Source organism: Diceros bicornis, chromosome 4 (assembly GCF_020826845.1).
Source record: "Diceros bicornis minor isolate mBicDic1 chromosome 4, mDicBic1.mat.cur, whole genome shotgun sequence".
Taxonomy (NCBI): domain Eukaryota; kingdom Metazoa; phylum Chordata; class Mammalia; order Perissodactyla; family Rhinocerotidae; genus Diceros; species Diceros bicornis.
The window spans coordinates 96,016,224-96,254,539 of NC_080743.1; the positions used below are offsets into that span (position 1 = coordinate 96,016,224).

Sequence of the window (238,316 nt, forward strand, 5' to 3'; positions counted from 1 at the left end):
TATTTCACCCAGCATAATGCCCTCAAGGTCCATCCGTGCTGTCGCAAATGGCAGAATTTCCTTTCTTTTTATGGCTGCATAGTATTCCATTGTGTGTGTGTGTGTGTATACTGTATACCACATTTTCTTTATCCATTCATCTGTTGATGGACAGTTAGGTTGTTTCCATATCTTGGCTATTGTAAATAATTCTGCAATGAATATGGGGGTACAGATACCTCTTTGACATAGCGATTTCATTTCCTTTGGGTATATACCCAGAAGTAGAATTGTTGGATCATGTGGGAGTTCTATTTTTAATTTTTTGAGGAATCTCCATACTATTTTCCCTTTTTCTCTTTGATTTGAACATTTCTACTCCTCAGTTGAAGTCTCCCTTAAGCCCTACCTCCATGAAGCCTATCCTAACCCTTTGATCCACTATGTTGGCTCTTTTCTCTGAACTTCTCTAGAATATGTCTGTGTAACTCTTACCACTTAAATAAAAAGCTTTACAATCAGCATGGCCATATAATTTATTATCCAAACTGGGACACTTGAGAGTGAAATGAAGCAGTTTTAATATTTTTTCCCAGGACATCAGGTGTAAAACAGGACCGCTCTGGGAAAACCAGGATAGGTGGCCCATGGTTTATAATGCTTATTACCCTCCCAGGGAAAGTTTAATGTCTTCAAAGTCAGAACCACATATCTTAAATTATTGTATTGGCTAATGCTTTATCTATAATAGGAGTTTGGTAAATATTGATGGATGGTTTCATTGATTTGTGGAAATGTTCAGAATCACCAGATTAGACATTATTTCTATCATCGTTAATATTTACATGCAAGAAATCAAATTTGAAAAAACTAGTCCTCTAATACAAGAAATAACAAAATATTGACCATGGCACAGAAAAACTCCTCAAACAGCCATCCTACTCTCAAATCTTTCTCCAAAGTTAGCAAAAGATTTGAGCTGATATGTATAGAGAAAACACTGACTCTTTTCTCAGGCACTAAGAGATATGAAAAGCTGATAAGTGGAAACTTGTCATTTTTTTGTTGATTTTTTTGTTTTATGTGGGGCTCTCTTGTCCTGGCTGTATTTCCAGGGGAGTATAGAGCAGTCAATGTAGATTCTGTGCCTTGTTACCCTCTGGGTCTTTGACCCTCAGAGTAGTCAGTTGTGCCTAGGGTAGACCATCTAAACACTGTTTTCACTGTCATTTCTCAAGAGATATTTCCAAACGCTAAACAAAGGCATTCTGGCCTATTCTTCATGATGTTCCTTTATTGTTATTTTATCCTGAGTCAAATAAAGAAGCACTGCCCCTTTCAGGCACTGTGACCTCTTGTTGGGCACCATTGCTTCCCTTAAGGCCCCACTCTTCTTGTTGGGTACTGACAGTGCTTCCAGTGGGCACCACTGGTCCTGCTATCTCTTACCAAGCACCACCCTTCTCCACAGGGCACAGCTCCAAGATGCCAAAGCTGTTCTGATATGAAGTGCAGACAGAAACTGCTGCTCCCTTTTTTGGATTACATTCTATTAGTGCAAAAGCTTTTTCAGGTGTATTCAAAATTTTTTTCTTCCCTCCATCAAGGCACCCACCTTCACCCCCTCCGGATTTTGTTATGAGTTCGTTACAAATTTGGGCAGGATACAAAACTTGGAAGAAGACACCATAATTAGAAAACAAAGCTCCTTTCCATCACCTAAGGATTTACTACAGAATCAAGCTCTTTCCTGAGGATGGATTAGTCCTGTCCCAGGTAGAATTGTCAGATAAAATACAAATATTTCATTGGATGTACTTATACTAACAAAGTATTTGTTGTTTATCTGACATTCAAATTAAACTGTATGTCCTGTATTTATATTTGCTAATTCTAATAACCCTGCTCCCAGGGGGCTCCTCAGTCCTTCACAGAAATTGTCTTTTGGTGGGTCCAGCTAAAACTCGAGCCAAAAGTCCAGCAATATTTGGTTATACCAATGCAAATGTCCGGTTTCCTTTACAGTAGATCAAGCAATGTAAAGGAAGCAGCCAAGAATATAAAGGATGACATAGAAGAATCACATGGGAAATAAAAATATGCCCTATGTTGGAAAGGAAATCACTTTTATCCTTATAAAGGAACTGGCCACTTAATATTTTAAGTGGGCATTGCCTGTCATCATTCACTAGGTAGCAAAATGTAAGACACCTCCACATCCGCAGAGGAGCCTGAAACTGGAAGAGTGTGCTAGAGAGGTAAGAGGGGACTAGGAGAGTGCGATGTCCTGGAGGTGGACACAGGCATGGAGGGAGACACTGACTGTCAAATGCTGTAGGTTGGCCAAGTGAGTTGAATGCCATTGGAGTTAGCAACGTGGAGGTCAATGGTGAGGTTAATAGGAACAGTTTTGGCGGTGTGATTAGAACGAAAGCGAAAATGGAGTATGTTCAAAAGAGATTGAGAGGAGGGAAACTGGGGACAGAAATTATGTAGAAATACGGTCGTTCCCCCTTATCCGTGGTTTTGCTTTCTGAGGTTTCAGTTACCCGTGGTCAACCAAAGTCCAAAAATATTAAATGGGAAATTCCAGAAATAAACATTTTGTAAGTTTTAATTGTGCACCATTCTGAGTAGCGTGATGAAATCTTGAACTGTTCCGTTCCATCCTGCCTGGGGTGTGTGATTCATCCCTTTGTCCAACCTGTCCACACTGTGTACGCTACCCACGCGTTAGTCACTTACTAGCCGTCGTTTATCAGATCGACTGTCACAGTATTGCATGCTTGTGTTCAACTGACGTTTATTTCACTTAATAATGGCCCCAAAGTACAAGAGTAGTGATGCTGGCAATTCAGATATGCCAAAGAGAAGTTGTTGTTGTTAATCTCTTACTGTGCCTGATTTATAAATTAAACTTTATCATAGGTAGGTATGTACAGGAAAAAAATAGTATATATAGGGTTCGGTACTATCCACAGTTTCAGGCATCAACTGGGGGTCTTGGAATGTATCCCCCATGGATAAGGGGAGAGTACTGTGGTTTGAGGAGTAGAGAAATGAAGTGTTGGATGGAAGTTGAAGTGGCATCTGGAGAAGGGTTTCTTAAGCTGGGGAAAAAAATAAAACACAGGATGTTTATGTGACGATAGACTGATTCCACAGAGAGCAAGAACTTGATGGAAGAGAAAGAAAAAGGGAAAAGAATTGCTGGAGCAATGGCCTTGAGTTGACAAAAGCGGATTATATTCAAGGCTTATGTGGAAGGGTTGGCCTTAGATACAAGCACAGATAGACAGTGCATCCAAGGTAATAAGAGGAAATGCACAGTATATGGTATAGGGGTAGATAAAGCAGTAGGAATTAGAGGAAATTCTCATCTGATGGCTTTCATTTTTTCAGTGAAATAGGAAACAATGTCATCAGTTAAGACTGAGGGTAGGAGAAGAGATACTGGAGGTCTGAGGAGAGAGGGAATGGTATGAAGCAGACATCTAGGAGAGTAGGCGAATGAATGGAATGTGAGACATGTAGCATGATTAGCAGGTGACAATGCAGGGCCTACCTGAAGCTCATAATTATGAATTTAAAGAAAGACCAGTGAGCAAGGTTTTGTGGTTTTTCTCCAACCATGATCAGTTGCAGAGGTAGAGACCCAGAGTAGGCAGAGAGTGAGATTTAAACAGTTTTGGGGTTTAGCCAAGAGAGATCAATAACACAGAGTTGAAAGATTGTCCTTCAAGATCAAGAACTAGACAGGAATGCCCACTCTTGTCACTTTTATTCAACATAGTAATAGAAGTCCTAGCCACAGCAGTCAGACAAGAAAAAGAAATAAAAGGCATCCAAATTGGAAAGGAGGAAGTAAAACTGTCACTATTTGCAGATGACATGATATTATATATAGAAAACACTAAAGACTCCACCAAAAAATATTAGAACTAATAAATGAATTCAGTAAAGCTGCAAGATAAAAAAATCAATATACAGAAATCTGTTGCATTTCTATACAGTAATAATGAACTATCAGAAAGAGAAATTAAGAGAATAATCCTATTTATAATTGCATCAAAAAGAATAAAATACCTAGGAATAAATTTAACCAAGGAGGTCAAAGACTTGTGCTCTAAAAACTGTAAGATATTTATGAAACAAATTGAAGATGACACAAATAAATGGAACTATATACCATGCTCATGGATTGGAAGAATTAATATTGTTAAAATTCCATACTCCCTAAAGTAATCTACAGATTCAATGCAATCCCTATCAAAATACCAATGGCATTTTTCACAGAACTAGAACTAATAATCCTAAAATTTGTGTGGAAACACAACAGATCCTGAATAGCCAAAGCAATATTGAGAAAGAACAAAGCTGAAGATATCATATTGCCTGACTTCAAACTACACTACAAAGCTATAGTAATTAAAACATTATGGTACTGGTACAAAAACAGACACAGATCAATGGAGAGAATAGAGAGCCCAAAAGTAAACCCACACATACATGGTCAATTAAACAAAGAGGACAAGAATATACAATAGGGAAGAGAAAGTCTCTTCAATAAATGGTGTTGGGAAAACTGGACAGTTATGCACAAAAGAATGAAACTAGACCACTTTCTTATACCATATACAATAATAAACTCAAAATGTATTTAAAGACTTAAATGTAAGGCCTGAAAACATTAAAACTCTCAGAAGAAAACATAGGCGATCAGCTCTTTGACACTGCTCTTAGCAATACTTTTATGGATCTGTCTCCTCAGGCAAAGGCAACAAAAGCGAAAATAAACAAATGAGTCTACATCAAACTACAAAGCTTTTGCACAGTGAAGGAAACCATCAACAAAACAAAAAGGCAACCTACTGTGGTTGAATATATTTGCAAATGATGTATTTGATAATGGATTAAAATCCAAAATATACAAAGAACTCATACAACTCAATAGCAAAAAACAAACTATCTGATTGAAAAATGGGCAGAGGACCTCAACAGATATTTTTCCAAAGACGACGTACAGATGGCCAACAGACACATGAAAAGATGCTCAACATCACTAACCATCAGGAAAATGCAAATCAAAACCACAATGAGATATCACCTCACACCTGTCAGAATGGCTATTATCAAAAGGACAACAAGGGGCGCCCAGTGGTGTAGTTGTTAAATTTGCCTGCTCCAATTCGTCTGCCTGGGGTTCATGGCCCTGGGTTCGGATCCTGGGCACAGACCTACGCACTGCTCATCAAGCCACGCTTTGGCGTCATCCCATAACAAAAAGTTGAAGAAGATTGGCACAGATGTTAGCTCAGGGGCAATCTTCCTCAAGCAAAAAGAAGAAGATTGGCAACAGATATTAGCTCAAGGCCAATCTTCTTCACCAAAAAAAAAAAAAAAAGGACAACACATAACAAGTATTGACAACGATGTGGAGAAAAGGGAATCCTGGTACATTGTTAATGGAAATGTAAATTGGTTCAGCCACTATGGAAAACGGTACGGAGGTTCCTCAAAAAATTAAAAAGGTAGGGGGCCGACCCGGTGGCCTAGTGGTTAAGTGCACCTGCTCTGCTGCAGCGGCCTGGGGTTCTCGGGTTCGGGTCTCGGGTGTGCACCAACACACCACCTGTCAAGCCATGCTGTGGTGGTGTCCCATATAAAGTAGAGGAAGATGGGCACAGATCTTAGCACAGGGCCCATCTTCCTCAGCAAAATGAGGAGGATTGCCATCCGATGTTAGCTCAGGGCTAATCTTCCTCACAAGGAAAAAAAAAATTAAAGCGGTAGCTATATCATATAATCCAGCAATTCCACTTTGGGTATTATCCAAAGAAAATGAAAACACGAATTCAAAGAGATATATGCACCCCTACATTCATTTTAGCATTATTTATAATAGCCAAGATATGGAAGCAACCTAAGTGTTCATTGGTAGAGGAATGGATAGAGAAGAAGTGGTACATATATACAATGGAATATTACTCAGCCCAAATGAAGTCTTGCCATTTGCAACAACATGGATGGACTTAGAGGGTATTACGCTAAGTGAAATAAGTCAGACAAAAACAAATACTGTACAATTTCACTTATATGTGGAATCTAAAAAACAAAACAAATGAACAAACAAAACAAAACGGAAACAAAGTCATAGATACAAAGAACAAACTGTTGGTCGCCAGAGGGGAGGAGGGTGGGTGGATGGGCGAAATAGATGAAGAGGATTAAGAGGTACAAACTTCTAGTTATAAAATAAATAAGTCATGGGGATGTAATGTACAGCACGGGGAATATAGGCAATAATATTGTAATAACTTTGTATGGTGACGGTAACTAGACTTGCTGTGGTGATCATTTTGTAATGTATATAAATGTTGAATAACTATCTGTACACCTGAAACTAATATAATATTGTATATCAACTATACTTCAATAAAAAAGATTATATGACTAATAATCCATATTTTCTTGAAGAATTTTATGGTTTCTCCTTTTTAAAAAAAGTTTTAAATGTAATCCATCTGAATTTATTTTAGTGTAGGATGTGAGATAGGAATCTAATTTTATCCTCCCATGTCCCCTCCAACGGTAGCTGATTGTCTTAACTCTGTCTAGGTCTCTCCTTTCATTGCTGATTTGAAATGTCATGTTTATCATATTTTAAATTTTTATGCACACTCAAGTATACTTTGGGACTTCCTATTCTGTTTCATTGCTTTGGCCTATTTCTGCACTGGTGTTAAACTGTTTCAATTAGTGTATTTTTATAATGTAATTTTGTGTCTGGCAGGCAAGACTTTCTTGGTCTTTCCTTTTCAAATTTTTTTTGTTTTGGGGTATGGGGTGGGGTGTTATTCACTATTCATATGTTTCTTTTTCCCAGGTAAACTTTATAATCATTCTGACAATTTGTAAACAATTCCTTTGGTATTTTGTTTGAGGTTATATTGAATGAATAGATTGATTTGGTGAGAATTTAAACACTTAGAATATTAAATATTCTAATCCAGTATCATGGCATATCTCCCCACTTATTCAAGTTTTTTTTCTTAAGGCCTTTATTAATGTTTTTTAGTTTTTTCATGTGTTCTACAAATTAATTTATTCCCATGTATCTTCTACTTTTTTTTTTTATTAAAGTAAATGAGATTTTTCCCATTATACTTTTAAGCTAGTAGTTTTTGGTAAATAGGAAAGCTGTTTATTTTGGACATTTCTCTTTCCTTGAAAATTTGTCTTCCCTCAGCTTTATGACACTTCTCTTTCCTGGAATATCTCATATCTCACCTAGAGAAGCAGTGCAGAGAAATATAAAAAGCTTTGGGTTGAAACCATGCTTTGACTCTTAGTTTAGTACCTTAGTAACCAAGTGACCTTGAACCAGTTAGTTAACTGGTTCTGAGCATCAGTTTCTTCATCTGTAAAATGAGAATCATAGAACTGACCTCATGGGTTTGTTGCAACGATTAAATGAAATAATATGTGCTAAACATTTACTAAATTCCAATCCCTAGCATGATGCACATAATAGACGCTCAATAAATGTTTGTTGAATAAATATTGTCAACAGAGAGCCGTAATCCCCTAAAAGTCAACCTGAGTGGTTTTCCATTGCATTTTTTAAGATAAGGTGGCAATCCAATATTAGATGAAGCATTACAAAGCAAGTTTTTATCTAAAATCTGGTGTCACGAGTAAACCAATTCAGGAGTAAGAGTAGGGAGGCTTACTGTGATGGAGGTGGCTGCATAGATGGTATGATTGGAAGGGACCCAGGAATGCCCTGTTCATGCATACTTCCCAATCCTTTGCCCAGAGCATTTGCAATGAAGTAGAGAGCCTGCTGTTGGGTTAAACAGTGTTCTCCCCTTGGGATCCCTTTGAAAATACAATTACATTAGGATACTAATACTTTCATATAAATTATTTTATCAAATCACTTTTCTTTCTCTAGAGGTGAGACCCAGGGACCGTGATTCTGGTGTCTATGGAAGGAGAAGACACAAAAAAATGGGAGAGAGGTACTCCAAAGATTAATTTCGTTTGCATGACATTTTCCCCAGTAGATGCTCTGAGAAAGGGAACCCACTTGCAAGTGAAAAACTCTCATTTTTAGTTCAGGGTATTTCCTATTAGTCAGCTATCATCATGGCTTATAAATCTGTCCATTGTAGGTTTGCTGAGTGTACAGCTATTCTCCAGAGGCTAGTCTGCCCTTGGTAAGTTTATGAATTTGACAATTTCAGGAACAAAGGGTGGAGAGATAAGGTACAGCAAGCCAAGAGGAAAACACTAATACCCTTTGTCTTACCATGTTAGTCACTGAATTGTTTGATTGCTATGGAAAGTGTCTTAAAACAAATCTTTGAGAACTGTCTTCCCGTTGTCTAGACCAGTAAAGTAGATTAGCGGTTTTCTTATTATTGACAGAGTTTTGGAAAAAATTAATCCTAAGGACCCTGGTGAACCCTGGAACCTTCTCAATGGGGCTTCAAGCTTTCTATCCTGAACAGGAAGCAACTTTGCAAAATATTGCAATGAACCACCAAACATTTTCCACTAGAAACATGTCAACATCAATGATCACATTTTAAAATTCTAAGCAAACAATTGCATCCAATTTTCAGGTATCTTCTAGTGTCTTACTTTCAAGTTTCACTGACATAAAAGTTAACAAAAATCTAAAGTTTCCTTTGTCCAATGTTGCTTTATTTCTGTTGGCAATGTCCTCTTCTTGGCAAATCACAAGTCATCCATCCATCTATCCATCCATCCATCCATCCATCCATCCATCCATCCATCCATCCACCTGGTCATTCAGCCAGTAAGAACTGAGAATATACTTAACAGCATAGATAGCTGTATGCTAGGTAGTATAGATGCATAAAAAGGATAAAATACTGTCCCTCATCTCACACTGTTTACATTTCCCATGGAAAGATAATACATGCTAAGACCTTATGTCTCTGTTCCCTTTTACCGAAAAACGTCTCAAAGTATTGTCTCTACTTGCAAGTTACATTTCCTCACTTTTCATTATTTCCTCAATGTGTTCTAATTGGCCTTCTGTCTCACCACTCCACTCAAAGCGCTCATCATTCCATATTTCCAAATCCAATGGTCACTTTTGTGTCCCTATATTACTCAATTGCCCAGCAGCTAATGACTGCCTTGTTAAAACTTTCCCTTCTCTTGCCTTCTATAGTGCTACACCTTCCTGGTTTTCCTCCCCATCCCATTGGTTGCTCAGTCTTAATCTCCTTTGCCAGTCCCTGTTTCTCTGATAACCATCTAAATGCGCCCCGAGTTCTAGGCCTGCGTAGCCTCTTCATCTTCACCTACTCTGAGTATCTCATCTACTCCCATGGCTTTAAATACCATGCATACGCCAATAACTCTCAAATTATTTTTTTTGTCCCCTAACTTTCTACTGAGCTCCACTCATATGCAACCGCCTGCCTGAAATATCCATTTGCCTAAGCGGCCTCTCAAAATTAACTTGGCAAAACAAAGCTTGTGATTCTTATTTTCCTTCCCAACCTCCTCATCTCAGTTCTTAGCGCCCATTCATTCAGTTGCTCAGGCGCAAACCTAGGAATCGTTATTAATTTCTCCCTTTTCCCTACTCCCACATATGAGCCATAAACAAATTGTATTAATGCTACCTCCAAAATAGATCTTCAATATGTGCCACTTTTATTTATTTCCACTGCTATAATCTTAGTCCAATCCTAGTCTGGGCTACTAAATAGCCCCTAATTTATTTCATTCCTGCCTCTTCATAATTAATTCTCCATAATGATCTTTTAAAAATATAAATCAAACCTCCCACTCTAGCTTAAAACCTCTAATGGTTTCCAAATGCTCTTGGAATAACATCTAGTTTCCTCATCATGACCTGTGAGGCTATTTTATCCAGCCTCGTTTATAATTCCAACCTCGGCATATCCCATTTTTTTCCCTCCTTGCTCACTACACTATAGGCACATTGTCCTTTTTTTTTTTTTTGCTGAGGAAGATTAGCCCTGAGCTAACATCTGTGCCAACCTTCCTCCACTTTATATGTGAGTGGCCGCCACAGCATGGCTGATGAGTGGTGTAGGTCCACGTTTGGGATCTGAACTTGCATACCTGGGCCACCAAAGTGGAGCGCATCGAACTTAACCACTACGCCATGGGGCCGGCCCCCACACTGTCCTTTGTGTTCCTTGAACAGGCCAAGCTTACTCTCACCTCAGGGCATTTGCACTTACTATTCACTCTAAACTTCTGTCCTCACATCTTTGCTCACCTAGCTTCTTGGTATCCTTCAGATCTCAGCTCAAATATGGTCACCTTCTCAGAGAGACCTTTTCTAACCATCCAAAGTTAAGTAGTCTTCCTTCCCTCACCTCGTCAGTGTCCATAATCTTGTTTTATTTTCTTCACAATAGATATCATTGTCTGAAATCACCTTGTTCAGTACATGTTTACTTATTGACTGTCTCCCTCTCCCTCTCTGCAGTGTCAGCTCCATGAGATCTGGGACTTTATCTATCCTTTACACTGCTACATCCTTAGTGCTTAAAATAGTGCCCTGCACATACGAGGTTCTCAATCAATATTTGTTGAATGAATGAGTGAAAGACCCATCGAATGCTCCATATTGCATTTAGGATAATGTCCAGGGTACTTCACAGGGTGTGCAAGCTGGCCCCTGCTTCCTTATCTAGCCCTTTTTTCACTACCCAGACCCCTTCTGAACTCTTGTTGGCTTTGTATTTGTGACCTCGTACTGCCACCGTTTACCATTTCTGGACTTTTGCATATATTGTTCTCTTTCCTTGAATGCTCTTCCCCCTCAGTATCCCTCTTTGCCTGGCTCATTTCTACTTACTTTTTAAGTCTTAGCTTGGACTCTATTTCCTCTGTGGTGGTGGTTGGTAATCTTACCAAACTGCTTCCTGTTCACACCAGAGAGCTTGGAGTCCTTATTTAGAAAGTTCAGAGGTCTCCTTGTTTTCTTGGAATTGGATGTTTCCATAAAGGTCAATAACAAGAAAAATGTTGGTGGTTTTGACTGAGACAATGGTGTGGCAATTCTTAATGAAGGCTTCTTTTAAATAGTCTATTACCATAGCAATCAGAAAATAGTTGTAGTGACTAATATAGTAATAAAATTTAAAAGGTTGGGTTAAGCAAGGTGTTTCCTATGCAAACTGATGGCTTTTGGTTCCTTACCCCTCTGCCCTTGGGCCCCTCAGCTCTCTGCCACATGTTTTCTAAGGAGTGATCGTGTTCGGGAATTTGTCTCTAATCACCAAATTTCGTGAGCATATTTTTTTTTTTAATTTTTTGTTTATTGCAGTAACATTGGTTTATAACATTGTCAAAATTTCAGGTGTACATCATTATACTTCTATTTCTGCATAGATTACATCATGTTCACCACCAAAATCCTAATTACAACCCATCACCACACACATGTACCAAATTATTCCTTTCACCCTCCTCCCTCCCCCCTTCCCCTCTGGTAACCACCAATCCAATCTCTGTCCCTATGTGTTTGTTTATTGTTGTTATTATCTACTACTTAATGAAGGAAATCATACGGTATTTGACTTCTCCCTCTGACTTATTTCACTTTGCATTATACCCTCAATGTCCATCCATGTTGTCACAAATGGCTGGATTTCATCGTTTCTTATGGCTGAGTAGTATTCCATTGTGTATATATACCACATCTTCTTTGTCCATTCATCCCTTGATGGGCGCTTAGGTTGCTCCCAAGTCTTGGCTATTGTGAATAACGCTGCAATGAACACAGGGGTGCATGTACCTTTACAAATTGGTGTTTTCAAGTTCTTTGGATAAATACCCAACAGTGGAATAGCTGGATCATATGGTAGTTCTATCCCTGATTTTTTGAGGAATCTCCGTACTGTTTTCCATGGTGGCTGCACCAGTTTGCACTCCCACCAGCAGTGTATGAGAGTTCCCTTCTTTCCACATCCCGTGAGCATATTTCTAACTCAAAGTCAGACATCTGATTAATTTAAACTGGGCAATATCCTTGAACTTGAGAATGGGAATTTGTCACTTGTAAATGCCATTCCTGGACCGGCCCCATGGCTTAGCGGTTAAGTGCACGCGCTCCGCTGCTGGCGGCCGGGGTTCAGATCCCGGGCACCAATGCACCACTTGTCCGGCCATGCTGAGGCTGCGTCCCGCATACAGCAACTAGAAGGAAGTGCAGCTATGACATACAACTATCTACTGGGGCTTTGGGGGAAAAAATAAATAAAATTAAAAAATAAATAAATGTCATTCCTTTCTTCAGGGCAGACAACTGAGGAGGATAAAACAAGCAAGTATCAACACATATCCAAGTTCACTCTGATCTTACAAGTCTTTCCCGAACTTCCACACTCGATTGTTTACCCGCTCTGTGAACTAATACTTCTCCTATCACAAAATTTACTACGTTATAATTATTTTTCTACTTGTCAGTTATCAAATAAAATCTCAAACATGACTATAATCTACTTGAAGGCAATAATCTTATTCTGAGTCAGCATTTAATAAATATTTGTTGAAGTTGTTGAATGGATTGGTTACTGAATGAAAATTAAAAGTAAATAAGTCAACATGGAATACCACAAGATCGTCTTTGAGTAAACGTGAGTTACAGGGCCGGCCTGGTGGCGCAGCGGTTAAGTTCGTGCACTCTGCTTCGGCGTCCCAGGAGGTTCAGTCCGGGGTGAGCACTGACGCACCACTTGTCAAGCCGTGCCGTGGCAGCTTTCCATATAAAGTAAAGGAAGATGGGCAAGGATGTTAGCTTAGGGCTAATCTTCCTCGCCAAAAAAAAAAAAAAGTGAATTACAGAGTCAGAAGAATGGCCTGGAGTTCAGCACAGGTAAAAATTACTGTGGACTGAAGTAGTCAAGGAGGCTTTGCAGGTAGCGGGACAAGAACACGGCCTTGGAGGTTGGATACACTTAAGTAACCAAGATGGAGAGAGGACACTACTCCGGAAATAGTCAGTAGCAGAGAAGACTTAGGCAAGAGGCACAGGACAGGACCGGTACTACAGTGGAATTAATGCCCTGAAATCCGGTTAAGTCTGATTAGGGAGAGCTCTGATGCCCAGGCTAAGGAGTCAGAGCCTTTTTCCTATAGACAATGGGGAAACATGAAAAATCTTTAATTGTACGTGTAATATGCTGCAAATTCAATTTAAGGAAAACTTATCATGTCACAGAATGCAGGATGTATTGAAAGGAGGAGGAACTGGAGGTAAAGAAACTAGTTTGGAGTCTCCCATGAGATGTGAAGGGAAGACTTAGATTAGGCGAGTGGCTTGGAAAGGAGTATTTAGAGGAGAAGAATAGCAGCCAATGGTGGTGATGCAACACGTTAGGGAGGTGACAATAAGTAGTCTTATACGTATGTAATGTAGACAATATAGGAGTCTTTTGTGGACTCCTCTCCCTATATTCTTTATATGCAGCAAGTCTCAATGTCCTTCATCAATTCCAAAACAAAACTCTAAAATCCTTAAAATTAGGGGTTTCTTTCCTTACTTCCAACAGCTTTATCAAGTATAATAGATGTATGATAACCTGAACATTCTTATTTAAAGTCCACAATTTGGTGACTTTGACATATGTATACACCCATGAAACCACACCATAACAAGATAATTAACACATCCATCACCCCCAATAGTTTTCTTGTGCTCCCTTTTTAATCCATCTTTCCCTCCTCACAAATCCTGAAACCCCACTCCACCCCCACCCCCACCAGGCAACAACTCTTCTGCTTTTTGTCACTATAGATTAGTTTTCATTTTCTAGAATTTCATATAAATGGAATAATACAGTATATGTTCTTTTTTGTTCATTTGACATTATTGTTTTGAGATCCATCGTTGTTGTGTGTACCAATAGTTTATCCCTTTTTATTGCTGTGTAGAATTCCATTTTAAGAATAACTACACTTTGGTTATGCATTCACTTATTGATGGACATTTGGGTTGTTTCCAGTTTATTACAAATAAAGCTGCCATAATCATGCATTGTGTCAGTATTGTCATGCATTGTATCAAAGAGATTTATTTTAAGGAATTGACTCTTGATTATGGGACCTGGCAAGTCTGAAATTTGTAGAGCAGGCCAGTGGACTGGAAACTCAGGCAGGACTTGATGCTACAGTCTTGAGCAGAATTTCTTCCTCTCTGGGAAACCATACTTTTTGCTCCTAAGACGTTCGCCTGGTTGGATGAGGTTCACCCACGTTATTGAAGTTAATACCCTTTACTTAAAGTCAACTGATTTTGTATGACTATAGTCTAATATCAAAACTGGGATATTGACATTGGTACAATACACAGAGCTTATTCAGATCTCACCAGTTTTTTATGCTTTTGTGTGTGTGTGTGTAGTTCTATGCAATTTTGTCACACATGTAGACTCATGTGACCACCACCAAAATCCAGATACAGAACCCTTCAACCACAAGGCTCTGTTTTGCTACCCCTTTATAGTTACACCCACCCTTTTCCCACTCTCCATCCCAAATCGTAGGCAACCACTAATTTCGTTCTCTAGTTCTATAATTTTGTTATTTTAAAATGTTATATAAATAAAATCATGCAGTATGTATCATTTTGAGAATGGTTTTTTTTTCACTCAGCTTTAATTCCTTTGAGATCATCCACATTGTTGCATGTATTAATCGAATTGTAGTTCACAACTACAATTCATTTCTTTTTCTTGCTGAATAGTATTCCCTTGAGTGGATATACTACATTTGCTTGACCATTTACCCACTAAAGGACATTTTGTTGTTTCTAGTTATTTATGAATAAAGCTCCTACAAACATTCATATACAATTTTTTTGTGTGTAAACAGAGGCTTCTTTTTTCACTTCTCTGAGAGAAATACTCAAGAGTTCAATTGTTGAGTTCTATGGTAAGTACATGCTTAGTTTAAGAAATTGACAAACTGTTTTCCAGAGTGTCTGTCCCATTTTACAGTCCCACCAGCTTAAAGTTATGCTTCTCTCCCATGCTCCAGAGCTTTGCTTCCAATTGCCTATTGGGTAAATTGACCTGGATGTCCCACAGCCTGGAACTCAGCTTGTTAAAACTTGAGCTCATTATCTTCCCCTACACACCAGTAATCTTCCTTTATTTTGTGTCTCAACTAGTATAACTATTTACTACCCAAACCAGACACTGAGAGCCAACTTAGATTCCTCTCTCTCACCTATTCCCACATTAAATCCATCACTTTGCTTGGCGCATTTTATCTCCTCTCTCTCAAAGACAGGAGAAGACAGATCATCATCCACCAGAAATTATGACTATCTCAGTATTCACATAAGAATGTCCTAATTTGAGGTATTTTTGTCAAGTTAAGAGTGGGTATTTTAGAGCTGGTAGGCATAGAGAAGTGAAATAGACTAGCTGGTCACATGTAAGCAGCTCTAAATTGCCCAGTGAACTCAAATCCCTGTATTTCGTAGCAGATTGGAAAACACAGACCTATTCTTGGCAGAGCTCCAGCCTTAGGTCTGGGTAGAATGAATTCTACTGTATTTATGGAACAACTTATTTTAACAGTGTGGACACTGTCAATCAATCAGATATGGCATAGTCTGCTGACTTGGACCCACTATCAGTTATAATAATTTGTAAAATAGTCCCTAAAAGTCACCTAAGAGTCTAGTTAATAATAATTGTGCTTTGGTGACTTAGTTCCTAAGTGTCTACATTTAAGATTTCTGAAGGAAATTTTCAAGTTCTTTGTGAGATGGGTCAGAACATACTTGTTCCTGGTCAGTACTTTGGACATTCAATAGAATTTGAGAGTCATTTCTCACTGTTATTACTAACTACACTTACCTAGGTATGTCAACCACATGACTCTAGACCCCAAACTAGGTCTTCCTGGTCCAAGGAACAAATTATCCTTGGATGAAATTCTCAGAGATAAGACTTAATACTCATCAAATTGATATTCTGAAATAAAGGCCCTGAGAAGTGCTGAGAAGTAAAATAAGGAAATGTACAATGCAGTCAGGTGCCAATCCACTTAGTGGCTTCCTGGAGCTCACCTTCTTCCTGTCTTCCCTTCCTGTTGGGTAGCCAATTCCACTTCTGCTGGAAAAGCCATTGAATCTTTTGCTCTTAGTATAAATGTCTATTAAGAAGTTCCTTATGTTGAAAGAAATCACTAATAGCATGTCCCTAGAGATTGTGTGGTGTGACTGCTTGGCATAATCGTAGGTAAGGAAGCCAACCCAGCTTTATAACAATAGGGAATATGTTCAGGAAATTCCCCATTGAAGCTAATTTCCAGCCGACTTTGTGCAACTAGTGCTATGGGACATTGGAGTCCTTGGAAGTCAGAGCCATTATTACTGTTATATCCTTCATTATGATCCAGGTTCCATCAGATTACTGTGACTGTCAATGACAGCCTCAAAGCGGAAAACCTCACAAGACTGAAGCCTGAAACATACATGAAAGAGAAGCCGGCCTCCTACCACTTGCCTTCTTGTTTGGAGCACAACTCATTTCCAATACCATCTTCCCAGCTACTCGGGGTCCAGCTTTGACTCTCCTATGGATATACTGGACATACAGTGAGCCTAAGAAAGTGAGGCTGGAGGACTGTACATAACAGATTGGTAGAGAACCAGCTAATCTTCTGAGAAGCTTGTCTAGCATAGGCCCAGATATCTGCAAAATTTTCAGGAAAGAGCTCACTCTCTTGGTTCTTTCTGTATTAGCTTTCCATTGCTGCAGTAATAAATTGCCACAAATTTAGCAGCTTACAACACAAATTTATTGTCTTAAAGTTCTGTAGGTCAGAAGTTTGACACAGGTCTCACCTAGCTAAGATCAAGATGTTGCAGGGCTGCATTCCTGTCTGAAGGCTCTAAGGAAAGATCCATTTCTTTGTTCATTTGAGTTGTTGGCAGAATCCAGTGGTTTTAGGATTAAGGTTCTGCTTTCTCGCTTGTTGTCAGCTAAGGGATTTTGCTGTTTCCCAAGGTTACCCTCAGCTTGTGGCCCCCTTCCTCCCTCTTCAAAGCCAACAATAGTGGGTAAACACATTTTTTTACTTCAAATCTCTTCCTCTTTTTCCTCTGTCTAATCTCTTTATAACATAGCCAGGAAGGGTTTTCTGTTTTTATGATCTTATGTGATTAGATGGGACCCATGTGGTAATCCAGGACAATCTCACAATCTCAAGGTCTATACCCGTAATCACATCAGCAAAGTCCCTTTTGCTATGTAATGTAACATACTCACAAGTTCTGGGGATTAGAGTTTGGGCATTTTGGGGGATCCATTACTCTGCCTACTACATTATCTAAAGGTAAGGATTCATTCATTGATTTATTCATTTATTCAGCATTTGCTTAATGCATGCTATATACCAGACATTTACAAGGCACTGAACGCTCTTTCCTATTTCACTTGTGTACTGTGAGAGGTGATAAAGAATTTGTGCATTGAGCAAATTTACCTATTGAATTTTCTCTTGAGCCACACACTGTCCACAAGGAGAAGAGGCCTAGGAAGGAACTGATGACAGAGGAGACCCTCAGACAACCCTAGTAGTTGTGCACGGCCACCCATCTCTAACTCCCACATGGATCTGATTCACTTTTCACAGATTAGGGGCTGGGTATGAAATGAGGAATTAATGATGTGGAAGTACTACTGTGGGAGTTATCTTTAATTCAGAAAAAATAAATTCATGTAACAATACACAAGAGCTTACGATGTGTGCCATGGTGTCATACTAGCATACATAAATACAGGTTTTGACCTACAAAGCTTACAGTTTAGCTCAGGAGATGTGGCACTTCAAGCAGTTTGATAACAATGCAGAGCAATATTTCACTTAATTAAAACAAAAGTCGTGCTTCAGCTCTCAGGGAACCAGAAAAGGGCACAACCAGTGCAAGCTAGAGATACAGGAAAACTTCCTTTCCTTCTTGTACATGTCAGCAGCAGGGAGGGTGGTGGTGGAGGTGTGAGAAAAGGATCAGAGTTAAGAACACCAATTGTGGCCAGAGCATCTCATTAATTGATGGACCATAAATAAAAGACAGCACCGTCATTATATTTCCTTTCTCTGTTATCTGTTATCTTACTTCCCTGAAAAAGAAAATCTAGGAAAAATTACATCAAAATGTAATACTCAAACACTGACAACACCAAATGCTGGTGAGGTTGTGGAGCAACAGGAACTCTCATTCATTGCTGGTGGGAATGCAAAATGAGACAGCCACCTCGGAAGGCAGTTTGGCAGTTTCTTACAAAACTAAATATACCTTTACCATATGATCTAGCAATCATACTCCTTGGTATTTACCCAAATTAACTGAAAACTTATGTCCACATAAAAACCTGCACATGGATGTTTATAGCAGCTTTATTCATAATTGCCAAAACTTGAAAACAATCAAGATGTCCTTCAGTGGGTGAAACGATAAATAAACTGTGATATATCCAGACAATAGAATATTATTCAGTGCTAGAAAGAAATGAGCTATCAAGCCATGAAAAGATATGAAGGAAACTTAAATGAATATTACTAAGTGAAAGAAGTCCATCTGCAAATGCTATATTCTGTATGATTTCAGCTATATGATGTTCTGGAAAAGTCAAAACTGTGGAAACAGTAAAAAGATCAGTGATTGCCAGGGTTTGGAGGAGGGAGCGATAAGTAGGCAAAACACAGAGGATTTTTTAGGGCAGTGAAACTATTCCATATGATACTACAATGGTGGATATATATCATTGTAAATTTGTCCAAATCCATAGACTGTACAATACCAAGACTGAACCCTAAAGTAAACTATGGACTTTGGGTGATAATGATGTTTCAATGTAGGTTCATTGACTATAACAAATGTGCCACTCTGGTAGGGGATGTGGATAATGGGGGAGGCTATGCATGGGGTGGGGGAAGGAATTATATAGGAACTCTCTGTACTTTCTGCTCAATTTTCCTGTGAACCTAAAACCGCTCTAAAAATAAAGCCTATTTTTAAAAATGCTAGTGCTCCTATTTTTTGAACACCTGTTTTCTGCCAGACACCAGACCAGGCTATGTTAGCTATCTCTTATCCTCACAGTAAGCCAATAAAATAGGTGTTATTATTTTTGTTCTACAAACAAGAAACCTATTATTTGTGGAGATTAAATGAGTTTCTCAAAGCCATTCAGCAAAAAGTGAGAATCTGAGATTCTAACCTTGATTATCAGGCTACAAAGACCAGCACTTTTTTACTATACTATACCATTGTTTATAATAAACAACAGTATATTTTCATTTTTATAAATACAACAGGGGACATTGTATTTAACAATATGGGGGACAGTTGATAACGGTCACTGAATATTCCAATAGGGAAAATATTTCACGTAGGAAGTAAGGAAATAGAAAGAATATGGCTGAGAAAAACAGGAAATAAGTACACAGGAAGTAGCCAAAAATCCTTTCCAAAGAAGAATACTGTTCAATGGCCAGTTATATTTAGAGGCTTCAGGCTTCCAGTTATGAAGGATTAGTCCCTATCAGACCAACTCTCCCACAGAAACAATCCAGGAACACGCCAGTGGAGTGAAACCAAGCAGTTCTGCTATCATATCTCGGTAACTTTACCCACATAACGATAAGAGCAACTTGCCTGTGTTTAGGTTATAGACCTTACAAAACACTTGAGAGGCAAGTAGGGTATGAATTAATATTCCAGTTTTACAAATGAAGAAACTGACATTCAGAGAACACAAGTGTCTTGCCCAGGGTCACATTGTAAGTGGCAGAACAGTGACTTAAACTCAGATCTACCTTCCAGCTTGAACTGACAAGAAAGACTGAAGGCAGATTAAACAGCATGGTGAATAGCTAAGATCAAACTTGCCTCCCTTTCCTCTGCCTCCATTTATGAAGGGGTAAGCAAAGTGTAGTGGAAAGGGGAACCTTGGGTGAGAAGGAGTTACAAACAGCTGTTTCTTATGAAGGTGTCTGCTCCTGAATTCTCACCTCCCTGTCTGCTCTGGAACCACCGTCCTTCCGAAGATTTTCTCTCCCAGGGGTTGGTGCTGCCACTTCCACACTGGACCTCTAGGAGGGCATTGATTCCTCCCCACCCCCTGCCCCACCATGTTTGGGTATGAGAAAAAAAAGTTGATAACCACTTATTAACTATCTTCCATATGCCAGTTACTGGGCTACATTCTTTAATATTATCTCATTGAAACTGGAATTAGTATCCTCATTTTACACATGAGGAAACCGCCAAGACTCTAGCAAGAACAGAAGAGTTAAACATCTCTTTTCCCCTTGAAGTGGCAAAGATGAGTGGCAAATTCTTTTGCATTTTAAAATTAAAATGATACATCAAAATGTTAAAGAAAAAAGTTAAAACAGCAAAATCAACCACAATTCCACCAATCTAACACAACTATCTTCTGTGTATCATCTTATTCTTGTGTGTGCATGTTTTTCCAGAAGTTGCTATTGGTGTGTACACAAATTTTATGTTCAACTTTTAAAATTTAGCATCAGAACCGTCTTCCATGTTACCACAGCCTTTCTAATGAGCATTTTAGTGGTTGCATAGTAAATGATTTCCCTTATGGACATTTAGGTTGTTTCCAGTGTTTGGTTGCCCAAATCAAATTGTTATGTTTTGTGCTAATAGTGTTTTGTTACTATTAAATTATTTCCCTAGAATAAATTCTCAAGAGTCATATTATTGAATAAAAGGGTATAAACACTTTTTATAGCCCTTGCCACATGATACCACATTACTAGGCAAAAGGGCTGTATGAATCTAAGTGACACACACAAGTAAGTATAGAGTTAGATATTTTCAAAAGAAACCATGCTGTCTTCCATTTCTGGCAATATGATGAGTTAGAAAGCTTGCAAGACCCTCCAAGTTAAAACAACCAAGATATTGAATAAAATACAAAAATCATCTTCTTAAATAAATCACTGAGCTGACAAGAAAATAAGGTGTCTATGATCCTCAAAATGGATTAAAACCAACAACCCTGGAAAGTAAGCAACAAAGCCGTACCGTGGGTGGTCTGCTCAATACAAAAGAATACTGCATTGATGATGTTGTATCCTTCCCAGTGCATCATATTAGGAGAGAGAAGATTTGTTGGTGATGTTAAGTTTGATCACTAGTTTAAGGTGGTGTCTGTCAGATTTCTCCATAGCAAAGGCACCTTTTCCCATTTGTAACTAATAAGTTATCTGTAGGGTGATACCTTGAGACTGTATGAATAACTTGTTTCCCAACAGCAATACAGTCATTAATAATACTTGCCTGAAAGAAGGTGATTTTTTCCATCATTTAAGTATTACCAAATTCAAACTGCCTGGGCCAATTTACACTCCTACCAGCAGAGTGTGAGACTTTGCAATGTTCCACGTCTTCATCAGCTTGCTAATGTCAGACTGTATTACCAAGTTTTACCATTTTAATGAGTATGGGATGGTATTTCCTATAAACTTATGGTTAGATTTAGAGGCCTGTTCTAGATTCAGGTTCATCTATTTAGGCAAGGATACTTCATACACAATGCTGTGTACTTCCTGTTGTATCACATCAAGGAGGTACATAATGTCTGGTTGTCAATCAATAGGTTCAAATGTGGTTGACCTGATCTATCAACAGAGATATTAATAAGGTTCCTGATCAAAAAAGACCCCCAAGAAACAACAAAAAAACCTTGCATATAGTATGATCTATCTTTTCTAAAACCAAAAGTTTTATATATGTATTCAAATGCCTTAAAAATAATACTTGCCTGAATTGATTTTTACAATCATTGTTTGCAAAACAATTTTTTTCTAATCTGTCATTTCATATTTATTATTTGTTATTCTTGTGTAAACAAGAGCTTCCCTTTCCTTCTTCCTCCAGGGGCTCATGGATCGTTTTTTGTTCCAAGTGTTACAATCCATTTTCAATATTCTTTCTGATGCTCATATTGTCTCAAATTTGGCCAGTGAGAATTATTTAAGCTGCCTCATGTGTCCTTTCGATATATTCCCATAAGTTTTTGAGTGCTCACTTACTTCTGGCACAGCAAGAAATTCCAGGCTCACCTTCTACCTTACCTGCCCCAGGCCTGGTGTCAGTCATTTCCCCAAGGAGACCTTGTTCCTTTTAGTGGAGAATGGTATTTAGAAATCAAGTTCTGGGCAATAGGTGTGCTTATTTACGCTAGGATATCACTGAATCTAGGTCCTGTGTGTGGACTAAGCTAGGAGATATTCTTTTTAAAATAACGAGTTTCTATGGATACCTCACCACAGGGTCTTTCTCTCATTTGTCAAATCCATATTTATATCTCTCTTCTCCCACAGTGAAAATCTTAGTTCCCAATAACTTCAATATACTTACTCATTTACTCAGTCCTATAATACACAAAAAATAGCTTCAGGATTGGTGCACTGATGTCACCACCAATCAATTCCTACAAGCTGAAGTTCAAGATATTTTTGCAATTGTTTTTGTCCTTAAGCTATATCCACTGAGTGTGTACAGTTACAGTACTGTGTTCCACTGGTATTTGGATTGGCTCTTCTTTTCTTCTCTGAGTTTATGTTATCTATACTCTTAGGTTCAATTATTTTCTGTTTGCATTCAATTTTAGGGTTCTTTTTGGCTACTCGTGTTAGTTTATTTTTTATTTTTGAATACGTAAATATGAATATGGTTCAAAAGTCAAAACCATATATAGATACATATATAGACAGTCAGAGAAGCCACATTCTCTTCCACTCTATTCCCAATAACACCAGGAGATAATCAATTTCATCAGTTTCTGATTTATCCTTCTTATACTTGTTATTGCAAAATAAGCAGATGCATACATATTTATCTTATCTCCCTTTTCTCATACTAAAGGTAGCACACTATATATATATTCCTTGGCACCTTGTTTTTTTTTAAATTAACAACATAATCGAACAGCAGTCCATTGTATGGATGTACCATAGTTTATTCAATGTCTCCTATTTTGTTCATTTAGACTGTTCCCAATATTTTACTATTAAAATTATACCATAATGAATAACCTTGTGCACTTATATTTTTATATTGTTGGAGTATATCGTCACCCCAAATTCCTAGAACTGGGATTGCTTGGTCAAAGAATAAACACATGTGGGGGCTGGCCGGGTGGTGCAGCAGCTAAGTGCTGGGGCTCCACCCTCGTGGCCTGAGGGTTCGCAGGTTCAGATCCCGGGTGCGCACTGACGCACCACTTGTCAGGCCGTGCTGTGGCGGCATCCCATATAAAGTAGAGGAAGATGAGCACGGATGTTAGCCCAGGGCCAATCTTCCTCAGCAAAAAAGAGGAGAATTGGCATCGGATGTTAGCTCAGGGCTGATCTTCCTCACAAAAAAAAAAAAAAGAATAAACGTGTAGTTTTGCTAGATATTGCCAAATTCCTCTCTATCAGGGTGGTACCATTTCACATCCACACCAGCAATGTACGAAAGTAAATGTTTCCCCTCAGCCTCACCAAGAGTGTGCTGTGAGCTTTTGAAGAGACTCCTCCGCCTTTTAAATAGTTTGTCCTCGTTTGGTCTCTATTCTCCTTCTTCCTCCCACTTCCTATAATTTTTTTTGCTTTGTCAGGACTTTCTTTGATTCTGTTAAGTCTCCAGAAATAGCGCAGATGAAGAGTATATCATTTTACCTTAGCATTTTTACATTTCCAACATTTGAGAGAAGCTGCTTATTTGTAACCAGTCTGTTCTAAGACAAGAGGTTTCTGCTTCATATTCTTAGAACACCTAAACAAACAAAAATAGTTCTAAAAATGATCAGCTATGAAAAATTCACACAACATCAGGCTGAACTTTGCAAAAGCAAAGTCAAATCTCTTTGGGGATCAGTCACTCAGTAAAACAAATCCCCAAACAAGTTTTTCCTGCTTTAAACTTTTACGGGACTATGTGTTAAAAGGAGAATGAGGGTCCAAGCCAGCACCAAAGGTTGTAAGATAGATGGAAAAAATAACAGAAAAACATCTTACATTCCTGCATATGTAGGTAGGAGGCTGAGAGAATCTTACTCTTGTACAAAATGTTTTCCGTACTTTTATCAACAGGACTATTTTGTTAGAGCAGAACCAATGCTTATAGAAACACTTGTCTATACAGTGGGCTCTTGGCTTGCAAATATGATATTTGCAGGCTTGCGTATTGAATGGACACGACATTTGGTAACTTGTAATTTTGCTGGGACTAGAATTTGAATGGTGTACACAGTCCACAGAAAGGCAAGTGTATGTTGGTTAGAATGTCCCCCAGCTGGTAAATGAGTCATTTTCTCTAAGGCTCTGTAAGTCTTGGTTACATATGCATAATTTATGGAGAAAAGGTAAATGCTGTGCATTTAAATTTAGATTGTTCCCAATATTTTGCTGTTAAAAATTATGCCATAATGAATAACCTTGTGCATATCTTTTTTTCATACTGTTAGAAGTATATCAGAGGATGGTGGTGTAGGAAAAAAGTATCCACATCAAGCAGATTGGGAAAATATCGGGTCAGACAGATGTGAAACACATTTCTACTTTGAAGGATTTCTCAGAGTCTTCAACCTGCTAATGTGCATTAAAACTCTTCAGGAAGGGAGCTATATTGTGCAGTGTTTCCGAACTTACTTGGCTATCATATTCTTTTCACATCTCTGGAAAGTAGGGTTTCATGGAACATATTTTGTAAACCATTGCTGTGGTGGCATTTATACAACTGGGTACTCTGAAAGGTCTTGGTACCCATTTCACAAGAAGGTCAACTGTCTTCTCTACTTTACCTTCCCAAATTCAATCCATCCTCTCAAGAACCTCTAGAGGGCCTTATTGCCTTCCCATAGTAGCATTTCCTATTTCTTTTCCTTCACTCAATCCAGTATCTGATTCTCAAGGAATGGGCTTCACAACAGTAGCCTGGAAATTTCCCACCTGCTCAGCTGATAGGATTGAGGCATTGCTAAAAATTGTTTATTCCTATTCTAAAGGCCAGGCAAATTCTCAGCTGCTATCTGGCATAGCCAGCTTTGGCTGATCGTCTCTGAACAGCTAAGTCTAAAATTAGCATTTCTAATAGTATTTTACATGGTACAATTTATTGAAAGGCTATATATACCAACTGCTGTATTCATATTATCTCACCACTTCTTACCCTTTTTCTAAAACCACAACATTACAATGTAGACAGAATTCTCATTTTACAGATACTATACTATTTCATAGATGATGAACCTGAAGTTCAGAGAGATTTAATACCTTCCTCAGGGTCACACAGCCAGTGTGTGGCACTACCCAGAACTTTTTGTTTGTTTTGCTGATTTGCATAACTACAATGACCAGGTTTTTCTTCTATTCCATGCTGCTTCCCGGTAATTTAACAAAGTGGAGACCTTAGTCAATTATCTATTAGACAAAGAAACCCCCCCAAAGTGTACTTTTGCTTCAATTTTCTGAATATTTCAAGGAGGGAAAGTGACTCATTTCTGACCACTCCAGAGGATCATCTTATTTCTCCCAAGTGTTTTGTGAGTGAGGACCATGCCCTGCTCACAACGGAGAAAGGGTTTTGTTTCTCTGAGTCAGACAAGGCTCTCTTGATTAAGGGGAACATTCCTCTTGTTAGAATCATAGATAAAGACGCTCCCATGCTGATTACCTTTAGCCAGACTGACTGGAGGCATCTTTTTAAGAGAGAAAGCGATAAAGCTGAGCTTCTTATAAAGGCATTGTTCATCTCTTCCTCTCTTCCTATCTCCTGAAAGCAGAGATGAAACCTTACTGGCTTCGTGAAACTGTCCTCTGTATTCCGGTAACATTCTCCAGAGAATGACCCCTGGGTTTTTGAACTCTGTTTTCTCTCCAAAATCAACATTGTTGAACAAGGAAAGGAACCCCTAACCATCAAAGGCCAAGGAAGGCAACACCCAGAGAGCAAGGAAATTCCGTTTTGACATCAGCCCAAAATCTTCCACAGTCCTCTTTCTGGACAATGCATGCATGCTCCTCATTGTCAGATTTATCATTTCATTATTCTGGATGCTCTGCTCCACATAAAAATCAACTTGTCAACCTGTAACATGGGCTAACAAGGTGAAAGGGATGTGGCTGACCACCCTGACTCCTACAGCATAGATAGATGGCCATTGTTTGTGGACAAGACACACTGATGCACACACACACAGGCAGTGCCAGTGGGGCTGGCTCGGGTGTGGTTTCCAGACCAGGAGTCTTCTTTCTAGATATCCTCATCATAAAAGAGATTGGTTTCCTACTTTTGTGCTAGCACTGTCCAGTATTGATATGAAAGTTGTAACTTCATAGAATTAGTTGGGAAGATTCAATATATTCTAGTAGAATTTTAAGATATTTTAAGAAGGGTTTGCAAATGTTATAAGTTGGAGTGATTCCTTAGTGAGAAAAATCTTCTACTGCCTTTAAATATAAAAACATTTTAGGGGTTGGCCTGGTGGCGTAGTGGTTAAGTTCACATGCTCCACTTTGGCGTCCCAGGGTTCACAGGTTTGGATCCTGGGTGCCGACCTACACAACGCTCATCAAGCCATGCTGTGGCAGTGTCCCACATACAAAATAGAGGAAGATGGGCACAGATGTTAGCTCAGGACAATCTTCCTCACACACACAAATAAACCCACCATTTTAGCTATGTATATAATATTTGAGCCTCACTATTTTCGTGGTGGGAATGTGCCCATAGAGGGGTGCTCCCTGCTCTCCTGTGATCTGACTACCCACAGGGCTCTCAGCATGGTGAAGGATGTGGGTAAGGCTCATCAACACTCTCCCTCAGCTTCTCACAGTTGGCGCTCAGTTTGGTATTAGGAGATACTGAGGCTGGTAGCTTTTCCCAGATGCTTTTCTGTCTTTATATTGTGAAAAATTAAAATAGAAAGAACAGTGTGCACACTTTATCTTTAGGATGCCAACTGTTCTGAAATCCATGATTAGGACACATGAACAAATCTTTTACATCTCAAGTGACTTCATTCACTTATGCACTCAACAAATATTTGTGATCATTTACTAAAAGCCAGGCTGAGTCAGGGGCTGGGGATGCAACAATAAATAAAATACTCTATGAGAAGTCATCATTATAATTTCCAAAATTATCCTCATTTTTCAGTAAAAATTTGGACACCAGCAACTAATGGACAGTAAGTAAAACTGGACTACAGCAAACATGTGTATTAGAAATTGACTCCATATAGTAAATTGGCCCTTCCGTATCTCTTTTTTTAAGAACAACTCAGCAAAATGATATTCCAATTTATTGTTGGACAACATTGTTTCACACACACATCACACAGGCCAAAAACTAAACAGCAACTTCATAGACTCAAAAAAGGAACAAAAAGAAAGCCTTTATCTTTGGCCTATTTAACCATCTTATACAAACCAACTACTTATAGTACAGCTAAGTATAAACATACAAAAAAGTAAATGGAATGCTCAGAATAAGATATGTTGTTTTTGCTGTTTTTTACAAGTTTTTTTTCTCCTTCAAGATTATAATGAATGTGATCATACCATAAGCAAAGTCAGAAGTAGGAGAGAAAACATTCTGAAGGCTGATTTGGTCATCAGAGATCATTAAAAAAATGGCTGACCCTTAACAATATGTACAAAAATATAAAATGTAAATAGAAATTACAAATTTTCCTTTTTAAAGTACTTTTAAGAAAAAACGCAGGGCCTTGGCAATTTTGGTTCTTTCTCCTCCTCTGTTTCAAATTCATGTTGTGGTTTTGGTTGGGTGGTGGAGAATGCGTGTCATCTGTGGGTGGACAAGCTGGGCTGGCCGGCAGAACTCTCCACACGGAGTTGACCGTGTTTAGATTCTGAGATGGGTAGTGGATGGTAAATACGTCATGGTGGCCTTTATTTTATTTTATTTCACTTTATCTATTTTATTTTATTTATTATATTTTTAGTTTACTTTTTCCTTTTCTGCTCCTCATCAGTCTTTTGCTTCTTGGTGTCAGCATCGTCATCCTCATCATCTTCAGTTGCCTGTTTGCCCATAGCTGCCTCAGCCTCCTTGTCTTCCTCTCCATCCTCTTCCTCACCATTGCCTTCTTCCTGCTCCTCTTCCTTGTCGCTTTCTTCCTCTTCTTCATTTCCGTTCTCTTCTCCATTTTCCTCATTAGCGTTCCCACTAGCAGGTGTGTCTCCTCCATTCTTTGCCTCCTCCACAACTTCCTTCTTCTCCTTTAAATCCCGGGTAGTGATCACAGAGCTGGCATCCACAGCTGCATGTGACACAATGGGGCAAATCAGTGATCCCATGCAGCGGATTAGAAAGAAAGCGATTGTTCTGTTATTTATAGCAGAGGCACTGGGGTAGCCACAGACTTTGAAGTCAGATAGACCTGAGTTTGGGTCCTCGTTCTACCACTTACAGGCTATGAGATCTTAGGCAACTTATTTAAACTCTCTGAGCCTTAGTGTCCTCATCTGTAAAATGGCTATAGTAATACCTATTTCCTAATGATGTTATGATAATCAAATGACATGACATATTTAAAGTTCTTAGTATTGCCTCTGGTATGAAGTGGCCAATCAACGGTAGCTGCTAGATTAATAATCATAATTATTATTCAAGTAGTAAGACTGACAAAGTGAAGTGTTCATGTATAGGATATCAGTTCAAAGAGTGAAGGAACAAGTGTGATGTAAAAACTAATGGAGTTGGGTTCTTCAGGAAAGATGAGTGCCAGGGGGTTCTGGGTGGGAAACTACAACGTCTGCTATACTTTGTATATTGATTCCCACTTAAAGGCCCGCACCATCCCTGGATTCAGGGAATTAGTCCCACTTCTAAGTAGAGGAAACATAATAAATACCAAGTCAGAAAACACATCACCACAGAATTGGCCTTAGCACACCAGCACTAATTTAGGCTAGCTATTCACCTAGTATGTGGGTTGAATCTCTATGACTAAGTCCCTACTTCCTAGATGACCTTCTCCCACCCCACCAAGATCCCCATCCCCTGGTTTTCCAATCAAACACTAATCTAGGTACTGCAGGGAAGGGATTTTGCAGATGGAATTCAGGTTACTAATCATCTGACCTTAAGATAGGAAGATTATCCTGGATTATCTGGGTGAGCCCAATGTAATCACACGAGCCTTTAATAGTAGAAGAGGAGGTAGCGGTCAGGCAGACAGATGAGGCAGAAGGGGAAGTTGGAGAGATTTGAGGAGAGGGACTCCACCTGCCACTGCTGGTTTGGAAGCTGAAGGGGGCCATCAGCCAGGGAATGCAGGTGGCCCCTAGCAGCTGAGAATGACTCCTGACCAACAGCTAGCAAGAAAACAGGGACCTCATTCCCACAACCACAAGGAACTGGATTCTGCCAACAATCTGAATGACCTTGGAAGAGGTTTCTTTCCAAAGTCTCCCAAGAAGAGCCCAACTGGCTGACATCTTGATTTTGGCAATGTGAAACCCAGAGCAGAGAAACCGGTTGACCCAATGTGTACTTCTGACCTGCAGAAGCAATGAAATAATAAATTTGGGTTGTTTTCAGCCATCAAATTTGTAGCGATTTGTTATGGCAGTGATAGAAAACTAACACATCTATCTTGTCCCAACACAGCATACAGATCATCCTTTAAAACCTAAGTTGGGTCATGTCATTTCCAACTGCAAGAATCTGCAACTCTTTGTGGAGGGCTTTCACTGGCCTCAGGAAACCACTTGGAAGTGCAGGGGAATTAACCACACCCTCCCAGGATCAGCCCTCAGCCAATGACTGACTGGAGTTGGTGATGTCAACTTAAAAAGCAAGTATGCCTGTTATTTTGTCTCAAAATGAGTTTATTCAGGAATAGCCAATAGAATTGCAATTCAAGATGTGCATGCTATGGCAAACCACAGGCAAATCTGGAAAAGAAAAGAGAGGCTTCTTTGATAGAGAAAAAGGCGGAGTAGGAAGGGGCTATTCTAAATGGAAGTCCATTGGAGGAAAGTGACAGTTTAGGGTGGCAATGGCTTCTCATTGGCTAACCTGTTGCCAGGTGGGGAGAGAAATCTTCCCTCAGTAGTAAAGCAGTTTTACTTCCTGTCAGAGATGCAAGGTCCATCTCTTCCTGGTTGGTGTAATTGACAATGTGTGATAGAGCATGAGAACTCCCTCTACAGGCCTTCCGGACTCCAATTTAGTTAAGGTTTCTTTTATTAAGTGCCACAGTGGATACACCCCCCAACTCCCTTGCCCCTCTTTGGGGATACTTCATGGTGTATCCCAGAGTTCTCTAGTGGGGATGAGTCCTAGTTCCCACAGTGGTAACCTGCTTATTAGCATACCCTTTACTAGATTCCTTCCTTTCCCTGTCTCACTTCCTCACTCCCCTACTAGTGGTTCCTGGGATCACCTCCCAAATAAACGACTTGCGTGCATGTGCTTGTCTCAGGGTCTGCTTCAGAAGAAACTCAACCTAAGACGCTGAGCTTACAGGGCCGGGTGGGGGCACAGAAAGTCCGGGAGGACTATAACATTTGCTAAAACATTTTCGTGCAAAAACTAAGGTATATTTTAATCTGAGCAGGCATGGAGTCAACACAAAACACATGAGCTTTAGAATAACACAGACATGGGTTTGAATCCCTGCTCGACCATTTATTAACTGAAAAAACACAGGCAAGTTACTTAACCCCTCTAGGTCTGTATTTCATCCTCTGTAAAATGGAATTAATAATGTCTACCTTTCATTTTGTGAAATTTGTATGAAGTAATGTATGTAAAGTGCTTGGCACACAGTAGGCACTCTATACATGGAATCATTATTAATTATTATCTAAAAACTTCACAGCAAGAGAAAGTAATGAACACTTGGATTTAAATTAACGTCTTTTCCTATATTTATACGTATGTCATAATATATTACAGCTAGTAGGGACTGTAGTCAAGCACCTTTGGTTCTTAGATGGGAAATCTGGGACTTAAAGAAGCAAAGAAGCTCTTCCAAGTCTCAGATCTAATTAACGTAAAACAGCAATCTCACCTTATTCAAAAAGTGACCAGGCCAGAATTTTTCTGGTGTGAGGCACTGAGAGCAAAGCTAATAATAGTCCTTTAGGAAACCCCTGACTTACAAAACAAGCAGCATGGTGGCCAAGGAAAACAGGCAGGGGGCTTTTCTAAAATCCGGGGGCATTTTTGCCCTCTGTTAACAACTGTCGGCAAACAGTCTGGCTACAGTCAGGAAAAGCTCTGTCAATTCCCAAGCCCACCCGCATTTGTTTCTTCCGCTGTGGGAATTCACCAGAGTTGGCTCATTTTGGAGATATTCCCATTAGCTAGTTCTTAGAGCCCAAAACAGAAAAACGGAAGCTTCAAGATAAGGAGCTGCCAAAAAGGAAGCAAGGAAACACATTAAAATTATAAATCTTAGAATCATCTAGGAAGTTTAAAAAGGGGAATTGGAAGAATTATAGAGTCCTTTTGAATCAGAGGAAAAAAGAGATTAACTTAAAATACATAGTTATGTTACTTCTTTAGAACTATTCTCTTTCTTTGGTTAAAAGCCATTTACTTTCCATGTATGAGAATTCAAAACACCGAAGCATCCTGAATATTCCTTGTATTTGCCCAGCACTCTTACATATGGGGCCTCTAGTCTTCCAGTAGAGAGGGTATCAGGATTAACTGCAGTGACATTTTGGTCAAAATTCTACCCATAGCTGAGCACCAGCCATGGGGCCTCTTGATATTATCTCCCATATTAGGTGGCCCTGGGTCAGTATATCTCAAAATGTGGTAGGATTTGGGCATCTGTATCAGAATCACCTGAGATATTCATTTAAAGTACAGGTTCCTGGGCCCCACCCCAGATCTATCAAGTCAGAGTCTCTGAATGTTGGATCTGAAGATATGCATTTTAAACGAGCTGCCCTGTCTTCGTATGACAGAAGTCTGAGAACCCCATTCTTCCCCCTGGGTGTGGGAGTGCAGACTGAGAGAAAGCCCAGGGCTCCCACCAGATCTTCTAAGATGTCTACAAATCCCAAATGAGTCAATATGCCTTCCTGGGGAATGTATTTAGAGGTAACCAGACCCATTTTCCATCAAATATGCTTACATCTTGATCAAACAAGAAATGCCATTCTATACCGTGGTGGTACATTTGTATTAATTTTATTTCACAATTTTGGGTGTGCAAGAAATATTCATTTGTGTTCTGCAAATAGGACTGAATGTTTATTGGGATTTCCTCTCCCTACCTTAGACTCTGCAGAAGTCCTTTAGATGTTAGCAGAGTAGAGTCTGGGGGCAAGTTACCAAGGCTCTAGAAAATAAGCACACAGCAATGTCGCCCAGAGATAAGGGAACTGAGAACCTGGGGAAGGCCACTGCCCGTGCTTTGCAGCTCCCTTCAGCAGTGAAGAATCAAAGCTAAATTCATACCTTGACAGATGGTCTTGCCACATGTGGTTATGGCCAGTGCTACTTTCCATTAAACCTAATAATCTCCTGTCTGTAGCTTTTATTTGTCCCTAGCTATTGACCATGTAGAGGAGGGCCTTGGATAAAATTCTAACATTTGTCTTGGGAACCCCAAAATTGCTTTTCTGGCTTTCTCTCACTCCCGCAGGGATGCCCCTTCACCATAGAAGTGAGAATGAGTTGGCCTGGGCACAGAAATGAAAGTGTTTAAAGTCTCGATGCCTCATTAACGGCTGTGGAGGAGAGGGCAAGGAACTTCCAGGAAAAGGGATGATGAAGCCAGGAAGTGTGGCGCCTCAGGGATGAAATAGCCCTGGTGCTGGAGCCTGGGGTGTGCCCATGTTTGCAGCAGCTTCTTTCCTTTTCTCTTTGCCTCCCCCAGGATGGAGACTGTAAAGGGGGTTCACAGGAAGCTAGAGCTGAAAACTGAGTGGTCCAGGGCCAGCAGTGGTGTAGAGCGGGGTCAGCAGCTCTACATGTTCGGAGCTTGGGAGAGTTAATGGGGCCTTGAGGCACCTCTAGACAGCCTGCTACTTGGGGAAATTAGGTTTATTTGGGGAGTTAGAGATAATATTCAACATCCCCTGCTATTCAAGTCTCACTCAATTTCCTCTTCAACTTATTCCTCCATCTCCAACAAGTGGGTGTCCCTTGTCAGATCCTGACAGGAAAGAGCAGGAGAAGAAGAGACAGTCCAGCTGTTACCCCACTCCTGCCCCTCACTGTGCTGGGGTCTCTCCATGAGAGGCAAACTGGGCCTGTCTATTGCTTCTTCATCAAGCTTGGAGCATGAAGAAAGCCCCTCAGCTCCCAGTACCCTGGTACCTAATTTGCAGTCCCAACCTGAGGGGTGGGGACATAGAGAATATTCTGGGAGAATGCAGGATAACTGTAAGAGTGAGTGGGTTTGGAATATCATACCTCTGGTAATAACGATAATAAATTACCTTTACTCACAAATCTCTTCCACTCCTTATCCCGCCTCCTGGCATTGGGTTCTCTCTCTGAAGTTCTGTCAATGTAAATTTAAAATAATCATTTTGCTCTTTTTTTAGAAAGAATTTGCTTTTGAATCAGGATCTCCTGGAAGTGTGGTGTAGGGGTCAACAACTTTCCTAGGTATAGCTCAGCCTGCCTTGCTTGTTTCTTTGTCCACTTTCTCCCCAGATGCTGAGGACCCAGGGTCCATTCTCATTGCATCCTCTGTCTACTGCTCACTGCCCCAGGGCTCCCTTCCTGCTTTCACATCTTAGAATCCTGCAGAGAGCCGGGATGATCAAGTTGCTCTTGGGAAGAAGAGGGCAAGGGGAGGACTGGAGACTTGGGTGGAACCGAGAGGCTCATGGTGGGCATAACAACAAGAGAAACCATGGCTCAGGGTGGCAGCTAAGGGAGTCGGCTTTGGAGACTGGCTGCCTGGGTTTCAACCCCTTAGCTCTGTGCTTTTAGATGAGTCAGATAAAATCCTGGATTCTTAATTTCCTCATCTGTAAAAGGGGGATAATAAGAGTGTCCATTTCATAGGCTGTTATGAGGATTAAATAATCGTATAGATGAACATGCAAAATACCCAATGGGTATTTAATGGGGCATGGAGGACTTGAACCACTTTCACTGGCTTAGGTCTTGACTACTTTTGTGTACGTAGAAAGAGCCAGGGCTAATAAGTAATGACAACAATAAGCCTGTTACTCACCCCACTATCCCTTCACATCAGCTGAGAGACATTCTCAGACCTCCTGCTGTACAAAACTGTAATTACGGGATATTGGCTTCACTTGATCTCTGAAATCCTACAGAATATGGACATTAAAATGACTGCCATTTACTGTCTCTATTATTTAAAGTAGACAAGATGCAGAGATGGGGGAACAGACACATGACTGCCCAAAAGAAAGTCAACGTGAAGAGCCAGAATAAACGACATTATATAGATATACAATAGGGTAAAACATATATAACATATTAATTATATATAAAATATATATAATAGGATATATATAATAGAAAATATATATAAAGGATATATATATATATATATATATAAATCCAGTTGCATTTGGACACAGGATTCTTTAAATTGTGTTATTTTTACGATAAAAGTCATAGAGGGCCATTGCAAAAATTGGAAAATGCTGAAAATAATCTTGAAGGATATAAAAATTACCCCAAATCCTGTCTTCCAGAGATAGCCACTGTTAACATTTTGGTACAGTTTTTATTCTTTGCACATTCATATTTTAAAACTTTTAAACAAAATTTGGGTCAATTAAATATGAGTACATATAGCTTTCCTCTTTATTTTTTCACTGAACAAATCATGAATGTTTTCCAGACATAAACACCTAAATCTGTCTCCCATTTTTCTTATTTGTAAGAAACGAGGCATTATTTCAAACATTTAACTGGGAGATATTATTTCTAGTAATTTAGCCATAACTATGCACAGAATCTGAGAATTAACCTTGTGATTCATTGCTCTGTGAGACAGTGTCCTTAAAATGGGTTGAACTGGTAGGTGAGAGAGAGAAAAAAAGTAAGCGGTAACCCATTATTGACAGCTACGGATAAGAAAATTGAGGAGAGTAACACACAGATGACAAAACTATTCTTAGTTCACTTATGTGTATGAAATTCTGATTACTGTCACAATTACAGGAGAGATACTGCTAATAAGCAATTTTTAAAAACTTTTTAAAGACATAGATTTTATGTTATTCGAATTAAAAACCATGCGTTTGTGTCATAGTAATAGAATTCATGTAAAATAAAAAGGCATGAACAAAGGAGATTTAGTTCTAAGGCTTAGAGTTTCTGACATCATCGTAATTATTTAGTGTTATGGATATTCCCGGGAAACTTTCTGGATGCAGCCGGGGAATTCCTCTTTACTGGATTTGGACATATCCTCCTATTATTCACAGGAGGCGAGTCTTCCTATAAAAGGGCTCCAGCAGGGGCAGTGCTCTGCTGTTCTTGGCTGACTTCACATCAGAACCGCTAGAGCAGAACGAGACAGAAGCAGCAGCGACACACACGAGGAATCTGACTCCAAAACAACCGCTTCACAAAACAGTAAGTGCAAGAAGTCTTTCCAAGAACATCCCTGGGCCATGAAACATAGACTATCACTATGAATAGATATGCAAAAAGCCTTCTGATAAAAGACCTGGGCAAGCTCTTATCATATTCAGACTAGTTAAAACCTGGCTTTTCTCTTTGACCTAAGTGATGAAAATCTTAAATTTTGTATTTATTTACTCAAGTCAACTTGTTTGAAATAACGAAGACTGTGGCACTGGAATCCTTTACCTAGAATCTTATGACACTAACGTAAACATCACTGTAGAATGATGTGAGTAACTGGCTACCTAGGATTTCTTTCTATAATTAATTTTGTACTTTTTCCCCCCAGAAAAGCATTTCAAGTCTAATCTTTTGATGAGAAGAACTCTTGAAGTCATGATTGCTTCACAGTTTCTCTCTGCTCTCACTCTTGGTAAGTCAATGTCATTGGTTACCTCAGGGTCCTCAGCACTATTGACATTTCGGACTGGATAATTCTTCCTCTTGGGGGGCCTTTGTGTTTTGGATGTGTAGCAGCATCCCTGGCCTCTCCCCACAATGTGTTATGCCTTGAGCTGGGGGCAATTTACTTTACCTGTTTGCGTCTCAGCTTCCTTACGTGTAAAGTGTTGCTCAGAAATGATCTATTTCCCAGAGGCGTTGTGAGGATTCAGTATCATGGTTCATGTAAAGTGCTCATACAGTGCTTGGTGGTGTGTATTCAGTGCTCAACAAAGCTTAGTTATCCTGATTATTATTCTACTGTAAAGTGGGTATTCTGGTAGGTTATGGTGGGTGAATACAGGTAAAGCATCAAGTGGAGGGTCAATCACAAAAGAGACACACGATAAATGGTAGTCTCTCCATCCATACCCCTTCTTACTTTGGAAAAGGTGAAAAAAGGTTGAGTCATCCCAAAGGCCACTGTATGCCAGAAATAAGACAGTAAAAACCCTAGTTAACAGAGTCAAACCATAGCAGGAGTAAACTTTCCCATTCCTCCCACGTTTTCTCCCTTAGCTCTTCTGTTTAAAGAGAGCGGAGCCTGGTCTTACAGTGCCTCCACAAGAAACATGACTTTTGACGAGGCCAGTGCTTATTGTCAGCAAAGGTACACACATCTGGTTGCAATTCAAAACCAGGAAGAGATTAAATACCTCAACTCCATATTCAGCCATTCACCAAGTTACTACTGGATTGGAATCAGAAAGGTCAACAATAAGTGGGTCTGGATAGGGACCCAGAAGCCTCTGACTGAAGAAGCCAAGAACTGGGCTCCAGGTGAACCGAACAATAAGCAAAACAATGAGGACTGTGTGGAGATCTACATCAAAAGAGACAAGGACGCGGGCAAGTGGAATGACGAGAAATGCAGTAAAAAGAAGCTTGCCTTGTGCTACACAGGTAGGGAGTGTGACACAGCAGTGGGAGGTCGCTTCAGTGTGTGGGCATTGTGACAGATTGTTGACAGTATGCAAAAATTGGTCTCTCTTGTGGTAATTTTATGTCCTAAAAGATGTGGTTTTAAAACGTTCTGTTTGATGGGGTGTCTCTTTTTGCTTCTTTGTGTGAATGTAGGCAAGAATGTATTTATATGTGTATATACATACATGCATACATATAGGTTTGTACAAAGTGTGTACACACACATACAGTACATATTTTAGTTACTTGTTGTTTATTTGTGGTAGGGAGATATCTTTAGAGTTTGTGATAAAGTGAATTTTCTATTCTTGGTGCCAGTTACAGCTATACCTCTGACATCTGTACATCAGACCTATATGTATGTGTGTGTGTGTATATATATATATATACGTATATATATATATATGCATTCTTGCCTACATTCACACAAAGAAGCAAAAAGAGATACTTTATCAGTCAAAGTTTAAAATAGTTGAGCCTAAAACTCAGCTTTTGCCTTTGTAAATCACTTCAGTTAAAATCTCTGGCACTTGTATCATTGGTGACATCTCCATTGCACACAGTTGATCCTAAATTCAAACGAACTCATTATAAGCACAATAACAATCCTCCTCATCATGGATTGTGTTTTCCGCAGCTGCCTGTACCCATACATCCTGCAGCGGCCACGGTGAATGTGTAGAGACCATCAACAACTACACTTGCCAGTGCCACCCCGGCTTCAGTGGACTCGAGTGTGAGCAAGGTAAGTCTTGGTCTCACCTTATCCTTCACTTGAGATGGTGGCACCATATGCCATATGGTTGGGGGTTAAGAGCTGAGGCTATGACGTCAGACCCTCCTGGGTTCAAATCCCAGATTTACCACTTATTAGTTATGGCACCTGGACAAGGTGGTTATTAAACTCTCTGAGTCCCAGGTTTCTCATTGCAAAATGAGGATAATCATAGCACCAACTTCACAGGCTTCTGGTTAAGATGATGCGAACAAATGCAGAAGTAAAGTTTTCAGAGTGCTTGGCACATAGAAAGCATTCAGTAGACAGTAGTTACAGTTCTCAGTATTCTTCCCACCTATATAAGGTGAGAGAGGAGCAGAACTGATTTGGTTTCCCTTTTCAGTTGTGACCTGTCAAGCACAAGAAGCCCCCGAGCACGGACACCTGGTTTGCACCCACCCTTTTGGGAGCTTCAGCTACAATTCTTCCTGCTCCGTCAGCTGTGAAAAGGGCTACCTCCCGAGCAGTACGGAAGCCATGCAGTGTACTTCCTCCGGAGAGTGGAGTGCTCCTCTTCCAGCCTGCAAGGGTAAATCTCTCTCAGAATGCACAGAACGTTCTCTAACTCATCCCTCACTGTCTTATTTTTTTTTTTTTTATCCCACTTACATTTTCAAAACCCCAGGGAAAGTTCTTTTTGTTGTTGTTTTTAATTAAACTTGTTCTCTCAGCCAATATATATGGCCAATATGGTGCCTGCTTGGTTTGAGAGAAGTTTTTATGCTATGTTTGGAATCAGTGTTTCTGAGGCTCTGGTGATTTGTAAGGGAACGCATAAAACAGTGGCACCACACTCTAGAAATCTTAATGACTTTCTCATCTTCTTTCCTTCTTTAACTTCTCTCATACAATGGACTAATTTAAGACCACGATAAGCAAGCAGTCTCAATATCTCGTTTTCTCTCCCAGTCTTCTTTCTAGGCCAGAGACAAAAAAGTTCTTTCCTCCAGGTCCTCCTGGGCTAAAATAAATGAATGTCCTGCATATGTCACTATTGTTTTATCACAATTAGTTATAAATCCTGGTCTAGAATGTTGCTGTTTTGCTTTATGTAAAATAGGTCAGAGACCCAATGAGAGATATGATAAAATAGTTGAGAGATCACTCAGGATAGTCAAAGTAAAAATCAATCAGAGAAGATGAAAACATCAATTAAAAAAAGCATACAAGCTTTATTGTAGGTGTATATGTTCCCAAGAATTAACAAAGGACTTTGGGATCCACCCTTTGAAGGCAGCTTCCTCACTCTGTCATAAACTCCAGTTCAATAGGAAGTGAACATATCATTCTTCTGTGAGTCTCATGATGCTCTTTCAAATCCCCAGTGGTTGAGTGTGATGCTTTGACAAATCCTGCCAATGGAGTCATGGAATGTTCCCAAGGCCCTGGAGGATTCCCATGGAACACAACCTGTGCCTTTGACTGTGAGGAAGGATTTGAGCTAGTGGGACCCCAGCACCTCCAGTGTACCTCATCTGGGAATTGGGACAACGAGAAGCCGACGTGTAAAGGTAGAGTTGCTCCACGTCAAGATTTACTGCAAACATTCTTTTTCTCAACCTATACTTGAAACGAGCAAGCCTAACGTAAATGGGTACATATGTTACAGCTGTGACATGTGGCGCCATCGGCCATCCTCAGAATGGCTCTGTGAGCTGTAGCCACTCCCCTGCTGGAGAATTCACCTTCAACTCATCCTGTAGCTTCACCTGTGAGGAAGGCTTCATGCTGCAGGGGCCAGCCCAGGTTGAGTGCACTGCACAGGGGCAATGGACACAGCAAGTCCCAGTTTGTGAAGGTAAGCCTGGGAGTCTCTCCTTCACACCCTCCCTTTCTTAAAGAGCAGCAATCCTCATTTTTGGGCAGTTAAAATGAAACCAGATACCTACGTTAACTATAGCAATCAGATTTGATGGGCAACATTTACCTTGTATCTTTGAGTTCATATAAAGGAACCAATGCTTGTCCAGGGAAAGGATTTTTTGTAATAAGAGTGGATGCTTTGCTGGTTTCTCAACTGTGGTGTGCTAGTATAACTTTATAGACATTGGCATGGAGTAGGCAGAAATCTTAATCTAAGGGGAAATCACATGAGAAAATTTAAAAAATAGGATTACGACAACCTAGCAATTCTAAAGCCCTTACCATACCTTTCTTCTGAAATTGCTCATAACTAGCAGTGTTGAGAGTGTTTCAAGTGTGGTGTCAGATATAGAGACACCTTTACCATATAAATAAGCACTAAAATTTAATTCACTTTAAAGCAAGAGCAAGGATATTGAAAACAAGCAGTTTTCACTCTCAGGTACTGGCATTCTAGTAGCTAAATATAGCACAGAACGATTTCCAGTGGCAAAAGCCACACTGCTAAAACAAAATTGCAAAGCAGACAAATTTTATGTGACTACCTTCTTACCTTCCTTTCTTTTTGGCATCATCCATAAGCATCCAGGACCCATAAGCTGCTCTCTGACTACCTAAAATATTTCTCTTGACTCTAAATTCTTTCACACGTCAGAACAGTGCTCAGGAACCACTGGTCCTGTTAAAAGCTGTCCTTTAATTAGTGCCATTGTCAAGGAAGGGATTGAAATTCAAAGAAAACACAGCCATCTTCCCAGTGGTCCAGGGAGTAATGAAGAGTCTTGAGCTCTCTGAGCATCACTTAGTCCAAAATGAACTGGGTTCACTCATCCAATGTCAAGTTCTCTTCAGTTCCACTGCAATATTTTCTGACCGTCATTTTGGTGTCTCAGCTTTACAGTGCAAAGCCCTGTCCAGCCCAGAGAGAGGCTACATGAATTGTCTTCCTAGTGCTTCTGAAAGTTTCCAAAGTGGGTCCAGCTGTGAGTTCTCCTGTGAGCAGGGATTTGTGTTGAAGGGATCCAAAAAGCTCCAATGTGGCCGCACAGGAGAGTGGGACAGTGAGAAGCCCACATGTGAAGGTACGGTTTTTGTTTTTATCTTAAAATAAGATAAAGAGATTGAAGAGCTAGGGACGTGGTTACCTTGAGAAACCGGTTGCTGCCTGACACCGACATACTTCTAATGTGCTCGCTCTTGTCTTCCAGCTGTGAAGTGCGATGCTGTCCGCCGGCCCCAGGACGGCTTGGTGAGGTGTACCCATTCTCCCACTGGAGAGTTCACCTACAAGTCCTCCTGTGTCTTCAGCTGTGAGAAGGGCTTTGAGTTACGTGGGTCAGCTCAACTGGAGTGCACATCTCAGGGACAGTGGACACAGGAGGTCCCCTCCTGCCAAGGTAGGACTGAATTCAGACTTGAAGGAGTATAGATGAAGTTCCTCAAATGTTGTCGAACCTAGATTGCCCCAAAGGGCTTGATCCTAATTTCCTACGTGGTGAAAACTAAGTAGTGCTTATGAATTACGTTTATGGGTGACTTTTCAGCCAGTTTTAGAAGTTTACCAGCAGATTTTTCTTAACCTCTGCCTGTGTGCCTATCATTTGCAGTGGTACAATGTTCAAGTCTGGCAGTTCCCGGAAAGGTCAACGTGAGCTGCAGTGGGGAGCCTGTGTTTGGCGCCATGTGTACGTTTGTGTGTCCTGAAGGATGGATGCTCAATGGCTCTGCAGCTCTGACGTGTGGTGCCACAGGACACTGGTCTGGGATGCCACCTACCTGTGAAGGTGAAGCATTGACTGATGGTGGTTGTCTCGGGGATTAGAGAGAAGAAGGGGAATTATTTGGCTACAATAACAAACTGTGCATTATGTCCAAACCAGAAAGGTTGCCCAGGTTTAACAAGCTAGTGAATGTTTAATTTTTGGGGAATAGAGAGAAACCAGAATAGATGACATGTTGACAGAATGGGTAGAATTTTGACAATTGGGAAAAGGAGAGCTAGAAGGAAAAGTAGAAGGAAAAGGAAAATGAGTGAGGGAAACTGAGAGAGAGAGCGTGCAGTATTAACCAAGGCGTAGTGTGGTCTGCAAAAGAGCTTGGCGTGTTAGAGTTCTGCCTGGTAGTGGTGGGAGATAAGCTTGCAAAGGTGGTTTGGGGCAGATCACAAAGGCCTGTAATCCCATGTCTCTTCCTCACATATTGAATTGGATGGTTCTTCTGTTTTGTACATTGTAATCAATGTACAGAGAAAAGGGCAAATGGACAGAACAGAAAGACCTTAAGTTCACTTCCTTCTCGTGACCGTCCTTCCCCTCTGTTTCCTTAGCTCCCGCCGAATCCAACGTTCCCTTGGCAGTTGGACTCTCTGCTGCTGGAACCTCCCTCCTGACATTAGCATCATTTCTCTTCTGGCTTCTGAAACGCCTTAGGAAAGGTGAGGGAGTTTATGAATGTACTCCAAAAATGTTTTTGAAAACTATTTTTTTCTCATTGATGAGTCATCTTCTCTCTTGCAGATTTAAATAGTAATTAGAATCTAGTTACTATATAAACACTAATAAACTGTAATATAATTAAGCAGAAGTCTTAGGGAAAGAGTTTATAGTACAACTCAAAGTGAAAAGAGTTTCAGGAAATAGAAATGTTATTTGTGTGAACACTGACCAACTCCAGGGGATGCCACTCACATTGAATTCTACGGTGCCCCTCGGAGTTGTGGAATGAGGCTGCCGTGATTAGTGCTCCCAGGAAAATGGATAAAATGTTTCCAAAAAATTTATTTGGAATACAGGCTTAAATTTGGGAGGATCTCATAGGGAATATGCAAACACATCTAGCCACACTCATGGTTTGTTTGGCCTACAGAATATTTAAAAATTTTTGAATGAAGTTCTGACGTTTATAAAGTAGGAAATTTCACATAAAATCCAGATTTTGGACTTCTCATGAAAAATTGGAAGATGAATCTGGCAAGCTGAGCCTGTAACTATTTGCTGGCATCAGAAGCTTTTGTGCCTTTGGGATGGGGGTGCACCTTGCCTTTCACCCCAGTTGCCTCTGAGCCCTGTCTGTGCTCTCATTACTACAGGGGCCCTAAAGGCGTTGAGTGTGCAACTCCTATAGAATACAGTCGTGTTGTCTCTGGATTGGATATGTCCTTAAAAGTCATTTACTCCAAATTAACAGTTTTCTTTCTCTTGCAGCAAGGAAATTTGTTCCTGCCAGGTAAGTTGCATTCTTGTACAAAGCATGCCATTGAACATTCTATACATTTTTCTCTCTTCATGTTGGAAAATAGTGCTTGACTTAGTGCTCTCATGTATTCCACAGTAGCTGCCAAAGCCTTCAATCAGACGGATCCTACCAAATGCCTTCTGAGTCAATTTAAGCCCAGAGGAATCAGGTAAGACTTGACAATCACATCTGGTTTTGAGAGAAGATAACCTCTCTACATGTACGGTTGCTCCTGAACCCTCCAAGCCTGCCAGTTTCTGGGGGCGGGGAGAATCACTACCTTCTTGGTATTTTATGGAAAATTGTTTTATTTCTTTGTAGGAGAGAAAAGAAACAAAGATCTGGCCTTTACTGAGCCATTTCACATATGAAAGTTAATAATGATAATAGCTAACCCTTATATGGCACTTGCTATGTTCTAGGAACTGTTCTAAGCTAGGAATTCTATGAGATAGAGGCTATTACCATATTTCTTATTATACAGATGAAGAAAATGAGGCACAGAGCAGTTAAGTAACTTGCCTAAAATCTCAAAGCTAGTAAGTGGTACAGCTGGGTTTCACACCCAAGAAGTCTGGTTCTAGAATCTGTGATCTTAACCACTCTGCACTGCTTTGTGAGAATTTGGAAGGGTCAGGTCCCCTCTAAATAGACTTTTTTGAATTAATAGACTTTATTTTTGTGCAGTTTTAAATTTACAGAAAAAGTGAGGAGAAAGTACAGAGTTCCAACATACCCCCACCTCCAATTTCCTCTATTATTAACATCTTGCATTAGTATAGTATTTTGTTACAATTGATGGGCTAATATTGATACATTACTATTAACTAAAGCCCACAGTTTACATTAGGGTTCACTCTTGGTTTTGTATATTCGGTGGGTTTTGACAAATGTATAATGACAGATCCACCGTTATAGTCTTATGCAGAATAGTTTCACTGCCCTAACTGAATGGGATTCTGATGCCCTTATTTGGATTACCCAGCGAGAGTGGGCACAGTGGTCCGCATTAGAAGATGAATTTTGTTGTTAGAATTAATATGCAGAATCTTAAGTTTCCTGATGGAATGCTTTCTAATAGTTGCAGGAACACAGTGCCTTCAGGGAACTCGAGGGATACCCTGAAGATGGCCGAGACAGAGAGCTCTCCTCCAGTCTCTGGCCCTTCTCTCCTACTGAACCCGCCACCTTTACAGCTGGGAATGCGACACCCACGAGGACTTCAATGGACCGAAATCCAGTGGGCAAGGCCAGTCTGCCACCAAAAAGACTCAGTTTTCTCTTTCCTAGTCTCAGGATCCGGAAAGTGCTGGCCACTGGAGGGAAAGGATACTCTCTTCCAGGCAGAAGTGAAGAGGCCAAGCCTCTGGAATCTCAGAATTCCTTTTCTAACTCTCCCTTGCTTACTGTGAAATCTCCGTGGAGAAACACAAGATTCTGTGGCATTGTTTTGTTCTTTTGTCCCTCACAGCGTTTCAACTGCTGATTACGTAGTTGCTGTTGTGGGGATGAATAATAACTGTCAAGAGTTGAAAGGAAACAAATTGGCCAAAGATATTCTACTACTGACTTGGAAAAAAAAGACAAATTTTTAATGCCCATAGGTGACTGCATGAGAAAGGTTGTTAATGGTGCGAATCCTGCTGAATACTCTGTGGGAGGATCACTAAGCACAGTCTTAATCACTTTTATCCCTGTGGGATTCAGTGCTTTTTGAAGTGTTCTTAGAGATTGTGTTCTTTTTACTTGCAATGAATATAGTTTAAATTCTATAATTCTTGATTCAGTACAAGTGTGGTAGGGACTTTAAAATATAGGGGGCCGGCCCAGTGGCATAGCAGTTAAGTTCACGCATTCTGCTTCTGCAGCCCCGGGTTCGCTGGTTCGGATCTTGGGCATGGACATACGCACCGCTCATCAAGCCATGCTGAGGCGTCCCACATAGAGCAACTAGAAGGATGTACAACTATGACATACAACTATCTACTGGGGCTTCGGGGAGAAAAAAGAAAAAAAAATGAGGAAGATTGGCAACAAATGTTAGCTCAGGGCCAATCTTCCTGAAAAAAAAAATATGTGAATGTTAGGACTATGCTAGGGTAAAAGTTACTTATTCTAGATCTTTGTTTACTAACAAATTCTAAAGTTACATCTGTAGTAAATTTATTTCAAAAAAGGGCAAATGCTGTCCCCTAGCAAAGATAATGTTAACCAGTGTAAAGTTGTAAATGGTTTACCACGGTCACTTTTAAAAACATGAGTACTATCAGAAGAGTAAACCTGAATGGCACACATGTGCACACTGTCAGGGACTTTTTCAGAAATAAGTGGTTTCCATGATGAAAAACTTCCATGAGGCCAGATGTTCTAATTTGATAAAAGCATAAGTGCAAACGAAAGAAGGTACAATTTTATGAATGTCTTTGTTGGAAAAACGTGTAGACATATGGATGTGCTTTGCATTCCTACAAAGATGTTTGTCAGACGTGAGTGTCTGGCATATAATTCTTGTATACTACACAAGATTTAAGTCCCTTATAGAAACTCACTGTGTAAAGGATTTGTCCAGTGGATTTTTAAAAACTGAAGATGTCTAATAATTATTCCCTAGTGATTTTATTCTGTTTGTTAGTGTGTTCTTGAAGAGATGAAAGCTTGTATGAGCTAGTATTCATATTTATTTATAAGGGATTTTAAAATTCCTAAGGAATCTCTCATTATCAGTTGATCACTGGCAATGAGAAATTCCTGGTCAGTAATTGCCAAAGCTGCTCCAGCCTTGTAGGATGACACGAGAATCAAATCTCTCCCACACTTCCATTAACTTAGCACGTGTGGAAAAAGCAAAGTTTCAGAGAAGTGCTGGCTGCATATTGGCAAAGGCAAAGCCAAAAATAAACAGGTATGATAAGGATCAGAACAGCAGAGGTTTTTAAGGGGCCAAAGAAATCTGGGAAATAAGGGAGAGGGGAAGAAAACAACTATTGTGATCAGGCTCCATATGGAATGAATTATTATTTTCTCTGAAATTATTCAAATGTAAATATTTATATATACTGTATTGGAAATAGCTGTGGGAAATGTAAACGTGCTCTGGGTTTGGGTTTTATAAAGTATTTTAAATTATGATTTAAAATATTTTGTAATTTTCTAAGTATGTATTTATTTAAGCTTATGTCATACCTATTGTATTTGACATGGCACTATAAGTTTGATAATAAACTTGTTTATATTTAGCTCCATGTATGGGCTTTTTCATAAAATTCTATTTTATTTAGATATAACTCACACACGATAAAATTCAGCCTTTTTATGTGTACAATCCAATAGTTTTTGGTATATTCACAAGATCATGCAACCATCACCACTATCTAACTCCAGAACATTTCTATCACCCATAAAAGAAACTCAGTACCCATCAGCAGTCACTCCCCATCTTCCCTCTGCCATCCCCTGGTAACCACTAATCTACTTTTTGCCTTTATGGATTTGCCTATTCTGGACATTTCATGTAAACAGAATCATACAATATTAGCATAATGTTTTCAAGATTCATCAATTTTGTAGCATGTATCAGTAGTTCATTCCTTTTTATGGCTGAATAATACTCTATTTATGGATATGCCACATTTTCTTTTTCCAATCATAAATTGATGGACATTCAGGTTGCTTCTGCTTTGTGGCTATTGTGAACAATGCTGCTGTGAACATTCATGTACAACTTTTTGAGTAGACTTATGTTTTCAATTCTCTTGGGCATACACCTAGAAGTGCAATTATTGGGTCATGTGGTAAATCCATGTTTCATTTTTTGAGGAACAGCCAAACTGTTTTCCAAAAGGGCTGCACCATTTTACAATCCCACGAGCAACACATAAGGGTTCCACATTCTGTCCAATACTTGTTATTGTCTGTCCTTTTGATTATCACCATCCTAGTGGGTGTGAAGTGGTATACATATAGGCTCTTGCATCAATAATGTAGTTATCTGAAAAAAAATTAATAATCTAAAAACATTCATCAACATCAGTGAAACAAAGTCCTTATCCTGGAGTCTTTGCCTCATGCCAGTCTCAATTCTAGGTTGCTCAAGTTAACCAACTCACCTTCATCTACTCTCCAGACTCAGTTATTCTTCAGGATTACAGCCAGAGCAGTTTTCCCCCACCCAAAATAGGTGTCTTCTCTCTTTGGGAATAGTGTCAATCCACAAGGCCTGGTGTAAACCAAGCTAAAAATTACCTGGAGAATCCTATTGTTATAAAAGAATCTGAATATCTGAAATTTCTAAGAAAACATGGTTTAATTTTTAACCAAAAAATAAAAATTAAAAAATTTTGGTTACCCAAGCTAAAAAAATTGCGGGTCTAACACTGTCATAATCAAAACTCTGTTGTGGTTTTATTCTTTTTTTTTGACAAAGACAGGAGGTCTGTCTTACTGCTACATGCCCCTTTGCAGTAAAATGATTTTATAAACCAGCAGCATGACTATATACATGCAGATATGAATAGAGAAATATCTTAATTTCTCTTGGCTTAGAATCTCGGGAGACACTGTTGTAAGCTAAAGTTGGTTTTACTTTGATTTTATACTTAATCTTAGCTCCAAAGTATTAATTAAAGAAAAATTAAAGAAAAATGGAAAACAAAGATAGATTCTGTTACTTAGGGCTGTTTTCATGTAGGACTGAAATGGACACACACTTGAGACATCAGCTCGAAGTGCAAAGAGAATATGCACAGAGTTGGCTTTCCCAGGTCTAAAAGGAGAGAATAAATTGAACAAATTAAATTTATTCAGAAGGAATACAGGTGCCCAAGTCACATGGACATTGGTAAGTGGTACAAACAGAAGTGAGAAGTGGAACCATTCTCAATGTTAGCACCATAGGATTAGAAGAAAGCTTTTTATGGAAGAAGACAAAAATCTCTCTAAACAGAAAGAGCTTCTGGTCCTTTTTCAGTTAGAAACAATAAGTATCACTTCCTCCTCAAAATTTTAGCCACCCTCTCCCAAGATTCTAAGCCAAGAGAAAATAAAATATTTTCCTCCTCATATATACATATATATGGTCATGCTGCTGGTTTATAAGATCGTTTTACTGCAAAGGGGCATGTAGCAGTAAGACAGGCTTCCTGTTTGTCAAAAAAAAAGAGAATAAAACCAAAACAGAGTTTTGGCTACAATCAAGGAGATCTCGGGCCGGCCCCATGGCTTAGCGGTTGAGTGCGCGCGCTCCGCTGCTGGCGGCCAGGGTTCGGATCCCGGGCGCGCACTGATGCACCGCTTCTCCGGCCATGCTGAGGCCGTGTCCCACATACAGCAACTAGAAGGATGTGCAGCTATGACATACAACAATCCGCTGGGGCTTTGGAGGGAAAAAAATAAATAAAAATTAAAAAAAAAAAAAGGAGATCTTTTCTTCTCCCTGATCTGCCAAAGGTGCGAAACTGTTCCTATCAACTGTTCTTTTAATAAGTCTCATCAACTGTGTTCCATTCCCACTGACAGCCCTCAGAATGGACCCCTATCATCACCCCTGGGTTACATGATAAAAATCCCCATAAACTCGTTAGTCTCCAGGTTCTCAGTGTGCTGTTGAGATGTACTGTGGCTCCAAGTCATTGGCACGGACAACGAGCCATATAAAACCTAGTCCTTGCTACGTCTCTCCACCTCATTTCACACTACACCCCTTCAGGCATTGCACTCCATCCACCATGGAAGCTGTTTCTGCCCACTTTGGTGCTTTTGAACACGCTGGCTTCTTCTACCTGGAGTTACCTGCTCTCCATCTAGGAGTCCCCCACTCTTTGCTTGTTTGACTTCTACTCATCTTTCAGGTTCTCTGCTTAAATACCCCTTCATGACAATTGACTCATTAGACTAAGTCACCTCTTTAACGCTCTCACAGCCCATATTTTTCTCTCTTCCTTTAATTGTAATGAAATAATTATTTATGTAATTGTTCGTTTAGTATTTGTCTTCCCTACTAGTCTCTAAGTTCCTCAGGGGTAAGGACAAATTACTTCGTTCATTGCTGTGTTCCTAGAACACAGCATATTCCTGACACGCAATAGATGCTCAACAAGTATTTATTGAAAGAATAAATAAATTAGTGGATGAACGAATGCAGATTTGGGCTCATCACAAGGAGCAGGACCACCTTTCATGAATGGAACGAATTGTCTCAGAAGGCAAAAGTTTAAAATCCAGTTATAGAGACAAGACACATTTGGAAACAGTGCAGAATAGAATGGAAATGAAGAAGAAAGCTGGTGGTTAGAAATAAAGGAACAGTTATGGCCTGAAGGTTCGATAAGGTAGGATTAAGAAGTGTTGCAGTGAGGTGCTTAAGCAATAAACCTACAAGAATAGGAGACTGTGATTAAAGAGTGGGATGCTTAATTATGTGATTTTAGAGTTGATACAGTTTTGGGTGATAATGTTGAGGTCATGTCTAGGTTAGAAGGTAGCTTGGGCTGAGTGGAGGAGAATGCTATTGGAGAACTGAGAATCCAGGCTGTGGGATAGGTCGTGTACCTGGATGGTGGAGTCACATGGGATTACAGGGGGTGCTTAAAGGTAGAGGAAGACCAGGAGCTTGGTGCCAAAGTCATCAGTGCCTGAGGGGCTGGTAGGTCACTGCAATGAAGACAGTGAGAAGATGGTACATCTCAGCATCATGAGCTTCAAAGAAGTAGGGTTATTTTATTTCTTTTTTTCACTTTTTTTACAAGAGGCTGGAAGAACAAAGATCAGTAAGAGGAACTCATGATAAAGGAGGGCATCACTCTGCCTTCCAACCCTGAGGTGTGTGGAGTGTAAGAGAATAAACATCATCATCTTGAGACACCTGCAGGGGAAGTGATGTTCTCAGGAGGCCAGGTTGCCATTAAAGCAAGGAGGTAGAAGAAAGTTTTGGAGAGGAATTGGAGGTTAGGGGGGGTTTGCTGATTGTGAAGTAGGAATTCTAGAGGATGGCAAGGAAGAATTTGGGAAGAAAAGCAAGGTCGAGTCAGGAGATGGCAAGTTGTGTAAACTGTCTAGGAGATGAAAGGTGATTGGAGGGCCTACACTTCAGGTGTAAGAAAAACAGGTAGCCACAGTGGATTTGGTCTTGATAGGGTCAGGAAGGTGGATAGACCTAGGCCTAACTCTGGCCTGGTTGTTTTGTGGGACTGTACATTCCTTCTACCCATGATAAACCCTGGATTTGTCTGTAGTTTTTGTTTGTTTGTTTGTTTGTTTTGGATTCATGTTACTTTTATTCCTAGGAAATAGAAACAGTGTGGGCCTCAGGCTCCCAGGTGCATCCTGGAGATTCTATGCATCATGCACACAGTTTTAGGTATTAACTGATCAACAGTGCCATTGAACATGAAATTAATATGTCCCACTCTGACGAAATACCAACCAGTGTGATTTAAGACTGAGCTGCATCTGTCAGCTGTGCTCTATGGCCTGGATGTCCGTAGTTTTTAAAGAAAAACAGAAATGTCCAGCAAACTAATAGAATAACAAAGACATCCGGCAAAATAATAAGACTAAAAAAACAAAAACACTAAAGTCTACTCTTAAAAAAAAAGGACATTTATAGCTTATGACCAAAGAGAGGTTTGTTTATTCACTTATCCATCCATTTGTTTAACTGACATTTATTGAATGCTGGACCTTCTGCTTCTGGAAATATAGAGGATTAATATTCTGAAAACCTCTACCACTATAATATTTTAAATTGCTAGGGGAATTACAATAGCATGCTGTAAATGAATAGCTGAGCTTACAAAACAGAAAGGAAATCTCAGGACAAAGCTGGTTAGGGAGCAGGGGCCTGCTCAAGGAACACTTTGTAAGCTAATGTAAGGACTTTAGATTTTACTCTGAGTGGGATGAGAAGCCATTGGAGGGTTTTGAGCAGAGGAGTGAGGTGGTCTGACTTGTGTTCTTTTGTGCTTGTTGCCTTCTCCCTTCTCCCACTCTCACCTGCCAGCCCTTCTCACCTTCCGTGCTCAGTGTCCCAGGAGGCTGAACCCTGTAGGCTGCACCATCCAGTCACTGGTGGGCTGGTTTTCAATTGGTTAGGCTAATAAGAGGCTCCTAAAGGAAATCAGATACTGAGAAGAGAGAATCGTCGGGGTATTTCTTGCCCACTCTTTCCCCATATCCCTCCTCCACCACAGCTCCTGGTGGGTGACTTCTCCTCTAGGGTCACAGTTCTCATCGGGTTCTGGTAACACTACTTCCTCCCCTTGAATCCTCAGTCCCAAGGATACAGCAGCTTCCTGCCATTGCCAGTCTCTGGATGCCTCATTTTCTCCTGTTTTTTCTCTTAACCTTGTTGTTAATCTGCTGTAAGTAGCCCCTCCATTAAAGGCTCTTCAATGGGTGAAGAATTCACCCATTTGTGGTGAATTCTGTCTCTGGCTGGGCCCCTGAATGACACATATCTTAACAGAATCACTTAAGTTGTTTTGTTGAAAACATGCCTTAAGAGGAAAAGGGTAGAAGTATGGAGTCTTGATGGGATGCCTTTGCAATAATATCAGTGAGAGATGATGGTGGCTGTGATGCCTAATAGAATGGAAATGATTGAATGTTGAAAATATTTTGCTGATATATTGGATATGAGTTGTGAGACGAAGAGAGGAGTCTCAGTTAACTCCAAAGTCTTTGGCTTAAGTAACAGCAAGGATGGAATTATAATTTACTGAGATGGGAAAGGCTGTGGAAGAGTTCTCCAGGTTTGGAGGAGAAATCCAGAAGTTCAGTTTGGTAAGTGTAAAATTTGAGAGGCTTGTTAAACAACTAAATGGAGATATTGGGTAGAAATTTGGTCGGGAACCGGGAACATTCCCAGGGCTGGGGAATGGTCCTGGCTGAAAATATAAATTTGGGAGTCATCAGCATTTTAGTGGTAATCACAGTTAAGAGACTGGATTGGATCATCAGATCAGTGAGGGTAGATAAGAAGAGAAAAGCAGTGAACACTGAAGCACTCCATAGGTTTGGCGGTTGGAGAGATGAGGGAGAATCAAAAATTGAAACAGAGAAGGAATAGTCAGTGAAGTAGGAGGAAAACCAGGAGCTGATTGGTCAAACAAGATGAGATGGAGGATTGGTTGTTGGCTTTAGTGAAGTGGAGGACCTTGGCGAGGGTAGTCTCAGGGAATCAGTGTGGTTGAAAGCCTGACTGGACAAGAGTCAAGAGAGAATTGAAGGTGAGGACTTAGAAATACAAATCTAGACATTTCTTTTGGGCATAGTAGGAACATTGGAACTTCATGGATCTCCTTGGCTCCAGGTTTGTTCCCACTTCAACACGTCTTCCAAGCTCCTTCCAGAAAAAGTGCAGCTTAATAATCAAGAGCCCAGGCTTCAGAACTGACTGACCCAGGTTCAAAATCCCAAATAAGTCTCTTACTAGCTATGTGACTAACACAGCGTTCTTAACCTCTCTGAGACTTTTTAAACAGGGATATTAATAGTACTTATTGGGGAGTAGTACTATTTAATCTTTATAAAGATTAAATGAGGTAATAGATATGGAATGTTGAGCTCTATAGCTATTATTGTTGTTATTGTTATCTTTTAAAAAATGCAAATCTGATTATGTCAGGGACTCTTCCGTTCCATTGCCCTCCATTGTACAGGTCCTAATTTCATATGCAGTCTATCTCCTTCATATTTCACACTCCAGAAATATAAAGATATTTGTAGTTCCCCCAAACTCTCTAGCACAAAAAGCTAGAGTGCTTTGCTCTCTTCAGGGCTTAACTTGAGGAGATTCCACTAACAAGGACCTCCACTAGGGGGTGAGCAAGGAAAGAGGGAGGAGAGGAACTGAAATCAATCAACTCTGTCTAGCTCCCCTGAAATTTAACAGATGTCATAAATTTGTCTGAAATACTGTTTTGATTGCCTGGTGTTTGCAATTATCAGGGGCCCTCTACCATGGATAGCCAAGGGTTGGCCTAGTATTTATAAAACAAGAAAGGAGAGAGACTGAGAGAGAGAGAGAGAGAGAGAGAGAGAGAGGAGGAGGAGGAGGAGGAGAAGGAGAAGGAGGAGGAGGAGCAAAGGAGGATAGCAGAATGGAAGGAAGGGCAGAAAGAGGAATAGAGGCAAGGGGGGAAGGAAGGGAGATTCAAGCAACAATACTCTTGGACAGTGCTCTTTTTTTCTCAGAGGAGGTGACAGAGGTCAGATTAGGAGAGGGTGCGGAAAGACGAGCAAGGAGAGGTGGGGGAAGAAAGGGGAGGGAGAGAGGGAGGAGGAGGATGTGAGAATGAGTTTGAGAAATGAAAGAAGCAAGCCTTTCTGGCGACACCCAGTGCGGTGTCCCTGCAGCACAGCAGTGCAGCCTTGGACAAGGACCTGGAGAACCCCGGGGCTGAGCTGAGAGGCCGAAGCTACAGAAGAGCTAGAGAAGGACTGAGCAAAGCCATGGTGAGCTTTTCAGCCCAAAAGATTTCCTGATGCTCGGATAGAACCTCTTCTTGGGATTGCAGAGGCAGGTGGCACAGGACAAGTAGCAACGCATTTTATTTCTGGTTTTAAAAAAGGCAAGAACTAAAAATGCTGAATCTAAAAAAGTGCTCTTAGAATCTCTCCTCTCAGATGTGCTGATTTCTTCTCCTTGACTTGTCTCTGGTGAGATTCTTGAAGAAGAATTAGTGCTTGTTGAAATTAGTGCTTTTGCAACTAAATCCTGGGGCTACCTGAGAAGTGATATCACTTCAGAAAATATGATTTTAAAGGTGTGCAGAAAACTGTGGTCTTGTCATTTGAGTTGCTCAAAATGTATTTCTTTTTAGTTGGAAAAAAAAATGAACTGCTTTTCTTTACTGGTGTCTGTTTGGCTATCTAATTCTTTTAGCTATTGGAAGCATTGACTGGTCATAATCAAGTGTGAGACATCAATAATAATTAATGTCTAGACATCAATAGCTTATTGAGTCTAGACATTAAGTCTAGACATCAATAGTTTATTGAGCACCAAAGAACACTTTAAAGTAATATATACTAGATATCAAATAGTTTCATCTAAAGACTCAACAGAAAAGTAGGTACAAAAAAATTACTGAAATTAGAACAAGACCAATAGCAACTTGAGGATAAGACATGAAAAAAAGCAACAACTATGCATCAATTTTGAGGCAAATTTAATCCTACTCTTTCACCCATGTCTGAGAAATCTATTAGCTCGGACAGGGTTAATAAGTACATGTATTTTGTTTTGAACTTTAAGAAAGGTGTCTTCTCAAGGTGCTGTAAACTTGTGATTTAAGAGTATGAAGCTAAGCAAAATTTTGTATTTTATTTGCAGGTATTTCCACTGAAATGTCAGAGCACTCAGATGGGCTTATGGAATGTCTTCAAGTTGTGGGTCTGGACAGTGCTCTGTTGTGGTACGTTATGATATTTGTATATTGCTATGACTTTTTTTATTTACGTTCCTTTTTCTTACATATCCACTGGGTGCACATAGTTGCAGGGAAAACGATTAAGTAAATAGCTGTTAATTCCACCCTTTCTGTGAACATCTCTCTTCTTCCTCTCACCGTTAGTTCTTCCCCAGAAACCTCCTAAACCTGCCACACCTTTTGCCTCAGGGTCCAAATCCTGATGATCCCACAAAGATCTTACTTATGAAGAAATAAAGTCAATTAAGAAATATCTAATAGGAAATTTACAGTCTGTACCACATATTTAGCACTGCACTTTCTACTTTTTATCAATAGTTTAGTGCACATCAACGTCATTGCTATGATTAAAGTGTGAGCTCTCTAAGGGCAGGCCCTTTGTATATTTTTTGATCCTTGTCCCACTGACTTGACAGGTTTTATGTCTGATTCTTGAACACTTTGTAAATTGTTCTTTTTTTAATCCAAAGTTAAATATATAAGGCTTGGTGTATTGAGGCTTTCTTGGAAGCAGCTCTTCTTATGGTAAAATGTTATCTTTTTGATATGAAAGAGATTACTTAAAAAGTATGTCATTATTCCTGTCCTTATTTTGCTTCTCCCTTAGAAACATAAATGTTAGCCTTCAGGAAATTATCCCGGGATAAAAAAGTGGACAGTAAATTTTAGAATTATATGAAATTGTACTTAAATTAGTTTTTTGTTTTTTTTTTTGGTGAGGAAGGTCAGGCCTGAGCTAACATCCATGCTAATCCTCCTCTTTTTGCTGAGGAAGACCGGCTCTGAGCTAACATCTATTGCCAATCCTCCTCCTTTTTGTTTTTCCCCAAAACCCCAGTAGATAGTTGTATGTCATAGTTGCACATCCTTCTCGTTGCTGTATGTGGGACACGGCCTCAGCATGGCCAGAGAAGCGGTGCGTCGGTGCGCGCCCGGGATCCGAACCCAGGCCGCCAGTAGCGGAGCGCACGCGCTTAACCGCTAAGCCATGGGGCCGGCCCTTAAATTAGTTTTAAATGATTGACAGCCACTAAGAAAAAGAAATATGAATTTCTAAAATATGTTGGTTAAATTTCACTTGAAAGAATTTTGATAAAAAATTATTTTATGAAAATAAATCTAGAAAGCCACCAAATTTGTCTAAAATAGAGCTATGAGCAAAAGTAGTCTGTATTATGGCAAAAAGTGATTAGGACCAGAAGGTCTAGGTTCTACTTCAATCTGCAAATGACTCATTCTGTGACCCCAAGAAGGTAAGTCACACTCTTGTGCTCTCAGCTTCCTCATCTCTAAGTGGCAGGTTCAGCCTGGATTAGTTCTAAGTTCTTTTCAGCTCTTAACTGTGAGTCTACGTAATTCATGCTGATGTCTTTCAGATTTCTTCACGCATCATGGAACCAACTGCTGGACTTACCATTATTCTGAAAACACCATGAACTGGTTAAACGCTAGAAAGTTCTGCCAAAATAATTATACAGATTTAGTTGCCATACAAAACAAGGCGGAAATTGAGTACCTGAACAAGACGCTTCCCTTCAGTCGTACTTATTACTGGATAGGAATCCGGAAGGTAGGAGGGATATGGACTTGGGTGGGAACCAACAAGTCTCTCACTGAAGAAGCGGAGAACTGGGGAGATGGGGAGCCCAACAACAGGAAGACTAAAGAGGACTGCGTGGAGATCTACATCAAGAGGATCAAAGACGCAGGGAAATGGAATGATGACGCCTGCCACAAAAGAAAGACAGCCCTCTGTTACACAGGTGGGGAGTGACCAGATGGCCACACTGCTCAGGAAGGGTTGGAGTGAAGACAGTAATTGGACGAATCCCATGGAAATGCTGGGGGAAGAGAGCAGTTGCTAGTACATTCTAAAATAAGTCCAATCTTTTACATAAGCTTGAATCATGTCACTTCCGAGCATTTTTAGTGTGTGTGGCTGGTCCTCACACCCAAAAACTATACGCCTAAATCAATTTACATCAAGATGATAAGCACATGTGGGAGGTAAGGAGGAAGAACTACACAGTCTCCCTGATAATAAGGCGGGGAAGTGGAAGCAGAGAGATGGGCCCGGCCAAGAGCTTGGGCTCCATCACCTCAGTTTCCTCATTGTAACTAGAGGGCTTGGTGCTACATGTTTCCTTCTTGTCCTCATCTTATATAATTCTATATAATGAAACATTATGGTGTTTCATTATCTGTGGTGTATAAAAATTTCTGTAAAAACTATTAGAACAGTTCCAAAACACTCAATATTTTTCCAAGTCATATTTTAACAGAAAAACATAGTTAATTTGATGTCTGGTAAATTGGACTCTACTAATTTAGCAAGTTTGGACTTTTTTAATCTTTCCATAGTACTTCCTATAAAGGAAGAGATTGCCAAGCATACTGCAGAAATGATTGGGGTCAGGTCAGGTCATCATTTAACATACTTATTACATTAAGAACAAAGTAATTTCAAGAGTTTCCAATGTATGTCACTAGGCTTCCCCAAAATATTGTAGAGTATTAGCATTAGTAAATTCATTCTAAAAACAAATGTCTATGGCTATATGGCCAGTTTATTACATAAATAAAAATTCTAGCATATGGTTTTTATGCAAAAAAGTCTATGAGGTACAAATAAACCTTTTCTGTTTATTAAAATAGTCTCAGCTAAAAATTTATCTATGTCTAAGGAAATGACTATGAGTAATAAAAAGTAATCACAACAAAATAATTTATTTCTGACCCTCTTAAAGCTTCTTGTAAGCCCTGGTCATGCAGCGGCCATGGAGAATGTGTGGAGACCATCAACAATAACACCTGCAACTGTGATGCAGGGTACTATGGGCCCCAGTGTCAGTTCGGTAAGCTCCTTTCCTTTCCCTGTTTCTTCCTATGTAAAGTATAGGGTTTATTGTAGATTATGGAAGTTGGTTGGGACAAAATGATATTAGCTGTTCTGAGAAATGAGAAGTTTATGAGAAGCATAATGAGAAGCATAGCAGAGGGCTATGCTTGCACAATGTTGATACCCTTTCGTAAAGATTTCATAAGTCAGCACGAAGTTTCAACTCACTTCTCAACAAGTCTTCTTGAGTGCCACAAAGAATAACGCACTGTAATAAAAGCTGTAAGGATTACAAAAATGAATCAGGCATGGTAGATGCCCCCTCTTAAGAAACTCATAATCTGGTGAGCTTGTTGGATTCATTAGAACTCTAAAGTCTGGAAGAAACTATACCATATATTGTTAGGAGGGTGTTACACAGAAGGTAATCTTGCTTTTTATGTGATCTTCAATGTCACGACAGGGCAAGGCCAAAAACAAAAGTTCACATAATACTACACAATATATGTCAGAGACATATAGTAGTAAATACAACACATTTATTTGGGCTGGATATTTCAGGGGATACAAAGACAAATCTAGCATAGATTCTGCCCTTGAAGGATTTACAACTAACTAGCGGAAATTATATGTGCTTATAAATTGATCTGATAGAAAGCAAGATAAGCTGGGGTCAGCCTGTGGAGACTGGAGACTGCCTAATGAAGGAAGCTGGCCTTTTTTTTTGACAATGGGAGGCCACATAATATCTTAAGACTTGCATTTAGGGCAATTATCCTAGAAGCAGTGCATAAGACGGATTGGAGAGCAAAAAGAGAAGAAGAATCATTAGGAATCTCTTGAAATCACTCAGAGCCATGGTGGTAGGAACAGAAAGGAAAGAATACATAGATTCAAAGACCAGGAGTCTTTGACTCAGTCAAGTCACTACTGAAAGAAACATCAAATCCTTTGATTAATAGTGTCTGAGTTTCAAAATTATGTTTGCAGTATCTGCTGCATAAAATAGAATATTATGAAAAGAACAAAAAAGCAAAGTTTGTAATGAACAGATAAAGAATTAAAGCCAAAATAAATTTAAATGTCAACCAACTGGAAGAGACCTAACTCATTTCACTCAATTCCTGAGCCATGTCTCCTCCCCAATACTTTACCCTCACTCCATTCCTAAACCTTATTTTTTAAATTCTGTTAATTTGGCATGCTCTTTTCACTCCATTGTGAACATTGGACTCTTTTTGTCTTGGCTTCCATCATATCACTCTTCCCTGGTTTTCTTTTTACCTGTGATTCTTTCTTTTCTACCTGTGGTCACTTCTCCTTGGGTTTCTTCATGGGCACTTACCCAGGCCCATACATTATTGTTATTTCTCATCTTCTATCTGCTGTCCATTGCTCTTCTGATCTTACATGCCCCCTCTGATCAAACGTACCAATTTTCGTGAATTCACAAATCTATGTGAGCTTTGGACCGACAAATCTGTTTCTAGCCCTGAACTCCAAATATGCTAAGCATCTCCCTTGGGATGCCCAAAAGACTGTAAAATCAATTGTCTCCAGCCAACATTCCTTTATTTATTCCTCATCTCAGTATGTAGTATCACCACTTATATGGGTACTCTGGTATGAAACTCGCTCACTTCCCCCTACATTTATGCAAAGTAACACACTACTCATTTTTGTAACTTACTATTTCTCCAATTTGTCTCCTACTTGTCAGCTCTACTACCATTGCCCTCATTATCTTGCTCCCAGATTATTGTACTGGTGTCTTAGCTGAGCTCCACGACTTTAAATTAGCTCCCCTCAAGCATATTATTCATGCTACAGGCAGGCTGATCAATTAAAAACTGTCAAACAAACATCCCACCCCTTTATTTCTACCTATCATTTGTCCTCCAGGATGAAATTTAAACTCTTCAAGACCTAGAGTAATGCTTGACATAGAGTAGGTACTCATTGAATCACTGAAAAAAAGATAAGAGCTTTTTGTCTTAGCTCCTATCTTTCTCCCTAATGTCATCTCACATCATCTCCTGCTTCCTCTTTCCTTCTAGTAGCAGTTAATGCTTGTAGTTCTCCACTTACCATCTGTGCTTTGTATCTCATTGACTTGCTCATGGCTTTCTCTCTTAGTTTGCACATGGCTATCACACCCGTTCATTTTTAAGACAAAGTTCAGGGACTATTTCTTTCAGGAAGCTTTCTTTGGACCCTAAGACATGCTAAGTTTCCCTATTCTTGTTCCAATAGCTCCACATATTTCTTTCTTATTTATCCCACGTTCACTGAAGTCATCTATTTACTTGTCTGTATCTTCTGGTAGACTGACAGCAACTTGAGATCAGGAAGTATCTTATTTATTATTGCATCTGTAAGATTGGGACTGTGCCTGGAATATATTAGGCAATTGCCTGTGGGTATGAATTGAATTAGACAACATAATTTACTATAATTTGGACTTGTACTGTATATGGAAAATATGAAAATTCCTCTAATTCCTTGAGTCCATTCTTCACTGACATCCCAAGAGCTAGGTCAAAATGATGGCTCATATTTGATAAGGAATAAAACAGGAAAATCACAATATTTGCCCAAATGACATGGCAGGGCATAATTTAACCTAATTTAGATTATACTGTGATGCTTTTCAAGGGGGTTGTTGTTACTAAAATTAAAAAGAAAACCAGAAACAAAAAATAACAACCATATACCCCTGGAGCCATCTTACAATATATACATAATTTTCAGGAAAACAGTGTGGTTATACTGTATTTTGTAGTTTGTTTATTTTTATCATTGCCATAGCATAAATAATCAGATTTGCTGAATCTCAGGTAAAGTTCGATTGTTCTCTCTTCTCAATAATGCCTATTTTATGTGGTATCCGACTTAACACCAACCAATTCCCTTCTTGGCGCAGAGGTCTCTTTTGATTGTTTTATTTGGTTTATTCTTGAGTCAATTTTTTACTTTGCCTCTTCTAAGTACTCTCAGAAGAATAACGGCTGCTATAAAATACTAAAATACAATCTCTTCATCTTTTTGTTCATTTGAAATATTTGTTCATTTGAAAAAAATTGTGGATTTTTTCTTTTTAACTGTCAAGAAGATTATAGAAGAGAATATTGGTGGCATCTGAACTTGTGAAGTTTTGGTTACATTTTCTATATTTATGCTTCTGACTCACCAATTTAAGTGGTTTAATTCTCAAAAGAACTATCAATATCATTTATTGAAATCATAGGGCTAAATTGACCAACTTGTTGAATTTTACAAAAGTTGAGTGACTTTCCTCAGAGGATTGGGATGTTTTTCAAAACTGCTTAGGTAGACTTCAGAGCAGGTGAAAGGGTGGAAATTCTCTGCATTCACTGAGAATGTTCCATAAGAGCTCTTGAGGCAAAGACCATGTAGTACGGCACTTCTAGCAGAGTTGGGGTGTTACCAGGGCTGGGACAGCAGCTTGGAGCAGCCAACCCTCCCCTGCTCTCCCTTCCCACCCACCCCAGGACTCTCAGTACTCTCATGGCTTCACCCCTGACTCACCACTCTCCATCATTCTCAAGAAAATAAAGTCTGCAAGCATTATCAGAAGCAATTTCTAGAAATTAGAAATGTCTAGATTCACATGGATGGTTCCACAGTTGAGTCAGGCCACTTTGGCTAGAAACTTTTCATCAAGGGAGGGTCTCTGCTGAGAAATACTCTTTTTTTCTTTTTCTTTGAAGTGATTCAGTGTGAGCCTCTAATAGCACCTGATTTGGGGACCATGGACTGTAGTCACCCCCTGGCCAACTTCAGCTTTACCTCCACATGCACCTTCAGCTGCTCAGAAGGGACTGAGTTAATTGGAGAGAGTAAAGCTATTTGTGGATCATCTGGAATCTGGTCCAGCCCTAGTCCAGTGTGTCAAAGTGAGTAAGTTTGCCCGAATATACTAAAGATTTAAAGATGGAGCTGATGGATGAGCAGATGGTAGGGAAAGATATATTGAACTTTTAAATTTCATTTGGCTAAATGTATGTGGCTTAAAAATAAATTTGTACACATTAATTTATTATAAAATCCTTGGCTGTTCTTGCCTCTTCTTTCAATGATAGCTATTTCTTTTTTTCAGCCAATTCTCAACTCCTCCCTTAAAATCTAATCTCACTCCTCCCTTAACTCATTCTTCCCTTAATATCTAGTCTCTTAACATCTAAACTCACTGTCTCTACTGACTTATTTCTTACCCATTTTCTATTCCATTACAATCTCACTTATCTCTTAGTGCATTAAAATGTCTCTACAAAGGTCACCAATGACCATCTAATTCCCAAAGTAGTGGATACTTCTCAATTATCACTAAGCTGATACCTCCAAAATATGTCTGTGCATGAGAAGGACTATGCCTTCCTCATCTCTTTATACCCTCCACCCAACACAGTGCCTGGCAATAGGTGCTAAATAAATGCACCTTAAATTAGCATGCGAGACAATAGCTACCCATGTCTGCCCCAGAGACCGTCTGCACCAATGACAAAAATCTTTAAATGGTAGGATCTGTAAATGCTCTCAGAGAAGCTGATCTTTGTGTGGCCCAGAACAGGCAGTGGGGTAGGGGATCAGGGAGGAGGTATGGGGTCTTTAGTGGAGGATTATATTTCAGGCTTATGGGACTTCCTTTCAAGGCTGGGCTATGTCCATTTCCTCATCCTCATGCAGCCAATAGGTACCCTCTGTTTGGATACTCTGGGAACTTAAGCCTCCTCTCCATTATATATTTGAGTGTGGAGATGGATGCACTTTGAAACAGTTCATCAAACAATGTGAAGAATAAGGGACACAGTCAGACCCTGTGGCAATATGCAAAAATAAGTTTCTTCAATTGATGGTATCAGAAGATACATTTTTTCATATCAGTATTTTTTCAATAAAGGTCCCCAGATGAACTTAGTTCACACTTACCAGAGGATATATAGATGTCTCCTTTTACTTATTTGTGAAGGAAGTGGAGGGAAGTGGTAGGACTACATCATTTGAGAGACAGATTAGTGCAGGTCCTTGGCGTGTAAACAAGTGCACATGTTTGCACAGCTGCTTCAAAGTAAAAGCATTAATAGTTTCCTTTGATTGATAAGTTACCTGGTTCAGATCACTGGCTTTTATTTTTCCTGAAGTCATAATAGACTTTTTAGCTCTTCTCTGTATTTCAGAGTCCCAACTATTGAACAAGGCCGTGGAGCTAAACACAATGATGACCACTTCTTGCCAAGATTTTTAGGTTCTATAGGCATTGGGCTAGAAAAGCTGGTCCAGTCTTTGCCTCTACCATAGACTCATCATGGGCTTTCCCATGCTCTTTCCTCATCTGTCAAATAGCATCAAATGGGCTACTGCTGGGAGACATAGGAGGAAGAAAGTCTAATATCATGAGATGGCACTAAGTAAATAATGCTTGTGGCCTCATGCTATGTGCTTTGCTGACTTCTCTTTCAGAATCTGACAGGAATTTCACAGGGATCAAGGAGGGTGACTATAACCCCCTCTTCATTCCCGTGGCAGTCATGGTTACAGCATTCTTTGGGTTGGCATTTATCATTTGGCTGGCAAGGAGATTAAAAAAAGGTATGTGAGTTTACCTGCATATGAAAATAGTATAACTTTAAAGTGGAAAAAATATACAAACCCACAGGAAATTAAGTATGATAGATTCAACTGAAGCGAGATACCAAGCTCTATGTTCTACAGTGTGTGAAGCAGCCCAGTACACACTTTCATTAAAACAAGTTGGCTTATTTTTGCTTTTCATCCAACAAACTTTTTAAAAATGTCTACTATCTTCAAGGTACCTTGCTGGGGTGATAACAGACAAACAAGATATTCTAATGGTTCTTGGCTCTTATTTAACTCTGAAAAAAGGATGTGTAATCTCTGTCTTCTAAAAGCCTACATGCCTTTGATTTCAGTGCCACAGTCCCACTAGGAAGTAAGTCTAATGTCCAATAAGGTTTTCAAGGCACTGCTCTCAAATACCTGACTTCATCAAGAGTCACATACCTGTCGGGCTCCTGACATGTGGGAGTTGCATTGTCCCTACGAGAAATCCCCACGTTTTCTCCCTAATGTCTATGCACCAAGGTCGGAGCTCTAACTAAATGCACCACATACCCATGCTTCCCCTCCACTCTGGACTGGAGAAGAAAAGGGACTAGGGAGGGCTGCCTAGAGAAGCTAACATCTGCAGACTGGAATAGTAGATGGCACACCACCAGAAGAGAACAACAGCATCCCTGCCCTCCCCTCCTCTCCCCTCCCTCTTCAGTGTGTGCAAACCCTAAGGTGGGACCAACCTGCCGGTTACAGGCCCACAGTCTGCAGCAGGCCTTGGGTGTGTGCTGCCACATTTGGCCAAACTCATCTGGCAGAGACATTCCAGACTATGAAATTCACAGACATTAGGCAGCTTTTAAGATATCCCTGTTTCAAGTTCAGGGGCCATCAACAACCTCAAAACCACTGCTAACCGACCATTCTGTCTTGCCTTTCTATGGGGTCAGTTGATTGCCATTTTAATTTTACTTCCATCAAATTAATTAGTATTCTTTTCACTGAATATGGTAGGTAAAGGCTGCCCCCCACCCATCCTCACCGACAGTTGCAAGAATATTATCTACCTACCAATCCCTAACAGCCTTCCACTAGATCTGATCTTTCATCCCAAATTTAAGAATAAAGAACTAGATTAGTTTTCTAACCAACCCAGAAAGACAATGGAGGGGGGCACTGTCGATGTGCAAGAACTTCATTAACTGTAACCTAAGAGCACTGAGCAGTTAAAATGTCTCTGCTCCTGCTATTAGAAATTCTGCTAAGATTAGATCCCATCATATTATAGTACTATACTAAGTACTTAAGTGTTGTAGTAAGGCAAAAGAAGAATGACATTTTTCTCCCACTGTTGGTTATCCTTTCCACTAAGACTTCAAAGCGTGACCCTAATCGTCCATTCCTCCCTCCTACCTTGGATAAAGATGGCAGAGCTGAGAGGGTAGAGAATAGAGTAGGTAATTGCACACTGCCCTCTGGGATAAGGGGGTTATTATCTAAATAACCTTTAAGGACTTTGGGACTGTGAGTCACCTTAATAAGGAGGGTATTCCCAAATTCCAATTTTTTTTTTGTTTTTTTTTTTGCTGAGGAAGATCCACCCTGAGCTAACATCTGTGCCAATCTTCTATTTTGTATGTGGGTTGCCACCACCACCAGCATGGCCACTGACCAGTGGTGTAGGTCCATGCCCAGGAACCGAACCCAGGCTGCCGAAGCAGAGTGCGCCAAACTTAACCACTAGGCCAAGGGGCCAGCCCCTCCAAAATCTTTTTATAAATGTTAGTGGAATCAAAAGAATAGAATTGAAGTCATGTGTATTTTGTTGAGTGGGGGGGTGGTTAGCTGGCTAAGGCCGTCTTATGAGCAGTGGTGAGAAAAGCAGTGGTGTTGTTTTTAAATTTTTTACATTGGAGTCATTTCTGTACAAGATCTCAAACTGATAACTTGAAAATTGCATGCCCCTGCTGTGGGAATCAGTGTGGGGCAAACAGGAAACAGATAACAGGCAGTTAGATGAGTTACAGTTATGCCAACAGAGAGAACAGATGCCCCAAAAGATCACCGGCTCTGTAGGAAAGTCAGGGTGTCTTTAATGAAACGTTTAAATAATCTTCATTTGTGAAACATCTTCTGACATTTCCAACTTTCAAGTGACTTTGTCTTCCCGAAATTTTAGCTGTTGGTTCTTTGAAACATGAAGAATATTTTTCCTGTAGAGACAATATTAGAAACAATGGGTAGGTTCCCAGGCTAAACCCCCAGAGCTTTTGTAACACCATGTAGCTGATGCATATACAAGAATAAAAGTCAAAAACAATAAATCTGCATGTATACAGTATTCACCAATTCTAAGAATTTTATAGGCTTTGGGGTTCAGAAAGCTGCAAAAGGGGACAGGTGAATCATAGAAACCAATGCAACGACCAGAATCTTGACCCGTGTCCTTGTCTCCTCAGATGGATCTTCTGAACTCGCACTTCAGCTGCTTCCCTAGTTGTCTTTTTTTTTCATAATTTTATTTATTTATTTATTTTTTCCCCCAAAGCCCCAGTAGATAGTTGTATGTCATAGCTGCACATCCTTCTAGTTGCTGTATGTGGGACACGGCCTCAGCATGGCCGGAGAAGCGGTGCATCAGTGCACGCCAGGGATCCGAACCTGGGCCGCCAGCAGCGGAGCGCGTGCACTCAACTGCCAAGCCACGGCGCCGGCCCACCCTAGTTGTCTTGATATCCACACTTTAGCTCCTTTCTTCTGAGGAAGTCATAGGGCAGCCTCCAGAAACATGCTCCCTTGTGCATAAGCTTGTCCAGAAACACTTTTCCCCAGCATCGTCGTTCTCTGATCAGTTATTATCGTTGGCCCTGTCTGGTAAAAGAGAAACTGAGGCAATGACGTCTTAGGCCAAATCTCTAAAATCCCACATCAGCAAGGGCAAGAGTCAGAAATCAGACTCGCATTTAGATATGCGCCCTAAAACCAACTACTGCTCTTCAGGTTAGTGGGGCTCTATTTCTTAACTCGGTTGGAAGAATTTTCCACCTAAGCCAACTCACCGGGTTAGAACAGGGCATAAAACTGAACCCATGCCCTGTTAGTTCCCTTTTCTTCAAAAAAGAAACTCTCTCAGTAGGAACAGATTCTTTGTCATGTATTGTTACGCATTTCATTGTTCCTAAAAGAAAAATATATTTATATGAAGATAAAGGAATGGAATCTGAAGTGAATTCAGATTTTTTATTTTTTTTTATTTTTTATTTTTTTTTGTGAGGAAGATCAGCCCTGAGCTAACATCCATGCTAATCCTCCTCTTTTTGCTAAGACCGGCCCTGAGCTAACATCTAATGCCAATCCTCCTCCTTTTTCCTCCCTAAAGCCCCAGTAGATAGTTGTATGTCATAGTTGCACATCCTTCTAGTTGCTGTATGTGGGACGTGGCCTCAGCATGGCCGGAGAAGCGGTGTGTTGGTGCGCGCCCGGGATCCAAACCTGGGTCGCCAGTAGCGGAGCACGCGCACTTAACCGCTAAGCCATGGGGCCGGCACGTGAATTCAGATTTAATTCTCCCTGCTCAAGTGTAGTTGGTCCATGTGATCAGCAGGCTGAATTTTGGAAGAATATTTGAAATAGTAATTTCAAACATTTTAAAAGTTTAAAACAGTAGCTGAACACTGTCTAACCTCTAGGGCCTGGACTAAATACTTTGATTACATCTTATTTTATCAACTTAACAAGAAAGATGTAATTATTATGCCTCTTTCACAGATGAAGAAATTGTGGCTTCAAGAGGATAAGTAGCTATTCAAAGACACACTGCAGATGGTACAATAGGACTTGCACCCAGATTGGATGATTCTAGAGCCCCAGTTTATAGCCACTGAAATGTATTGCTTCCCAGTGGCTTTTTTTTTCTCCTCAAAAAGCTTTATTTTGCTTTTATTTCCTCTGGAGCCCAATTGTACAGTTCATTCATTTATCTACTTATTTATACTCTGATTTTTTCAAAAACAACGTAAGGTAGTCTACAAAATGCCGTCAACATAGCAAGTTCAAATTAGTTCAAAAGGAAGTAAGAAAAAGAAGACCAAAATTTAGGGTACAACAATAAGTTCGAGCCAAGGGTGAAGTTAGGACACAAAATTGTGTGTCAGAAAGTCCTATCCACTTGATAGCAGAGGGTCTCAGATCTGGCTCCGAGTTTCCTTGCAGCCAGTCAAACAAGGAAGCAGAACCAGTCATGATGTTTGCTGTATTTGTAAGATAAAAACACATTGGTTACTCAGACGAGGCGTGTAATTCCTACCACTAGACCTGAGTGAAATTTCTCTTGTGGATTCTCACAGAGAAGATGGTGTGAGATGTAGTGACACGTATTCTTACAGTGTTAGCAGGTAAGTTTCTCAGGGGAGAATCTGCAGGTAGGATGAGGTGGCAGGTCAGGAAGGGATAAACACGTGAGTGGGTATATTGGGCCTGACCATCAGGCAGTTCAGGTTAGCCTTCTGTCTTTACAAGCAGCACAGGGGATGGAGTGGAAGTCTGAGAATCATTTGCATCCGTGGGTCTGTTCTGTCTGAGTATCTACCACTGCTTGAATTAGAAGGTTAAGCCAGTACCTCAAATCCCCTTAGACACAGATGGGGCCCACCAAACAAATGCATAATTCACTTCAAAAGACAGTTTTGAGAGTGGGAATCTCTCTTCTCTCTTACTTTAAAATGTTGAAATTGTCTACTTTTGCTGATGCCATTTTTCTATTTCTTTTATTTTTAGGCAAGAAGTCTCAGAGAAGGTAAGTTTTATCGGAGAGGAGTTTCTACATCTGTACCTACCTTAAGATACTTCCTGTTATAGCTAGACATATTAACTCCTTAGTAGTTATTTACATGGGGTCTCATTCAAATGAAGTTTCCAGGTAAAATGATTGCTCTTTTAGTCTCCCTTAAAAGCTGTGGGGTTTTTTAGTGCTAGTAGAGCTGAATGAATGCATAAACAAGTAATGCCCTATTAAGAAAGGGCAGTTATGGGGCCAGCCCCATGGTGTAGTGGTTAAGTTCGTGCACTCCGCTTTGGTGGCCTGGGTTCACAGGTTCGGATCCTGAGTGCACACCTACACACTGCTCATCAAGCCATGCTGTGGCGGCATCCCACATACCAAATGAAGGAAGATTGGTGCAGATGTTAGCTCAGGGACAATCTTCCTCAAGCAAAAAGAGGAAGATTGGCAACAGATGTTAGCTCAAGGCCAATCTTCCTCACCAAAGAAAAAAAGAAAAGGGGCAGTTATGTAAAGGGAGATCTTTCTGATTGTCCCTGAATTTTCATTGAGGATTGGAAGCATTATGGTATATTTCCTCTCGTCCTGGATAAACATGAGGGTAATACTAGATACAGTATTCAGGAAACATTCAATTCAACAGGTATTTATTGATAAAACAAATGAATCTCAGGGTCTAAGAAGAAGGTATAATTCCAGACCCCAGGCCCTCAATGTTTAGCACGAGAGGGTAAATGACTACTCTTCTGATAAGCACTGACCTTAGAAATATGGAAAGGTGGGGAGCAGGAATACTACCTGCAGCTTCTCCCAAAAGGCAATTTTTTAGTTTGGTCTTGAACTTCATATGTCTTCAGTTGGAGAAACACATACTGAGAAGAGATGCAGACATGTGAAAATACATGGTCCATTTGGCAGAAATGAGGATGGCAAAACATTTCTCAGTTTCAGTGGTTTAGTGACTTGCTTTGAAATTTTAGGAAGGAGAGTGTAAGTAAAAAGACCATGGAGATGAGACTTTGGTGACATACTAAGTACCCAGCTAGACAACTGAGCTCCTTTTAAAATGCTGGGAATGAAGCAGGATAGTCCCTGAGGAGGTTGGTTGCTTGTTCAGACAACCATCCTACAAACCACACACTGTTATTGAGAAGTTCTTAATGGTTCAGTGAGCTGTAGCTTAGAATGCAAAAGAGAAACTGGGGTGTTGTGTCTATAAGGCAATGAGGGCCAGATCATAAAGTAATTTATAAGCCATATTCAAGAGTAGGGACTTTATCTTGAGGTCTTTGGGGCATCACTATGGGGGTTAAAGCAGGTGAATGTCACGTTGAAATTTGCATCTTGAGGATCTTTGCATTTGATCTATGAGGATCACTCTACACAAAAGTATGCAAACATGGGAAGTGGTTGGGCCCGGAGGCAAAGTATTCTGGAGGAATTTGAAGTTATTAGGTTAAAGCTGATGGTGCCTGTCTAGAGAAATAGCAGTAAGGATGAGTTCATGAGATAAGGGGAGGTAGAATCAACTGAATGTGGTTACTAATTGGCTAACAGAGAGAGAAGAATCAAATAAGTTGCCATGGTTCTGATCTGGGAAGTGATGGATGGTTACTGTCTATACTGCACTGTTTACTGAGAAGGGAACACAAAAGAAGGAGAAGTTTTGGAGGTGAAGATCATGGGTTCAGTTTTGCACATGTTGAGTTTTAGGTCCTTTTAGCCCAGGGGCTACCCTAGGGCAGAAGTGGATTTGGGGGTTCTCACATGACAAGAGGTAACTGCTATCTCAGGAGCAGGCACGAACATCCAGGGAGACTGTGCAGTGTGAGATTGGAAGAGGATGTGGGAGAGATGGCGGGAACTGGAGGAACATCAATAGCGAACAAGTCAGCTAAGGAAAAGGAGAATGGGAAAAGGTTTCCAGAGAGGCAGAAGGAAAACGAGGAGAGTTTGGATCAAGAATGCTAAGGAAAGAAATTTATACAATGTTATAAACCAATGTTACTGCAATAAACAAAAATTAAAAAAAAAAGAATGCTAGGGAAAGAAGGAAATGGAAATTGTTTGAAATGCTGCCAGGAGAACCAATAAGTTTCCACTGGATATAACGGCTATCAGTGGGGAGACTGTTTTCTGTGTTGAGGTCAGGACAGAAGTCTGATAGCCAGGGGTGGAGGAATCAGCGTGGATGAGAAACTAGAGGCAGAACATGTCAGTCATCTCTTTTAAACAGCTTGGCTAGAAGCAAACAAGCGAGATGGGGGCTGGGCGGGGCGGGGAACTGGATGGGTACATAGGGTCAGTGGAGGTTCTTCTATTCTATTTTGTTTTATTGCCCTATCTTCCATTTGATAGCGTAGATGGGGTCCTAGATCCTTCTCTAGGCTGGCCTCCCTGTCTCTGTGGGCAGGAAATCCACAAGATATAAAGCTTTCTTTCATGCTCACAACCACTGAGTGAAAGTCTTTTCTGGCACAATCTACCCAGAGTTATTTTCTAGTCATAGGAACCACCTATTTTTTAATTTCCACTAGATGGAAGCAGATCAGTTCCCTTGGGGGACAGGAAGAGATGCTGTCAGGAAGAGTATTAGCATTAAGTTAATTATCATATAAAGCTAATTGCTATATGAAGTTGAACGGTTGACTGATTTTTACAATGAATCAATCAATAGTTGTTTATTAAACACCTTTGTGTTGGAACAATGCTAAGCTTGACTGAGACACCAAGATGAGTAAGTCCTTGACCCTGACTATTATTATAGTAATATAATAGTCTAGTTGAGGAGTTAAGACAGAAACATAGAAAAAAAATTTCAGAAAAAATACAAGGCAGAGAATGGTAATGGTGGATGAATTCTGTATTAAAGAAAAGACTTCAATGTGGAAGAAGGTCAATGATCACAAAAACATTTTATAAAGGTGGAACCTGGCTGGTCTTTGAAGAATGGGTAGGACTTAGGTATGTGCAGAGAAGCGGGGAAGGCAGCCTAGAGGACGGAGATGGTATAAGCAATGGTGTGGTACTGGGACTGTGATAGCACATGCAGCAGTCAGGGAGGAAATGGCCTGGAGCCCATGGTTTATTGAGGAGCTGTGAACGCAAGTTGGAAGGGAAGGCGGGCACCATTAATATAGATCTTGAATACTTCACCACATTGCTAGAAGGACCTAGCAAAGAAGAATCCTCTGCCCAGCTGCCTTAGGACACCTCTCGTTTATTGACCAAAGTGACTTGAATTCACAGAATCAGAGAATTTTAGGTCTGGAAAGGATCCTGGTGGACATTGTGTTCAAACTGTCTTATAACCGAGCTGATTAAATAACTTTCCCATAGGCACTGAGCCAGTGACAGAGTTGGCTACAACAACAGTAAACATTATCAAACATTAACTCCGTGCTGTGCACGGTTCTGAGTGTTTTACATGTCTTAAATCATTAAATATTGCCTACTAGCCTGTGGGGGCAAGCACCATTAACATCCTCGTCTTACAGGTAAAGGAACAGAGGCACAGAGAAATAAAATAGGTAGCCAGAGGTCCCTGAATAAATGGCAAAGCTGAGATTTGTACCCATCTGGATCCAAAGGTCATGCTTTTAACCATTATGCTTCTAGCGCTTGGGACTCTTGATTCCCAGGTTGGAGTTTTACTCTCGGACACCCTCCCCCTCCAATAACGTGATTTTTTTTCACACTGAAACCATTGTGTGATGGCACTGAGGAAGGGTGGGGTGGAAGAGGTAGGATGTGTTTCTAGAACCAGCCAAAGGTAAAATGAACACCATCACACTAAACACTGTGTATCAATTTTTTTTTTAAAGCCCTTGAGCTCATTCTTATTAACTTTGGGTTGGTGAATGACCAACAGGGCATTTGTGGTTTCAATTCTTTCTGGGTTATTTTGACTCTTCTGCAAACTGGTTCTGTTTATCACCTCATTTGGTTTCTACTGTCTAAATTCTGCCTGGGTAAAAGCTACACCCAAGATACACAGGAAGATACGATGCCAACCTCAGAAGAGGGTATACGTGAACTTTTGTTTTCAGAAACATTTTTATCTCAGTATTGGGCAGCATGTTTGCAGCTGCTGAGCTGTGGTTAACCTGGCAGTTCACCATGAGAACAGATCTCGGAATCTGGTTCTCCCTTTGAAAGGTGCTATTAAGATATACCATATTTGGTTCTCCCCCACCTTTTCCAAGAATGAGACAACTGTGTCACACACAGAAATGTGTGACCATCTTCTCAAATCGTTATCTCACCAGAATGAGCCATTTAGAACCACCACCAGGCCTTTTATGAGTCTTGATTTTCTCTGATTTTTCTCTCCATTTGAGCACGCCTTCTTCTATTTTCTACTGCTCGAAATCTATCTCAACTGTTCCTCATACTCATTAGATCTAAAGCCAAAGCCTGTAGCACAGGAATTTCTCTCAGAGTGGACCAGCAGCGTGAGCAGCAGGTGCAGAATCTCAGGCCCACCCAGACCGGCTGATTCCAAGTCTGCATTTAAACACCATCTCTGGGTAGGAAGCAGCTGAGGGTGTGAGAAGCGCCACTTTGGAGTTCTCTTCTCCTTCCTTTGCCCTAGTGAATGCCTTGCATCTTGCCCAATCATCTGCAAGATATTTCCTTTACGCCTCATCTTACCTTTAGTGAATATTTACCTTTAGTACTAACATTTTAATTTTTGCAATTTTTAAGCTCCTTAGTTTAATTTATATTCTCTTGTTTTTCATTCAGGATGGAAGATGCGTATTAAACACCCTCTGTGAAAGAAAATTCTTGAGATACTAAAGTGTCACTGGATCCTTCAAATCCCTCCATGACAAGTTTTGCATGGCGTCTCCCACATTGGAGATGAAGCATGCTTCTTTCAGTGCGTGTGAAGAGATTTCCGTCACCGGCAGCTCCTTCTGCTCCCGTTTTGCTCCTCTTCTGCCCCCACCCCCAGCCTGCAGTTATGGTTTATATAGCTCAGTCTTTTGTTCTCTTTCCCATGGAAAACAAGACCATGGGGAAAAGGATTACTGTGGAATATAAAGATGTCAGATTTTGCTCTCCTTCTTGACTCGTTTGCAGTTTCAATTCAATGCTGAACCTGATGACTTTAAAGACAGTGACAATTTGAGACATGCAATTACAAGCTCAGTTTTGTTGCAGATCACACTTCACCTCCAGTATACTGTGGGGGCACATTCTTATAGAAAGTTCATAAAATTGATGTTATTCGGGCTTTCCAGTTCCAGCAAAGTAATGGGATTCTGCCCCAAATAGGAAAAGTCCTATTTGCCCCGTAGCCCCACCTTCTATAAATGGAGGCCATCCTATTTAACTGCCTCCAGCCTCCTTACCCTCTTCAGCCATTTCCCCGTCTCAGTTGACTGACTTCCACACATGGCATCTAATGAGCACCAAACAAAAGGAGAGAAGAGAGAGATAGCCTGCTCAGTATCTCTGGATTTTGCTGTCTCTTTTTATTAGGCCCACCCAGGTTGCTTGAATTCAATGTTTCTTTTAGGGCCACTACATTGTTAATAAAGAAACACCATCACCAGAATGCTGGCTGCAGGCAAAATTGGCTCATGCTGAAATGCTCCTCCTTTCCCACCCCTAATCCTCTTACCCATCTACCTAGATTCTAGCTATTCTTTAAGACTCATCTCAGGCATCCCCCACCCTCACCACTTCTTTCATAACTAGTCCTTAACTAGTCCAGCCCATGACAATCTCCCCTTCCTGGGCTCCTACTGCAAGGCTAGTCTGTAACCTGCAACTTTGTACTTCAATACAGTTTGGTTTTTTTAAATGTTACCTAGTATACTATTTTAAAAATTATCACATATATGTTTTATCCCCAATTGAAATCTACCCTCCTTAATGGCAGAGATTGTGCCACATCACTGGAGTATCTAGTCATTACTGGACACTCAATAAATGTTTTTCAAATAAATCAGAAAAAGCGTACAGTGTGCTATTGATATAAGTTGCAGCAAACCCTCTCTCTCCATGGCATGTGATGACCTGAAAAGATACTCATCTCACATCAAGGGCTGAATTCTTATAAGAGAATAGGGTCCTGTGTAAAAACTGGTTGGAAATACCTCCTTGCCCCATGGCCAACACAGCTTTCACACAAATTCACACATTTATGAGAATGACTTTTTGGTAACGATTACATTTTCCTTTCACAAAGCCATCTTAGATTCTGCATTACAAAAAGGGCTGTTGCAAAATATTCTCCATGTTGTACACTATAACTCTAGGATGTGCTATTCACACTCATGTAGCTCAGGATACATACCTCAGAGTTGTACAGTGCACAACCTGCACAGACTCACATGGCAGCCCTGATTGCAAGGGCTTATTCAACTAAGACATCAGGATCAAAGAACCCAAGTAGAGGCTACATCTTGGGAGTGAGATGCGTATAGATTTAAAAACACAGTTCTGTGTTTAAGTCCTAAGGCTACCATGTGATCTTAGGAATTATGTCATGCTACACTCCTTAAATAAAGATTCATAAGATTCATAAAGAAATAAAGACTCATAAGACAAATTTCATAAGACCTTGGATTTAACCTCCTCGAGACTTGGTTTCCTGTTTCCTTGCATGTAACATAAGAATGAAATATGCCTTGTTTGTGTCACAGGGCTATTGCAATGACTGAGTCAGGTATGAAATTGCTTTGTGAACTGAACCTTAAATGTAGATTCCCGCTCTGCCCCCGCCCCAAATCTTGCCTTTCATGCTTTTTGGTGTAGGACTCTGGATCCTATGCAAGGGCTGGAGTAGATGCCGGTTTGAGGCCTTCTCCTGAGATCAGAAACCTAATCTAAAAGGGTCCTTCACTTATATTCAGACAGGAACCCAGCACTGAGATTTCACCACAGGAGATCAGCTCTGCTCCCAGCACCCTGGCTGGGGAAAGATGGAAGGGCGTGGGTTGGGGAGTCACCCCCACCCAGCTAGAATCCTGCCTCCACCTCTATGATGTGACCCTGCAAGTCATTTGCCTCTCAGAATTTCAGACTTATTTATGAAATGGGGACACCATTATCTTCCTCACACAGTTGTGCTCCAGATTAAATCAAATAACCCCTTTCTCCCATAACCCAGAATACCAGCCTTCATGAAATCGACAGTCCCAGGGACACAGAATTATCCATTGCTCTGGATTTGTTCATGAGAGCACAGTGGGCCTGGGCTGTATTATTTTAGTTTCCTGCAGAAATATTTCATTAAATTAAGATTTAACTTTATGACCTTAACTCTGATAAGAAAAATCTGTCACCTGAGTGTCACACACTTCCCACGCGTGGCCTTGGTTTTCACCCCTTCTCCTCCCTAGGACCATGTTCTGTTCTTTGACACGTGTCTGAAACAGACCTGGCTCCATAATGATTTAATGAGAAATAGATAAGGCAAGAAAGAGGCTTAATATCCAAATCATTCTGTGGAAAATTAATAGTTATCCTTTAGATATCTATGCTCTTCCCCTCAAAATTCCTATTCTGTGCCAGCTAACTCGTCCCTTGATCTCCCTTTTCTCCAAAGTTCTTCTAAAATTTCCCTCTCTGGATTCCAGCAATTTGCTTCTTCCTTCTGTTCACATGTCCCATTCAGGAAAGAAAAGCTGCCCCCACCAAAGCAGCCCATAACCCATGACAAGGGACAGGGAAATTATTAGGAGAAATAATGAGATTTTCACTTCCCCTTGGCCTTGGCAGTCTTGTCTGATCTATGTCTGATCTAGTGGGCTCTCGGCATTTCATGAGATACAGCCTTCCCTGCATGACTCTGAAAGATTTTATTGGAACTAAGCTTTCCTCAGCATCTTGGTATGAAGCGTGGTCCAAGGAACAGATCCTATAGGAGTGTTTCCCATTCTAGTATTTCTAATAGCAGTAGTAGCTATGATGACGATCCTAGTAGGGTAATAAATTTTTTTTTAAAGTTTGTTATCTTAAACTTATTTTGGCATCCAATGATCTTATTTGGCATCCAAATCCAAATCGGGAGAAAACTGTCTTTTCTTGACAAGCCTCTAGGGCAAAAGGTGAGACCCTACAGACTCAGTGATGGCAGGAACTTACGCAGCAGTAATATATAACTAGGGTGCTCTGTGTATGAAAATGCAGGAAAGTGAGTTTTCTTTGCTCCTGTGAAGACATGAGAAGGAAAAAGAGGGAAGGAAGGAGATAGAGAAGAACTGGAAAAGGTGTGGGAAGCAAGAACTCCGTGGAGGCAGTCTGCCCTCTGCGGACTAAGATGGTGTGATTCCCTCGGGATTGCAAACCTTCCCTAAACATTCTCCTAGAAACACAGACCTCGTGCAGGTTGCTTTGAAGGAGGAGTTTAAGGTGAGGGGCTGCTTCCTTAGTTTGGGAAAATGTAGATATGTAGGAATAGCCACAAAAGGCAAAATTGGAACAAAATATTTTGGCAGAAACAAATATTTAGAAGAAAAATCAGTACCAAGGTGAGCATGAAAATTAAGCTCTCTGGGAATTTTGAAAACTCTTAGAGAAGGTTTTGGGCTACCACATTATCAGCATTTTCAATCCATTGTATCTGCATTTTAAGGGACAGAGAGACCCTTGCTGACATCTAGGTTACATGCCTCAGAGAATTTAATCCTTGGCCACAGGTATTATTATTCTCATTTCAAATTTTAGCAAACTGAGGCTCAGAGATATTAAATAATTTATTAAAATCCACATGGCTAGTAAATGTCTGTTTAATAGGTAAGGAAAGGTGGTATTAAAAAGATCTATGTATCTAACGCTGAAGACAAAAGGGAATAAGAAATTACTCAAAATTGATTTGATTTCAAATACAAATGCTGGACTCCTTGGGTAGGCCAAAAGAATGTGGGCTTTCCAATTCACACCAAAATCACCCTTGAAAGTGACCTTCAGAGAACAGGCTGTGTCTCTTGATCTCAGCATCTATCACCCCTCTATCTGGAGGACAGTAGATGCTCAAGAGGGTTATTGAGTGATAAATTACACGGCACTTTTAGTGTGAAGAGAGACCTAAGGCACGAGATTGTGGTTTTCAATTAACTAACTAAACATCTACTAAAAATTTACTGTTGCAAGAAATGTTACCAGAGGCTGTGGACATACAGGAGCAGAGTCCTGCCCTGAAGGACCCAGCATCTGGAGGTGGAAGGAAAAAAGGCATCTCTAACTACCAGCTCAGAGATGCTGCAGTTCAGGGGAGGGAGGGGCCCCTTGGCAAAGGGCAGCAGAACTTATAGGTGAAAATAGATCCTGAGTGAGGTCTATCTAATTAGGAACCAGAAGGTGGGTTAAGTAGCTGAGAGAAAGATGTTAAAATCAGAAATGTCAGACAGGTTTTATTGGCTTAGCAGAGCACCAGCAGTGAAAAAGGCATAGAATAGCTTTAAACCTCAGACTAAAGCTTGTGAAATTTATTCTGTAGTTTCTGGGAAAACTTGAGCAAGAAAGGGACAGGATCACAATGATATTCTGGGAAGAGGAATACGTCTGAGGGTTTAGAAGTGGAGAAAAACGGAAGCAGGGAGACTAGTCAGTAACAGTAATTATTCAGGCATGACGATTAGGGTGGGGCCAGGAAGATTCCAAGGTGAAACATCCTCAAGGCTTTGGTCTTTCACTAGCTGGGGTCGAGGGACAGGGAGGGGGACTGCAAAGGAGCGTAGCAAAGCACTCAAAAAGGAAAAGCATAAAACAAAGGTTCTGGTTAAATATGGTGTATGCAAATGTTCTTTTATTCAAACATCTTGTAGGAAAGTCCCTCCTTTGTTATATTTCCTCTGCATGAACATATCTCCTTTATTCTTAACATAGGATTGAGTCAAGGATATGGTCAAAATGGCTTTGGATTCACAAAGACAAGTGGTAGAGATTGAGAATGGGAAAAGTCCCAAAACTAAGGGATCTTAAATATGTGGATTTGAATCAATTCTGACCGCTTAAATGAAAGCCATTTGAGTTTCGTTTCAGAAAGCAGTGTTGACAGAGATCCTGATGCAGACTGGCCAACCCTGTCTCAATGTGCTGAGAAGCCTCCAAAAATGCCTGTCCGTTGGCTGTGCGGTCAGCTTCATGTGGATCTAGAGTTGACAGGCAGAAGGCACGTTTGATGGCGCACATGACTTGCACAATTGTGCTAATGACTTCTGGAGCACTCTACGAATATTCTAGGGAAATTAGTATCTCTTTAGAAAGCATACACCCACAAGAGTAGTTTGCAAACTTTTCTATTATGAGGCACACTCATTAAAGTTAAAAAATTGCAGGATAGTAGTTATTTTTACTACCCACTAATTGAGAAAATAGACATATATATGGATAATAATAATAAAAGAAAAAGACTTCTTGCTCAGAGGGAAGACCCAGAGATTAGAAACCACTGCTTGCCCCTACACTCTGCAATATCTTTAAAGAGCCCAGCTTCACAAATATCAGGCTTTTCTTCTTCATCATACTGTATATTCACCTGCAATCCTCATGAAAAAAACACCTATGCTTGATTTCATAGTCATATATAGAACACTTGACTTAACAATTAGCCAATTCTGCCACACATGGAACGTGTACAGAAATAGGTCATATACGAGGCTGTAGAGCAAGTGTCAACAAATTTCACAGAACCGGAATCATGCAAAGTCTCTCCTATTCGTTTTAAGCTAATAACAAAACATGAACTTTAAAAAATCCCAGTATGCTTAATAATTTTAAAATATTTACATAACTCATAAGTCAAAAAAATCGCAAAGAAAATTTTGAATTATTATAATTGAACGATATTAAAAACACTTCATATAAGCAATTGTGGAGTGCAGCAAATAAATGTCACGGAGGATTTATCATTTTAATGCTTGTATTATTAAAGAAGCAAAGAAGGCTAAAAATTAAACAGCCGACTTGAGAAGTTAGAGAAAAAAAGATAGAATAAACCATAAGAAAGTAAAAAGAGGGAAATAAACTTAAGAGAAGAACTTAATATACAGAAACAAAGAACAAGACGATCAAAAAGTAGACAAAGTGATCAAGGAAAAAAGAAAAATGGTATAAATATACAAAATTAGGAGTAGAAAAAATACATAAAGATATTGCAGATTTTTTTAAATTAGGAAACATTAAGAACAATGTAATGAAAATATATTTGGTAATAATCAAAATAAACAAATTTGCTGAAAAAAAATTTACTTACAAATTTACTCCTGAAGAAATAGAAAGCCTAAATGGTCTCGTATAATCATTAAAGAATTTGAATCTAGAACTAAAACTTTTTCCACAAAGAAAATATTAGGCTTAGATAGTTTTACAGGGAAGTTCTACCAATTTTCAAAAAAAAAAAACCCAAACAGATTTTTCCAAATATATTTAACATTTTCTAGAGATATTAAATGAAGGCCTGTTCCCCAATTATTCTATGATATTCAAGTATCCTTGATTCAAAAACCAAAGACTTTGCAAGAAAGAAAAATTATAGTCCAATTTCACTCATGAATATATGTGAAAAAATCTTAAACATAGCAAGTCAAATAGAGCAGAAAATAAAAAACAGAACCTCATTCTCAATTTGGGTTTATTCCTGAAATATAAGGGTAGAATTTACGTTGGAAAATCTCTAACCATAAATCACCATATTAGGGCCGGCCCCATGGCTTAGTGGTTAAGTGTGCGCACTCCGCTACTGGGAGCCCGGGTTCGGATCCCGGGCACGCACCGACGCACCGCTTCTCCAGCCATGCTGAGGCCGCGTCCCACATACAGCAACTAGAAGGATGTGCAACTATGACATACAACTATCTACTGGGGCTTTGGGGAAAAATGGAGGAGGATTGGCAATAGATGTTAGCTCAGAGCCGCTCTTCTCGGCAAAAAGAGGAGGATTAGCATGGATGTTACCTCAGGGCTGATCTTCCTCACAAAAAAATAAAAAATAAATCACCATATTAATAGATTAGAGGAGAAAAACCATATAATCATGTCAATATTGCAAAAAAAAAAAGAATTCATAATTTTTAAAAAGGAAAAGAAAAACTTTCAGCAAGCCAGAAGAGGGAATTTCTTTAACCAAAAAAAGATACCTACCAAACACTGCAACAAACATCATCCTTAATGGTGAATTATTAGAAGCTGTGTCTCTTTCATCAGGCGTTGTTCGATGATGCTGACCAACTGTGGCAGCTGTGAAAATCACCACCCAGATTTTCCATTTGGGGAGCAGAGCTACCAACAATCCCAGCTGCTGCTGTTCTGGATGCACCACCACTTTCAGGCCGAGGTTACACATCCCCCAGGCTGCTCCCAGCCAACCACTGACAGCATCTGTGTTGGAGTGCGAGTCCATTGAAGGGGTGGGAGACTCCTCTAATTGATGACCTTGCCTCCAGGATCCCCGACGGCCTGGCTGACACACTCCCAGGGCTGTGCCACAGTCTGAAATACTGCCTCCCTTTCCTCCTTCCTTTTCCTTTTACAGATGTCATGCTTGCACCCCATTCTGAAGGCTCTCCCTCCCTACCTCTGCTTTGTGCCTTTATCCTCCACAGGTGTTTCTCCCAACACAGCTCTTGAACGTCCACGTATGTGGGAGCCTGTTTCTTGGAGGCCCTGACCTGACACACTAGCTATCACTACTTTTATTTCCCACTGCTCTGTGTGCTGGACGTCTGGCCAAGGAGTCTCTGATCCTTGACTTAAGCTCTCGACACACTAGAGTGGTTGCCTTTCCTTGAACTAACTCTGTGCTTTTCTGTTTCCCACTCTCTCCTGGAGCCCCCACTTTCCCCAATCTCCATTTAGTTCAGTCTATCCCATCCGACAAGACCCAGCTCATGAGAGGGGATTTCTCCTAAATCCCCAAATTGGAGTCATCTCTTCCCCTATTAAACTCAGCGGCACTCTGTGGGAGCTTGGTGCTGGTCACCAGCTGTCACACACATCTCATTTATGTGTGTGAGTCTTCTCCCTGATGAGTAACTCCCGAAATATTGCCCAGGGCCAGATAATTAACCCTTGAAAACTGCTCGCAGCTGTGCTCAGTAGAATTAAATCAAGATCAAAGCCTAATCCATCCATTTACGCTTTGTAAATGAGAATAAGAACAGAGTAACACAAAACGTTTTCACTTATTCCACCACACCTCATTACAGGGATACGGGGAATAACTGTCAGCGTGGATCCAAACCCTGCAGAGTTCTGGTTAGCTGCAAGATCATTTTAGCTTTCCTTCTTCAGGAAGGGCTCTGCACAGTTCTTCTCTGAAACAATATGTCCAACCTGTAATTATGTAAACTAGTATTCGGGGAAGTTCTTCTTTACATCTACCTTAAATTCCTCTTGCTGCAACCTGAGTATAGTTTCTCTTCTTTGGGGGAACTAGTGCAGACAGATGTGATTGGCTGACTCTTCCACCAAGGGAAAGCCAATGTTCTAGCTTCAGTTAACACGAGATCATTTTTTTTTGCCAACACTTGAGTGCTTTTAAAAATTTTAACAGAATCTGGTGCTGGTCCTGAACTATTACCACTAGGAAGCATCTGCTTCTCCCAGTTAAGGTTTGCATTTCTCCCATGTGTACTGCTTCTAGGCTGGGCCACTTCCTCAGAGCAGGAGAGAGATTGGGGTGGGCCATCTGGAAAAATTCCCTGAGGTTATAGGCCACTACATCCCCTTCCTGCTCTATTGAAATGCAATGCCTGGGCTCTGCCAGCACCTCCCTGGCCAAGACCTAGCCAGCTCCCAGGTTGCCCCTTTTGTGTGCCAACCTCTGACTACTCATCAAACACTTTCCAATGATACTCATAAGCAAGTCCTGGGGAAAGCTATGGGCTGGGGTCCTGATTCGCGCACCAGCAGCAACAATAGCAGATGCAAACAAGTGAGATATTTGGGCAACAAGGTGTGCTGGTGTAAGCGAAGATAAATTTAGCTTTCAGCGTGTAATGCTGACAAGGAACACGCCAAGAAACTCACTTTTCCTCAGAAGCAACTCATTATTCCCAAATATCCTGTTCACCTGATTGGAGAGGAGGTTCTGTTTGTGTTCTGTAACTCCATCCCGACTGTGGATATCAGCTGCACTGAATCCATCCCGGGATGCAGGAGAGAGGAGGGGTGTGCAAAGGAGTGGATATTCCTCAGCTCCGGAGCTCTGGCGATGCTGAATGAGTGATAAACGAGCATATAGCACAAATGCTGACACTATCTCATTCACTCAGAGTTTACTTTACCCTTTCCCTCTTTCACTGTATTCATCGGTTTTATTTTTTTCAAGTTTTTTTCTTTATTGTGAAATCTTTGTTGTACATTATTGTTTGTCAGTAACCATATAAATGCATCCCTTCACCCCTTGTGCCCACCCCCCACCCTCCTTGCCCCTGGTAACCACCAAACAGTTCTCTCTGTCCGTGTGTTGGTTTATCTTCCACTTATGAATGAAATCATGTGGTGTTTGTCTGTCTCTTTATGGATTGTTTCACTTAACAGAATACCCTCCAGGTCCATCCATGTTGTTGCAAATGGGACAATTTTGTCTTTTTTCATGGCTGAGTAGTATTCCATTGTGTATATATATACCACATCTTCTTTATCCACTCCTCAGTCAGGGGATACTTGGGTTGCTTCCAGGTCTTGGCTATAGTGAATAATGCTGCGATGAACATAGGGGTGCAGAAGCCTCTTTGGATTGTTGATTTCAGGTTCGTTTGGTAGATTCCCAGCAGTGGGATAGCTGGATCATAATGTATTTCTATTTTTAATTTTTTGAGGAATCTCCATACTGTTTTCCATAGAGGCTGCACCAGTTTGCATTCCCACCAGCAGTGGATTAGGGTTCCCGTTTATCCACAGCCTCTGCAGCATTTGTTGTTTTTTGTCTTGGTGATTACAGCCCTTCCAACAGGTGTAAGATGATATCTTAGTGTGGTTTTGATTTGCATTTCTCTGATGATTAGTGATGTTGAGCATCTTTTCATGTGCCTATTGGCCATCTGTATATCTTCTTTGGAGAAGTGTCTGTACATATCCTCTGCCCATTTTTTGCTTTGGTTGTTTGCTTTTTTGTTGTTCAGTTGTGTGAGTTCTTTATATATTATGGAGATTAATCCCTTGTCGGATATATGGTTTGCAAATATTTTTTCCCAACTGGTGGGTTGCCCATTCATTTTGATCTTGGTTTTGTTTGCCTTGTAGAAGCTCTTTAATCTGATGAAGTCCCACTTGTTTATGTTTTCTTTTGTTTCCCTTGTCCAAATAGACATGGAATTCAAGAAGATCCCTTTATGATCAATGACGAATAGTGTACTGCCTATATTTTCCTCTAGGAGTTTTATAGTTTCAGGTCTCACCTTCAGGTCTTTGATCCATTTTGAGTTAATTTTTGTGTATGGCGAAAGAAGGTGGTCTACTTTCATTCTTTTGCAAGTGGCTGTCCAGTTTTCCCAGCACCATTTATTGAAGAGACTTTCATTTCTCCACTGTATGTTCTTTGCTCCTTTGTTAAAGATTAGCTGCCTATAGATGTGAGGTTTTATTTCTGGGCTTTCAATTCTGTTCCATTGATCTGTGTGTCTGTTTTTGTATCAGTACCATGCTGTTTTGATTACGATTGCTTTGTAGTATGTTTTGAAGTCAGGGATTGTGATGCCTCCAGCCTTGTTCTTTTTTCTCAGCATTTCTTTAGCTATTCTGGGTCTTTTCTTGTGCCATATGAATTTTAGTATTCTTTGTTCTATTTCTGTGAAGAATGTCTTTGGGATTCTGATTGGGATTGCATTGAATTCATGGATTGCTTTAGGTAGTATGGACATTTTAACATGTTTATTCTTGCGATCCAAGTGCGTGGAATATTTTTCCATTTCTTTATGTCATCATTGATTTCACTCAATAATGTCTTATAGTTTCACTGTATAGGTCTTTCACTTCCTTGGTTAAATTTATTCCTAGATATTTTATTCTTTTTGTTGCAATTGTAAATGTGACTGTCTTCTTGAGTTCTCTTTCTGTCAGTTCGTTGTTGGCATATAGAAATGCAATTGATTTCTCTAAGTTGATTTTGTACCCTGCAACTTTGTTGTAGTTGTTGATTATTTCTAATAGATTTCCAATGGATTCTTTAGGGTTTTCTATATATAAGATCGTGTCACCTGCGAACAGTGAGAGTTTCACTTCTTCCTTGTCTATTTGTATTCCTTTTATTCCTTTTTCTTGCCTAGTTGCTCTGGCCAGAACCTCCAGTACTAAGTTGAATAAGAGTGGCGAGAGTGGGCACCCTTGTCTTGTCCCTGCTTTCAGAGGGATGGCTTTCAGTTTTTCCCCATTGAGTATGATGTTGGCTGTAGGTTTGTCACATATGGCCTTTATTATGTTGAGGTACTTTCCTTCGATACCCATTTTGTTGAGAGTTTTTATCATAAGCGGATGTTGTATCTTGTCAAATGCCTTCTCTGCATCTATTGAGATGATCATATGGTTTTTATTCCTTGTTCTGTTAATGTGGTATATCACATCGATTGATTTGCAGATATTGAACCGTCCCTGTGTCCCTGGTATAAATCCCACTTGATTGTGTTGTATGATATTTTTAATGTATTGCTGTATTCGGTTTGCCAATATTTTGTTGAGGATTTTTGCATCTATGTTCATCAGAGATATTGGCCTGTAGTTTTCCTTCTTAGTATTGTCTTTGTCTGGCTTTGGTATCAGGGTGATGTTGGCCTCGTAGTATGTGTTGGGAAGTTTTCCATCTTCCTCTACTTTTTGGAATAGTTCGAGAAGGATAGGTATTAAATCTTCTTGAATGTTTGGTAAAATTCTCCAGAGAAGCCATCTGGTCCTGGACTTTTGTTTTTTGGGAGGTTTTTGACTACAGTTTCAATCTCTTTGCTTGTGATTTGTCTATTCAGGTTCTTTATTTCTTCTTGATTCAGTTTTGGGAGGTTGCATGAGTCTAAGAATTCATCTGTTTCTCCTAGATTGTCCAATTTGTTGACATATAGTTCTTCATAGTATTCTCTTATAGTCTTTTGTATTTCTGTAGTATCCATTGTAATTTCTCTTTTTTCATTTCTAATTTTATTCATTTGAGCCTTCTCTCTTTTTTTCTTGGTGAGTCTGGCTGAGAGTTTGTCAATTATTTTTGTCTTCTCAAAGAACCAGCTCTTTGTTTCATTGATCCTTTCTACTTTTTTTTGTTTTGATTTCATTTATTTCTGCTCTGATTTTTATTATTTCCCTCCTTCTGCTGACTTTGGGCTTTGTTTGTTCTTCTTTTTCTAATTCTGTTAGGTGTAGTTTGAAGTTGCTTATTTGGGCTTTTTCTTGTTTGTTAAGTTGGGCCTGTATTGCTATGAGTTTCCCTCTCAGGACCACTTTTGCTGCAACCCATATGAGTTGGTACAGTGTATTTTCATTTTCATCTGTCTCCAGATATGTTTCAATTTCTCCTTTAATTTCATCAATGATCCATTGGTCGTTCAGTAGCATGTTGTTTAGTCTCCACATCTTCGTCACTTTCCCAGTTTTTTTCTTGTAGTTGATTTCTAGCTTCATGGCATTATGGTCAGAAAAGATGCTTGTTATGATTTCAATCTTCTTAAAATTATAGAGGCATGCTTTGTTTCCCAACATATGGTCTATTCTTGAGAATGTTCCATGTGTGCTTGAGATGAATATGTAATCTGCTGTGTTTGGATGGAGTGCTCTATATATATCTATTAAGTCCATCTCGTCAAATTTTTCATTTAAGTCCATTATTTCCTTATTGACTTTCTGTCTGGATGATCTAGCCATTGATGTAAGTGGGGTGTTAAGTTCCCCTACTATTATTGTGTTGTTGTTAATATCTCTTTTTAGGTTTGTTAATGGTTGTCTTATGTACTTTGCTGCTCCTGTGTTGGGTGCATATATATTTATAAGTGATATGTCTTCTTGGTGGAGTGTCCCTTTTCTCGTTATATATTGCCCCTCTTTGTTTCTCATTACCTGTTTTATCTTGAAGTCAACTTTGTCTGATATAAGTATGACAACACCTGCTTTCTTTTGTTTGTCATTAGCTTGGAGTATTGTCTTCCATCCTTTTACTCTGAGCATGTGTTTGTCTTGAGAGCTGAGATGTCTTTCCTGGAGGCAGCATTTGTTTTTTAATCCATCCACAACTCTGTGTCTTTTGATTGGAGAGTTCAGTCCATTTACATTTAGGGTAATTATTGATATATGAGGGCTTATTGTTGCTGTTTTATTGCTCATTTTCCACTTCTTTTGCATTTCTTCTTTTTCTCATCCTGTGTGTTTTGGACTACCAATTCAGTTTGATCAGTTCTGTATGAAGGTTCTCTTAGTTTTCTCTTTATTTATCATGTGTGACTCTGTTCTGGTTAGTGGTTACCATTAGGTTTGTATAAAAAAATCTCGTGGATGTGATAGTCCATTTTTTAATGGCCTCTTATTCCCTTAGACTAAGTCAATTTGATCCCTCTCCCTTTCCCCTTCCAAGTTCTTGTTGTCACAACTTATTCCATCTTGTCTTATGAGTTTGTGTTTAAAGTGATGAGGTTATATTTATTTTTGGTGTTTTCCTTGCCTTGATCTTTGATTTTATAGTTAAGTGTTTGCTAATCTATTCTGATAGAGAGCTGCTGGTTTTGTTGACCTATTTTCCTCTTTGTTCAAAACTTTGTATCCCCTTTCTCCTTTTTGCCTCAGGCACGAGGACCTTCTTGAGCATTTCTTGTAGTGGGGGTCTTGTAGCAATGAACTCCCTTAGCTTTTGTTTATCAGGGATAGTTATTATTTCTCCATCATATCTGAAAGATATTTTTGCTGGATAGAGTATCCTTGGCTGAAAGTTTTTTTCTTTCAGAATTTTGAATATGTCGTTCCACTCTCTCCTAGCCTGTAAAGTTTCTGTCGAGAAGTCAGCTGAGAGCCTGGTAGGAATTCCTTTGTACGTTTTTTTTTTTTTTTTTTTTTGTCTAGCTGCCCTTAATATTGTTTCTTTGTCGTTGACTTTTGCCAGCTTTACTACTATATGGCTTGGAATGGGTCTTTTTGTGTTGATATATTTAGGAGATCTATTGATTTCATTCACTGGTATTTCTAGCTCCTTCTCCAGGTTTGGGAAGTTCTCAGCTGTTAGTTCTTTGAACAAGTTCTCTTCTCCTTTTTCCCTCTCTTTTCCCTCTGGTATACCTATAATCCTTATGTTTGATTTCCTAATTGAGTTGGATATTTCACGGAAAGTTTCTTCACTTATTTTTAGTCTTAGTTGTTTCCTCCTCCATCTGGAGCATTTCTGATTTGCTATCCTCAATATTGCTGATTCTTTCCTCCATATTGTCAGCTCTGATGCTTAAGGCTTCCAGATTTGTCTTTATCTCTTCTATTGTATTTTTCATCTCTAAGATTTCTAATTGGTTTTTCTTTATAGTTTCAATCTCTTTTGCTAAGAAATTCCTGATTTCATTGAATTGTCTATCTGTATTTTCTTGTATTTCATTGAGCTTTTTTATGATAGCTATTTTGAATTCTCTGTCATTGAGGTTATACGTTTCTGTGCTTTCAGGGTTGATTTCTGGGTGCTTGTCATTTTCCTTTTGGTCTGGAGATTTAATATATTTTTGCATAGTGCCTGTCAGTGTTGGCTTATTCTTCCTCATAGTGAAAATATCTGGTCTAAGTTTCCTCTTGCCGGCACTGGTTAGGGGTCAAGAGCTGTGTATTCTGTGCTGGCCTTGATCCGCGGGAGCTCTGGTCAGCCTGTGGCCGAGCTGGGGCACAGCTGAGCTGATGCATGGCTGAACTGAAGCACGGCTGAGCAGAGGCTGCTGGGGCTGAAGCGTGAGAACAGCTGGGACTGGAGCACAGCTAGGCCGAAGTAGCTGGGGCTTGGGTGCAGGTGGGCCGAGGAAGCCAGAGCTGAAGCACAGCTGAGCTTCAGCACAGTTGAGCAGAAGCAGCTGGAGCTGGAGCATGGGAATAGCTGGTGCTGGAGCCTGGCTGAGTGGACACAACTGGAGCTGAGTGGGGTTGGGTTGAAGCAGCTGTAGCTGAAGCGTGGCTGGGTCGAAGAAGCTGGAGCTGGAGTGTGGCTGGGCTGAAGTAGCTGGCACCAAGTCAGCTGGAGCCTGAGTGCAGCCAAGCCAGAGGAGCTGGAGCTGGGGGGCAGTTGAGCCTAAGGAGCTAGGGGCAGGGTGTGATCAAGCCAGTGCAGCTGTGGCCGGGGCATGGTCGAGCCGAAGGAGCTGTGGCCAGGGCACAGTCGAGCCGATGCAGTGTGGCTGGTGCACGGTCGAGCTGGTGCAGCTGTGGCCGGTGCGTGGTTGAGCCAAGGCAGCTGGGGCCGTGATGCAGTTGAGCCTGGGAAGCTGTGGCCATGGTGTGGTTGAGCCAGGGGCAGCTGGGGCCATGGCACGGTCTAACTGGGACAGGCAGGGCTGTGGCGCACTTGAGCCAGGGCAGCTGGGGCTTGGTGTTGTCGGGCCTGAGCCACTAGTGCACTGCTGCCACTGGTGCGGGGCCTCCAGGGGGGCCGCCGCCTCTGGTGGGGCTGAGCGCTGGTGGTCACCACCACTGGGGCCTGGGTGTGGGCATGCCACCATCACTGTTGTCTGGGCGCCAGGGGGCTGCTGCTTCTGGGGCCGGAGCACGAGTGCACCACTGCTGGTGCTGGGATGTGGGCGTGCTGCCACTGATGCCAGGGCTCTGGGGAGCTGCTGCTGCTGGGAGCAGGGCTCTGGGGAGCCACTGCCTGGTGCCTGGGCACACCACCACAGCTAGTGGGGCCTGGGCACGGGCGTGCCGCTGCTGCTGTTGCCTGGACACCAGGGGCTGCCGCCTCTGGGGCCAGAGTGCGGGTACACCACCACTGCTGGTGCTGGAGTGTGGGAGCACTGCCGCCGCTGGTTCCAGGGCTCCGGGGAGCTGCCTCTGGGGGTGGGGCATGGGCATATCGCCACTGCCAGGCTGGGGCTGAGCTGCAACGCAGCTGAGCTAATGCTGCAGGGCCACTGTGCTGAAGCGCCGGGTGGGCAGGTGGGGGGTGGCGCTTACTCTAGCCTCCCTGACCCCAGAGGTTTCTCACTTCCCTCTTGCTCTCTGCTCTCCTAAAGGGCTAGCTTGTCAGAGGTACCCTCGCAACAATTCCACTCCCTCCACAGGGGCATTCCCCATGGGCTGTGAGGGGTCTTGGAGAGCGCCAGTTTTCCCACAGAGGACCACCCCTCTTCCTCCTCTGAGAGCCGCGTGGTCTCAGTCTCAGGGTCGCAGACCTCGAGGAAGGAAGGGAGCTCCTCTTCCTCCTTCCACTTCCTCTGGGGATTCTAGCACCTCAGTCCTTGGGTGTACGGCTGCCCGGGTGCCTCTGATGTCCCCTGTGTTGTGTGAATAACTTATCTTGGGATATGAATGTTCTTTTTGTTGTGTCTTCCAGGGGGAGAGTTCAATGAGGGAAGCTCACTCTGCATGATGCTGACGTCACTCCCTCATTGGGTTTTAGAGAATAGTGAACTTGGAATTTAAAAGGCTTGAGCTTAATCCCAGGTCCTGAGTTTATAGGTGTGTCTCATTTTCCATGACTTTAAAATGAGAATATCACCTGCAAAAGATCTCTGCAGCTAATATTAACCCCAAATTGCTCTCATAGACCCCAAATACCTCCAACCCTGATAGACTCTGAGAAATGGCTACTTTGTAATTTTTATAGACTGCAAAGCACACTGTGGATATAGCCTCAGGGCTCCTTCATGTTGCATTCCAAGTCAATGGTGCCCCCTTAGGTTATGCAAAGCAGTGGTTCTGGATACTATAATGTAATATTTGCACAGAAAAATAGCTACTGTTTATTGATAAACTAACACAATTTTGTCAAATCCGTATAACAACATTGCAAGAAGGAATTATCTCCATTTTATAGATGGGAAATCAGAGGCTCAGAAAAGTTCATTAAGTTGTCCCTCTGTTCCCCTAAAAAAGTCAATAGTTGAGGATGAGAAAATAAGGTTTTGAAATCTGCCTGATTCTAAAATTTGGGCTTTTCCCACTATTCTATCAATAGCAAATACCTTAGCAGGAAATGGGTATTCCTTCATCCATTCAACAGATATTTATTGAATACCATTAATAATAATAGTTAACAACTGCTGGACACACACTATATACCACGCTGAGGGATGCAATGTGGAACAAGACCAGTATCCTCCCTGCATGCATGGAACTTGGTGGAAGGAAAAACATTAGGGAAATAAGACAATAGCCAATACATTTGAGCTTAATATGTGACATTGTTCTATATATTTTATTTTATTTTATTTTGTGAGGAAGATCAGCCCTGAGCTAACATCCGTGCTAATCCTCCTCTTTTTGCTGAGGAAGACCAGCTCTGAGCTAACATCTATTGCCAATCTTTCTCCTTTTTTTCCCCAAAGCCCCAGTAGATAGTTGTATGTCACAGCTGCACATCCTTCTAGTTGCTGGATGTGGGACGCGGCCTCAGCATGGCCGGAGAAGCGGTGCGTTGGGTGCACGCCCGGGATCCGAACCCAGGCCGCCAGAAGCGGAGTGCGCGCACTCAACCGCCAAGCCACGGGGCCAGCCCCTACATATTTTATATACACTCATTTAATCCTCACACCAATCCTGTGAGGTAGATATGGTTTTTCTCTCTATTTTGCAGATGAAGAAGCTGATGAACAAGAGTAGCTCATTCAGGATTACGTAGCTGGGCAGTGACAGATCTGGGATTAAAATCCAGGGAGTCTAGCTCCGGAGTCCGTGCACTCTGCAGCAATACTAACAATGATCATGTCAATCATTATTTCATGACTGCGGGCATAAATGCTATAAAGTAAAGGCATAGTGTTAAAGCATCTAACATTGTATTTATTTTTATTCAAAGGGCGTTAATCCCTCAGTTTTTATTAAAATCTATATATGGATTTATATAGAGAAAGAAGTCTAGGAATATGTGTGTGTGTGTGCACACACATGTATGTACTTATTTTATATCTAATTCTTAACCACTATTATCTCTGGATGGTGGGATTTTAAGCAATTATAAAAATTTATTTATGATTTTTTGTAATATCTAATTTTTAAAAAGAAGAATAATGTATTAATTTTATCATTATAAAAATGATAAAGCTATTTTCATTTTGGAAAAAATGCCTCATGCTATAAAAACTAAGTTTTGGTTAAAAGACTTATATTTTAGTGGGGGAGGAGGGGAGACGGGCGGGGAAAGCTGACATCCAAAGGGAAAAAATAATCACAGTGAATCTTTCCATGACTTACCTCTGTGGTGAAAATGCATGAAAATTGAGAACTACCTCCACTAAATTTCTCAACTAAACATTGAACAAGAGTCCTCTGGCTTCAGAAGATCTCATACTATACTCAAAGTTTTGATCCTTTAACAGTAAATCTCAAACATTTAAAATAGTTGCCTGACGACTCAAATAAGATAAACACCAGGAAAGGCTGCTTTTCATGGGAGGCGTGTTATAATGTGTAAAGGGTGAAGCCTTCCCAATCATTCGGAACTGGGTCCAAATGCTGCCTCTTCCACTTTCCAGTTAAATGACTTTGCTCCCGTTATTTAACCTCTCTGACGCTCAGTTTCCACATATGGACCTAAATTGGAGGCTACGTCAGTGCTGCAGGGTTGTATGAGAGTATATATAGTTCATTGTGAGATTAAACATCATATATGTAATGTTCTGGGTTCTTTGCTCAACAAATGTAAATTTCTCTAATAAATTAAACCTTTTATTTTAATATGAATGCTCAGATTTATACTACAAAGCCTTTCAAACCTTGTTTTTTGAGTGAAATGTGTTATAAACAACACTCAGTAGGTATTAAGAGAAAGAAGTCTAGGATGAGATATGTACATATATGTGTGTGAATGTGTGTGTGTGCATGTATGTACTTGTTTGTATATCAAATTCTTAACTACTCTTATCTCTGGGTGGTAGGATTTCAAGTGATTTATAGAAATGTTTTCTTATTAAGGTGACTTCCGCGTGCACATCTTTGGGGAGCCCCCCGCCCCAGTCTGCTCTTGGCAGGGCTGGCTCTGAGGGTGAGGGATGAAGAAGCAGCAGCAGCTGGGACAGTCTCCAGGGACTTAGGGAACAGATCTCGAGAACAAAGAGAAGTCTGGAACTTCCACCCTATCGCATACATTTATTTATTTTCAGACCATTTTCCCCTGGCAAATTTTAAATATTTTCTACTGTCTCTGATAGGAAATAGAACCCCATTTCTCCCGCCAATACCGTCTCCCTGTTTACGGAGTGTGGTTAAGTGTAGGTATCAGGTGTTATAGGCAGAGGTTGTCTTCTTAAAAGAGAGAGATGCTCTGACTGCTTAAGGGCTTGGTCAAGGAATAAACTCATGTTACTGTAATATGTGGAGTATAAACCTAATGACCCAATAAACCTAAATTCTGAAATTTTTACTCCAAATTTGCCCATTCTTAAAATGATTGATGGCCTCTTTTCTGGAAGGGTGAAACCATGATCAAAAAGCCAGAACGCTGAGGCTGAGTTTGTCTTTATTGCTAATTACCGTTTGAACTTTTTTGAAGTATAAAATACACACGAGAAAGGGTAAATGTGTGGAACGTACAGCTTGATGAATTTTCACGAACTGAACACATCTGGGTAGTCAGCACCCAGATAAGAAACAGATCCTTGCCACACCCCAGAAGCTTCCCTCGTTACCTCTTCCAGACATTAACTGCACCACCCCTCAGGGTAAGCCGGCTCCTGACTTCTAACAGCACAGAGAGGCCTCACCTCTTTTTGAACTTTATCTATAGAATCTTTCAGTATGTCCTCTTTTTCTGTCTGGTTTCGCTCACTCAGCATTTTATCTATGAGACTCACCATGTTGTATATGGATTGTTCACCATCTTTGCTTCCTAGTAACCTGTTGTATGTGTAAAAGTTTTTGATCAGATATTCGATTTCAACACATACAGTTAAAAATAGTGATGCACTGATATTAAGGCTTTCTTTTTCCAATTTCCTAACCCCCCAAAATGGAGTTTCCTAACTTTCATCAAGGAAACTTTTCACTGTAGAAAGGAAGATGTTGGATTCCCGTTAATTCTGGTTTGTTTAGATTTTTCCACAATGGGAGGTGTTAACAGGGGAAGCATAACGCCGCTGGGAAAGGCATCCACTGTTTATCATCTGTGTTTGCCGGGTCAGCGTAACTGACTTCCTGTGTAATTCCCTAGGTGGTTGAAGACAGGAAGAGACGCTATGTCTCACTGCCCTGCTGTGGTGCCCAAACCAGAGCTGGGGCCAGGCCCAATTGTGACGGAGTTTCAACCGGTCTCTGGTGCTGCCCATTCTCCTTATCACCATCTGCCGTCTCCTACTGCTCATTAAGGAGCCTGTGATATGGCCTCTTCTTCGTAGTAGGTACACACCACCTAGAAGTGATTGAACTCAGCAATTTGCGGTTGTTTCTCCATCACTTGTCAACCCAGTTGGGATCTTCGAGATAGTATGAATAAAGTGATTTTCTTAGACCATGCTATGACCCTTTGTATGTAATTGTGCTTTATATCTGAGATACTTGGAGATCAAGTATCCCCTAAGGAGAAGACTATGAGCTGACCAACCTAGTAAGATATAGGGAGCCCTAGTGAGAATATGAATCTTCTACAGGCCATGGAAAGCAATTTGTTGTTCCATCCTAAAGAGTGGGGTCTGCTAGTACCATCAGCATTCTTCTGGCTTAGTGAGGTCAGTCATGCTCATGGGAGTGGGAGGAGCCCAAATCTGGTGCTTCCTTCTGTGTCTCCCTTGACGTGGTGTTTTCATGGTCACGCTGGGGAAACTCATCTTACCTCATTCTTCAATGTTGGTCATCTCTTCCCCTTTCTCAGTTATGTAGTTCTTTTATAAAGCAGACGCTCAGCAATAACGATAATAACGTAAGGTCTACCTCTCCCAGGGATGTTGGCATTTTAACAGAGGATCCTGTGTGCCTAAATCCAAGAATTAAATGTCATTAATCCTCCTATTACCCTCATTTTATGAATGAAGCATAGAGCTCTAGTAAATTTCTCAAGGTCATACAGCTAAGTGGCAGAATTGTAATTCAATTGGAGCAAAATCTGTCTGACTCAAGAGCTAGGTTGTCAACCATGACAACGTAGAGACTCTCTTTTGTCTTGTGCATTTACTTTTCTGGAGTAACAATTCTGCTTTTTACTGTTCACAGCTGTTATTTTCTTTGCTCTATCACATATTTTATCGAACTTGTTTTCTCTCATAGCTTTCCCTCGTGCCACATCCCCTTTTATCTCTCTCAGCATAGCAAATAGACAGTTGTGTAAAATAGTCTTCTGATTTTTCAGATTCATGAAGTAAAACACTTTCTGGAGAAAGGCTTTTCTCAGCTCATGACTTGGCTCCTCCTTATTATGAAGCATTTCTTTTCCTTACATTTAGTCTCCACGATTTTGACTTGTTGATGCTCATTGTCATTCACAAATCTGAAAAGACAGTTTTAAGCCCTTGTGTTAAATTACTGATTGAAGCTTCCTAGGACAAGGACAAGGTAGCAGGCCATATGGAGCGGCAGCCTGGACTCCCGCCAGGTGGGCTACTAGGGTTTCATTAGCTAGGACTAGGGGTCTAGGTCTCTGGTCCCATTTCTGAGATATGGATGTGCATACATATTCCCTCCACAGTGCACACCGAGCTTAGGCGTCTTAGAGGAGAAAGCCAGACTGTGCCCCACTCACTTATGGGGCAGGGTAGAGCCTTCGCGTCACTATTATTGTAGTTATTGAAAAAAAAATTATAGTAATGGCATTGGAGACAAGGAGGTTGCTGACATCTTCACTTATTCCACAGTCTTCCTAGAAATCCTGCAGCCTGAATCTCCAATTATGGAATTTTTCAGAAACTGAGACAGCCCAGGGAAGAGAGCTTCTAGAGCAGAAACATCGCTGAAATCACATCACAGCTGCTTCCAACTTTGCCTAAACACAGAGCCCGGTGGTGCTGGCATCCATGAACACCCAGCATGCACTTTGCTGCTGCACCTCTTGACCAGGGCGGCTTTGTGCCCAGGTCATACGGACTTGTGGGTATTTCAGAAGTCTTCATGGCTCCATAGCGGCACACAGAGGAGCTTGTGTACATAGAGATACACAGGCTGAGCTTTGGCCAAATGGGGTCTTGGAAACCTGCACGGTGACATGGAAAGACCATGGGCTTTGAAGTCAGACTTCGCAGCCTCGGATTTAAGAAATGGATCTAATATTTACTAACTCTGTAGTGCTGGACAAGGCAACTCACTTGTTTAAGCTTCAATTTTATCATCTGTAAAATGTCGCTCACACAGCCTATAATCAGTGTATCATACGACTATTAACTGATTTTTAAGTCAGTTTCTCTCCCTAGACTAAGGTCCACGAGGATTAGAACTTCATGTCTTGCTCATTGCTCTATCCTATCATGCCTAGTACAGTGTCTGGAAAGGACTAGGTGCTCAATAAACATTTATTAAGTTAATAAGAAGCTCTATAATAAAAAACAAACTACTGGGATTTTTATTAGAATTGCATTAAATCTATAGATCAATTTTAGGAGTGTTTATATTTTTATGATTCATAAACATAATATACCTTTGTATTTAGGTTTTCTGTAATGTTTTCAATAAAGTTTCATAATTTTTTGCTATAAAGACATTGCACACCTTTTGTTAGAGTTATCCCCAGGTATCTGAAATTTTTATAATATTGTAAAAACTTTTTTATAAGAATATCACACTTTCTAATTCTTTGTGTTGATGCTTAGAATTGCAACTTAACTTCATATATTGTTTCTTTATTGAGTCACGTTTTTAAGTTTTTTATTAGTACTAATAATTTATCTGTAGATTCATTGAGACAATCTGACAATCATATCCTTTCCAAGTAATTTTATTTCTCATTCTACAATTCTTACATCTCTTTTTTTCTTTTATTCCTTACTGCCTTGTCTAAGACACCTAGCACAATATTGAATAGAAGTGGGAATAGTGGGATCCTCTCTTGTTACTGATCTTAAAGGGAATGTTTACACAGTCTCACCATTAAGTATAATGCTTATTATAGATTTTTCTTTATAGATACCATTTATCACACTATGGAAGTTCCCTAACATTCTAATTTTTTTTAAATGAATGGATGTTGAATTTCATTGAACATTTTTTTGTGTATTGAGAAGATTACATTTTTTTCTTCTTTAATCTGTTAATATGGAGAATTATATACCTGATCTTCTAATGTCAAACCAATTTTGAATTCCTGGGATAAATACCAATTAGTCGTGGTGCATTATGCAACTTCTTAGCTGTTTATAGAGGTCACACAGGGAAAATTAAATTTAGAGATGTTGAGCCACTTGCCCAAGGCCACATAGCCCAAGCACTTGTAAAAAGCAGATTATTGAAACCTTGAAGTTCTGACTGGAACAAATGGATTCAGCCTAAAAGGTGTTTAGAGATTATCATCAGACCACTTCCTTCAGAAAGAACCCTCTGCCCCTTGGGTAATGCCACCTAGAACTAAACTTGCCTTGCAGCACTGCTCCTGGAACCCCAAAATTCCATTTAGGGTCATGCAGGGTCCCTATTGCCTCTTAAGTAAATCCTTGGGGGCCTATTAAACCTCTGGGTAAGACAATTCCCTCTTATCAAGAGCCAGGATCATAGAATTACTTGAGGATCAAAAAAATCAGACTTGACTTTGTTGCTTCCAGCTAAATGACTTTATACCGTTGCTGTTTTTCCACTCCTCTATTATATTATAATCTATTTATTGTTTAATATCACAGTTGGAGTATAAATGTATTTGATTCAATGGCCCATTTTGATAACCAAGAGATTTGGATGCCAAGTGTTGTTCCAAAGTACATTTGGGGTTGTTCACTATTCAGGCTCACATGTTCATCAGAATTCCCCTCTTCGAAATTAACGGGTTTTTAGCAGTGTGGTCTCCAGAGCACAGAGTAATAAACAACCTAATTTTCTAAAAATGAGCCAACTGACCAAACCTGCAGAAGGCAAGCAAGCAGAAGCTGAATGACCACAGAAGCAGCAGCCACAAAGCGCGGGGAGCAGTCCCCATCTGGGTCTTAGACATGCAGCTTTTCATTTATTTTTCACCTCTGTTGAGCCTGCCACCTTTCATGCCTCACTGCTAGTGACAACACAAAGTCCCCAAGCTTGCGAAGTGGCAGGAGGTGACACTCATGGCATCTCTATGCAGCGTCCTCGTTTTCTGTGTTACTTCTCAAAACATTACGTATCGGGTAAGCGCCACAGTAATCAAAGTCATAAAAATTAGAAAAATGAGATTTTTGTTGCTGTTGTCCACCAGTTTGGCCAAGTTTCTTAAAGTTGACAAAGCTGAGTGTTGGAGCAGGAGTGGAGGAATGGGCACTCGCGTACACTATTGTCAAGAGTTCAAGTTTATACTTCTATCTGGAGGATAATGAGTAACATCTGTCCACATTTTAAATGCACATACACTTTGCCCTAGTAAATCCACTTGTGATAATTTTCCTAGAGAAATTATAGGACAAACATAGGCAAAGATAAATATCCTAGGATGTTTTACAGTATTCTTTATGATAGCAAGAAATTATGAATAGCAAGGTTTTCATCAATATGGGGCATTTTAAATAAGTTACAGAGCACTATACAATGGAATATTTCACAGCCATTATAAAGGCTGATGTAACCTATATTTATTAATATGAAAAAAATGTCCTTGATATATGGTTTAGTTTTAAAAAATAAAATACAAAAATAAAACTTGAATCTATTTTTGTTAAAAATTTATTTGTGAACATATGAATTAAAAAATCCTCAAAGCCCATCATGGTACCAGTGGTCATCTTTGGGTGGGGTAATACAATGGGTGATTTTTACTTCTTCTTTTTGCCTTTCTGTATGGTATGGGTCTTTTAAAAGAGAATATATTACTCATATTTTCATTTTAGCAAGACTATTTTCTTGTGGAAATTTGTTTTTGTTAATTACATTGACAGATAAGCTACAAAATTTTAGTTTTACAGTAATAACAAAGCGTGAAAAAACAAATGCCAGCTACAGAAAGAGAAGAACACTTATTAAGCACAATTTAAGTACAAACAATTCACCCAAATGAAAATCTCAAATGACGCCTTTTCCCGTCTCTTCATTGTTAAAAGGAAAGCAAATCCCAAAGAGATTGCTACACCTGCTGGTAAGACAGTTCCCTTTTATCAGGAGCCAGGATCACAGAATTATGTGAGGATTAAAAATTTGGACTTGATTTGATTACTTCCAGCTAAGTGATTTTATACAGCTCCTACTTTTCTCATTCTTTATTTTATTATAATCTATTGTTTAATATCACAGCTGAAGTTTATATGTATTTCAGTAAACTACTCATTTTGATAACAAAGATACTTATAAGAAAAGAAAGCAATTTTTAAGCATGTATGTCAATTTTGAAACACAGTTCAAAATAATCTGTCCACTTGTAGGACTCACTCAGAGGTCCTCAGGCCAGTAGGAGGTGCAATTAAAGTTGTCTTTGTTCTATTCATGCCCAGGAATGTGCATTCTCTGTGTAGGAACCCACTTGGTCAGACTGCATGAGCAAACTATTCTTAGTCTCAACTTCAGAGCAGAGATACTGCTCAGAAAGCCATTTCAAAAAATACATCTCCAAATCTATCTGAAAAAATCTAGTATTTCTTCCATTCTATTATATTTTTATTCAAATGAAAAGTTGTGTAATGGGCACATGTGTGGTGGGAGAGGACATGGGTTCATGGCTTTGAATGCAAGGACTTTTTAGGAACTATGGGCTAACAGGGGCCATGGAGAGGGTGCCGGTCTCACTAGGGCTGTGGAGAAGCAGTGATTGTGACAGGCAAGGAAAACATCCCTGCTCTGAATGGACGGCTTACCGAGAGGGAAAATATCTCCAATGCAGGGAATTTGTTGTGACTTGAATTGATTTTTAGTGAGTATACCAAGAGCCAGAGGATATAAAAACGACTAAGACCTGTTCCCTGCATTGCAGAAACTTACAGTCCACTGAGGGAGACAGGAGACCCAACCAGCAGAGACAATGGTTATGGGCGCGCAGGGTACTTGGCACCCAGGTGAAAGGCCACAGGCTTGTTCTCCTCACAGGGCCTGTAGCTGCCTATACACGCCTTTACCCATGTGCCTGTCTCGTGTCAGCCATGTTGAGCTGCCCAGAAAATACAGTTCCTCTTCCACACGACAGTCCTTCAAGTACTTGAAGAGCAACTCCCACCCCATCCCCAACCCTTGGCTAAGTTTTCCTTTGAGAATGAAGTAGATGAGGTTTACCTTTTCTGACATGCATCCTACCCCTACTGTACATAAGCCAGGTTGACCAAGAAAAATGGTGGGCTCCTCTCTTGCATGCCAGCCCACCCACCCACTGTCCCTTGGCCTCCTCTCCCATTCAGAGCCCCTCTTTTGGCCTTGATGTTGTCTGTGGCCTCTGGGTTTTGGTTCTCAGATCTCCTTAAGGATTTGTGTCCGGACCTGCCCGTCTGTCTCTTTCCTCCTAGGGTCTCCCTCATTCAGTTCAGCCACTCAACTCTAAGCTTAAGCTGGCTCAGCCCCTGCCCCTTAATAGGATTCAGACCCTCCCTGCCAGTACAAGGCAAGGGCCTCAAAGGAGGTCACACATTTTTGAGTCTGAACTTAGGAACCTATAGTAGGGGCAAATATTAAAGAAAAAGGAAAAATTTCAATATTTATCAGACTCTTAAGAAATTCATTACTCTTAAAATAATACTCTTTTTTTTTTAAAGGGTATATGCAATGTGTGTGTGTGTGCGTGTGTGTGTGTGTGTGTGTTGGGAGGAAGTGTAAAATGTATTTTTCCCTTCAATTCCTCTCTGCTTTATCTGAAGTTGTTCAATTTCTAAAATCTAAAAACTATTAGCATTTTAAGAAATAATAGAATTGGCAGTCTGGGAACTTTCACAGCTGTATGGAAAGGCGATAGAGGCTGATCTCCCCTGGACCTGTGGGCTTGGGGCAGAAAGCACAACGTGCACTGCCTATCCTGTATCCTCGATGCTTGACTAGCTTGCTCTCTCTCTGAACTCTGGGCACCCTCATTATCTGTATGAGCATGCGCTGTCTCATATAGTTATTTTTCTTTTCTTTGCATCTGGCCTATATCTCCAACTGCACTCAAATCCCCTAGAGGCAGCTTTCAATGGAGACTCAGCAAACTGAGTTTCATATCTTTGTGAAGTCCCAAGTCCTAGAACGAGGGCGTACCTATAACAGACGTTCCATAAATCGCTGTTGATAGTGCTGTTACATAGACAGATGCTGGCCTGAGAGGTCTTATTGCATAAATTGCTTAATTCTCAATTAAACAAGAAGTTTAATTAACTGGAGGAGCACTTTTCTAACCAAAGGAGGTGTCTCTGAATGCTAAATTAGTATTTTAAATTCTATATCTGGTTTCCTTGCCTAGAACACTTTAGGGGAAACAGACCTAGAGAATGTGTGAGAAGAGACCCCTTGTTATGGGTCTCAGTAACAATTTGGATTATCAAATGAGCTCTACTGGATAAAATTTTTTAATGAAAAAAATGTTATGTGTGTTTCTATAAGTTTGATATCTATTTGTAATTTCAGAGATGTGTCCTAAAGAAATGAATGACTGCAGAGAGCAGCCATAATTGCCATTAGAGGTAACATCCCCCGGCGTGCATCAAAAGAAAACAAATTATGTTATGCCAATATTAGCAGCTCTTTAATTTTTTATTACATTTGATGATGGGAAACAGCAGAACAAGTCAACTAGGAGAGTTTCAGGAAATTCTATAGAAACTCTGAACTACATGATCTTAGTCTAGATGATGGGATGGGGACTCAGAAATTAGCGTTTAATACTTCCCCCCTCAACCTTTTCTTTTTTCCTCTGAATTGGGGCATTTTCATGTTTGCCTCACATTTCCAGACAAAACATACGTTCCCCAGCAAACTGACCAAAACTTCCCTTTGTGATCAAGGCGATTTTAACCCAGCAGACTCAGTGACAGAAGACCTTGCCCTGAGATGTGACAACCATGTCCTGACAGGGATATGAGAAGTAGGTTGATTTAGTTTCACTCTTGATTCATCTTTAATTACCAGAGCTTTTGAGCATAAAATACCCACAGAAAACAAAGAGAACAGGGTTAGAAGGACCTCTTCTTCTCTTTCCAGAAAGCACTTTTTAATGAGTTTAATGGAAAAAACTCCAGATTTTAGCGTAGTATTGTTTCAGCTGGACTTGAATTTGAATCCCATTTTTTCCATTATCAGCTCTGTCATCTAGAGCAAGGCATTTAACCCTGCAAGCCTCAGTTTCCTTTTTAATAAAACGTGTATCATAATAATCTCTGAGTAGACGGACCAGCTATGCAGATAGAATCTACCTCATAAAGTTGTTGCAAGGATTAAATGAGAGATAGCTATTAAAATGCTTAGCATATGGTCCGGCCCAAGAATAAGTGCTCAGTAATGGTAGCTCATAATCGTAATATCTCTCCTTCACTTCCTCAGTGACTTTGAAATAGTCTATTCATGGTATTCATTTATAAATAGATCACCCACTTAATTGTGTTTCTAGTGTTCTGCTGTATGTGATAACCTTTCTGTGGTTATCATAGCTTTCTGGTAATCAAAGGGCCCTAGACACAATATGCTTTTGGAAGAGTAAAAATACTTTTAATGTGAAAAACCACTTCCTAATTCATCTGCTGAGTTTAGAGTATTATCCGTATGTGCCTGTCCAACCACTGAGCTTGCACAAAAGAATCTGACTTATTCCACCGAGCTGAGGTCATCTCCTCTGAGCACCCTTTCTGACCACCTCTCCACTGCATGATCAGACTGAGGTAGCCGTCCTCTTGTGGGGCTCGCACAAGAATGTGTGTATATACTCCCTCCTCCATATTGTTCGTAACTGTCTGTTTCTATGTCTGGCTCTCCCCTGGCCTTGAGCTCCTTCAGGCCAGGGACTGTGTTTATTCATTTCTGTGTCTCCAGAGCATAGCTTAGATGATAGCACAGAACAGGTCCTCACAAAAATGTGTAGATGAATGAATGAACTCCTGGATGGGGCTAAGTGGGCATAAACATGGTAACGTGGAGTGTGTCTTGAGAATTCGATTTCTATTTAAGGATACGTGAGTGGACAGTTTTGTGAAAGTTCATGTTTATTGTCTGATTGTCTGAGACCTTTGCCAAGATGATTTGTTTCTTTGCCTTTCCTTCCCTTTCAAAAACTGGAGAGCAAAGATAGAGAAAAGAAACACTTGAGTGGAATACCACAGACCAATTTCCACAGAATTTCAGCAGGAAGAGTATGTGTAAGATATCACGAAACTTGTGTAAGATATTTTCTTAAAATTATACAGGGAGAGCTGACATCTTTGTCCATGACAGTGTCAGCCATCAGGGGAGGGACAGACACTTGGGAGTTTTTTTAGTTGTAACTAGAGCAGAAATATATTTTAAAATGTCAGGAAGGTTTATGATATACTATCAAATGGAAAGCATTGTATTGAATGTACCTGAATGCACAACGTGCTAACGGTTCCCTTGGAGACAGTATTACGGGTGATTTTTTCCCTTCTGTGTGCTTTTCTGAATTTTCTTTTTCTTTTTTTCTTTTTTTAACAATGAACATGTATTATATTAAATGATAAGGAAAAAAAGCTATATGTTCTCTTTTTTAAATTCTGACTTGTCATCCTACAGCCTTTATGTAGAAAGTTCTCTAGTCTTCTCTAAGTAGAGGGACCACCTGTGCAGCCGGCACTTCCCTGAGGAATTAACTGTCTTCTCTACGACCCCACAACAGACAGTGTACATGAAGACACAGCCCTAACATGGCCTGAAGACCCGGCGTGGTCTGGGTCCAGCCTCCTTTAGGGCCCTGCAGCCACTGAGACTGTCTGAGGCTCCCAGGCTGCTCTGAGCCTTGACTGGCCTAGAATGATCCCTCACCCAGTGTGGTCACGCTTACTCAAAATTTTTTTTTTACTGAAGTATAGTTGACATACAGTTTTATATTAGTTTCAGGTATACAACATAGTGATTCGACACTTACCTACATTACAAAATGATCACCACGGCAAGACTAGTAACTATGTCACCATACAAAGTTATTACAATATTATTGACTGTATTCCTTATTCTGTACATTACATCCTTGTGACTCATTTATTTTATAAGTGGAAGTCTGTACTCCTTATTCAAATGAAGACCTCAGCTCTAAAGTCGCTCTCCCCAGGGAACCTTCCTCAGGTCAAGTTCCCATCATACCCTTTCATTGAACCACACGTTCTTCCCCCTGCATTTATTTGTGTGACTTTTATTTAATATCTAATGCCTCCCCTACCTGCCCCCCAAAAAAGACAGCAACCATGAGCTCCGTGAGAGTTTTGCTAACACACTGCTAACACACTGCTGGGAGCCCAGAAGGGACTTAAATGTTTCTTGCGTATATAAATGCACTGCTGTACTAAGATAAATAGAATCCAGAGAGGAAGATGGGAGGGGGCACTTTCATTGTGTCTATCTAATCCCAGAGTTGTCAATCTAACTAATGAATCAACAAGTATTTGTTAAGTGTATATTTGCCTTCAGCTAGATACTCAAGGAGAAGCAAGACTAATATAAGAAAAGGTCCCTGCCTTCTAGGAATTTAGATTACAATATGAAGAGATGAGAAAACATATATGAGACAGATAAATAACACTACTAATTAAACTATATTGGAATTATATGATATTTTTAATGGCCGGATAATTAGAAACAACCTAAATTTTCTACATAGACTATATCCATATGAGCAAATGCTATTCAGCCTGAACAGCTTTTAAAGAAAGTCAAATGGTATTTTCCTCCCATTTCTATTCCTAGGAATACTTTTCTACTTCCCTCGTATTCCCTAAAATTTAGCATTATCCAACTTAAAACACATTATTAATAAGAGCCTATAGTCTACATAGCACCTTCTCTCAGACCTAAATTTCCCCGAGAAATTAAAAAAAAAAAAAAGCTGAGGCAATGCCAAAAAGAGGTACTGGAGAGTGAAATAAGAACAGAAGGCAGTGGAGGTAAGTCTTATAAAAATAAAAGCTAAACTTACCGTGAAATTACAGTGTGCCAGCCATTGTTCTAAGCACTTCACATGTAAACCCTCTTAATTGTCTTAACACTTCTACGTGGTGATGCTTGGTGACCATTATCTTTACTGATTAATATAGCTGAGGGAACTAAGTCACAAGGAGGGTAGTCACTTGCCCAGGTCACACAGCTGGGAGGTGGTGGAGCCAGGCAGTCTGGCTCCAGGGCTGGGCGGGAACCACGGCATCATGCTGCCTCCCAGCTCCCCATTCTCTCCTCTTTCTCTACATCCCTTGTTCCCCTCCTATCATTCTTCCATCACCACCTCCTTCACCAGGCTTTCTATTTCTACTTTGTAATTAATCCCTTCCTCTTGGTCCCAAATTCCTAAGGGCAAATGCAGTGCCAAGCTTCTTAAACCATCTTTACCTTTGGACATCCTTCTAGATCTTTCCAATTTATTCTGTTTTTAATCTATCCACGAGATGCCTACTTACAAGCTGTAACAATCATGGAGTGAATGAAAAATAACACCCACCACCACACAACGAGAATTCCAAGAGGATAAACTGGAGTTGTGGTTTTCTGACTTCACACTAAATACTTGATACTTGATTTTGCTGTCTGAAATCTGAAAAGTAATAATAGTAGCTTACATTTGTCGAGTGCCAACTGTGCGCCAGATATTGTTTCAAGCACTCTCCATATATTAACTCCTTTGATCGCACAACAACCCTGTAAGGTAAGTTGTGTTATTATCATTCTGTTTAGTTGAAAAAACAGAGGCATAGAGAGTTCAAGTAATTTGCCTAGTGGAGAGCCATGCGTGGAGCCAAGATGGGTCTCAGGCAGTTTAATCTAAGCCCAAGTCAGTGCCACACAGCCTTTTACTCCCACACACTAACCGTCCCATCTTTATGATAGAAGGAACAGAAGTTCCTTTCTAATAAAGACCCATGTCTGTTTTATATTTCACTTCAAAATTGTTTCCAACAATCACCCCCAATTGCCAGAAAACCCTCAGTGGCTTTTTCCTTTCCTACCTAATTACTTTTTGTTACTATTTTTGCTCCTTTCCTTCAGAAGCCTGCTGGAATAGTAAATATTCACTGAGATTTCCCAATAACTGGAAAATTTACACTAGGACGTTATGATTAAGACAAAGTGTGTTTTCCAAATACATGACCTTACATTGGGGTTCACATCATAATCAAAGGAAACCTGACCCCTGGGGGTGTGGGGGCTGTTCCTGCGCAGCTCAGCCTCAACGTCCAGGAGTGACTCACACTTGTCCCTGCTCCAGACCATCCTCCATGGAAGAGGGCGACTCCTGCCCCCTCGGTGACTGCTGTTTCTATGCTGCCAGCATTGCTCCTGTATTATCAACGTTCTAACCGCGTGGGAAGGGCTATGGTGAATTTCTGGAAAGTGAATAGGAAGTTGCTTTTCTAAACAGCCTGACACTGACGGGAGGCAGCGAAACTATAAGAAGTCTGGGTTGGGCAGACAGCAGAAAGCCAGCGGAGTCGCAGAGGAGATGGTAAGTTCATTTCTCTTTCCTATGGGAAATGGATGAGCTGAAGTGATTTGTGGGTGAATCAGGCAGGTAAATGTTCAGAAAGTGAGAAATAGCAACAGTTATGGAGCTTTGTGTTGAACAGCCCTTTGGAGTATACATTTCAAAACCTGCTGTCCACTTTGACCCTCCCCACATCCCTGTGAGTGGAGGTCGTTATTTCCATTTTACAGAAGAAGCCGCCGTGCCTCACAGAGGCTGGGTGCTTTACCTAAGGCTGCATTCGCTGTTGTCTGAACCCGGACTCCTGTCCTCTGGCTCCACAGTTGCTGTTTTTCCTATCAGGGCTTTTGGAGCAGATCTTGGTAAACCCTCGACCCTCTTCTTCAGGACCGCTCTGCTCTCTGGGTTGAATGCAAGGCTGAGCAAGTGCCCTGGGTCAAGGCTACAGTTGAATGGTTTCTCATCCCCCACGCTCCTGTTTCTTTCTCTGAGCCCTACGAGTTTGCTGAGACTGCTGTGCAGCAGCCACATGGTTCCCATTTCTGCCCTAAGTCTCAATCCTATTAGTGACTCAGTTTCCTCATCTGTAAAATGGAGATAATAATAGTATTTTACTTTGTAGTGTCATTGTGAGGATTAAATAAGATTACACTGAAAGGTACTTCAATCTGAGGCTGGCACATAGTAACTGATTAATAAATGCAAGCTATTCTTGTTATGAGAAAGAGAAAACTCTTGGGGTTTACTGGAGTTTGGGATCCAGGGAAGATCCAAGGAAAAAGGCATTCTTGAACTCATTAACATTATCCTAGATAAGACAAACACAGTTTTACCCCCAGCTTACCAGGAGTATCTCATACAGTTCCGGTGTCCAAAATCCTGCAGCCTGTAGCTAGAGAGGAACCAGACTGTCTCCGTTTTTGAGCCCCTTTCTATGGGATTCCAGAAGAAAGTAGCACTTACATTTGATTTATCCCACCTCTTGCTTTACTGTGGTACACTTTTCAAACACCTGTAATGAGGATGTTCTGTGTCGGGGAGAATAGGGATGAGAGGGCGATGAAGAGAAGAGGAAGGGGTTTCAGTCTGTCGTAAGTCTGAACCCCAATGACGTAAGAATGTAGCTGACTTTTGTCTTCTCTTTTGCATATCATACTTCTGAATTGGTTAACTTAAATGAATGAGCAGTTATTCCCCTCTTCCTTCTCCTCTCTTTGGGATCCTCCTTTATTTCAGAGGTGTGTTAACATATTGGATCATAGAGTCCTTTGAGATTCTGGTGAAAGGTTCAACTCCTGTTCCCATATGAAAACACTAACATCCACATAAACACCAAGCTTTGTGGACAACCGCAGGGGGTTCCCAGACCTCACGTGGGTCCCAGGTTAAGAACTGCGCTCTTGCCTCCTATGCTTTGTGCTCAGAAGCTCCTCAATTGGCATCCTGAAATTAGACTGGAACTCCCTTGAAGTGCTAGGGACTCCAGCCCTGAAATTATTTTAAATATTCCAAAGACAAGACCCCCTCTTTTTCCCTTGAACACATTTAACTTTGGGGGTTCAGGAACCTCAAACTCTGTGTATAATTTGGCTTCAAGTTCAGAGAGTGACTTCAATTGACCTCTAGGACCTGAGGAAAGAGGTTCAAGTTTATCTGGTGGGGTGTTTTCAATCAGGTAGCTCTCAGAGGGGGAGCTCTTGATTGGGAATTTACAGTTAAATTATGCCAATATTTGGCAAGAGGGCGAAGGAGCAGGTCTGGGTTCTCTTCCGTTTCTGCCTTTTAGCCATCTTAGGTCTGTGGCTTCTAGTTCTTACTCTTCCTTCCATTACCTGTTTTTCAAAATGCATCTAGATGATTCCCACTCTTCCCGCTCTGGAAGGGGAAACGACAGCTCTTAGAATGCGCAACTTCAGAATTCTGTAAGTGGAAGCTTATTGTTAATCAAAATCCTCAAAAATCAAAATGACTTACGACACAATAGATAGCACTGAGAAAAGACCCTGGACCTAAGCCTAGAGAGTAGGCACACGCTGGTTTCACAAAGGACATTCATTACGTTGTCTTCTAGGTTTCTAACATCTCTGATCAAAAAGCAAAACAGAAATTTTATAAAGTTAAATACAAAACTAATCCTTTATATTTGTAAGAATATTGCTCTGCCATGGTCGAAAAGACTTAAAAAATTTAGGTATGCTACTTTATTTTTAGTGCTAATATTTCACTCTGAATATTGGCAATCAGTAGTCTACTTTACATATATGCTTTGATTCTTAGAGTTGCTGTCCTGGGCTCCTTCTTGCCTTTATTTCTAATTTGCTGTTTGATTAGAGATCTCTTTTTTCACTGTGTTTCATTTTTTACCTTTAAGCAGGGGCTGCACCAATATCTGTAGCTATACCACCACCACCACCCAGAAACTTAAGGGAAATTGTCAGTCATAACGACTTGTAAAATCTATACTTTGCCACTAACAAGTTGTGTATTTCTGCTTCCTCAGTGACCCTCACATCTACCTACCCCCTTTGCATTCCCATTGACCTCAGCCCAAGCCAGGCTCTCTATAACTCCCACTGGGACTATTACAGTAGCCTCCTCTTTTCACAGCTCAGTATCTTTGCTTCTAATTCATCAAACACACCATTGTTAGATGCACCTGTTCAGCATGCTTCTCTGTTCAGAACCCTGGAAATTGAATCCCTTCTGCTGACTGTCATTTCAGACCCACAAGATCTGGCCTCAACGTATCTTTTCAATTAAACTCTAGGACCTCCCAATTTTCAACATCAATCAGATTACATCACTACCTCTCTTAAAATTTCCCCTGCCCTTCTCGTTGCACTTAGAATATCTCCTCCCCTTGTTTTGGCTCCCAAAGCCCGGCGGGATCTGTCACCAGATCTTCATCCATACTCTCCTTCCCCCTGCTCACTCCATTCAGCCCACGCTGATATCTTCATGTTCTTTGGACTCTCCACACTTCACTTCCACCCTAAAGCCTTTGCATCAGCTTTTTCTTGTGTCTTTAACACTCTTCCTCCTGCTTCTTGCTGCCTGGTTTCTTCCGGTCATTCTGCTCATAGCTTAAATGTTACCTCCTTGAGAGGTCTGCCCTGACCTCCCTGTCTTACATAACCACCCAGTCACTCTATCACATCACCCTGTTTGAATTCTCTACCTAGCACTTATCATTATCTTCTATTTTTCACATTTACTTGTTCCATAGTGTTGTGTATTTACTGGTGTTGGTTTCATTGTCTGTCTCCCTCAATAGAATGTACATTCCGTGAAGATGGAAACTATATCTGTTTTTATCATTTTAATGTGAGTGCCTGGAACAGTGCCTGACACATTGTAGGCACTTAATAAATCAATAGTTATTGAAATAATAATGGGAAAGAACACAGGCAATAACAAAGGAGCACCTAACATGGTATGGGGAGGAGGGGATTGGTGATAGGGAAGGCTCCTCTGAGGAGGAGTTTTTTGGACTTATAGAACTAGGCAAACAAGAAGGAAAGGGTGCCCCGGGCATAAGAAGAACATGGGGAACATGCAGTGCATTCAGGGAACTACAAGATGTTTGTTATAAATGTAGAATTGTATTTGTGTGGGGTTAATTGAGGGGTAAAGGCAAGAGACGAGACTAGACAAATAGGAAGAGGCCACATCTTGAAGGGTCTTGCATGTAGCATCTTGAAGAGATTATATGTCTTGCCCGGGGAGTAGGAACATCTGATGGACTTTAAGTAGCGAAGCAATACAATCAGATTTTTGTGTTTGGAATATCATTCAGACTGTATTATAGAGAAAGAACTGGAGATGGGTAATCTTGAGGAAAAGAGACCAATTAGAAGATGATTGCCCTGGTCCAGGAAAGCAATGATAATATCTGAACTGGTGCTGTAGCAGTAAAGTGGAAATTTGGAGCACAACCAGATGTCTATCTTGTCAGAAGGTAAAGTGAACAGGATCTGATGACAGATTGATGTGAAGGGTTTGGACAAGGGAGAGATCCTTGGTCTTTCCTCCCTGGTCCCACTTGATGGAGGACTTCAGGGTCTCCATAGGCAGGGGGCTTATGGGGCTTGGGTCAGTGATATTGTCTGTTAGTAAGAACATACATCCCTTATATGAGCCCCATTCAGTGCTAGAGCCTTTCAGAGAGTCACACCCACTCAGGAGGTTTAGATTGAAATTTGCTTTCACCTCCCACTTCTAAGAGCTGCTGCTATTCGATGCCCCTCCAGGCTTTCCTGAGACCCACCGCCTATGGTAACAGTCCTTGATTCCCCCACTTCTCCTCCACTTATCCCTGTATTCCACCTGCATGGAGTGAAGACAGTGAGTCCTGCTCATTTCTTCTCTCCCATAGCATGTACGAGAGTGAGCCGTCATGCCCCTTGTTTCTCTCACACTCAAATAGAATGAGGCAACGTGCCAACAACATGTTTTGTGCACAGCCCTCTTATGCTCTTCTACCTAATTATAATACACTTTTAAATTTGATACAATTGCTGCTGCCACCATATGTACTTAGTTATAATTATCACATATTTTCCCAACATTCTCCTATTCCACACACTTCTATCTTACTTTTAATCATTTCCCTGCCGTTGTTCAATAATTTATTTATTCATCCACAAAATATTTATTAAGCATTAAGCCTCCACTCTATACTATGACTGCTATTCAGACCTGATGAGTCAAAGCCCTCGCCCTTGAGAAGCCTCTGCCAGCAGCTCCCTACAGCTGTATGCTCATATGTTTGCTTTGCATTTGGATTGCAGACCTCATGCTCAGGAGGGAAGTCAGGGATGGAGAGGCTGACTGGGGAGCATTGGATGATGACCATGAGGAGACCCCAGGAAAGCAGCAGAGTGATAAGACAATAGGGTCATGAAAGCAAGAACCCAAGGGAATCTCTGTCTCTGCAAGTGAAGGCAGAGGTTTAGGTAAATTCAGGAGAAGACTCAGAAAAATTGCTCAATATGTCAGTGAAGAATCAAGAGAAGAACGAAGAGAAACATTTTAAGGAAAAGGAAGTAGTCAGTAGTATTTGTTACGCAGAAATGTCAAGGAAGGTAAAGGTGGAAAGTCTTCACTGGGTTTGGCAGTTAGGATTTCGGTGATAAAGGTGACAAGAGCAGTTTTGTAGGCTGGTGGGGCAAGGGGCTGGCGAGTAAAGGGGAGGCAAGGAAGTAAAGAAAGCTGTACCACAGAGGAAGGAGAGAAATTGGGCACTCTCTAAGCGGAAGACCAAGGGTCTAGGGAAGGACATTGTTCAATTCTCCTTCTAAAGGTGCACAGCTGTGGTCTACAAAGTAAGCAGAAGGACAGAATCTCCTTTTCGTGGTACCATTCCTGCCAACTTTGTAAGCCACTTGGAGTACTGGCAGCTGTAGTCCTCCTACTGGCATCTAGTACCTCTTTCTATGCAAAGTGATGTTGAGGGAAAAATACTTGCTCCTTCCACTTTCTCTCTGCCCCCTCGTCATCCCACAATCACTTTTAGTTCTTTGGAAAAGTGAAATTAAAGGTAACCACAGTGCGAAGCAGCCTTAATGATGTCTTACTCAGGCACAGGATGTTATTCTAGTGACCCAGTCTCAGGCTCCTTCCCAGCAACTTCAGATAGAATCAGGCTGCCAGAGAACATTCAAGATTAGCAGAGCACATGGCCACGTCTCCTAGAGAGGCATTTCCTCCTGTTTCAACACTTCACTTGCTTAGTAACACAAAGACCGAGTCCTTAACTCTTCAGTATCCCAGATCCAGCACCGTTCCTGAAGACCACAATGTAGAGCAGGAGCAGAAGTCAGAAGGCCTGCCCACCCCAAAGAAGTTTCAGAGGAAGTTTATTACTCGAAGGAAGATTTTTAAGCATCAGCCATCCTTCATACCCACACACAAAACCCTTGTCAGTCGCCAGAGTCAGGGTACTGCCTTAGAGTTAACACAGAGATTTGAACTTGGGGTCCATTAAACATGGATCGACTTAGTGGGTCCGTGAACCTTCTGAAGTTGTCTAAAAAATTACAAGTGTGCATTTTTTGAAGAATTCTGACTATGGCTTTTATCAGACTTTCAAAGGAGTTCATGTACCCTGTGAGAATAAGAATCACTGTTTTAACCTAACATACATTCAGGTGAGCAAGCTTGGGCAAGTCATCCAAACTCATGGAGTCTCAGGGATGGGGAGTGGTGGTGGCCCTATCTTGAGCATTCATGGTCCAAAAGACCTGCCGCAGAATGCTGGAGAAATGTTACATTGATTTGAATTAATCTTCACGGTCTCCTCCAGCTCTTAAATAGTCTATGAGAGGTGATTCTTGGTATTTGGTGATTTAAAAAAATGGAGAAGACTCTTAATCATTATGGGGCCTTGCCCCTGTATGTAAAAAAAATTGATGTGCCAAACAGAGAGAATCCAAAATATTGGTGTAGGTATTGAGAACTTGTTACACTATCATTTGATAGTGTGACCAATCCTATTCAAGTCCAGTGGTTTTTATTTCTCTCCTTTCATCAACTTTGAGGGAGGGCCCAATTAGGTTGTCAGATTAGATTGATACCCAATGACTTGCATTTTCCTGTCTTAGATGTTGTGCCTCGATCAGAAGCACGTACCAGTCCTCTAAAACCTTAAATGTTTAAAACCAGCTCCCTCTCTCTCTCAGTTTTGTTTACACCAAACCAAATTTAAAAGTTTAAACAAACAAGTTAAAATATGAAACGGCTCTGTTGGGATAGTGCATGGAGTTGGGCATGGGGATAGGGAATCAGGAGCCTGGCCTGGTCACCCTCCCCACACGCTTCCTGAGCTGGCCCCAAAGCCAGAGAAACCCCTAGAAATACTCTGTACAGGGAGAGAACCACTTCCTAAGGGCACAGGAAGGGCACCACTAGTTTAAAAACACTGCACTCCTCCTCCAATTTAGCTGAGAAGAAACCCAGCACAGGTTCAAAGGCAAATGTGGAGCTTCCGTTTGTGAAGGCTGCGCCACTATGCTCTTCAGCAGCAATACTTTCGCTCTTGTACCTCCAAAAAATCCTGGAAAACTGTGTAACCTCTTGTACCTTTCTAAGTGGTGAGCTAAAATTTTTCATCCTAAGTTTTAAAGGTAACAAAAGATGGGATTTCCAGCACATTGTAAAGATTGGCATTTTATAATAAATAAATGTTACGTCATTTCTTAAAGTTTATCCAATGGAATTAAGTACTGCAGTGATCTGAAGAAAACCACAAACAAGCTCCTAATAATAGAAAAATTTATATTATTCATTTTCTCTTCTTTAATACCTATTTCTATTCTACTTCCTCTATAGAATTTTAACTTAGAATACATTTTTAAGCTTAAAGTCTTTTCTTGATCACTATATCATATTTCTTCACAAAAATAAAAATATAATAAATCAGAATTTAAATGATTCAATTTTCTGAAACCATCCGTCTCTACGTGTTAAAAATTTTTCTTTTTGATCGAGTTAGCATGACAGTAACTTTTAGTACACAATTAAATAAAATAGCATAAGCATACTACAAATTTTGATAAGTAACTTAAACTTTTATATTTAAAATGCTATTGAAGATGCATCTCTAAATGAGAAGAGGGCTTTTTCTCTATTTGTTCACATAACCATGAATGAATATTATTTATTGATACACTCAGACAAGTTCAGTATCAATCCTAGTCCTATGTTTTATTTTTAAGGATTTAAACATTGAGAAACTTTATTCACATGAACAAGTAAATGAAAATGGAAGTTTTGTTATAGCAATGTCTCTCAATCCTTTGAACTCCTTCCAAGTTATATTCCCAAAATTACATAGTGATTTATCATCAAAATCTAATCAATGGTTTAGACCAGTCATCTAAATCTAATCTGACAACCTAATTGGGTCCTCCCTCAAAGTTGATGAAAGGAGAGAAATAAAAACCACTGGACTTGAATAGGATTGGTCACACTATCAAATGATAGTGTGACAAGTTCTCAATATCTACACCAACATTTTGGATTCTCTCTGTTTGGCACATCAATGTTTTTTACATACAGGGGCAAGGCCCCATAATAATTAAGAGTCGGATTAATAAAAGGTGTGGTTTCTTTTGTAAAGTGGGAGAAAGACATGTTCTTAGGCAGATTGGCTTTAGGAAAGTGTACATGTGGAAGCTGGGAATCTGAACATAGATTTACTTATTCTCCTTGCTTGTGTACCCCTTGAGAAGTCAGCCTCATCCTGGTTTAAAGATTCCTGCTGTAGCACCTGGTGTGGTACTTTTGGGATATTGAATAGAAATGTGGTACTAATAATAGCTGGTGAGACAATATGATCCAGAGAGAACTCAGTGTGATTACATCCCCACTAAGGGATTATCACCATACTTCCTGTGCAAATAAGCAGCACCATAAATCATAACATTGTGATACCCTCAGTGTTTGATCATACATCATGCAGAGGCCGGTTGATTAGCGTCCTAGCTCATAAGAACACAAAATATGCCTACTTATCAAGGCCAATATTCAGAAACTCCTAATCAGGCTGTATTCAACAGTGCATGTGCATGTACACACACACACACACACACACAGACACCACCCCCACCACCACCATTACCCCCCACACACACACCCTACATCATCCATCACTGGGACTTGGTCTGTGGCAATTCAGAATTTCTATATAGGAGGGGTTTTAGGTAGCGTTCTGGCTGAAAGAGCGATAAAGCTTCAATTGCAGAGCAAACATGCAGTTGTTATGTCGGTGGTTATGCTAGGTGGCTTTGGAAGGGTACGGATGCAGCAGCTAGACTCTGTCATGTCACACGTTGTGTCATCTATGACAACAAATGTAGTGTGGATTTGGAAGCTTGGAGGTTTATGAAGGCAAAAAAGTAGAGCGGAAAAAGCTCTTGCTTCAAAGTCAGGCTCTGCTGCTGTCATTTTAAATATATTATTTTAGATTCTCCAACCTTCAGTATTTTTACGTGCAACATGAGGGAGTTGGATAAGACGAGCATTTCCAGAACTTATTTGTCTGAAAACATTTTAAAAATGTTAATAGATTTGATAAAATCCCAGCAGAAGGGATATCGTGAGAAATTATATTTGCTATAGATCCAAGGGGAATAAGCTTATTATATATATCAATAAATATTAAATATATATGTACACACACATGTATATTAAACATTAAATAGTATTGTAGATATATGCCGAAATGGTCAAGCAAAAAGACAAAACATAGATCAACAATACAGATTAGAGGGCATAGCACAGCACAAATAGTTAGTTGATGCTCAGTGCAACAAAGTTTAGGTCAGACACTATCTGCATGCATCAGAGAGTTTTCATGTGACTTCCTATTATTCTCGGTATGGCATATTAGTTCTTAAAGGGAGATTATCGCGTAATAATAATGACAGTATTTTTCTTACATGCATATTACAAAATGTATCATAAAAGAAAAATATTAGTGGCACAAAGTAGTTAATAAATATTTGTTGAAATATTTGTTGAATGAAGAAATGAATTCTGTCCTCAGCCTTGGTACAGTGTCCAACTAGGGTAGGACTCAGAAGCAGAGCAAGTGAGACACAAGATGGGAGCAGAGGGCTTGTGCCACTCCCCTAATGGAAACAGGCAGGATTATAATTCAATATAATAATTATTAACTAGAATTTTTTTGGCCATGTTGATTGCACATGGATGCTAAAAGGAAGTTTTCTTGTTTCAGGCCAGCTACCTAAAAGCCATCTGGAAGTGGAGATTTCAGAGAGTGGTCTTCAGAACTGCCCAACTCCTTTTCTTCAGTGTCCTGATCTCTGGTAACCTTTATGCTACCCCTTCGCCTGGCCCTGAGTAATTAGGGTAGGGTCCAGAGCCAAGTGGGAGAAGTTAAGGACGGTAGCCAGTCGTTGTGAGGCATGAGAACACTGTCCAAGCGCAGATTCCTGGAAGAAAAATGCACTCAATACCATCAGATTGGTAGAAAAGTCTTCAGGAGGAACTTAGATATATCCAGGACTGGTTAATCCATTAGGCACAGTAGGCACAGGCCCACATTACTTTTAGGGACTCATAAAAATATTTTAATTTCTTTAAAAATCATTTTCTTCTAGGTCAAAGAAAATGTTTTAGTATATAATATTAATATATTCATCTTCATACTGCTGCAGTTGTAAAATATAGGTTTTAATATATTATTATGGAGGAAGGGGCTTACCAAGGCAAAATTACCTGGAATCCATGAAAGTCATAATGCAGCCCTCATGATATCAGAATAAAGTCTTAAGGCAAACACTGCAATAGAGGCATCAGCGAGGGAGGGACAAACATAACCTACCCTCAGACGGGCAGCAGGGCTGAATAGGAAGAAGACTTTATAAACAGGAAAGGAGCCATTTCCAGGCCTGATTGCTTGCAATGCAGACCTCTTCACATGGGACCTGGCCTCTTCTGGCCCGGGGGGCTCCCACTGCCTAGGATAACAATACCTTGCATCGTGGTGCCTTTATACTTTTAAAGGGCACATTCTTCATCACAAACACTTGTAAAGAAGTGAGGAAGCCAAGATGAAGGGAGTAATTTATTGAAGAGAAACAGCTAAGAGCAGTGGAATGAGTGTAAGATTGCAAATCAGGAGATCTGATTGCTAACCTGCCTCTGCCACAAACTGCTGTGTTTCACTCAACAAGTATTTATTGAAGACCTGTTAAGTGCCAAGCTCTAAGACTGGTGTTAAGGATCCAGAGCTAACAAGACACCAGCATCAGGAGTCACAGTCCAGCAGGTGTGGACCATGTCATATAAACAGACATTACAATCCATGGCCGTAAGGGAGGTGGAAGCAGAGACGAGGTGCAGTGAGAGCCTGGGGGAAGGAACACCCAACCTACCTGGGGAACTCATAGGAAACAGGGGGAAGAAGTTCACCAGGCATAAGATGGGAAGGCAGCCAGGACAGCAGGAAAGAGCATGTGCAAAGACAGGCAAGTGGGAGTTCTGTTTTGCTAAGAAAGTAAATTCTGGCAGGTAATGAGGCTGGGCCAGGAGGTAGGCTCTGGATCATAAAGCATGTCATTTTCTATGTGAAAAGGGAAAACCTGTAGATACGAGGCAGCCATCAAGACATTTTATGTATCTTTTAATTTGGGCTTGGGAAAATTATCTACTATGCCTCCTGCATTGATAAAATGAGATTAGATGACCTCTAATGTCCCTTCCAACTCTGGGATCTTATGATTAATACCAAGGATTTTTAATACCAAAGATCTCAGAGGAGGATATTTTCCTATTCTGACTTCATGTGTACTTTTAAGTGAAAGATGGAAACCACTCTTTCCTTAAAACAGCTAGATTAGTCATGTTTTGGGTATTCGTCTTCTAGTCAGAAACTCATCTGACTTCACAGAAGTATACTTATGCTCACAGCCTCCCTCTGGTTAGGGATACTAACCTGGCACTCACTCTCCTTTACTTAGAACTAATGAACCAGAGAGAAGCGGCAGCGTGGATCTATAATTACAGCAACAAAGCGTACACATGGAACTCTTCCCGGGCTTTCTGCCAGAAGCACTACACGGATCTAGTGGCCATCCAGAATAAAAATGAAATCGCTTACCTCAACGACGTCATACCTCCCTACAGCTCTTACTACTGGATTGGGATCCGAAAGATCGATAATAAATGGACCTGGGTGGGAACCAAAAAGACTCTTACCGAGGAGGCCGAGAACTGGGCTGACAACGAGCCCAACAACAAGAGGAACAACCAGGACTGTGTGGAGATGTACATCAAGAGTCCGTCGGCCCCCGGCAAGTGGAATGATGAGCCCTGCTGGAAGAAAAAGCGGGCACTATGCTACACAGGTAGGGTCTTCTCTACTCTGAGGTGTGTCAGTTTAAAAAGATGCCTTCCCTGGTTCGTTAATATAATCACTGAGTCGATAACATGGAGTCACAAAGTTAGCGACATGAAAACAAAGAGTGAACTGTTAATCAATCAGCGTTATTGAGCACCTTGAAGAATATAAAATCAGGATTAGAGAAAACTGGCCTTTTGAAACTAGAAGGAAATTTTAATATCATCCAGCCCACCCTTCTCATTTTATAACTGATAAAATCGAGGCTCGGGAAGTTTTAGTCTCCTAAAATTATTGTCCAGAGCTCTTTTGTGCCACTATGTCCTAGTAGAAGACAGAGTGTAAGTTGAGTGGAAACTTAGCCCTGCCCCAAGGAGACACAGCTGTAACTAATACCTGTTGAACATCGGTATGTTCCAGGCATTGTTATTAGTTCATGTGTCGTTAGCCCATTTAGTGTTAGTTGCATTTAGTCCTCACGAGAACCTCATCAGTCAGCTCCCTCTATTACTCTCATTTTGCTGAAGAGGGTAAAGGCTCAGAGCTATTAGGGATCTGCCCAAGGTTCTAAGCTGCTTAATGATGGAGCCAGTTTCAACCACTTGTTGACTCCAGAGCTGGTGCTTTTTAGCCACATATGCTACCACACTGTTTGCTCTACATTCTCACGAGACAGCTTGAGAACATGACCAAGGATCACAAATGCTTTACAGATTTCCTTCAACAACAACAAATCTTCAGGTATGTTGGACTTTGGTGGGGGTTGGAGGGTGAGGAAAGGGAAGAGGTAACTGAAGGTGAGATCCTGTGAGCATGTTTGATTCTCAACTCTCCCAGTTCCAGAGAAAGCAGACGTGCATGGAAGCTCAGTCTTCCTGTGGTTCTGCACCTAGTGCCAGAGCTGACTCTATCTTTCTGATGTGGCTTCCCTCTAGAGGAGCCCCTCCTGCCCTGTGTAGCACAGGAGCACTGTGGCTAGGGAGAGTATTGACTGCCCTTGGAAGGGAGTCCTGAGTACCCTGAAGCTTCTTCTTTAATAAATAATCTTACAGATGTCACACTCTGCTGTATATGTTCTAAATCCTTTAGATTATAAACACGTCTGCTCGGAAGCCCTCAACAATACAGAACAGAATAGAGTATTCCCTCTACTTTCTCTCTCTCCTCACCCAAGCCTCCTAGCTGAGGGAAAACATATCCATAAACACATTGTCGTGTAGTCAGACCTCATTTTATAAATAATTTATTATTAAATAAACAAATAAAATAACAACCTGTTCTTCGTAGACCAGGATGGACATTACCAGCATATTAGCTCATCCTACTGCTCTCCTGGTCAGCTCCCTACCCTTCCTGGGCAATGCCACCCTAGAACTGTCCCTATCAGATTATCTTGGCTGTCACTAGATGTTCCAATATGTCACTGCTTCCCCTGCACTCCTAACCTTCAAAATCTATGTCTGAAAAACAGTCCTCCCCAATAAAGCTTGTCAAAAATTAAAAGACAGAAAAGAGATTGAAAATTACTGGCATGAATGATGCCACTTCTCTAACCTGCAACAATGGCAGATGTCACTAATTCGTACAATTTCACCTGAACACAGTTGGCTTCCATCTCCACTAACGCAATACTCTAGGCAGCCACTCTCATTGATTGGCATTTTGCCATCCAAGATGTAAAGGGTGTAGGGAATCATTAATCCTCTGTGGGAGAGAGATGAGAAATAGACATGTATACTGCAACAAGAAATTAAGTTGGAATAATTCTCTACATGTCGGGATTTGTTAGACCTCAGAACAGGCTATCAAAAGATTTATTCATTGAATCATCATTATGTTCTTTTCTGGAGATCCAAAGGAATAGACAAGTTAGGAAACTGCCTGAAACCCTGAAATGGAGTTGAATACAGAACATTAGCTGTTTTTTCATTTCTAGAGTTCTGAGATCCTGAGGAAGCTACCATCAGAACAAAATTTGTAGGCCACGAGAGCATAGAGCAGGCAGATGTTGCTACTGTAAGGTACCAGTGCAGTCAAGGTTAGGAGGCAAGGTGAATAGGATGGAAGATGAGGACCAAACCTCTATCTACCAGCTACCGCTGCCTCCTGCATCTTCTCTTTACTTGGAACCCTTCCCACTGCCTCAGGGCAGCTTCACCAAACTCACTGGCTGCCATGGAACTTCCTCCTGTAGAACCTTTTGCATGGCTTACAGAATTATAGCATCTCAGAGTTGAGAGGGAACATAGAGATCATCTAGTACAACTCTCTGTGCAACACATGGATTTCCTTTTGTAATAGATCCCAAAGTGGACCAACATGTGGCCAGGGTTTAGTACAGAGGAAACACAGCCAGAAAACAGTCTAGCCACTGACCTTGCCCCAGCTGTGAGCTCATCAATAAAAACGCCAATACTCAGTGCTTTCAGAGTATCAATTTTAATACTAACCATACTAACCCTCCACCAAGAGCATAGTGCATACAGCTGCAAAGCGTGTCTTGCAAGAGAGAAACCCTGACCCTTTTCTGCTCAGTCACCCTAGTGGCACAGACTTAGTGAAGAGGGCCTGGCAGGCCAGTCGTGCTCTGCACCGTCTAAGCCTGGCACAGTTAGACCCGTGAAACGTCTCCTCACAGATTGTCCTTCACCATCTGTGGGTCTAAAGCATCTCGTTTGGCTCCTCTGCCCCTCCACCATAGGGTATTGGGCATAGATTTGAAATGAACAAAAGGTGGAAGGGTTTTGGCCCTAACGTTGGGTAAGTTGGGCTCAGAGAAGCAACTTGCCTGAGGTCACAAACTAGTAGGCAGCTGGGGCCGGCCCCGTGGCTTAGCGGTTGAGTGCGTGCGCTCCGCTACTGGCGGCCCAGGGTTGGGATCCCGCGCATGCACTGCCGCACCGCTTCTCCGGCCATGCTAAGGCAGCGTCCCACATACAGCAACTAGAAGGGTGTGCAACTATGACATACAACTATCTACTGGGGCTTTGGGGAAAAAAAAAAAAAGGAGGAGGATTGGCAATAGATGTTAGCTCAGAGCCGGTCTTCCTCAGCAAAAAGAGAGGAGGATTAGCATGGATGTTAGTTCAGGGCTGATCTTCCTCACACAAAAAATAAATAAATAAATAAACAAACTAGTAGGCAGCAGAGCCAGGATTCTGATCACATATGAGTGACCCACCACGTCTGGTTCCTAACCTCCATGCTGTAACAACTGTCAGAGGGGCTTCTGTAATAATACAGCTCTATGAATACCTTGGTTAAAAAACCACAACCTCTTTTGTACCACATAGAGTATTTTCTTTGCCTACACATGTATCGGTGGCTCCGTTTGTCCCTGTGTGCCCACACACAGCAATCCCTCCCTAGGAAACACTAAATGCAGCCTAATGTGGAAGGCGTGCAATGTTCCAGCAGACTCCTACAATGCCCTTCACGGGGAATGGGCTGGCTCTCCAGAGGATGCTGCGGTCTTCTGTTGTCTAGAAGCTCAATCTTACCCGAAAGGGGCTGAGTCTGAGGCTTGGAACAAGAATCCAGCTTTTCTTCACACCTCCTGGGAGTGCCCATGATTCTGACCCTTCTGTATCCATGCAGCCTCCTGCCAGGAAATGTCGTGTAGCAAGCAAGGAGAGTGCATCGAGACCATTGGGAACTACACCTGCTCTTGCTACCCTGGATTCTATGGACCAGAATGTGAATATGGTAAGGCCCCTACTTTGTTGATGCTATTGTGTTCATTGGTCTTGTGCTAGAGGTGATGCCAGGAAGTAAATCATGTTGGAGACTCTCCAGTGAGCAAAAGCTACTCCTGGGCCCTCTCTATCATCTGTCGGTCTGCCCCACTGAATTGTCCCTAGATACACACTCTGGGTAAAGCATTTTATTCTTAGAAAGAACATTTGCTCATAAAATCTGAAAAGGTAAAAGGGAAATGTAAAAGAAGCAAAACAAAGGCAAATTCTACTTGTCTGAAATAAAAACCAGTGAAAGAATGATTATTTCCCAAGATGGAGCCAATACAAAGGCACCAAGTAAAGATGATCAGGCTGCATTAGATGCCTAGAAAGATGGGGTTAAGAGGGTTATACAAATAGTTCCAGCTTTCATCAAATCTCACATTGTCTTTAAGCCTGCGATGAAAAAATCACTATTTTGTCCCCGCAGTCAGAGAGTGTGGAGAATTTGACCTCCCTCAACATGTGCTCATGAACTGCAGCCACCCTATCGGAAACTTCTCTTTCAACTCAGAATGCAGCTTCCACTGCGCTGAAGGGTACAAACTGAATGGACCCAGCAAGCTAGAATGTTTGGCTTCTGGAATGTGGACAAATAAGCCCCCACAGTGTGTAGGTATGTAGACCCTATTCTTTCTGTCCTCACTGACAACTAGAATTTCAGAGGGGAAATTAAGCTTTCTCCATCAAAAAATCATGAAAAATAATGAGGATCTACATTAGCTGAGAAATTCTGGTTATTACTATTACCAATCAACCAGAGTAACACTAATTTTGATTTTCTTGATATTTTGTGTCTGTAGAGTGAGGTAGTCAGTTTAATTCCTGATTCTCCGGTAAAAGAATTACAAAGGGACCCCTCTCCCTTTGTTAACTGTGAAGAGAACAGAGCACAATAATGAGGACTTAGGGGTTGAGTGTTATTAATTTGATCATTTTACCTTGCTTCTTCAAAAAGTAAATGAAAACTAAGAGTACTTGATCTTTCCAAACAGCCACTGAAATGACCAATTAACCAACCAAGTTCAGCACCTTGCCTGCCACTTTGGGAAGGTTTAGACAGCTGCTGCAGAGCCCCAAGGCTTCCAAGGTGCTGACATACCCCAAAGACGCACGCCATTGCTCTCTGGTTGTTTTTAGCTGCGCAGTGCCCACCCCTGAAGACTCCTGAGCGAGGAAACATGACCTGTCTTCATGCTGCAGAAGCATCCCCGCACCAGTCCAGCTGCAGCTTCCATTGTGAAGAGGGGTTTGCACTGGTTGGGCCGGAGGTGGTGCAGTGCACAGCCTTGGGGGTGTGGACAGCCTCAGCCCCCGTGTGTAAAGGTGAGTTTCAGGCATTGGGGATGTACAATGTCCACTGCACCCAGTCCTTCCTGGGAAAACAGATGAAAACTGGCCAGTTTCTCCATAAGAAGAACTGCCACCGCTTGACTCTCCTTCCATCTACCTCTCAGCTAGACGGGTGCATAGAGCTTCGGGCTCTAGAAAAACAGGAGGTTGATTTTACTACAAACAAAATTAAAAATTCCTCCCTTCCTCAAAACTCGTGGCCCTCAAGCAGTTTCAGAGTAACCTCATTCATAAATTTCACATGAGTGGGGAAAGGATGGCATTTACATCAGAATGTAGACACTAGGGGGCTGACCCAGCGCCGCTGCAGTTAAGTGCACGCGTTCTGCTGCAGCGGCCCAGGGTTCGCAGGTTCGGATCCTGGGTGTGCACCGACGCACCGCTTGTCAAGCCATGCTGTGGCGGGGTCCAATGTAAAGTAGAGGAAGCTGGGCATGGATCTTAGCCCAGGGCCAGTCTTCCTCAGCAAAAAGAGGAGGATTGGCATCAGATGTTAGCTCAGGACTGATCTTCCTCACAAAAAAAAAAGAAAACAGTGTAGACACTAGAAGACCTACTGAAACAGGTTTATAGAGGTAAAAGGAATGGAGGACCTTAGAAAAAGTTTGGAGAAGTCTGTGTTTTTAAGATCACCCTAAGGACTGGACTCACAGTCTGGACAAACATCGCTAGGGTCTCCTGATCCTACAGATGCCTAGCTCCACCTGCATTTCCACAGGCGGTTCCACCACTGCTCTCCAGCCGTGGGCATGGTTTTTCTCCTTCCTCAGTACCTCTCTCTGTCCTTGGTTGTTCTTTCCAGCTGTGCACTGTCAGCGCCTGGAAGCCCCCAGCAAAGGAACCATGGACTGTGCTCATCCCCTCGCTGCCTTTGCATATGGTTCCAGCTGCAAATTTGAGTGCGAACCTGGCTATCAAGTGAGAGGCTGGGACACACTTCGCTGTATTGGCCATGGCCAGTGGACGGGACCCTTGCCAGCCTGTGAGGGTAGGATTTTCCGTCAGCAGCCCCCAGTCCACCCAGGAAAGAGTCCTGGTGGGAAGTCCATGGCACAGTGGAAGGATCAAGGGCTGTTAATGTCCTCCTCTAGGCTTGACACTGGAGCAGGTTGTTTATCTTTCAGGAGGCATGATTTTCTCATCCATGGAATGAGCTAAGAATTAGAAGGTGCTACTGTGGGGATTAAGTACGTAAAAGTATAAAATTAAATAGCATGTATAAAGTATGTAGCATAGAGCTGGGCACTCAGTCAACCTTAGTTTCTGCCTACTTTTTTCCCTTCCTGCCTCACTGGTATATACAAGCTGTGGGACAATGTCCTATACTCGAGACAGAGTCAGCACAGTGGCTATTAGGATAAAGAGAGATTCCTCATTGTAGCCTTTGACAAAGAAGCAAAGGAACACTGCATTGAAAAAGAGTCTGTGATGCCATCCTAGGCAGTTACATAGGACCACAAAACTGAATTCTTTGCAATTGCTTCACATCTTCAGCTTATAAAACAGAAAAGGAGGAACAGGGTAGCAGGAAATTAAAGGTTGGATTAGTGAATTCCCAGGAGGCCTAGATTACAAGCCCAACTCTGTTACTGTCTAGATATGAGACCTTGGGGAAGTTACTTGAAATTTCTGAACCTCACTTTTCTCCTCTGTAAACTAAGAGAGAAGCACTAGGGGATCTTTGGTTCTTGGTTTGTTTTTGTTTTTTTTTGTGAGGGAGATCAGCCCTGAGCTCACATCCGTGCTAATCCTCCTCTTTTTGCTGAGCAAGACCGGCTCTGAGCTAACATCTATTGCCAATCCTCCTCCTTTTTTGTTTTTTTCCCCCAAAGCCCCAGTAGATAGTTGTATGTCATAGTTGCACATCCTTCTAGTTGCTGTATGTGGGACGCGGCCTCAGCATGGCCGGAGAAGCGGTGCATCGGTGCGCACCTGGGATCTGAACCCGGTCGCCAGTAGCGGAGCGCGGGCACTTAACCGCTAAGCCACGGGGCCGGCCCGGGATCTTTGGTTCTTAAATACTCTGATTCTATAAAAACCAGAGATCTAAGGCCAGGGTTTAAGTTGGTCTCTACATTCTGAAAAACCCCAGTAATAGCCTAGAGATGAAATGCTTTGTCAAGCAAGAGCATGTGGAAACCAGTCTTTATCAGAACTGAGGTCACTCGGGACTTAATTGTGCTCAGGAACTCACCTGCACTCACTTGGCAGCTGAAGTCTGATTAGAATGACGTCCTGTGTTCCACAGCAAAGCCCACTTGGGTCACTTTACAAGCCTGCAAAATAGTGTCAACAGTAAGCTATGCTATTCCAGCTTTTTCCTTAAACATCTAGCCTGTTCTATATCCGCTCATTCCAGATCCAATTCCACAAACAATGCAAATAGATATTTCAAGAGCACCTTTGGTGTACCAAACACTGCCAGGCTCTGGGTACAACTGGGAATGACTGACCCCAGCCTCCAGGAGACTGTGGTCTAGGGGCAGAATTACAATAGTGCATGAACATACACTTGGTGCAAGAACAGGAGCTGTGGGAGCGCACTGGAGGAGTCCCTATCCCTGAGCTGGGGTGGGCAGGGAAGGCCTCTTAAGGAAAGTGAAGTCTAAGCTGAGACTTGACAGACAGGTGAGTGATCCAGGCAAAGAGGAGCATGGGAAGGGGTTCTAGGCAGTTTCCCTTTTGGAAAAGGGAGGGTTTAGGGTTCTGAACCTACTGACAATGTGGCTAGGGAAGATGTAGTATCTCTCGACAGACTCTTCTGAGAAAGAACGAAGTCCTTCCATTACCTAGTTTCAGACAATAACTTCTTCCATTTAGCCATTGCGTGTGAGCCACTGGAGAGTCCTGTCCACGGAAGCATGGATTGCTCCTCATCCTTGACAGCATTTCAGTACACCACCAGGTGTAGCTTCCATTGTGCTGAGGGTTTCATGCTGAGTGGAGCTGACATAGTTCAGTGCACTGAACTGGGACAGTGGACAGCACCAGCCCCAGTCTGTCAAGGTACTGTGACATCGTAACATTCCTTCTGTGCCTCTCAGCTTATTAAAGCCTTCAGCATCTGCATTTAGCTCTGTCATTCATTCATTATTCAGACACTCACTAAGAACCTACTACTTGCCAGGCCCTTTGTGTTGGGCACTAGGGATGAAATGGTGAACAAAGCCAGTCTGAGGCACATGTTCATTACAGCATATTGTAACTCAAGATGAGGGTTGCATTGATTGACATGTATGGGGTGGGGTGGGATATATTGGCATGAAGGAGATGGGGGTTGGGAGGAAGGAATGCTGCCCAAGCAACAGCATGGGCCAGTGGGAGAGTAATGGACATGACATTAAGTCTAGTTCAGTCACTTCCTGGCAACAAGCATTTGGTCTCTCTGAGACTCGGTGTCTGCTGTAAAATCAGAGTAGTGTTATCTGCTTTACCTACCTGCCTCACCAGAGGTTGTAAATTAATATGTGTAAAAGCAATCTTAAAACTGCTATGAGCTTTACAAATGTAGGTAAAATAATGGTAATAACATTACCTTATTAATCATATGTCTGTCATCTGATTTTATAAAATGATCCTCTTTCAATAGTTCATGTTTTTAATATTTTGCTCTTATAGGGGAACTAAGGCGTGGGGAGGTCACTAGGATTATTTTTTTATAAGGGGTACGCCACACAGTAGTCATGTCCCAGAAGTGCAAAATTGGCATTTCATGTTGCCATTTACTGGGATCCCTGGGCAATCTATGTGAATCCCCTGGGTTTAAGTATACCTGATTTAAAAATTATGTAGTGGTTTGAAAGCAGAGTCTCGAAGAGAGCTTTGTATACTCATGTTCATAGCAGTATTATTCACAATAGTTAAAATGTGGTAGCAACCCAAGTGTCCATCAACAAATGAATGGATAAGAAAAATGCGGCATATGCAGACAATGGAATATTATTCAACCTTAAATAGGAAGGAAATTCTGACGTGTGCTACAACATGGATGAACCTCAAGGACATGATGCTAAGTGAAATATGCCAGTCACAAAAAGACAAATACTATATGATTCCACTTATATGAAATACTTAGAATAGTCAAAAAGTGGAATGGTGGTTGCCAGGGGCTGAAGGAGGAGGAATGAGTAGTTCCCATTTAGTGGGTATGGAGTTTCAGTTCAAGATGATGAAAAGTGTTCTGGAGGTGGATGGTGGTGATGGTTGCACAATAGTATGAAAGTACTTAACACTGCTGACCTGTACACTTAAAAATGGTCAAGTGGTAAATGGTAAATTTTATGCTATGTATATTTTACCACAATAAAAAAAATTAAAAACAAAAAAAGTGAGGCAGTGGAGGCATAAATGACCATGCACCATGATGGCGAAGCTTAGTGAGGGTAATGGGATGTATTGCAGACATCTGAGAAACAAAGACACAAAGAGCCCCTTGACATGCTTAAAAGGGAGGGATTTTAAGGGATCACTGGAGCTGTTCTTGTCTCCAGGCAGGTAAATGTCTAATCACCTAGAAGAAATGGTTGGATATTCTCTTAAGCATCCCAAGATGTGGTCTCAATAACTCCCTTGATAGGCCATCCTAGAGTTTTCCACTCTGACCGTCAGAGTCTGCATCTGACGCATAGCTTTAATGATATTGCTACTATCTACTACTACTGCCACTGCTGCTGCTACTACTAGTAACAGCGATAATATTTACTGAGCCCCTTAGCCTAACTCCGTGAGGTGGTTACAATTATTGTTCCCATTTTAAAGATGAGAAAAGACTTACATATAGAATACATGTCTTCTATCCATATATGATCATCTATTTTATATGATTGAGATCATGGTGTATATATAACTTTTATTCTATTTTTTCACTTAACATCAGACATTGAGACACTTCCCATATCTTTTCAAGGTGAAATATATAATTTTTAGTGACTTTTAATATTCCTTTCATGGATCCATCATAATTTATTTTCAGCATCTGATTAGTGACATTTATGTTTGTTTTCAATATTCTGCCCTTACAAATAGTGTCTTGATTTTTAAAAATTGATTTTTTGATGTGCATCTCGATTACATACTTAGCATAGATTCTTGGGTCCACAAGTATGATATTTTAAAAATTATTGATACACATTGCCAAAATGCTTAACCATGGCTTGGCATTTTCCTCACAAAATCCTTCACATGCCATTGTGATTAAATGACACTTTTCTCATCCTCTGGGTTAAACATGCCCGATTCAGAAATCCCTGTTCTGTGCACTAGAAAGGATGAAGGGGTTGAAATCAATAAGCATGTGTGCATTACTGTTTCTTCACTGCCTTACCTCCTCACCTCCTCCCCCCTTAGCTTTGCAGTGCCAGCATCTGGCTCCAAACAAGGCCCAGGTGAACTGCTCCCACCCTTTTGGTGCCTTCAGGTACCAGTCAACATGTAGCCTGACCTGTGACGAGGGCTTCCTCCTGGTAGGAGCGAGCGAGCTGCAGTGCTTGGAGACTGGGAACTGGAGTTCTCCTCCTCCAGAATGCAGAGGTAAGAATTTTTCTTCCCAGCACTTTAGCAAGAGATTGTAAGCTGTATTTTATAAGGCTCTATTTTAGAAGTGGAAACTGTCTAGGGGCCCGAAACTTGAAATGGATTGGACAAGTAATAAACACCTTTATCCCATAACCCAGGGATCCCGAATGCAGATGCCTCAGGGGCCTACACAGATAACACAAGTGGCAGGATATTTGGCAATAGGAGATAGGGAATGACCCCTGCCAACTCTTCCCCAGGACCTTTACCAGGACCTGAAGACTCCTATCATGAACCAGGTGAACTGTTCTCACTTGGCTAAGGATAGTACAGGGGAAGAAGGCCAGAAGGAACAAAAAGCTTCAGGATGGTTGTCCCAGGGCTGACCTGGCACTTTACTCCTAGGAATCATGGAAAATGTATAATGGGGGGGGGGGCAATCCATAGGTATATGAGTGGAATGAGAGGGGCAGAATTTACAGGTGCCTGGCTGCAAACATTCTCCAAGATCTGTATAAGATTGAGAAATATACTTAGGGTAAAGTGAAGAGTGATGAAAAGAGGAAGAAATAGATCTATAAACACCGGGTTACAGGATTCTCAGAAGAAAGAAAAGTGCATATTCACCATAAGCATGTATATCTGCATTGTACTTGATGTAAAATAAAGCTCGTGTATTCTGTTGATGTTGTTTGACATAGAACTGGTTCTAATCACCCATGTTTGGAAATTGAAGGACAGATGTATGCTTTTTATACTCCCCATTCCTTTTCCTACTCGATATATCCAAGTCTTTAGTTATATTTATGGCAAATACTGCTTTTAAAAAGCAAGATTTTCATTTATAAAAGCTACAGGGGCCAGCCCGGTGCAGTAGTGGTTAAGTTTGTGCACTCTGCTTCGGCAGCCTGGGTTCACCGGTTTGGATCCTGGGTGCGGACATACATACCGCTCAACAAGCCATGCTGAGGCAGCGTCCCACATAGAGCAACTAGAGGGATGTACAACTATGACATACAACTATCTACTGAGGCTTTGGGGAGAAAAAGGGAAAAAAAGGAGGAAGATTGGCAATAGATGTTAGCTCAGGGCCAATCTTCCTCAAAAGAAAAAAAATTTTTTTCAATTAAAAAAAAAACTACAGAAAAATAAGAAAATAGAGAAACAAACAAACAAAAATCCTCTTAAATACTCCCACTCTAAAATAGACACTGTTACCATTCTTATGTGAATTCTTCCAATATTTTCTCCATCCATTTTTCCCTTCATGCAAATAGTAATTTTATGATGCATAAACAATTTTAATAATAAAATTAAATAGATGAAATACTAGATAATTCTGCATTGTTTGCCTTTACCTTTCACTTTTTACAGACTTTCAACCTCGGAGTGAAATCAGGCAGATACATGTTTTTAATGAAGAGGAAACCACTTGTTATTCAGGTCACACACAAGTGCACACACGCGCATACACACACCCACACCACTGTTAAGTTATGTCAACAATAAATGAATGAATGAATGGAATTGGATGTCCTTCATCCCCAGGCACCAGAGAGCATGGCAAGCCACTGGAGCTGGGGTTGGGTACACTTTCTGAGCTGGGTCTAGAGAGACCAGGGTGAGACTGGTGACCTCGCCCCCCAGCTCTCAGCCTGGCTCATTGAAGCCTGGATAGATTACAGAATCCGCACAGCTTTGGGGAAGAACTGGGAGTCCCTGAGGAGGACATCACAGTGATCAGAACTCCTCCGGACGATCCTGGGCTGTGCAGGGCACAGATTACAGTTCATTGCCCCGTACTGTCCTGCCTATGGGTGTTTCACAGCAAGGAGGTTGAAGCCACTCACCACGGCTTCCTGTGATCTTCCAGTTCCCTTCTGCTTTTAGTTCTTTGTTTACTCTGACTGAACTTTCGCCTCTTGCTGCAAGGTGAGAACCAAGTGAAATACCCAGATGTGGGCTGGGCAGGAAGGTACCATGAGGCTTGCAATCCACTAGCTGTTGCAATACTTCTGAGAGAGTGTTATCAGACAATTTCCCTTCTCAGTGTCCCCCCTACCCCTGTATACCCAGCCCAGCTCTCTGAAGACAAGGCACAAAAGAGCTGGAAATGGACTCCATGGCACCAAGATGCTCCCAATCTGTCCTTACAGTTCATAGTGTTCTTGATTTGCTTCCTCTCTCCTCCCCCACCACACACATACATACACAATGAATACAGAAGGAATTTTCAGGTGGCAGAAAATACCTAGTTTATCAGATTGGGGGGAATGTAGCTAGAGAGGCGAAGGGATGAAGGGAAGGGAGGAGGAAGTGTAGAAAATGCTCTCAAAACATCAAGCAGTTCAAGTCAGTCATTGAACAAAGGCCCTAGATTCAGTCATACTGCCTCTGTCTCTGGTCTAAAGCCATACACTAGTCAATCAGGCCAAAAACTGAAGATGAAACACCCTAAACCATGCATTCTGTTAGTCTTCAGTTTTTAATGCCAACATGTTTAATCTAGGCTTTATTGTTTCATTAATCGCAGAGAGGCATCTTGACAGTTATTAACATTTGCACACAGAGTGTTTTCACTTTTGATGCTGGTAAAAATCCTGGGAGCTAGTAATGCTATTCTCCATATTTTAAAGGTGAAGATATTGAAGCTCAGAGAGGCTAAATGACTTGCCAAAAGTCACAGAGCATGGTTTCCAACCCAAGCAAGTCCCCTAGCACCTCTAATCTACATGTATATAGATCTCAAAGAACCAGAATCTAATTTCCCGTTTTTTGTAAGTGAATAAGCAGAGTCATTTGTGGCTGGTCACTGTAGGATGAGACTGGCGGGTAGAGCATCTGCAGGTGGCCAATTACCTTATGTGCCTACTTCGTGTCTGTGATTTTTTATATTTTTAGATTTAATTTTTATATATGATTTAATTAACTTATTATTTTTATATAACTAAGGATCCCTGCAAGGCAAGGATTATTATTTTTCCCATTTCGTAGATGCAGCAACTGAAGTTCAGAAAACTTATTGTCCACAGATACATTCTAGTAAGTAGCAGAGCCAGGATTTGGACCCAGATTCTTTCCCCCACTTGGTTGGGGAAAGGAGATTTGGAGGGGGAGAAAGTATTTTACTGCATTTTTCTATTTCCAATCATTTGTCATTGTTTTCTGGCAAGGTCATTGGGTCTGTCTCTGAAGAAGGTGTCAAGGCAGCAGCCGCTTCCACTCTTGTTCAGGGGCAACTGAAATGAGCTGCATCACAATCTTTCCAAACAAAGCACCAGCTCTCTTTTAAAATCACCTCTAAAGCTCTTTGTGGTGAGTGCTTCAGGATGCCAATCAACTGTACGCTGCTGCTATTTTGACTATTATGACTCTAGCTGGTGATACAGTGCCATGAAATTCAAACAATCATTTCTAAACAAATTCTGCCCTTGGGTGTTAGGAATACACACACACACACACACACACACACACACGCACACGCTAATTTCAGGTTGCTGCGTGCTAAAACAATCTCCTCTCTCTTCGTCTGCCATGCCCACCATAGCCATTACCTGCACACCTCTGCCAAACCCTCAGAATGGAACAATGACCTGTGTCCAACCTCTTGGAGATTCCAGTTATAAGTCCGCATGCCAGTTCACCTGTGATGAGGGATTCTCTTTATCTGGACCAGAAAGATTGGATTGTACTCCATCTGGACACTGGACAGGTTCCCCACCAACGTGTGAAGGTAGGATTCCTGGTCTGTCCTTTCTCATGGCTTCTCAGGTAACGTTACAGCACGGAGAATCACCAGGGATTCATGTAAAACTGTTCTTAAGCTACAGGAAACACTCTCCACAAAGCATGGTAATCTAGACCAAAAGCTTTTCTCTCTCTCTCTGAATATTCTTATAATAATAACTTTAGTTAAACATTTCACAGTTTAATAAAGTGTTTTCATGTCATTATCACATTTGACGTTTATCACAATGCTGAAATAATGAGCAAAGGAAGTATCATCTCCATTTTAGAGATGAGGAAACAGAGGCTCAGAGAGGCTAGGTAACTTGTCAAAATTCACACTGTTGGTAAGCGATGAAGCTCAGCTATGTCTTCGGGACTTTTACTTCTTTATAAAGTATTTTTCTACTACAGTCGTCATTCACTCATTCTTACATTCACCTTCACTGAACACTACCAAGCCCCAGACCCTGAGCTTATTCAGGGATGGATGTGATTTCATCCCAGCCCCTCGAGGATCTCCTGGTCTAATATCTGTGTGCTTCTCTCCTCCTTCCACTTTTATGTGGATTATAAGCTCCTGGAGGGCAAGAATAGTGCCTCCTTCATCTTTGTATCCCTTACAGCAGCTAGACAGAGTAAACATGGGTGTGTGGCAAATACCTGTTGAATTGAAGCTTATCATTTACTGGTTAAATTTACTCAAGCACAAGCCCTATCCATGGTGAATTAATGGATCCTCCAACACAGGGGCCAGATCTCATCTGTCCTGGATTCCCCCAAAACATCTCGCTGATGCATTACCAGCATATAATATGCTCTAAAATACAAGTTTACTGAGTTAATTAATTCATAGCTCATGTTTACTTTCAAAAGACACCATTGATCCAATTAATTGTTCAGTAATAATGAGACCAGTAATAATAGCTAATATTTATTGCTTGTGTAATAAGTACCAGCTATTTCACAGGCATTATCACATTCAATCCACACAACAATCTTTAACGTGGTTATTATTATCCCCATTTTAAAGATGAAGAAACAGGCTTTGGGAGGATAAATAGCTGGCAAAGGTCAAATAGCTAGGAAGTATGGAGCTAGGACTCAACCCCTGGTCTAGCCTGATTATAGGGCTAGTGTTTGTAACCACGAAACATACTGCCACCCAGCAATGTTTCTAAATCCCGAGTCAGTCACCTGTAAATTTACTCTTTTCCATGGCCCAGGTTGCAGCTATGACTGCTGAAGTGAACTTTAGAAATGGCAGTGCCTGCTGATCAGATGAGAGAATACGTTGACAGAAATCTGTTAGTATTATATGAAAAAAGCTAAAATCTTACTCCTTCTTGTGGAATGAGCACTGGATTAACACCCAAAGACCTGTATTGCTCTTCCCCAAAGTCATGTGCCATTTAGCAGGTCATGTCACACCCTTGGGCCTCAGTTTTCTTGATTCCAAAAGAAGAGGAGTGGACAAGATCACCTTTGAGGGCTCTTGCCTGATCAAGAATTTTCTAGGTTAAAGGACATAAAATGCTACCATCTACTGTCAAAAAGACATACTACAAGCCACCTGAGGAATCTAGAACATTTGTGGGTGACAGCACTAGGGCTTGTGCTTCATCGCTTGTTTCGCCTCCACTCACTCATTTACCCCATCGACATTTATGAAGAGCTCCGTTTTCCCATATTCTGTTTTAAGGCTAAAGAATAAAAAAATCCCTAAGAACGACCTTACTAAAGTTTTAAATCATATATGGATCCAACATTTGTTAAATCTGTAATGTCTGGAGCCCCTGTTTTCTTTCCAGCCCCCTTTTCTCCACAAGAGGAGGCATTTGCCTCCCACCCTGCGGGCCCAGCCCCACTCAGTGTCCAGAACCAACGCTGCCCGCGGACGGCAGCTTTAGCCAACCGTGGGCCTTAGCATCGTCAACCTTGCCTGAGCCTGAGCTTGAGCTCTGGTTTTTGTACCTGTGTTTCTACCTCATTCTCCAAACTTATTCTCTAGATTTAGGCAAATAGTTCCTCTTCTTTCCCATATGCCTGAGTCCGTGATTTTTAACCCTTCAGCACTGACCCCAGGACCCTGATTTTCACACGGTGTTTTACAGAGTCCTAGGTTATACCAGAGGGGACGTGGGGGTCACCACATCAGCAGGGGCCAGGCGGCAGGTGGAGCACTCAGTCTCCCACTCCAGATCAATACAAGATTTCATTTTTTGAGATATTTCCCTTTTAGTTAGAGCACCAGTCCCTGGACCTCTGGACTTGGGCTCTGCCTGTATTTCCCAGTCTCTTCCCTGCCTTTGCCCCGCAGGACCTGAAGTCCTTTCCCTGAACCCAGGCAATGCTGAATTGCTTGTATCCAATCTCTGTGTCCCCCACGTCCCTGCCTGCTGGACCACTATCCTGACACAGACTGCTGCTTTCCCAATCACTTTGTCATTGACCCTCTGGAGACCGTGTTTGCTGCTGGACGTGACTCCTAATGACCGGCCGCACCTTGGTGGGGAGGGGAGTGTCCTGGTTCCAAGTCCTAATTCTAGCTCTGCCCTCTGCCATGTCCCTGCTCATCCAGCTCCTGAAATAGAGCAAACTGGTGCCCTCTAAGCTGTGGCCTGGCTCACATCCCTTTTTTTTTTTTTCAATTCCTCCAACATTTCTCTGACTCAATAGGGGGTTCCTATTCTTTATTTTTAAAGTTTGAGTTTAGAACAGCCAACTCATTTAGATTTGTTATTTATACTATATCTTCTTTTAAAAAACTTCTTGACAGAACTATATCCAACTCAAGTAAAAAAGAGATAATACAAAGAAACAGAGAAGAATTTACTAAATCTATTTAAAATAACATAAACCAATATGTTGTAAGTTGATGATAGAGTTCCAGTGAACCCAATAATCCATGAATTCACACATAATCGTGACTTACTTCACGGATTACAGAAAAACATCATTGAAGACCTTTATGGTAGACAGTACTGCCTTGGAAGTCCATGAAAATAGGGCATTAAGCATGTGAAAAAAGCAACACTTATCTGTCTTCTGTTCTTCTCGTAATTATTCAGTTTTTGATAAAATTTTACGGTAGGCTCATGAATATAACTACTTTTTAAAGGCAGCCACAGAGGTCATTCCTTGGTAAAAATCTCTTCCTCTACATCTGCACTAGGCCCCTCCTCTCCAACAGCTTCCTTGGTAACTCCACAAATTTAATTCAGTCCATGTTGCTGAGTGCCCACCATATGCCAGATCTGGGTTAGGCTTCCATGTACCTCATCAAGGCTGCCCCTCAGACAGAAAAACATGCTTCCTTACACGATTCAAAGTCAAATCCTTAACATTATTTAGAGGCCTTTGGTTGGACAAAGTTAATTTTTGCATAAGAGGGTTCAGAGACTTTCATGGATACAAATGGCTTTATCTACAACTTTGACAGAATAAGACTGACAAAATTGAGACCAAAGCCATATCCCTCAAGTAGATTTAATACTGTAGTAATTCTCCTTGTATACTAGGGGTCACTTGAATCGATTTTTTAAAATAGTAACGCCTCTTGTTTCTTTTCAGAGCGGGTAAATACACTTGTTAGAATGCACCCAAATTAAATTGTGCTCACTAACTTATTTGTTCATTTGACAAATATTTTTAGAACCCCTACTATGTGCCAGGTCCTGTTGCCTAGGATACAGTGTTGAAGAGCTGACGAGCCCCCTGCTCTCACGCAGTTGACATTATGCATTTTGGGGGGCTTAAATATGAAATCCTGGGAGATTCTGAAAAATTTATTTTAGTGAAAATGTTCACAGATTACTTAATGTCTATGACTTATACCAATAGATATATTTAATAAATGTTTGATAAATGGAAGTGATCTTCCAGACATGGATTTATTCGTTACTCAAAAATCTAAGAGTACTGAACTGAAATTTAGTATGTTACTTTGGCTATTTGAATGGATTCGGGCAATAAGGATCCACAATCCTTTGGTGAATAGCGTGTCACTGAAAAACATGTGGGCCAGTATGTAAAAGCCAATACGTCACTTTTCCATGAGGCATTACATAGGACTTCAAGAGGTTTGTTTTTTTTAAAACAAAAAAAAAGCAGAATAGCTAAGCAAAATGGGCCTTACCTGACCAAGGCATTGCTTTCAGATAGCCTTGGATTTACAGAAAGAATAGTCACTCAGTTTGTCAATAACCCAATATTTGCTGATAAATAATAGTTTTATGTCAGAATTTAATGGGGAGGCAGGCATGATGCTAAGAGAAATACGTAACTTCAATGACTTATAAAAACAATTTTTCAGAGAAATGGTTAGTAAATTAAAAATTCATTTACTCATCCGCTTGGCAAATAGTTGTTGAGCACCACCTCTTGAGATCCTGCGGTGTGAATTGTGGGACACATAGATTTATGGTTCTTGGGTTTTCAGAGCTTTCTATCCAGTAGAAAGTAGATATGTGATCTGTCTATCACATGTGATATGACAGTGTATGAATTCAAACAAAACACTGATGTGTTCAGAAGGAAGACTTCAGGCTGCAGTGATCAGCAGTGGCTTTGGAGAGGCTGTGTTCAATTGGATCCTAGAGGATGGGTGGGATTTTAGTCAGTGAAAATAGAGAGAAATTCAGGGCAGTGTGAGCCAAGAACTAGAGGCAAAAACACATGAGATGAGTTCAGGGAATTCCCAGGCCCTTACCTAACTTGACCAGGGAGTTTTGACCTTTCCTGTGCCGTGGAACTGTGGTATCAAGAGAACAACCTGGGGATCCAAATGGAGGAAGCAGTTTAGGGCAGAAGATGATTATTGCAGTTTTAGATGTGTTGAATTGAGGAGACAGCAGGATTTCTAAGAGGAAGGAGTTTAAGGCAGGAGGAAGGGCAGAAGTGAAATCCTGGACTGCACCCATACAGATAGGACAGTGAGAGCCATGGGAGGTGACAAGGTCTCTGAAGCAGAAGGTGTCGAGAGAAGAGAATGAAATCGTGAGTTCTTGAGCGTGACTGCTCAAATCCTTGACTTCGTCTTCGTGACTTCTTCCTACACTCCTCTCTGCAAGCCCACCGTCTCTCCCCCCGCCTTCTGCAGTAATCACCTGTCACATTTGTTGTGGAACACCTGCTGCCTAGCAAAACACCTGACATAGTAGGTGTGCAATAAATATTTGTTGACTACGTGAAGGAGTTAATTTGGTACAAAATAGAGCTTCTGAATAAACTTGAAGGTTGTGACATTCTTGATTTGATTCTCCAGCCATCAAGTGCCCAGCATTATTTGCCCCCGAGCGGGGAAGCCTGGGCTGTTCTGACACTCGTGGAGAGCTCGGGGCTGGCTCCACCTGCCATTTCTCCTGTAATGAGGGCTTCACGCTGGAGGGCTTCGACGACGTTGAATGCACAGCTTCTGGAAGGTGGACAGCACTGCCACCGACCTGCAAAAGTAAGATAGTGTACGCTTGCTGAGACAGCTCTTCTGGAAATTTCTTCGACAAAAATAACAAACTCTTATACAAGCTCTTACTATGTGACAAGTACACATTATACTATCACTATTGTGAAAACGGTGCTTCTCGTTATGAAATGGGTTATCTATTGGGGTCTAGGAAACACAGCCTTTGGATTAAAAAAGTTATAAGGAGTGAAAGGATTTTTTTTATAATTGTGAATAAAAGATATATTGATTCTTAAGCAGAAATCTCCTTTCATAATTTTGGCCTCTTTTTCTCAAAGAGCTTTATCAAATCGATTGAATGGTCTCCATTGCTTCACTGCTGGGAGGAGTACAAGGGGTAGAGCAACTGGTCCAACTTTTCAAATCGAGGGACAGAGGTGCAGAGAGGTCAACCGTCATCCTTCCGCCACGTGGCAATTTGGTGACAAAGCCAGTGGCATCATTCACACCTCACATTTAATGCTGACCTTCGGCCAGAAAACAATCCTGTCTCCCAATAAAGCAGCAATGGACAGGCAACTGGCCTATGCATATTTCGCTTTCTACTGAATTTCTTGTATTTCTGCATCAACTCTTCTGGAGTTTTTTGTTTTGTTGTTCTTGTTTGTTTTTTTCTTAATATTGGTAACATTGACCACCCCGCCCCCTCCCCCCTGCCCAGTTTCTTCTTCTGGCCGGAAGAATCATCTCTCCAAGGACGCTCTTAAACAATTTTTCTCATCTGGTTTTCCATACCTGAGATAAATAGTTTTCCTTAACTTCCTTAAGGAGCTATTGCTAAAGCCTCCCTTATCACGAAAGGAGTGGAAGGCAGTTATGCCATGTTAATCTTAACTCTGTTATGCTCTTTTTAATTGAGAGGTCTCTAAATTGAAGCATTTTCTCACAACAGGTGTAGTATCAGCGTCTACTCCAGAGGTGCAATGCCCAGCCCTCATCACTCCAGAGCAGGGAACAATGTCCTGTAGGCATCATCTGGGAACATTCGGTTTGAATACCACTTGTTACTTTGGATGCAAAGCTGGATTCACACTCGTGGGAGATAGTGCTCTCGGATGCAGACCTTCAGGACAATGGACAGCAGTAGCTCCAGCGTGCAGAGGTAATGTGAAAAGGAGCAGGTGGTTCTTTTTTTTTTTTTTTTTGTGAGGAAGATCAGCCCTGAGCTAACATCCATACCAATCCTCCTCTTTTTGCTGAGGAAGACTGGCCCCGAGGTAACATCTGTGCCCATCTTACTCTACCTAATATGGGACGCTGCCACAGCATAGCCTGACAGGCGATGCATCAGTGCGCGTCCCGGATCTGAACCCGGGCCGCCAGCAGCGGAGCATGCACACTTAACTGCTACGCCACAGGGCCGGCCCCTAGCAGGTGGTTCTGATGCTATCTTCTAGCCAGCAGTCAAGCTAGTCATTGTACCTGCCTGTTGAAATCCCATCTAACCCAATGACAACTTCAAGGGTCAGCTCCTCCATGAAATCCACACGAATCCCAACCAGTAGTAATGTGCAACAGGCATATCACTTCTCCCCTTTCTTACGTCACAAGCTAATGCCCTGGTACTCAAAGACCTAAAGGAGGAAACATTTTAAAATGTCTAAAATGTGTTAGAGCAATGAGCATGCTAAACGTGAAACCGCCTATATGAATTATGAAATACAAGCTGCAATTCTATTAATTATGTGACAGTGTAAACATTCCATATTTTCATAATTGGAACCTAAATAAAAAGATAAGCCATGTATGATACCTCTTGAAGAGCTGTCACCTTATACGTGAAGCACTATGTCTCTTTCATCTTTGTATTCCCCATGAAGCACAGCATAGTGCTTTGCAGATGTCACTATTGCTCAATAATGTTTACTTGAGTTAAATTTAATTTCCTGAGCTTTAGTTTCCTATCCACAAAGTAGAGGGAATAACTCGAAGTTCTCCAAAAAATAGTTTAAAGAGGGCGGCAGTCTCTACTTCTCTCAAACTTTCGGAGGCCAGCTATGCCTAACTCTCGTTAAGTATTTTAATAAACAAGTGGTGACATACCAGCTAATTGCCAATGGTAGTAATAACAACATTTAAACAATTGTATTTTTGAGAAGCAAAATTTTGTAAATAGTATTTTTGTAGTTAAGATTGATCAATCCATTAGTGGGTATTTATTGAATGCTGCTATGTGCCCATCCGCTCTTTGGTATCATTCTCTGAGTGCATATTTTAGGATGTGTGATGTTGGAAGAACTAGTGTAAATGTTGGAAATGGCTCATCTCCTTTCTGATCTTTTGTAATCCACTTTTATAATCTACTAGCTAGCCAGGTTTCAAATGAAACCAAAATCTCTTTTACCTTCATTCTGTGTGTTTGTTTTTCCTCTGTTCTTTTTTCCTGTAGCTGTCAAGTGCTCCAAGCTGCACATTATTGAGCCAATAGTGATGAACTGCTCCAACCCCTGGGGAAATTTCAGCTATGGATCAACCTGCAGCTTCCATTGTCCAGAGGGTCAATTACTTAATGGCTCAGCGAGAACAGCGTGCCAAGAGAATGGCCAGTGGTCAACTACCATGCCAAGCTGCCAAGGTATATTTTTCATGTGGGTGAGGAAGTCACTTGGAAAATAACAAAATCAGTGTTTCTTCTCTATATATTACTGACAGCAGTCTCGCTTTCCATCACTGGGTTGCCCCTGCTTTTAGTAGATGTTTCACAATGAGTCAAGCAGAGTCTCCTTGGCTTATACAGAGCAGTGGTAATTAAATTCAGTGACTTGTGTAGACGATCACCACTCCTTGTTCAGAGCTCAGATTTGTGACATGAATCCTTTCATTCCTTTATAATCCGTGTGTAATACACCTTGAAATTTCAAAAAGTTTTAAACTGGAGGTTATTTCATGGCGATTCCTAATTTTTTATCTTTGTTTACCATCTACCTCCAAAAATACCATACATCTTCCTTAATTAAGTTCCATCTGTCTGTAAGGTTTCTTTCATCCCTCTCCCTTTTTCATTTTTTTCTCTAGAAGCTTGTTATAACTACTTTTTGTGGCATAACTGAATCTTTGACTGCACCCTCCCCCAAATTACCCACAGTTTATTTTATTTACCCGAACTTCCATTTCTTGTATCTACCATTTAATCATTTAAGTCCTTTTATTGGGTCCTTACCCTGACTCCTTGGAAATTACTTTTGATATTTAAGCATTGGAATAAAATCAGGGCCTGCTTCCTCTTATGCTGCAGTGGTTTTGTGAATTCCAGATCCTCTCTCGTGCCAGGTTGTCAGCACTGCCAGGACCTTTGATGATCCTACTTGATCACACCTCTTAGAATTCTTGGGACCCTTCTGGGAGAATGAGGGTCTTCTGTGCAATACGCTTCTTATGTCTTGCGTGTGTTTGTGTTTGTTTTGCAGCAGAGCCACTGCCGATCCAGGAAGCCCTGACTTACATGGGTGGAGCTGTGGCTTCTGCAATAGGTTTGGTGATGGGTGGGACACTCCTGGTTCTGCTCAGAAGGCGTTTCAAACGAAAAGGTAAATAGGAAAAAATATTCTCCTTAGTTTCTTCTTTCATGTGATTTGAGATGGGGCAGTGAAACCACAGCTTCAGTAGTTCATCCTTGAGAACATTTGCATTAAAAGAAAACAAGGCCAAGATAAGTGATCTTGAGAACTGACTACCCATTAGAATTACCTTTATAAAAATACAGATCCTCATTTAGGGAGATCTGGACATGGGCCTGGAAATCTAAATTTTTCAAAAGCCTCCCCCCAAAATCCTGGAGAGGCTAGTTTACACATTGGCATTTGGGGGCCTCTGGTCTAGGTAACCTTAGTTTCACCAAAACTAATTGGAAAAATGTCATGCTTCCTTTCTTCACTCATTCTTTCATGCAATGGTCATTTATCGATCCATTGTGTTAGGTAGTGGGACACAGCACGATGACAGACAGGTGAAGTCAGGGCTAATACTGAAGTATAGTAAGTGTGTTAGGACAAAAATACAACCTGAGTGTTACTAGAACAAAAAATAGAGGTGTCTCAACCAGACTGACAGGTCAGAAACGGCTCTTTTAAGCTTGGAAGAATAAGAGAGATTTTGCCAAGGGAAAAAAAATAGAAATAGAGTTCCAGCAAAAAGAATGGCGTGTGAAAAGACCTGAAAGGGTGAAACAGCTGGGAAAGTGCTATGTTGAGCAGTTCAGTGCATCTAAATCAAAAAAGGCTTGTGGAGGAAGTGGCAGATGAAGCTAGAGGCACAAGGAGCTGCTGCTTTATTAATGGTGTGGTATGCTAAGCTAAGAGATATGTATGTCCCATGGAAACTTGTGGAGCTAAAGCAGGCTTTAAGCAGGGAAATGACCAAAGTGGAAGAAGACCCTTTCATCCAAAAAGAACTCTTGTCTAGGAATAAAAGAAGGGAACCATCCTTTAAGGGTTAAAACATCCTTTTTCTATCTGCCCCAGACGCTTAGCCTGTCCGTCAGTTCAGAAACCTTGCACCTCTAGCTTATAAGGCTACTGGGGCTCTTCTTCATCATTCCTCGTGGAAAGTAACTGGGGGCATCAGAGTGGTTGGGAATGTTCGAATCCAGATAACTGAACGTGGCTGTTAAAAGTCCCTGACAGCATTCTCATGGAATTGAGGAGTTTCAACACCTATTCTTAACTGCTCAGGGGCAGACCTTGGGCCCTACTCTAATTCTCTCTCCTTTCACAAAGCTACCATTGCATTGAGGCTGTTTCTCTAAGGTGCCTTCATATACTCTCCTGTGAGTGGACGACTAGGACAATAGACAAAGAGTAGCGCTCGGCCTAAAGACCAGAGCTACAACCAATCCCTCCATGCAACATTTGTGCTTGCTTAACCAAACCCAGGAGGCAGAGGCAAGAGCTTCTAAGACCTGGATCCTAATCTCCATAATCGTGTGGGAATCACTAATTCCTGCATTTTCTTTTGTGTTGAGACCTTTCTAGGGTACTCTCTGAACCATGGAGAGGGACCAGCAGCCACTCATCCTCCAATATCTTTAATAATAAATAAATTCACTTGCTGGGGATGGGGAATTTTCATTTGACCAGTCCTGATATGATTTCAAACTTCCTAGGATTCTACGGTCAAATAACAGAAAAATTCCACATACTATGTCTCCCTCTCCTGCAAATTCAAAATGCACATTCATTATCACCTTGAAGGTTCAGTAATGCCCTGTAATAAATATATTTGCTCATTGTCATTTGACCTAAATTTTCTAAACTAATTTAGCCATTAGATGCTTTTTCCTTTTTATCTATCTATGGGATGACTGACAGGTCTACTACCACGTTTCACGTTTCCACTATTAAAGTCTATTGTTTGGATTAAGACTGGAGGCCCCTGATTACGTATGTTACTGGGAGGGAAAACACCTGCTGTTATGTTGGTATGGATTTTTTTTATGTGATTATCTTGCCCAGCTGATGGCTCAGGGAGTGTGACACAGGATGCAATGATAGGGGCCTTAAGAGCCAAAGAAATGGATTTTGAGAACCAATGATCTCAACAACAACAACCAAAAATAGCCAAGAGGCTGAAGTCAGACCAGAGATATGAGGAGAGGTTTTTACTGAAAGAGAAGAGGAGGAAGGCGAGAGGACTCTGGAGTTAAACATTGTCAAATGTTTAATTTAGCCTAAAACCAGTGCTACCTCTCAGGGGGAGATTGTTCCCAATAGGCCCTTTATAATGAGCTCATCTGGAAATCAGTCACCGACTTTCCCCAGTAATTCCTGTCACAGAAAGGATGACTTTTCTCCTCACCTCATTTTTTCTTTTAAACTAATCATTTGTCTCTTCTTGCTTATTTCAGATGATGGGAAAAGTCCCTTGAACCCTCAAAGGTAAGATGGAAATGTTTTATGATTGAGTACACTTTTCTAGTTTGACTTTTTAATTCACAATATGTCAGAATTATTATACACAACACCCCCTTTTTGCAACAAACATTTTGCAATGCCACCTTTTCTATTGTGAGGTAAAATATACAGATAGTATATCCTAACTGCACACATGTTTTAAAAATCAATAAATGCCCTAATTATAATAGAAAGGAGAAATAAAAGTGAAAATGATTTATAACAGAAATGACACGCTAAGGCTGGGGCACAACGTCAGCAGAACTATGAGGTCATCAGAAGCTTCACCTTTGGGTAGAATCACTGAAGGCAACAGCCATAAAGACCAAAGGCAAGAATATGGTATTAGCAACTCAAATGGCATCAGAGGTGGTGCCGACGCCAACCTGATTTTTTTTTTTTTGGTGAGGAAGATTAGCCCTGAGCTAACATCTATTGCCAATCTTCCTCTTTTTGCTGAGGAAGATTGGCCCTGAGCTAACATCTGTGCCATTCCTCCTCTATTTTGTACGTGGGACGCCGCCACAGCATGGCTTGATGAGCAGTATATAGGTCCGCGTCCAGGATCCAAACCTTCAAACCCTGGGCCACTGAAGTGGAGCGTGCAAACTTAACCACTATGCCGCCGGGCTGGCCTCAGACCTGATTTCTTACAGTAAACGACTCTGGTAAAGAGTTGTAAAATCTGTTCTAATCTTCCCTCAATTCACACGGCAATTGCATTTTAAAAGATGCAAACAAATACTTAATATTTATATTTAAGGAGTTAAGTGCCAAGCTCAGACATTTTTCATCTGCATGGATATTGAGTAGATATTCTAAAGTTGTGGGGGATATAGGGCAATCCTTTTGCATCCATGCCTGTTAGGATGTCCAGCACTGCTGGCCTCTACCCACTCAATGTCGGTAGAACTCTTGATCATTATGAAAATTTTAAAAAGTCTGTAGGGGGCAGTACTATCATTCTTTGCTAACTCACCAGATGACCAAGTATCAAGGCTGGGAACTCTGTAAGGATTTTCTCTCACCAGGAAGAAGCTGCAGCCCCTTAGGGGGCAGAGCAGGTATTCAGTACCTAAAGCATTAACAACAACGACGTGGTGTAAAATGCACTGCAAATTACCCAGAGCTGTTAAGTGGGATCTCATCTCTTTGGCATTTATTTTTCTCTCCCTTTCAAAGCAGAATTCCAGGGGTGGGATGGTAATCCATGGTCTCTGGAGAAAACTATGTGCCGGACTGTAGTCAAGGACTAAGCATCGTATGGCAGGTCATTCTTGTGTTTCTTTTTTTTAGCCACCTAGGAACATATGGAGTTTTTACAAATGCTGCATTTGACCCAAGCCCTTAAGGTAAGTTACCCATGAAGATATTTTTGAAGGAAATAGAATAGTAGAAGAAAGAGGAAGAATATAAACCTTGACTTTTCTTTATATAATTTTGAGTTAAATTTTAAGCATGTATTAAATTTCCAGACCATGAAGGAAATTGTGTTGGCAGTAGGGGACAGGTATGGCAGTGGAGTGACAATAGAACATGAATTCATATAAGGATGTCCATTTCCTCCAGGATAGACATGTTCTAATAAGACATAACATTTCAGGATGTATGACATTCCCATTAACGGCTGCTATGTGGTATTGACACTGTGGCCTTGCTTGGTAACCAGAAGTCATGACTGCTAGAAAAATTTTACAAACTTTTATGGAGCCAATCTCCTATGTGGCCTGCTGGAAAAACAAAAAAATAATCTGACACCTTCTCCCTCCCCAAAAGCTCAGTGAGTAGTTGAGTTTCCTAGGAAAAGTAGTCTAGACGGCAGAATATCTGGATTCTAGAAAGAGATTATATTGAGCCTCAGGGAATAGATATGATGAGAGCTAGCTTGCTTTCTTTCTTTAAGGAAAAAATAATAATTTTAATTTTTTTGTCTCATTTTCAGAGACTGTCCTTTTCTTGGTCACCTCAATCAACCTCCACAGGATTCTGTTTTTAACTATCAGGTTTCCTGCTAGACTTGACTTTAACTGTAGTGTCATTGCTGCAGTTTTCTGTAAATACTTGTGAATAAAGGACATGGAATTTCCTTGAGATTAGCTCTGAACCAGAGCAGAAGGATTGTAGCACAAGCCAAGCTCTCCACCCACCCTTCCTGTTCCACCTCTCCCTTCCTCCAACACAAGCCTCAGGAGCCAGGATTGAACGTTCTACAGTGCTCTGTGGGCCTTGCCTGTGCTGTCACTTGAAATACCAATTAGCCAGAGACTGGAGCATCTGACTCACCAGAAGTCCAGACTGTGGAGCAATAAAAATGCCTCTGCTTTGTTGGAAGGCAGGCAGTGTCTCTGACTTGAAGAAATTCCTGTAAGAACTTCTGGGGTCTCCAGCGGTTGCTGTTTATGAAGCCTCTTAGACCTCTGCTGCAAGGCTTCCAGAGAAACCTCTGGGTGGTACCAGAGGCTGCAGAAGATCAGGAATCAAGACAGGAAGGCACGCGTCACTGCAGACCTTCCCTATACTAGTCACTCTGCCCCTAAAGACTCAAAGACCAATATCCAAATGTGTAATTAAAAGGATTCCCCCCAAATGCCGTGTTCTTCTATTTGATATTTTGTTTAATAGGGTCTTTGTTTACCATCAACATAATGCACAATTACAGTTGTCTCAATTACAGCTCGACCCTCATTCAGCAAATATATATCATACCACCCCCACACACACAAGGAGAAAATCAGAGCAGAAAAACTCTTCATCACCTGAATGTTCTATAGGGAAGCACAGATGTGTTTTGCATGTTCTTTAAATCACACATTTAATTAATAGGTTGTTGAAAGCTACACAGCAGTTATCTGGAACCGATGCAAAAATAGAGAGCCAAAAAATATAGTTGTTTTGTCTCCGTGAAATGTGAGGCAATGAACATGTCATGCAAACTGAATGACACATAAGTTAACATGCAAAATAAAACGGTAAAACAGTCTAACTAAAGGTTACAAGAATTTTGGTAGTAACCTTGGGATTTAGGGACACAGTGCTTTTAAAAAGTTTCTCTAGGGGGCTGGCCCGGTGGCGTAGTGGTTGAGTTCGGCACACTCCACTTTGGCAGCGTGGGGTCCATGGGTTCGGATCCCGGGTGCAGACCTACACCACTCATCAAGCCATGCTGTGGCAGTGACCCACATACAAAATAGAGGAAGATTGCCACAGATGTTAGCTCAGGGCCAGTCTTCCTCAAGCAAAATAGAGGAAGATTGCCACAGATGTTAGCTCAGGGCCAGTCTTCCTCAAGCAAAAAAGAGGAGGATTGGCAACAGATGTTAGCTCAGGGCCAATCTTCCTCACCAAAAATAAAGAAAGAAAGGAAAAGAAAAGAAAAGTTTCTCTAATATATTGTCAATAGCATCTCTGACTGCTTATTTTACGGCAGTCACTAGGCTCGATATTTTAGAACAATGGTTATCAGCCCTGTCTCCTGAGTCAGCATCTGCATTTTGTAAAAGCTCCCCAGGAAATTCTGATGGTTTTCCAGCTTTGGGAACCACTGATACTGTAGATACAGAGAAGTGTAAGGCACTGTTCCTGCTCTTGAATAGTTTATAATCTAGTTGGGGAGACAATAGACACCCACACAAAGTAACAGAGGGCAATCAAGATGAGTATATTATTTAGTGTTGTAGGAGTTCATAAAATGGAAAAGTCAATTTGAGCCCAGAATCAAGGAAACAGCTTGAACTCGGATAGCGCTTTAAAGAGTGGATAGCAAAGAGGAAGAGAACGGGCATTCGAAGTTGATAGAATAATATCAGCAAAGGAGCAAAGGCAGAAGATCGTGTGTAGGGGGAGTGACTATTGAGGAGCCCGACATCACTGATTCCTCATGTGAGGTGCTGGATTACAATTTATTGACTTTATCGAGACAAGTTACAAGACAGAAGCTTGGAGGTGTGCAGTTTCAGGGAACCCAGGACAAGTCACAATGATGCTTCAGACAATATAATTCTCAGATTGTCTGTAAGATCTGAAGGAAGTGTGCAACAGCCAGATCCTCCGAGAAATATAAGGGGCCCTGGAGGCAGGAAAAATATAACCATAGTAACGAACATATGCTATGTGCTTTCCATCTGCTGGGAATTTCACACTTTATGGTATTCTTCATCCTCCCAACAACCCTATCCAGGAAAACTACTATTACCATCCCCGTTTTGCAGATGTCAAAACCGAGTACCAGAGAGGTCGAGTAACTTATCCAAGAGAACACAGCTAGTGAGCGGGACTGGAATCTGTTCCACTGATCCTCTCAGCCACGCTCTTTAAGCCCTTTGCTCTGCTGCTGCCTTAGCAGGCGCTTATCAAGACAGAACTGTGCGCAGGTAGACGTCAGTACAGCTGTCCAGGCCAGCAGGCCCTCTTCGTGTGCTCCTTCCCTTGCTTCCTCGCCACCTGAAAATACAATATTTCTGTGCCCAGTAACAGGGCATAATACCCTTTCCTTAGATCAGGAGACTGATGAGGGTAAGAGTATTGGGTCCCATTGCACTGGGAATTGCAGAGCGTCTGGCAAGTGTGAACTTGGCAACATGCAGATCTTCCGGTGGGTGGTGAGGGGCTCCTGGCCTTCCAGCGGTGGAGGTGCGGGAGTACATGCCCTCGGCTCATGAATCCCTGGGCATTGTCCCGCCTGCTAGAGCTTCTGATCTCTGCCCTTTCTTCACCGTAGCACAAGTCACTAATCTGGTTGCACTCCCTAATCCCTCTTGTCATTTGGGGCAGTGACCTCGCCAACCGCCAGCTTCCACCCAGGAGGTGGAGACAGCCCAAGGCTGCTGCCGCCGCCCTCAGCGCCTGCGGGAGCTGAAGGGAAGGAGGACACCGCCACCCGCAGCCTCCCGGGGCTCACTGCAGCGGGGACGGCGGACGAGCCCGCGGGCGCAACCTGCGGTGGAGGCGAGCCCTGCCCGGGTCCCGGGGTGCTGGCGGCGGGCGGGAGCAGGAGAGGAGCCATGTTCCCGGGCTGCCCACGCCTCTGGGTCCTGGTGGTCCTGGGCACCAGCTGGGCAGGCTGGGGGAGCCCAGGGGCCGAAGCAGCGCGGCTAAGGCAGTTCTACGTGGCTGCTCAGGGCATCAGCTGGAACTACCGCCCTGAGCCCACAATCCCGGAGTAAGGCGGGTGTGGTGTCCGGGTGGGCTTCTCTAGGGACGATAATCTATTTCCTTTAAAGAGCATTTCCTTTGCAATTCCATGGCTTTTTTTTTTTTTTAACTTAAGGTAAGTAAATATAATTAATAGGAGAGTATAATGAATGAAATAAACTTGGTGGATGCTAATTTTACCTCCAGTAATACAGTTTATGGTTCTGAGGATATAGAAAATATTCGGTTTGATTGGCTGGATGTGGCTTTCAAGAGTTTGTTGTTAATACAGTTTTGTTAGCTTGATTGATTGTTAGTTTAAAAATTGATTGATTCAAAAGCTCTAGGCACTAACCCCTCATTAGGCCTTCCTGCAAATTCCTGTTTCAGATTTTTCTAGTATTTTTATGGAACTTCTAGTTACATATGATTTAATCCATTCTCTACACAGCTTCATTTTCTAAAACCAAAAATATACACCTTGTACTTTTTATAAGCAGATTGTTTAATAACAATTGCCATAATTTTGCTGTTTTCTTATAAATGACTTTAAAACATCATCAGTCCATAAAAATGCAACGTTTTTGTTCTTTCACCTTTTTTCTGCTCCATATGACTCTTCATTTTTCTCCCATTCTGAATCACTCCCTGGGATAGCTCTCCTCTGTCTATTTTCGTTAGGGTCACTATTAAAAGGCATATGTAACTAAGCAGGGATTTAAATAATAAAACTTGATGTTTGAGTTGCAAACTATTTTTCCTAATTGAAAGATTAAAAATAAGACTTCCTGGAAATTAAACAAATGATAGGATCTACCCAGTATTTCCAGTTAGTTATATTTTTATTTGTTTTAATGGGAAACCTCTTAGCATGACTCAATTTTTTTTTTTTTTTGCTTAACATCACAGTTTAAATGATTGCGAAAGATGTGTTCCTCTTTTACAATTACAAAATCAAAACGGTCAGCCAAGAAACGATATAATATTTTAAGAGTCTTTTAGTGAATAATATTAACCCTTTAAAAAATTTCTTTGCAACTCGGTTATTTTGGAAGGCATTACATACTATCTTGGTCTTGTAATCATGAGAAATCCCTCTTTTTAAAAAAAATCATTTTAAATATTGCATTTCAACGTGACCATGTAGGTCATACTCATACCCTTAGGGAACTGCCATTCACTAAAACCCCAAAGAAAACAGCAGTCTTTCCGATAGTACTTTTTCCTGCTCGAGAGTAGAACACTAACGTGGTTGCCGTCTTCCCTGTGGCGCACTGTGCTTGTGCTTGGGAGTTTGTTTTTTCTTCTGTAGTTAATGCTGAAAATAACAAGCAGAATACTGGAGGCAGAACCACACAGGGCAAAAGACTGATTCACATGGCAAGTCCATAGGGAGCCGTGACTGGTCATCCCATCCTCTCACTCTGTGGCTGAGTTTCCAGAATTCTGGGGAGAGTCCATCCTCTAGCATCAATTATTGAGTCAAAACTGTAAAATGATAATCCAGACCAACGGTCAATATTTTCGAGCCTCACGTCACGTCATTTCTCTCTAGTACTTTCGTGTCAAAAACTTAACCTGTATATCTGGCTGTTTAAACTAAGAACTTGTTCTAAATTGTTCTACACCTAGAGCTGAATGATACTCACTCTAAGGAAATCAACATTATAACTCCATCCTTGGCCAAAGTGTATTTTAGCACAAAGAAGAGATCTTTCCATTTCTTCATCAATATTAGCAGGACAATGCCTTTTAGAAGTAAAATATATCTATTATTCTTGCTCCAGGTCTGAGATGATGTTTTTGAAAATTTCCCTAAGGAAACTTATTCAATCACTTGTATGTATGTAGTAACAGATATTGAAAAAAGTACATATATATCTTCCCTCCAGGGTTCTAGCTTTATACGATTTTTTATTATGAATAAATCATCTTTAAACAGTCCTCATAAATGGAAAATCAATCATGCGTATTGTTTGAATTCATATTATCTTTAACTTTCTCTTCAGATTGTTTTTCAATAGCAATTCAATTGTTCAATTCAAAATAGATATGCTCAGTATTTACATACAATATACACTAGTGAAACATGGCAGGTAACACACCTCTGTTAAAATCACTCCACGTTAACACACTGACTTTTCTCAGTAAAGATTTTACACCATCATGCATATTCCATCTGTATTTAAAGACCCAGGATAAAGGAAGGGAGTTACTTTTCAATTGTACTAAAAAAAAAAAAAGTAAATAAAAATGGACTTCCACATTACGGACAAACTGATATATAGAATTCTAGGATACTTGAGCTCTAAGAACGTTAAGTCATTTAATTCATTTTCAACTTCCATGTTTTAACTTCCTACTTTTCCCCACACTCTAAGCACCAATACCCCTACCAAGTGGTTGTCTACTTTCTACTTGAATGCTTCCAGTGACTGAGAACTCACTATCTTCAATAGCTAGCCATTCCAAAAATACTTCCTCATGCCTCCTTTAATTCTGCCCACAAATATTACCACAGTTCTTGTAGCCCGCATTTTTAAAAGTTAAGAGAATTACTACAATTACAGATTTTTCTACTTGCTGGGAAAACCTGATGGCTAAAAACCAATTCTTATTACAATTTTAAAATATTACTAGCTAACATGCCTTGAATGTTTATAATGTGCCAGCTCTAAGTCCTTTGCAGGTTTCGACATTTAGTATTTGTAACAATTCTGTGTGGGAGATTCAACTCTTATTCTCATTTCACAATTGTACAAACAGGCACAAATAGATTAAGTAAACTTTTCAAAGCTATGATCTTGGGTTCTTTTTTACAATATTGATTCTGAGTCATAGGATTAAGGCAGCCTAAATTTGTGAAAGAATGGTTATCACAATAGAATATTCTTGAAGAGACCAATAATTATTTTATTAACTTCACTTGTTGTCCATATTTATAAAACCTTGACTTTCTGAAATGCAGTCAGAAATACTGTTATTCCTACTATAACTCTGAACACACGAGAGATCTCTTTTTTCTGTAATGTGAGAAGTGGGTGTCATATATGTCTTTCAAATGAGTTTCTGTGTTTTATTTCCAGTTTGAATTCTTTTGCAAATTCCTTTAACAAAATTGTCTACAGAGAGTATGAAGCATATTTTAAGAAAGAAAAACGACAAGCTAGAACTTCAGGTAAGCCTAAAATATATTTATTAATTTTAAAGATAAATCTCTATAAATAATTTTACATTCATATGTATCTAAAATATCCATTTAGTGACATTTTATAGAAATGCATGTTTTTGTTGTTTTTAAGTAGCACAGGCTACATAATTTGCGAGGCCCCTTATTCACATTACTGAGGATTTCAAAACAGTGGCAGCAAAGCGTTAAGCTGAGCAGGGGGCCCTCCTGAGCACGGGGCCCTGTGCAATTGCCTGTGTCACATGCTCAGGAAGCTGGCTGTTTTTAACCTTGGTCAAAAAGCTAAACAAAACTTTTAAGTGTTTGAATCTTTGTTCATTCATCTAACAAGCTATTCATGAGCACCTGCTATGGGCTGGGCATTGAACTGGGTGGTCTAGATGCCACAGTGGACAAGACAGACTCGTACCCTGTCTCCATGGAGCTTATGGTCTAGTTTAATGAGTGCAGCTGAGCCTTAGCAAATGATCTTCTGCTTCCGTCTGGCTCCCTAGACTCATTCAAAGGAACTGCGTATGGCCGATTCCTTTGCATCTATCTTTCCCATCTCTTCTGTTTTATTTAGTGTGATGTACACAATAGCTCTCATTTTTGAAGAAAATCTCTTCTTTTTTCCTTATCTCTTCTTTAATCCAGGAAAGTAAGTTGAATGGGCTTCTGGGATCTTACTATATTTCACAAGAATGATAGAGGCCATTAAGATAGAACTTCCTCCAGTTGGGTCCCCTGGTCAGTAATTCACTCATCCTTCCCCCCAAACCAGGTAAAGACTTGTTGTCTTTCCTAAACTCATCCTTCTACCTCTGGTTCATCCTGTTCTGTCCTGCCTCCTCTGATCTCCCTCTATCTTTAATCTTTCCTTGACAGCAGCCTTTCCTTCAGTCAAAAATCATCAACATAAAACAAAACAAAACCATGTTCAGGTTAACCCCCATCTAGAAAAAAAATCTCCCGTTTACACTGTCTGCCTTTCCCTTTTTTCTCTTTTCCATCGCTACCAGTTTCCTATATGAGTAGTCCATTTCGTTCTCTACTATATCATTTCCTTTCCCTACAGTCCCTCCCCAATCCACTAAAATTACTCTCAAAAGGGGCTGGCCCTGTGGTGCAGTGGTTAAGTTCACGTGCTCCACTCCAGCAGCCTGGGGTTTGCAGGTTCAGATCCCGGACATGGACCTATGCACCGCTTGTCAAGCCATGCTGTGGCAGGCGTCCCACGTACAAAGTAGAAGAAGATGGGCATGGATGTTTCTCAGCAAAAAGAGGAGGATTGGCAACAGATGTTAGCTCAGGGCTAATCTTCCTCACCAAAAAAGAAAAAGGGCACCCGGGATCTCTGAGATGCCAGAGCCAATGGTTTCTTTCCAGTTCTTTCCCACTTGACATTACTAGGACATTTAATGCTCCTCCTTCTTGAAACTCTCTCTTTGCCCGGTTTCCCTCGTGCCACTAACCCTGGTGAATGGAAGTGGAATGAAAGTGAGTGAAAGATGAGTAATGGAAGCAGGAGAACTTAGAGATAACTCTTTCCTGAAACTTGGCTCCAAATGGGAGGAAAGACAGGCTAGTCCCGGAAGAGAATGAGAGGTTTAAGAATATTTCGGAGTTTTATAGAAAAGGAATACAGTGACTTAAAAATATCTAAGTGCTCAAGGGAAGAATCCACTAGAAAACGAGAGGATAAAGACATCTGAGAGAGAATAACTGATGGAGCCAGACTCAGAAAAAAACAGGAAGTGATGGATTCAAAGCTGGGGCTGGATCAGCCTGAGGTGGAAGAGACAGTACCTTCATTGGGGCTTGGGCCAGGCAACAGGGCAGTCAGGTTACTAATGAAATTAAGTTTGTAGTTGTGGGCAGGAAGTTAAAGGATCTCCTGTCCTCTGTCACAGAGTCTATTCATTTTCATAGCTCCAGCTCCAAGCTTAGTACCTGCAATAGATACTTAAGAACTACTTAATTAAATTGTAAGTGGGTCAAGCAAAAATGAGCTAGGAAACATTCATTAGACCTGGGAAAAGAGGAATTGGGCACGTAGTTAGAGCCCTACCTTTTGTGGCTTTTGCCTGGTTAACTGAATTTGAATGTCTGTGCTGCATAAGCCATTGTGCTGAGTGCCATAAGTCATGGAAAGGACCAGTGACAGGCCGGAGACTGTCTTTTAAGCAATAAGGAGGCATTGCTAGTTTTTCAAGAGGAGAGTACTATGATCAGAATCCTTTAAGATGATTAACTTTTGGAGTGATTTCCTGATTCAACCTCATTAATTAGAAGCAACTTTGATAGTGGGTTTATGTTTAAGCCCTATGAGCTTAAAACATCAGCTTTCTGTTAAACCCTGTGTATCTCATAACATGTCTGCTTTATGTTGACTCTGAGGCGTGTCAGCATCTGTTTTTATGCAGCCTCTTCCTGAACTCCCAAAGCTGCTTAACCATGAACCCCTGGAGGGCCAGGGTGGTATCTTATTCATCCTTGTGTCCTTATAGTAGTTGATACCAGGAGGCAAACCTGGTGTAAAAGAGAAGCCTCCGATTTTGAATGAGAAGATCTAGGTTTGAACACTGCCCTCGACTATGTGACCCTCCCCATCGCCAGCCTAGTTCTGTGTCATTTGTACCTTTCCTCTACTTCCTGCTCCATCCATCTGGTGCGGATGATTCTAGCTGAGCCCCGAACAAGTCACGTGCCCCCCTTCTGCAGCATGAGCCCAGAAGTTGTTGTAACTGTATGTGGAGGCTGGGCTGCAGGACTGGAGGTCTGAAGACGGCTGTCCAGTGAGGGTTGTGGACCTGTGGGCAGGTGGAGGGGCCGGGCTCATTGTCCTGGACTTTAGAATGGCTAGTTTTGAGTCTCTGCATCCCTTCAAGGAAGATTATGAAATGTTTGTCCCTGAAGAGGTTTTAAAATAGCTGCCACAGGGGCTGCCTTGTGTTCCGTAATGCCTTATTTTCCTGAGAGCAGGGGATTGGATTAGCTGATCTCCTGCAGTCTTTTTCAACTCCAAAACTGCAGGAAATTGGGTACGTGCTGTGCTACCTTTCTGGGACCCCAAGATAGGCCACTCCCTCCCCCAATTCGGCTTTGGGCAATGAGGAGAGGGTGGGAAAGGTCGCAGGCCACCTGGCTGACGGAGGAGCTAAACAGCCGCTCCAACAACTTTCAGCCGTGTGTTTGCCTCCATGCACAAAGGTTTGCATTTACGAAACCATCCCTTTGCTCTGCCTTAATTCTGAAGAAGCAAAAGGGAGGCTAAAGAAACACTCCAAACCATTCGTTGCAGTAAGAGGTCTTGTTAGGTTAAATAACTTAGAAGTCTTATTCTGGGCATCTGCCATTTGCAGCCATGTGATGCCAACAAACAAATCAACTGAGCTAGGCAACCATGGCAACAAAATGCAGTGCACAATGTGACAGCATAGTCAGCCCCCTACTGGGCTCATGGGCATCCGGGCAGGTGCAAGTAGCTAGCCAGTGGGGGCTTCCGTCAGGGAGCTAGGACTGAGGGCAGCAGTCAAAAGAGAGGGTTCAGCCAGTGGAGTCAGATGTGGTCAGGAGTCAAAAATGGTGTAGACACTGGTACGATTCCAGGAAAGTGGGTGTTCTGAATCGGCCCTGCAGAAGGTGGTGGTGAAAGCTTTGGTTCAGGAGTCCAGAGACCTGAGTTCTAGCCCCAGCAGTGCCACCCAATCTCTGACTGACCTGGGGCAGGCCACCCTGCCTGCCCCACTTCCCAGGCTTTGTAACCACCTCTAAAATGAGGATTGAAGTATGTGACCTCCAGGGTCCTGTGCAGAGCCAACATAAAAACAAACAAAAGCCTGCAGGCACACGTCAGTATAGACTCGAGGCCTGGGAATTCAGTGAACTAGAAATAGGACACCAGTGAGTGGAAAGACAGGAGTCGGGGAAGATAGGACCTCTGTCTCAGAGATCTATATTCCCATTGCTAACAGGAAATTCATTTCCTATTGCCACTGTAACAAATTACCACAAACTTGGCAGCTTAAAACAACACACATTTATTATTTTATAGTTCTTGAAGTCACAAGTCCAAAATGAGTTTCACTGGGTTAAAATCAAGGTGTTGACAGAGCTCTGTTCCTTCTGAAGCTCTAGGGGAGAATCATTTCTGTATCTTTTTCAGTTTCTAGAAGCCACCGGCATTCATGGGCTCATGGCCCCTTCCTCCATCTTCAAAGCCAACAGAGTAGCATCCTCCACTAACTCAGAGTCTCCTACATCCCTTTAATAAGGACCCTTGTGATTACATTGGGCCCACCTGGATAATCCAGGAAACTCAATATCCTTAACCCAATCACACCTGCAGAGTCCCTTTTGTCATATAAGGTAGCATATTCATAGGTCCCAAGGCTTAGGGACATGGACCTCTCTGGGGGGCCATCATGCTGCCTACCACACCTATCAAACAAAACCCTCCCACAGTGTGCTTTATTTCAGAGAATGGTACCCTCATCCACCCAGTCCCCCAAGCCAGAACCTCACCTGCCATCCATGGCAACTTGATCTCCCTCACCTTCCACCCCATATCCAATGCATCAAGTCCTGACAATTCGATCTCCTAAATAGCTCTCTAATATGTTCTCTCCTCAGCATCTCCACTGCCATAACCTTAAACTAAGTCACCACCATCTCTCTCCTGGAGCCTTCTATCTGTCCTCTCAGCATCTACTCTGGTTTTGCCCCAAGATCATCCTCCACATATGCAGCCAGAGATTTAAAAACTAAAATCTGGTCCATGTCACACCCTTGCTAAAAACTCTTTAATGGTTTCCAGATACTCTTAGGTTAAAGGCAAAACTCTAAGAGGCCTACAAGACCCTGCATGACTGGGCCTCTGATCATGCCTTCGGCTTCACTTCCCCATGGCCGTCTGTCAGATCTCTGAATAGGCCAAGTTTTCTGGCACCTCAGGGCCTTTGCACATGCTAATCCCAATCCCTGGAATTCCCTTGCCCTTCCTTTTGCCTCTTTGCCTTTGGACTTCAGTTAAAGCATCACTTCCTCAGGGAAGCATTTCCCAATCCTGATCCCCTCCCTGCCTCCAAGATTAGACTAGATCTTTCTGTCAAATGCTCTTCTGAGTATCCCATACTTTTCTTTCATAACACAACAGTTTGTAATTAAATATTTGTGGGATCATTTGTTAAAATCTGTCTTTCTACTATTTTATAAGCAGGGAGTACATCTAATTATTATACTCATTATTGCAATTCTGACACTTAGGATAATGGGGGCACACAATTAACATTTGGTGAATGAATGAATTAATACAAGGTGGGGGGGCTCAATACAAAGAAGTGGTTAAAAGCACAGTATCTAGAGTCAGACAGATTTAAGTTTAAATCATGGCTCTGCCTCTAATTAGCTATATAATTTTGGGCAAGACATTTAAACTCTCTGAGGCTCAGTTTCCTTATGTGTAAAATGAGGATCTTAATATCTACCTTAAAGATTTGTTGGGAGGATTAACGTAAGGACTTACAGTGCTCAGATATATTGAGGGGGACAATGAGTGGAAGTCCTATGTTAATTATGAGCAAACGAATGCCAGTGGAACTCCATGACCTCTGCAACTTCCTTCTCCTGCTCCTGTGATTCCTAGTGGGCAGAAGCCAACCCTACGAGAGCTTACGTGTGGCTTGGAAGTGAGAACAGTCAATTCCTGTCACTTGTCTGAAAAAGGGCTTTTGGTGACAGGTTCTCAAGCTTTAAAGGACACCGGAATCACTCAGGAACACGTGTTAAAAATGCAGATTCCCAAACTCCGCCTGCAGAGACTCGGATTCTTTGGAGCTGAGATGGTACTTGGAAATCTGCCTTCTAGTGGGACCCCGGGTGATTCTGATGCAGAGAATGCAAGGACTACACTTTGGGAAATTCTAGTTTGTGATTCTTCAAATTTCTGACTCAGATATCAACTCTTGCCCCTGCTCCCCAGACAGAATTAGTCCTTCCTCCTCTCTGCTCCTGTAGCACGTTGCCCATATCTCAGCAGCAGCTCCTACCATATGTCTCTCTCCAGACTAGCTTGTGAACTCCTGAGGACAGGAACTGTGACTTCTTCATCCATGTGGCCCCAGGACCTCGCACAGTGCCTGGCCTGTAGTGAGTGAAAGCTCGCTCTTGATTTCTGCACCCTAACCAGCTGTCCTTGCTGTGTTCCCCATCGAAGTGACAGAACATTATTTACCCGGATCAAGTCATCCTTGACTTCTCTCTCTCACGTGCCACGTCCAACCTGTCAGCAAATCCTCCTGGCTCTACCTTCAAAATGTCCAGAAGCCACCTTCTTCTCACCACTCCACTGCTGCACACCCTGGCCCAATATACTGTTGTCTCTTGTCTATACCACCTGGTCTCCTGCTTCCACCCTTATCACTCCAGAGACTATTCTCTACACAGCAGCTAGGAGGAAATTTTTATCTTTTTGGTTTTTTTAAGGATGAACTTTTAAAACACGTCAGACCATGTCTCTCTGTTGCACAGAGCTCCCGTGATTTCCCATTTCACTCAGAAGAAAATCCAAAGTCCTTACCATGGCCCATAGGGCCTTAAGCGATCTGCCCTCCGCCCCCATCTGCCTCACTCTGCCCACACAGTTTTTCTTACTGTTCTTTGGATGCATCAAACTCACTCCTGCCTCAGGGACTCTGAATTTGTGTCAGGGCCAGAGAACTGTGTGATTTGCTTCCTTGCTTCATTTAGGTCTCTGAGGTCTCCCACCATGGAGAGATCTAAGTAGCCGATCACCCTCCCTCACATCATCCTTTATAATTGAAAATGCATATCTTTCTTTTCTTGACCGAAAACAGCAGTCTCTAAGGAATGACAGTGGATCAGCATGGGGTGGACACGGTCAGAACTATTTCTCCCACTCTCTTGACTTGCTTTGGGCCCAAGCCAAGCGTTTCTACCTTCCTGTCCTTATGTGACGGTGCGTGACGTAGAGTTGATGAGCTGGCAAAGCCTTCTAGATTGAAGACCAGCAAGTCAACCTCAGGACCAGGAGGAATGTCAGCAATCACTCGTGGGGTTTTCTGCATGTTTTTATTGCTTAGCAGCTCTGTCTTTGGTAATGCTGAACACAGATGTATTTTAAATCCTTGTTCCGTAGGACTTCTTGGGCCTACTTTATATGCTGAAGTTGGAGACGTCATGAAAGTCCACTTTAAGAATAAGGCAGATGTGCCCTTAAGCATCCATCCTCAAGGAATTAAGTACAGTAAATTCTCAGAAGGTAAGAGGAACTTAATATCCCTCTGACAAGGGAAAATGACGACTCTTTAACACCAGTGTCAGACATTTACAACCATACTGTTAACCACATATTAGAGAACGCTCCTTTCCTGCAACTGATAATAAAAGTTTTTGCCTTTGTAAGTTTTAGAGACAAAAATTAAAAGGTTCTGGAGTCATCTAGAGCTCACTTTTTCACTACATTCTCGTTCTTTAATAGTTGAATGGACATGTTACCTAATCTTCCTGAATTCTGATATGTTTATATGTAAAATGAAAACAATGACACATACATTGCAAGATGGTTTAAGGCAGGGGTCAGCAAACTCTTCTGTGAAGGGCCAGAGAGTAAATATTTTTCCCTTGTGGGCCATGATATCTCTGTTGCAACTACTCAATTCTACCTTTTAGTACAAAAGCAGCCATAGACAATATGTAAATGAATGAGCATGTCTGTGTCTCAATAAAACTTTATTTACAAAAACAGGCAGCTGGCTGGATTTGGCCCAGGATCCATAGTTTGACATAGTGACATAGGACTAGCCTGACATAGGGCTAGCCTGGCACATAGATAAGACTTAATAAGTGGTATGTGGTGGTGGTGGTAGTAGAAGTAGTATTAAGATACTGGACATAGTGAAGTGATTAAGGACGTAAGCTTTGAAGGCAGTCTTAGGTTCAAATTCCAGCTGTATCGTTTCTGGTTTTATGACCTTAGCATCTCTGAGCCTCAGTTTTCTCATCTGTAAAATGGAAATGGTTATACCTCCTCCATAAGATTGCTTGAGGATTAAATGAGATCAGTTAGGCACTGTGCTCAACATGGTTCCTGGAACCTGGTAAGCCCTCAATAAATGATGACAGCAGTGATGATGATAACGATGCAGTGATGGTGAAGATCATGAAGATGATGGTGATAAAAGTGACCACATCAGCCGCAGCATAGTAAGTAACTGTTGTTGCTATTCTTCTGATTATTTCCATTATGCTGATGTTCAGCCCACAATAAGCAGAGGAGAGTTCTGTTAGGAACTTATATAAGAAAATTATGTCCATATCGTAATAGATGTTAGTATAACAACATTTAAAAATAACTTCAGACCTTTCACAATGTCACAAATCTTCTTTCTTCCGTTTGTTGCAGCCATCATAGCTTTGAAGAGAGGAATTGAGTAAGAGAGTGGTTTACAGTGCAGCTTCTGGAACTAGACTGCCTGGTGCAAATCCTGGCCCAGACACTAAGTAGCTGTGTGACTTCTGGAAAGTTACTTAACCTCCCTGTGCCTCACCTTTCTTATCTATAAAATAAGGATAATAACCATACCTACCTCATATAGGTTTGCTGTCAAGAAATCTTAGAACAATGCCTAGCATATAATAAGCACTTGATAAATCAGAGATGACGGTAAAGGTGATTCTTCAATCAAAATGTGTTCAAATCATAATGTTATGTCAATTATATCTCAATTAAAAATTTAAAAAATGTATTCAAATAATTTATTATTTATCTGACAATTTATAGATTAGAAAGTGACCTTTGCATTTATTGTTTCCTGTGTAAATTGTTGCCAAACTCTTTCCGATTAAGGTATAAGTGACTAATAGGTCAATGAACTGCCCTCCCCAGGAGTATTTGCCTTAACACTTAATCTTTGGCTTGAGGAAAAACAATGAAGCATTAACTGTGAAATTTCAGGCATCTTAAAGAGCCAATTTGGCAAGACTCTGGGTGAGGTAGCCTGCACAGGAGTCGTTCCTATGTTTCTAAAACCACGGAGGGACATAGTGAACAACCACTTCACCTACTTAGGAGGCTTCCAGATGACTGCATAAGGAATTCAGCCCGTAATGCAGGAGGGGAGAGCCCTCCAAATGTCACATGCAGATTGCATTTCAAATGTGGGAGGAGTGGACTTTGTCCCCCAGCTGGGCTGTTTGCACAGGGAATGAACCTTGCAACATTATCCCCCTTCCTTTACTGTTTATTTGTCCTTACACTCCCCCACAGCCAGCAATCTTTTATGAGCAATTGTTTAAAATGCTCCCATCTCTTCCATTGGTCACCTGATTATTGCTCCTGGTCCCATGAATCTGAGAAACGTAAATATAGATTGGTGGGGAAAGTCAAATTTTATCTTTGAAATGAGATGCAAATGTAGTTAAGTAGATAAACAGTGTTCTTCATGGCAAAAGGCAAGCCTTCTGCTCATTTTATTGTGCCATCTGTGTTAAAATGAAACATCTCCTTCTCCATGTCTGACACTCACCCTAGCCCATAGCCTACCTCTTTAGTTGGTGGTATTTTTTCAGGAGTGGAGATAAACTAACTACATGCTGAGTCAGCTACATGAGAATCCACATCTCAGAGAGATGGATGGTGGGAGGTTGAGACAATATAATAAGCTTGAGAGAGGATTCAATCCTTGCTATGTGGCTGCTTGATCAAACTAGCGAATGATCCAACCTAGAGAGCAATCCTCCTTATCTGGGAATTAATCCTTGAGCCCCACCAAGGATTTGGAGACCTACTCTCAACAGCTAGAAGGAAGAGATAGCCATGGAAAGAATGCTGTCTTTCGAGCCAGAATGACCTGGGTTTGAACCCTAAGTAAACTTGGGCAATTTCCTTTACCGTTAACCCTCAGTTTTATCTATAAAATGGGGATAGCAATTCCTCCCATCAAAGGTTATTGCAAGGATTAGTCATAATATGTGTAAACTGCTTGGCACATAGTTGGTACTCAGTAATGATAACTGTTGCTGCTGTGGTTATTTCATGGTTATTTATAGTGCAGGTATTACATTTTATTTCCAGAAGCTTAGATTGAATGAAGGCCTTGGCCTTGGATAGTACTGATTATTTTATTTCTACTTGAATGAATAAAATTCTCCTATAGGATTTAAACACCAAAATGAACTAAACTTGTGTGGAAAAGCTCGGCTATCTAGAGCACGTAAGGAACGAGTCATTTTGAATAATTACATTTTCCAGTGTGAGGTTTACTTCTCTAAGTGTCTAAGATATTTTCTTTCAATCACTTTGGCTATAAATCTTTCTAAATGCTATACTTCCCCAGACCCTTTTAAAACAAGATCAGAAGTAAAATTCTAATCCCTTTCTAAATCATCACTTCTAATCTACTGCGAGATTTTACAAATATTTGCAAATGTTAGAATTGTGTGCAGTCTAAGAATAAACGACTCTGAATGAAGGCCTATGTTATCATCTATGGTATTGCCTACAGGTAAAGACCCTGAGCTTCCTTTCATGGATTTTGTAACATCTATTTTCGTTGCCAAAAAGCTTGCTGCTTTTTAAATTCTTAGCTATGCTTTAGTTAGGAGATGGTTGGAAATCTGAGTTCTGGTCCAGGAAGATGTTGTTGTCCTCAGTGTGGAAGTCTCACGGTGGCCTTTCATCCATAAATTGGCAGCAGCTGACAGAAATGCCAACTTGTAGCTTGGTGTTTCCAAACTGCTCCCAGTTGCACCCCCTCCCCAGGTGTGCCTGAGAGAAATCTCAGCAGTACATACAACAAATCGTGATTTATAAAAATCCTTATAAGAAGATTTACTTTATACATGTATTTAATAGGAACATGTTTTTAAGCCAGCAATAAAATACGTGCAACTGTACCTAGTCATTTTAAAACTTTCTATCACTAAAAGAGTTTCACTTTGAAGCTAAAATTTCAGAAACTCTGTAGCTGGCGTGCGCTGCACTGTTTAATTGTAATGCTGCACCTTTCAGCAAATTTTGTTATTCAGTCAGATTTTGGAGCTGTTTTGGTCAATTACCTTTAAAAGTTTGTTTCATAGTGAATCTCTATATTATTCTTTTATTTGATTTATATTCTCACATTTTAAGTGTGTGAGTTGCATTGTGAGTACTAGACCACAAAATTAGTTGTATAATATTCAGCTGTCTGCTGGTCAGCCAACTCTCTGAATAAAAAATAAAAAAATAAAATTTCCACCAAAGATCGTTCTTTGCATCTAAGTGTTACAAAATTCTTTATGTGAAAACTTAGTGTTCAAATTAGAATGTTCTAAAACATTCCAATGCTTGACATTATGTAGTTGCTTACATTTTTCACTTTTCCTCTGAATATTTTGGCCTTATATAGACACTTCTTTAAGTATATGATAAATACCTGAAACAAACTGTAATGGCTAATATAATAATTCTCATAAATCTCAAAAATGTAAACTCCCGTTCAAAAGAGACTTGCATGCCCTGTGCAATGGAGCCAGGATCTTTATAAGATGTCAGCATTCTAATTTGCCCATTGCCTAAATTATCACTTCCAAATGAATGTTCTGAATCTTTGAACGCACACTGAAGCATTCACTAAGTTTATTAAATGGAGAGGAAAGGAGCTCTTCAAAAACATGAGTAACAAGGGAGGGTTTCATGAACGAGCACCCTAATGGGTGACCAGAGCAGCTCTTGATGTAACTTCACTTTCCCAAAGCTTGTACGCACCATTTCACATTTGAAAAAAAAAATACTGAGAGCCTTTTGGCAAATAATTAGTACATCATGACAAGAGTAAACAAATCACAAAGCTGACTACGGATGGAGCAGAAAGTGAACAGAATGGAATGAATATAAAATAAAGAGCTACCCTGTATGAAGAATTTATTCCAGCGAGGAGCTGAACAAGGACGTTTTGTGCTGTAGCTCAATAGTCTTTCCTGTTCATTTCTCCTCTTTCCAGTTAAGAGTTTTAACTTTTTATTTTGATTACAAAGTCAAAATCAGATTCACCAAAAATGTGTTTCATAAATGCTTCCTCTAAATGGTTGTTTATATTTCACACTCATGTTATGTAGGTTACAAAATCAAAGGTACAATATGCCTATTTTATTCTAGACTATAGGTAAAACAAAATACTTTGAAATCAAAAGAATAGAAGCATTGATAAAATTATCCCCAAACTATCTCATTAGTAATCCTTACTCAGTATAATTATAGAATCTACGCTCATGTACAAATCTATATTGTTTGCTATTTATTTCAAGCTGCCCATAATTCACTTTTTAGTAGTATAGTAAACTTAATTAAAATCATTCATTCAATTATTTGAAATTTATCTTATATTTAACTAACATATGAATGTGAAATTCTCAGTAATTTACTTTGGTTAACTAGATAGATATTTAAAAACTACTATGTGTTCAAATAAACCTGGATTTGAAACCCTGACCATTTAAAAATAAGTTTAATATCGTTAGAAAATCATTCACACTGCTCTATCTAGCACGTGTTACAGCCTCTTAGGTGATTCTCAGATATTTATATTAGTGGGTTCTCATTCCAGATGAACAATGTGTTCTAACTGTGGCTTCTCCACTGAAGTGGCCCTAGAAGAAATCTAGAGGCGAGGGGGGCCAGCCCAGTGGTGTAGCAGTTAAGTTCACGTGCTCCCCTTCAGCAGCCCGGGGTTCGCAGGTTCAGATCTGGGGGGTGGACCTACGCACTGCTCATCAAGCCACGCTGAGGTGGCGTCCCATATAGAGCAACTAGAAGGATGTACAACTATGACATACAACTATCTACTGGGCCTTTGGGGATAAAAAAGGAAAAAAAGAGGAAGATTGGCAACAGATGTTAGCTTAGGGCCAATCTTCCTCAAAAAAAAAAAGGAGTTAAAAAAAAAAGAAATCTAGAGGTGAAATCCGTCACAACCAGGGCACCAGCATGTACCCTACTGTTAACCAGGCTGTGAGCCCCTCAAGGTCTCAGGCTGTCGTCTTTACATTTGTGCCCAGGCACCCAGCACAGAACCTGGAACATAGATGATGGTGACAAGGACGATGATGATGACGACAACTGAACTAAACTGAGAGACTGAGGACTGGATTAGAAAGTAAAGACTATGCATTATTTTCCTCTTGCTTTGAAATTTATTAATTCTGCTGGTGATTGTGAGCAGTTACCTAATCTTATTACCAGTTTTTACCACCTTTAGAATAGACACATCGCCACCTTCAATGTTTCTCGCATGTGTTAAGAGAACTCAAGAACACTTAAGATACATCTTATCAGAAGTAAAACATAAAGGAAAGAGGCTGTATCAATTGTAAAATGGCTGAAAAGGAAATAACCAAATTACTAATGTGTATTACCACAAGCTGCCATAGCATTGGTTAGCTGCCAGGCATTCTACATATATTTTCCAGTCCTCATAACCCAACAAAAATAATAATATTATTGCTAGAAAAATGATTATATTATCTTAAGTTATGAATGAGAAAATTGAGGCTAAAAGGAAAGTTAAGAAACTCCCAAATTCACAGTTAACAAGTGGTACAACCAAGAAATTTCAATTCTGGTCCCAAAATTCATGTACTTTCTCCTACAATCTGGCAGGAGAATTTATCATTAATCATATAATCTCACAAATATTTAATTATAAATTGTAATGAATGCAGTAATATATATATGATATATAATGCTGTGAGAGATACATATATCACAATTAGAGATCAGAGAATGAGTAAGCTGACATTCATGCTGATATCTGAAGGATGAGCACACATTTATCCAAAAAAAGACAGGAAGAACTTAAAACATTATCTCTTACCCTACAAAGAATATCATGTTTTGTCCTTTTAAGAGCTTGTGAAATCAATGGAAAGAATGTCATTTCTACTATAGGATTTCCCCATGATGTTTTAACAACCGAAACAGAAGCATCATGTCCAGAAACATTATAGGACCATAGGATCATAGTTACAAAACTTCATGAGACCACAAAGCATGAAGCATTGAACAAGGGCCAGCATGCTTAGTTCAAGATAGCTCTGGTCATCAACTTGCCAGGCAAGTTCCAGTCAATAGACAAGGTTTGACCTGAGAGGGCAACTCTCCTTATCAGTCTTGTTTGTGCTTTGCTACCAAAGCTATTTTGTAACTTTCCAGAGGTAATCAATTCTTTTTTTTTTTGATTTAGAACGGAATAATATTATTTCTCACAGGAAGTTATTTCAGCTTTTATCATTTCTCAGCTCCTTATCATTTTAATAGTCAAATCCTTTTTATCAACAGAGTGAAAGTGCAGCCTGTAGTAAATATTATCAATGTCAAACTATCTTTTGGGTACAACAAGAAAAGATACAACAGAGTCCAATGTTAAGATTTTCACTAACAGAAGAGTCACAAAGTCAGATGCCTACAGCAGCCAGGAGGGTAACAATGAAAAAATGAAAAAATCACCAGTAAGGACTGGTGATCAGAGAGCCAGTGTCTTTTCTGAAGGGGGCAGTGAGGACTCAGATCCAGCCAAATTCTACACAGGAATTGAGTCCAGTGTCACCAGATCTCCAGGTTTTATTTATTTATTTTTTTAAGAGAAACTAGCAGTCCAAATTCTTATATAATATCTCCATATTGTTAATGTTGGCATTAAATTTTTTTTTTTTTTTTTTTTTTTTTTGGTGAGGAGATCAGCCCTGTGCTAACATCTGCCAATCTTCCTCTTTTTTTTTTTTTTGCTGAGCAAGACTGGCCCTGGGCTAACATCCGTGCCCATCTTCCTCCACTTTATATGGGACGCCGCCACAGCATGGCTTGCCAAGCGGTGCGTTGGTGCGCACCCGGGATCTGAACTGGCGAACCCTGGGCCACCACAGCGGAGTGCACGCACTTAACCGCTTGTGCCACCGGGCCAGCCCCTTAAATTTGTTTTAATACCCTGCAATCCTGACAAACACACCCATGAGCTAAGACTTGATGACCTTGGTTCTAGGACCTTAAATATTAGGGGTTCAATAAACCTTCTTTGAAGACCTTCTCTGTGCCAGGTACTATGAAAGTCACCAGAGATACAATCTACTACCTGCCTTTGAGTTGCTCTCAATCTGGTGACAGAAATGTGCACGATGCAAAATTATTATCTAGTAGGAAAAAGTGAAACATCATATAATCTCACACATATTTAATTATAAATTGTGAGAAGTGCTGTAAAAGAAAAAATACATAGCACAATGGAGATCAAGGAAGGAGTAAGTTCACATTTTGTTCACATCTGAAAAATGAGCACATATTTGTACAAAGGAAGAAAGGGAAGAAGAACATTCTAGGCAGAGGAAATAAATAGTATCTGCAAAGACCCTGAGGTAGGATGGAACATGGCATGCCTGGGGAATTAAAAGGGGCCCAAGTGACTAATACATAGTAGACAAGGGAAAAAGTCACACATGATGAGAATGGGGAGAGAAGTAGGAGCAGATAATACACGGACTTGTGGTCCATGATAAGGATTTTGTGAAATAAGAAGCCACTGTCAGGATTGTAAGCAGGAATATGGCAAAGTAAGATCTGGGGTTTTCAGGGATCATTCTTTCTACAGGGTGGGAAATGGATTGGGAGAGTACTCTTGTGCCAGAATCCCAGAGACCAGCTAAGAGGCTACTTCTGGAGTCTATACTTACCCTAGAATGATGGCAGTAGAGATACAGAGAAGAGTGTAAACTTGGGTTATATTTTGGAGGTATTATGTTGCTTTTGGAGTACAAAATGTGCACAGCATAGAAGTATGGAGGAATATGACACTGGCTAGGTAGACTGGGCAAACTCCTGAACGACTTCAGCTGCCATGGTAACAAACTTGGACTTTATCATGGGTAAGACAAAGCTCTTTAAGGTTTTATGGAATGAGTTAACACAGTTGGATTTGTGTTGAGCTAATAGTAACCTGATTCAGTCTCCTGTCTTCAGTCAAGACTTTATGATCCAGCCATAACTAGTCTTCTTTTCCCTGTGCCACCAGCTTAATCACCAACAATAAATTGGTGGCTTCTGAGGGTATTAAAGTCCATCTTTGTTTCCTATCTGTAAGGCAAATGAAATGACTATAATATTATTTCAAGTTTGGCTGTATTCTCTCTCATCCATACAAAGATGATGCTCTGTTCTATGGATAATATCTCAGTAAATCTAGATATTCGTACTCAACTCTTCTATCTTTTATCTTATGGCTTCCATGCTCAAAACCTCATGTGATACAGTCATGCATGTTGCTGCAATGCCTAAATGCCCCACTGCTGCTGGGTGCATGTGCCTTGTTTCCCACTCCCATCTGGAGAGCCCAAACATATCTGATGCCGGGCATCAGTGTTTGTGAGTGGAATAGATTTTCCTGATAATGGGTACTTAGACAGGGATAGCTAACATTGCTCTAACATAAAATATTTCATATAGAAATTCAGCATCTCAGACTTTGTCTTCTGGACTTGAGGGATCAGCTTTACTCCTTTGCTTAGCAACTAGGTAGGCAGAAAAAATATATGAAACAACAGTTTTTAGACATTGAACAACAGACACTGCAAGAGAATAATCCCTGAGTGAAAAATAAGAAACAAGGTGGGCCCTATGAATATACATGCTCACTGCCTGGAGAAGATTTTCCAGGGCACCACACAATGAGGGTGAACCAAAACAGAGCTCAGCTGTCTCTTTGAGTTGAGGAAACAGAGTTTAGACTTTGGGTAGGCCAAAGTAGCTGATTTGTAGGGCAGAGTCCTGGAGAGGATGGTACAGCCACAAGGAAAGAGTGCTTGAGAAGCTACAGAGGGGTCCCGTCAAGTCTTCAACTAAGTACTGATTTGCATATGCACGTGAGGAAAGTATTGAGGATAAAGAAAATACCACCAGAAAGAAACAGACAGAACAATCCCTGGACCACACACAGGGCTGGGAATAGTTTATGTTCCCACCACCAAAAGTGGAAAGACCTCCTAATAAATGGGCATTAGGTAGAATCATCAGAAGGAACAGGAGTTGGATAAAATCAGTCTAGACTATAGGCTGCTCAGGAGATAACAAAGCTTTAAAAACAAGACTTGAAAGTATCAAATTGACTCCAAGTATCTTAACTGTGTGCCAGCATAAAATTCAATACTAGTTCAAGAATGCAACAAAATCCAGCAACCAACGTGTAAAACTCACAATGTTAATAAAAATTAGCAAGCATCCAAAGAAGCAGGAAAAGTATTACCCACAGCCAGAAAAAACTCAATCAATAGAAACAGATTTAGAGATGAAAGAGATGATAGGACTAGCAGGCAAAGACATTAACACGGCTATTATAAATATTCTCCATATGTTCCAGAAAGTAGAGAAAAGCATGAGCATGATGAAGAGATGGAAGATATAAAAACACATAAGTGGAACTTCTGTAGATGAATGTAAAAGCTGAAATGGAAAGTACACTGGATGAGATTAACAGCACTTTAGACACTGTGGAATAAAATATTAGAGAACATTAATACATAGCAATAGATACTATCCAAAATAAAACATGGAGATAAAAAAGACTGAACAAAATGAACAGAGCATCAGTGAGCTATGTGACAATATCAGGTGGTCTAACATATGTGTAATTAGAATCCTAGAATCTACAGAAAAAATACTTGAAGAAATAGTGGCTGAAAACTTTCCAAATGTGATGAAAACTATAAACCTACAGATTCAAGAGGCTTGACAAAACCAAGAAGAAGAAACATGAAGAAAATCACACCAAGGCCTATGATAATCAAGTTGCTGAAAACCAGTGTTAAAGAGAAAATGTGAAAAACAGTCAGAGGAAAAAAAGACACAGAGGAACAAAAATATGAGTGATAGCAGACATCATTAGAAACAGTACAAGCCAGAGGACAATCAGGGACATCTTCAAACTATTGGGAGTGAGGGCGGGGGGGTAATCTATCCACTTAGTGTTCTATACCAAGCAAAAATATCCTTTTAAAATGAAGACAAAATAAAGACTGTTTTAGACACACAAAACAGAAATAATTTCTCACTAGCAGACCAGAAAAAATATAAAGGAAGCCCTTTAGGCACAAAAAAAATTATATCAGAGGGATATTTGGATCCACAAGAAGGAATGAAAAGTTCCAGAAATGTGTAAATATAGAGAAAATTTTTCCTCATTTTTAATGTCTTGAAAAGATAATTGATTATTTAAACTTTAAAGCAAAAATAATGACAATTTATTGTGGGGTATATTATATATGTAGAAGTAAAATGTATGACAATAATAGCACAAACGCTGGGAGGGGGGAAATGGAAATATACTATTGCAAGCTTCTTATAAGTGAAATGGTATAATATCATTAGCAAGTAGACTGCGATAAGTTAAAGTTGTATATTGTAAACTGAAGAGTGCCACTAATAAAACAAAGCAAAGCTAATAAGCCAATAGTGGAGACAAAAAGGAATCATAAAAAAATACTCAATTGGTTCAAAAGAAAGCAGGAAAGAAGAAAAAAAGACCAGATGGACAAACAGAAAACAATAGCAGGATGGTAGATTTAAACCCAGCCATATCAATAATTACATTAAAAGTGAATGAGAAGAACACTACAACTAAGAGACACATTGTAAGATTGTCTCAAAAGCAACATGCAACTTTATGCTGAGCTCAAGAAATCCACTTTAAAGACAAAGATAGGTAAAAAGTAGAGGATGGAAAAAGATATACCATACTAATTAACACTAATCAAACACGAGGGGATATATAATGTATTATTCCACTTATATGACATTATAGGAAAGCAAAATATAATGATAGAAAGCAGATCAGTGGTTGCCTGGGCCCAGAGGTTAGGGGAAGGTATTGACTACAAATGGCCCAAGGAAACTTTTTGGAGTGGTGGAACTGTTCTGTACCTTGATTGTGATTGTAGCTATGGAACTGTACACATTTGTCAAAACTCAGCAAATATTATACTTAAAATTGGTGGATTTTATTCTATGCAATTTATACCTCAATAAAGATGATGAAAGGAATAGACAGAGAAGGAGGGAGGGAAGAAGGGAAAAAGGAAGCAGAGAGGGAGAAATAAAGAGGAGAAGAAAAGGAACAGGGAAAGGGAAAGAAGGAAAGAAATTAACCATTTCTGTTTTCACAAAGTACAGTCACTTCAGTAAGAATAGTTTCCACTGGCTCTTTACCCCATCATGTAAAATGTTTTAGCCCTTTTTTCTGATCCTTCTCGTATGCCCACATCTACACTCTGATGGTCTCACCTCCGACCTCAAGGAATTTATCAAGCTGTTGTACCAAAGGCAACTGCATCCCAAAGAGAAATTCTGGCATCAGCTGATGATAGTGAAACTTTCACCTAATTAAGCGAGGAATGCCTCAGACAAAGGAAACTGCCCTTCCCACTTAGCTGTCTATGACACTGACCTCTCTCCTTCCTGACCTCACTTGCTCCATCACTAGCCACATCTTCCTTTTGTTGTTGAAAGCCCCATCCAACCCTCTGCACTTCTTTTAATCTTCAGTGTCTTAGTTCCCTCTCTTCAATAAGTAAGAACAATTTCTACATCCTCCTCCTCTCTCCCCAGGAGGGAAAGTTGAGTATACATAAAAGTGTTAATGGTGGGTCTCTGGATACACAAAGAACTAAAATAAGACATCTGAACTTCAGAGGGTAGACACATTTCATACTCACAAGGACAGCTAGACTGCATATAGGAACTAGACTCTAAGACTCTGGGGAAAGGGTTGGGATAATCAGATGGTCGAGATGTGATAAAGCAATAAAATAGGGCTGAGGGTAGCAGCAGTTGGAAAGAACATATGAAACACTTACAGAGCAAAACAAAACAACATATAAACAGCTCTGAGTGTACTTACATCCCATGCTAACAGGCAGTTAAATATGAGTGTCTTGTCAAGTACCACAGAGAAAATATAACCCATTCTCATATTCTGAGATGAATTACTGATGAAAGGTGATTCAATTCTCTGATTATGTTTAAATAATAATTATTTAGGTACTGTGCAAAATTAACTTGCTAAATCTTAATTAACGTACTAGTAACATTTCTTATTCATTTCAGATCACCATGGACTCAAGGCCTTTATAATTACATAGACATAGAAGTGGATATATGTGAATCTTTCCAAATAACGAAGGTCCACTATATCTCTATGGATATCTTATGTTCCCCAGATTTGAAAGTGATGAAAAAGTAGCCCTCAGAAACTGTCCAGATGTTTTCACTGCTTTAACTTCTCCAGGTGCTTCCTACCCTGACCACACATTCCCTGTGGAGAGGATGGATGATGCTGTAGCTCCAGGCCGAGAATACACCTATGAATGGCATATCACTGAGGACAGTGGGCCCACCCATGATGACCCTCCATGCCTCACACATATCTATTACTCTTATGAAAATCTGATACAGGACTTCAACTCTGGGCTGATTGGACCTCTGCTTATTTGTAAGAAAGGTAAAAAGAAAAAAAACAACAAAGATGTGTGTGGGGGGTAAGGAGTACTATAATCGAATGGGGCTTGGGAGAGTCTTGGTACCTTTTTGTAAATCAAGCAAAGGGAGAAGGGTGCAGAAACCAGATATTGTTTGACATTGACACTTTAGGGTTTGGAATCCTCCTCTCTTTCTTCCAATCCCTCCTCTTCTCAGTCCTGGGAGCCTCTCCCAAGTAAGTCCTGTTTAAGAGTACGTTCTGTTGCCGTACCTGTATGATCTGTAACATTTACATCAAGGCCAAGTCTTTTTGAAAGTGTGCAGCAGCCTATATTCTGCTGAGAGTACTTGGAAAGAACTTTGGCTAACATATCTGAGGTTTGGGTTGGCAGCTGGTCTACAAACACGCAAAACTCCCACTTCGGGTTGTAGGTTTCAAAGACGCTCACCTGACTTTATAAGAAATTTCATTGGCTGAGCTTCTTAGTAGCAAGCTTCGATTTTCATTTTACCCCAAAATAATTCAGCTCATCTTTCATTAGAACAAACAAGCACAATGAACTGCACGGTGGGAAATAATGTGATGGACTCACCATCTGTCTATACATACATGCATACCTACCTACATACATTCCTAATTCATTTATTCACTACACAAATACATGTTTTCACTGCCTGGTATATAGAAGATACTGTGATGGCACTGAAACAAATTAAAACTTATAAAAAGCTCTTCTTTCATTTTACTATCAGCTGCATTGTTTCCTCATGTGAGAATGGATTGATCTTGACCCTCTCAACCAATTGTCTAGTGCCCCATTAGATGGGACAAGCTGGCTGTATTACAGTTGGAGGGTGTGCTTTTACCAACCAGCTATGGGAGCTAGGTATTGGCCTGTGGACACTGGAGGAAATGTATACTTTCACTAAAGTCTTGACAGTCACCAAGTGTTTTTTCTCTGTGCCAGATCAAATTTACCTTTAAAGCCACATTCCTCTAGCTATGAGGTGTGAGAAAACACTTAATGTGGCACCAGGATTTTACTAAGAAATCATTATTGCTTGATAAAGATGTTATTTTTTAAAATAAGAACTTTTTAATGTTGATATTATTATGATTGGTTGCTTGCCTTAAAGTCTTTGTTATCTAGGAATAGCTAATGAGAGTCCTCTATCTGGGATGCTATTGAAAACTATGTCTTTTTTTTCACAGGCACCCTAACTGATGATGGGATGCAGAAGATGTTTGACAAGCAACACGTGCTGATGTTTGCTGTGTTTGATGAAAGCAAGAGCTGGAACAAGTCATCATCCCTAATGTACACAGTCAATGGCTATGTGAATGGGACGATGCCAGGTAACATGTGGGCTGTGCACTATCCAACAACAGTAGAGTCATTAGTACCTTTGGTTCCTTTGTTTTCCTCAAGGCACCAGGGAAGTTGACCATACTCACTATTTTTCAACTCCTAATCAGAAAGGTAAGGTAATCTAGTTAAGTGCTTCTCAAGATTTTATCATCTTTTTTTCTGTCAAACCAGCAAATACAACAGACAAATTGGAGGCTACCTAAGAGAAGGAGTGTGATGCGTTAGTAGATGTAGTGCTCTGAGCAGGTTTCACCTTGGCCTGCTCTCCAGGGAGACCTCCAGGATATAAGTTCAGTCTCCTTCAGTGAGTTCTGTGGTCCCTGCTGCATGGTGACCATGCCTTCTTCCACAGAGGAAGCCCTACAGGACAGAAGTTCAAGGTCAATCCCTAGTAGGAAGAATGCAATGAAGACAGAGTGAAGATGAACAAGAGATTAGGAAAAATACCCAACAAACAAAAATACTACTAACATTTTCAAAGGCGATGGAGGAGTCATATTCAATGGCATGTAGGATGTTTTCTCTTTCTATTTGCATGTAGACTCTTGTGAAAAAGCAAAATCATAGCAAGTGTTAAGAGAAAAACAAAAAACTGACTTCCATCTAGACCATTTCTACTTCTCTCTGATAGAAGTGACTTAGAACCAAAGATACTGAGGGAAAAAATGGAAAAATGAAAATATTACTGTATTAAATATTACATAAACCATACTTCAAAACACTAACCTTCTCAGAGGCCGTTCTCTATATCTGAAAATCACAAATGGCTTCAGTTGCTAAAAACAAAACTTGTCAAGAGTTGAGGTCTGGACACTGCTTTTAAATTGTGTTCTATTTCATTTGACTCCACTTTCCTGTGTGGGTTGTTACCAACACACTCAGCTGACTCTGGGTTTTGATTCACAGTTCCAAAATTTAGTTAACTGATGTCTACCTTAGGAGATCTGAGTTCAAACCTTGCTCACTTCTCTGCCTTAGGGTGGTCCTTAGCAGTTAATTGTCTCAATGTGCTTACTTACAAAAATGGATTAACCATCTATCCTGGTGCAGAGGGTGTTTAAGAATTTTTTTACATATAAAATAGCATGTCCATGGGCCAGCCCCGTGGCGTAGCGGTTAAGTGCGCACGCTCCACTGCTGACAGCCCGGGTTCGGATCCTGGGCTCGCACTGAAGCACCGCTTGTCAGGCCATGCTGTGGCGGCATCCCGTATAAAGTGGAGGAAGATAGGCATGGATGTTAGCCTAGGGCCAGTCTTCCTCAGCAAAAAGAAAAGAGGAGGATTGGCATGGATGTTAGCTCAGGGCTGATCTTCCTCACAAAAAAAAAAATAGCATGTCCAGTACTATGGGCCTTAGAGGGGAGTGGTCAAAAGAGAAATTGTATCTGTGTGCTGACAGAGTGAATCATCTCTGTAAATAGATAGAAGTCCCCAAAAGCAAACCATATGCACAAAAATAAAAATTAATAACTTGATCAGGGCATAAAGTTTATAAATTTATAGTTGAAAAAGACAGAGTAGTTGGGGTTAAGAGAGGCAGGGTAGGGAAATGTCATCAGTAGAAACTGAGACAAGTTAATACTTGTAGAACTGCCCTATGTAACAGTAGGAATTGAATAAACAGGACAAATGCTAAGACAAATGTATTAAATGCTCAACTCAATCTGAGCATTTCTTTGGGGTGGATAAATGGTTCCATCAAAGCCTCCTACCTTCTAGCTTCTTGTTCTCAGGTTCTAGCTCCTTCCTCTCACTTGAGATACCAGGAATCTCTGCCTTGTTACAACAGTCTGCTAAAAAAGACAAGCCCCTCAGCCCCTCTGTGGGTAAGGGACAGATTCTCAGCCCCAAGATCTAGTGTCTAGTGATTATGGATCACTAGAAATTTAAAACCCAAGCCAAGGATAGAAGCCAGGGTTGGAATCTCCCACAGAGCAAACTGGCGTTTTCCCAGTCACTGTGGGAGCAAAGAAGGAGCAAAATTCAGCTTTTGTACTCAGTTCTCATTACTCCATCCATGAAATGCTCCCAATGGCCCAGCGTAATGAGGACATGTCCACTGCATTTTAAGGAAAGCCTATAACTCACAAAGTAATTCATTGCCTTGTCATTAAAATAATCAACAAGTAGGTAAAGAAGCAATATAAAATCCTTAACTCATCTTCACATCTTCTTCCCTTAGGCAGAGCTTTGACCTCTATCCAGCTGAGAGGATTAGGCCCTTGAACTGAGTTGCTATTGGAGGCTCTAGCGACTCCCTCCAGCTAAGTCCAGATTGGTTCTAGAGTGACCAACTGCCCAGGCTTGCCCAGGACTCTCCCAGTTCTAACATTGAAAGACCTGCATCCTGGGTAACCCCTCAGTCTGGGTAAATCAGAATGGTTGGTCACCTATTTGGTTCCCTCCTTGGCCTAATCTCTTAGCAATCCCTGTGTTTTGGAAGTAATGTCCGCCATCTCTGGGCTCTATTCTTACCTCTGTAGTACACTTGTTGCAATGAGTTGTGACTGCTTGTTTGTCCGTCACTCAGATGTCTGCTTTTCTAGGGCAGGAACCACGATTGGAGTGTCTATATCCCCAGAACATTGCACAATGCCTGCTACATAGCAAGTGCTCAGTATGTATCTGCTTAGTGAATATTTTATCACAGAGTGCTGACTGCCTGTTTTGGCCCCCATCTCTCCGTCTCTCTCAGATATAACAGTTTGTGCCAATGACCACATCAGCTGGCATCTGATTGGAATGAGCTCTGGGCCAGAACTCTTCTCCATTCATTTCAACGGCCAGGTCCTGGAGCAGAACCATCATAAGATCTCAGCCATCAGCCTTGTCAGTGCCACTTCCACTACTGCCAACATGACTGTGAGCCCAGAGGGAAAGTGGATCATATCGTCTCTCATCCCAAAACATTTTCAAGGCAAGAAACTCTTCCAACAGTCTTGCTTATGAATGTAGGATCCTTTCTCCCCAGGCACTAACTCCCTCCTTCTCCTTTGTCCTTTCAAGCCACCCACACTCCAGAATACATGCCTTGGTCCCTGAGAACGGAATTTAGATACTCTGCTCTTAGACTTATAACCAGTTAGTTGGGGATTGAGGAAGTGGAGTCATTGACAAATATTTTAAAACGTGAAACAAAACCTGAAGAGGTCTGTACTTCCTCGAAAGGAGAAGGGAGGAAGAAAACAAATGCATACATATTCTTTCTTGAGGTATTTAATATGTAGCTAAGGGAAAAGACCCAGATGCTAGAACAAGATAAACATCTGCAAATTTATAGAGGCACCAAGTTACAGAAAGTGTAAAGGTTGTAACATTAAAGAATTTCTTTTATAACAAGATGAGCACAAAGCCTGGCACAAAGAGGAACCCAAGGGATGTGTGTTGAATGGATCAAACATAATATTTAAACAGATGAGGAGTGGGCTTTAAAGAACATCAGTGAATTCTGGTGAGAAAAAAAATTAGCCCAGGTTGTTAAGTGGTATTATGTAAATAAAATAGCTAATTGTTCTAATATACATTGTTGCTTTAAAACTGTTGGAAGGAGGTTTGTGTAAACAGAGATTAAATCATAAGTAAATGATATCACTATAGGAAATCATTTTGTTACCAAAATAATGTGTATAAAAGCAAGATACATAGAAAGAGACACTTCATGGGATCATTTCGTTATCTTTCCACACTAAGCAGTCAAAATTATATTTGAAGTAATGAAATTGTCACAATATCCCTGGAAGACAGAGTCCCAAATAATGGTAAAATAACAACAACAAAACTAACATTATTGAGGTTAAATTTTTTTGTATTAACTTATTCAATTTTTAACAATTTTTTATAGTAGGTACTAATATTATCTTCATTTTACAAATAAAGAGACAGATGATAGGCAAAATGAGAAATCAAAAAGACCTAAGTCATAAGGTTTTAAGGATCTGGAAATTACGAGAGATTTTCTTTCTCTGGAATAAACAAAGGAAATCTTTCCAAGTTTTTTCCCTAACCCATCCTCTCTTTCCCTTGCTTTTTATTCTTGCCCCCTTCCCTATTGTGCTGAAAAAGCTCCAAACCAAAATGTTCAAAAGTTGCCTGAGCATTACTTTCACTGCTATTGTTTAAAGCTTCCACAATTTATTTAAAAGATATGCATTTTCATCAGCCTTAATTTCCTCTCTCAAATTCTTTCACTGTCTTTACGCCCTAACTCAGCTGAGATGAAGGCTTACATAGACATTAAAAACTGCGCAAAGAAAACCCGGAATCCTAAGAAACTAACTCGCGAGCAGAGGCGGCACATGAAGAGGTGGGAATACTTCATTGCTGCAGAGGAAGTCATTTGGGACTACGCACCTATGATACCAGCGAACATGGACAAGTGAGTTTTGGGGATTCTTATCATTGTGCAAAGATTCAAGACATATTCCAGCGGGTCCTAGATGTGTGGGGTGAAATGTCATGAGTTGACAGCTCTCTAGTGAATACATGTATTCGATTCCATTCAGGTCTTCTTATTCAAATCAATCTGGAATTACCCCAAACTCACCAAGGGAACTCAGCATTATTATAATAGTAGTAGTAGTAGTCATCGTCGTCGTCGTAGTAGTGGTAGCAGCAGCAGCAGCAGCAGCAGTAGTAGTAGTAGTCATGGCAGCTGCCACTTGAATGCTTGCTATTCCAAGCACTATGTTAAACCCTTTCTTAAAGCTTCACTTTAACTCTACAAATTAGAAACAGCTCTTCTTTATTTTGTAGATTAGGCAATGGGTCAGGGAGATTAAGAAATTTGGAAATTGAAATAGCTCTTAAACACTTGAAAAATACTCAAGCTCACTCTCAATAAGAAAAATGCAAATTAAACTTCTCTGAAATACTATTTTTCACCTATCAGACTTACAATTCCAGATGACATAATCTGTCGGCAAGGCTACGGGAAACAAACACTATCATATATTGCTGGTGGAAGAGTAAATCAGAAAAGCTGTTCTAGAGGATAATTTGGCAATATGTATCAAAATTATAAATGTGTATACCCTTTGACCCAGCAATCCCACTCTGGGAATTTACTATATAGATATATTTGTTCACAGGGGAAATGATGTATGTACAGGATATTCACTGCTGCCCTGTTAGTAGTAACAAAAAATTGGAAACAAGACCTGGTGGGAACCCTGCAAAGGACCAGAAGGGAGGCACACCCATCTACACACCCAGTAAAAATGTCCATCAATAGGAAATTAGTTTAATAAGTTATGGTACATCCATACAATGAAATACTATGCATCTGTTTAAAAAAAAGGATGCAAACACTCTCTACGTACTAATATAAAAAGTTCTCTAAGATATATTGTTAAATTAAAAAGTCACTGGAGCAAGATAGCAGAATAGGAGGTCCCCTACTTGTATCCCCCCAAAACAACAGTAATTTGACAGCCATCTACAAACAAAAGTGCCTTTGTGAGAGTTTTGGGATCAAGGGAGGAACTTGCAAAATCCCAGTGGAAGCCAAGACTAAGGAAGGCTATTTTGAGAAGGCAAGTCCTTGCTCAGTTGGTAGGTTTGCTGACTATGGTCCCAGCTGCAAACCTGGAAACAGACTCATCTACTTCTGGACTCAGCCATAGCCCCACTTGGCCTTGGTCCTGCCACCAGCACCATTTGACAAGGGACCCAGGAGGAGTCTTACCTATCCATTATCCTGGAGGCTAGCTTACAGAACTCAGTCTGACTATGGATCTTGATGCAGCCCCGTAGCCAGCTCCAGCCTCTCCCAGCCATGGTCCAGGAGTAGTCCTGCCCGCTCAAGGACTCACTGGGAGTCACACCCATCCATGCCCTGGAGGCTGGCCTGCAGTCCCAGTGCAGATCTTAAAGCAGCCCTGTAACACAGGTCCAGTCGTCCCAGCTGCAGTTCAGGAGCAATCCTGCCCACCCAGGGACCCACCCAGTGAACTGGTGGGAACCCTCCCAAGGACCAGATGGGAGCCACACTCATATACACACCTAGTAAAAGGCCCCCCATTTGTGAACCCAACTGCAGACCTTGAAGTGAACCATTGCCCCAGTACACCAGCTCTACTGACCAAGGTCCTGGAGGCAGTCCCATCTTCCCAGGGACCGGAGAGGATCCATACCCACCTGAGCCTCTGGTAAAAGGCCTGCCAACACAGACACTGCTGGAGGCCCAGTAGCAGCCACATGACCTGGTTCCAACCTCACCTGACTGTGATCCCAGAGGCAAGCTCATCAGCCCAGAGACCTGACAGGAGAAGGTCTTTACCTACCAAAATCAGTCTCTAAAGACTGGAAGAGGGTGTTTGCTCCTTCAAATGCACAGGCACCAACACAAGGCTATATGAATCACAGAGAATCAGGAAAAATGACACCACATCAGGAAACTAATAAAACTCCAGTAACTGATGTGAAAGAAGCAGATCTACAAATTTCCTGACAAAGAATTCAAAATAATCATCTTAAAAAAGCTCAATGAGAACATATGCAAGAGAACACAGACAGGCAACTAAACAAAATCAGGAAAACAATACATGAACAAAATGAGAAGTTTAATAAAGAAATAAAAGCTATAAAAAAATAATCAAACAGGCGCTCGCCCTGTGGCGTAGCAGTTAAGTGCGCGCACTCCGCTGCGGCGGCCCGGGGTTCAGATCCCAGGTACACACCAACGCACCGCTTGTGACAGCACCCCATATAAAGTAGAGGAAGATGGGCATGGATGTTAGCCCAGGGCCAGTCTTCCTCAGCAAAAAGAGGAGGATTGGCATGGATGTTAGCTCAAGGCTGATCTTCCTCACAAAAAAATAAAATAAAATAATCAAACAGAAATCCTGGAGCTGAAGAATACAATGACAGAATTGAAAAATTCAATAGAGAACTTCAATTAGCAGACTCAATCATGCATAAAAAAGATTTAGCAAACTTGAAGACAAGTAATTTGAAATTATCCAGTTACTGGAACTAAAGAAAAAGAGTGAAAAAAGCTCACAGGACCTATGGGATATCATCAAAAGGACTAATATATGCATCATGAGAGTCCCAGAAGGAGAAGAAAGAGGGAAAGGGGCAGAAAGCTTATTTAAAGATAATGGCTGAAAATTTCCTAAATCTTGTGAGATATATGGACATACAAATTCATGAAGATCAAAGGACCCCAAGCAAGATCTACCCAAAGAAGATTACTCTGAGACATATTATAATCAAATTGTCAAAAGTCAAAGACAAAGAGAAAATTCTGAAAGCAGCAAGAGATAAGCAACTTGTCATATACAAGGGAACACTCATAAGGCTATCAGCAGATTTCACAGCAGAAACCTTTAAGGCTAGGAGAGTGTGGGATGATATATTTAAGGTGCTGAAAGAAAAGAAATACTGCCAGCCAAGAATACTATACTACACCTAGCAAAGAGTCCCTTCAGAAATGGAGAGATAGAGACATACCAGACAAAGAAAAGCTGAAGGAGTTCAACATCATTAGACCTGCCGTATAAGAAATGCTAAAAGGAGTTCTTCGAGGTGAAATGAAAGGATGCTAAGCAACAACAAGAAAGACTAAAATTCTCTGGTAAAGGTAAATATATAGTCAAATTCAGAATATTCTAATACTGTAATGGTGGTGCATAAATCACTTTTAGCTCTAGTGTAAAATTAAAGGTGAGAGTATTAAAATCACTAAAGCTACAACACTTTATAATGAATACACAATATAAAAAGAGGTAAAGAGTGACTTCAATAACATAAAATGTGGGAGGAGGTAGTAATAGTACAGTTTTTTATGTGATTGAATTGAAGTTGTTATCAGCTTAAAATAAACTGTTAGAACTATAAGATGTTTTATGTAAGCCTCATGGTAACCACCAAGCAAAAACCTCTACCTCTAGCAGATACACACAAGATAAAGAGAAAGGAATAAAAGCATACCACACAAAAAATCAACAAGTCACAAAGGAAAACAGCAAGAGAGAGAGAAAGGAACAAAAGAACTACAAAAAGTCAGAAAATAATTAACAAAATGGCAGTAGTAAGTCCTTTTCTATCAGTAATTGCTCTAAATGTAAGTGGACTAAATTCTCCAATCAAAAGACACAGAGTGGCTGAATGGATTAAACAAAAACAAAATCCAACAATATGCTACCTACAAGAGACTCACTTTAGTTTTAAGGACACACATAGGTTAAAAGTGAAGGGATAAAAAGATATTCCATGCAAATGGTAACCAAAGGAAAACAGGGCTATACTTATATAAGACAAAATAGACTTTAAGTCAAACTGTCACAAGAGACAAGGACACTATGTAATGATAAAGGGGTTATAACAGTTGTAAATATATATGCACCCAACCTTGGAACATCTAAATGTATGAAGCAAATATTAACAGAATTGAAGGGAGAAATAGACAACAATACAATAATAGTAGGGGACTTCAATACCCCACTTTAAACAATAGATAGATCATCTAGACCTAAAATCAATAAGGAAACAGTGGAATTGAATAACACTATAGATCAAGTGGACCTAACAGATGTATAAAAAGCATTCCATCTAACAGCAGCAGTTCCAAGTGCACATCTCTAGGATGCATCATATGTTAGGCCACTGAGAAGATTGAAATCATATCAAGTATCTTTTCTGACCACAGTGGTATGAAACTAGAAATCAATAATGGAAGGAAAATTGGAAAATTCACAAATGTGTGGAAATTAAACAGCAGTATCCTGAATAACCAATGGGTCAAAAAAGAAATTAAATGGGAAATCAAAAAATATCTTGAGACAAATGAAAATGGAAACACAACATACTAAAACTTATGGTATACAGAAAAACTTATGGAATACAGCAAAACAGTTGTAAGAGGTAAGTTTATAGCAATAAATGCTGACATTTAAAAAAAAAAAAAGAAAGTCTCGGGAGTGACGTCAGCATCATGGCGGAGTGAGCTTTCCCGTGAATTCTTCCCCCACAAGATACAATAAAAGCAACAGCCACAGACCAACAACGGAATCCCAGACAGGGAAAAGCTAGAGCAGAGGGATCCACACTGCCGCACATCTGAGAGCGGAACGTGCTGGGCCCCCGGAGGAAGTGGGGAGAGGTAAGGAGAACTCCGCTCCCTCCCCATCAGATCAGCGATCCGGTCCGCGCACGGCTCCCAGAGAGGGGGGAGGGGCGGCCCTCGGCGGGAAACTGTAGCTCTTCGGGCTCTCTCAGCCAGTGGGAAACTCCCGCACAGAGGGCTCAGAGGAGCCACAGGGCTACCATCAACATCTGAGCACCCCAGAGAGCGGATAAAGAGGGGCAAACGAGAAGCCTCCCACGTCAGGGACCCAGAGGGCAAAAGAGAGAGCTCCCCCCTCCCCGCAACCCGGAGTCTGCAGCTCGACCAGATCTAGCGATCCGAGGCAGACCTGAACAAACTGGACTGGACCCGTGGATCGCAGTGGGGAAAACAAAACAAAACAAAACAAAACAAAACTGCGGATCGCAGCAGAAAAACTGGGGCAGAGCGCAGGGGGCTTAGACTACACAGCCCTTTACCACCAGACAGTGGCGGCAGGTGGAAATTGCAACCAGAGACTCCCAGGATGAGGAAAATCAAAACCAACACAGGAACCACAATGCAAAAATATATGAAATCACCAGACCAGAAACAAAATGACAAACACCCAGAAATCAACCCCAAAGACACAGAAATCCATAAACTAAATGACAGAGATTTCAAAATAGCTATCATAAAAACACTCAACGAAATACGAGACAACACAGACAAACAATTAAATGAGATTAGGAGTTTCTTCACAAAAGAGATTGAAATCATAAAGAAAAACCTATCAGTGCTGATGGAGATGAAGAACACAATGGAGGAGATAAAGGAGAATCTGGAATCTTTAAAGAACAGAGCTGACAATATGGAGGAAAGAATTATTACTTTAGAGGATAGGAATACAGATATACTCCAGATGGAAGCAGAGAGAGAACTAAGACTAAAAAGAAATGAAGAAAGACTCCGAGAAATATCAGACTCTATTAGAAAATGTAACATAAGAATTATAGGTATTCCTGAGGGAGAGGAGAGGGAAAGGGGAACAGAGAGCCTATTCAAGGAAATAATAGCTGAAAATTTCCCAAATCTGGGGAAGGAGCAGGAAATACCAGTAAGCGAAGCCAACAGGACGCCTATATATATTAACAGACAAAGGCCTTCACCACGACACCTAGTGGTAAGGCTAGCCAGGGTCAACGACAAAGAAACAATATTAAGGGCAGCTAGACAAAAACAAAAAATAACGTACAAAGGAACTCCCATCAGGCTCTCAGCGGATTTCTCAACAGAAACTTTTCAGGCTAGAAGAGACTGGAATGATATATTCAAAATACTAAAAGACAAAAACTTTCAGCCAAGAATACTCTATCCAGCAAAAATATCCTTCAAATATGATGGAGAAATAGTAACTCTCCCAGATAAACAAAAGCTAAGGGAGTTCATGGCCATGAGACCCCCACTACAAGAAATACTCAAGAAGGCCCTCAGGCCTGAAAACAAGAAGAGAAAGGGAACACAAAGCTTGGAGTAAGGAGAAAAGTAGGTAGACAAAATCAGAGAAATAGTAGATCTTTACCGGAATTGGTTAGCAACCACTTAAATACTAAACTCAAAGATCAAAGGAAGAAATTCACCAAAAATAAATTTAACCTCATCACTGTAAACACACAGCCACAACACAAGATAGAACAAGGTATAACAAGAGCAACTTAGAAGGGGAAGAGGAAAGTGACTGAATTGACTTAGTATAAGGAAATAGGAGGCTATCAGATAATGGACTATCTCATACAGAAGATTTTTCGCCCAAACCTCAAGGTAACCACTAAACAAATAATCAAATTAAAACCACATATGATAAACAAAGAGAAAACTAGAAGAATCATAAGACAGAACAACCAAACTGAATTGGCAGTCCAAAACAAATGGGACAAGAAACAAAGGAAATGCAAAAGAACCAGAAAATAAGTGACAAAACAGCAAAATTCAGCCCTCATATTTCAATAATTACCCTAAATGTAAATGGATTGAACTCTCCAATCAAAAGATACAGAGTGGCAGGATGGATTAAAAAGCAAGACCCAACAATATGCTGCCTTCAGGAAACACATCTTAGCACTAAAGACAAGCACAGGCTCAGAGTGAAAGGATGGAAGACAATACTCCAAGCTAATGGCAAACAAAAGAAAGCAGGTGTTGCCATACTCATATCAGACAAAGTAGACTTCAAGATAAAACAGGTTAAGAAAGACAAAGAAGGGAAATATATAATGATAAAAGGGACACTCCATCAAGAAGACATATCACTTATAAATATATATGCACCCAACATAGGAGCACCAATGTACATAAAACAACTATTAACAAACCTAAAAGGAGAAATCAACAACAACACAATAATAGTAGGGGATCTTAACACCCCACTTACAGCAATGGATAGATCATCCAGACAAAAAGTTAATAAAGAAATATTAGACTTAAATGAAAAACTGGACGAGATGGACCTAGTAGACATATACAGAGCACTTCACCCAAAAACAGCTGACTACACATTCTTCTCAAGCGCGCATGGAACATTCTCTAGGATAGACCATATGTTGGGAAACAAAGCAAGCCTCAATAAATTTAAGAAGATTGAAATCATAACAAGCATCGTTTCAGACCATAAGGCTATGAAACTGGAAATGAACCAGGAAAAAAAAACTGGGAAAGTGACAAAAATGTGGAGATTAAACAACATGCTACTGAACAACCAGTGGATCATTGATGAAATTAAAGGAGAAATCAAAAACTATCTGGAAACAAACGAAAATGATAACATGCCATATCAAACCATATGGGATGCAGCAAAAGCGGTCCTGAGAGGGAAACTCATAGCGATACAAGCCCACCTTAACAAACAAGAAAAAGCCCTAATAGGCAACCTTAAATTACACCTAACAGAACTAGAAAAAGAAGAACAAACAAAGCCCAAAGCCAGCAGAAGGAGAGAAATAATAAAAATCAGAGCAGAAATAAATGACATTGAGACCAAAAAAACAGTAGAAAGGATTAATGAAACAAAGAGTTGGTTCTTCGAGAAGATAAACAAAATAGACAAACCCTTAGCCAGGCTAACTAAGAAAAAAAGAGAAAAGGCTCAAGTAAATAAAATTAGAAATGAAAGAGGAGAAATTACAACGGATACCATGGAAATACAGAGGATTATAAGAGAATACTATGAGAAATTATATGCCAACAAATTGGACAATCTAGAAGAAATGGATAAATTCTTAGACTTATACAACCTCCCAAAATTGAACCAAGAAGAAATGGAGAATCTGAATAGACTAATCACAAGTAAAGAGATTGAAATAGTAATCAAAAACCTCCCAAAAAATAAAAGTCCAGGACCAGATGGCTTCTCCAGTGAATTTTACCAAACATTCAAAGAAGATTTAATACCCATCCTCCTCAAACTATTCCAAAAAATAGAGGAAGATGGAACACTTCCTGAATCATTCTATGAGGCCAACATCACCCTGATACCGAAACCAGACAAAGACGATACAAAGAAAGAAAATTACAGGCCAATATCGCTGATGAACATTGATGCAAAAATCCTCAACAAAATATTGGCAAACCGAATACAACAATATATTAAAAAGATCATACACCATGATCAAGTGGGATTTATACCAGAGACGCAGGGATGGTTCAACATCCGCAAATCAATCAACGTGATACATCACATCAACAAAACAAAGAATAAAAACCACATGATCGTCTCAATAGACGCAGAGAAGGCATTTGACAAGATACAACATCCATTTATGATAAAAACTCTCAATAAAATGGGAATAGAAGGAAAGTACCTCAACATAATAAAGGCCATATATGGCAAACCCACAGCTAACATCATACTCAACGGGGAAAGACTGAAAGCCATTCCTCTGAGAACAGGAACGAGGCAGGGCTGCCCACTCTCACCACTCCTGTTCAACATAGTACTGGAGGTTTTGGCCAGAGCAATTAGGCAAGAAAAAGGAATAAAAGGAATCCAAATAGGTAACGAAGAAGTGAAACTCTCACTATTTGCAGATGACATGATTGTATATATAGAAAACCCTAAAGAATCTGTTGGAAAACTGTTAGAAACAATCAACAACTACAGCAAAGTTGCAGGGTACAAAATCAATCTACAAAAATCAGTTGCATTTCTATATGCTAATAATGAACTAACAGAAAGAGAGCTCAAAAAGATATTACCATTTACAATTGCATCAAAAAGAATAAAATACCTAGGAATAAATCTTACCAAGGAGGTGAAGGACCTATACAATGAGAACTACAAGACATTATTGAGGGAAATCTACGATGACATAAAGAAATGGAAAGATATCCCATGCACGTGGATTGGAAGAATAAACATAGTTAAAATGTCTATATTACCTAAAGCAATCTACAGATTCAATGCAATCCCAATCAGAATCCCAATGACATTCTTCACAGAAATAGAAAAAAGAATACTAAAATTTATATGGGGCAACAAAAGACCCCGAATAGCTAAAGAAATCCTAAAGAAAAAGAACAAAGCAGGAGGCATCACAATTCCTGACTTCAAAACATACTACAAAGCAATAGTAATCAAAACAGCATGGTACTGGTACAAAAACAGACACACAGATCAATGGAACAGAATTGAAAGCCCAGAAATAAAACCACACATATACGGACAGCTAATTTTCGACAAAGGTGCTAAGGACATGCAATGGAGAAAGGAAAGTCTCTTCAATAAATGGTGTTGGGAAAACTGGACAGCCACATGCAAAAGAATGAAAGTGGACCATGTGCTATCGCCATTCACAAAAATTAACTCAAAATGGATCAAAGACCTGAAGGTGAGACCTGAAACTATAAAACTCATAGAAGAAAATATAGGCAACACACTATTTGACATTGGTTTTAAAGGAATCTTTTTGGATGACATGCCTACCCAGACTAGGGAAACTAAAGAAAAAATAAACAAGTGGGACTTTATCAGACTAAAGAGCTTTTATAAGACAAATGAAACCAGAATCAAGATGAACAAACAACCAACCAGCTGGGAGAGAATATTTGCAAAACATACATCTGACAAGGGGTTGATCTCCATAATATATAAAGAACTCACACAATTGAACAACAAAAAAACAAACAACCCGATCAAAAAATGGGCAGAGGAAATGAACAGACACTTCTCCAAGGAAGATATACAGATGGCCAATAGGCACATGAAAAGATGCTCAACATCACTAATCATCAGGGAAATGCAAATCAAAACAACACTAAGATACCACCTCACGCCCGTTAGAATGGCTATAATCACCAAGACAAAAAACAACAAATGTTGGAGAGGATGTGGAGAAACAGGAACCCTCATACACAGCTGGTGGGAATGCAAATTGGTGCAGCCTCTATGGAAAACGGTATGGAGATTCCTCAAAGAATTAAAAATAGAGATGCCCTATGATCCAGCCATCCCACTACTGGGAATCTATCCAACGCACCTGAAATCAACAATCCAAAGAGGCTTATGCACCCCTATGTTCATTGCAGCATTATTCACCATAGCCAAGAAGTGGAAGCAACCTAAGTGTCCCTCGACTGACGATTGGATTAAGAAAATGTGGTATATATATATACAATGGAATACTACTCAGCCATAAAAAAAGACAAAATCGTCCCATTTGCAACAACATGGATGGGGCTGGAGCGTATTATGTTAAGTGAAATAAGCCAGAAAGAGAAAGACAAACACTGTATGATCTCACTCATATGTGGAATATAAACCAACACATGGACAGAGAAAACTGGACTGTGGTTACCCAGGAAGTGGGGGTGGGGGGTGGGCACAAGGGGTGAAGGGAGTCATATACGGGGTGATGGACAAACAAAAATGTACAACCCAAAATTTCACAATGTTAGAAACCATTAAAACATCAATAAAAAAAAAAAAAAAAAAAGAAAGTCTCAAATAAACAACCCAACTTTATACCACAAGGAACTAGAAAAAAAAAAAAAGAGCAAACTAAGCCCAAAGTTACCAGAAGAGGGGAATAAAGATTAGAGAAGAAAAAAATGAGGCAGAGACTAGAAAGATAATAGAAAAGATCAACATAACTAAGATTTGTTTTTTTGAAAAGATAAACAAAATTGACAAACTTTTAGCTAGACTAACTGGGGAAAAAAGAGAGAGGACTAAAATAAATAAAATTATAATTTTGAACAATTATATGCCAACAAATTGCATAACCTAGAAGAAATGAATAAACTCCTACAAATGTACACGCTACCAAGACTGAATCATGAGGAAATAGAAAATCAAAACAGACCAATAACAAGTAAGAAGACTGAATCAGTGATCAAAACACTCCAAACAGAGAAAAGCCCAAGACCAGATGGCTTCTTGGGTGAATTATACCAAACATTTAAAGAAGAATTAACAGTTATCCGCAAACTCTTCCAAAATATTAGAGGAGGGAACATTTCCAAACTTATTGTACCAGGCTGGCATTACCCTCACACCAAAAACAGATGAGGACACTACAAGAAAAGAAAATTATAGGCCAATATCCCTGATGAACATAGGTGCAAAAAATCCTCCACAAAATATTAGCAAGCTGAATCTAATAGCACATTAAAATGATCATACACGATGATCAAGTGAGATTTATCCCTAGGATACATGGATGGTTCACCATGCACAAATCAATAAATGTGATATACCACATTAATATAATGAAAGATAATCATATGATCATCTCAATAGAAGCAAAAAAAGCATTTGACAGAATTCAACACCGTTTCGTGATAAAAACTCTCAACAAGTTAGGTATAGAAGGAATGTACCTCAACATAATAAAGGCCATACATGACAAACTCAAAGTTAACATCCTACTCAATGGTGAAAAGCTGAAAGCTTTTCCTCTAAGGTTAAGAACAAGACAAGGGTGTCTACTCTCACCACTTTTCTTCAACATAGTACTGGAAAGCCTAGCCAAAGCAATCAAGCAAGAAAAAGAAATAAAAGGCATCCAAATCAGGAAGGAATAAGTAAAATTGTTTCTATTTGCAGATAACGTGATTTTATGTATAGAAAACCATTAAGACTCTGCCAAAAATCTAATAGAACTAATAAAAGAATTCAGTAAGTTGCAGGATACAAAGTCAGCATACAAAAATCAGTTGCATTTATGTACACTAACAATGAACTATTCAAAACAGAAACTAACAAAGCAATGTCATTTACAATAGAATAAAAAAAGAATAAAATACTTAGGAATAAATTTAACCAAGGAAGTGAAAGATCTATACACTGAAAACTATAAGACACTAATGAGAGAAATTGAAGAAGACACAATCAAATAGAAAGATGTCCCATGTTCATGGATTAGAAGAATTAATTTTCTTAAAATGTCCATACTACCCAAAGCAATCCACAGATTCAATGCAATCCCTGTCAAAATTCCAATGGAATTTTTCACAGAAATAGAAAAAACCATCCTGAAATCCACATGGAACCACAAAAGACCCTAAATAGTCAAAGCAATGTTGGGCAAGAAGAGCAAGGCTGGAGGCATCACACTTCCTGATTTCAAACTCTGTTACAAAGCTATAGTAATCAAACAATATAATAATGGCATAAAAACAGATACTTAGACCAACAGAACAGAATCGAGAGCCCAGAAATAAACTCATGCATATATGGTAAACTAATCTTTGACAAGGGCACTAGGAATACACAATAAGGCAAAGATAATCTCTTCAATAAATGATGTTGGGAAAACTGGATATCCACATGCAAAAGAATGAAATTGGACCCTTTGCTTATAGTATACACAAAAATTAACTCAAAATGGATTAAAGACTTATATGTAACTAGGAGAAAAACATAAGGAAGAAGCTCTTTGACACTGGTCTTTACAATGATTTTTTTGGATATAACAGCAAAAGCACCAGCAACAAAGCAAAAATAAATAAATGGGACTACATCAAACTAAAAAGCTACTGCATTGCAAAAGAAACAATTAACAAAATGAAAAGGTGACCTATGGAATGGGAGAAAATATTTTCAAGCCGTATATCTGATGATGGATTAATATCCAAAATATATAAGGAACTCATATAACTCAATGGCAAAAAAACAAACAACCTGATTAAAAATGGGCAAATGACCTAAATTGACATTTTTCCTAAGAAGACATACAAATGGCCAATAGGTATATAAAAAAAAGTGTTCAACATCACTAATCATCAGGGAAATGCAAATCATATCCATGATGAGATACCACCTCATACCTGTGAGGATGGCTACTATGAAAAAGACAAGAGATAAGAAGTGTTAGTGAGGGTGTGGAGAAAATGGAATTGTTGTACACTGTTGGTGGGAATGTAACTTGGCACAGCCACTATGGAAAACAGTATGGAGGTTCCTCAAAAAATTAAACCATATGATCCAGCAATCCTACTTCTGGGTATATATCCAAAGGAAAGGAAATAAGTATCTCAAAGAGATATCTGCACTCCCATGTTCATTGCGGCATTTTTCATGATAGCCAAGACGTGGAAACAACCTGAGTGTCTGTGGATGGATGAATGGATAAAGAAAATATGGTATGTGTGTATATATATGTGTGTATCTATATATACATATATATATATAATGGAATATTATTGAGCCTTAGAAAAGAAGGAAGTCCTGCCATTTGCAATAACATGGCTGAATCTGCAGACGTTATGCTAAATGAAATTCCAGACACAGAATGACAAATATTGCATGATCTCACTTTTATGTGGGATCTAAAAAAGTCAAAATCACAGAAGCAGAGAATATAATGGTGGTTGCCAGAGGCTGGGGGTGAGGGGAATGGAGAGATGTTGATCAAAGTGTACAAACCTTCAGTTATAAGATGAACAAGTTCTGGAGACCTAATATACAGCATGGTGACTACAATTAATAATACTGTATTGTATACTAGAAATTTGTTAAGACAGTAGATCTTAAGTGTTCTCACCACAAAAAATGAACTAGTAACTAGGGGAGGTGATGGAAGTGTTAATTAGCTTCATTGTGGTAATTACATATATATATATATATATATATATATATATAAATCATCGTGTTGTACACCTCAAATGTTTACAATTATTTGGCAATCATACCTCAATAAACCTGGAAAAAATGTCAAGCTGTAGCACAGAGTATATAAATAGCTGCCTTTTGTTAAAGGTAGTGAGAAGATAAGAATATTTATATTTGCAAGTCATATTTGCATAAAGATGCTCTGGAATTATGCACGTGAAATTATTGCAAGTGAATATTTAGTTAATGCAGGGAGGGTTAGGGAGATGGAGTTGAGGGGATATAGCACGTGAGTGAAAGTTTTTACTGTAATCAAAATCATTTCAATGTATTAGCTCTTCAAAAAATTTTAACTGAGAAAAAGATCAAAAAAGGAACTTGCTCAAAATTATATAATAACTGACAGTACTGAGATACAATTCCAGGACTCTCTGGCAACAGTCAGTGCTTTTTATTGTACAAAATAAATGCATAAAATAGATAAACTCTATCATGGAGCTTCTGCTTTTACAAACTAAGGCAATAAAGAGGACCAAGGGAAAAATTGGTTCATGTTGCTGCTCCCAGATCATTTATCGCAGTAGCTACAGAGGATGGGTGAAGGTGGCTGATTTTCAGTTGGCACCAGGATTGGGTAGATGGTAGAAGGGACAGCCCAACAGCGCAGAACTATGTCTAGTCAAGATAGTAAAAGCTTCCTAAAGTGGGAAAGTGCTTTTAGAGATGGAGAAATACCTTGGAAAGCCAATAGGGATACCATAAATTAAGTGATAAGAAAGACTTAAGAAAACTTCCTAGTGTATCCTATCCTTTCATCCAGGTAGACGCTTTCCCAGACATATCTGAGGTCTACTCTAGTAACCCAAGTGACAGGAAGATCCAAGTGGCTGCTTCTAACCTCAACTATGACTTTATCAATGGTGGAGGAGACAGATCAGAGGTTCCCAGTTTTCCAACTAGAGAGAAGATGTCAGGACTTTGCAAACCACATTAAGAATTTTTTAGAAAACTGGCTTTTTAGCTAATCCAAGAGCAGAATTTCTAAGCACAACGATTTCCCCATCCTGCTGGGGTCTCTACTTGAGAAAATGGTTTAATTTTTTTTATTTCATTTCACTTTAAGAAAATACAAATCTCTGTACTTGGATAATTTCTCAAACCGAATAGGAAAACACTATAAGAAGGTTGTCTACAAACAGTACCAAGATGAGTCCTTCACCAAACGCCTGGAGAATTTCAATATCAAAGAAGATGGGATCTTGGGCCCTATTATCAGAGCCCAGGTCAGGGACACACTCAAAGTAAGTAACAGAAATATAGAACCATGGAATAAGTTAAATAGTGAAAGACAGATTATAAGTACTTGTTACTTGTTTATTTTAGAAAGAAAAATGAGCCCATATAATTTTTAATTCAAATGCAGCTTTTAGTTGTTAGTATTTGCACTTATTTATAGCCTACTTCATAATACAAAGGATATGGGACAGTTTATCAAGTTATAGAGGAATAAACCAAAGAGTCGATGTAATTGGGGTGAAGGATAATATGGAGACAAAGAAAATAAAGCCACAGATAAGGTAAGTATAATGAAACACATACCAGCTGCTCCTATAATGTTGTCTGCCAATTTTATCTTAAGTTTTCTAGTGACCAAAGTAAAATGGGGAATATGTGAGGACAAGATTCACAGTAGTCATAAAAGAAGCACAGTTTCCCCTGATACTGAGACCCAGGAGGAATGTCTCCCATGGATCCTTAAAAACAGGATGCTGTGTGATGCAGTGGATGGAATCCTTGATAAAATCCCTACAACTGGTACAATAAATAAAAAACTTGCATAGTTTTTAAAAATAATGTTTCTCGGGGGCCAGCCCGGTGGCGTAGTGGTTAAGTTCATGCGCTCCGCTTCAGTGGCCCAGGTTTCGCAGGTTCGGATCCCGGACGCAGACCTGTGCACCACTTGTCAAGCCATGCTGTGGCAGGCGTCCCACATATAACGTAGGGCACAGATGTTAGCCCAGGGCCAACCTTCCTCAGAAAAAGAGGAGGACTGACAACAGATATTAGCTCAGGACTAATCTTCCTCACCAAAAAATAATAATGATAATAATAATGTTTCTCATTATTTATTTATTTATTATTTACTATGTTCTCAATGAGAACATAGTAAATGCAGCTGAGTAAAAACAATTCTTCAATGTGATCTAGGCATGTTGTTTTCTGAGGACTGGTCTCTGATGAAGATAAATTTAGATATATATCAGGAGCACTGAGAGTTCTTCAGACAGTTTTCCTTAAATGTTATGTCACATCATCAAACTTTTGATAAGAACTGGGCAGCAGATAACTGAAGGTTGCAATCTTTGGCAAGATTCTAGAATGCAGATAACCTACAGATTAAGGATTGTATATTGGGGCCAGCCCAGTGGCGCAAGCAGTTAAGTGCACACGCTCCGCTGTGGTGGCCCAGGGTTTGCCGGTTCGGATCCCTGGTGCGCACCAATGCACTGCTTGTCGAGCCATGCTGTGGCGGCGTCTCATATAAAGCAGAGGAAGATGGGCACGGATGTTAGCTCAGGGCCAATCTTCCTCAGTAAAAAGAGTAGGATCAGCATCAGATGTTAACTCAGCTGATCCTCCTCACAAAAAAAAAAAAAAAAAGATTGTATAAACGCTTTGGCCATCAACCACAGAGAAGATAAGGTTAAAGTTCTCTTGTGAAGACTAAGGAGCCTAACTAGGACTCCAGTGTGAATAATCCTCCTCCTTTCACCTCTTCGTGGGGTGAACTAAGAAAATATCTGTAGACAATGCCAATTCTGTTCGCTTAAGAATAACAAAAGGACAGAAAGCAGCCTTTCTCTGTTCCTCTTTCTCTTTCCTCATTTCTGATCCCTTTCAGGTGCTCTTAGCAAGTGTAATTACCTCATTGGAAATTCAAGATCTTGCTATTTGTGATGCCCCTCAAGAAGGTGGCTTCAAGGACAGTGGTTCTAGGAGATCTAGCAGGCTGGAGAAGGGGATCATGATCTGGAAAAGAGAAGGAGCCTATTCAAAGACAGATGTAGTCCAGGCTGAAAAGAGAGGGGAAGGAGCATGGGGACCAGATTGGAGAGAGTGATATACTGTAAGGAAAATGTCACTTCCAAGGTCACACGGCTCTTTCCATTTTCTACCATACTGTGTGAGTGAAACTCAAATGCTTCTGTCAGGTGATGGGGAAAGGTTGCTGTTCAGATAAACAGAACTAGTTTACATACACACACACACACACACACACACACACACCATCCAAGTAAATATGCAAAGCTAGCATTCTATATTAATTCTCATATCCGACCTTAAATCCTGAAATAATGAATTTGAGTTAACTTTGTAGATTGTGTTCAAAAATATGGCCAGCCACACCTACAGCATTTACCCTCATGGAGTGACCTTCTCTCCTTATGAAGATGAAGTCAACTCTTCCTCCACCTCAGGTTTGAACCTTTCACTTCTACTGAATGAAACTGTTGGCCTCTGAGAGGCTGCCATATTTTTCTGCTGTCCTCCTTGCCCAGCAGTATAACTTGTGCAGTCAGGTGGTATCCATGTAGGGGTATCCTAAAAGTCATAACAAACCCTACTCACTTCAGGGATTTTGTTTACCCTAGTGATTACAAAATACTGTGTCCTTTGCTAGTGCCATAGCAGCCTCTAGTGGAGTAATATCTAATGGCTACATGCTATCCAGGGTTCTATCAAGTGGATCTTAATATAAAAAGAATATTCCTGACTTATTTCACTTAGCAGAATACCCTCAATTTCCATCCATATTGTTGCAAATGGCACAATTTCATCTTTTTTATGGCTGAGTAGTATTCCATTGTGTATATATACCACATCTTCTTTAATCGTTCATCCAGTCAAAAAATGGGCAGAGGATATGAACAGACATTTTTCCAAAGAAGATATACAGATGGCCAACAGGCACATGAAAAGATGTTCCACTAATTTATAGGGAAATGAAAATCAAAACTACAATGAGATATCACCTCACACCCATCAGAGTGCCTATTATTAAAAAGATGAAAAATAACAAGTGTTGGAGAGGATGTGGATAAAAAGGAACCCTCATGCATTGCTTGTGGGATTGTAATTGGTGCAGCCCCTATGGAAAACAGTATGGAGATTTATCAAAATTTTAAAAATAGAACTCCCATATGACCCAGCAGTTCCACTTCTGGGTATCCAAAGAACATGAAAACACTAATTTGAAAAGACATATGCACCCCTATGTTCATTGCAGCATTATTTACAATAGCCAAGACTTGGAAGCAACCTAAGTGCCCATCAATGGATGAATGGATAAAGAAGATGTGGTATATATATACATACACAATGGAATACTATGCAGCCATAAAAAAGATGAAACTGTGCCATTTGCTACAGCCTGGATGGACCTTGAGAATATTATGTTAAGCAAAATAAGTCAGATGGAGAAAGACAATTACCATATGATCTCACTCGTATGTGGAAGATAAACAAACAAACAAAGACGTAGATACAGAGAACAGATTGGTGGTTACCAGAGGGGAAGGGGGCGAGGGGAGGATAAAAGGGGTAAATGGGCACATGTGTATGGTGATGGATGGAAACTAGACTTTGGTGGTGAACACAATGTAGTCTATACAGAAGTCAAAATATAATGATGTACACCTGAAATTTATATAATGTTGTGAACCAATGTGACCTCAATAAAATAAATTTAAAAAAAGAATATTCCTTTCCCAATATTAATTGGTTCTAATGAGAACTCAACTATTTATTTATTTACTTATTTATTTTCATTAAATAATTTCAAAAGTGAGAACAATTTTGACTGCATTTTCTTTCAGGCAATAACATCATGGTCAGAGCAGTCAAACCAGGGGAAACCTATACTTATAAGTGGAACATCCTCGAGTCTGATGAACCCACAGAACGTGATGCCCAGTGCTTAACCAGACCATACTACAGTAATGTGGACGTTACAAGGGACATTGCCTCTGGGCTGATAGGACTACTTCTAATTTGTAAGAGCAGATCCCTGGATAAGCGAGGCATACAGGTATTTTGTCCTTGAAGTAACCTTTCAGAAATTCCAGGAATTTCTTCTGCCTGGACCACATTAGGTGTACTTGCTAAGTAATGAGGCTTTTCCTTCTAGAGAACAGAAATGATTAAGTAGTCCTCTTTAGCACGAACGTGATGATGTTTATTCCTTTGGTTACTTTTTTGTCTTGCCTCTTTTCACCTAGACTCTCGCTGCAGAAAGTATACTGTGTGATACTGTATTTTGTTCTAGTTTCAAATTCCAGGTCTGTTGGTATTGGCTATGTGATGAGCAAGTCTCTTAGCATCTCTTAATTTCTTCCTTTTATCAAGTGGGTAATACCCCTCCTAAAAATTTTACAGGGTTGTTTTGGGGCTCAGTGAAATACCACCTGGTAAAAGTGTAAAGCTCTGTACCAATCCTTGTTACTTTTAGACTCACACTAGGGAGAGATAAGAGAGATACACTTGGAGACAAATCTAGTGAAGTTGGACCTAGACGATCATCCATCTCTAGTGAGTTATACAGAAGAATGATAACAAACACATGGATGTTCTGCCTTTATCTTCGTTGAAGAATAATAGTCTCATATTATTAACATAAAATTCCCGGACAGTTAGGCTAAGCTATAATCAAAGAAGTCTCATCCCAGGGCATGCAAAATAAATAAATATATGCCTAGAAAAATCAGAAATGGGCATTTGGAAGACCCTAATTTATTGAGCTAGGAAAAGAAACAGGTAGGGGGAAGTATAAAGCTTTCCTATTACAACCTCCTGTTTTATCCTTTGCAACTATTTGGAGCACATCCAGTCAATCATTTAGGTTGAAAGGCGTTCAACTACAGAGATAAACAAAATTATAGTTGCCATGATGAAATGGAATTTTTCTATTGGGATATTTTAGTCTCTGAATTTTCTGTTCTTCTCTCTTTGCTTTTGCACATTATCTTTGGCTCTATCAAGGGCTTTGTACACAATGGGCTCTCATAAATGCCTGCATCTGTGGCTTCAGTGGCCCCAAGAGCTGTGCCCCTTTGGTTTCTGAGAAGAACTCAGCGTTGTAGGTAATCAGCTGGAACATTAATCACTGAACACAGCCCCTTTACCCTCCAGAGGGCAGCAGACATTGAGCAGCAGGCTGTGTTTGCTGTGTTTGATGAGAACAAGAGCTGGTACATAGAGGACAACATCAACAAGTTTTGTGAAAGTCCTGATAAGGTGAAACGTGATGACCCCAAGTTTTATGAATCAAACATCATGAGCAGTAAGTTGGAGTACTGTTTTTGTCCATCAGTTTTTCACTCCTGTGTTGAAGCATGAGTGTGCCTAGAGTTGGAGACATGGATGAGAATCCACTCACCTCTTATCCTCACTTCCAGTCCACTGATTTGGTGGTGAAATTACTGGGTGATATTATAGCAATCTTTTTGAGGTCAAAAGCTTATTATCCTCAGGAGTCTTATTGGTCTCCTGCTCCAAATGTGTGCTTATGCTTGTGTGTGCATGGGCACATGCTCTGGGCAGAGAGGAACAGGGTAAGGGGCAGGATGGAGAGGGAAGGGGCTACGGGCCTTGGTCAGTGGTATCTGAGTGCCAGAGCAGAAACAAGGAAAGTAATCCAAAGCTGGATTGTCAAATCAAACTAAGGCAAAATGCACATGAGGGGCCAAGAGTTTTGAAAGTCAATCCATGAAGAGGTTTGAAGTGTGTAGTAAAAAGTTCAGAACAGAAGGAATTCCCTGAGCCAAGGCGTTTGCTGCAGTTTTAAAGTTCAGTGCCCAAAGACACTGCTGTGGGAAGTTGGAGAAAAATTTCACTGAGCCAGCTGGATGCAAACTTCTCCACAATGGTCAGGATCCCCACCGCTGTTGCTCAGAGCCGAGAGTCACTGTGATCACCTTCTCTGATAGGTAATCACAGATATGAGGGTGATTTCTCCATGGTCTGTCCGTATAGCCTCAGATGACTGACAACTGGGGATTATCGGAACTGGCAGGTGCCATGAGAATAACTCCAAACAGGGAGTTATTCTCAGCTTTCTTTGCATAATTTTATTTTGGCAGTGAATCTGTCATAGTTCTCGCCCTGTGCTGTCCATTAGAAATTATGTATGAGCCACTAACGTAATTTAAAATTTTCTAGTAGCCATATTAAAAATTAAAGACAAGTAGGTGAAATTAATTTTAATAATGTGTTTTATGTAATATAGCCTAAATATTATCATTTCCAGATATAACCAATATAAAAATCAATGAGATTTACTTTATTTCTTACTAAATTTTTGAAATCTGGTGTATATTGTACATTTACAGCACATCTCAATCCAGATGACCCACATTTCAAGTGCTCAATAGCCACTTGTAGCTAGTGGCTACTGTATTACACAGTGCAGCTATAGACCCTTTAGAGAAGCCTCCCAAAGGACCTACAAACTTCAAACATATTCATCACTTATTCAGTAAACTTTTAAGTGCTCACTAATGCCAAGCATTGTCCCAGGATTAGGGCTATAGTGGTAACCCAGGCCAACACGGGCCCTGCCCTCGTAGAAATCATACCTGTGATATCATTACCATGCTTAGTACATAAGCAGGTGAAGATATTGGCTAAAGCTGAGTCCCTTTGAAAGAAAATGAAAATGTATGAACTTGATACTTGAATAAAAACTATAGATTATATAAATATGAAGAGGGAGCAATAAAAATTGTAAAATGTGTTAAATATGCTTGATTTTTAGGGACATCACTTCTTATTCAATAACTAATGTGTCAAGAAGATGAATTTCTTATATTATCACTTTTTCTCTAGGTAGAATTATTCTAGATAATATTCTAAGTTGATCTTCAGAATATCTTTAAAAGCAGAATGTGGAGCACAAAATATTTAATATACACTTGACAAATGAATGAATAAATCAACGTGAATGAAAAGCTTTGTCTTTATCCTGACATTTCTCCCTTGGCTAACTTAGGAGAAAAAGCTCTCATTTGGGAAGTCTGAGTGTGATCTTCTAGTCACACGTCAGACCTGGTAAAGCTTATCTCAGATAATCACTGCTTTGACGCAACCAAATTAGCATTGGGACGTTTATCTTAAGTATAGTTAGACACATGCCCTTTTGTTGGCATAGGCCTGGTGTTTTAACAGATTTTGCTTTCTCAGCTATCAATGGCTATGTGCCTGAGAGCATACCCACACTAAGATTCTGCTTTGATGACACTGTCCAGTGGCACTTCTGCAGTGTGGGAACCCTGGATGACATTTTGACCATTCATTTTACTGGGCACTCATTCATCTATGGAAAGAGGCACGAGGACACCTTGGCACTCTTCCCCATGCGTGGGGAGTCTGTGACCGTCACAATGGATAATGTTGGTAAGAGCCTGAACACTTAGAGGTATCTCTGGTCTATAAAGGTCTGCTGCAGCTCTCCAGACCACCACAGCTCCTGGGTTTATCTTTCTGATCTCTTGCAGGCTTTCCTTTCAATACTTTTCATGATTTCCATTTGAGAAGTTAATTACTTAAATGGGTCCAGTCCTTTAAAGTGGCTTCCATTTATCCTTCTCTGGGCCAAGAAATAAAGATACATAACAGCAGAAAGATAAGGCATAACTGTGAGGAGGAAGCATGATCATTCAGCCACAAGAGAGCATTTCTTTTATCAAAATGCCCTTTTCAGTGCTTAGGACAGCCATCGTGCCTAGGGTTGGTTACCATCAGATATAGTGCCTTAGAGGCTGCCCTCAGAGTCAGCACATGTCATGGAAAGCAGGTGGGCTTTGGAGTTCATCACATCCAGGTTCGAATTCTGCTCTGCCACTCAGTATTTGTGTAACCTTGGGCAAGTTACTCCACCTCGCTGAACCTCAGTTTATTCATGTGAAAAACACAATAACAACACCTCACAGAGCTGCTTTGACCACTAATTGTAGTATGTGTCAAGTTTCTAGCACTCAGCAGACATTCAACAAGTGGTAACTATTGGAGACTTCCCAGGAAATCTTCAGTGTGCCAGAAAATCATACCATTTCAGAGAGATCTAAAATTTCCCTGGGCCCACCTGAATTATTTATTAGTTAGGAATATCTAAATGTCTCTTATTTGTGTGGGTAAACATCATCATCTTCCCCTAACTCCAATTCTCAAACAAGATATGCAGCTATAAGATATTTATGATATTTAAAGTCCATTTGATTCATCCCTTTTTAAATATACTCTAAAATATTGACTCTCAAACTATCTGTGCTAAAAGTTCTTTTCTCCCTAATCTCCACTGACCAATATTTTGAGTCTATATTCTGTTAAATCAGATAGGTGCACTGATTGCATGCTTGGAAGTCACAGCAATGTCAAATTGCTAAGAAGTTTCCTAAACACTTTACCCTCAATTTCTCTCCTTGTGTTACTGTGGAACAGTAATCAACAGTTCACAGATCAGCGGTGGTTCACAGACCGCACTTGAGTATCCCTGATTAAAGGTTGTGGGAAATTATCTGCTACAGTGGATCTTTCTTAGGGTTTTTATATCTTTTTCTGGACTTAGAGCTCTCTGTTCTCTTTGTCTCTCTTCTGTAGGAACTTGGATGTTAACTACCATGAATTCCAATCCAAGAAGCAAAAACCTAAGGCTGAGATTCAGTGATGTTAAGTGTATCCGGGAGGATTATGAAGACTCATATGAGATATTTGAACCTCCAGCATCTACAGCCATGACTCCACGGAAAACACACGATTTTTCAGAAAACGATGAAGAGAATGATGCTGACTATGATTACCAGAACACGCTGGCTTCATCATTAGGACTTAGGTCATTCAGAAATTCATCATTGAATCAGGGGGAAGCTGAGTTCAATCTTACTGCCCTAGCTCTGGAGAACAACTCTGAATTCCTTCCTCCAAGTACCAATACAACTGTTGGATCAAATTCTTCTTCCCCAAGTAACGTTAGCAGGCTCATTGCCAATAACTTTGCAAAACCTCAGAAAACTCTTTCTCATTTAGAAGCCACCACAGCTGGTCCCTCTCTGGGACACATTGGCTTAGACAAGAACTCAGTTCCCAACTCTTCCACAGCAGAGCATTCCAGCCTTTATTCTGAAGACCCTATAGAGGATCCTCTACAGTTGGATGTCACAGGGATAAGCCTACTCCCACTTGATGCAGAAGGATTCAGAAGTCAAGAACATGCTAAACATAAGGGATTCAAGGCAGGAAGAGACCAAGCAGCAAAGCATAGGTTCTCCCAGACGGAATTTCCAGCACATAAAACTGGGAGACATTTAAGCCAAGGCAACTCTTCTCCTTCCAGAATGAGGCCCTGGAAGGAACTTCCCAGTGATCTGCTACTTTTAAAACAAAAGAATCCATCTAAGATTTTGAATGGGAAATGGCATTTGGTTTCTGAGAAAGGTAGTTATGAAATAATCCAAGATGCTGATGAAGACATGGCTATTAATCAGCTGCTGAACAGCTCCCAGAATGCCTCAAGGACTTGGGGAGAAAGCATCCCTCTTACAAACAAGCATGGAAAGCAGAGTGACCACCCGAAGTGTTCTGGAATTAGACGTAAATCTCTACAAGTAAGACAGGATAGAGGAAATAGTGGATTGAAGAAAAGCATTTTTCTCATTAGAACACGAAAAAAGAAAAAGGAAAAGAAGCTTGCATACAACGTTCCTCTATCTCCACGGGGCTTTCACCCTCTAAGAGGAAAGGCCAACACCACGTTTTCAGATGGGAGACTTGATCATGCATTGTTACTCCATAAGTCCAATGAAACATCTCTTCCCACAGACGTCAATCAGACATTCCTTTCTGTGAATCTTGGCCTGGTAGCCTCACTTCCTGACCAGGATCAGAATCCTTCAAATAACACCAGTCAGACAAGCTCCTCTCCAGATCTTCATCAGACAATGCCCCCTGAGGAACACTATGAAATGTTCTCTGTTCAAGACTCTGATCAAATGCACTCTACTACAGACCCCAGTCACAGATCTTCTCCAGAGCCCAGCCAAATGCTCGACTATGACCTAAGAAACAAGTCTTTTCCTACTGACATTGGACAAATGTTCCCTCCCTTGGAAGCTGAAGTCTGGGAGTCAACCATCTCTCCAGACATCAGTCAACCATCCCTCTCTCCAGAACTTAGTGAGACAAACCTTTCCCCAGACCTTGGTCAGGTGCCCCTTTCCCCAGACCTCAGCCAGGACACTGTCTCTCCAGACCTGAGCCAGAAGACCCTCTCTCCAGACCTCAGCCAGGAGACTCTCTCTCCAGACCTCAGCCAGGAGACTCTCTCTCCAGACCTCAGCCAGGAGACTCTCTCTCCAGACCTCAGCCGGGAGACTCTCTCTCCAGACCTCAGCCAGATGCCTCTTTCTCCAAACCTCAGCCAGGGGACTCTCTCTCCAGACCTCAGCCCGGAGACTCTCTCTCCAGACCTCAGCCAGATGCCTCTCTCTCCAGACCTCAGCCAGGAGACTCTCTCTCCAGACCTCAGCCCGGAGACTCTCTCTCCAGACCTCAGCCCGGAGACCCTCTCTCCAGCCCTCAGCCAGAAGACTCTCTCTCCAGACCTCAGCCCAGAGACCCTCTCTCCAGACCTCAGCCAGATGCTTCTTTCCCCAGACCTCAGCCTGGAGACTCTCTCTCCAGACTTCAGCCAGACAACCCTTTCCCCAGACCTTGGTCAGATGCCGCTTTCCCCACACCTCAGCCAGGAGACTGTCTCTCCAGACCTTAGCCAGACAACCCTTCCTCCAGACCTCAACCAGACAACCCATTCCCCAGAACTCAGTCAGATGCCCCTTTCCCCAGACCTCAGCCAGCCAACTCTCTCTCCAGACATCAGTCAGACAACCCTTCCTCCTGACCTCAGGAAGACATCACCTCCTCCAGACCTTGATCAGATATCCTATACTTCTGAATCTAGTCAGTTATTGCCTCTTCCAGAATTTGATCAGATTTTTCCTTATCCAGACCTCAGTCAAATGCCATCTCTTCCACCATCTTCTACACTAAATAACACTTTTATACCGAGGGAATTTAATCCACCGGTTGTAGTAGGCCTCAGTGGAGATGATGGAGATTACATTGAGATTATTCCAAGGCAGAAGAAAGAGAGCAGTGAAGAAGACTTGGCTAAATTTGATTATGTGACCTATGATGACCCTTACCAATCTGATATTAGGACAGACATCCACTCCTCCAGAAATCCTGACAACATTGCAGCATGGTACCTCCGCAGCACCAATGGAAACAGAAAATATTATTACATTGCTGCTGAAGAACTATCCTGGGATTATTCAAAATTTGCACAAAGGTTTGGCCAGGTTTCTCCTTTTATGTTCTCATTTTTCCACTACTGCTTAAAAAAAAGGAATTACAACAGTCCAAGGAGATAATTCTGGGCTAATCATACTAAGTATAATTTAGTTCCCCTATTGCAACTTGGCCTATACTATTTCCTTTGTCAATTCCAAGAATCAGCTTCTCTACTTTAGGTAACATGTGGACAATATAAGAACCATCACTATAAGAAGTCTGTGATATTCCATAGCTAAATAAGCCCCCACCTCTCTCTTCTTCTCTCACCACATGTTCCTACCCCCTCTTCTTGCTCCAATGCAGAGCCCAGACTATCCATAGCTATCTGCTTATCAATATGATTTCATAGAAGTTGGCTTCAAATCCAAATTTGCTATGTAGAAATCTCCTTTTGCATTTGTTTGTTTACCAAAACATTTTAAATTGTTTTCTGATCAATGTAAAGTATGTAATATCTTGGCGAAGTTTAATTCAAATCCCATGAGATTACAGTAGCAGAGGCCAAGGATATAAATTAGCTTAGAAACCAAAAGTAAGTTTATACCCTCAACTGAGGCAGTCATTAGATAATGATTTATCTCAATTTAAACTTGAGTTTTAACTTGGTTTATAGAATTTGCAATGAGTGCTCATTCTCTGCTAGGCATTGTGCTAAGTGCTGAGACTATAAAAGAGAAAATAAACACACATGACTCCTGCCCTTAGGGAACTTACGTCTAGTTGGGCAGGTAGATTTGAATCAAATGCTCACATAAATAAGTGTAAAATATAACCATAATAAAGACCAAGAAGGAAAGATATATATGGTGATATGAGAATTGGGGAATCTGACTCTGAAGAAGTGGCATCTGAGCTGAGATCCGAAGATGACTAGGAGTGACCTAGGCAGGAGGTGGAGAGGGGAGAGCATTCTTGACAAAGAGAACAGCATGATCAAGGCCCTGTGGAAGGAGGAAGCCCTGAAGCTGATGGCCTGGAGCTCAGGAAGAGGGTTGGTGGTGAGAAAGTATCTGGCAGCTCTGCAGAGACCAGATGCCACTAGGCTTTGTAGGCCATGGGAAGAATTCTGGGAAACACTTTAAAAGCTTTAAGCCATTCCTAGTTTACTGGAAGATGTCAGTTCCTTTCCTGGGTCTTGTTACTTTCATCTTATACCAAATGGCCCCCAAGATCCTCTTCAGCTATAACATTTTAGGGTTTCAGCTACTCTTCAACCATTGAGTTGAAGGAGTTGATGCAATTTTGTCTAAGTGGCCTAACTTACAACAGAGATTTTCTAAGGGATCCATATACATTTTTTAAAAATAATATTCAATTCAATTTTGCTTAAGGGTGGAAAGTCATATTAGGCTGGACTCTATATTCTGGAATGACAATATAGAGAAAGAAGAGAGAGAGGGACAAAGAGCAAGGCTTAGTCAACTAAAAATTCTGAGGGACATAGCGTGGTGACCATGCTTAAACTGTCTAAATGTAGCCCACGGCTTTTACAAAAGCTGTTACACTAATAAATTAAAAACCAAACTGTAATTAGAGTAAGCAAACACAGTGCATGATATAACTTACAGAAATTATTTCATTAATCTGATGCCTGACATTTCCATTTCTCTGTTAGTTTAAAATACTTTCTCCTATGACTTCCTATTTAAATGTAGCACCCATTACTATATGAGAATTACTAGTTTATCTGGGGATTTCTAAGCAAGGCCCTGAGGGTGTAAGATTTAGGGCCTTTCCAGAGTGAAAAGGGGCAGAACTAGTTCCTTCAAAATCTTGTATCCTATTCTAGATATGCAACCCACATTTACGGCAAAGTTGTTTTGCTCATCCTCATGTGTTCTGTGAGACTGTACGCTATGCTTAGAGTCTGGAAGGATAAGGTTAGTAGGGTAAAAAGACTGGAAGGAAGGCAGAATGGGATTCTATGTCGATGGCTCATGGTGTATAACAATTACTATGAGATTGATGGATGAGTTTTTGGCCTGTTTCCATAGGTTTGGGAAATTTAAGAGTCAGTAAGAAAATTTGATGTGCTCTAGGCCCAGACTGAGCTGGTGAACTACATGATGAATAATGGGATTTAGCAAAAGCAAATGCTAGAAGAGTGGCTACTTTCAGAGTATAAAACACCCATCCATCCAGTGGCCTTCACAGTGGCCTTCTAAGTCAGCTGACCATTGTCACCTAATAGTCCCAAGCCCTGACACTGTTCCATTGCATGGCTTTGTCTGCTTTTGATATTAAAATCTGCTGTTAATATATGATTGTATTTGTTTATTCATTAATGCATTAAACCAATATTTATTAAGTGCCTACTATGTGCCAAATAACTTGCTAGGCACTGGAAATAAAATCATGAGCGAACTAGTCACAATCCCTGACCTCATGGGCTTTCATTCTAGTGGCAGAGTCAGATAGTAATAGATAATATCACAAATAAATGATATATAATTTACTATATATGCTACAGAAATACTATAAGAATACTATAGGAATTTATTATATATACTATAGTAACACTACAGGAATATAAACGGATGTTATAGAAAGATTTGATCTAGTCTAAAGGAGCATAGGAGGACTTACCTAAGAAATGATATGTGAGCTGGGAGTTGAAGGGTATTTACTGGTTTGTGTTTTTAGTCATTTATATTTTTATTCATTTGTTCATCAAATATTTATTAAATATCTTCTCTATACTAGATACTATATTCAGAAACAGAGATAATTTCCTAAGTTCTTTGAATGATCTTTAATTTGTTCTTTTAAACAAACACTATTATTATCATTTCAGTGAAACGGATAATGGAGACACTGATGATGTTCGAGAAGACACCATATATAAGAAAGTAGTTTTTCGAAAGTACCTTGACAGCACTTTTACCAAACGTGATCCTCAGGGGGAGTATGAAGAGCATCTTGGCATTCTTGGTCCTGTTATTAGAGCTGAAGTGGATGATGTTATCCAAGTAAGTCATCTTTTGAGCATTGCTAAGATCATCAGAGGAATTTCCACAAGCACCAGAGGGTTGTAAAGGTGAAGGTGGCAAGAGAGCTATAGGTGATTTATTTATTTTCCAAAATTAACATATAAGTACATTTCTTTTCAAAGACTGTTTGCCAAGTAGTTTGAAAATCTTCAAAAAAATGATCTCATCATTTTATTTCTCCCTCTGCTGAGCTCCTGTTCATTCTATAAGGGCCAATTCCATTTCCCCTAGAAAACTTGCTTTAATTCCCCCAACCTCTCCTTAAACATTCAACCAAATTGCTCCTCTTGGGCATTCCCATCCAATCCCATTCACACTTTGTTTACACACTTTTCATCTCCAGATTTTTAATTTGAATTCACATGTGCATGTCTCTCTTCACCAGTAGGTTGAAAGCTTATTGTGAGCTTGGTTCAAGAACCAAGTCTCACTCATCTTCAAATCTGCAGCACCTCTCATTATCATTTCATTTGTAGATAATGTCAATACTTTTACTTTGAGCCTGAAAACAAACATGTTTTGGTGTTTCTGGGGTAAATTACTTGGGCCCTATCTCACAGGATGGTTGTAAAAATTAGATGAAATAATATACGTTACTTTGCAATCGTAAGCGTTCAGTATATCTTAGGTCTAATTTAATAACCATCCATTTTGGGGCCGGCCCCGTGGCTTAGCGGTTAAGTGCGCGTGCTCCGCTACTGGCGGCCCGGGTTCGGATCCCGGGCGCGCACCGACGCACAGCTTCTCCGGCCATGCTGAGGCCGCGTCCCACATACAGCAACTAGAAGGATGTGCAACTTTGACATACAACTATCTCCTGGGGCTTTGGAGGGAAAAAAAAAAAAAGGAGGAGGATTGGCAATAGATGTTAGCTCAGAGCCGGTCTTCCTCAGCAAAAAGAGGAGGATTAGCATGGATGTTAGCTCAGGGCTGATCTTCCTCACAAAAAAAAAAAATAAATAAAAAATTAAAAAATAAAAAATAAAATAAAATAAATAATAACCATCCATTTTGGCCTGTAAGGCTGACATTTTTTGGTTTGGATTTTCATTAAGCTTAAGTACATTTGTGGATCATTCTTTTTCTAGGTTCGTTTTAAAAATTTAGCATCCAGACCGTACTCTCTTCATGCCCATGGGCTTTCCTATGAAAAATCATCAGAGGGAAAGACTTATGAAGATGACTCTCCTGAATGGTTTAAGGAGGATAATGCTGTCCAGCCAAACAGCAGTTACACGTATGTGTGGCATGCCACCGAGCGATCGGGGCCGGAAAGTCCTGGCTCTGCCTGTCGCGCTTGGGCCTACTACTCAGCAGTGAACCCGGTAGGTGCATCCGTCGAAAGTTTTTGTCATTCACCTAACCTTATAACCTGAGTCCACCAAAGGAAAGGTCAAGATTATTTCTTGTTAAATGTCTGTCTTGCTTTCCCCGAGGAATGTGTAAGGATTGTTGTCAATGGTCTACAGCTACTATGACCAGGGACTCTCCAAGCAGATCTTCAGATGACAGTGAGAGAGAAATGTTTGTTCAGTGGAGAGGAGTGAGGATTATTTAAATGCTCGGCCCCAGTTAGATTTAGAGTGACTGCCTTTACAGAGGAAGGTGTTTATTTGCAATTTCCTTGAACAAGTATTAGCTTTCTTCTGCTCTTTTTTTATGAAAGAACTGCAAAGTCATGACTCCTTCATTTCGGGCATCATAGAGAGAGCACAGACTTAGATTTCAGTTCCTATCCTGTCATTTACTGTGTGGCCTTAGGAAAGTTATTTGATCGCATTTGGCCTCAGTTTCCAAAGTTAAAAATGAGATAACAGTACATAGCATATAGTATACACTTGGTAGTATTTGTTTAACAAATGAATTTATTTTTGCCGTGTAGGGTTTTTGTCAGAATTAAATAGGATACTGTAGGCAAAATATTTAATATAGTAGTAGATGCTCAATAAATAGCATTTATTATAATATCAACATTATTATCATCATCATTATCATTACTACCACATTGAGATAAAGGATTAATCAGAGGAAAGGAATATGAGTACCACAGAATTAGATGATAAATATCCAGGCTTATTTAACTATTCATTTATAATCTTCAAATTCAAAGCTTCTAAGAAGGTTTCCTTTTCTATATGATCAGTGATTGTCAGAAAAGCAATCCTGAGAAGAGAGAATATGTGCAGTTTGCTCTTACTGTCTTCCAGGAGAAAGATATCCATTCGGGCTTGGTAGGTCCCCTTCTGATCTGCCAAAAAGGAACACTTCATAAGGAGAGCAACATGCCTGTGGACATGAGAGAATTTGTCTTACTTTTTATGGTCTTTGATGAAAAGAAGAGCTGGTACTATGAAAAGAAGCCCAAAAGGTCTTGGCGTCTCACATCCTCAGAAGTAAAAAACTCCCATATGTTTCATGGTATTTTCCTCTGACTTTGATCTAATCTCTGAACTAAATCACACTGGGTGACAGTGAATCCTGCCTCTAGGTCTTCACAAGATTAGACATGAGATGCTTCTGAGGAACCATGAGCTATGACTAAAACCGGGTCCTTAAATATCTCAGAGTGCTGATGTAACCTGGCAGGTGCTGGCGAGCAGAGAGTCTGAAAGATAGCACACGGAGGCCACTGCAAAACAAACCCAGACAAACCAACCAGCAAAAAAGCCACTGTGCCACAGTTGGTAACATAAATTGGCAGGGAATTAGCATTATTCCTCAATTTATATGGTTAATAAATCTATTTCTTGATCTCTAAAGGAACAATTATTTATATGGAAGTGATCATCCATGTGTACTTTCTCAAATAAGAGTGACTGTAACAGTTCTAGTTCTCAGCAGTTCCCAGGTAGCATCCAAAGCACATGAGAACAAAGTGAGATAGGAAACCGGCTAGTTAGGTAATGGGAGAAGAGTGGCAAGAGAGCATTTGGATGGAAAAGTGGGACAAGCACACCTACTCTGAAATCCATTCAGGGATTTTGTCTGTAAATTATTGACTGAATTACAAACAGTTTAAGAGAAAGGCAGGATTTAGGATTTGGTGAACAACAAAGGAATGACTTGGGGATCAGAAAAAAAATAAAGACTAATAAGCCCTGTTTTCAGAGTTTGATGAATGGAGGTGATTTCTGATCAGGAAGGACCTGTGCTTTGGGTAATGGGTCAGTCCTTCAGTTAATAGGGAAGGAGAAAGTTGCTCTCGCTTAAGGAATAAAAAAAGGCTTACTGTATACAACATCCCGTTCACTGCCACCTCCACCCCAGCCAGTCGTCAAGGCTAAGTAGGTCTATTCTCCCTCCTCCAGGCCATTTACACACTCAGGCTACCCTTTTTTTTTACCTTATTTTCCTCATTAAACTACTATTCGTGTAGAATATAATCTGACCTTACCTGTAAAAACAACTTTGGGATAGAGGAAGGCAAACAATATGATTTATGATCTGCTCTAAAACCCCACCCTCTGGATTCTTGCTTATCACACCAGGTTAAAGCGATTCTATTAAGCAGTCTAGAATCGAGTCTGTTGAGAGCTGACCAATAGACTCTGAGCAGAGCTTTATTTTCTCTTCTCCCACGATCTCTAGGATTTTCAGCTCAGGGAGCTTGGTCTCAGGAGTGGGAAGCACACCCTTCTGACAACCTCTCAATCTAGCAGGCTGCAGAATCAGATAGACCTGTCTCTTGACTATCCCCTTTACCTGCTGAGCACCCTTGACACACGGCTTCCTCCTTCCTCAAAGAAAGAGTAAAATGCATCCAGTATAGTTTTAGTTTTAAATGGATTGTAGTCTAAGTCTCTGTAATTTGGTAACCCCCATGGTATAGTATTTATCAGAGTATTTGATAAGCAGACCACCTGAGTCCCCAGCCTTCAGCTCAGTGCCAGTATGCAGTATGTGCTCAGCAAATATGTGTTGAATTAGTGAGTAAATGAGCGAATTCTATCACTCAGTGCAATTTATCAAATGTTTACTGAGCCACTGCTATGTTGAGACTCTTCACTTCCACATCCTGATGTAATGGTTTAGCAATGCTGACCTAATAACACTAGAGACCTTTTCACTTTTAAGAGATCTATTGCTTACACAGAAACTAGGATGGAGGGGGTAAGGGCTCAACTCCTCTCCTGGTTGCCTGGTTCCTGAAATTCCACAGCAGCTCCTTTAACTTGAGAAGAAAAAAAGCAACTTCCCTCACTTCAGTCTCAGTTAAATGCACGGCAGCACAAAGCTTTATCCTTAAAATTTTGTATTATTTTTTAAGGTGATCAAATTTACCAGGTGCTTTAAAAACACATACACATATTTAACTGAGGGGAGAGTGGATAAAGCCTGAGAACCCTAGACATTTAAGCTGAGAAGGGGGCAGAGGAGCTATCACATGAATGAGAGAATAAATATGAATCTCTATGGTGAGTGGGGCCACCAAAGAGAAAGTCAGAATTCCTCATTTTGCCTGAAACTATCTCTGAATTTAGGGAGCCTTAGGGTGACATGTGCATATCCTCTTACTTACTCTCTTTCCTCTAACCACTGGAGCGTACTTATCTGGTTCATTTTAGTCTTTATCTTTTTGTAGAAAAGGAAAATTCGTACTACAAATGTAAAGGATAAATGGGTAAAGCACAGAGCAGAAGTGTAAAGTCTGGGGGAAGAGTGACAAACTGTTTGGAAAGGGAGCTCACCCACACTTCTGCTGTAGGCTGGTGTGAGAAGCAGCTGGTGGTTCTGTTTGAGCCTCTCACTGATATTATGACATACAGGGGGAACCTTACTATGCCCGGGTGGGCCTGGGCATGCAGAGTAATAAGGAAGACAGGTGGTGAGTGGGATTCCTTGTATTTCCTTACCAGCCTCTTTCCTGGTGTACACAGATTTTTAATTGATTGCAACTCTCTGTTATTTTAGCCATTAATGGGATGATCTACAACTTGCCTGGCCTAAGAATGTACGAGCAAGAGTGGGTGAGGTTGCATCTGCTGAACATGGGCGGCTCCCAAGACATTCACGTGGTTCACTTTCATGGCCAGACCTTGCTGGAAAATGGCACTCAACAGCACCAGTTAGGAGTCTGGCCCCTTCTCCCTGGTAAAGATTTGGGCAATAAAAAGAGATCTCTGTTACAAAATGGCAAGAGAAGGCAATCTTAGCATCTGTAACTCTCCCTCATTCTCTCCTTGTGCATTCATTGCCTAAGGGGTCAAGCTTGGATTCTGGCATAGATCCTATGCAAAGCCTATTCCAAAACTGCATACAGAGTACAAAGAAGTCAGCTAATGTATGCACTGTTTGCAGCACCACACAGGCTAAATGTGCGGCCCAACTTGGTTCTACAGAGATGCTATGTCTAATGCAGGTTCTTCCAAGCCATTGTGTGTCACAAAGGCCAGGTCTTAAGCAGATTATGCAATGAATCCCACAGGCCTCAGGCAGCTAAAGCTTTCTGTTGGGAGAGAAATCAGAAATTTACCAGGGTTTCGGGATTCTTGAATTCTATACCTCACTCTATCGCTCTGATACATCGGTCAAGTGACTATAGGACTCTTAATCTTAAACTGACTCATGAGGCTGTTTGGAGGAAAAAAAAATATTTTTTAATGATTGTAAAAGCTAAAGAATAACAAAGGCATTTAGAGCTTTTCGTGTACAAAATAATAATATTTAAACAAACTACAATCATCACAAAGGATTTTTATGTGCCAATGAGTTGTTTGTAGGTGTATCTGTGTGTGTCATAGGTGTGTGAGTGGAGGTGTGAGTGCCAGATGCCATTGATTCTCAAACAGTAATGGGCATCATAAAAACCTAGGAGTCTGGTTAAAATGCAGATGCTAAGGCAGAGGTTTTGCTCCCAGAGACTTTGATCTGGTAGATCTAGGGCAGGGGCCCAGGAGTCTGCATTTTCAACAAGCAGCCTACCTTCCACAAATGCTATCTGAGAAGCTAGTGAAGGCTGTCCCTTGACAGGAATTTGGGTGGGGAAGTTGCTGTTGAGTCAGGCTCAGATGTAGGCACAGAAGTCCCAATGGGCCTGGTTTGGTTAAGGGTAGGGGAAAAGAGGGTTCTTGTTCATTGTAAACATGCCAGTGACCCACTAAGTTATAAAGACCCATTCCATTAAGATCAGGGACAGAAGGAATTAGGTCAAACTCACTCCTTACCTTTCACCAGGTGTTGCCAGATCAGTCGTCCTTTCCATGAGCCTGCGAGAAGCACTGAGAAGCTGGGATTGGCTGTCGCATCTAAATCTTCAAACCTAAATATCTGCATTGGAGAGTGGAAGGCTGGAGATTGTTTTTAGTGTGTTTGAGGAGGATGACCACCAGCTATTAAAATTTTTTACTCATAGTATGGGAAACAGTCACAAGTTATAGTCAGCAGAATTTAAGTATTAACTGGCAGTGAGTAACATTAAATACCAGAAGGGATAATCAGAGGTTTCAGAAATCTCATTTTTTCAGTGATTTTCTGAAACAACTTATGTACATCTCTATCCAAAGATGCAAAGTTCACAGAAAATTCAAAACATGGGAGAAGGATGTTTTATTTTAATTTTCTTATATAAAAAAGAAAAACTAGTAAAATGAAGAGAAAGAAAGGAAATATGTACAATATTTTTGAGGCCCAGTGATAGGTCATTCAAGGTTGCTTTGATACTTAGGACTATGAAGCTATATTGTGTATGGGTTAACTTTTAACATTATATTTAATGAAAGTTCCTTTCTAATAAGGGGTGTTGGAGATTTTTTTAAGTCCTGGGGCAATTTATTTTTAGTAATGTGTGTGTGTTGTTGTTTTGATCTGTGTGTTACACCTCTAGTCCTGATTAAATAGAAATGGATAACTCTTAAGTTCTATTCTAAAGCCTCTTATTTTAGGATTCTTTGATAGCTGTCAACCAGTATTAACTTGTTAATCTTTGGGTCTGTAATGTTGTCCTTCACTCCCTATTTTAGGTTCATTTAAAACTCTTGAAATGAAGCCATCAAAAGCTGGCTGGTGGCTCCTAGATACAGAGGTTGGAGAAAACCAGAGAGCAGGGATGCAAACGCCATTTCTCATCGTAGACAGAGGTATCATCCAAGAGCCACATGATATTTTTAGCAGGAGAGTGCCTGCTACTAGACCATGACCAACTTTTAGACTAGAAATATTCAACTCTGAGAACTCTGACATGACTGAGGCATAGTCTGTAGCAGTTATTGCTTTCATTGTGACCCATGGTCTGATTATATTGCAAACATCAGTCATCTAAACCAAATGGTTCAACCCAAAGGCATTCCTCTCAATTGGGGAACTAAAATAAAGCATCATCTTTCATGATTTCTGATCCATGGGAAAATGTATGTAAGAAATTCTCCAGACTCCTATAGTAGAGGAAAGAAAAGATACTAGGAATTCAGCAATGACTGAGATAGTCACTGAACTTGGCATTTCACTATTGTAGAAACATATTTTCCATCTGTCCATCCATCCATCCATCCATCCATCCAGCATTTATTAAGTACCTGTTGAGTACCAAGCACTGTGTCAACATCCAGATAGCTCCATGGCTGGTATTCCCTTCTGTGATCATGATGTAAATAACCCTATAACTTTCAGGTCAACTTTTGAGAACATAGTCTTTATGAGGGACAGTACTCAATGTTGTAAAATGGCTTATTTTAAGATATAAGCAGATGGAAATCAGTTTAAAAACTAATTGCATTTCAAGATTTCAGTTGTTTTCCTGTATGGTGCCACTATTTTTATTAAAGCACCAGTCTTGCTAGTGCATTTACCATTTTATGATCAGACATATTTAAGTCAGTGCCACACAAGGTGGGTGCAAATATCTAATTATTGACCTACCAGACATATAATCTCTAGCCATGGAGCTTTTAATTTGTTACATGTATTTTCTAAGCAATAATTATTCATTGTTCTGTTTTTTTGCAGAATGTAAGATGCCAATGGGACTAAGCACTGGTATCATAGCTGATTCACAGATCAAGGCTTCTGAGTACATGAGTAAGTAGTAGCATCATAGCCTGTGGAAGGCACCTCCTGTAATTGTGCAGTATACAGCCTGCAAAACCACACATGACTTCCTTGTCTATTGACTGTATGCGTCATTGCTCCTCTTCAGGCTTTTCTCCACCACAACACAGTAAGCAACTCCATTTGGGGCTTATCTGGTAGAGGAAGGAGCAGTATGGCAGGAACTAAAAGCCCATTGGCACTCCCTTATCACTGCCACCCCTTCTAGTGGATGATGTTCCCAAAGAGTCTTTCCCAGGGAAGACCAAGGGCTGGGGGTGCTTGGTTTCTCTACACAGGCAGTCCAACTTCTCAGCAGAGATTGGGCAAGGAATGAATGGCTTACTCTTATGACCCTGAGTCCCTTTCCAAAATTCTCCCCATTCATCTGCATTCTGAGTTTGATCACACATGTAATATTCCAGCCAGATTCACAGGGTCTTATTGGCCAGGCATTATAGTTCCCATTACTAGGGCCCTTTACTGTGTCAACCATTCATCTATTCAAGAAACTTTGTTGATCCCCTACCACGTGTCAGGAAATCCTCCTGAATTTCCTCATTCTGCCTCAAAGCTCTTCCCAAGATCAAGAGGTCAATTACAAGGCATCATGAGGATCCCATAAATCCCTCCCATGTCTTCCTGTTAGGCTGGCACACTCAGCAGCAACCACATCAACTTAACTGAGAAAAGATAAACATGACCTATATGCAAGAAAGGGCAGGGGTGGTGGTTGACAGCTCACCAAGCACAGACCTGAAGCCAAGATTTCATCATCATGGACTGACTTAGTAGGTAAGGCCTAGGTCAACTGCCTCGTCTCCTAACTGCAACAGAAGGTCCTCCAGGGATCTTGTTTTCCACTGGGACTAAACTCACTTGAGAAACTACTTGTATGTTTTTTAAATATTCAGAATAAATTTTTTTCTTCCTTTGGATTTAGGTTATTGGGAGCCCAAATTAGCAAGATTAAACAATGGTGGATCATATAATGCTTGGATCTCAGAAAAACTTTCAACGAAATTTGACTCTAAACCTTGGATCCAGGTATGTCTTATTAACCTTATATTTACTGCTACTGTAATAATAAAAATGACAGTAATTTAATAATTTCTTCTTATTGTTCTTACAATATTGTTAGGAAAATAGCAATTACTAGGTGTTAGGCACTATTCTAAGTACATACTCAAAATGAACCCTATGAGGTCACTTCTAGTAATATCCCATTTTATAGATGAAAACACTAAAGCACAGAGGGATTAACTAACTTCCCAAAGCCACACACAGCTAGTTAGTGATGGAGCTTGGATTCAAGTCCGAATATTCTGTGCTCAAATATGGATTGCCTCTAGCCATTTTATTAGTTTGCTAAGGCCTTAGGTGCTGGCTCTTTAGTTCTAAAGAAAGCTGGTTGTACAATGAATTAAGGCAGTGTGTGACTTGTTGACAAGGACTGTTCTTTTTAATGGCTTTGCTATATTGCAGGTGGACATGCAAAGGGAAGTCCTATTCACAGGGATCCAGACCCAAGGCGCCAAACAATACCTGAAGTCCTACTACACCACTGAGTTCTACGTGGCCTACAGCTCTGACCAGACAAACTGGCAGATCTTCAAAGGGAACAGCACAAGGAATGTGATGGTCTGTGTGCATGTTTCTTTGTGAGTCCCAAGACTCAGCCTAAAGTTACCATGATTATGTCTTTTTTAAAAATACCTTTCTGAGGGGCCGGCCCCGTGGCTTAGCGGTTAAGTGCACGCGCTCTGCTACTGGCGACCCGGGTTCGGATCCCGGGCGCGCACCAACGCACTGCTTCTCCGGCCATGCTGAGGCCACGTCCCACATACAGCAACTAGAAGGATGTGCAGCTATGACATACAACTATCTACTGGGGCTTTGGGGGAAAAATAAATAAATAAAAATTTAAAAAAATAAATAAATAAATAAAAAATACCTTTCTGGGCCAGCCCCAGTGGCGTAGTGGTTAAGTACAGCATGCTCTGCTTCAGCGGCCTGGGTTCAGTTTCCTGGAGTGGACCTACACCACTTGTAGCCATACTAGGGTGGTGACCACATCCAAAATGGAGGAAGATTGGCAATAGATGTTAGCTCAGGGCGAATCTTCCTCAGCACACACACACAAAATACCTTTCTGGGTGTTAGAAATATGAATGGCTTTCTTAGGGTCTTATGGAGAAATGTGGTAATATGATGCCTCTGTATATTACAAATTAAAGGGCTAAGCCTGACTTCTGAAACTTCAAAACCTCACAAAACTTGAAAAAAATCACTTTATCATCAAACTAAATACCTAGACATCTCAGATTGGCAGATGGTGCACAGAAGAGAAAAATACTTAGTCTTGTGCCTTAAAGAGCACAAAGTGGCCACCAAGAGTTTTCATTTTACAGGAGCCGGCCTGGTGGCACAAGTGGTTAAGTGCGCCTGCTCTGCTGCGGCTGCCCGGGGTTTCCCGGTTTGGATCCTGGGCGCGCACCAACGCACTGCTTGTCAAGTCATACTGTGGCGGTGTCCCATATAAAGTGGAGGAAGATGGGCACGGATGTTAGCCCAGGGCCAGTCTTCCTCAGCAAAAAAAAAAGAGGAGGATTGGCAGATGTTAGCACAGGGCTGATCTTCCTCACACACACACAAAAAAACCAGTTTTCATTTTACTAACTTTTCCATTTTATTTCATTCTTTATTCCACTGTATCTGAAGGGAATAGTAATGTTAATGCCAGTAACGTTCTGAGGCAGTGTGATTTCAGACTTTTTTTTTGTTGCCGTGCCTGAGGAGTGACATTCGCTTGCTGGATCTTCCAAGGGCTCAGCCAGGCTTATAACCAATGACCCAACTGTATCAGCCCTAACTCTTTCCCTCCTCCCCTGTCCCCCTTTCCAAAGAAAGCTATCTGAATGCAAGGAGTCAGTCGGCATTATTATACTGGAATCTGTTTCATTTTTTCTGTAAATCGTTTACTATTTTTATATTATCACATTTAGCTATTGCTAGTAATAAATTATTGGCACTAGACCTTAGAACAGATCATGAAATCTTAAATTATGGTTCTTACTAATCAGTATTGGAGAGAGAACACAGATTACAGTTAGAGTCCATAGCTTAAAGATTTTTGCATCTATATTCATGAGGGATATTGGTGTGTAGTTTTATTTTCTTGTACTGTCTTTTTCTGGTTTTGATATCAGAGTAATACTAGCTTCATAAAATAAATTGGGAAGCATGCTCTTCTATTCTATTTTCTGGAATAGATTGTCTAGAATTGGTGTTAGTTCTTTAAACATTTGGTAAAATTCACCAGTGAAACCATGTGGGCCGGGAGATTTCTTTTCTGGGAATTTTAAAATTACAAATTCAATTTCTTTAATAGTTACAGGCTATTGAAATTATCTATTTCATATTGGGTGAGTTGGGACAGCCTGGGTTTTTCAAGAAATTGATCCATTTCTTCTAAGTTTTTAAATTTATGTGTATAGGATTGTTTGTAGTATTCCCTTATCATCCTTTTGATGTCTACAGGGTCTGTAGTGATATTGCCTATTTCATTTCTGATACTGGTAATTTGCATCTCTTCTCTTCTTGCTTTATCAGTCTTGCTAGAGATTTGCCAATTTTTTTTATCTTCTCAAAGAACTGGCTCTTTGTTTCATTGCTTTTATCTATTGCTTTTCTGTTTCCAATCTTACTGATGTCTGCTCTTATCTTCTGTTTGAGCTGGCTCTTTTGACGCTATTCTGGCAGGGAAAGTGGATGGGGCACAGCCTCATTACTGCCAGGTGGAGGTTTAAATCCAGGTTTCCCACTCAGCCTCTTCCATTGACACCTGACGGGGGATTGCTCCTCTTTGCTGCTGGATGGGGATGGGATAGTCTCCACTGACACTAAAGGGAGCCTTATTAGGAACTGGAGGGGATGAAAGTCCTAGGACTCTGTTTGGCCTTCTCTGACACAACCCCAGTGAGGGTGTGGGGGTTCCTTGTTAGAGTCGCATGATCATGGAAGTCTAGGTCTCCCCCCTTGGCCTTTGCTGCTGTGGTGCAGGAGGGGCCGCAGTGTTTTCTGTGGTATTTGGCTTGAAGTAGAGCAATTATTGTCTAGAAGTTTTCTGTCTTGCTGGGCTGCCCTTGCCTGATCCTGAGGCTAGAGAAAGCAGGCTTTTGCTAGGGCTTTTTTTGTCTGTATCCATTGGTGTTTCTTGATTGCTGGCTCCTTCACTTCCAAGTCTGGGATATATGAGGTAAAAAGAAAACCCAGGAACCCACTATCATATTGTTCCTTGGGCCCCAAGAACCCTAGCAGCCTGCCTTCTTCTCTCCACCTTTCAGAGTCTTCTTATGTTTTCAGTTGTACTTAGCAAGCAGAATAGGGCAAAGTACATATACTTCATCTTCCTGAAGCGCAAGTAGCCCCAATTATTTTTTAAGACCAAATTGATTTGGTTAAGACCACATGAAAACATATATAATATTAAATTAGACCAAAATTTTATTATAAAATCACTTTATAAAAAATTGTTACATAACTAAGCTTTCCTCTTTTCCTCTAGTATTTTGATGGCAATTCAGATGCCTCTACAATAAAAGAGAATCAGTTTGACCCACCTATTATGGCTAGATATATTAGGATCTCTCCAACTAGATCCTATAACAGACCTGCCCTTCGATTGGAGCTGCAAGGTTGTGAGGTTAACGGTAAGGAACAAAGATACATTATTTTCTCGCTGCCACTCAGAGAATCAAGATTTGGGAGGTATGGGAGAATGGATAGGATTTTTAGTTATCTTCAATCACTTAGGCTCCTAGAAAACCTTTTGTGAAGCAGAGGTTCCATTCAGGTAAACTCTCATTGTGATCTAGACCGAGACTGGTTCTACCAGCCAGAGAGCAGGCACCATCTCTCTGAACAGTGCCTGGATGATATGGACACTACCCTGACCCTCCAAGGAAGAGCCCTATCTTAGAATGACCTCCAACAGTCCATTTTCAGTAAGAACTGAGATTCAAACTAGGTCTGCCTCTTCCAGAGTCCCCCATGTCACTCAGACTTTGATGCAATGAAAGTATATAGCAACATTACTGGCGTATATTGGTTGCTAAATGAATGTTTTTGAAATATAAATCTGCTTCCCAACTTCCTGAAACCTTGATTGTACTGTATATTCTGTTTCACACCCTATGTAGGTACCCAAGCCTTTGCTATGTAAGCTGCTATTTTTCAGGGGATGTAATGTGACTTGTAAATCCAGGTAACCATAAATGGCCATAATAGAATTCTACTATATATAACAAGGATGTTTAAGGGCCTGATCAACTATTCTCCTTTTCTGACTCTTAAAGCAGTGCTTTACAAAATTTTTCACTTCAAAGCATGAACAGAAGACAACATGTGTCTAGCAGTCTGGGGTAAAAGAATGAAGCAATTGACCCAGGGTATGGCTGTTCCAGGCCCCACTCAGCTGTTCAAGGGCTGAGGTGGGAGAGAGAGCAATATATAGGCACACTTGCAAGTTGCCACGACACACCTGTTGGGGATCCTTCTCTCAGGATGGAGGGAAGAAGCCATGGTTCACAGTGGAGAAAGTAGCTGGATTTTGGAATCAGTTTCTTATCAAAGTAAATAATGCTACAGTATACTCTTGATATTCATGTGGGATATGGATATGGGCATTTTGCCAATGCCCAGATAGCAGTGGTATGTAATATCTCTCATATAAAATGAAAATTTTGTACAGGCGGGAGCACTCCTTGAAACAGCTCCAAAAATCATTGCTTTTTCCTTTCATATAGCATATGATGTAAACGGCAATGTGTTCAGATCATAGAGGCAAGGCACCCTAAAATGTGACATTCAACTCTGTTAATCTATTTAAAACATCTATTTTCTACACAAGAAGCATTCTTTTTTTAAAATCTCCTCACTTTATTGATATTTATGTAATTAGAATTAGCAGTAGGCTTTCTTCTTTTCAAGGCTTTTTTTTTCCTAATGAAGAAAGTAAGGTAACACTTCAAGAAAATATCTACATGATTTCCTAGCAAGAACAAGTTTCACAGAGATGGTGATGGGCAGCCAGCTGGGCTCACTCACAAGGTGTGTTTCTTACACTCCCAGATCAGCCTTGCTGCCTATGACATTCAAATTCATGCCTTGGCAAAATTCTAAAGGGTGCATAACATGGATTGAAAATAAAGGGTTGAAAATAAAATATTAAATATGACTACCAATGGTCCACTATATTTTATTCTTTGTAGTTTTTGTTAGAAGAAGAAATAGAGTATGTTTTTATATACCTATATAGTTTAGGAGTATTGTCTACCTCAAAACAAAGACCAGAGGTTGCATTACTCTGAAGGAGGGAAATGGGTTAGATATTTAGAACATGGTATTTGGTGTCAGACTGCCTGGGCTCAAATTTAGTTTTTGATTCTTCTAGCCATATTACTTTAGGCCAGTTACTTTTTCTTGCTGTGCTTTTGTTTTCTTATTTGTAAAATGGAGATAATTAGGAGTATTAAATAATACATGTGAAGCCTGAAAAAGGGGTTGGCACTGGATTGATAACTGTTCATTGTTGTGATAGCTGTTTTTGTTGTTACTTGGTAGTAATATTATTTCTTGTCTCTTCTGCAGTACAAACTGCCATACGGAGAATATTGGTGGTGTGTAATTAATCACATTACTTTTCTCTTGACAGGATGCTCCACACCGCTGGGTATGGAAAGTGGAAAGATACAAAACAAGCAAATCACAGCTTCCTCATTTAAAAAATCTTGGTGGGGAGATTACTGGGAACCTTTCCGTGCCCGCCTTAATGCCCAGGGCCGTGTGAATGCCTGGCAAGCCAAGGTGAAATATCCCCTATGAATGGAGTTCCCTCAGCCTCCCAGAAGAAAACAAAGGTCCTCACTACAGGGAACATGGCAGGCCTGGGAAGCAAGAGTATCACCTCCTGTTTCTGCAGATTAAGATCCTAGGTCTGAGAATCTAGGATGTCTGTTAACTTGATAGCTTTAGCTCCAATTTGGCTCAGAGAGAAGTTATTTATCATCTCTGTGGTTCTTGGTCTAGCCTTGATTTAGACCAAGATGGGCAAAGTTTTTCTGCAAAGGGCCAAATCATAAATATTTTAGGCTTTGTGGGCCATACATTCTCTGTCAGAACTACTCAACTCAGCCATTGTAGCAGGAAAGGAGCCATAAACAATATGTAAACGAATGAGCATGGCTATGTTCCAATAAAACTTTATTTACAAACACAGGCAGTGGGCCAGATTTGGCCCTTGGGCTATAGTTTCCCAACTCCTGATTGAGACAACTTCCATTAGTGATAAATGATTTAGATTTGCAATATCTTGTCTTCTTCTCCCCCCGCCACAATTTAGTAATATTTTTCATTTTCTTCCGAGTGCCATTTAAATTTTTTTGTTCCTATTTTTTGAAAACTTTGTGACATTCCCTTAGACAATTGGAGGCATGGTAAAATGCTGCAAGACCAGGGTTATAAATCAGTGATCTAAGTTTAGTAAACATCTTCCAGAGAGTTATATTGCCCCTGATATTAGCCCATTGAGTAATTCAGATGACTTAGTTTTAGGGTAACTGTTAATAATTGACTCATTTTTCTTTTACTCTTCAACTGACCTGAGAAATCAGAATGGCATTAGATATCAGAATGATCCTGTCAACCAACTCAATCCAAATTCCCTATTTTCTATCCTCCCAACTTTCTCCCTTAAGATGCCTACACTCCAATTTCTTGGACTCTCTAGAATTCCATGTCCTATTCTTAAATTAGGTCACCAGAAAGGAAAAGGGAAGTGTGGTGCAAGTGGAGTAAATAGAAGAGTTTGGACCCCATAAGGTAGTAGTGGGAAGTGATGTCTGTGCCCCATTTCTGGCCCATCAAAGAACTACAGAATGTTAGAATGGCAAGGATTTTACATAGCATCTGGCCCAGACTTTTCCCTTTAAGTCTAAACACAAAGGAGATTAAATAATTTTAGCTTAGTCTGGTGGCAGAATCAGGAATCCCATTCTCCCGATGAACAGGTCAGTGCTCCTTCCGCCATTTGAAACAACCCAAACACCTCATTTTGCAGTTTTGCAGAGGGGGGAACTGAGACCCAAGGAAGTTAAAATAATAAAAGTAATAATGTTATATTAAATTATATTTATAAAATTTATGTAATATAAATAAAATAATAAAAAGTTAAAGAGAGAAAAGATGTCATCCAATTCTTTCCCAGCTAACCATTTAGACTTGTTCATGGAATAACCTTGTCACACCACCCTCCACTTTACAGCCTTTAAACAAAATTTGCTCTGTATATAATTTGCCCTTAGTCTTCATGATGTAATAAAGGCTCCAAAGATGAAAGGCTAATTTTAATTTTTAATGCTGTCATTTTAAATCTGGAATTTTGGGTCAAAGCTATTTGTTTCACTTAACCTTCTATTAGTATGAAATGTCTTTATAGGGTCTCTTTAGAGAGGCTGAAAATCTAAGCCAGACATATGCAGGCACTTATGTAGACTGAGTGTCTCTACCTCTTTTGTGCCTACAAAACTCCTCTAGCTATCTATATTCTGTATCACTAGTACAATCTTGATTTGAAGACACACTAAGATACCACCAGATATCACTAGAGGGTGTTACCAAATTAACAAAAAATTATCTAATACAATAATTTTAATCCAATTAATTTGCTTTAAATATGTATATAGCATGTGACTATATGCATATATATACACATAGGTGTATACATATATACACATACAGACATGCACATATGAATGTCGTTGAGGAAATATATCAATATTCGTTATTTCATATAGAATTGAATTAGACTATGGGGCATGATAAATCTCCCAAAGGTGAAAATTCATCTCAGATTACTTCAAAACTCAATTAGTCCTTCTGATCCTCTTTCTCCAAGTGCATATCACCAAACATCTGATTAGGCATTTTGTTAGGCCAGAAACAGGATAATTACTACACCATACTAAGCCCTAGGCATAGCTTTATTCAGTCTCTCAAGTATTACATTTATTTGAAATATCAGAAAAGAAGAAATTGGACTATTTCTCCTATTTGACCTTAGCAATGGAAAGGAAAGTGGGGCTTTTCTAAAATAAGTTAAATAGAGAGAGGATACTATCCAACTCTGTCCCAGACAATCCTTCAGCAGTGTCATCATAGTATTTAACAAACTTGCTTAAGAGAATATTTCCAGATAATTTAGCAATTTAACATTTTTCTCAAGTAAAATTCATTTATTTATTCATTCATCAATATTTGTTGAACACCAACTGTGTGCATGCGTTGTGGCAAGTGCCCTGAAACAAAACTAAGTCAGTCCCTGCTCTCAAAAAGTGAGGGATACAAACAAGTAAACAACTAATTATTGTACAATATGTGAAATACTCCAGTAGAAGTTTATATATGTCCTGTGACAACAAAGAAGAAGGGACAGGGAAGGCTTCTAGGAGACAGGGAATCATAAAGGATGACAGAAAAGAAATCGTTGTGAGCTCTGTGCATTTCTAAAAAAGCGAAAGTTTTAACATCTGTTTTATCCATGTGTTCTTATCATTTTTATAGGCAAACAACAACCAACAGTGGTTACAAATTGATCTGCTCAAAATCAAGAAGATAACTGCGATTGTAACACAGGGTTGCAAGTCTCTGTCCTCTGAAATGTATGTGAAGAGCTACAGCATCCACTACAGTGACCAGGGAGTGGAATGGAAACCTTACAGGCAGAAATCCTCGATGGTGGACAAGGTACAGGGTGGTATCTTGGCAAAAAGAAAGCAATTTGAAAACTCGGCTATAATGAGAATAGTACCTTGCATTTGCAAATAGCTCTTTGCATTTGACAAATATGCACTGACATGCACCATCTCTTTAAGTCTTCTAAATCCTGCCTCTGCAGTTACCTGCTCTTGGACAGGGACCATGCACATTATCATTCTGCTTTGACTGAGCCACCTGTGAAATAGAACAAAACACCAGGGGATAGTGTGAGGCTTAATTAGCTCCAATTGAGAAAGATGGTGAAGGGGTTGTCTCAGTCTTCTTGGGCTGCTGTAACAAATGACCATAGGGCCAGCCCCGTGGCTTAGCGGTTACGTGTTCGCGCTCCGCTGCTGGCGGCCCGGGTTCGGATCCTGGGCGCGCACCAACACACTGCTTCTCCGGCCATTCTGAGGCCACGTCCCACGTACAGCAACTAGAAGGATGTGCAGCTATAACATACAACTATCCACTGGGGCTTTGAGGGGGAAATAAATAAATAAAGTCTTTTAAACAAAAAACAAATGACCATAGACTGAGTGACTTAAACAATAAACATTTCTCACAATGCTGGAGGCTGGAGTCCTAGATCAGGGTACCAGCATAATCGAGTTCTTGGCGAGGGCCCTCTTCCTGGCTATGTCCTCGTATGGCCTTCATAGTGCATGCACACACAAAGAGCGATGCCATGTCTCCTTCTCTTTTTGTAAGTGTATTAATCTCATCATGAGGGCCCTACCCGCATGACCTAATCTAATCCTAATTACCTCCCAAAGCCCCATCTCCTAATACCATCTCACTGGGGGTTAGGGTTTCAACAAATGAATTTTGGGAGCACACAAACATGCAGTCCGTAACAAGGGTCTAGAAAACCTTCCACCATATTAGCATTGCCTTGGATATACTTGTTATTCATGACTGATCAAATACCCCTGGCCATAAAACTTTCAGTGTCATATTATTATTAAGCAGAAAACAATTGTTATCCTTACTGATGAGACTAATTTCCTGGAAGTTGAACTACTCCATTACACTCCTAAATTCCTAGTTATGTGTTTGTAAAATGCTACCGCAGAGGCAACACTAAGGAGATGAGGCTAATGTTCCAGGAATGGGAATAGGAATGAAGCCAGTGGGAAGGGCAACGCAGGAGAAGGGGATGGACATTAATTGAATCCTCACCGTGGGCTCAGCGCTTATCTCAGTTAATGAATTTGAACCTCTCTCTCTTTTTAAACCCCTGGGTTGGTTGTTTCTTTGGTCTGGTTTGTTTTATTTCTCACTGTACTAGGACGTCCTCAGAGCAGGGTAGGCATCATTGTTATAAACAAATAGTGATTTAGCTTCTGCTGTGTGTAAATCTTGGGGAACTTGCTGGGGATGAAAAAAAAAAAGGCATAAAACACAGTTTAGTTGATGATATAGGGCATATGCCAAAAAGGAAAAACAAAAGTGCATGGTTGCATTTTATTTTAAATGTTAGTAATAGTTAACCATTTATTGGTGTCCACTATCTGGCACTTACTAAGCACTTGTCATATGTTTACAGACTTTTTTAATCTTTACGACAACTTCCATGAGGTAAAATTTTATTGTCCTTATTTTGCCAATGAGGAAATGGAGACTCAGAGAATATAAGTAACTTGCTCAAAGTCACACAGCTACAAAGGGGCAAAGGGCAGAGTCGGTTTTGCAGCTGCTCCACAGCACCATGTCAGATTGCTTTATTTTTCCCTAATGCAACTCAGATCACTGGTGAGGTAAAATCCTTAAAGAGGTCTGTCTGGAGTGTGATTCCATAACTGATTGAAGATCATCTCTGTGATAATGTTGTATGTGTTCCTTGATGCCCTCAGTTTGAACTAAAAGGATAAAAAAATTATCTGTAAGATTTTCATACCCATTATACCATCATTAAAGATTTTCTCGTATTTTGCTTTCAGATTTTTGAAGGAAATAATAATATCAAAGGACACATGAAGAACTTTTTCAAGCCACCAATCATTTCCAGGTTTATCCGAATCATTCCTAAAACATGGAATCAAAGTATTGCACTTCGCCTGGAACTCTTTGGCTGTGATATTTACTAGAATTGAACATTCAAAAAGACAAAGGGACTCTTAAAGATATCAAACCATTTAGAGTGGGGGGCAATGTATTTTGTAGGTATTTTAAATATTAATAATTTTCCACTATTTCCCTTTTTTTGTATTAGAGAATAAAATCTTATATATGAAACTTTTATGATGTAACTGCTTGCTACTATTAAGCTAGATGATTATTATTTCTGCATTAATTTAAATATAAATGGGAAAATATCAAGAACCAACAAGAAAATGGCTTATCTTTCACAATGATTAAAAATGCTATATAGGGGCCAGCCCCACGGCTTAGCGGTTAAGTGCGCGCACTCTGCTACTGGCGGCCCAGGTTTGGATCCCTGGTGTGCACTGACACACAGCTTGTCCGGCCATGCTGAGGTGGCATCCCACATACAGCAACTAAGAAGGATGTGCAGCTATGACATACAACTATCTACTGGGGCTTTGGGGAGAAAAAGGAAAAAAAAACAGGAGGATTGGCATGGATGTTCGCTCAGGGCTGATCTTCCTCACACACAAAAAAAATGCTATATAAAGTAATATTTGTGCAGTTAACATGCTTCATTATAGTTCTTTTAAATCCTATACACATTAATAAGAGATATTACTTTTTTAAGCCATTTATAGACCTGGATAGCTTTCACTCCTACATTTTTCTTTAAAAGAGATATGATTTAATAGTCTATATTAATAGTCTATATTAATATAGGTTAATAAGGAAATAAACAAGATTTTTAAATCATTCATTTTTCTTGACATGGAGAAAAAAACAATCTTACCATATGAAATGACGAATGCTTAAAATACCCTGTCTTACCTACATGACAATGGTTTTTCTGACCCTTCATGAGTAAAGATACAATTAGCACATTTTCACTAGTCCTGTTGGACTTGTGAATCTGGCGCGGTCTCCCTTGGAACTGATTGCACATATTGATGTTCAATGTTAGGGTCATTAGACATGCAACAGAACCAAAATAACCTTCGGAGAACTGAATGGGTAACCTTGGCTTCATTCTAGCTGACACCGTATCGCGCACTGATTCAAAACATAGGTTCACCTAAGGGAAGGCTAATACCTGTAAAGCAGAGCATTGGAACTCTTGGCCCAAATGCAGCTGTTCCTGCTAGAACAGGCCCCTGGCCAAACTGGCAAGCAGTTGAAGTTCTCTTTCAGCGTCCTTCTCTCTATGGCCCCAAGCTCCTCCTCTCCGTTCCTCAGCAACTTCCCCTTTCAGCACTCCGTTCCCTGGAAACTTGGCATCCAGCGATCCTATAGACATTGTGAGTCTAGGGAGTCTTCTGGCATCCTTTAAGTCACATGGAATAAACAGTCATTGGTGAGGCACTCTATTTTTGTGGAAAAAACCACCCCAAAACTTAGTGTTTAAAACAACAACAAATTTATTCTCTCTGGTGTTTCTGTGGGTTGACTGGTCTCAGCTGGGCGGTTTTACTGCTGGCTTCATTTGGGGTCTCTAGTGAGGTTACAGTCAAACAAAGGCTGTAGCCAGAGGCATCAAGAGGCTCAACTGAATGTTGGGACACCTGGGCCCCTCTCCCTCTCCAAGTAGTTGCAGGTTCTCTCCTCATTACATGGCTTCCAACGTGGTCTGTCCATTTTGGTGTCTCCAAAAGGGCAGCTGGATGTCTTGTAGGGTGGTTCAGGCTCCCAAAAGCAAGTATTCAGGAGGTAGGTAGCAGAAGCTACCAGTCCTTTTAAGGCTAGGCCCAGAACTGGCACAGTCAGTTCTGCTGTGTTCTATGGGTTAACACAAGTCACAGGCCAGCCTAGATTCCATGTAGGATGAAACTACACAAGAGTGTGCATAACAGGAGGCATAATTCATTGGGAGCATCTTTAGATACTAACTACCAGAGTTACCTCTTGCACCTATGGGTGGAGTGAGCCCTGTGAATGCATACAGGAGCTTCAAATATCCACAAAACATTGGTTTCCTTTTTTTTGTTTTAAATTTTTTCAGCTTTTTTGAGGTATAACTGAAAAATAAAATGGAAATATATTTAAAATGTACAACATGATGATTTGATATAGGTATACATTGTGAAAGGATTCCCACAATCAAGTTAATTAACACATCCAGCTCCTCACAGAGTTACCTTTTTTTTGGTGAGAACGCTTAAGATCTACACTCTCAGAAAATTTCATTTATACAATATTATCAACTTAGTCACCATGCTATACTAAGAATCCTCATAACTTATTCATCTTATAACTGAAAGTTTGTACCCTTTATCAACCTCTCCCCATATCCTCTACCCACCAGCCCTAGGCAACCACTGTTCTACTCTGTTTCTGAGTTTGACTTTTTTTTTTCAAGATTCCATGCATAAGTAATACCATGCAGTACTTGTCTTTTTCTGTCTAGCTTATTTCACTTAGCATAATACCCTCCAGATTCATGCATGTTGTCACAAATAGCAGGATGTCTTTCTTTTTTAATGACGAATAATAGTCCACTCTATATATAGACCACATCTTCTTTATCCATTCATCCATCCACAGACACTTAGATTGTTTCCATATCTTGGCTATTGTGAATAATGCTGCAATGAACATGGGAGTGCAGATATCTCTTCTCCCTAGTGATTTCATTTCCTTTGGATACATATCCAGAAGTAGGACTGCTGGATCATATAGTAATTCTATTTTTAATATTTGAGGAACGTGCGTACTGTTTTCCATAGTGGCTGTGCTAGTTTACATTCCAACCAACAGTGCACAAGTGTTCTTTTTACTCCACATCTCACCAGCATTTGTTGTCTCTTGATAATAGCCATCCTAAAAGGTATTAAGGTGCTATTTCATTATGGTTTTGATATGCATTTCCCTGATGACTAGTGATGTTGAGCATCTTTTCCTATACCTAATAGCCATTTATATATCTTCTGTGGAAAAATGTCTGTTTGGGTCCTTTGCCCATTTTTTAATTGGGTTATTTGGGTTTTTTTTTTTTTAAGTTTATTTTATTTTATTTTATTTACTTATTTTTTTGTGAGGAAGATCAGCCCTGAGCTAATATCCATGCCAATCCTCCTCCTTTTTTCCTCCAAAGCCCCAGTAGATAGTTGTATGTCATAGCTGCACATCCTTCTAGCTGCTGTATGTGGGACGCAGCCTCAGCATGGCCAGAGAAGCAGTGTGACAGTGCGCGCCCGGGATCCGAACCCAGGCCGCCAGTAGCGGAGCGCATGCACTCAACTGCTAAGCCACAGGGCCGGCCCATGGGGGGTTTTTTGTTTTGCTATAGAGTTTTATGAATTCCTTATATATTTTTGATATGAATCCCCTGTTGAATATGTAGTTTGCAAATATTTTCTCCCACTTCATATGTTGTTGCCTTTCCATTTTGTTGATGGTTCCCTTTGCTGTACAGAAGCTTTTAGTTTGACATAGTCCCTCTTGTTTGTTTTTACTTTTGTTGCCTGAGCTTTTGGTGTCATATCCAAAAAATCATTTTCAGGAACAATGTCAAGGAGCTATCCCATATGTTTTATTCTAGGGGTTTTATGATTTCAGATTTTACACTCAAGTCTTTAACACATTTTGAGTTGAATTTTGTGTATGGTGTAAGATAGAAGTTCCAATTTCATTCTTTTGCTTGTAGGTACCGACTTTTCCCAACACCATTTATTGAAGAGACTATCCTTTCTCAATTGTGTATTTTTGGTGCCTTTGTCAAAAATTAATTGACCATATATGTATGGGTTTATTTCTGTTCCATTGGTCTATGTGTCTGTTTTTATGCCAATACCATACTATTTTGATTACTATAGCTTTACAATATAGTTGAAATCAGGAAGTGTGATGCCTCCACCTTTGCTCTTCTTGTTCAAGATTGCTTTAGCTATTCTTTTGTGGTTCCACAGGAATTTTAGTATTGCTTTTTCTATTTCTGTGAAAAATGCTGTTGAAATTTTGATAGGGATTGCATTGACTCTGTAGATCATTTTGGGTAGTATGGACATTTTAACAATATAAATTCTTACAATCCATGACACGAAATATCTTTTCATTTAATTGTGTCTTCAATTTCTTTCATTAATGTTTTATGATTTCCAGTGTACAGATCTTTCACTTCCTTGGATGAATTTATTCCTAAGTATTTTATTCATTCTTGTTGATTCTGTCGTACACGGGATTGTTTTCTTACTTTCTCTTTCCAATAGTTCATTGTTAGTGTATAGAAACACAACTGATTTTTGTATATTGATTTTGTATCCTGCAACTTTACTGAATTAATTTATTAGTTCCAACAGTTTTTTGGTTTGAGTCTTCAGAATTTTCTACATATCATCTTCAAATAATGACAATTTTACTTCTTTCTTTCTGATTTGGTGCCTTTTATTTCTTTTTCTTGCCTAATTTCTCTGGCTAGAACTTCCAGTACTATATTGAATAGAAGTAGTGAAAGTGGGCATTCTTTTCTTATTCTTGATCTTAGAGAAAAGCTCTCAGCTTTTCACCATCGAGTATGATGTTACTTGTGGGCTTGTCATATACAGTCAGTATTATGTTAAGGTATGTTCCATCTATACTTACCTTGTCGAGAGTTTTTATCATGAAAGAATATTGAATTTTGTCAAATGCTTTTTCTGCATCTATTGAGATGACCATATGATTTCTTATCATTCATTTTGTTATAGTGTATTACAGTTATTGATTTGCATATGTTGAACCATCCTTGAATCCCAGAGATAAATCCCACTTGATCATGGTGTATGATCCTTTTAATGTGCTGTTGAATTTGGTTTGCTAAAATTTTGGTATTTTTGCGTCTATGTTTACCAAAGATATTGGCTTGCAATTGTCTTTTCTTGTAGTGTCCTCAACTGGCTTTGGTATGAAAGCAATGCTGGCCTTCTAAAATGAGTTTGGGAATGTTCCCTCTTTATTTTTTGGAAGAGTTTGAGAAGGATTATTGGTCTTAATTCTTCTTTAAATATTTGGTAGAATCAACCATGAAGCCATCTGGTCCTGGGCTCTTCTTTGTTGGAATGTTTTTGACTACTACTTCAATCTCTGTACTCATTCTTGATCTGTTCAGATTTTCTATTTTTTCGTGATTCAGTCTTGGTAGTTGTATATTTCTAGGAATTTACCCATTTCTTCTAGGTTACCCAATTTGTTGGTGTATAATTGTTCATAGTAGTTTCTTATAATTATTAGTGTATCTACGTTATCAGTTGTAAGGTCTCCCCTTCCATTCATGATTTTTATCTGAGTCTTCTTTCTGTTTTTGTTTTTTTTTTGTTTAGTCTAGCTAAAGGTTTGTCAATTTTGTTTATCTTTTCAAAAATTCAGCTCTTAGTTTTGTTGATCTTTTCTATTGTCTTTCTAGTCTATATTTCATTTATTTCCACTCTGATCTGTGTTATTTCTTTCCTTCTACTAACTTTGGGCTTAGTTTGTCTTCTTTTTCTAGTTCCTTGAGGTATAAAGTTAGATTGTTTGAGACCTTTCTTTTTTCTTAATGTGTTTATCACTATAAACTTCCCTCTTAAAACTGCTTTTGCTGTATCCCATAAGTTTTTTAATACGTTATGTTTCCATTTTCATTTGTCTCAAGATATTTTTTGATTTCCCATTTCATTTCTTCTTTGACTCATTGGTTGTTCAGGAGTACATTGTTTAATCTCCACATATTGTGAATTTTCCCGTTTTATTCTTGTAATTGATTTCTAGTTTCATTACATTGTGGTTGGAAAAGTTACTTGATATGATTCCAATCTTTCAAAATTTGTGAAAACTGGTTTTGTGGCCTAACATGTGATCTATCCTGGAGAATGTTCCAGGTGCACTTTAAAAGAATGTGTATTCTGCTGCTATTGGATGGAATGATCTGTTAATGTCTGTTAGTTCCATCTGATCTAATGTGTAGTTTAAGTCTGTATTTCCTTATTGACTTTCTGTCTGGATGATCTATTTATTATTGAAAGTGGGGTATTGAAGTCCTCTACTATTATTGTATTGCTGTGTATTTCTCCCTTCAGATCCATTAATAATTGCTTTATATATTTAGGTGTTCTGAGGTTGGGTACATATATATTTACAATTGTTATATCCGCTTGATGAATTGACCCCTTTATCACTATATAATGATCTTTTCCTCTTTATAGTTTTTAGCTTAATGTATATTTTGTCTGATATAAGTATAGTTACCCTCCTCTCTTTTAGTTTCCATTTGCATAGAATATTTTTCATCCCTTCACTTTCAGTCTATGTGTGTCCTTAAAGCTAAAGCGAGTCTCTTGTAGGCAGCATATAGTTGGGTCTTGTTTTTATATCCATTTAGTCACTTTATGTCTTTTGATTGGAGAATTTAGTCCATTTACATTTAAAGTAATTATTGATAGGTATGAATGTATTATTGACATTTTGTTCATTGTTTTGTGGCTGTTTTGTAGTTCCTTTGTTTCTTCCTCTCTTACTCTCTTCCTTTGTGAGTTGATGATTTTCTGTAGTGGTACGCTTTGATTCCTTTATCTTTTGTGTATCTAGTAGAGGTTTTTATTTTGTAGTTACCAAGAGGCTTACAAAAAAATCTTATAGTTAAGTCTATTTGAGGCCGAAAACAACTTAACTTCGAATGCATACAAAAGCTCTAAACATTTACACTCCCCCCCTTTTATGTTACTGATGTCACAACTTACATCTTTTTATGTTGTGTATCCATTAGCAAATTATTGTAGCTGTAGTTATTTTAAAAACTTTTTTCTTTTAAGCTTTATACTAGAGTTATATGTGATTTGCATGCTACCATATGTGATTTGCATGCTACCATTATAATATTAGTGTATTCTGAATTTAACAACATGTGTCATGTGTCACATAACAATGTTTCAGTCAACAACAGACTGCATACATGACAGTGGTCCCATAAGATTAGTACCATATAGCACAGGTGTGGAGTAGGCTATACCATCTAGGTTTGTGTAAGTACTGTAGAAGAGGAAGAATTTTTCCCTTTACCCTTCAAGTTCTTCTGGCTGGTCTAAGAATTAAATTGACGGGGGCTGGGCCTGTGGCATAGCAGCTAAGTGCACGCACTCCGCTGCTGGCGGCCCAGGTTCGGATCCTGGGCACGCACCGACGCACTGCTTGTCAGGCCATGCTGTGGCGGCGTCCCACATAAAGTGGAGGAAGATGGGCACAGATGTTACCTCAGGGCCAGTCTTCCTCGGCAAAAAGAGGAGGATTGGCAGATGTTAGCTCAGGGCTGATCTTCCTCAAAAATAAATAAATAAATAAATGGTTAAGATGGTAATTTAAGGGAAAAAAAAAGAATTAAATTGACATGAGATATTAACAGGAGAGAAACAAACAGAAGTTTAATAACACGTATACATGGGAGAAACCCAGGAAAACTGAGTAACTTGCCAAAATGGCTGCAGCCCTCGTCTTAAATACTATCCTAAACTGAAGACAAAAGAAGATGTTGGGGGTGGGAAGAGTCAGGGAATTCAAAGGAAAGAAAGGCAATTCACAGGTAGGTGAAAAGGAGCAATCGTTTGGAAAACAAGTGTTTGTCTGGCCACACAGAATCAGAAGAACACAGAGGACAGTTCAACAAACAGGTTTTTCTAGGTTCCTCTCTGTATACTACTTAGTTCACGTTATGTTAAGGTGAAAGCTCACTTCCTGACAGAGGTTTTTTCATTTTAATTCTTTTAGGCAATTACAGGGGAGATAACAAGAAAAACTTTCTGAATCTTTTGTTTCTTAAAAATAATCAGCCTAAAATAATCTTCATGTTAGATTATTCATGGTAAATTTTGTTCCCCTTCAATAGACTCTACTATGTTCACATGACAACAAAATCAACTAATGACCCATTTGTCAGAATGTGTCCTCATCATTAAGTGATGCATGACTGTATTTACTTTTACCAGTGAGTTTTAGACTTTCGCATTTTTTCATGTTACTAATTAGCATCCTTTCATTTCAGCTTGAAGAACTCCCTTTAACATTTCTTGTAAGGCTGGTCTAGTGATGAATAACTCCTTCAGCTTTTGTTTGGGAAAATCTCTTATCTCTCTTTTAATTCTGCAGAACAACTTTACTGAACTTTACAGAACAACTGTAGAGTATCTTGGCTGGCAGTGTTTTTCATTCAGCACTTTGAATATATCATCCCACCCTCTTCTGGCCTGCAATGTTTCTGCTAAAAAATTCAATGATAATCTTAGGAGGGTTCCCATGTATGTAACAAGTCACTTTTGTCTTGCTGCTTTTAAGATTCTTGCTTTGCTTTAACTTTTGACAATTTAATTATGATGTGTCTCAGTGTGGATTCTTTGGGTTCATCTTATTTAGTAGTTTTTGGGCTTTGTGGATCTGGATGTCTGTTTCTTTCCCCAGGTTTGGGAAGTTTTCAGCCATTATTTCTTTAAATAAGCTTTCTACACCTTTGTCTCTCTATTCTCTTTCTAGGACAGCTATAATGCATATATTGGTCTGCTTGATGATATCCCAGAAGTCTCTTAAACTGCCTTCATTCTTTTTTATTTTTGTTTCTCTGATTATATGATTTCCATTGCCCTGTCAAGTTCACTGATCCTTTCTTCCACTTGATTTAGTCTGCTGTTAACCCCTCTATTGAATTTTTCAGTTCAGTTTGTATTCTTTAGGTCTCTATAATTCCTGTTTGGTACTTTTTAATATTTTCTGTCTCTTTGTTGAAATTCTCATTTTGGTCATGCATTGCGCTCCTAATCTCGGTGAGCATCTTTATGACCATTATTTTAATTCTCTGTTGGGTAAATCACCTATCTCTGTTTCATGAAGGTTCGTTTCTGGATATTTATCTTGTTCTTTTGTTTGGAATATATTTCCTTGTTTCTTCCTCTTTCTTGATTCTCTGCACTGGTTTCTATGCATTAGCTAAAACAGCTAGCTCTCCCAGTCTTGACAGACTGGGCTTGTGTGGGAAATGAACTTCTTCAATCAGCCCAGCCTGAGCTCCAAGTTGCCTCTCAAACCTTTTTGATTGTCCAAGCCAAGTTCTTTGTTCTAGTGGCTTCCAGTAACTTAGGATGTGCCACGACCTGTCATTGTCCCAAAAGTGTGGGAAATGCCCATGTGGCTGTTCAGGCTCCTAGAAGACTACTAATTACCTGTTCCATCAGCTCCCCAATGCTGGCTAGTTGGAAGCCTGACCTTCAGGCAGCAGCTAAGAAAGTCAGGACATTAGATATGCAGTCTAGCCCCTATCAGGGAGAAACTTAGAGCTGGGTGTTTTTGCCTACTCACTCTGTGCTGAGCCAGAGAGAATAGTCACTGGGAATACTTGTGAACCCATATAGAGCCACCTCTTCATTTTGTGTGGTTCTGGGCAACTCATAAATGCCAAGCCCCATCAGTACCCAGAGCTAGGTGATTTGGGAGCCAGTCATGTGGAAGCCTTAATATTTGAGGTGCTACATGTGTGGACAGGCTCCTTCCAGGGAGAAGCTGGAGATTTGGTTTTACTGCTGCAGCAAGCTGGAGGGAGACAGTGAGGAACATGTCCTCCAGCTGTTTCAGGCTCCCAGGAGGATCCCAGTCAGCTCCCACACGCAGGCTGATTAGAAGCTAGAACCTCCAACAGCAGCTGGGAAAGTATGCAGTCAAGTCCTTTCTAGAGGGAAACTGGGAGATGAGCATTTTTGCCTGCTTCTTCTGTGCTGAGCCCAGGGGAGGGATAGCTGCAAGAAGCCCTTGCATGCCCATTTGAAAACTGCTTTTTTTTGTTTAATATGGTCCTGAGGGACTCTGAATGCCAAGCCCTGTTGGCTATCAGAGCTAAATGATTTGAGCACTGGTCCCTAGAGTGTCAGGTCCAAAAGTTGGGATACATTCCCAGGGAGAAGCTGGCAACTTGTTTTTTGTTGTTGTTGTTGTTGGAGTGAGCCAGAGGGAGAATGCAGGGGAAGTGCCCACCAGCACTTTCAGACTCCCAGGAGGATCCCAGTCAGCACCCAGATGCAGGCTGATTGGCAGCCAGACCCTCAGGGAGCAACTAGGAAAGTATGCAGTCAGTCCCTTCTAGGGAGAAACTGGCAGATGGGAGTCTTGCCTGCTCCCTTTGCACTGAGCCCTGGAGTATAGCTTCAGGGAGCTCTCAGGTCCGGTTAACAACTGCTTCTTTGTTTGCCCTGGTCCTGTAGGACAAGTGAATGGCAAACTGCTTTGGCTCTCTGAGCTAGGTGATTTGGGGACCCCCATCCCTCGAATGGCAGCCCAAAGTTCATGTGCTAGATGTGTGGTCCAAACCCTTTGCTCAAAGGGAAAGGCTGCGAGTTTAGATGTTCCCTCCTGATGGAAAAGCACTATGCTAGGGGTGGGGTTTATGGAGTGTGTGTCTCAGCCTTTCCTACTCATTTTGATGTGGGTATGTTCTCAGTCACCGGATGTAGGAGTCACTCAATTAGTTTCTGAATTTCTCTCAGAGGGAATTGACCCATGTGTATTCAGTGAATCCACGGGAGGAGGGAAAGTCAGGAGCCTCCTAGCTCACCATCTTGGTTGATCTAAAACATCTGCTTTCTAATATCACATTCACATTATTTCCTCCCTTTAATGATTCATGTCACTGTTCCACCAAAATTTCTCTTATTTTCATTCTGTTAAGAGCAAAAGAGAGTGTCTGAATTAAAGGAAAAATTCCTTTGGTCTCTCCAGGGCCGGCCCCATGGGTTTGTGAACTGTGCAGTCACAAAGAGCCCCATGCTCAGAGGGGCCCCCCACTCAAGAGGGCCGCACACTTAGTTTAATGCTCTGCAGTCACTCACTTGAAATGCTTAACAGTTTTTTAACAAAGGAGTCTGACATTTGCATTTTGCAATGGGCCCCACAGATTATGACCTATTCTTGGGTCCCTCTATTGCAGAAATGGGCAGGATCTATTCTGATCTAAAAATCTACTCAGGTGTAACAGAGGCAAGAAAATCATGTGGAGTTATAGGTAGGGGAAGAGATGGTAGCACGAGATCCAACTTTGTTATCCTACATATGAAAAAATAAGGCCACAAATGTTCAACAACCTGCCTGAGGCTATTGCTTATTCGTGTCAGAGCTGAAACCAGGAAGCAGATGATCAGACTCCCAGCCTCTCTTTCAGTCTGGTTTCTCTTCCATAAAATGGAAATTATAATGTTTAGGATTCATCCCCCTAGACAGGTAGACATGAATATTAATTAATAAGGACTAGTAATTGACCTGAAAAGTATTTGTTTGGGGATCAATGAGACATTTGTGTTATATTTGATACTGTGTAGAAATATTAAAACGCCTCTTATTTTGAAATAAAAAGTATTTTTATTCCTCTCTTTGATGTCATTTAGATGAAATTACTTTTGCCGTATAGTATATCCTCCACTGTCATAAAATAGTCCAATGTTTGTTATATCATAACTAGTTGCTATGGAAAGGAGTTAAATGACTCACAGTAGGATCATGACTTAGAAGAAGAAACCAACAGATAAAATCCTAAATATTATTAATCATTCTAACTGAGAGTTGGAAAAGAGGAGTTGTGAGTCACAAATATAAAAGGGTCAGAGGAAACATTAGGAAATTAGTTCTCCAGGATTTTTTCAAATTGTTAAAAGAAATTACAAACTTCATGCCGCTTTTTAGAATAACTTTGAATAATCTCTATATTTTGAGTTCAGGACCATTTTGGCAAACTCAGGGAAAAAGCATTAATCGAACAGCTTAGATCCTCCAAAGAGCCATGAATATTTCAGCATCCACTTCTCTGGATGGACCAAGAAGGAGCACATCACAGGGCAGTGGACTTTGGTTCTATAACTGGCACATGGCCTAAGGCAGTGGGCCTAACACA

The 238,316-nt window shown here is 40.4% G+C and overlaps 5 protein-coding genes across 5 annotated transcripts; 4 read left to right on the forward strand and 1 right to left on the reverse strand.

Moving 5' to 3' along the window:
* Window positions 1-28,011: 28,011 nt before the first annotated feature.
* On the reverse strand, window positions 28,012-28,365 carry LOC131401926 (prothymosin alpha-like). The gene has a single exon (XM_058536990.1). The coding sequence runs from the start codon at window positions 28,363-28,365 to the stop codon at window positions 28,012-28,014; it is 354 nt and encodes a 117-aa protein (XP_058392973.1).
* Window positions 28,366-35,971: 7,606 nt separating this feature from the next.
* SELE (selectin E) lies at window positions 35,972-43,050 on the forward strand. Its single transcript, XM_058538115.1, has 12 exons — window positions 35,972-36,029; window positions 36,617-37,000; window positions 37,659-37,766; window positions 38,143-38,328; window positions 39,125-39,310; window positions 39,409-39,597; window positions 40,556-40,744; window positions 40,871-41,059; window positions 41,270-41,446; window positions 41,989-42,096; window positions 42,866-42,887; window positions 42,993-43,050. The coding sequence occupies exons 1-12, from the start codon at window positions 35,972-35,974 to the stop codon at window positions 43,048-43,050; spliced, it is 1,854 nt and encodes a 617-aa protein (XP_058394098.1).
* A 10,121-nt stretch (window positions 43,051-53,171) lies between these two features.
* Window positions 53,172-72,602, forward strand: SELL (selectin L). The gene is made up of 8 exons (XM_058540107.1): window positions 53,172-53,348; window positions 54,229-54,310; window positions 55,702-56,088; window positions 57,073-57,180; window positions 60,896-61,081; window positions 62,646-62,774; window positions 67,533-67,551; window positions 72,283-72,602. The coding sequence occupies exons 1-8, from the start codon at window positions 53,346-53,348 to the stop codon at window positions 72,299-72,301; spliced, it is 933 nt and encodes a 310-aa protein (XP_058396090.1). The 5' UTR covers window positions 53,172-53,345; the 3' UTR covers window positions 72,302-72,602.
* A 32,571-nt stretch (window positions 72,603-105,173) lies between these two features.
* Window positions 105,174-145,374, forward strand: SELP (selectin P). The gene is made up of 17 exons (XM_058538122.1): window positions 105,174-105,271; window positions 114,990-115,080; window positions 116,737-117,123; window positions 120,714-120,821; window positions 121,284-121,469; window positions 121,994-122,179; window positions 123,009-123,194; window positions 125,027-125,212; window positions 127,553-127,735; window positions 131,268-131,453; window positions 136,713-136,898; window positions 137,803-138,012; window positions 139,300-139,485; window positions 140,318-140,437; window positions 142,753-142,783; window positions 144,095-144,150; window positions 144,741-145,374. The coding sequence occupies exons 1-16, from the start codon at window positions 105,269-105,271 to the stop codon at window positions 144,147-144,149; spliced, it is 2,490 nt and encodes an 829-aa protein (XP_058394105.1). The 5' UTR covers window positions 105,174-105,268; the 3' UTR covers window position 144,150; window positions 144,741-145,374.
* Window positions 145,375-147,744: 2,370 nt separating this feature from the next.
* Window positions 147,745-226,601, forward strand: F5 (coagulation factor V). Its single transcript, XM_058540108.1, has 25 exons — window positions 147,745-147,956; window positions 151,015-151,106; window positions 158,257-158,379; window positions 171,419-171,631; window positions 172,823-172,966; window positions 175,676-175,897; window positions 177,190-177,355; window positions 192,256-192,433; window positions 194,512-194,611; window positions 196,010-196,221; window positions 197,322-197,472; window positions 199,371-199,583; window positions 200,787-203,532; window positions 206,332-206,506; window positions 207,616-207,852; window positions 208,735-208,945; window positions 211,439-211,618; window positions 213,487-213,603; window positions 214,469-214,540; window positions 215,493-215,596; window positions 216,035-216,190; window positions 219,117-219,261; window positions 221,265-221,416; window positions 224,171-224,353; window positions 226,309-226,601. The coding sequence occupies exons 1-25, from the start codon at window positions 147,799-147,801 to the stop codon at window positions 226,453-226,455; spliced, it is 6,597 nt and encodes a 2,198-aa protein (XP_058396091.1). The 5' UTR covers window positions 147,745-147,798; the 3' UTR covers window positions 226,456-226,601.
* Window positions 226,602-238,316: the final 11,715 nt, after the last annotated feature.

Coding starts and splice junctions, on each gene's coding strand:
- LOC131401926 (XM_058536990.1), bottom strand. CDS start 28,365: ATGGGATCACTGATTTGCCCCATTGTGTCACATGCAGCTGTGGATGCC.
- SELE (XM_058538115.1), top strand. CDS start 35,972: ATGAGAAGAACTCTTGAAGTCATGATTGCTTCACAGTTTCTCTCTGCT. Junction 37,767..38,142: donor TGGACTCGAGTGTGAGCAAG/GTAAGTCTTGGT, acceptor TTCCCTTTTCAG/TTGTGACCTGTCAAGCACAA. Junction 42,097..42,865: donor TCTGAAACGCCTTAGGAAAG/GTGAGGGAGTTT, acceptor TTTCTCTTGCAG/CAAGGAAATTTGTTCCTGCC.
- SELL (XM_058540107.1), top strand. Junction 54,311..55,701: donor CTGGACAGTGCTCTGTTGTG/GTACGTTATGAT, acceptor GATGTCTTTCAG/ATTTCTTCACGCATCATGGA. Junction 61,082..62,645: donor CCCTAGTCCAGTGTGTCAAA/GTGAGTAAGTTT, acceptor CTTCTCTTTCAG/AATCTGACAGGAATTTCACA.
- SELP (XM_058538122.1), top strand. Junction 117,124..120,713: donor GCGGGCACTATGCTACACAG/GTAGGGTCTTCT, acceptor GTATCCATGCAG/CCTCCTGCCAGGAAATGTCG. Junction 142,784..144,094: donor AGTCCCTTGAACCCTCAAAG/GTAAGATGGAAA, acceptor TCTTTTTTTTAG/CCACCTAGGAACATATGGAG.
- F5 (XM_058540108.1), top strand. CDS start 147,799: ATGTTCCCGGGCTGCCCACGCCTCTGGGTCCTGGTGGTCCTGGGCACC. Junction 172,967..175,675: donor TGTGAATGGGACGATGCCAG/GTAACATGTGGG, acceptor CGTCTCTCTCAG/ATATAACAGTTTGTGCCAAT. Junction 203,533..206,331: donor TATTCAAAATTTGCACAAAG/GTTTGGCCAGGT, acceptor TTATCATTTCAG/TGAAACGGATAATGGAGACA.